The sequence below is a fragment of the Aedes albopictus genome, chromosome 3 (assembly GCF_035046485.1).
Source record: "Aedes albopictus strain Foshan chromosome 3, AalbF5, whole genome shotgun sequence".
Classification (NCBI taxonomy): Eukaryota; Metazoa; Arthropoda; class Insecta; order Diptera; family Culicidae; genus Aedes; species Aedes albopictus.
This window is the reverse complement of record NC_085138.1, coordinates 328189950-328478307: the sequence shown is the minus strand read 5'-3', so window position 1 is coordinate 328478307 and position 288358 is coordinate 328189950. Positions and strand designations below refer to the sequence as shown.

At 41.2% G+C, this 288358-nt stretch overlaps 10 protein-coding genes and 1 long non-coding RNA gene across 18 annotated transcripts in view; 6 read left to right on the top strand and 5 right to left on the bottom strand.

The window, feature by feature from the left end:
* Window positions 1-23565, bottom strand: part of LOC109426944 (titin-like) — a 202133-nt gene extending 178568 nt beyond the window's left edge. Inside the window, exon 1 of the mRNA XM_062842890.1 lies at window positions 23491-23565. The gene's annotated coding sequence lies outside the window, so the exon portion shown is untranslated. The remainder of the gene's footprint in view (window positions 1-23490) is intronic.
* A 72355-nt stretch (window positions 23566-95920) lies between these two features.
* Window positions 95921-97535, bottom strand: LOC109623354 (angio-associated migratory cell protein). Of its 2 annotated transcripts, none has more exons than XM_020077899.3 (3): window positions 97272-97535; window positions 96285-97200; window positions 95921-96211 (listed from the first exon to the last, which is right to left on the bottom strand). In XM_020077899.3, the coding sequence occupies exons 1-3, from the start codon at window positions 97375-97377 to the stop codon at window positions 96010-96012; spliced, it is 1224 nt and encodes a 407-aa protein (XP_019933458.3). In that variant the 5' UTR covers window positions 97378-97535; the 3' UTR covers window positions 95921-96009. The 2 variants fall into 2 exon arrangements, with proteins under 2 accessions (XP_019933458.3, XP_029721135.2); XM_029865275.2 differs by having other exon boundaries at window positions 96285-97197; window positions 97272-97533.
* Window positions 97536-114260: 16725 nt separating this feature from the next.
* On the top strand, window positions 114261-167412 carry LOC109427043 (Y+L amino acid transporter 2). 2 transcript variants are annotated; one of them, XM_019702593.4, is made up of 8 exons: window positions 114261-114461; window positions 150859-151602; window positions 164857-165075; window positions 165164-165434; window positions 165496-165616; window positions 165689-165892; window positions 165954-166103; window positions 166485-167412. In XM_019702593.4, the coding sequence occupies exons 2-8, from the start codon at window positions 151284-151286 to the stop codon at window positions 166719-166721; spliced, it is 1521 nt and encodes a 506-aa protein (XP_019558138.2). In that variant the 5' UTR covers window positions 114261-114461; window positions 150859-151283; the 3' UTR covers window positions 166722-167412. The 2 variants fall into 2 exon arrangements, with proteins under 2 accessions (XP_019558138.2, XP_019558137.2); XM_019702592.4 differs by lacking the exon at window positions 114261-114461 and adding an exon at window positions 150516-150708.
* Window positions 167413-179300: 11888 nt separating this feature from the next.
* On the top strand, window positions 179301-210549 carry LOC109427042 (metal cation symporter ZIP14). Its single transcript, XM_019702591.4, has 6 exons — window positions 179301-180738; window positions 201304-201829; window positions 209004-209339; window positions 209403-209557; window positions 209612-210203; window positions 210266-210549. The coding sequence occupies exons 1-6, from the start codon at window positions 180571-180573 to the stop codon at window positions 210529-210531; spliced, it is 2043 nt and encodes a 680-aa protein (XP_019558136.4). The 5' UTR covers window positions 179301-180570; the 3' UTR covers window positions 210532-210549.
* Window positions 210550-216903: 6354 nt separating this feature from the next.
* On the top strand, window positions 216904-217906 carry LOC109623352 (cytosolic Fe-S cluster assembly factor Nubp2 homolog). The gene is made up of 2 exons (XM_020077895.3): window positions 216904-217138; window positions 217207-217906. Exons 1-2 carry the CDS (start codon window positions 217028-217030, stop codon window positions 217873-217875), a joined length of 780 nt encoding a protein of 259 aa, XP_019933454.3. The 5' UTR covers window positions 216904-217027; the 3' UTR covers window positions 217876-217906.
* Window positions 217907-218327: 421 nt separating this feature from the next.
* Window positions 218328-269514, bottom strand: LOC109427038 (probable ATP-dependent RNA helicase DHX35). 4 transcript variants are annotated; one of them, XM_062842883.1, is made up of 6 exons: window positions 269246-269514; window positions 262734-263139; window positions 247460-247677; window positions 220124-220604; window positions 219762-220064; window positions 218328-219421 (listed from the first exon to the last, which is right to left on the bottom strand). In XM_062842883.1, exons 2-6 carry the CDS (start codon window positions 262768-262770, stop codon window positions 218400-218402), a joined length of 2061 nt encoding a protein of 686 aa, XP_062698867.1. In that variant the 5' UTR covers window positions 262771-263139; window positions 269246-269514; the 3' UTR covers window positions 218328-218399. The 4 variants fall into 4 exon arrangements, with proteins under 4 accessions (XP_062698867.1, XP_019558128.3, XP_019558129.3 ...); XM_019702583.4 differs by having other exon boundaries at window positions 269308-269514; XM_019702584.4 differs by having other exon boundaries at window positions 262734-263136; window positions 269308-269514.
* Window positions 225276-247601, bottom strand: LOC109623351 (ceramide phosphoethanolamine synthase). Its single transcript, XM_020077894.3, has 2 exons — window positions 247460-247601; window positions 225276-228152 (listed from the first exon to the last, which is right to left on the bottom strand). Exon 2 carries the CDS (start codon window positions 227956-227958, stop codon window positions 226816-226818), a length of 1143 nt encoding a protein of 380 aa, XP_019933453.2. The 5' UTR covers window positions 227959-228152; window positions 247460-247601; the 3' UTR covers window positions 225276-226815.
* Window positions 269515-270095: 581 nt separating the features above from the next.
* On the top strand, window positions 270096-270976 carry LOC109623349 (cytochrome c oxidase assembly factor 4 homolog, mitochondrial). Its single transcript, XM_062859450.1, has 3 exons — window positions 270096-270176; window positions 270243-270370; window positions 270432-270976. Exons 2-3 carry the CDS (start codon window positions 270296-270298, stop codon window positions 270546-270548), a joined length of 192 nt encoding a protein of 63 aa, XP_062715434.1. The 5' UTR covers window positions 270096-270176; window positions 270243-270295; the 3' UTR covers window positions 270549-270976.
* LOC109427036 (peptidyl-tRNA hydrolase 2, mitochondrial) lies at window positions 270545-270976 on the top strand. The gene has a single exon (XM_029864972.2). The coding sequence runs from the start codon at window positions 270545-270547 to the stop codon at window positions 270935-270937; it is 393 nt and encodes a 130-aa protein (XP_029720832.2). The 3' UTR covers window positions 270938-270976.
* Window positions 270977-279051: 8075 nt separating this feature from the next.
* Window positions 279052-284103, bottom strand: LOC134284226 (uncharacterized). The gene is made up of 2 exons (XR_009995706.1): window positions 281989-284103; window positions 279052-281913 (listed from the first exon to the last, which is right to left on the bottom strand). It is a non-coding gene; the product is annotated as an uncharacterized LOC134284226 (long non-coding RNA).
* A 139-nt stretch (window positions 284104-284242) lies between these two features.
* LOC109427035 (long-chain fatty acid transport protein 4) overlaps window positions 284243-288358 on the top strand; it is a 55331-nt gene continuing 51215 nt past the window's right edge. The window contains exon 1 of one of the 3 annotated variants that reach the window (XM_019702580.3): window positions 284243-284489. The gene's annotated coding sequence lies outside the window, so the exon portion shown is untranslated. Of the gene's footprint in view, window positions 284577-288358 lie in introns of all 3 variants that reach the window. The other 2 variants (XM_062842884.1, XM_029865290.2) reach the window with 2 other exon arrangements.

Below are 288358 nucleotides of genomic sequence, written 5' to 3'. Positions count from 1 at the left end.
ATCTCCAGGAGTTCTTTCAGGGTATATTCCAAATCATCTTTCAAAAATTCATTTGACGATTTATTCAAGAATTCTAGTACCTTTGTCTGCAATTCCGCTCGATTGACCGACGATTTTTTTTTCAAGGATTCCTTCAAAAACTTCTTCACGATTGAATTCAGAAATTTCTCAACGATGCCCTTCAGAAATGCCTTCAAGGATTTTCTCAGAAACTTCTCCAGGATTTCTTCCTTAATTTTTTTCAATAATTTTTCATTAAATTCTACTAAAAAATCCTCAAAAGCCATCTCAGCTTTTTTCCTACCCCTCTGTTGGGGCCACTGCGTCCAATTAACTTGACTTTTGTGGCGAATCTCAAGAGTTCCTCCATGTATTCCCCAGGGACTCTAACGGTTTTTTTCTGAAATAGTTGCAATGAAATTAAACCTCATGATGAAATTTTTAAACATTTCTATAGAAATTCCTTCAGGTAACCCTCGAAGAATAACTAAAACATGGTTAATGTTATTTTATATAATACTTCTGTAAATATTTGTAAATATCTACTGGAATCACTAAACAAAATCACGGATGAACTTCTGGGAAATTTCCAGGAGATATTCCATGAAGAAGTTTATAGATGTCCTGGAAGAATTTTCGAAGCAGCCAATGAAGAATTTCTGAAAGAATTCTGGGATTACTGTGTAAATATAATTCCTGGAGTTATTTCTGAAGGGGGGACGTCCATAAGTTACGCCACGCTTTGAAGAGGAAGGGGTTCCGAATAGTTTGATAACTCCAGATGAGGTCCAATTTAAAAAGCGTGCCTTAGGGGGGAGCGGGATTGATAATGGACCTTTTCTTTTGCGTGACCTATTTAATGAAATGACTCATAGATCAATGGAGCTATTTCTGGAGGTTCATGGAAATTCCTTTGAAAATTTTTGGAGGAACTTAAGGCGTCTCAAAAAATATTTCTAAAGGAACATTCGATTTTTTTGGAGAAACCTTGGAAAAACTTTTGAAAGAGTTCTGGAAATTTTTCTAGAAGAAATCTTGGTGAAATTTCTGGAGGGTCCTCTATTGGAATTTTTGAAGATTTCATGTAATATATCCAAAGATGTCATTTGTATATTGGCATGAAATTCTTCCAAGGGATATACAAAGAATATGTAGGAGAATATGTTTGTGAACCTAATATCGCCAAGAATTGTGTTGATAATCCGTTATGTTTTACAAAAGAGTCTCGCTTAGTACTTAAAAAAGAATACGTGAAGATCATCACAGTATTGCTGTACGAAATCAATAAATGATATCACAAAAACACAAAAAAGACTCACAAGGAGAACTTCAGAAAAATACGCCTAATATGCACAAGGAAAATATAGAAACTGTTTTAAAATTATCACTATTATTGCTATAAGATTTAAGCAGGTTGGCGAGAAAAAAAATCTTTGTCGTTTTCTCATCGGCGTGGGAAATTTTGTTCGGCGGCGTGGAAAAATATGAACAGCGGCGCGCCGGGTCAATTTAACTGGCGGCGGCGGCGGGAAAAAATTGTCGGCGACGGCGGCGCACACGTCTATCTTCCATTGCCACCACACACACGCACGCTACCGGCGCAGCAGCAGCGGTGGGCTGCGATTCCCGAGCAGTAAGATGTTCTTGAAGAATAGATTGTTTGGTTGGGTAGAATTGTTCAATCAATCATCTTCCGGGTTCGATAAACAATGGTTTTTCGTTGTATTTTACAAATAACCTAACATGATTGTTGATTCAACCATAGGTACATTGCTGCTGATTCAACTCCTTTTCCACTTGGCGTAATGTCACCATTGATTGGATCGGAGTCTGCTCCTCTATGTAGTGATCAATAAGCAGTTCAACAGATATCAAGTGCGAGCCGGGCCTGTGACACATTTGGTCATACGTTCACTTCATGGTCATTTTTGTTTGATTCCAAGTCCCGGTATTGGCCATTTCTCGTTACGCTAATCTTAAAGAGAATATTCGAAGTATGGAAGAATCCACATCCGAAACAACAAACCGGTCTTTGAAGAAAACCTTCCGGAGATTGTCGATGTCACACAGTTCAGAGCCAGTCTATGGGAGAACTATGTCCAGCACAGCGACGATGGGACGTAATTGGCGGAAGAAGAGCGCCAGTGAAATGGGGTTGGAGACATGACCGCGGTCGTAGCAACCTCTCAGGATATACGTGAGGCTACCCGGTATACCAGAAATTAGGATGCACCAGGACCCGATTTCGTGTCCATATTTTGCATAAAAAAACTCACGACGATCCACATGCAGATGGTGGAATGCTTTAATATGGTGCTAGAAGACCCCACGCAGCTTCCAGAGTTCATTACCGGGGGTATCAGGGTATCACTTATCTTCAGCCGAAGAATCAAAACACAGCTGATCCAGCTAAGCACAGACCAATAGCGTCTGTACAAGGTGCTGTCGTCGAGCGAGGAGAATACCCTGATACTACTGGGATTACTGAAGAACAAACAGGATGTCGCAAAACAACGCGAGGCTGCAAAGATCAGGTCTTCACAGATTCAGTCGTTGTGTGTCAAGCCACCGAAAAGCAGAGGAACCTAAGCATGGCGTGCATCGACTACAAGCGCAGGCATACGATTCAGTACCGCACTCGTACGAGTCGTACCTTCTCAAGGAACTGCAGTTGTACAAGGTCAACATGAACGTCAACAGGCTAATGCAGCACACGATGGAAATGTGAAGCAGGTTATTACAGATTACCGATGGAACAGCTGCGGACCAGAATTCACAGAATTAGAAGAAGGATACTCTATGTATCGCTAGTCCACTATGATTCTGCCTTTCAATGAACCCCCTCAGCAAAGCACTAAACAGTTGCAACTATGGCTATCAACTGAAAAGTAGGAGAAGGAGCACAAGAATAACCCACAACTTCTTTATAGACGACCTGAAGCTGCGAAATCAGTACAAAGGCTGCACCAAATTCTGGTCAGCCTATCTGCGTCGGGATCAAGTAGTGGATGTCACCTGTTCCCGCGTCAACGGACAGGTGGAGATTCGGAATTCTTTATTACACCAAACCTAACCTCAAAATGACTGACCATTCTCAGGTCATTTTGACAGATCTTTTCAGGTCATTTTGACACATCTAACATTTCGTGCATGTATGTGGTCTGTCAAAATGACCTGAGAAGTGTCAAACATTTTCATGGCTAGCTTTGTTGGTGTAATGAAGAATAGGGCACTGCAAGTCGCGGTTGCTAAGATACGTTCTTCTAAGTCTTTGACGTCTCAGGGCCTTGTTTCTAACGAATCGGACTTGAAAAAATTGCACCAGCTTTCGGTGGTCTTATTTAATTCAGAATATGGCTTGATACCGGCACGGTGGCACCCCTCCAGGAGGTCCTTCTGGGATTCCACAGGACTTCCATCCGGAACTACATCCAAAAAACCCTTTGTGGTTGCTTTTCAAATTTGTTCCAGGACTCCTCCAGGAGTTTTAAGTGGGATTTCCAGGGAGTTGTTGATAATTCTCTGTGGCTCTTCCAGGAGTTTCTTCTGAGATTCCCAAAAAAGATTCCATGAGTGTTTTCTTGAAGAGCTCTTGTCAGGATTCCTCCAGCAAATACTCCCGAGATTCTTCCAGAGATAACCTTTTGATATTACTTCAGGAAATCCTAGATTTTTTTTTATCCTCCAGGAATTCCATCCTAGACTCTCCTAAAAATTTCTTTCGAAATTTCCAGACGTTTTTTTTTGGCTTGCAGAAGATATTCCCGGACATTCCAGCAGTTGTACCCGGGATTCCTCCAAGAGATCTCTCGGGGATTGCTTCTGGAATTCTTTCCGAGATTCTGTAAGGGATTCCTGAAATTCTACCAGGAACATCTTGTGAGATTCTTCCAAGAACTTCATCCGGGATTCCTGCAGGAACTACTTCCAGATTTTTTCCGTTTGGAACTTTTTCAGGGGCCTCACTCCGGGAAGTTCTTATGTTTTTTTTTAGAAACTGCTTTCAAGATTTCCAGGATTCATCTAGCAACTCTTTCATCTAGCAACTCTATCAAGCTATTAAGAGAATTCTTGGAACTTCTTAAAAAAAACCAGAAGAAATCCCTTGAAGTCCCAGAAGGAATCCTAAAACGAGTTCCAAATATAGAACCTGTTAGAATTTCAGAAAAAACTCCTGGAAGGACCTCAGATGCAACTTTAGAATCTCAGATATGGCTCCCAAAGGATTCACAGAAGGAAATCCTATAAAAATATGTGGAGAAATCCTGGAAAGGATTACTGGAAGAATCTTAGGCAAACTTGCTGGGATAATCTTGGAAGGAGTAATCCTAGAGGGGTCTCAAAATTATTTTCTAGCGAAATTTCGGAAGGAATTTTGAAAAAATCCAGAAACCCCTGCAATATTCTCAGAAGGTATTCCTCAAGTAAACCAGGGAAGAATCTCAGAAAGAATCCCGTAAGTATTTCATGGCAAGAGCTCTTGAAGAAATCCCAGACGCAACCTTTCTAGGAATCTCAGAAGAAATTCCTTGAAGAACCCCAGAGGGAACTTCCGATGGAATCCCAAATAAACCCCCGGAAGAATCTCACCAAGATCTCCCTGGGAATCCAACAAGAAACTCCTGGAGGAGTCACCCATGAATAACTGGCAAAATTCTTCCAAGTCCGAAAGCTGATGAAATTCTTCTAAGTTCGAATCGTAAACAACAAAGCCACGAAACGTGAAACTGTGAAAGACAATTTTTTTTTCTTAGTAACCGCGGCATGCAGTGGAAATTTGGAAATGGTCGAAGGCGATGCGTACAAATACCTCGGCTTCCTGCAACTTGCTTGAGGTATTCGCCACACAGCGATCAAGAAGAAGCTGCAAGCCACGTTCTTGCATCTGTCCCTGTTGACCTACAGCTTTGGGGTGGTAAAATGGACCAAAGACTGACCTCGAGGCGGTAGAACGAGCAGCACGAATGGCGTTCACCAAGCACCGCATGCGCAGTAGGAGGTAGAGGCGTCACCAATATCCAGACACTATGTGTCTCCCAGATTCAGCAGATGCTAGCATATTTCGTATAAAGAGACAGAACCGTCACGAAATATGCCGCACTAGCTGACGCTGACGCTGACTCCAACGTAGGATGTCTACAACTTGAGAAAACCTGGAAAACCGGGAAACCTCAGGATATTTTATTTACAGGGAAAACCCGGGAGTACTCAGAGAAGATCTTAAATACTCGGGGAAATTTGACAACGATAAAAAATAAAACATTAAGTGGTATGAATAACAAGTAGATAACTTTACTGCTTCTAGATCTACTCAGAAGTAGAGTCTACAGAGTTCACCACATTGTTGAGATGATTCTGTTAGTTGAGATAAATCTAGAATCACCGTTGTAACATGAACTATAGACAACCCCCACTATAGCCCAACGTCTCTACAAACTACTACATTGTCATTGACAGATAACCATTAATAAAGTTAACCACACATGGTGTCAGAAGTGGCTGGCGCGTTGCATCGCCGGAAAATATAAAAAAATCGGGTTTTTCGCGTTGAAAATTGCGTCGGTAAACCGCGGAGACTACGAAAAACAAAACGGACGTTATAAATATCGCGAAAACACGGTGAATATTGATCCGCCGTAGCAATAATGACGGCAAATCAAACCGCGCAGTCTACAGCAGCTGCTGCTGCATTGTTTAACCCCGTTCAAAGCTTCTCTGCACAGCCTCCGGAGCGAATCAATATCCGGAATCAAATGGATAAGGCGAGAATCTGGAAGGATTGGCTGCAGCAATACGAATGGTTTGAACTAGCGTCTGGAATCAAGCAGCTGCCGAAAGAGCGTCAAGTTGGAATCCTCATGAACAGTTTGGGACCTGACGTTCTAGGAACGTACACTGGATTTCAACTCACGACAGTGCCAAAAAACGATCCGGATGTTTTGAAGCAAAAGTTTAGCGAAGCATACAACCCAACTGCCAATCCAACGTACAGCACTTATGTTTTCCTTAAAACAGACCAGGAGCCAGAGGAAAGTTTTGATAGTTTCCTTATCAAACTAAGGCAAGCAGTTGTGGATTGTGATTTTAACTCGGTACATGACGGAATGTCTACGGAAGATCGGCTGCTGAAGGATAAAATTGTTCTTGGGATCCGGAGCCAAAAAGTTCGGGAGAAACTTCTTAGCGATCCGAAACTGACACTTGACAAAGCGATTCAGATATGCAGATCCAGTGAGCAGACTACTGAGACACTAAACCAGATGGGCTCTGACGCCAAGAACTGCGATGCTGTTCGAGAGAAAGAGGACCAAATGTTCAAGTGTCGTCGCTGTGGAACTAGGCATAGGCGAAATAATTGTCCAGCCTTCATGAAGTTGTGCTCAACTTGCAACAAGACCGGACACGTACCCGATTGCTGTTTCAAAAAACGCAAGGAGGAATCGACGATTGCCAAGAGGTGCAACCGCTATGAGAAGAAAACAGCAGCAGTATTGACCGAATCCGAATCATCTGATGATCTTCGTGAAGAACTGGTTGATCTGCATTTACACACGGTGACAGAAGAGGACACAGAAGAAGGTGATTGGTACGAGGACGTCATCGTTGGAACGACGAAACTCAAATTCAAGTTGGACTGCGGTGCTCAGTGTAACATTCTGCCCCTAAAGATAGCACGGAACATGAACATCGATCTGAACAAGTCGTCCACTAAGTACATTGTCTCCTACAATGGCCAGCGGAACCGAGTTGAAGGAGAGTTTTCGATGCCAAGCAAGGTAAAAGGAAAACAAACTTCCCTCACCTACAAAGTTGTGGATCTCGACGTCGTTCCAGTACTGGGTCGAAAAAGCTGTGTACGAATGGATTTGATCAGGCGTGTGCAATCAATAGTAGAGGAAGACGACATTTTCCAGGGCCTGGGTTGCTTCAAGGGATTTGAGTATAAACTAGACTTCAAATCGGACGCAAAGTTTGAAATCCGTCCAGCTCGTGTAATCCCGCACAAGATTCGTGAGGAAGTAAAATCGGAGTTGGACAGCATGGTTAAGCTAGGCGTGATCAAGAAGCAAGAAGAACCAACCCCAGTCGTGAGCAACCTAGTAGTAGTTAGGAAAAATAAGAAGATTCGTTTGTGCTTGGATCCCACGGACGTGAACAGCAATATTCTTCGGCGTCACTACCCTTTGAGAACGGTTGAGGAGAATCGGGAAGGCTACCTGGTTCACGATCCTCGACTGTAAAAAGGGATTTTGGCAGGTGAAGGTGGACGAATCTTCACAGAAGTATCTAACATTCGCCACACCCTGGGGAAGATTCTCGTGCCTTCGTCTTCCGTTTGGCCTCGCCTCTGCTCCAGAGGTATTCCAAAACCTCCTCTCCACACTGCTTGAGGGAATTGAGAACGTTGAAGTGTCGATGGATGACATTTTGATCTACGCGGATAGTGAGGAGCACCTAACGGACATCACAGCGAAAGTCATCAGCCGCCTGCGTCATGCCGGCTTGAAGTTAAACCGTGAAAAGTGTCAATTTGGAATGCGGTCGGTGAAGTTCCTGGGACATATTGTGTCGAGTGACGGATTGAAGCCAGACGATGAGAAAGTTGCTGCCATTCGCCGACTCAAAGTTCCGGAAAACAAAAAACAACTACAACGCCTACTTGGTATGGTAACATACCTGTCGAAATTTATCACTAATCTGTCCAACATTACAGCTCCCCTCCGACAACTGCTTCAAAAAGATGTTGCTTGGTGCTGGGAATTGGAGCAGCAAAGTGCCTTCGAAAAAATCAAGTCACTACTGTCCAACCTTCCGGTATTGAAGTTCTATGACGTGAACAAGAAAAACGTCCTATCTGTCGACTGCAGCGCACATTCGATGGGGGTGGTATTGATGCAAGATGGTCACCCGGTTGCCTACGCATCAAAGGCACTGAATCCAGCACAGCAGAACTATCCACAGATAGAAAAGGAGGCGTTTGCAATCAGATTCGGGTGCCAGAAATTTCACTCGTACATTTTCGGAAGACCTGTGGCAGTAGAAACGGACCACAAGCCTCTTGAATCCATTTTCAAAAAACCTCTGGACAAAGCGCCGCCGAGATTGAAGCGTATTATTCTGGACGTGCAGCCGTACGCACCGGACGTAGTGTATGTCAAAGGAGTGAACGTACCAATTGCGGACACGTTGAGTAGGGATGTCGAGAATCGCCAGGAGCCGAATGAAGACGAATTGGAAGTGCACATAGTGATGAATGTAACGCAGTCATGGATGAACCAAATTGTTGCTGAAACGGAGAAGTCGGATGTGATGAAGAAATTGATTCGAGTGATCAAAGAGGGGTGGCCAGAGAAGATCAGCAAGCTGGATTCGGACATTCAAACATTCTGGAATTTTCGTGATGAGTTGTCTACGTATTCTGGAGTGGTCTACAAAGGAGAACGAATCATGATTCCTGAATCTCTGCGACGAACTGTGTTAGGTATGGTACACGCTGGACACTTCGGTATTCAATCATGCATCAGACGTGCGAAGCAGTTTCTGTTTTGGCCTGGAATGAGCCAAGATATTCAACGATTCGTCGACGAATGTGGAGCCTGTCAACGGTTCAGCCATAGCAATGTCAAGGAGCCGATGATAGTGAAGAGAATTCCTGAGTACTCATTCCAGATTGTTGCGTCTGATGTTTTCCACTTCAACGGAGCGAACTACGTGGTCATTATCGACAGTTATTCGAATTGGATCGATTTCAAGAAGCTTCAAACTATGGAGTCGTCTGAAGTGATTGAACACCTCCAAACATGGTTTGCAGTATTTGGTGTCCCCGAAGAGTTCCACAGTGACAATGCAAAGCAATACACGTCTCAGCTGTTTCGAAAGTTCGCAGATCAGTGGAAGTTCAATCACGTTACCTCAAGTCCATATTATCCGCAAAGTAATGGATTGAGCGAGCGAGCGGTACAAATTGCTAAAAACATACTCAAGAAATGTAGTGTAGACGGTAGTTCGATTCAACTGGGCCTGCTGAACTATCGTAACATTCCAAGAAGCGAGGAGCTTAAATCGCCGAACGAGAGGATGATGAGTCGTATAACCAAGGCTCCCCTTCCAATGGTCGAGATGAAGCTTAAGCCAACGATTGTCGAGAACGTGCAGCAGTCTCTGGAAGCCGTACGTAACAAGCAAAAGGATTACTATGACAAAATGGCACGTAGTCGTCAAGAAATAGAAGTCAACGATCCAGTACTCTACCAAAATCAGTTGACCAAAACCTGGGAGTCTGCACGTGTTATTGCCAAAACAGAACTGCCGAGATCAGTCATCGTTGAAACGCGGAACGGGGACGTGCTTCGCCGAAACACACGACATTTGAGAAAATCGTCTACGATGATTATGGACCCGGCTGAAGCAGTGTCCGACTTTCCTGAAGAACGAATCCCGAACACTTCAGTAATTGAACCAACATCTGCACTGCGTACACCTACACAATCTTTTGGGGAGTCTTCAGTCGAGAGGAACACATCTACGCAGCCAATTCCACCAGAAGGCACGGTGCAACAGTACGTGACAAGGGCAGGAAGAACAGTTAAACCGATTGTTAAAATGGATTTGTAATTTCATTTTTTTATTTTTGAGGGGGAGATGTAACATGAACTATAGACAACCCCCACTATAGCCCAACCTCTCTACAAACTACTACATTGTCATTGACAGATAACCATTAATAAAGTTAACCACACAACCGTTACGAGGATGTTCTCCAGAATTTCTGTCATAGTTTTTCTCTGAAACTTTTTTTAGAAATATCACCTATCTCTACCGGCTTTTTATTCACGATTCGAATTCTTTCCTGGATTCTTCCTCGAGAATCTTCTTATTTTGTCGATTTCTGCTGAATCTTTTCACGGAGATCCTACAAAAAAATCCAGAGTTTTTTTCGGTATTGCTTGCTAAGTCCCTTGTAGGATTTTTCCAAAGAAAACATCGTGGGGTTTCTTTCATGATTATTTCCGAGATCGCCACAAGAGTTTCTTTCAATACATATTGAGGTTGTTTTCACAGAATTTCTCCTAAAGTTTATTTAGGGACTCCTCTTGTAGATTTTTTGCGATTCCTTCCAGTATTTCTCATGAGACTTCTCCAGTAGAACATCCCGAGATATCTTCCAGAGTTGCTGCATGAGTTATTTTATGGATTTCTACTAGAGCTTCTGCAAGAATCTGTCAAGGAGTTTTTCACGAATTTTCTGCGTGGGCTCTTGTCGAGATTTCAACCCAAGTTTCTCCTTCATTTTCTTCAAAAAACTTCAATGAGCTTTCTTCAAACTTCCGCCCTGGGTTTCTATAGGAGTTTCCACTGGAATACTTCTTAAAAGTTCTAACGGAGTTTTTTTTTTAAGTTTCACGTGAAATTTCTCTCGAAAGTTTGTCCCGATACTTTTCTCAGAAGATCCCTTCCGGCATTGATCCTGGGATGTCTCTCAGAGTGTTTTTTTTTTCTGAATTTATCCTGGACTATCTATCAAGTTTTGTTTGTGAGCCTTTTGGGATTTCTCATGGAGTTCTTCTTGTGCACGCTCCCGTCAGAATACCCATTTTTTCATTGCTGTCTCTGTCGCTCTTCAAGAGGCTCCATTTAAAAATACCCAGTTTCAAGTTGGGCGGCCCTACTCATAAATGGGTATTGTTAAATGGAGCCTCTTGAAGAGCGACAGAGATAGCAATGAAAAAATGGGTAATCTGAAGCGAGCGTGTGATTACTTTCGGAGCCTTTTCTAGGATTTTCCTCGTATTATTCCCAGAGATTTTTTCAAAATCCTTACCGAAAATCGTTCCAAAGTTTTTCTCGGAGTGTCTCCTGGAATAACTTACTAAATTCAGGAATACAAGGACTTATAAGTCATTCCCGAGGAATATCGGAAGAAATCCAGGTGAAATCTGGTGAGAAACCATTCAAAGATCCATTGGAAAACTTGAGAGGTAGTTTGGAATAAATCCCTAGAAAAACTGAGACACCTCGGAAAAAAAATCTGGTAATAATTCCAGCAGGAATTTGCGTCGCCGAAGTCGCGTCTTCGGCCATCCTCAGCGACACCGCGTACACGCTGTGTACCACAACCGACCTTTTTTCATGGTGCGTGTACTCAGTATACGACGCGACCGTTCCCGGGTTAAGAAAATTCAAGGAGGACCCCCTGGGTGAAACTTCGGTCTTATGAGTAAACACCCTGTCAACGTGTGACACAGGAAGATTACCAGCTTAACTGCGACATCAAGACCGTAGACGAGATGATCGTAACGTGAAAGCAGAAGGTGGCGTCTAACGCGTTGCTGGTGCAGAGTGAGCTTTTTTTAAAAACAGAATGTTTCATGATAGCTATCCAGGACCTAAGTGGAGATCCGCTGTAGGAAGTGAAACTCAGTTGGAGAAATGATCGAGCATGTCGTAGCAAGCTGTTTAGTGTTTGCTGAGTCAGCCTACCCTAATCGTCACAACAACGTAGCCAAAATTGTGCCCCAACAGCTTGCTTTAAAATACATCTTGGTCGACAGATTTGTACCAAAATACAAGCCCTAGCCGCCCCAGGTTCTGGAAAATAGTTGCAAAAACGCTGCACTGGGATCGCGAGATCGTTACGATCGTCCTATATTGTGGTTTACGACAAAAGGATGAAACAGGTAATTCTCATTAACAGACCATTATGTGCAATCAACGTTCTCCGGCAAGATAACCAACCATGTACAACGATCTAGCGGAGATGTTGAAGCAGATGTGGTACCTGGAGGACGTCCGTATAGTTCCGGTTGTCCTCTAGGCAACCGAGTTGTCCCTAAATCTCTCCTCAGGTTCCTAGATGCGCTGGAGTTGAAGAAGAACCTGAACAGCATCCTGAAACCGGTTATTCTGGCAACCTGCAGTATAATAAGACGCTTCCTGAATCATCACAACTGAAAGTACGTCCTAATGCAGACACAAAACCTCTTCATGTTTTCAAAAAAAATAGTTAATGGACGATTTAGTTTTACACGTACTGTCGAATCTGTATGTATATGCTCGGATCATGTATTCAGAATCAATGAAACGAGCTACACATTTGATAACCAAGTATTCAACCCATTCAGTTTCGCGTTCTGAAGTTTGTACTGAAAATTGACATTCACTAGCTATTTCTTTCAGCTCGGGAGCCCCCAATGTCTTCGTCGCTTCATCGATCGGCCGCACCAAACTATCCAGAGCACATCAAACACACCATCGGCGGCACAGGCTTCTTGTTCTTCATTTTCTTCTTCAAGACCATTACCATCCCAACTTTGCAAACACCACCGTCAGAGGAAAGCACGCACCACGGAAAACGTATCCAATCCAGAGCTTCCCCAATGCACACGGGATTTATCCACGCGTATCTACTCCCAGTTCAGACTCACTGCACAATGGGTTGTTGTAGGCTTCGATCAACAACGATCCCCCCAACCACCACAGAGCACACTCGTTCTCCTACCGCCGCCGTTTGTCACGGAATGCAACGAATCTATCACAACAACGTCATCCCCAGCATCGGATTCCCTAGTAGGTAGGTATGCAATGCACTGCATCAAATCACTTGCCTTTCTAAACAGCAGCGCTTCAATCTAAACAAAAACAGAAAACAAAATATCTCGACCGCGAGAGAGCGACAGTACAAGCTTTCCGAACGAGCAAACGAAAGTCACTGAACGGCACTGGGAGCCGTGTGGTGCGCCGATCCCCCCAATCGCTGGAATCTGCGCCGCTATGTGGAGCTCAGCAGAAATGGGTGGTTGGTTGATCGTCGTCGCGACGCTCAACTGGAGGCGGTAGGAGAGTGAGTTGCACGCGCGCGCGATCAACCATCGAGCGAACACGTGCTCTCCGGGCACTCGTGCTCCCCAAGCAGGGAACAGGTAGTGATCTTCTTTCGTCTGTGTGCGATCTTGGCGTCTTCACACCGAACTGATAAGGTTTCTGTGGGTCTGAAGAAGGGTTGTTTACGGTGCGGATCTCACTGCGGGAAAGTGGCGTCTGGACTGTGGAGACTCATACTCAGACAGACCCGGTTCCGCAGAGTAATTTATTCTGATCTCTGACGAATGATGGAGCGATCGTATACACTCAAATATGTACGCAAATGTCAGCCAGCAAGGCAGCGACCAAACAATAAACATAGTAAATTTGCGCTACGGCCACATACCGTGTATATTACAGCAGCAGCGAGTAATGGCTTTTGGCATTTCTGTGAACAGAAGAGCACTCAGGAAATAGTTCGAGCTTCCAAACAAGTTGTGCATGCCGTGCATGCCAGAGCTTCATTATCAAAACAAAAAACTGCAACGAACGGAGGGAAAGGTTGTTGGTTTGTAAAATCGGAGAAAAATCTTTAGTGAAAGGAACCGCCAAGACAGATAACAAATGCAATTTGATAGTGGTGTGAAGAAATGGAGTGCATGTTTTTGTTACCAGCATATGAAACGCGTAATTGGCAACCTAATATATTGAATTGCGTTAGTTTATCAAGTTTGAATTAAGCACTATTAAATTGTTAAATTATAGCTCAAAATGATGAACCTTCGTTTTTTAAATATGCCCAATCAAGTCATGGAGTCATCCTGCATACATACATACATTTATTTGTTCAACATCACATTTAAGACAAGACATAATCAACAGTAGTACGCCACAATACTCGGTTTGTGGCTGCCGTTCTCCATCCTCGGTTGCTCCCAATGCTCGCCAGGTCACGCTCCACCTGGTCCGCCCATCGTGCTCTCTGCTCTCCACGCCTCCTTGGGCTAACCTGATTAGTAGCAAACACCAGCTTTGCAGGGTTGTTGCGCGGCATTCTTGCAACATGCTTTACCCACCGTATCCTTCCGGCTTTGGCCACCTCTGGATCCTGGTTTCGCCGTAAAGTGCAGCGAGCTCGTGGTTCATCCTTCTCCGCCACACACCGTTCTCCTGCACACTGCCGAAGATCGTTCTTAGCACGCGTCGCTCGAAAACTCCGAGTGCTTGCAAGTCCTCCTCGAGCATGGTCCATGTCTCGTGTCCGAAGAGGACCACCGGTCTTATAAGCGTTTTGTACATGGTGCGTGGGTGAATCTTTTTCGACCGCAGTTTCTTCTGGAGCCCGTAGTAGGCCCGACTCCCGCTGATGATGCGCCTCCGAATTTCACGACTCACGTTGTTGTTCGCCGTCAGTAAGGATCCGAGGTAGACGAATTCCTCTACCATTTAGAAAGTATCCCCGTATATCGTAACATTACTACCCAGACGGATCTGGTCGTGTTCGGTTCCGCATACAATATGTACTTTGTTTTTGAGGCATACACCACCAGTCCGACCTTTGCTGCTTCGCGTTTCAGGCGGGTGCCACAATGGTTTATTTTCCCATTTTCACGCTCTTAATTAATAGCTCGTAGGATTGAGGAGATAGAGCAATGGTGTCTTCGGCAAAGTTGACGGGAATGACCAGCGCCATCTTTTGATAGTTAGAGTTTTCGGATCAATCCCCCTAAAAGTGAGATACAAAATTAATTTTTTTAAATTGTTGAGATAGAGGGTTGACGTCTTCGGTAAAGTTGTAGCATTTTTGATTCCAAACAACTTTCCTGAAAACGTCAATGTTGTAATTTTTACCACAATGGAGATAGAGGCCTGTGTTTGAAAGTTAACCCTAAAAACACGTTTCTTAAGTAAAACATACATTTGTTGAATTTTTAGACCCATACAGTGTTCTGCAAAGTCGTACGAATCAATAAAATACGCAGCTTTGCCGAAGACATCAAAGCTGTAAGAATTAAATGAGACGAGTTATAGATGAATTTATGATTTTTTTCATCCACTTTTAGGCATAAATATCTTTCCTAGGGGCAAAATGGTGCAGCTGAGGATACCCTTATCAGAAAGTACATCTATAGAGCTTTCAAATAAGGGTTAGTTTGTCCGTCCACAATCGTCTACTGGGAGATATGGCCATAATAAAAAATGTCCTTTCTACGATTTAATTGCAATCAAATCTACTTTGACAGAAAAATTCATGGCTACCATGATGAAATATAAATTAAACCAACTTTCGTCTTCTCTTAATAAAAGTTCATTGTGTTGACTTTCTTCATATTAAATTTCAAATTGCTTTACAGAAGAACTCTGTTGGCTCTGTGAGAGCGTATTAAATTCCGATAAATCCAAATATGTTATTCAATGAATGGGATTTGTACTAAATAGTGAAAATCTTATAAAAAGGCAGAGGAAAACGTTTTTTAGAACAAATTTGGTATTTAAAACATTCAGGACTGTTGCGCAAATTCGCTTAGAGAGGGCTATATATTATTTGATCATAGTAGCCATGATTTTTTTCTGTCAAAGTAGATTTGAATGCATTTTTGGACATTTTTTAATATGGCTATATCTCCTCAGCAGACGATCGTGGATGGACAAACTAACCCATATTTGAAAGCTCTATAGATGTACTTTCTGATAAGGGTATCCTCAGTTGCACCTTTTTGCCCCTAAGAAAGATATTTATCCCTAAAAGTGGATTAAAAAAATCATAAATTTATCTATAACTCGTCTAATTTAATTCTTACAGCTTTGATGTCTTCGGCAAAGTTGCGTATTTTATTGATTCATACAACTTTGCAGAACATTGTATGGGTCTAAAAATTCAACAAATGTATGTTTTACTTAAGAAACGTGTTTTTGGGATTAACTTTCAAACACAGGCCTCTATCTCCATAGGAGTAAAAATTACAACATTGACGTCTTCAGGAAAGTTGTTTGGAATCAAAAATGCTACAACTTTGCCGAAGACGTCAACCTTCTATCTCAACAATTTAAAAAATTAGTTTTGTATCTCACTTTTAGGGGGATTGATCCAAAAACTCTAACTGTCAAAAGATGGCGCTGGTCATTCCCGTCAACTTTGCCGAAGACACCATTGCTCTATCTCCTCAATCCTACGAGCTATTAATTAAGAGCGTGAAAATGGGAAAATAAACCATTGTGGGGTGTACAGCTCTGCCACCGTTCCAAAAGTTCTGGCGGACATTGTCGCCCGCAAAGCACACAAGTTGACAGGATTATGTAAAAATCGTTCCCCGGCTGTTGAGCCCGGCTTGTCACATCACACCTTCCAGAGCGATGTTGAAGAGTAGGCATGAGAGACCGTTACCTTGTCGCAGTCCCCGGCGAGATTCGAATGAACTGGATAGTTCACCCGAAACCCTTACGCAGTTTTGCACACCATCCATCGTTGCTTTAATTAGCTCTGCGTGGTCGATACTGTCGTATGCCGCTCAGTAAACTTATAAAGCATTGTCCAGTTAAAATCCGGACGCAAAGGATAATTTATTGTGACGCTCTCAATGATCATAATCATATTTTTTTACAGCAGTCTGATCATAAACAAGTCCTCTATTGATGGTGAAAATTTCATCGATTTTCTTGCTACGAGTGAAAAGTTATTTCAGATTGAAGACAAGCGAAGGAAAAAAATCTTGCACAAACACGCTGAAAATTAAGCGTGGTCAGGTACGACAGTCGCGAAAAATGCTAATTTCTCCATAACCATTATGTGTGATGTACACAGATGTTGTTAACCATGCCATGAGGAAGTGCCCAAGGAAGATTGAAGTTTATGTTCATGGATAAATCTGCTTGGAATTCCAAGATTTGCCAGGAAGTTCGAGCTCTGGACATCGTTTTCTCACATCACGATTTTGACACCAAATGTGTACAAAGATGATAACCTCAAGAATCGCGTGCTGCTTTTCAAAAATGCACACAAGGGATCTGTAGAGGTTTGAGCTAATTTGGTGAGCTATCATGACAGCCTGAGATGTGCAGTGGTATCATCACTGTTGGATAGTGTTTATTAAGGAAAAAACACTCAAATTTCGCTTCTTTGGAATTCACTGAATAGCCCTTAATTTCGCAAGAAGAGAAATATTTGGCAAAGTTTCTTTGGAATCCTAATCAGATTGGTAGAGGGTCTCAGGACACTACAGAGATGACCTGATTGTTAAACAAATCCGCTGAAGGGGTTGATGTTTAAATTTACTACCATTGTGCAGATTTTTAAGGAAGTAATCACGGAAAAAATGAGAAAATGTATTAAAAATTAAATTAAATAATTTTAATGATATTTTTCCATGAAACTACAGTAAATTATCTTTGTTTTGAGGGCTTCACCTTTTCTGTTTGTTATTCTACCTCTGAGATATAAGTGATTATCTGCGTCCGGATTCTAACTGGACAATGCTTTACTGGGTTCCAGGTCATTGTGACATTGAAGGGAATGAAATGGCAGACGAGCTTGCTAAAAGTGGTTCCAATTTACAGTTTGCTGGCCCAGAACCATTCTGTGGTATATCAAACTGTACAATTAAAATGGATCTGAAACGCTGGGCTGAGCAGAGGGTGATATCCAATTGGATGTACATATGTCAAAAATTGCAATCAGTCAAAACGATTTATAACACCAAATGCTTATAAAACCAAAAAGCTCTTAGAGCTCAACAAGAGAGCTCTATGTACATACACTGGCCTAGTAACTGGACACTGCCCGAGCAGGTATCACTTGAAAAATATTGGCCATATTCAGAGTGATATCTGTCGTTTCTGTAATACGGAACGTGAAACCTCGGAACATCTGCTTTGCAGTTGTCGTGCTTTATACACGCGCAGGCAAAGATTTCTAAATAGTGGTTGCTTGCAACCCAGTGAGATCTGGTCTGCAAAACCTGGGAAGGTCTTGGAGTTTATTAATTCCATTGCACCTTACTGGGAGACGACGCGTCGTGGCAGTAGCTGATTACTTGACACATGGCAATTAGCTGGCTAGATGCGAATATCAAAACGGGACATGCCACAAAAGTTCAGCCTATTGGACGCAGTGGCTTAATTTCCCCAACAGGGAATGAAAAAAAAAAATGCCGCTTTGAAGTCGATGAACAGTTGATGCGTTGGAACCTGGTATTCCCGGCATTTCTGGAGGATTTACCGTACGGTGAAGATCTGGTCCGTTGTCGACCAGCCGTCGCTGAAGCCGGCTTGATAACTTCCCACGAACTCATGCGTTTTAGGTGACCGACGACGGAAGATGATCTGGGATAGCACTTTGTAGGCAACATTCAAAATAGTGATCGCCCAGAAGTACTCACATTCCAAATGGTCGCCTTTCTTGTGAATGGGGCAGATTACTCCTTCCTTGCACTCCTCCGGTACCTGTTCGGTTTCCCAGATCCTGACTATCAGCCGGTGCAGACAGGTGGCCAACTTTTCTGGGCCCATCTTGATGAGTTCAGCTGTGATACCATCTTTACCAGCTGCTTTGTTGGTTTTGAGCTGATGAATGCTCAGCGTGGGAGTTGGTTCATTTCCGTCCTCCGCTGCACTGGCGTCGTCATTTCCTCCATTGCCACGCCATTCAGGTGCTGATAGAAATTCCGTGTTTCTTGAAACGGCACAGCAGTTCCATTTCTTCACACTCCGCTTCTTCCGGGCGGCGCTTTTTCTCCCGAAAGAGGTGGGTCTGCTGTTTCCGCTTCTGTTTGTAACGTTCCACGTTCTGTCGGATCCCTTGCTGCAGCATTACCGCCCTCGCTGCGTTCTTCTCCTCCAAAATCGTTCTGCACACTTCGTCGAACCATTCGTTCCGTCGATTCCGTTCCACGTACCCGATGGTGCTCTCGGCTGTGCCGTTGTTGGCTGCTTTCACTGTACTCCAGCAGTCCTCTAGAGGGACCTCATCGAGCTCGCTCTCGTCTGGCAACGCTGCCTCGAGATTCTGCGCGTATGCTGAGGCTGGTTCGCCTCGGCTCTCTCAATGTAATTTTATAGGCCCATATCTCCGCCAATTTACGTCCTATTTTAATAACCTGGGTCTCATTCAAAAGATAATAAGTCAAAGAAACTTTGACCATTTGCGAAACTTTTTCAAAAGTATTTGGATGTAAAGTTCACCTAAAATTAACACATGTTCTAAAAATAATTTAAATTCACGACAGTTTCGCTGAAAATTGCACAAGTAACCATTAGCACTATATTTCCCGTTTTTTGGCCTTATAGAGCTTAATTTACGGCCAATATAGAGCATGCAGTTTTACACTAGCACTGTATTGGCACGCAAGGCGAATAATGGTGCCTTTTGGACAAGGTATTTGGAGTACATAGCTTAAATTTTCTAGAGCACCGTTTTTTTGAACCGGTTAACGGGTATGGCTGTAAATGCATCACGCTGATTGTTCAGTGGCTGTCATCAGCGTGATGCATTTTGATCCGGATCCGTTCAACGGTTCTAAAAAACGGTGCTCTTGAAAATATGAGCTATGTACTCCAAATACCTTGTCCTTATGGTTACTTAGGTGGGTTGAACTCATTTTATGAAGGAGGCAGTAATATTACTTATTTTCTATTAGCTTTCAACTGCTTCACGCTATGTCCAAAGGGAAGTATTATGAAAATCGAATGTACCTCAAATGTTATTCCCTAGGATCGTAGATTTGGGCCTCTAGTTTCAGAATCTGTGCGGTTTAAAATATTTCATCTGTGGTTTTTGGTTAGGTCAATTTCGTCCCATATAAAAATATATGGGAAAAAACCCCAAGATGGATTTTTTTAAACCGCACATTTTCTGAATCTAGAGGTCCAAAAATATGGTTCTAGCGAATAAATTTTGAGGTACATTCACTTTTCATAATACTTCCCTTTGGACATAGCGTGTGCTTTTTGCCTAACTTAGCTAAAAATCTAGGAGAAAAGTTATTAAGTAAATTTCAAATGATGTCATCGACCAAAAGTCATTGAGGCTCATCTCTAAAAATTATTTGTCAGCCAAAAATTCTGAGTCACTTTAGTAAATCATGGAAAAGTGATTTGTTGATATCCTTGTCATGAAAATGTTATGTAAAAATCAGTAAACTCATTTCTCTACTTAAAAAAAAAGGTAATCTAACGTTAAGTTTCAGTATATAATTGACGTATTTTTGGAAGTATTCTTGGAAGAATGTTGGAAGGTATTCTCGTAAAAGTCTGAAATTATTACTGGGGGAAACCCTTGAGGAATCCCTGTAAGAAATTCCTGGAGAAATTATTGAAGAATTTCCTCCATTTTCAACACTCAAATAATGAAAAGATCCTTGACTTCCTAGACAAATCACCGAAGAGTATTCAATAAATGATGTCAGGACGAATTTAAGAAGGAATTCCTAGAGGAATTCCTATGGTGCATTTCGTAGAAAAATTCCAGAAGGAAATCTTGAGAGAGGAGTCTTCCCTGAGTGGATTCCTGATGGATGCCCTGGAGAAGCTTGAAGTTGAATCCTTAAAGGAATTATTGTAAGAATTTCTGATGGAATTCTTGATTGATCTCCAAAGGAATCTGTTGAATAGAAGGAATGTCTGGAATTTTTTTAGGTAATATCTTGGAGAAATTCCAAGAAAAGTTTCTGAAGAAATCCGTACACAAATTTCGAAGGATATTCCCGGTGAAATTGTCCTAAAATAATCGTTAAAGGGAATCATTGAGCAATTCGCGAGGAAATTTCAAAATTTTGAAGGACTTTCTAAAGAACCATTCTCGAAACATCCCTGCAAGAACTCCTCGTGGAATCTCTGGAGGAGACCCTGAAGAAATCCATGAAACTTTTTGAAGGATTTCTCGGGGAAAAAATCTTAGGATATATTTCTGGAAGAATCGCAAGACAAATTGCTGAAGGTATTCTTAGCAGAATTTTTGGAAATTCGTGGATGAACTCCTAAAGTATATCTTGGAGAAAATTGTGGCTCCTGTATACATGCATCCCTCTACGATTACAAATCACTGGTACAATTTCTGTATAAATCCTTGAAGTAATTCAAAAAAATATGTAGGTACTCCTGGGAGACATATCTGAAATTTTTGGGTGCATCCCTGGAACAGACGATGGAGGATTTCCGAAATTTCTGAAAGACCCCTGGATACATTAATGAAGAGATCTCGAGAGGAATTTCAGAAGGAATCATTAGAGGAGTTCCAGAAATTCCTGTTACGAAACAATCACTGGAAGAATTCCCGAAATTCCCGAGGAATTCCTGGACGAATCGCTGGAGGAATTTCTGGAGGAGTCCTTAGAGGAATTCCTGAAGCAATCTCTGGAGAAATCCCTGGCGGTATCACTGGTCAAATGCCTGGAGAAAGCCCTAGAGGAGTTCTTGAATGAATTCCTGGAGCAATCCCTGGAAGAATTACTGGGGGAATTCCTAGTGGAATACCTAGAGGAATCTCTGTTGGAATCCCTGTAGAAATCCCTGGAGGAACCCCTAGAGGAATTCCCGGATGAATTCCTGGAGGAACTCATGGATAAATTCCTGGAGGAATTCCTGAAAGAATTAATAGAGGAATTTCTGAAAGAATTCCTAGAGGAATTCCTGGAAAATTTCTAGAAGAATAGCTGGAAGAATTCCTAGAGGAATTTCTGGAAGAATTCCTGTAGGAATTCCTGGAAGAATTTGTGGAGAAATTTTTGGAGGAATTTCTGGAGGAATCCCTGGAGGAAATCCTGGATTTTTGGAAGAATTCCTGGATAAATTTCTGGAGGAATGCCTAGGGGAAAACCTAAAGCAGTTCCTGGAGGAATACCTGGAAGAACTCCTGGAGGAATCCCTGTAAGAATTCCTGGATAAATCATGCAGGAACTCCTGGAGGAATTCCTGAAGGAATGCTGAGAGGAATTCCTGGATCAATGCCTGGTGAAATTGCTGGAGGAATGCCTGGAGGAATTCCGCAGAGAATTCATAGATGAATTCCTTGATGAATTCTTTGAGGAATCCTTGGAGTAAACCCTAGAAGAATCCCTGGAAGAACACCTGGAGGAATCCTTAGAGGAGAAATCCCTGGATATATCCCTGGAAAAAATCCCTAGGAGGAATTCCTAGGATAACTCCTGAAGGAATTCCACGAGGAATTCCTGGGGGAATAACTGGAGATATTCCTTGGAAAAATACTGGTGGAATTCATGGAAGAACTTCTGAAGGAATTCCTAGGGTAATTCCTGGAGCAATCCCTGAAGGATATCCTGGAGGAATCCTTGGAGAAATTCCTGCATAAATTTTTAGTGGATTTCCTGAAAAAATGCCTGAAGGAAACCCTGAAACAATTCCTGGAGGAATATTTGGAAGAACGCCTGGAGGAAACCCTGTAAGAATTCCTGGATAAATAAGGCGGAATGCCGAGAGAAAATTCTGGAGAAATGCTTGGAGGAATTGTTGGAGGAATGCCTGGAGAAATACCTGAAGGAATTCCAGCAGGAATGTCTGGAGAAATTCCTACAGTAATCAATAGAGGAATTTCTTGATGAACCCCTTGAAGTATCCCTGGAGGAAACCCTAGAAGAACCCCTGGATGAATTCCTTAAGGAATTCCTCTAGGAATCCCTGTGGAAATTTATGGAACAATTCTTGTAAGAATTTTTGAAGGAATCCTTGAAGGAATTCCTGGATGAAATTCTGGAGGAATGCCAAGAGAGTGATCCCTGGAGGAATCTCTGGAAGAATTCCTTGAAGAACCACTGAAGGAATGTCTGTAGGAATTCCTAGAGGAATCTCTAGATGAACTCCTAAAGGAATTTCTAGATGAACTGCTGGAGGAATCTCAAGAGAAATTCCTAGAAGAATCTCAGGCGGCATTTCTGGAGGAATCCGTTAATGGTGTAAGATTGAAGTGCTGCCCAAAATATTGAAGGGGCGGAAAAACATGGCGACCCACGACTCAAATTTCAATAGAAAATAAGTTTTCAAGCACTAACATTGCAATAGTTGATCACTAGTAGGTATAGTTTTTAATTTTTCAAAAGTTTTTTTTCTTTCTGCCTTATTTATTTTGATCAGCCCCCCCCCCCCCCCCTCGCACCAGATAAGAGGTCTTGGACATAAAAGGAAAAATAATATTTGCATCGGCCTTAGGGCCATAAAAATGGGGAGGTAAACTCTCCGTTTCTGCAATGGAATCGTGCAAAAAGCGTGGGTTTTATGATTCCTTGCCTAATTTGATGATATATTAAGAAAACTTTAGGTAACAGTGTTGCTTAAGTTGCAAAAAAAAATGAAGAAACCAACAATACAGTTGCCCAGTGTTAAGAAAACTTAGGATCTTTTGAAAGAATCGACAGTAAATCATAGTTTAATGGGCTGCTTCCACCGGAACAGGCAGCCGGTAGTGTTTTTCTTAGCCAGCTGAAACAATCTCTATCGACACTTCACAGCAATCTAGGCTAATATGTCAAAAGGGAAGAAAGGGATCCCGAACAGCAGATTCATTCAGTATTCTTCATCTTGCAAACAATTATTGCATATGTAGCCTTCTTTCTAGCACTTTCACAAAAAAATCTAATGGCTTCATTCTACGAATCACTACACATCAAACAAAAACCATCCTATCAAACACTATCATCTCCTTCGAACCAACTATGAAGATATTGCAAGGTCAAGAGCAATTACCACTACGAAGATCAGTGAGTTGCGTGCGCGCGTTATTCGACCGGTTGGCTTAACTTTGAAGATTGTACTACTGTTTTCGTTGCTGCTGTAAAATCACTGCAAAACACTTACTATAGAGCAAAATCCAACCAGCAATCATCAATCCAACCCCATTCAATAAATGATCGAATGACCTTTAACAAGGATGACACAGTTAGCTGCGAAGCTGAATTTTTGGCGGTTGTTTGGTTTCGAAATCGGTAAACAACATTGTCGCTTTCCGCCTTTCGACGAACGATCGGCGATTCTGCGCTTTTTTGGGGCGTTGCTGACTCGGCGTCGTTGGCGTATCAAACTCATCCTTGTGGAACCGCAATCACGGAAAACGGACCCCTGCTCGCTCAAGTTTTGATTCGATCCATTAACCACGTGATAAACCACCCAATGCCGCCCGCAACGTGTCTAGTTCAATTCCTGCTACCAGCCAGTCAGCCAGCCAGCCAGCCAGCGAAGCCAATATCCGACAAGGCCAGTCAAGAGCCCTCTCGAAAATCGCTTCCCCAGAGCCGTTTCGAATTCCTCGTTTTGGCACCCTGCATGGCCGCCACCTATTCCGGCTCAGTGCAAAATCCCCAGGAGAGGTCCACTTTACATAATATGTATGCTGCTGGTCTGGTACCTAGGCCTAGGGAGCTGTACTGTTTTGCTGAAATAAACTTACGCAAGAGTGCGCGCAGGCAATAAACAAAATCTCCCGTGTTTGCCCAGAACTAGGTATCGCTGTGAAGAGAGCAACACATTGTCGATTCATAAACCACAAAAATATTGATCACGATCGCTTGATGGCTTTTGCTTCGTAATGGCGATGACGGTGCTAGGGATATGTGATGCTATTACGTATCCAATTGGCTGAGTAATGAATGATCTCAGCAACTTCTGCAGAGGCTGATGAGAAAATTTTTGATCATTGGACTGGACTGATTTTAAATACGTCTCATCATTCCATAGGAAATATTCGACCCATATATATTTTTTGTGGAGTTAACTTAGTGGTTAAGGCTATGGATCGCCAGTCCGGAGACGGCGGATTCGATTCACGTTCTGGTCGGGAAAATTTTCTCGACTCCCTGGACATAGTGTATCATTGTACTTGCCTCACAATATACAAATTTATGCAATGGTAGGCAACACTAAGAACACTAAGGTGAAGCGAGGCAGGCCAAGTCCCAGTGCGGACGTAAAGCCGTAAAGAAGAAGATATTTTTTTCATTCTACCATTTCTAACTTAACCGGATACTGCTGGGAGGAATTCCAGAAAGAAATTCAAAACGATTACATGAAGGAATCCTGGGAGAAATCAAATTTCTAAACAATCTGGAAAAAATGCCTTAAAAAACAAAAGTTTTTCTTTTGAATATCGTGGATATCCTGGAAGAATTCCTAAAAGAGTCCCGACAGAATTCTGAAGGAATCCCTCAAAGGAGCCCAGATTAATTAAAAAAAAGTCTGAGGCAGAATTGCGAATGAATACTCAACGGCGTAGCCAGCTTGTTCGATTTTCTTGCTCACTCTCCGAAACATACACGAGAAAGAGTGGGATGAACCAGGGGCGCATCCCCCCTCACTGGCACGGTAAAGGCTGGGTATGCTGCGCTATTCAGATCCCATTGTGATCCACTAGCCTCTGCCCAGAAACTCCTATCCCTACCTTCTCGCGGTACCGGCCGGAAACTATGAGCAACCTTAGGGAAGATCGGGTAACCAACCCCTGTGGGAACTTTGGTCATAGGCTGACAGGGAAGGGAAGTTTGCTTCGACAAACCTTAGCGTCTGTTCTCCAGGAGGAGCGGCTCACAACAGCGTCTGATTCCCATGTTAGGGGCGACGGTGTCAGGCCATTCGGCCGAAGGTCATTAGGCCGAAGGCCATTCGGCCGAAGGTCATTAGGCCGAATGGTCATTAGGCCGAATGGTCATTAGGCCGAATGGTCATCAGGCCGAATGGTCATTGGGTCTTCTTCTTGCCGTTACGTCCCCACTGAGACAAAGCCTGCTTCTCAGCTTATTAACTGAGAGCTTCCTCTGCAAATGACCATTTTGCATGTGTGTATCGTGTGACAGGCACGAAGATACTTTATTGATGCTGAATCTACTGATATTTTACCCATGAATTTTTCCTTCTTTGAAATATAGGCTGTTCTTTCTAGTATCATTGCTGAAATAGTTTTTGGCGCTGAAACTGCTGATATTCAATTCATAAATTTTTCCTTCTTCAAAACATAGGCTATTCTTTCTAGTTCCATTGTTAAACTAGTTTTTGTCAAAAATTGTTGGAAAAGGTAAAAACAACGGCTAACTTTCAATTCGTCCTGATGACCATTCGGCCTAATGACCATTCGGCCTAATGACCATTCGGCCTAATGACCTTCGGCCTAATGGCCTTCGGCCTAATGACCCAGCATCGTCAGGCCCGGCTCGTAGCCGTAAAAAAACATTGTAACGGAAAATCAGCAACAGAATAATACGAACGGCAACGACCCCAGCGAACAAAAAGAACTTGTGATTGGAAACTCGGTACGTGGAACTGCCGATCTCTCAACTTCATTGGGAGCACCCGCAAACTCGCCGATCTACTGAAGGACCGCGGGTTCGGCATCGTAGCGCTGCAGGAGGTGTGTTGGACAGGATCCATGGTGCGAACGTTTAGAGTTAATCATACCATCTACCAGAGCTGCGGCAACACACGGAAAGTTCAGCGCCCACCTGGAGATCACCACAGCAGACGGAATATCAAATCGACCACGTTCTGATGGACAGACGGCATTTCTCCGACATTATCGACGTCAGGACCTATCGTGGCGCCAACATCCTATCTGGTGACGGCGCCAACCACTATCTGGTGACGGTCAAACTGCGCCCAAAACTCTCCGTCATCAACTATATACGGTACTGGCGACCGCCACGGTACAACCTAGAGCGACTTCAACTACCGGATGTCGCCTCAGCATACGCGCAGAATCTCGAGACCGCGTTACCAGATGAGGGCGAGCTCGATGAGGCCCCTCTAGAGGACTGCTAGAGTACAGTGAAAGCAGCCATCAACGACGTAGCCGAGAGCACCATCGGGTACGTGGAACGGAATAAACGGAACGAATGGTTCGACGAGGAGTTGCAGAATAGTTTTGGAGGAGAAGAACGCAACGCGGGCGATAATGCTGCAGCAACGGACCCGACAGAACGTGGAACGTAACAAACAGAAGCGGAAAGAGCAGACCCGCCTCTTTCGGGAGAAAAAGCGCCGCCTGGAAGAAGAAATGGAACTGCTGTGCCGTTCACAAAAAACACGGAGGTTCTACCAGAAGCTCAACGCATCCCGCAACGGCTTCGTGCCACGAGTCGAAATATGCAAAGATAAAGACGGAAGCCTCTTGACGGACGGACGTGAGGTGATCGAAAGATGGAAGCAGCACTTCGATCAGCACCTGAACGGCGTGGAGAACGTAGGCACGGGAGCCCACGGCAACGGAAGAAACGACGACGCTGCACTGGAGGACGGAAATGAACCAACTCCCACGCTGAGGGAAGTTAAGGATGCCATTCACCAGCTCAAAACCAACAAAGCAGCTGGTAAGGATGGTATCGCAGCTGAACTCATCACGATGGGCCCAGAAAAGTTGGCCACCTGTCTGCATCGGTTGATAGTCAGCATCTGGGAAAACGAACAGCTACCGGAGGAGTGGAAGGAAGCGGTAATCTGCCCCATTCACAAGAATGGCGACCATTTGAAATGTGTGAACTTCAGGGCGATCACTATTTTGAATGCTGCCTTCAAAGTGCTATCCCAGATCATCTTCCGTCGTCTGTCACCTAAAACGAATGAATTCGTAGGAAGTTATCCAGCCGGCTTCATCGACGGCCGGTCGACAACGGACCAGATCTTCACCGTACGGCAAATGCCGTGATTACCAGGTCCCAACGCATCACCTGTTCATCGACTTCAAGGCGGTATATGTCAGTATCTACCGCGCAGAGCTATGGAGAATCATGGACGAAAACGGCTTTCCTGGGAAGCTGACTAGACTGATTAAAGCAACGATGAACGGTGTGCAAAACTGCGTAAGGGTTTCGGGTGAACTATCCAGTTCATTCTAATCTCGCAGGCAACTGTGACAAGGTGATAGACTCTCATGCCTACTCTTCAACATCGTTCTGGAAGGTGTGATGCGACGAGCCGGGCTCAACAACCGGGGAACGATTTTCATAAAATCCGGTCAATTTGTGTGCTTTGCAGACGACATGGACATTATTGTCAGAACATTTGGAACGGTGGCAGAGCTGTACACGCGCCTGAAACGCGAAGCAGCAAAGGTCAGACTGGTGGTGAATGACTCAAAAACAAAGTACATGCTGGTAGGCGGACCTGAACACGACCGGATCTGTCTGGGTAGTAATGTTACGATAGACGGGGATACTTTCTAGGTGCTAGAGGAATTCGTCTACCTCGGATCCTTACTGACGGCTTACAACGACGTGAGCCGTGAAATTCAAAGGCGCATCATCAGCGGAAGTTGGGCCTACTACGGGCTCCAGAAGAAACTGCGGTCGAAAAAGATTTACCCACGCACCAAATACACCATGTACAAAACGCTAATAAGACCAGTGGTCCTCTACGGGCACGAGACATGGATCATGTTCGAGGAGGACCTGCAAGCACTCGGAGTTTTTGAGCGACGCGTGCTAAGGACGATCTTTGGCGGTGTGCAAGAGAACGGTGAGTGGCGGAGAAGCATGAACCACGAGCTCGCTGCACTTTACGGCAAACCCAGCATCCAGAAGGTGGCCAAAGCCGGAAGGATACGGTGGGCAGGGCACGTTGCAAGAATGCCGGACAACAACCCTGCAAAGCTGGTGTTTGCAACTGATCCGGTTGGCACAAGAAGGCGTGGAGTGCAGAGAGCACGATGGGCGGACCAGGTGGAGCGTGACCTGGCGAGCATTGGGCATATGCCACATTATGGGATTTAGTTCAGTTTTATACATGGTTAGCTCCACTGGTGCTGGTCCGGATCACTAAAATGGCCATAACTCTAGAAAGCCTTGACCGATCCGGACCATTTTCAATAGCAAACAATGCGGTAAATTCTGGTTTGATTCGAGTCAAAATCCGTAAAATCGGCCAATGGAAAGTGCCTTAAAAGTAAGTGAACTTTTTTGCTCACATACATACATACACACATACAGATATCATCTCAATTCGTCAAACTGGTTGATTGGTATGTGCGACTTGACTCTCCAAGCCATTTATCGAAAATTCGTTTATTGAGTGAACATATAGCCTTTCAACTTTAGTGTACAGGAAAGGTAAAACTATATAGAATATCTGAACGTAATCAATACCAAGCCTAGACACGCCCATGTTGAAAAGTGGCACCAGTTCTCCCAATAGACAGTGCATATATGTTTTCCTCCACGAAGTGGCTCCACATGGCATAACTCGCAAAACGAACGCCCAAAACAAGATTGGATTGGCATGATTTACTACTGATCGACGTTGTTGTCGTCATCTTTCACAAGTAAACTATCTCAACACCAACCAGCCCACCACCATCAACAGCACCACCAACAAAGTGTGCTTATATGAGTGGCTGGCTATATTTGCACAAAAACTGAAAGGGTGCTTTGGGTTCCCCGTTCCACCGACTGCATGAATGGCGGCGGGAAGGAGCTGGGTTTTTATTGGATTTAATTTGATCGTTATGCCAAAATTTCTTTATTTTACCGAGAGGTCGAAATGAAAGTGTTTACGGTTTGATGAGCATGCATCAACCAACCAACCAACCAACAACGGCTACAAAAGTGGAATATTAAAGGCTCCTAATGCTGGCTGGTGGTTGTAGGCCTCCAATCTGCATGGCATGATTGAGTGAGCAAAATATTAGCTTCCCAACCATAAGTGAGATGTTGTTTTCACTGGTTATGGTGATGTGATGGTGAAGCTGAACAAAATAAGATTTTGTTTGGAGTGGATTGAATGGGATACTAATGCAATGTGTTACGCAAAATATATACTTTAAAAAGGTACACCACAGGAAGTGTATCAATGGGGTAAGTGGATAATTTAGCACTGTGAGGGGTAATAACGAGAGTCTGTATAACCGAAGCGGAAAAAGCACGCCTATTCAGCAAGACCATGCTGACGGTATCTGGGTTTGATTTCTCGTTGGTCTAAGGAACTTTAAGTAATGGGAACGTTTCCGACACCCTTAGGTAGTTTGTCCATCGACACTGATGCTTGATCGGTTCGTCGATGAGCTAACGCTCTTACTTACTTTCAATCCTGAGCATCCCACGTTGGTGCAGAGGGCCAAATTGAAAGATCTCCATCCCGGACGATTGCCCGCAATGAGGAGCGGACCTGGTGTGATGGTTAGAACATTTGACTATCACGCCGAGGACCTGGGATCGAACCCACTCCCGACAAACTCACAAAAATGTGTGTTCTTCCTTTGGAAGTGTGGGTCCCGAGATGAACTAGCCTACGGCTAAAAATCTCGATAAAAAAAAAGATTGCCCGCAATCGCCTTGTCCTGTGGCCAGCTCTAATTTCTGTCGGTTTGCTTTATCTCGTTGTTGATTCTGCGCCGCCATGAGCCTCTGTGTCTGCCTCTGCTGAAATGTCCTGCTGGGTTCCAATCTAACGCTTGTTTGTAGGTTTTGTTCCCGCCCTTGCGTAAAGTGTGGCCGACCCATCTCCACTTTCGCTCCCGAACATCTGTCGCTATCGGATTTTCATGACATCGACGAAAATGCTCCACGTTGGAGATTCACAATTGGAGCCACCAAGCATGAATTATATACCGCAGGCAGCTATTGACGAAGACCTGCAGCCGTTGAATGTTCTCCGCTGATACACACCAGGTTTCACTGGAGTACAACAGCACAGATTTCAGCAGACTTTGCATACTTGATCTGTGCACCTATGTTGATTTTGATAGCGCCACCGGCTGCCATTTAGCTACCAAGATATTGAAAGCTTTCAACATTATCTACTACTTGCCCAGCTACCGTAAAACTGGAAGGGTTGACTGTGTTTGCATCCAACAGTTTGGTCTTGTTGACGTTGATGGTAAGACCTCCCACCGAGTAGCTATTTGCAAGATCATCGACCTTGCTCTGCATATCAGAGCGCCGTAGCGTCAGGAGAGCGGCGTCATCAGCCAATTCTAAGTTATTTAGGTGCTCCATGGTAATTTACTGCAACCGCAACCCACGATTTGGTTCACGATCAATCGCACTTACCAGGATCTCGTCGATTACGATGGTATGCCTCACTCTAGCAGTGATCCCGATGGAATCGGATAAGACACCGTTGTTCAGTACTCTGCACGAAAATGTCCTGTACTGTGCTTCAATGAGATCGATGATTTTCTCAGGAACACCCTTGCTCCTGAAGGCTCCCCTCAGGTTTAAGCAATTGAGACAGTCAAAAGCTTTTTCATAATTTATAATTGTTCATGAACATCAGGTAGAGAGATTCTTGAAATTCATTGATTTGCTCCAAGATGATACGGAGCATGAAAATATGGCACAAATTTTCCAAATGGAGGAGAACGTGCCTCTGGAGCCAACCTTCTGATGGTCCATACAGGATCGTACGGCACGAAATCGTGCTTGCTGCCGTAATAGAATGGCATCAATCTTCTCCCGTATCCGATTAAGGATCACTTTGCAGAGGACTTTGAGAACGATACACTGTAATATACAACGCCAATTGTAAGGACTGTATCGGAAATTAACTATAAACGTTCACAATTGCCTGAAAAATAATCTGTTCGAAATAAACATAACTTTGTTTTTGGAGATACTATATAAATCTCTTAAATAAAGAATGGCAGTTCTGATTTTCAAAAAATAATCATTTAACTTGGACTTTTATCTCAAAGATTGCACATATGTTTTTAAAAATTTGGACACCTCCTAAAAATTGAAAATGGCGAAAACTGTGGGAAAATATCCAATTTTTCCTCTCATTTTTGCGCAAATATATTCTTTTCTAGAATGCTCATGATATAGGAAAATTATTTTTTCAAGAAAAAATCCCTCCGCAGTTTAGGGCAATTCTTAAAAATGAAAAAAGGCCATTTTTGGAGGAACTCTTTTTTTATGCGTCTTCAAAGAACGATTACAAAAATAGAGTATTGTGTTGTTCTTTGCTGAGTATTGTGTTGTTCTTTACAGAGAAGAACATTAATCAAAACAATTAGATGATCGGTATTGAACCACAAAACCCCCACAACAATTGGTGAGATCTTTCCAATATTATTTATTTATAAATAATTCTATTTCAGTATATTTAACTGCATATAAGTTGAAAATTCGCTATTTTCAACATCCTTTCATCTATTGGAAGATGCTTCAGTTCTGGGCTCTTTCTAAGTTGATGAAGGGATTTATAAATGCTTGCAAGGACTTGGCCAGGTGTGTGGAGTTGAGTGAATCTATGACATTGAAGATAGTAGCGACATCAGCAATGTCAATGGAAATATTCAACTTTGCAACTCCATCCAAGATTTGTGCAAGTATTCATGCTATGCTATGCTATGCTATGCTTCAAAGAACGATTACAAAAATAAAAAAATACATAAATTTGAAAATTTGCATTTTTTTTCGATTGGGTATGTATTTAAATCTATTGAAGAGGTAGTTTTACCAGAGAACGGAATTTTATAACCTCTGAAGATATTTAAAACAGAGCGTCAAAGTTCGACCAAAAAGGAGGTGTTTTTTGGGATAGACCGTATTCTTAATGTTGGAGGTTTTTCTATCCAAAATAAGAATTTAAAAAGTCGGTTTTAAGTGATATGTTATGTGTACATAACTGCTAGTAATAATCATTATTTTTCAGATTTTTCTCCGTACAATTTTTTTTCGCTATAAATGATTGAAACGTTAAAAAAATGCAGTTTGTACAGATTGTTATTTTGTGTGGTATACTCATAGAACCATATTTTCAATAATATTAAACATTTTCCAATTCTTCAAGCTGTTCTAAACTTAACTATATTCTGAAGATTTCATAGAAGAACCGGAATAAAAAGACCAACCATGCTTCGAGATAGAGCATTTTGAATATTTATAGTTAATTTCCGATACAGTCCTTAGCATACACTTTTCATCCCCTTTTTTGGTACCCTTTTTTGTCACCTTTACTAAGACGCCTTGCTTCCAGTCGACCGGAAATGTCACGGTTTCCCACATGTTACAGAATAATTGATGCAGCTGTTGTGCTGATACTACGGGTCTACGGGGTCAATTTTGGGCATCTCGGCTGATATGCGATCGACCCCCGGGGCTCTGTTCGATTTCATGCTACGGATGACTGTTCCAATCTCCTGCAATGATGGAGCTTCAGTGTGGACACAGGCAACGCGTCGAACCTTTGGCGGATCATGCTGAGGTGTTGGTGGCGTGGCCGACACTTGAAAAAGGTTTTCAAAATGCTTGAACGAGGGTTTCAACTGGCAGCAGGGTCGGTCAATAGCTGTCCAGTTGTGTCTTTCACGGGCATCGTAGCATTCATCTTAGTCCCACTAAGGCAACGTGTTAGCGGCTTTCTCGCCTTCGTCGGCTAAGAAGTCAGCCCATGCCTTTTTCCCGTCTACATGAGCGTTCGCTTCCTTCTCGAAGGCCGAATAGCACTGACGGGCTGATGGGCTCCTCGTGTTCACGCTCGCTCTATAGTGGCTTTGGCGTTCCTTCGCTCTTCTGTCTTCCTCCAGATATTATCTGTGATCCACTGCTTTCTCCGGGTACGTATCACACCCAAATTATTCTCGCCGGTTGCGATGAAGACGTTCTTGATGGCGCTCCGTATATTTTCTACGCTTCCGCTTACTGGAATATCTACAGCGCGGTTCTTTAGCTCCTCGACGAAGGACCTTATCACCGCAGCGTCTTCCAGTCGGTGTCTGTTGAACCGGTGCCCGATTTTTTCCTCCTGTCGATGGATCCTAGCAATACGCAGCTGGATCTCGCCAATTAGGAGATGATGGTCGGACGCAATGTCGGCGCTACGTTTGCTCTGTACATCAAGGAAACTCCGTCTTCATTTCCGGCTGATGCAGATGTGGTCGATTTGATTTTTCGTTACGCCATCACGAGAAACCCATGGCACGGTGTCCGGCCATTTGGCCGAACGCCGTTTAGCCGAATGTCGTTTGGCCGACGGATTTTTGAAGCGCCGCTGCTGCTCCGGATGGGTCTTTTCTGGAGCAACGGCGGGTGGGTGGTGGAAACCCGCCAATGCATATTTATGACATGTGGCATCAGAGACAACCAGACGTAACAAGTGACGAAATTTTTCAAAAAGCAAACACATTCGTGACTGCTCGGAGAGTGTTGGTGTCTTCGGCAAAGGGGTTCGGCGGGTGGAGGACTAACAGGGGACGGGTTTCTTGATTGGAAATTCCACCACTAGGCGGCACTAGGAGGTAAAAACATGCTACATTTCATGTGATACGATACGGCAACGGATTTGTTTGGCCGAATGCCGTTTGAGCGAATTATGATCTTAAGAATTTAGAGTAATTTTTGACATTCCAACAACCAATACGATCATCAGAAATATTTCCTTCTTCTAATAATAGGCTATTCTTTCTAGTTTTGCCAATCAGTGATTAGTTGGCGTTGAAACTACCGATATTTTATTGAAGATTTTTCCTTCTTTAAATCATAGTTCATTATTCATTTTTCGGCCAGACAGCATTCGGCCAAATCACGCGGAACCCATGTCACTTTGCGCACTGGTCGATGAGGAAAGAGTTATCTTCCAATTACCATGTCATTGTTGCCACAAAACTGTGCTAACAGCTCACCGTACTCGCTCATTTCTCTGAGACCATGGCGTCCCATGACGTGCTCATAGTTCGAGTTGTCGGAACCAACCTTTGCGCTGAAGTCTCCCATGAGGATCTTAGTATCACCTTTTGAAATCTTACCCACGACAGCATTCAGTTGACGACGCCAATCTGTGATTTCCAAAGTTGTTATTATTGTTTTAATCGCCGCGATTTGATGTGCTGGTAGTTGATCGATTGGTTTTCGGCGAGAAATAATTAAAAACTTATTTGCCAGACTGTCCGGACGTTTCGGTCGATTTTACGGGCTTTCGACCATCTTCTGCGGACTAATCTTCCAGCCGTCTCTTCACTATCAGACGGCCATATGGCCAGTTATGGCCGTCTGATAGTGAAGAGATGGCTGGAAGATTAGTCCGCAGAAGATGGTCGAAAGCCAGTAAAATCGACCGAAACGTCCGGACAGTCTGGCAAATAAGTTTTTAATTATTTCTCGTCGAAACCAATCGATGAACTACCAGCACACACGTTTTCCAAAGTTCGGCAAACGGACTTCGCTCAGTCCTAGGATCTTAAGCTTGTTACGGTATGCCTCATTGGCTAATTGTGCCAGTTTACCCTTCTGGGCTAGTTAGTTAGTTAGTTAATTTATTTCGACACTTTACACATTAGTGTGCATTCGTGTCGGTCCTAGGGATATTTTACAATTTACAAATTCATTACATTACGTGAAATCGTTCTTCTCACAGCTTACTGTACAATCCTGTATCATGGAAAAATTTCAATATGTTTTTAATGGTTTCTTCTTCGTTGTTCAGAGCACTTCGTAAACTGGTTGAGTCTATGTTGTTTTCCCGTCGTTCATTATCGTATTTTCTGCATTGCAAAATCAGGTGCTGCACATCCAGAAGTGTGCCACAGCATTCACACGAAGGGGTTCTTTCTTCAGTAGGAACATATGTGTAAGCCGCGTGTGACCAATCTGGACTCGCGTCAGCACGCGTTGGTCAGCCGCACTACCATGATCCTTCCACCTGTACGTATCGTGCTTAACTTGTCTCAATTTTGCTTCTCTGCGTCCATACCATTGTGTACTCCAGCGGCATCGTATCGCTTGCTTCACCGCTCTCAAGATGTCGTCACCAGGGATTGGGATATCAATGGGGTGTTGTCGTCTGGCCTCATTCGCTAATCGGTCAGCTTCGGTGTTTCCGTTGACTCCAGCGTGTCCCGGAATCCAGCAGAACCGAATGGATTTGTTTCGCGCTATTTGTTCGATTTCCTGTATCCACGGATGTTTAGATGTTCCCGCTTCCAACGCCTGCAGACAACTAGCAGAATCTGTAAGGATCACTATTTCCTTGCCAACATTCGGTATCGAAACCGCCATCTTTATGGCATATGCCTCGGACGAAAAGATGCTGCATTCCTTGGGAAGGCTGTAAGTTCCCACTAAGCCGTTTGTATAGAAAGCGGCTTCTACCGTGTCCTCAGACTTCGAACCATCCGTATAGCAAACGGTTGATTGGTGGAAACGTGTTGACAGCAGTTGCCGAACAACAGGGCGCACTTTTTCAGGTGGGTCTGGGCTAGGGTTAATACACAGCAAGTTCCAATTCTTGTCCGTTGCTTCGCGTTAGAAGTCTTTGTCGTTGGATCAGTTCGTAATCTTTCATTTTCGGTTTCAGTAACGGTTTTTGGGTTCCGAGAACAGTAGATTGTTGGCCTAAGGTCCCCTATCCACCGTGGTGGGGCTGCCATCTTAGGTATAGCTTCCAGAGGAAGGAGCATTTCACACTCAGCCGCTGGATGCCAGAACAGACGCTTTTTAAGCCGCACCTCCTTGGTGAACAGACGGTCGGGACGTATCTTTTCAATCTAGCGGAAATCAGAAGGACAACCATGCTCAGGCTGCACTACCAGCTGAGCACACAACTCTTAGATGGCGGTCTTTGTCATCGTTTGACCCGTGGAAGCATTAGGTGGGAAGTTGTCAGGACCAGACCTATGTTGGACGCTCCTTGTCTTCACGTCATTTTTAAGACCTGTGAGAGTGAGAGAAGCACTTCTGTAAACTTGCGTGAAGACTCGTGTTGACGTTATTGGCGCATTTCTATACCTGATGAGTTCTTGAGTTTACCATATTTGACAACCGTTCTAAAATTTAACCCATTAACGCCCAAGGTGTCTCACAATTTAAATCTTTAAATAAATTTGTTATCAAAGGTTCCATTAATATATGCATGATTTGACGAAAAAATGGAAGTCTATGGTGTAGTTCCAAAAAAAATCTTCATTTTAGGTCCTCAATATCTGATAATTTTCTCAAGTTCTATTTCAGCATAACTTCTACCCTATCGTTATATTCTGATCCGTATAGGTACAATACAGCAGTAGACTGGCCCAAATACAAAAATGTCGAAAAATTCCACGGGGCACCCTCTAGATTCGTGCCTTTGGATGAGAAGAACAATCTGTGAAAGATTCAGTTCAATTGGTTAAAAACTGAGCTGGCGCAAATTAGTTGAAGGTTTGTATGGGATGTTCAGTCCAAATATATGGGAAATTGGATGACCTCCAGTCTCTTATACAGCTCGCCGGTTTGGTGAGTACGATTTGGCTCAGAATTGAAAGAATAGTAGATGATACCTTAATGAACAACTTTGTAGAAGACCAGATCATGATAAAATTTAAAATAGTTGTGGTTTTAGCCAACGAAAGCAGGGTGAGGACATCTTCCCCCGTTTACTCTCGGTTGTTATATTCATCACGTGTTGGTCGGCCGTAGCTTGCGCACTACATCATAGGTAGCTATGTAATTCTTCATTGTCTCGATACTCACCCACGTGCGTTAGCAATGCAAATGAAGGACAACATAACCGCCTATGATGTATTGCGCAAGTTTCAGGCGGCAAACACGTGCTGCCTATAACAACCGAGAGTAAATGGGGGAAGATGTCCTCATCTTGCTTTCGTTGGCTGAAACCGCAACTAATTTAAGTTTTATCATGATATGGTCTTCTGCAAAGTTGTTCATTAGAGTATCAACTTCTATTCTTTCAATTCTGAGCCAAATCGAACTCGTCAAACCGGCGTGTTGTAAGAGAAATTGGAGGTCATTCAATTTCCCATATATTTGGACTAAACATCCCATACAAACCTTCAACTCATTTGCGCCAGCTCAGTTTTCAACCGATTGAGCTGAATCTTTCTCAAATTGTTCTTCTCATCCAAAGGCACGATTCTAGAGGGTGCCCCGTAAATTTTGAAAACTTTTTTTCGCGTCATACAAATGTGGGCCGGTCTAATACAGCAGCTATGAACAAGTGAGAAAGACGATAACCACTCAAAAAGAATAGAAAATGGACTTATACATTGGGACAGAAATCTAACCCGAAAAACACCTAGAAGAATGCAAGGCATTTCATGTAGTTTCAACTGCAGTGTTCAACATTTCTTAAATTTAATTTTCTAAAACAAATCAAATAAAGAGTGCTCACTATGTGTAGCATAACTAAACGTTAAAATACTGTACAAGTTAGATTTTACACAGACAATGATTTCTGATAAAGTAATTGAAGTTTTCATTCAGTACCCCACAAACTCTCTTAACATACTCACCATACGTAAAATTTTCAGAAATATTTTCTTCTTTATGGCTCTACGTCCCCACTGGGACTTGACCTACCTCGCTTCAACTTAGTGTTTTTTGAGCATTTCCACAGTTATTAATTGAAGGGCTTCCTTTGCCTGCCATTGCATGAATTTGTATATTGTGAGGCAAGTACAATGATACACTATGCCCAGGGAGTCGAGAAAATTTTCCCGACCGGAACGGGAATCGAACCCGCCGTCTCCAGATTGGCTATCCATACCCTTTACCACTAGGCTAATTGGAGACCTAATATTGCATGTTTTAAAAAGAAAATCGTGTTAAGTACTGTTCGTTTTAATTCCACTAAGAATTTGCATCCTACAACAGATACGTATTTGACCTCAACTATAAGGTCGTCTTCAGTGTCTCGTACTTACAGGTATTCCACTAACACGCCCAGGTTCATCATCATTCCATGTTTTGATAAAAATATCAACCAGATATACTCTACAGGCTTCTCCATTTATGTTTGTACTATTCCATGATTTTTTTTTATTCGTGAACAATATGTGGGTTTTATGGAGTTATTCTGGGCACTATCAAAATTACATCGAAAAATTAATGTGTCTTTCGGCTACTTAAAATATGATAAACCACCCGAAATTTCAATTTTTGGTCGATCAACCAATTGCTATTGAGAATTGCATAGAAAAGGCTGAAATACATAAGGCTGAAATAATAATTCAACTACTTTTCAAACACCATCAATTCAAAAGAAGCCGTTCTCAAGATCAACCCAAACTACCAAGTTCATGCTATGCTTTATTGATGCGCCACATAATAACGATAATGTATCTCAAAAGAGAAACCTAAATTTAACCCACTAACGCCTAAGGTTTCTTACAAAATTTTGCATTTTTCATGAAAGAGATATTATCAACAGTCATGTTCCAATAAAAAAAACATGATTTTACAAAAAAAAAAAAAAACATGGAAGTCTAAGCTGTAGGTCCAAAAACTACCTTCAATGTAGATCCTCGACATCTGGTATTTTTTTTTTTTCAAGCTCTATTCGAGCACAAATTTTACACTATCGTTGTATTCTGATCCCTATAGACACAATGCATCAAAATAAGAATGCAAAAAATAAGAAATGACTGTAAGATGACGTCATGGTTTACTGAAGATATCTAAAAGCACCAAAAAGCCAATTTCTCCCCGTTTCTCTATTTTTCTCCTACTCTTCCACTCCTAAGCTGTAATTCACGCTCGCAAGGAATCCTTGAAAGTGAAAAAAAAAATCGCGTACAGAATCCCTAAAGATCCTTAAAGATGTCACGAAAGGAATTCCGGCTGGAAGCTCGACAGGATTCCCTGAAAAAATAATTTTCAAAAAAACGGGAAGAATCTTTGGAGGAACCATGGCAGGAATCCTGGCACGAATACCTAAAAGAATCCCGCAAGATTCTCAAGATTCACAGAAATCTTTGAAAGAATACAAGTTGGAATTCCTGGAGCAATCCTGGCAGGAACCTCTAAAGGAATCCATTACGAAATCCCAGAAGGGATCTTTGAAGGATCCAACAGTAATCCCTAAAGAAATGCTGACTAGAACACTTGAAAGAAACCTTTCAAGATTTTCCAAAACAATCCCGATAGAAATTTCTGAAGGAATACCGGGAGGATTTACTGAAGGCATATCTGGTAGAATCCTGAGAGGACACTCAGCTGAAAGCTTTGTAGGAAACCCTCAAATAATCACAGAAGATCCAATCCGAGAGGAATGCCTGAAAAACTCCCGAGAAGCCAGCAAAGGTCCCGGGACGTATACCTGAAAGAGTTCCGCTAGAATATCCACTGAATATATTTCGACAGAAAACTTTGAGAGTATACTAGGATAAATCTGTGGAAATTTGAGCTCGATTGGTTAATCTTTCGCGAAGTTATAACCGATCTGGTAAAACACTATTTTTTAGACTATCATTTTTTGAACTGTCATATCTGGGAGACCAGTGAACCGAATTGAATGAAATTTTGAGCGATTATCAGCAATATAACAGTGCATCAAAATTCATCAAAACATAGGTACTTTTTAAACTTTGAAAAAAGTTATGATGGTTTGACATTTTCACCCATTTAGAGGAAAATGAGTCAAATTTACTATACTGCACAAAAAATACCAAATGTGTTCTTCCTTTAATCCAAATAGGCTCTAATATATCTTTTTGTAGATATCTTATGAACAGAAGTAGAAAATCTTTGGATATCAAAAATAAAATTTTATGACATTGATTTAAAATAAATGCATTTTTTTGAAGAAGATCCAAAAAGTGTCAATCCATCATAACTTTTTTCAACGTTTAAAAAGTACCAATGTTTTAAATGATTTTCAAGCATTATTATATTGTGGATAAAAGTTCAAAATTTCATTCAATTCGGTTCACTGGTCTCCGAGATATGACAGCTCAAAAATTAGTAGTCTAAAAAAAAGTGTTTTACCAGAACGGTTATAACTTCGCGTAAGATTAACCAATCGAGCTCAAATTTGTACCAACGATGCACATATAATAGGTTGACAAGCCGTCAAAATTTGAGAATATTTGATGCACTCTATGAAAAGTTACAGCATGTTGAACTTTTTTGTGAGAGAAAAAAAGTTGCCTATCCCAAACATTTTGGCCATCCCATATGTACGTACGTACATATAAACATACAAGTAGACAAACATATAAACATATAAACATACAATCACACATACATCAACTTTTGCATGTATTGATAAACAACTCTGCCGAAAAAATGAACTATAAAATAATAACCATTGTCAAGATTCGAGGGAAATAAATTATTTTCATATTGTAAATGAAGCTCATAGATAATGACAATATGTAATCTTTGCAGCATCGTTCACACCACCTAGTGAACCAGTCACAAACTATATTGTCCACTATGAGCAAGGTATGGATGTGGAGAACATCTTCTTTGTTGAAGAAAGTATTCTAAAATTTTGCATAATTTTGGAGATATCCACATCAAAAGGACTGTCCTATTTATAGGACGCTGGACGTTCGGGGCATCTATCCTATAACGCTGGGAGCTGGGCGGATATGGGTTAACTGATAATGGGAATGATAAGCGATATTTGATCCTTTAACTGTAGGACAGAGTCTCTTCAGCATCAACAGATACGCTTTCGATAAATGGACACGTTTTATCTTTTCAATCTAACCTAACGTTCTGACAGTGTATCTTTTCGGCACAAAAGAAATACTGAACTCGTCATCAACAATTAAACCTGGCTTTCAGCTCGTTATGAAGTTATTCTGCTCCCTTTAATAAAACTCGCAAAATGGACAACGATTATGTGTGTTTCACTTTTTTTTCCTTTCAGCGGCCAGTTAAACGATGATGACTACGCGCAAAGAACCTAAAACGCTCTCGCGGGGCAAGTGTGCCAGGCTAAACAAAATTAGAAACAGGCCTCATCATCTCTCATTTCGGACTAAGCATTCACCAGTCAGTCCATCAGCCAGCCCGGCAAAGTGTAAAAATCGTTCTTGGAATTTGTGTATGGTGGATAACCAGCATTACACAGGGGTTCAGTTTCCTATTTGAATGGCAAATATCTAACTTTTGTATTTAATTTCAATTGGGTTTTTAAATGTTGGAAAAAATATTGATTGGATAGCTGCGAGCAGTTGTCAGGTCTCTTGTGTTGCGCCACAGCATCAATTAATTCTTTAACAGTGTTAATATTGCCAAGATTGGGTTGCATGAACACTTATTTTGTTATAAAAAACTGCTATTTGAAATAGACTTCTAACTAATACCAAGAGTCAAATTTTATTTTGATATTGATTTGAAACCGGATGAGAAAATTCAATTCTTTTCGTAAGATTTGATTCACGTCATGATGGCAGATATGTAGAATTCAAAGCTATTGTCAAGATATGGTAAACTTGAACCACTGTGCATCTCAAGCCTTAAACTGCTTCTATTCGCTGAGAAAACGATTGCCGCGGCCACCGCCATCGATTGCCGAAAAAGAAAGGAAAAAAAGAGCAAAACCGAAACAGTTTCACGAGAAATGATCTGAGACTGAGATCGGGACGCACGATTGAGCCGGGTCATGTTCCATCGCCTCGGTATGCATGGTGGTGACCGGCGTGTGGATTCCTTTCGTCGTCGTCGGTTTTCGTCATCATGCGGCAAATGCTGTGAAGGGGGGCCAAGCGCGACAGACGAGGGCAAACCCCCATCACGCTGGACCACAAAAATAATAAAATACAAATGACGAAGCCGAGAGAAAAACACAAAACGAGAAATAACTGTTCTTTCGGTGGTCACCTGCTCCGCCGCTTGGGAATGTCGTGGGGTCTTGGGTTGGCGAGTGGCGGTAAGCGACTGTGTGCTGGGCTGGGAACTTGGTGGGTCAAGTTGGGCACGTCTTGCTCACTTTTAGAATGCGACGAGCGCGCGTGTAGCTCTGTTGTTTCTCTGCATCTGTGACCGATGAGTCGCACTTGATCATAACTCTGCTGGATTTCTCTCTCCGGACGGGATTTGATGATCGTGATCTTCGTGGCCGGTTGGTTGAATGAAGTTTACTTTTGACGACCTAGTAAAAAAAACTAGCCATGCAAGTCATTAATTTTCATAAGCCTTTATAACTTGATTATTGTTGTTATTGCTATGCAATCTAGTGGTTGAGACATTACTAGTCTAAAGTACATTTTTTTTTTGAAAACTGCAAATACAATATACGTACTTATACTTACTCATCTGAAAAGGCACATAAACGGATGGTGACCGCCAGATGAAAGAATGTGCAAGTCAAGGATCAAGGGCCGAAACTTCAACTTCGTAGAGTCTTCTTCCAAAACAGCCTCCCTTATTGTTACACCTGGATATTATTACAGCAGATGGAATCTCATTTGACCACTTTTTGATTGATAGACAGCATTTGTACGACATTATCGACTAACATCGACTCCATCCACTACCTTGTGCACACCTTAGAGAAGATCGGGTAACCAACCCCGGTAGGAACTTTGGTCGTAGGCTGGCGGGGAAGGGGGGTAGATGTTTGGTTCTGCAAACGTGAGGTTCTTTTCTCAAAGAGAAACGGCTCACAACAGCGTCTGATCTCCATGTTAGGGGTGGCTGATCGACGTCCGAGTGCCAGGGAAGGACTCTAAGCTTAACTGTGCACTATGGTCTCCGGAAACTAGGGGGTTGGTGTCCGACCCTACGAGCCATCCGAATAAAAACATTGTAACGGTGCTGATTTTCCGAATAGTTAAAACGACCCCAGAGAACAAAAAAGACTTGCGATGGGAAACTTGATTCGTGAAACTGCTGATCTCTCAACTTCATTGGGAGCATTCGCATTCTCACCGATCTACTAAAGAACCACGGGTTCGGCATCGTAGCGCTGCAGGAGGTCTGTTGGACAGGATCCATGGTGCGAACGTTTATACTTAATCATACCATCTACCAGAACTGCAAGAACACATGCGAGTTGAAAACAGCTAGTGGCCGATCGGCGAAAGAATGTGCAAGTTGAGAATCAAGGGCCGATTGATCAACTTCTGCATAATCTGCTGGCATAGCCCACACTCTGCAAGCACTCAGTGGCGTAGCAAGGGGGGGGGGGGGGGCGGAGGGTACGGTCCGCACCGGGCCCCCGAGTCTAGGGGGCCTCCAAATCAGGGCAGGTCTAGTGTTATAAACCTTCCCTGATTTGGAGGCCCCCTGAATTCGGGGGCCTAGTTTGAATAAAGTTCTGTGATTAGCGAAAGATTCCTACATATAAGTATAAGTTAAATACTTGCCGATCTGCTGATAGGTATGTAGGGACCTCTTCGTGATTATCAAGAGATTTTGGAATGGGGAACACAGATGGCTATTTTGATGTTCTATTATTAACAATTATAAATGTACACACTTTATTCATGTAGTTTCGTTAGTTTTGTTTATATTAATTTGATGACTACTCTTTGCACCTGCAGGAGCCCCAAAATACAATAAAAAATGTGTTCGAAATCAAAATTGAATTTTACGATATTCAGTACCGATATGGAAGTATAATTCATGAGCATTATGAAAATGTCCCTGATATCCTAACCACAGAACCAAACATAGGTGTTGATTAAGCATAAGATAGCAGCTGAAATTCAGGGGCCCCATTTATAAAAATTAAGAACTGAACGCATGTTACGTTCTTGAAGGGTTTCTGCGGGAATTCCTTCGGGCAAGAATATATTTTTCAATTTATCAGGCAGTTACTTCAAAGACCTCTACAAAAATTCCTCTATGATTTACTTCAGAACTTTTTTCAGGGATTGCTTAAGAAAACTTTCTAAGCATTGGTTTACGAATACTTACAATGATTGCTTCAGGAACTCTTCCTGGCATTTCTTCAAGAATTTCTTCAAACAATTATCAAGAAATCCTTCAGGAATTCCTTTGAGATTTTTTGTAACAATTTCTTCAAGCAGTCGTTCAGAAATACCATTTCGGAACCGTTCACAAAGCCATTCAAGGATTATATCATGAAACTCTTCAAGAAATCCTTCAGATGGACCTCAAGGAATTTTTCCAAGAATGATTTTAGAGATCTCTTCAACAAGGAATCTTGCAGTAGTTCCTCTTGGAAAATATATTTGATGATTTTTTGAGATTTTTGAAGCCATACCCGAATGGATCCTTGGGAAATTTTCCAAAGAAATTTGAATGTATTCCCGAAGGAACTCTTGTAGAAATGTCCGTAATATTTTTTGTTGAAATTTCTAAAAAAAATCTTTAAGAATCGCCTAGATGAATTCTAAGATGTATTAGGAAAGAATCATTGGGTTGGTTTTGGAGGTATATTTGATGATGTTCTGGAAGGATTACTACAGTACTATGAAGTATTTAGTACTACAAGTACTAGGAGTACTATGAGTAATTACTTAAAGGATTCATGAAAAAAATCTGTAAGCAAAGGGATTTTTGGAAGAACTAATTATGAAATGCCTAGATAATTTCTCAAGAAATCAATGACGGAAACCCCAAAGAATTCCAAATTCTTTGGTGCAAATAAAAAAAACAATCTTTAAAAGAATTTTCGCAAGGCCTTGGGTGAATTTCTGTAAGACCCCCTGAGGAAATTTGTGCAGGGGTTCTTTAGGGATGAATGTGTCCATCCTTGGAGGGTTATCTGAAGAAAAACTTCGAGAAATTCATGAACGAATCTTTATACGTAACTTGAAAAACAAAATCCTTGTTGAAAAGATTAAATTTTTACTGGAATTTCTTAAAAGATTCTTGAACGAATTGTGAAAAGGACTTAAAAACATTGCCTAAGGAATCTTTGAATGATTTTCTACAGAAATTATTAGAGGAATTTATGAGGAAATCCCTGCAGGTATGATTACTAAAGAAATGCTTGAACAAATTCTTAAGAAATCCTTGAAAGGACTTCCAAGAAAAATCGTGTGAGGCAGTGCAAAAAGAACCATTGAAGAAGTTTCTAAAAAAATCTTGAAGGAACTCCAAAGTATTCCTCTGAAAAAAATGCTGAAGATAACATGTAGGAATCGTTTGTGGATATCTTTAAGAAACTCTTTATAGAATTCTTGGGATTACATAATACTGAAGAAAATCCTTCAAGGAATTGAAGAAGAAGTCTCCTAAGGAATCGCTGTTGCAACTTTCGCAGAAAATCTTCGAGGAATTTGTAAAGAAGTCCTTGAAGTATTTCCCAGATGAATCGTAAAAGATATCCAAGAAAGAGTCCTTAGAGCTCCGCACTTGAGTAAAAAATATTGATGAAATCGTTAGAAACATTTCGTTAGAAGTTTCGTGAAAGAAATCTGGACGAAACTGGTGTAATCGCTAAAGAAACCGTTAAAGGTATCAATAGAAAAAAAGCTGATAAAAACCTTGGAAGAATTCCTGAAGGATTCATTGAGGAATTCCAGTAGAATCTCTTGGAGCAATTCCTGTGAGATTTTTTACATCATTTTTTACAATTTTTAAAGTATTTCTTCGGATTTTTTTTTTATCTTTTTCAGTAATTAATTCGGAAACCCGTATACAGATTCGTCAAGGAATATCTTTAATATCCATTCGGCTATTGCTCTGAAAAATTCCGTGGACGAAATATTTGATTAATTGTTAGGCATTTCCTTTGGAAACTTCTTCAACTAATTCTCAAAAATGCTACAAAAATGGCTTCTGATTTTTATTTCTACGAACTTCTTTAGATTTCTATTTCTACGAAATTTTTGTTGGGAATTCCGTCTGTAACTTTTCACTGACTTTTTTTTGACAATTCGTCTGGTAATAACTTTCCTCTGGTAGTAACTTTCGGAATAACTTTAACACTTTTCTGGAAACTTCTATGCCAATCCCTACGGGAATTGATTGGGTAATTCATTTTGGCATTTTTTTTTTGGTAATTTATTCGGCGAGTTTTCTGTGAGTTAGCTGAAAAAAACTTTCAATATCTTTTGGCGTTTTTTTTTGGCAAATTCTTGGGAAATGCTTTGATTGGATTTGATCCCAAAGTTCCTATAAGAGTATTCTTGGAATTTTCTCTATACCGATGATGGTGAACCGCGATTTTCGTTTTCCATTTCTTTCGCTCTCACAGAATTGTTCTTCACGATGGAAGCTTCTAGCCTAGCTTATATATATTTTTTTGAAGCCAATTTCTCGCCAACTCCAACAGGTTTTTTTTTTCGGATGCGTTCAGTTGTTGGTAATTCTTTTCAATTTTCTTATTCCCATAATCGCAAACGTTGAAAAATCTCGATGCAGATTTTGGTAAATGAACGATTTGTCTAGATTATTTTTTTAACAAACTGTGTCAACATACTCGTATCCAAGCAACGGTACGTTTTCTACACAACGTTGCCACTGAGGAACGACGCAAAGCAACGCGTCAGCAGATAACACTGAAAGTAGGCTCTGTGTACCAGTTATGGCTATAGTACCTCAAATTCGCCATAGTTCATTTTCAACCTTTAAAGATACAAATCAACTAGAAAAAAAATCGTGAACAACAGATCACGATCACAAAAGATGATTGCAACCATTCAAAGTTCACAATTTGCTCAAATTATGGTAGAAATAAATCATTTTCCTTAACTTTTCGGCCTCCTTGCACCCTATTTCGCAATAGTGTACCAGTTATGGCAACTCCCATAAGGAATGCATGTAAATAGTGCGAAGTGGAACCCAAATTAACAAATGTGTCCATAACTGGTACAGGGTTCCTATCATTGGCACACGCCGTAATAAATACAAAAAGTAGTTTTGGCTCCGTTTTTTATATTTTTCCTGTAAAGTATGAAAACTAATCAATCATTTGACTTATTGTTTACATTCGTCGGTCTTCTTCTTATTTTTGTAGAAATAGTTTTTCTTAGGTGGTGCGATAACTGGTACAGGCACCCTAATACATCTGTGAACCTGCTAGCTTAATTCATCCTTTTAAATTTAACATTACTTAGTTCATTTTATTATTCTATTTATTTTTTTTTATTCTGTTGGCATTACTAAAGCTATTAGTAATAAACGCAAATTACGCAACAATATCTATATTGCACAACTACATCAATATTGCACAATAGACATACACTTTAAAAAACACTATGTTTTCAATTTGATTCATGTGTCGCTTTTCCTTCAGTGTCCAATCAATGCAATTTTTTAAAACTGCAAATGTCAACTCATTGAAGTTTTGCCTGTCAGTGAAACGCGTTATTCTGGTTTTCTGCCCTTTTCCATCAGAAACCAATGACTTTCATCTCCGCCCATTTCCGTCGGAGACTACTTTTATTTCAATTTTCAATGACTATCTGTCTTTGTCCATCAGAAGCCAGGTTTTTTTATTCATCTCCGCCCATTTCCGTCGGAGACTACTAATATTTTAATTTAAAATGGCTATCTGCCTTTGTCCATCAGAAGCCTTATAAAGTTCGATAGAATTCGTTTCGGATTTTCTTTACCTACCAACTACGCCATTGTAGTAATTTGATGAAACTACAATGAAATGATCGTTCAAAGAAACGTAATTTTTCATCTGAAGACGCCTTTCGATAAGCGTCTGTGCGAACCAAACTTAGACCAATAACTCACGTCAATTCATGATCGACTCGTTTTTACCCGCCTGCTTATTTATTGGCATTCTGAATTTCTCAGTCCTTCATCATCTCCTTACACTTTATTAGAGGAATTTCTAAAAAAAATCTAGCAAAAACCCTCAATGCATACCCTGGAGGAATTCCTATGGAATTTCGTGGAGGAATTTGTGTAAGAGTCTCCGGAAAACCCTTACAGTAGTAATTAAATAAATACATGAAGAAATCCTTGCATAAAAAGACCCCAAAAGATTTCTTGTACAAAATTATTTGTAAAATACCTGGAAAAATCAGTTTAGGAATGAATGAATGAAACCAATTGAAGAAACTCTAAGAGAATACTTGAATTAAATCTGAACGAATCTTCGGGCAAATCGCAAGAGAATTACTAAAGAAATCTCTGGAAAAAATCCTGAAGGAATTTTGGGAGCAATTTCTAAAGGCTGCCTTAAAGGAAATCCTTTAGAATTTTGAATAACGTTAGAACAATTCCTAAATCCTTGGAGAGACTTCTGGAGAAGTTATTTGTTTTGATAAGATAGGATATCTGTTTCTGTACTATATAGCCATTTATGCTGCCATTTTTATCCCACTCAAAACAATGGAATGAAGCGTTTTTGTTCTGTTTCTTATCTATATATATAAAAATGCAGTGGCATACGTGGGACCGCGCATAACTTGCGAACGGAAAGTCCGATTTTGGTCGTCTTAGTTTTGTTCTGTTAGTTTTTACCCAAGGAAGGTTTATGAGGCAAAAAACATGGAAAAGTTGAGAGTTTTTGAAAATCGATCTTCCATACATTTTGACCGGGGATTTGGTCTTGCCTAGAAACTTGAAACGTCAAAAAACGCAGTAGGCAAGACAAAGTTTGCCGGGTACAGCTAGTTTTTGTATATTTTTTAGAAGTGAGCACGGATTATATTAAAAATAACGTAATAATTCTGGAGGAATCAATCATAAATTCTGGAGAAGTAGATTTTTTTTTTGAAAAGTGCCCAGAGGAATACAAGCAAAAATTCCTGAAGGAACTCTTGAGAAAACTCCTAGAGTTGATGGATATTGAAAAATTCGTTAGAAGAAGTGCAGAAGGATTTTTCGAAAGAATTTCTACAGAACTCCTACAGAAGTCCATCTAAAAATTTAATTTAATTAATTTAATTTAATTAATTCAATTTCTTCAGTGGGAATCCTTGGAGATTTTGTTTAATTAATGTAGAAATCCTATGATGAATCTCTTAGTAAAACCTTAGAGAAACTTCTTGAAGAATCCTTGAAGATTTTTTTGGAAAAGGGAATTTTTGGTGGGATTCTGAAGTAATCTTAGGAAGTAATTCTTAAGAAATCTTTAAAAGGACACTAAGATAAGTGATGAATGCTTGGGGAAATTCCAAGTTTAATTATTGGAGAAATATCTAAAAGAGTTATTATTATTTTTATCTTTATTTAAGAGATTTGCAGCCCTAGGCTGGCTCATCTCTGATCTAAATCTAAAAGAGTTATTTGAGGGAAGAATTGAGAAATACTTGAAGAATCTATGGAAAATCACCAAAGGAATATTAACAGGATTCTCTGAAAGAAACGGAAGAATGTTTAAATAAACTCTAGAAAGGCTTATCTTCCTCTGAGGGAATCCCGATGTAATTTCTTGGAAGAACATCTGGTTCTAAATGAATCATAGATGATTTTTTTTTGTACTATTATTTTTTCTGGAATTTTGAAAGAATTCTTTAGATGATCTTCTAGATGAATCCTCAGAATATAATTGATAGATTCTTGGACTAATATTTCGAGAAATACTCGATGAAGCCTTTGCAATAATCTTTTTGAATTACTCTGTAGTATTTTGAAAACATTCCTGCACGTCTGAGGTGAACCAGCCAAGGGACTGAAAGCCTCATTAATAAGGCTAATTATAATAATATCAATCCATGAAGGAGTGCTTTCAGAGGAATACTGAATGATATCCTTGCATTTACAACTTAAAAGTTTCTTGAATACAAATTATTCTTCAAGAAAAATTTCTTAAAGAAAAAAAAGTAATCTAGCCTGAACGCTTTATAAATGATTATTTCGTGCAATTTCTAAATAAATTGTTAAAACATTTTCAGCATAATTCTTATAAAAAAATCTCGCGCTCCCGAAAAAAATCATGAAGGAAAACAGAAAATAAGATAAGATAGATAATTTTTAACCTTCCGTTGGCCATCATTGCCAGAATCACTAGAATACTGAGTACAAAAAGCGAGATTTTTTCAAAGTTTTGTACAAAATATAACAGTGAGATTATTCGACAGTTAAATGTATAGATTTATCATTGTAAAATATGTACATATTATGTAATTTTCATGGGGGCCTACCAATTTGCTTCCGCACCGGGCCCCCAAATTCCTAGCTACGCCACTGGCAAGCACTGATGATGACAAGGATCATTCAACGCGCAGTTCCAACGCGAGTTCGACCACTGCACAAGCCACGATGTCTAGATCAACGCTCAGGTAGGCCAGGAGGAGGAATTCAGCGATCAGCGCCCAACGGCTTCCCAAGTAGCAAAATTAGTTTTATAATGCTTTTGAAAATTTCTTCAACACCTGTTCTTTAAAACCAAACATAAACCAATTTGATCTACATAACGACATCAACTCAACCATAAACCCCCTATAAGACGAAAGCGGCCCATCCTAAGATGCTCTTGGAGAGTTGATTTTACATACATTTATTTGTTCAACATCACATTTGAGACAAGACATCCCGAGCAGAGGAAAATATCAAAATAATAACAACGGAATCACAAAACCTGTTTTTATATCTCGGTTTGTTATTATTAACTTATTAAGTCATTACCGTTCCATAACATGTTCTGTTGGGCAATCTTATTTTGTAATGATCGTGCTCTTGGTACATTTTCTTCAAATTATATTTCAATAACATGTTTTGTTGTAGCACAAGTTCAGTTATTATTGTGTCATTGAGACTAGTACAAATATTTGATCATTAATATTACAACATACACTGTGGTGCATAATTGATCGGACAAACGCCGATTTTCATACAAAATGGCCAAGTTTGAAATGCTGTAACTATGGTTTGCTTTGATGGATTGATCTCAATTTTTGACACTGAACTACAAATATGCTGAATTTTGTGAATACAAAGTATAAAATGTTTTCGTTCACAGGTCTGGGCGTGGCAAGGCGTTGAAAATATTGCAAAAGTGATCGGACAGCGGTACCCCTTTGATTTACACGCGTGCCGCTGTCCGATCACTTTTGCAATTTTTTCAACGCCTTGCCACGCCCGACCTGTGAACGAAAACATTTTATACTTTGTATACACAAAATTCAGCATATTTGTAGTTCCGTGTCAAAAATTGAGATCAATCCATCAAAGCAAACCATAGTTACAGCATCTCAAACTTGGCCATTTTGTATGAAAATCGGCGTTTGTCCGATCAATTATGCACCACAGTGTAACTAGCTTTGCAATCAAAACTACACCATTCGAGATTTTCGTTGTTCACAGCATTCCGTGAGGAACTGTAAAAAAAGCAAATTTTGTTTTCAGATTGTTATCAATAACGTATTCATATCAAAATTTGTTATTGAAATATTTTCAAAATTCGCTGTTATTAAGTTGTTATTGAAACTAACAAAACATGTTATTAAACAGGTCTTGGAGGAACATTTTTTTGTTATAATATTTGTTATTTTGCCGCTTATGACAGACAAGTTTATAACAGGATATGTTATGTAAATAACATGAAAATAACTCTTTCCGCTACTCAGTTAATTTTCCAAAATAACACATTTTATTATGCTGTTGCTATTCCCTTCTGCTCGGGATAATTTACAATAATACACGCCATACTCGCCAGGTCAAGCTCCTCCTGGTCCACCCATCGTGCTCTCTGCTCTCCAATCCTTTTTGTGCTAACCGGATCAGTATCAAACACCAGCTTTGCAGGGTTGTTTTCCGGCATTCTTGCAACATGCCCTGCCCACCGTATCCTTCCGGCTTTGGCCACCTTCTGGATGCTGGGTTCACCGTAAAATGCAGCGAGCTCGTGGTTCATCCTTCTCCGCCACACACCGTTCTCCTGCACACCGCCGAAGATCGTCCTTAGCACGCCGCGCTCGAAAACTCCGAGTGCTTGCAGTTCTTCCTCGAGCATGGTCCATGTCTCGTATCCTTGCGTAGAGGACCACCGGTCTCATTAACGTTTTGTACATGGTGCATTTGGTGCGTGGGTGAATCTTTTTCGACAGCAGTTTCTTCTGGAGCCCGTAGTAGGCCCGACTTCCGCTGATGATGCGCCTCCGAATTTCACGGCTCACGTTGTTGTCAGCCGTTGTTGTAAGGATCCGAGGTAGACGAATTCCTCTACCACCTCGAAAGTATCCCCGTCTATCGTAACATTACCACCCAGACGGATCTGGTCGTGTTCGGTTCCGCCTACCAGCATGTACTTTGTTTTTGGGGCATTCACCACCAGTCTGACCTTTGCTGCTTCGCGTTTTAGGCGGGTGTACAGCTCTGCCACCGTTCCAAATGTTCTGGCGATAATGTCCATGTCATCCACAAAGCACACAAATTGACTGGATTTTGTGAAAATCGTTCCCCGGCTGTAGAGCCCGGCACGTCGCATCTCACCTTCCAGAGCAATGTTGAAAAGTAGGCATGAGAGTCCGTCACCTTGTCGCAGTCCCAGGCGAGATTCGAATGAACTAGATAGTTCACCCGAAACCCTTACGCAGTTTTGCGCACCGTCCATCGTTGCTTTAATCAGTCTAGTCAGCTTCCCAGGAAAGCCGTTTTCGTCCATGATTTTCCATAGCTCTGCGCGGTCGATACTGTCGTATGCCGCTTTGAAGTCGATGAACAGGTGAGGCGTTGGGACCTGGTATTCACGGCATTTCTGGAGGATTTGCCGTACGGTGAAGATCTGGTCCGTTGTCGATCGGCCGTCGATGAAGCCGGCTTGATAACTTCCCACGGACTCATTTAGGTGACAGACGACGGAAGATGATCTGGGATAGCACTTTGTAGGCAGCATTTAAAATAGTGATCGCCCTGAAGTTCCCACATTCCAAATGGTCGGCGTTAAGTCAGAGAGGACCATGTGTCTTTTACTTAACCCTAAAAGGGATACCTGGGGTCCATTGGACCCCAGGCGCCTTTCAGAGCTCGTCTTTGATGGAACACACTCAGCGAGGTGACGAAACTGAGGTCATGAAGGTATCCCTTTTAGGGTTAATTTCGAGAAAAACGACTTTAAAGTTTGCTACTCTATAAGTTTTGAGTTTTTCAACAAATGTTCTTGAATTTTTGCCATAAATCTGAATAACTATTCATCACAGCACCGCTCTGTATTGATCGCGAAAAAACGTAAAACAAAGCTGGGAAGCGAGAAATTACTAAGTAATTGATTGTACTTAGTCCACTCTGACTGAACGGTTTTTGGAAAATCTTCAACCAACTACAGTTCACACTCAAGTTTTTACATATTTGATGAAAAATAATGCACAAGTAGTACAACAGTTAATAGGAGTAGTGTATAATGTGAGCAGGAAGTTTGAAATTTGATATTTCTATTATTACACTGTTGATTAACATTTTCAATTTTTATGTTCAGTCAGAGTGCACAATGGTCCACGAAACAGATTTACGAGGAAAGATGCATTCAGCGCCTTCAAATCATTTTTTAGATTAATATGGCCTTCTACAAAGTTGTTCCTAAAAATAAGGCCCTCTTTAAAATGTGCATGAAAATTAGGGTGATCCATATTTTCCAAGAAATTGGTTAGCAAACTTTTTTATTTGCAAGCTCTAAAACTGGTTCTTAGACAACTTTGATGAGAAACTTGAAACAAAAATGATAAAGCGTTTAAACTGTTTTGACCAAATTTGGAGCATTTTCCCATAGTTTTCATAGGGTGACCCTAGAACAAATGGTTTCAAAAAATAAAATAGCTATAAAAAAATAATGGACGAGAACGGCTTTACCGTAAAGCTTACAAGACTGATAAAAGCAACGATATCTGCGACGAAGACTGACAACAAGACTGCGTAAAGATCGATTGAACACACTCTAGTTTGTTCAAATATTGACGGAGACTTCGACAGGGTGATGGAATTTCGTGCCTTCAGGGTGTCATGCGGAGTACCAGATCTAGCAGCCGGGGTACGATTTTCAATCGATCCGGTCAATTTGTTTGTTTTCTGACATCGACAGAACATTCGGAAACAGGGCAAGACTTGGCAGTGGACGTAGTGGAAGAATTCGGTTCCTTGCTTACGACTGACAACAATGCGCTGTACGACAAAACAGCATGCAGAAGGTGCCCAAAGTCGGAAGGATAGATGGCAACTCTACAAAATTGGTTTTCACCACATATCTAGTTGGTACAAGAAGACGAACTACCACCCCACCGTTCATGATCTGGTGAAGGTTTGGAGCATTGAGAGCTTAGTAAGCGAAACAGACCAAGCGTGATCTCGCAAATACGCAAGATCATTCCATAGATATATCGTACGTAATTTTCTGCTGAAGAATTTTATTACAAGACACAGTAAAGAAAGCCGCTACTAATCAAATATCGCACACGGAAATGGACCCATATAACCAGTCTTTTACGTAATTCAATACCTATCTATAACCTAACCCGCTGACCTAAAAAAACGTCCGAACAACAAATAACAAGCCTCGGCCAACGGCCAATTATGGAGCACCCGCCCAATTACGATCCCTCGCCAGGAATAGCGTGTCCAACAGTGACCTATGATACGAAGGTACCTATCTTGATTCGTTGCGTTTACAACCATTCCCGGTATATTCGGTTCTCCGTCCACGCTGGGTATCATGCGAGAGCCCTCCCCAACCCACCAGGAACGCTCGAATAGGAAGCGAACATGGGTAAAACAAAAGACCTCAATCATTTCCCAATCGAATCTGCCAGTCGAGCCACAATACGGGCCAGAGCACATAGAAGTATAGAGGTACACACTGGCAAATTAGCACTCACTCAGATCCGACGTTCGAAAGACGACGCACTCACCCGTTCAAAAAGAAGCGACGAACCACTTGGTCGGGGTGGTGCGAGCGAGTGAGTGTGCCGCGCGACGCCGCAACCAAACGATACGATCGATTGATCAATCCCGGGGCTTGGCTACATTTCTCTTCTACCTAGCAGCACATTGCCTTTCTCGGTGTTCATATTGCTCGAAAACGTGGTTACTCGGCATTCTTCAAACCGACTAATTCTCGGTCCCACCCCGGTCACCACCATGTATTGCGTAGATATGCAAGCGCGCTGCTTTACCTTGAGCGAGCTCCACGCGGCTGTTGATTCAGCTTGATCGTCGTCGGTGGTTCTTACCATTTTTGCGAACCAACTCTGCTGGTTGGTGGTAGAAGGTGGAACCGGGTACGGTGCGCGAGGAAGCCAATCGCATGTTGGTGCCTCGTTTCTTCCATCCACGATTGATGATCAACTGACCTATATTGGAACCACTCGTGCGTCTCTTCTCCTTCTGTCCGTTTTGGAGGAGCAGCCAGTTGTTGTTCTGGGTGTTACTTTACGAGAAGGTAAGGTATACACAACATTTATCAGTGTCTCTACTCGGCTCGGTTCGGATACTGGAACAACAACAACCGGCATTCAAGCGTGACACATATAGAGCTGGCTGGTTTTTCATTCTACGGCAGATAATATATCATGGAAAAAGTTTTAAATGGGTTAGTTTTAAACAGAAGCATGATGTTTTTGATTGCGATAGTGAAGATAGTGACTATGCAATGCCGCCATTACATTTATATATAAACATATCGAAGATTCCATCAACACATTGACGTCATATGAAAATTGGGGGTAATATGAAAAACACGGCGAGTATAGACCTGTTCACTTTTTTTAAGCACCTCGTGTCACATCATTTTCTGAATCCAAATGCCAAAACAAGTCTTTGGTACAAAAATGAGCAATTTTGATAAAGATTTACACACCAAATTTTTTGAAACGCTTCCAGCACAAAAAAAATCAGCAAAATAAATTGCTGATTTTCAGCAAAATTTTTGCTGAAATTCAGCACAACGTTGCTGATCAATTGTCAAAATTGCTTGATGATTCAGCAAGTTGAAAAATAATTGCTGATATTCAGCAAATTCGTATTGCTGAATGAAATCAGCACAAAAAAAATCAGCAAAATTCGCTGAATACCAGCAAACAAAATTTGAAGTGTAGAGGTGTATCAAATTGATTTTATGTTTTTTTGGTCATTTTTACAGAAAAATGCTTCGATACGTTGAAACTTACTCCAAACATGAACCAAAAACATCGTTAGCTTATAGTTGAAACTATTATCTACTACTTTGCTAAAGAAACTGTGGTGTTTAAACTGCTAATTTTATTGTTATTAAACATATGTATTTGATCGAAAAACGCGTAAAAAATGAATGATTTTCTTATTTGTGCACATGAAATTAGCTAAAATACTTCCGCACTTTTGTGACTAATTTAATTATCAATTGCGTCTAAATTTTCCGAACATTTCGTTCATATATCATTTTTACGTAGGATTTCATTTTCATTGAGTAATAATTGAAAGTTTGTCACGCTATACCTTGAAAACACATAGGGTAGCCAAACGAATTTTTCGTGTGAAATCAAAGTCAACTGGGTTTATACATGGCATTGAATGCTATCACCTGAAACATCGTCGATCCTTAATGGTGCTGACAGTAAGGTTAAGGAAAGCGAATCTGAAGGTCATATGATCAAGACCCATAAAAGATTTTTTTAAACTAAATCTTTTGATGCCACTGTTGTATTTCGTTTAAATTTCTTTATTGAAGTTTACTCTTAGGAGAATTTCTTGGCTTTTCAGTCCGATTGTGAGATCAAAAACACCTTATGTTCTAGTAAGAGAACATAAGGTGTTTTTGATCTCACAATCGGACTGAAAAGCCAAGAAATTCTCCTAAGAATACACCAAGAACAGTCGTAATCCATCAACGAATTGAAGTTTACTCAAAATGTCTATGTTTGTGCGTTGCATAGCATAGTAAATTCAGGCTTTGATTAAAAACTTATCAAATTAAAACCGAACTAATAAAAAACAAAGTAATCTTTGAATTGAAATTTGAGACACATTCAGTTTCTTCCAAGATTTCTGCCAAGATTCAACGATCAATATGAATCGTCAGATTTGGAATGTCGGTTCGTACCGGGATTCTTTTCAAAAAGACAAGTATCCTTCAACGCGCAACGTACTTCAAGTGTTCTTCCATTACCATAGAAAGCAAAACATGACAGTACCGGCAAGCAGTAGGTTAGTCGCGAAGGCCGTTCATAACATCTGATTAGAGAAGAATCGGCAGCCCCAAAAGGTTCCATATATTAGCAAAAAAATTGGCAACCTTTTCTCAAAGTGGCGGAAATTACTTGCAAACCGTAAGAAGTCTCAATCCTGTTACAAACTGAAGCGGCAACAGTGGCGGGATAATCTACCAGTGGTTTTCGATGTCTCGCGAGGTGAATCCAGATTTAAATCTTCTAAAAAATCCCTTCCGGGGACGGAATCCGTAACAAGTATGTATCTTAACTTCAATCAGTTTTATTCAAATAACTCAAGTTGGCTCGTTTCCTGCAGATTCGATCCAAGATAGTGAGTTTTCGGATGCAAATTCTGATTGGGATGATGCCACTTATGATTATAGTGAACCATTGCCAAAACAGCAGAAAATTGAACCATGAAAGAATGAAGCACTTACTTTGCTTGATCGTGCAATGGTTACTGATACGGCGGCATCAGCGATTTTAACCGCTACGGCGGTTGGATTGGGTCTCGATACCAACTCAGTGGCTAGTAGCAGATCTAGTAACCACTGTATATGGTGATGGTTTATCACAAAAAATAGGCATCGCCAAATCCGCCATTATTCGAAAATATGGACTTTTAGCTTTCATTTAACGTGTTCCCCAAAAAAATCCAACATTTTTTTCTGATGAAATAAAAAGGAATTTTAGTTGACATTCTTACGACTGTTTCTTATGTTGCTACATATTTGGGATTTGTGGCGCAAGGCAAACAAAAAAGTCAATTATGCTTAAAATAAAAGATTAATATGATAAGTAATGTACAAAGAAAACACAGCCTACTTCGATTTGCGCCTACTTTGGTTTGAAATTAATAGAAATAGAGCAAATAAGTGGTTATAACATTCATATAATGATATGTAAGGTGATCGCAAGACATTTCTTAGTCTATCCCGATGCGTGTAGTATTCAGGAATGGATTTAATTTAAAAAAAAGCTTTTTACTTGTATTTTGGAGCTGAAAAAAAAAACTTCAAATCCAAAGTTTTCCGTGCAACAATTCTTTAAAACTACGGGCAAGAAAGTTTCAGGTCCACTTCTATAGTTTATGGACTTTTCCCTTCATAAAACTACCCAGGTAACCACTAAGCACTGTTCTAAGCATTATAATGGTCATTGAACAGCTCTTCAGTGCTAAAAAGTTCTATATAACAATCCCTTTTGCTTATAAGCACTATAAACAGTAAGAACTAAAATAAGCCCTGTATGCTTATATGAAGCCTACAAGCTGTAAAGAAGTTTGTCAGTGCTGTCACAGGGCTTGGAGTACATGACGTTTATGTCAGTCAAAATTGATTTCGACCAAAACAAGCTCAAGTCGGTCATGGCTAATACATTTTAACATAACGGATTGGAATCGGGGGAACATGATCATTTTTGTTGTCATTCGACGAATGCTGCTCGGAATGCTAAAAGATAATGAAATCACAGAGATCTCTGTGATGGAATCTTTTAAGCAAATGTGGTGATTCTAGACACGATTCTTGCAGTTTATTAGTTCTACAAACTTCAGCTCCGGTCGGAAAACGTTGCGGAAGAGGAGCTGCAACGTTTTCCGACCATTAGTATACATGTTGCTTCTCCTGCATCTTTTCTCTTCCAGCGTTTTCCACCACCAAATTGACCACATCACCCTCCCATATCATTTTGAACCGTCGAGATACCCAAACTATTATATTTTGTATGGTTTAAATACTAAGTTTAATCACACTGATTCCATGGTGCAATGATAGAGCAGATGGGAAACGCAAAATAATTTGGACTTTCGATCAGGAACCCGGATGACATGAGCTGGAATCTGGGTCAAGCATAAAAAAACAACTTCAGTGGAAGCAAAAGAAATGAGAAAAGAACAGAAGATAAACATTTTTTTCTTTTATCTTTGTCTCACTTTTGACAACTCTCGCTCCAGAGACTTGGTACGGAATTTTGAAGATGGCCGTATATCAGCCGAATAATGCGCCAAAAGTGGCTTTTGAGCAGCTCTATTAGAGGATATAGAACCAATTAGCTCTGTTAGCCAGGTTCTATATTCCGCTAAAGAACCGATTTAATGTTTTAATATATTTAATATATTCAACTGAAGTACAAAATATCCAAGCAAGCTCTATTTGAGTTGGACTGTTATTCCTGAAAGAATAATAGGAATAATACTTACTTTCTGTGGCAAAATACACTGCTAAACAATATGTATAAGAGAACCAAACCCATACATGCGGCACATAAAATGGCTTTTATGATTTGGTTAACAATAGAAAACAAATTTCATATCATATTTGGGAAAGAGAGTAGTGTCCCAGAACCGATCCCGGGTATCCCGCCGGAAGTGGCCAAATATAAAAACCACATAAGTTACTACCGGTAGTGTTACCGATTTCAACCGACTAAACTGATTAAATGTCGCGATAAAGCAAGGCAATCTTTGATTAAACAGCGTAACAAAAATTAAGTTTTAGTCTGTCTCAAGAGCAAACTTATGTGTCTCTGACAGATTTTGGGCCGCTGAATCCAAATCCGGGCTCAGATTTGATCCAGCACGTCACAATTTTGTACTGTACCTCAATTCATAGGATAAAATATGCGATGTTGGGGTTTTTTAATAGCAAACTATGAAGCGTTTTTTAAGCAATCAAAAACTAAATTGGTCAATAAATATCCAAATCAACGGTCGATAAATCAGAATATGATACAAATCAACGACTCATGCAAAATATCTTGTTTATCCAAATCGAATTTGATCGTTTTAAGCGATTTATGTTAGGTACGATATTTTCCATACAAGTCACCCTCCTTGCCGGGGCCCGTGGCGCAGTGGCAACACGTTCGCTTCATAAGCGGATGGTCATGGGTTCGATCCCAGCCCCGGCACTTCGTCAGTTGCTCTTCCCCCCGAGAGCGGCTGGCACTTGACTTTTTTCTGAGCTCTCATAGCTCAAGCGGGCCCGGATAATTTGAACGGCAACCCATGATGGACGACTCTCAATCGGACTGGAAAAGGAACAACAGCCACACATCATTTCATCATCGTGCTCATCATTCTACCAAGGACAGGGTAGAAAAGTGAAAGCAGCACAAAGGCAAACCAGTTCGATATAGTAGAATAAGAATATAATAGAATACATTTAGGCGCTGTACAAAGTGTAAGTGCAACCGCCAATAGGAATCGCTCACGTAGTGCCCTAGTGGACAAAATAGCTGTAAAATATGTTAAGTGCTTAAAAAAAAGTAACCCTTCAAAAGTTGCATGCAAGTTTACTTACTTACATAAAATGCTTAAATCTATAAAATTTGATTTGGTAAAACGAAATATTTTACATGGGTCGTTCAAATAGATGTTTATTGACCAAGTTACCTTTTGATTGATTAAAAAAATATTTCCATGCCTAATGGCTTGCAGTCAAAAAAAAGTCCAAACTAGCATATTTTGCCCTTTAAATTATTGATGTATAGCTAGAAATTGTGACGTGCTGGAGCAAATCTGAGCCCGGGTTCAGATTCAGCGGCCCAAAATCTGTCAGAGACATATAAGTTTGCTCTTGAGACAAAAAATGTTTCGCTGGTTTATTTCATTCTCAAAATCATGAAACATTTCAAATAAGCAAAAAATCATGGCTTACGCAGCAATTTAATCTGTTTAGTGAGTTTGAGTACCCCTAGTGATTTACATTATCACACAGAACCCAAACATTATAATATGCGTATTATAGCAAAATACGTTATTTGCTATAAAACACCAACCTGTTCATTTTACCTCCCCTGTTTATTTTACCCACAATTCCCCTATTCCACCTCCGCAGCTGCTACGAAGAACTTATCGATCATGGTGCGAAGTTCACTGATATTTTGATAGTACACTCGAAGTTGTGCGATAAGATCAGCAAGTTCATAGTCAGCAGTAGAAGATACATTAGGAGCGGAAAATGTGGCCTGTCTCAAACACAGTACTGAGACGACTGCTGGACGCTGTCTGGATTGGTACGACTGTGATAAGCGGATTCGGGGCTTCCTTCGGGCTTGTGACAAGTGTGCGTCCCGGTGGATGCTGCTGTTCGTCCTCTCACATCTTAGGCACCCTACACACTACTCAAACGGTTTGACCTACATTGACTCCGCCCCCAGGTTGGTGGTTGAGTTGGTGCTGTGTTTGACCGTGTGTGATGCTGTTTGACGAACCGATTTGGCAGTTCGTCAAACCGATTTGACGGTTGATGGTTTGTGTGCATTTCTGAATATCAATCAGAAAAGGAATCACCCGGCCGATGAGCTGCTACGGTAACTGCACGTCCTACCACGCCGACTGCGAGATGAGAAAAGGCCGAAGCATGAAGACGCTGACGACAGGGGGCTCATTTCTCTGGCGCTACTTTGCGTTGAGAAGTTAGCCCTTGTTCAGCACTTGACACACCAGACAACACACTAAATATTTGGAGCTCATTCGCACCCACACATCCACCCTCTTCTCTCTAGATTTTTTTTAGCACAAAGAGAAAAAAACAAAATAGTCTAACACATTTACTTTGTTTAGAACTTCCCAGAAAAGGGAATACACAAGTTTCCTCATAAAAACTACACCAAGGAAGAGACATAAACATTCAGTAGAGAACACTAAATGCCCTTTATTGCTCAAAACTACTAAGTTTCAGAATAAAAGTACATGCACAGCGTTACGAGATGTCTGTGAAATCAAACATTTTGATTTGATTTAGTTATTATGCCTCTTGGACTCTTGAGAAAAATCAGAATATGGTGATTATCAGCCTTCGTCTTCAGATATAAGAGTTACTAACTAAAACAGCGTCTCCAGATTCCAATAGAATTCCATCCCATTATATGGGATTTGACAGCAAGCACACTCAGCTCACTGAGCCACTCTTGCCGTTCATCACAAATAAATACAATCAAAAATATCCGTCACTTCGCGAAACCCAAGTGCTTTTGTTTTGCCTTGCGAGTGTCACTGCGAAGGTATGCCCTGCGAGCGAACGACTGCCGCCGGACTCTAATAAAAGCTAAACGCGCTAATATTTAAGTGTTCCAAATTTTAATGGGGTCTTAAAATAACGTGACAGTCATGCTCAAAATCAATAATGAATTAGTTTCAGATCTCTTTTCAAAAGATATTATAGTACAAGACAAAGATTGTCGCTAGTGTAACCATTGTTCCGGCGCCGCAACATGCCAGGTACATATTTGTCGAAGCTGAATGTGGATGTTTTGAAATCACTACACCGATTATGCTGATCATCGACGACAATCAGCGCGATTTGCATTGGGATCCCTAGTGTCTCATTTGCCTCTCAATGCTTCTATCCCAACATTTGGTTACATCCTAACATACTTTTTCGCACAAGCGGATATCAAGTTTCATTAAACTAAATAAATTATTTTTTTCATTAATAGTTGTTAAACAATCAAATAGAAAAAAAAAATCCATAATTAATACTCGGTTCGGATTACTTGCAGCATCAATTTTACTATTGAAAATTCAAAAGATTTTGTCACTTAGTATGGAGATGGAAATATTCTATTTCAGACGCTTTCACATGTTAGCCTTCCATCGCCAGCAGCGCCGTGTAAACAAACCGTTTGACAGCCGTGGTCCCGGGATGTTGCGGAGAGCGACGAGAGCGACAATCTGTATCTTAAACTTAAATAATATCTTTTCTCTTTTCATAATTTACATTCTATCAAATTTAATGAGTGAATATATTTTACAGTGTAAATATGCATGTCAAATAGTGTCGACGAAGCTGAAAATTGATCGTAATTTTGGGCGATAAAAATAAGCACCCCTAGCATATATTTGCATTTTGACGTTTTACTCTTTCTCTTTTTTTTTGCGATCAGTCTCCGAAAGTCAAAATCAAAACAAAATACTCGCTATCAAGTTTTCTTCTAGTAACAAAATAATTAGTAATTATTGTTATCGATGCCGAGGTGAAAATTTCGTGGATTCCGATGTATCTGATGCTGGTACATCCACAAGTTGTGCGGCTGCTTTTATTCTATCGGAAAAACTATAATGCGACACTTGATCGTTACTGGGGAAAAAAAATCCACGACTCCAGTGCAAGATTCAACCAGGTTCTAGTGTAATGAAAACGCCGTACGAATTCCTGGAATGCACTGGGACAATGTTTCATATTACGTGTAGGCAAACCACTAATGTTTGCTTATTTCTAGCTCTTACTCCGTAACTCCTGGGATTGGAACACACGTGAGTGAATCGGGACAAGTGTAATAGATAAGATCATAATCCGGATGCAGTGTCTATTTCTTCCATATCGGCAGACGGAATGGTGCACAGTATGTGTTCGTCATGATTCGTATTCCTATTCGTGATCCCGTTGCTCTGGTCGTATTTGGAAGCGACTGAACTCACTGCTTTCATGAACGTATTTTTCGCGAATGTGATGTCCTGTTACACAAGTTCGTGGAAACATCGGCGGATGGTTCGGTGTTCAAAATGTTAAAACGCATCTCGATGATATTCTCGCCATAGGTCATATCGATGACCGACCCTAAACACCTTTGGTTTGGTCATGAGGATCTCGCAATAGACATGCAGGAGCTTAATCGTTGGTTATGTAGTTAAATCTTATCCCAATTGGTGTAACAACTTCTACTAGACAATCACTGCCAAATCAATTATGTCAAAATATCTCACTGTTCACTTCTCATTTTCAACAAATTAATATTTGCAATACAAAATTGTTCCCCTTGGAATCAATTTTAAGTTAGTGTTTTGGATTATATATTCAGCGGCAACATCTTTGCCGCTTGATTATTGTTAGACAAACATACAGTACTTACTCTTTTTTTTTTTTAATATTTTCCAAGGCGCAACTTGTTAGCATTAAATTTTAAATCTTCATACAAACTTTAATGGCGAAGAGTTTGCCAAACGAATAATCCAATTATTGTGCCTTTGTGTATTATGACTTTTTTTTACTCACAAAATGCGCTAAGCCGAACTTTCAGTTGTTTGTTTTCCTTGAACGTTTGTTTTGTTCTCAGGGTAAAACTACTAAATATCGGTACGTGGAGATATGTTAGCCAACAGGAAGTGTACGGCGGCCTACGATTCTTGTTCAGTATATGAACGCTTTGCCAACTATACTACGACTGCCTTGCAGATTTAGCAGTATTTGGTATGGCACCCATATGTGTTGTGATAGATTTAAGATTTAATTTAAAAGAACGTGTTTATGCAATCCATGCTTCCTACCAACAACCGGAACTTTCGACTCTGCTCAAGTTCAAAGTTCAATATTTCAGGAGCAGAGACAATATCATTTTTTTTAAGATTGTTGGGCTTTTTTTTTCAGCGCAGATTCATACACAGAGAAACAGTCGTTACACTCTACTTGCTTTCCATCGAGTGTTAATCCTGGAGTACATAGCGTTAATTGCGCCTGGTTTTTTCATTAATTTGTTAGTTCATCCATGGGTATTCGGTCAAAATTGTGATCACAATGCAAACTTATGTATTGTGCGGTCCTTAATACGTATGTTTGTCTGTGGTATAAGTTTGTTTTAGATCGTGAATATGAATGAACAACAAATGATCTCCTCTTAAGTGGGATACACTACACGTCGTAGCTTTTTTCCAGAAAAGTCTCGCTGTTTCTGGGTGCAGGAGCAATCACAAAAAGTTCTGTTTCAATAATCGTTGGAATTGCGTTAACGCTCGGGGGGCATCATTTTATTCGCCTACTTAACAAGATACAAATTCAGTATTCTGCAACCACGAGCGAATTCGATATTAATTCGGGAAACGTGACGACGGCAACGCTCCCGAGCGGTCGAATCGCGAGCTGATAAAATAGTTTAACCAAATCTATTTTTTTTTGGAATTATGTACAGTGCCGATTTGTTCGCTGGTGGCTCGTTAGATGGACTGTCTCGATATGGTTCAAAGTTCACTGGTTGGGGCAAAACCCATCTAATAAGCACTGTCAATGTCAAAACGAGTTTAACGTGTGATCTCCGTCGCATCGCAGCTCCTATATGCAAAATGTTTGTGTATTTATGCGAGTATTTCGTGACGTGTTTCACGTCAGTTGTGTTTGTCGAGAGCGCATCAGTTGTCAGTTACCCCAACTAATGAACACGATTCGCAAATCGGGGTGCAGTCGTGACTCAACTAGCGAATCAGTACTGTATCTATTTTCCTTAGAGCGAGATATTCTCTCTCTCTCTTCTTGGCGTAACGTCCTCATTGGGACAAAGCCTGCTTCTCAGCTTAGTGTTCTATGAGCACTTCCACAGTTATTAACTGAGAGCTTCCTCTGCCAATGACCATTTTGCATGCGTATATCGTGTGGCAGGCACGAAAATACTCTATGCCCAAGGAAGTCAAGGAAATTTCCTTTACGAAAAGATCCTGGACCGACCGGGATTCGAACCCGTCACCCTCAGCATGGTCATGCTGAATACCCGTGCGTTTATTGCCTCGGCTATATGGGCCCAGAGCGAGATATTGTTTTAACTTTAAAATTGGATCTCGCATTGAGCGCAGATCGCCTTCACAAAATTCGCTTACAGCGTGGCCTTTCAAACTCGCTTCGAGCGCAGTTTTCTCGCCTCAACTAGTGCATGATTCATTAAACTTGCATTTCGCGCAGCCTTTCTGACTCGCATTGAGCGCGGTTTTATTCGAACCCGCTTCATGCGCAGACGATTTGTCTCGCTTTGTGCGCGGTTTTTTTTTTTAACCCGCTGTGAGTGCAGTTTTCTAGCCTCAACTAGTGCGCGGTTTTTTCAACCCGCATTCAGCGCAGCCTTTCTGACTCGCATTGAGCGCGGTTTTTCGAACCCGCTTCATGCGCAGACGATTTGTCTCGCTTTGTGCGCGGTTTTTGTTTAACCCGCTTTGAGCGCAGACTTTCCGTCTCGCTTACAACTCGGTCCTTCCGAACCTGTTTCGGGCACGGTTCCTTGAAACTCACGACGCAGTTAATCGAACCTGCTTCTTTTTTCCGATTCGACGTTGCTGTTTCACTTTGGGGTTATCACAATTTTCCGTTTTCGAACAGGGTGATTCCTTTTCTTTTCTGGTTAATCGGTCGATGCTTGTGTTGCAGTATAAAATACTGCAACTCCTGGCAGGATCGCCATTGTGCATTTCTGAATATCAATCAGAAAAGGAATCACCCGGCCGATGAGCTGCTACGGTAACTGCACGTCCTACCACGCCGACTGCGAGATGAGAAAAGGCCGAAGCATGAAGACGCTGACGACAGGGGGCTCATTTCTCTGGCGCTACTTTGCGTTGAGAAGTTAGCCCTTGTTCAGCACTTGACACACCAGACAACACACTAAATATTTGGAGCTCATTCGCACCCACACAGTTTGGTTGGCAAAAATCAAACCAGTTTTATTTTACTCAAACCAACGGTGGGCGGAGCCAATGTTTGACGAACCGATCGTACCGTGTGTAGTGTTGTTGCACAAACATAGTGCGATTTCAAATGGGGGATGATGTTGGTGCAACCAAAGTGACATGTTGGTGCAACACGATATGGCAGTTCGTCATACGATTGCAGAAACATTCGCTGGTTCGACCAACCTGGGGGCGGAGGCATTGTTGGTCAAACGGTTTGAGTAGTGTGTAGGGTGCCTTACAAGAATCGGTTAGATCAGTTGCTCGCTGTCTGTCGTGTACGACGCACGCGACTTCAGCAGAACTCTATTGGATCGTATTATTCCATTGGATCGGTATTTTCGGTGCTATTGTTTCCCCGGTATCTTTGTTCGCCGCCCGTGCGCGTTTGTGATTTCGCTCTCTGTTGTGTATTTGAAACAGCAAAAGTTTGCACCATGAAGCCCAGTTTCGAGTTCAACAGGAATTGTTCAAGAAACTTCTTGACCGATTCCTGGCAGAAACTTTCTACGGTGACTGCCATTTGAACTGTCATTTTTTCGCAACTGCGTACTGTGATCGAAGAAAAAACGATTTCGTGAGCAATTCAGGCAAGGAATTTCACATGCATCAAGATAGGCTGAGAAATTCCTTCTGATCTGCAAACAGCCCTTGAGTGAGATGTTCATTAACACGGTCGAATTTCGTTTCGCGGACGATTACCCCCGCCCGTCAAGGGTTGAGATAGCTGGATTCGTAAACCAGCTGGAATGTGATGTGTCGCAGATCGAAACCGTCTATAAGTTAGCGGAAAACCGAAGTAGGGTAATTTGCCAATTGTTGCACGGCTAAAAACTCGCCTATAGGGCACTGCATTGTTTTGATTTTGTATGGGATTTTGACGTTTGTTGGCCTTGTTGTTTACAAAATTTCTGTAAGAGTGAAAAGGAAGGAGAGAATTCCATGCAGTGCCCTATTGTTGCACACTCCATGCTTTGCTTATGGGGTGTGCAATAATGGCGAATTTTTAGCCGTGCAACAATTGGCGATTTACCCTAAATGAATAAAATGAACAAATCTGCATTGGCAATGGCTGAAGCTTTGAGGAGAAATGCGGATCCACAACATTTCAAATATGCTACTGGCAAAATCGTGGAAGTTTGCATTAGGGCAGCAGGCCGAAATGTCCAGTACATGCGGGTATTTGACCTCCCACCGGAGATTTCTGATGAGGATCTAGCATTGGCATTCCGTCAATATGGACAAGTAAATCGGTTGGTGCGTGAAAAGTTCCCTGCGAATCTGGGTTTGGATCACGTACACACTGGTGTGAGGGGTGTGTACGTTGATATAGAAAAGTATATACCGCCATTGATCGATGTTAACAACCGGAAGGGAAAGGTTTTCTACAACAACCTCAAGGACAAATGTTTTTTGTGTCGATCACCAGGACATCGGAAGAATGCTTGTTTACTACGCCTCTAGCGTAGATACGCACCGTCCTATCTAACATCTCCACCCATACACACTAGCTCACGCAGGTATGTTACACCACAGAGAACAGACATCCAAGTGCAATCTGAATTGTGTGTAAAGAATTATTTCATCGGCAACACAAGTGGCAATCTGGTGGCGCTGCAATCGGCGAGTTTCTCATACTAATTTTATTCACCACTTGAAATGTTTCAATTCACCACTGACTGTGGCAATATGACGTTTGGCGGCGCTAGTGTTTTCGACGTATATTGGTTTGCAACCTTACTCAAGTAAGGATTCAAATCCTTACACAAGTTTCTGAACGAAATTTGTTCTAGCCTGGATGTCTGTTCTCTGTGGTTACACTACCTTTGCTCTTGGGGACGTTGGTCAAACGTCATGAGGTGAGGCATTGTAGGTAGGACAATAAACAAAGTCAAGCATAGGAGAAAACAATTTCACGTGCAACAAGTTACGGATTTTAATCTCTAGTAAAACTAAAATTAGGCTACTATTTCGCTATTTTTCTTAAAACCCTATAACTATAGTGCGAATACATCCAGGTAACATTTGTATGTGATTGAATAACGATGAAATTAAGTGAAAAGTGAATTTTCCTACAGTATTCATAGAACCCAATGAGCTGGAGTTTGTTCTAACCTAGATTATATCTTAAAACTAAAAACCTACATGCAAAGGTAAAATACTAATTGTAAAATCCTAATGAAATACTACATGACAAAATTGTTTTAGTACGGATAAGATATAGTACGGAGCACTTGTAACTAGAACGACCAAGACTGTAGACACAGACACAATCGACCTTTGTGAACCTGATCACCCACGAACATTTGCACAGCGGGACTAAACGTAAGTTACAAGGGACAAAATACTAATTAAACATTTATCTAAACACTAATTAAACACGCTCTACGATTAAGATATGAAGCTAATTGAAAACATGCATCTAACCAATTGCAGGAATATAATAATATCCACTTTAAACGTAAATCCCATACCTCCGGTCGTTTGTGGTATTATTTATTTGGAAACACCCCCTCGTACTATTATATGTTGGCAAATTCCCAACAATGCTTGTCCTTCAAGTAAAAAACAAAACAACGACAACTCCTATGCCGGAGTTGTCATTGGAACACCAGAATCGGAATCAGTTGTAGAAGAATACGACGTCGTAGAAGTTGTGGAAGAAGAACACCTTGAAGAAGCCGATGGCTCGCAACAAGGAAAACAACCGGAAAAGGATCAGCCGGAAATCGACGATGAATACGTGCACAGGACGTTTGGCATCCCAAACTGTACGCAGCTTGCAAAGGACTTTAACGCAATGATGAAGGAACAGACCAGAAAACTACAGGCGAGCCAGCGTCGGGCCCAATTCGCTTCAACGGGATCTACAGGTTCTGCTTCGCGCTTCTACACTAATGAAGTTCTCCCGGGAGGCTCGACCTTCTTGAGAGCTGTTACGTGAGAATGTAACTTGCGAACCCCTGTTCAGTGTCGGAGTTGGTTGTCTATACAAGTCGACACTGATTTTTCGTTTGGGCCGAACCTAGGGCCGAACTGACATTTTCGAGTTCTCTTCATTGATCCTCTCTTTGTGTTATCACAGAATGTGTGGTGTATTGAGTTTTCCAAAGATTTTTTGGTTGAAATGCGGAAAAGACGACTACATGTTGCTAAAGAAACGAAAAGAATAATGACTTTGTTTGTTTTCATCAAGTTATTAGCGAAAGAGAGAGTCGACGAAGAGAAAACGGTCAAGTCAGTTAGGCCCAATCATTGTCGAAGTGTACTGCTTTACACTGAGTCAAAAACACTTAGGATTTTCATAAGTTGTAACTAATGAATGGACGATTTTTTTTTGTTTTATTACTCGCTTACTTATTTTATAGTTGTTGTGCTTATGTTTGATCCCAAGTAACAATCAGCATGCCTTGAAGATTTATTCATGTTTTATCCTGGTTTTACTTGAGCATGTGAAAAAGCTAGTTGTTCTATACAAGTTTTATGAGGTAGTTTTTTACTTTGCACCTTTGGCATTCCATAAAACTATCATTAACTTCTGCTATAAACATCGTCATTTAAAGACTTGCAAGTGATCATGAATTGGTGTTATCTCTAATCATATGCCATTTCAATAAAACTAGCATTTGCGGTTGTTGTCCGAGAGATTTCCTTTTGTAAACAAATAAACAAAACTGTAAGTGAGCAACGCTTAGAACCAACAAAAGATTTCGTGGCAGTATCATAGACCAAGAAATGCTGTGATAAAAATAGTTAGTTCTATCATAAGCTCAGTTATGACCACCTTAGGTTAGCCCTATTGTAGAAATCATCAGGAACACAGAGTTTTATCAGAAAAATATATCCCCGGCTAGGCTATGTAAATACAGAAAAATCATTACTCAATTTTATGATTTCACGTACAGCGCTTAAGATCAAACTTAACGATTCAACACGTTTCCGTCATATTATTATCAGAAAAATAACATAATGTTTTTGAAACTCCGTTATGTTGAAAAAACTTTTTTCACGCCCAATTCCACCGAATATATTAAATGCATTTAACTTCCTATTAATGCACAGTTTGTGTGGCGCACCTATTTTTTGTCAATATCACAGTCACATTCACCACAAATTTCCCGTGGCATGTCTCCTATAGACTGTTTCAGAAATTATAAATACACTAACGATTAGCCGCCATTTCAATTTGAGCACAATATCCAAAAAAGTTTCTTCTAGCTCTTATAGTAAACATGCTAACGAAGCAAATAATACCAATTTTGTTGATGTTTCTAGCGAAAGTTAAGAAATGGGGCTCTGTAAACTAGATGATTAAAATTTGAAGTTGCACAAAGTGGTCAAAATATGTTGCATAGTAGAAAAGAGGGTCTCCAGTTAGCCTAGTGGTTAAGGCTATGGATCGCCAATCCGGAGACGGCGGGTTCGATTCCCGTTCCGGTCGGGAAAATTTTCTCGACTCCCTGGGCATAGTGTATCATTGTACTTACCTCACAATATACAAATTCATGCAATGGCAGGCAAAGAAAGCCCTTCAATTAATAACTGTGGAAGTGCTCAAAGAACACTAAGTTGAAGCGAGGCAGGCCAAGTTCCAGTGGGGACGTCGAGCCATAAAGAAGAAGAAGAAGAAGAAGTAGAAAAGAAAAAAAAATCTCACAGATAAAATATTTAATTTCCAAACACAATAAAAATTGCTGTATCGATAATAAAAGATATTTCTTGATTGGTAAGAGTAATTGTTACTGGAATATTTGATAAAGAACCACCATTACGGGCCTTCGCAATACAATTTTTTTGTTTCAAATTTCTCAACAACGCCAGTAGCAACAAACGTTAAGCAAACGAATGTCTTAATTACTGCTTACTGCATTGATTTTTATGGTATGACAAGCTATGCCATCTGAAGGATCGAAGGAGCTGTAGAAATAAGTTTGTTTAGATAAAATGCGTTCAAGAAGCTAAGAAACTGTGTGGCAGTTCTTAAGTTCCGTAGAAAACCTTAAAAAATAAGAAACTTGATCTCCGAAAAAATGTTGTGGAAATGCCTTTATCGATTTTCCCCAAATTTTGATCAAGGCATTCCTTAGACAACTTGTTGAGAAAGCGAATGTGATAAACATTTAGATAATTTTTAGTATTTAGTGATAAATATGGTGAAATCATTAAAAAACACCTTTGTGCAAATGCAAATTTAAACAATTAAGTTATTTGTTAGAAAACTCGATTGTTTTTTCAAATATCAAGACAATTGAAAGGAAATATAAAAATATGGAGTACAATATGCTATACTCTGAAAGAAATTGGCAAAAATCATTGAAACTGTTCATTTAATTTAATAAACAAATTGTATTTATAATTTCTGAAACAGTCTATAACGCATTTTAAATAGGAAATCAAATCTCAATTCCAGTTCGGCATTTTTTTCCAATTCATGGCTGGATAAACAACCAAGCATAGTTAATTCTGGCGATAGAACATTGATAGTGAAAAATAATCAAAACAACAAGTCAGAATGTGGTTTTATTTAGAAGGTTGATAAAACTATGATATAACCCGAAAACTTAAGCTGGTTTACATACGAAGTCCTGTAGATTATAAGACTGGGCCAACTAGCCAGATCGTGGACTTTTGGAGGCATAAAGGAGCTCGAAAGTACTTTCAAGTCGGCATCAATGGTTTTATGGTTGGGGTTTTTGAATCGCTAAAAAACTTCGATAAAATCAAAATTGTTACTCGGGATATCTACAACTTATGATTGCCATGGTTGTGAAAAAATCATAATTGAAAACTATGAAAATCGTTACAGTAAGGATATGGTTTCTAATTCGCTGCGGATATAAAAAGTCAATTTGTTCTCATTTCGTAATTTATCTAGTGTCCAAGAAATCTCCGCCCAAATCCAACCGCAAGAGGTCGCTGTGTGGGTGTGAAACAGCCCTTATATCAAAGTGTATACTTTGCTGAACATTCTGTATTCACGCCTGTCACGAGCGGACGGCGATAGCACACGAAACCATCTAAGCAGGCGACGCCACTCTCGTCCCATTGTTCGTCGACAGCCGGTCAGATAAGACGTGCCACTGCGTGGTTCCTTTCCAGTGAATATTTAGTGTCACACAATGGCTTTCCTGCCAGGTGTTGCGAATTTTGTCGCAACATAAACGTAGAACCTAATTACAGAACGAAAACTGGAATGGAAAGGAACCACCCAGCGTCGCACCCAGCAGCAGCAGAAAGCCGCAACAAAGTGAAGCAATTGTGGATTGCAGTTTTTTACCATCGCTGGCATCGTTCATCCCGGAGCGGGTCAAAATGACCGCGCATTACAGTGGCGGACAAAATGTCGCGCATAGAAAGAGCGGATAAATAAATCGCGCATAAAAAAAAGCGGGCCAAAGAGTCGCGCATAAAAAAGCAGACGGAAGAGTCGCGCATGGAAAAGCGGACCGAAGAGTCGCGCATTTAAGTGGCGGACAAAATGTCGCGCATAGAAAGCGGATAAATAAATCGCGCAAAAAAAAAAAAAAGCGGGCCGAAGAGTCGCGCATAAAAAAGCGGACGGAAGAGTCGCGCATGGAAAGCGGACCGAAGAGTCGCGCATTACAGTGGCGGACAAAATGTCGCGCATAGAAAGAGCGGATAAATAAATCGCGCATAAAAAAAAGCGGACCGAAGAGTCGCACATTGAAGTGGCGGGCAAATAAAAAAAAAAGTCATCCATGGGGCAAAAGCGGATGAACAAATCGCGCATAGAAAAGTGGACTGATGGTTCACGCATAAAAATAACGGACGGAGACGTCGTACATGGAAAAGCGGACAAACAAATTGCGGATGTAGATGGCGGACCAAAATGTCGCGCCAGTTAAAGCGGACGAAAAGTAGAGCATTGAGAAGTACACACGAAAATAAACAGATTACCCTAAAAATCTTGTCAAAACAAAACAAGCGGTAGCGACCTCGCCGATAATGTCCTTGCGAGAAACCTAATTTGGGTTTGCCATATCTACCCAATAGTGAGTTTATTTAAATCCACTAGGGTACTTTGAAAGTCAACGCTGGGTAGAAACAACTATGTGATGAGTTGCTATTTTCTACCAGGATCAGTTGAAAACTACCCACTCAGGGCTTTCACGTATTTGAGCTAAGTTTGAAGCTCTCACACGAAAGGGCCGATATGAGTAGAGGAAAAAAAACCTCTGGGTTGATTTCTTGTTCCGTGTACAGAAAATCAACACATTGCACACAGGAAAAGTAGGCGCAATTCTAAAAAGTAATTCAACGTATTACCTCGCTAATACGACACCGACTGTTGTCGTATAACCGGGGTAAGCTTTTAATTCGACAAACTGGTCACCCTTTACCACCATGCTCATTGAAATTTGGAAGCTCTATTTTTGTTTTTGTTTTGATATTCGGATTTGTTATGAAACATAATTCCAACCGATATTGCGGTGGAGCGAATGAAAGGCTCGTTCTTTCTACGATTGTTTCCATCCTCAGTTCATCCAGTTGCACTAGACGGTTTGGGTGTTGAATAACACCAACTCGAACTTCCGAAATTAGCGGTTGCAAGAGGAGCTGTTGCGGGTGCGAGTATAAGCGCAATATCAAACTGTTTTGCATTTACAGTGTACATCACTGTGACATTTGAACACTTTTTAATTCGACATGTGTCGAATGAACGGGGTACGAATTAAAAAGTGTTGTATTAAAACGTGTCGAACCAGCGGAGTAAGACGGTACCTCAATAATATTGTTATGACCTTGATAAGAGAAATTTGAAACTTATTGATATTTCTGCTTCAGTTTTACACCATGTTGTGGTTACAGTACAGTACTGTTGCGTTGCAAGTATTTGTTCTTGAAGAATGCAGTTTGGGAAGAGAACAAAAAAAGCATTTCCTCCTTCAGTCAATGTAGTCGAGAACCATCCGATCGTATAAAAAAAATAGCAAAGAACAAAAACCGAGGAAAAAAATTAAAAAAAGAAAAAAGAAAATAAAGGGAGGAAACTCAAGGAAGGGGGATCTTTTAGATATGCATGGGCTGAAAGTCTCTTTAATAAAGACAAATCAATCAATCAGATATGCATATTTTCGTGTTGAATTCATATTCCAGAATTCCAGATTACATGGGCTAGATGGGCTGTCTCGATGATTGGGTGTTCGCTGATTGGAGCAAAACCCAATCAAAAAAAGCCCTGTCGATGTCAAAACGAGTTTAACGCCTGACCACCGTTACATCGACGCTTCTATATACAGAGCGTTTGTGCTAGTATGTGACTGTTTCCTTTACGTATTTCTTGTCACTTACGTGTGTCTAGGGCAGTTCAATAAATAGTCAGTTGCCAAAAAAAAAACCTCGCTGTACTTCCTTCGCTTAGAAATGTGAGCATATTATCAGCGACGTCATGGTCACGATTTTTTTTCCCGCAGTCAAGTTCGCAGATTGTGAACAATCCTCGATACCCACTTTACGTAATTTATGTTTAGTCATTTACTGTCAGAGTTGTCAGATCTGTGTAACACACTAAATATAATTTACACGAAAAAATACACGGTTATGAATATTATTTGTTACTGGACTGGACACACAAAATTTGATCGTTTTCTTTGTTACATCGAGGTCTTGAAATTAGTCTATGATATTATACAACTACACGAAATGTAATCTGTAGTAATTTTAGTCATTAAGAGCGATCAATTGAGCATTTAACAGCGAAAAGCATAATAATTGATTGATAATTTCCATACATTGATAGTAATAAAAGGTTAGTGGTGCTAGTGGTAAAGACTAACGATTATTTCGACATTGTGGCAGATGTGAGAACCTTAAGGAAAGAGTGTTCCCGTCAAAAAGTGCCATGGCGCAACAGAACCAGAGTGTTAATCTTTTTTCTCAAATTATGTACCACCGTAGAGAATTAACCCTCGTACAGTCGCGTCTTTGACTACCTGCAACAGCGTCCACGTTCACGCTGTGTACCACAAGCGTGTATTTTTCATGGTGCGTGTACTCAATACACGACGCGACCGCTCCCGGGTAAAGCGAGCATTTTCCTGGCTGAAAAAGAATTTATTTTTGCATACACTTAGATTCGACAGGTACTCGTGAAGAAAAAAAATATGATTGAATTGAGGGTATCTTGCTTTGTCTTCAGCAGGTAATTTTCCTGATTTTGTTAGCTATCGAATTCAGTGTATGCTTGGGTGTTAAAAAAACAGTTTTAACAATATAAATGGCACTTTGTAATTTCTGTCTTATTGCCATAGCGTCTTCAACAAAGAAGTTGTGTCGGGACTGTATTTGGTCATTAGGCTATTACTCTGCTGGCGTATCCAGTTGTGGTCGATAAAGTTTGCTGCTTAAATGATGCGGTATTGAAGCTCACCGTTGAAGGTATCTAAGTTGTATACTTAGCAGATGATATTAACATCGTGGCAGGGAGAAAGTTAAACATTATTTCAGAGAGAATGTACTGGAACTAACAGCAACTAGCCCAGTCATGATGCGTCAAGGAGACCTTAACATGCAACCCATCTTGATGGTGATTGCTCTGTTAGCTACAAAAAGGAAGTAACATTGAAGCTTGGTAAAATACCTAGATAGGATATTGGATGTCAGATGAAATTACAATACTCATATATTGTATGCAATTTACAAGGCCATCCGTTTTTCTGATGTAGCTTCAAAACATCTAAAAGGAAGTGGGGTGTTGCGACTAGCCAGTCTTGTACACCATTACCATCTTGACTCAAAGAAGCCGCAAACTCTACATTTGCCTTCTTCTTCCATCAACGCAAAAGCCGACCGTCTCTTTGTCGCTAACAAACACATTCGTGACGAACCAATACGGTGGGAGCGCCCGCTCTTCGTTTGTAAATCTCCTGAGCAGCTCGAACCGCATCACCAGTCGTTCAGACGCAGGGCTATGTCACTCACTGCTGGATGATTATCATCTGATAGGGCCAGGATGAAGGTCGATTGATTATGTAGTATTGCATTGCATCAAACACAAACAAAGCACGCCATCGTGTTTTATCGTATGATTCAAGCCGAAGGGACGATCACTGTTGTTGGATGTACTCGAATCTGTCTTGAACGAGGGTTAGCTTGAGTTGCTTTGGCATGAGTGGATTTGCGTTTGTCTTTTGAAGTGATGGTTAGAGCGAGTGTCATTTGACATTAGCCATCCTGAATATGTACAACTCTGCTGTCAGCACAAGGCCGACTGTGATGACAGATATGCAAACTGGCCATGAGTAGATACAGTAAATGTTCGATCATTGCAGCATGTTAAAGTTTCGCTTATCAAATGAAAAACGATAACTGCTACACCTGACAGACGTCAAAGAACTGTCAGTCACTGTAAAAGGCAGAAAAATTCCATTCGAAAAACATCACATTACAATAAAAGTGTTCTGATGACATTTCATTTTGACGGAGAGCAGTGCGATAATTACAGCATTGTTTCACTTAGCGGACTTTCAATTAAAAGAAAAAGCATTACAGTCAAAGGGCTTTTACCAAACGAGCACCTACTGTAGTTGAATAGTGAAGAGTAGAATAAAGAAACATGAACATAGGAAAATAGACCCATTTGAAAAGTTGATTTAGCTTTGATGTCATAGAAACATAAGTCATCACATGGCGTGGTGCTGTGATGACGGATATGATAACACGTGGTATTTCTACTGCGAATTAATTTCGACCATAAAATCGAAGCCTCGGAAAACGGGTGCCGAAATTGTACTTTTCGTTGCATGCACAACAGTCCTTTTAACAGGTTCGTCGCTGCCATTGTTTATAACTGCCGAGCAAAGGTATAGTGGTAATCACGTTCAAATGTACGCGTGCCTTTTTTGTAGATGTAGTTGTGAAACTGTGAGGAAAATGTTTGCACTCTTACCCCGGAGGTTAGTTTTTTAATTATATACCTGTTTTACCCATTTTGATTGCGTAATATTTGCATATGCAATTTGAATAGCATTTGAATTGGCGTGTACTTCTGTGTAAGGAAAAATTCGCACTTGTGTTCGTGTGCTGAAATGTCACTTATCTCTATTTAAGGTACTGATTGAAAATATGCCCGCTTGATTTTGCCTAAAACAGCTGATTTTTTTTAATAATTTTCCAATAATTACTAAAGTAGTGTTCGTGTATTGCAACGTGTACGAATATGAAAGCAGAAACCCACGAGCCCTCAATGCACGTCAACCGCGAATGGAAACACCTTAGTCCACATGACTTTGACATATTTGGAAATTTGACACTCTTGGGAAGTCTGACAGATCTGGGATGTGCAAGACAATTTGCTGATCCCGTAAAATTAAGTCTCCTTGCTGCCACTTTTGCACAAACTACCTCGTTTTTTATGCGACCTCCTGTTGCCATCGATGGAAAAAGGAAGAGAGTGAAGATGAAATGTGAGTGAGGCAACAAAAAAAGCACGTGCCACTCTGTCACTTTAGGCATATTCGTCTGCGAAACCAGGCAAAAACGGACGATACCTATTTGGGACTGTTTGAGGCACGAACGTTCTGAACCTTCGTGTTCGATTAGGGAATACCCGCACAATAGTAAGATAGCAATAAATGGTATAAAGCGTCGATTTACAAGAGAAACTATTTTAAACGTGTTTTCTGGTTTGAGCTACGGGTATTTTGGAAATTTGTAAGCGCGGCCCTCTCTCATTTTTTTAGAGAGAAGGGTGGATGTGTGGGTGTGAAACAGCCCTTATATCAAAGTGTATACTTTGCTGAACATTCTGTATTCACGCCTGTCACGAGCGGACGGCGATAGCACACGAAACCATCTAAGCAGGCGACGCCACTCTCGTCCCATTGTTCGTCGACAGCCGGTCAGGTAAGACGTGCCACTGCGTGGTTCCTTTCCAGTGAATATTTAGTGTCACACAGTCGCGTCGTGTACAGTACACGCACCTTGAAAAAAGCACGCTAGTGGTACACAGCGTGAGCGTGGTTCCGCTGAGGGTGGTCAAAGACGCGACTGCTCGAGGGTTAATCGATTTGACGATTAAATAAAAGTGACAATAAGCAAATTTGACGGTCATTTTTTGCCACAGAATATTGACCACTTATGCAAATTTTAATGTAAGAACAGTCAAACGCGCTCCTTGTCATTTTCGTTTACATTATCTATCAAGAAAAATCGATCATTTTACATACTTACGGGATAATTCCAAGATACAATGTCATGCTATGAGAATAGAATTATTTCATTCAAAATCAATAAAATTGGAATACGAATATTATTTTACTTGCGCCATGAAATTCATAATTAGCAATATCGATTTCCATAAAAAAGGGATTTAAAATAATTAGGACAGGGACAATGCTCACTTTTAAAAAAATGTAGCTGTAACTTTTCGAAAAGGGCATCAAAAATAGGGGAGGGGTATCAAGAAATGCCGATTTGAGCGTTACGTAATAAACGGATGCTGCCTAATATAATTAACTTTGAAAAACGTTTGACTTAATTTGAAATTATTAACAAGAAAAAAAGTTATGACAATTTAATTTATTCTATGAGTTTTTATCTATTTTTCATGTGCATCCCATTACTTTTTTTTAAATTTAATGCCGACCATTTGGTTGCTTTCCTTCGAAACGTAAATGTATCCAAGCCAATTACAGGTAATTCAAATGAACAATGGAAGGTAATCATCTCGAATTTTGAAACGATGATGAAGTTTCGGATAAATTGGTGTTATATTAGACAAATAATGTAATCGTTATCATTTTCTTTCGTGGTAAGTATTTGAAGTATAGTCAAAAGTTTTAATAGCTCATTAGTCATAAATGATCAAAATTTCATTGCATTCGGTTTGTTAAATCTGGAAATATAACAGCTCAAAGTTAACAATAGCATTATTATACCTAGAATATTTATAACTTTGTGTAGAAAAGTCCCAGTAAAAATTTGAGAATAATTGATGCCCTTTTCGAGAAAAGTTACAGCTAGTTGAACACTTTTGACGATCTCCTGTAGCTCCCACGATTGTTTCGTCTGTTGATAAATTTCGTTCCTTGCACACGGCGAACACTGGCGCAGTTTTGTATTGCACAACATTAAGAACAAGGTATTTAGAGTACCTAGCTCAAAATTTCTACAGTATGACCCATAAAAATTGCGACATTCCATTTTTTTGCGATATTTGAAGATTTTTTATGAAATGATCCTAATGAATTAAACTTTTTTGGATTAGGATACAATAAGGAGATCATTGTCATATAGGATTTCTAAAATTGTTGTCAAAATATTCATTGGTTACGTATATGGTATACCTTATAATTGCTAACAATTTCTAAATAAAATCAAGTTTTCCTCTAATTTTCAGAGCAAAATGAACTGAGATAAAAACTTTTAAACACATGGAAACAACGAAGAAATATATACTCTTTAATACGCCCATGTTTGGAAAATATTTTAAAAATAATTTCAAATGTTTAGGAAACAAAAATTAAAAAAAGGTGCTACATATTAAAAACCGTATTTAAGATAAGTTAATAAAAAACTTAACACTGTTTGAACATTTTTCAAAACATTTTTTTGTCGATGAAGGCATATAAACCTACCTTTATGATAGGTACAAATACTAAGTACTTAAAAACAATTTCATGCTTAAAACATAATATTTTCTAAAAATTATCATTTGTCAAATAATTCAATTTGCAGAAAATGTCTCTTAATTTATAAGTTGATATTTTTTTCGTTCATGTCCGACGAACCAACAAACTCCTGAAGACCTTATCCAGCCATAAAAGTGATATTTTGAAAAAAAAAAAAATTTGATTGAATGTGATTGAAAGCAATTGAAAGAAAATTATATCCTTAAAAAACGGCCTCTGGCGCGTGGACGATTTCGACATCCATATGTTCAACGTTATATTTCCGAAGGTATTTGCATGGAATCAGTCTATGTTCCTTTGCCATTATAAGATTAGTGGCTCTACTATACTATCCAATAGATACATGCGAGGTTAATCAGTTCGAAGTAGGGGAACGATGACTTTGAAAACTGTCGCATTTTTTTATGGGTCATACTGTAGGCTATACTTCTACGTCATTATTTAAATCGTTTAAGACAAACATTTCAATTCATGAGCATGAGCATGAGCATGAGCATAGATGACCGCACAATTCGTAGTTGCTACTCCGTGATTGACCAGAACAATCGAAATCGCACAAGGAACCAATGAATAGGGCTTAGGACTAGCTTACTATTCTCAATGTACACAGATCGAGAGCTCTCAACTTTAATAGGGTCAATAACGGCGCCGGCCACGTCCTTGCGGTCATCGAGGATGGGAGGGAATGTTAGTAAGACAAACGTTGTTATAAAGACTGCGAACCGCTGCATCTCCACGTTTGTCTCAGGAAGGATTTTTTTGTTAGTAGGGTAAGGTACATTGTCAGTCCGGGAGTCACCTATGGTTGGTGATATGATTTGACAATGGATCAATATACACAAACCGCCGTTAACAACCGGCCACTTTTCGACGTAAAAACTAGCCAAAAAGAAAATTCTATCGCGCGTCTCCATTCCACTAGGTAGCAGAAACCTTTAGTCTATTCCACACAGAAATACACTGAACGCGACTCACTTGTCGGCGCTCGGATTTTTTTTTCGACCGGCGAGCCCGAACTAACACTTTTCACTCTTTTGTGTGAATGCAAAAAAAAATGAAAGAAAATATTTATTATCAACTAAAAGTGTATTGGGAACTAGCGCGACGGGAGGCAAAATTCGGAACCGACTCGATCCACGACCACGACGCGTTCACCGCACACTCACCGCCGTCGAAATGCTTACTTCGGAATACAAAATAGAAAAGGAAAAAAAACTCGAACCACCGAAGCAAACGCGCGCGAACTGGCACCCGGACGAAATTCTACTACACACTACACACGTTTAGGACAAACATTTCAATTCATGAGAAAAATAAAAAAAGTATGTTTTTCCATACTAAATTTCATATATGGAATTTATATACAAATTTAATTCGCAGTACGGAATACGGGGATGCAACCAATTGCTCCCAAATTTTGCACAGTTGTTTTGGACGCTAAAAGAAATCGAAAAATCTTTGTTCCAAAAAATCTATTTTGTTGACCCTGGCTGATAATTATAGCTTTGCAGCATGTTGCAAATGGTACAATTTAGCATTTTATTTGCCCTGCTAAAAGGTCGGTGCCCGTACAAGCTCTGTTCTCAACAAGCGCCTTAAAGTTTTTCAGTTCAAATACGGCTTACTTACCCTTATCTGGTATTGGTGGCTCTCCTGTTTTGTCATCATCAACTATGTAAACCCTGTACCTTGATACATTATCGTTATTGCCATTTGTCAAACCTTCAAATTTCTCCCTCCACATACAGGAGATAGTTAAAATAACTGGGACAGGGAAAATGTCCACTTTTCAAAAAATATTCAACTAGCTGTAACTTTTCAAAAGGCATCACATATTTTCAAATGTTTACTATAAGTTCATCAACTAGTTGTGTATCAGTGGTCCAAATTTGGAAAGATCGGGCTACGAAGTTAGAAAGATTCATGAAAAAGGGTATAATTATCCGGTAGCCAACCATGAGCTGTTATATCTCCGGATTCAATTAACCGAATGCAATGAAATTTTGATCATTTATGACTAATATAATTAACTTTGAAAAAACGTTTGACTTTATTTGTAATTATTAACAATAAAAAAAAGTTATAACAATTTCATTTATTCTATGAGTTTTTAGTAAATTTATCTATTTTTCATGTGCATCCCATTACTTTTTTCAATTTAATGCCGACCATTTGGTTGCTTTCCTTCGAAACGTAAATATATCCAAGCCAATTACAGGTAATTCAAATGAAATATGGATGGTAATCATCTCGAATTTTGAAACGATGATGAAGTTTTGGATAAATTGGTGTTATATTAGAAAAATAATGTAATCGTTAACAATTTCTTTCGTGTTAAGAATTTGAAGTATAGTCAAAAGTTTTAATAGCTCATTAGTCATAAATGATCAAAATTTCATTGCATTCGGTTTGTTGAATCCGGAGATATAACAGCTCAGAGTTAACTATAGCATTATTATACCTACACGGAGAAACAGAAAAACTCAAAATTAGGTACTTTTAAACTCAATTTTGAGTTCTTTTTCATCTCCCTTTTCATGCGCTCTTTCTGTTGTTGTCAGAAAGTGAAGAGAGAAACAGCCCAACTTTTGCAGTTCCGTGCGTCAAGCCAAAACTGAGTTTCTAGCACAGTACTCAAATTTGAGTGAATACAACCTAGTCAAAATTTCGGTTGGGTGGAAAAAACTTAAAATTAGGTATTTTTTTCACATGGAAGCAAGCGGGAACAACCCAACAAAAACATCGATTCCATCAACTCAAAATTGGCTTGACGCACGCAACCCCGAAGTTGGGTGGAAAGAACTCACTTTTGGGTAGTTTCGTCTCTCCGTGTAGAATAATTATGACTTCGTGTAGAAAAGTCCGATTTTTTCCACAACTAGTTGACGAACTTACAGTAAAAATTTGAGAATAATTGATGCCCTCTGTTAATAAATTTCCTTCCTTGCACACGGCGAACACTGGCGCAGTTTTGTATTGCACATCATTAGCAATTCCATAATTTTTCGCATATTGTTTCGATCCGTGCATTCCTAAACCGCAATAATCATACTCTTCTGGGTTATGCCTGATAAAACTTGATTTTTCGGTTTTATTTTGCGAATCAGTAGAATTTAATACACAATTTCAAAGATTATCTTTAAAATTGATATTTGGCTGGTTTAATGAAAACATTATTCTCTCAAACATTAATCTGTAGCTCTTTGTAGCCACTATCCATAAATTCTAGTTCAAGTACCATAACATGACCTGTCGAACCGACCAACAGAACCACAACAGGTTTTTCCTCCATCCGACCAATGGTCAACCGTCATCTTCGTGGGCAGGCAGCCAACCCGCAAACCAGCCCGTTCTAAACGTTCCAATAAAATTGTATTTAACGCCCCGTTCAAGTTCCAGGAGCTAGCAGCCAGCACGCGCCGTCCCCACTTCGTCCCCAACATTTTCAACCAGCAAAGCAAAGCCAGCCAAAGTCTTCGGTCCTCACTCAGTCAGCAAGCTGCAGGAAAAAAAATGAAAGGAAAGGAGGCCAAAATTCTTGACTCGCTCACACACGGAATAATGTTTCCAGTTTTTCCATACATGCCGCATAAGGCAAAGAATGATGACCGGCCGGCCCGCGCCGGCCAATAGCCGCCGCCGTTGTGCTCGAGTCTTTTCAGATTTTTGACCATGTGAACCTGTTTTGCGAAAAATGTTGATTTGTGTAAGCGCAAAAAAAAAAAAGAATCGGTGAAGCCGCATCAAGAAAGGCAAAGAAAGGTTTGACGCTCTCTGCTTCGAAATGATCGAACTTACCATGTGTAGAGGGTGAGATGTGCCTTTGGTGGAAAAAGGTCGATTCTAACCTTAGGATCATTAAATTCAGATATCGTCACCGTCTATTTGCAAGAGGGAGACGCAAAGTGAAGTTTTCGATAAAGACTATTCGAGTCGGCCGGTAACATACATCCCTAAGAGCACTGCCAGAAAAATATTATTCTGAGCACAAAATTGGTTATTTTACATCGATTCCCCGTATTCGCGGCTCTGCCTGATATGTTTGATGCCGTGCGGATGGATGACGATGAGGACGATGAGCAATCGATTTTTTTTTGCTGGGCACATGGACGCTTCAATCAGGCAGAGGGTTCAAAGAAAAACATACACTTCAGCGTGTACCAACAAGTGGGAAGCGCTTGAGCGCGCGGAACCATCCGGTAACAAAAGCATATTTTGGCACTTTTTGAGCTTTTTTTTTCGGGGGCCGCGATAACGATGCTAAATTCCTCCATTGGAGCAAACGTTAAAGCGCAATGAGGTACATACATAAAATTAGCTTGAAGAATGCATTGATGGTTATTAAATTAGCATTTTATATTGCTACCTTTTGTTGCGACTGTTCATGACGGAGAGGACAATGAGACCACAAGTTGATTACCATTAGTATTGAACATCCAACATAACTCTGGTCCTCACAAGTATCTACCCTATGTGATGTCCAAAGCTTAGCTTCACCTGTTTAACAATTTCGTAAAAAAAAAATAAATTTTCAAACTAGGGTAAAAGCTCCCTTAGTGGAGGTAGTACCAATAGTGGTGGTAGTAGTGGTGGTAATTCGACCAAAAAGCTTGCAAATGACAATAGATGCCTCATACCTAATTAATAACCTTAATTCAGTTTTTTGTTCAGAATTTGCCGAAAACCTATTTTAAACAATTATTTTCCTTAATTTTGTTTTGCTCCTTTGCATCTATAGTGGTGGTAGTGTTCCTACCGTGGTAGGTCCCATAAGAATTCAATGGGATGCGCCACTATAGGAACTAATGTTACCTCCATAATAGGAACCGTGTACCTAGTTGGTACAAGGGATTTATTAGCAAAGTATGAAGTATACGCAGATCGTCCTTCACTTGATCGACCCACCTAGCTCGCTGCGCACCACGCCTTCTTATACCGGTCGGATGATTCTCGCGAACCATTTTAGTCGGGTTGCTCTCCGACATCCTGATGACGTGACCCACCCACCGTAGCCTCTCCATTTTTCGCGGTGTGGACGATGGTTGGTTCTTTCAGTAGCTGATGCAGCTCGTGATTCATTTGCCTTCTCCAATCCCATCTTCCGTTCAAAAACTCCAAGGATGCGTTGGTCCTCTGCACGTAGAGTCCATGCTTGATGCCTATAGAGGACTACCGGTCTACCGAGCAAAGTCTGATAGCAAATTGAAAACTAATTTTGATGTTGTGATATTGCAAATTTTTATAACTCTGGTTGTTGTCGTTTTAACGGTTAAAACATCAAAAATGAGAGCAGAAAAATGTTCCTGTGACAGCAAATTGAAAACGATTCCTGCTATCGATGATACCAAATTGATAACTGTTTTTGTTATCAGCGCAAGAAAAATGAAAAATCGTCAAATGTAGAGTTTATCAACCGAATCAAATCATAAATGCAATAGTATAATTTCACTAATGATATATCCCTAGAAATACTTTACATAGTTTACTTAAAAGAGCCAAAACTATTCTAACACTAAACATTTGCATTAATGTAAAATGACGGTAAACTGAAAACAAAATTTGGAATCAAATTGAATAGAGATAAACTGATATCAAAATGTGATATCAATTTGTTGCTGAATACAAAACATTTTTTCGATTTGCTGTAATTTTGTTGTTGGACTTGGCTCAGCGTTTTGTAGATAGTTAATTTCGTGTAACGGCGAACTTTATTCGATAATAGAGTTCTGCGGAGTACAAAGTCAGCTCGATTTTCTACCACAGCGTCTCTGAATTTCTCTGTTGGTGTCGTTGTCGGCGATCATCAGTGAGCCCAAATACACGATTTCTTCAACCACCTCGATTTCATCACCGTCGATAGAAATTCGGGTTGGCGGGCGTGGTGATTCCTCCCTGGAGCCCTCGTACTTTGTCGTCGACACATTGACGGCTAATCCGATTCACAGTGGCGTCTCGTCCATTGGTCCACTGCGTGCACTACACAGTTGACAAAAAATAAAATAAATCATTATAGTTTATAAACTCTCCATTCGACCCTTTTGATGTTCACAACTTCAAGTGGACAAACCACTGTGAGATACCAGTACGTATCCAATAGTAATCTAGTCAATTTTCCAACCTAATCTCACTATGCCACCACCCAGCCGCTTCCAGAGTGCTGCGCGCCGAAGCAATACCTACGCCGAAGCGATACGCACATGTGAAAGCATCGCCAAAACATCTCTCGCCTCAGTTCACTTTCGTTCACTTCCAGCAGTACACGGGAGCGCTGTATATGCATACAAGAACTGTGTTTACTTGTGTGGGGCTGTTCTGTGCTGCATTGGCAATGTATTACGTTGAGCACATAGTGGCTGAGGTGCGATGCAAAGAGATAAGAGATCGGATAAGCGTCGAAGCACACTCTGTGGAAACTATATGCAGAACGCATGAACCGTACATAGTAGATGAGTTGCGATGAGTGCGGAGATGCGATGGAGCTGCTTCGACGCATGTGATCGCAAGAGAACGCAAGAGAATGCTTGTCGGGTATGGATTTTATGATTGCGCTCGTTGTGTATGTAAAGCAATGCGGATTTAATGTGTTGGGAATGCTAGTAGGTAATATAATATGCGTTAATATGTTGTTGTTTTTAAACGTAACTCAATGCTTTTTCACATGACATGCATTTTGATTGACCAGACGTAATAAACATTTATCATATTGTCTATCGATCACCATGTAAAATAACATATTTCATTGCATATAAAATAGTATTCCATAAAATCGTTTAAGTTTTTTTACAGCACAATTTTGTTATTATATGTGTATGTTTTCGTATTTTATTTTCTCTGTTCGGGATTTGAATCAAAAAATCAATGTTTGATATGGTCGTTTGTTCAGTGCATGTTATTCATGTGCAAGTTAGAAAGTTTAAGGTTTTATGGTATTCAACTTAATTGCTAAAAGGATTCTGATTGAAAAGTTCTGCTTTTTTCTTTGTCAAGCAAAACTAGATCCCTTAACAAAAATAGTGTGACATCAATTTCGATTGATACTCTTTTACCTAATATAAGGACTGTATCCTTAATTATGAGTACACCTGAAAATTGGTGTATCTGAAAATGTTTTGTAATGTAAATTAAATTCAATTACATTGTTTATTGACCATCAGAAAAGCCCATGGTATCATTTTATATTTAATTTTTCGTGGATCTTGCCAGCTCTCGCACCTTCTTCTTGGTGTTCTTCATAAGGTTTTGGACAACCGTTCCGTCGGTTCCTCTGCTCCTCTATCCTTTTGCCGTAGTTTCCCTTTCATCAAAACCAAGTACATCTTAATGTGCCTAATTTGCGGGCAATTTTATGGTTTCATTGCCTTTTCCACAAATTGGGCATTGTTTTTTTCATACCAGTCAAAGATGTCACGCGCATAGTAGCAGGATGCCACCGATCAAAATGATGTAGGACCTTTGTGCTTTCAGATGAGTGGCAGAATTGGTTTCTGGAGGCATTCCTTCCGGTATATTTCGACGTTCATACTTGGGACGGTTAAGAAAGGTGACCACTTTGACAAATTGCTTGCCAAACTAATACATTTTCCCAATTTTTTTTGCAAAAAATCGATTTCTCCGAATTCGGAACATCAGTGCCACGCTTCACAGTGATAAACTGTGCCCCTGGAAGTGTCTTGTTGTCCAATATGACATACGTTTCATCATCCATGATTATGCACATGTAATTTTTGCTCAAAACATCGTCGTACAGTTTCCGAGCCCGAGTTTTCACATAATCCGCCAGAATTTGACTGTTTTTTTTTTTTTGACATTTCTGTTTTGGGTAAGTCTTCAGGGAAATACGCTCCTTGGCGCGCTGAACCATACCAATAGTCGTTCCACATTTTTTTGCGCAATCTATGATGAATACCTCCTTTTTTCTTTTGAAGATTTTGCAAATTTTGCTGTCCAAATTTGACTTGGACGCACCTGGTTTTCTGTCGCGTCCGGTGAGTCTATCAGTGTGTTATGCATACCGAATCGTTTAACAGCATTTTGGACAGAAAAAAACGCTAACACCTCCAACTTTTGCTAATTTTCTTAGCGATAATCATTTTTCATAGCAGTACCTGGTCACAATCGATTTTCGCTTCTCATCCGTAAACACTCGCGTTGCTCCACTTGAGGAAAAACTTTAACTTTTAATGAAGGTTATCTTTTGTTTACAACGCTAGCAACACATAAACACACAGCAGTTGTCAAAATAATACTTAGTCTTTTTAATACAGGGCCTCAAAGGTGTACTCATAATTAACGATACAGTCCTTATGATGAATATTGTGTACTTATTGGAGACATCTTTTCTCGTAGATATCGCCGAAAATTTTGTAATAAAAAAAACCCATACCCTTAAATAATACATGCTTGCCGAATTTTTGTTTCTTTTTGCCGAGGTCAGCACAATCAAGTAATGTTTTAATTCCGAAAATCAGTAAAACAGTCTCATATTGATTTTAATTGAAATCATCACTCAGATAGGCCAGTTCAGAAAGTAAAAATATGTATGTACATAAAGACATCGCTCACGCGGATATAAATACATGTTATACATTCTTTTCTCAAATAATTAATTCAATAATCTCAATCTTGTACAGTTACACCAGATTTTTTTTTGAACTGGTCTGTTTTTGCCATTGCAACAGGATCAAAACTGACTAAGTTATAGCAAAAAAAAACGGCCCGCGCAAAACAAAAAGCGGGTGCATTTTATCTTTCCGCTCTTATAGATGAAACGATCATTTCACTACCCACACCCAAAGAAGCGCTTCAACATACAAGCGACTTCATCGATCAAATCACGCGGGTCGTTGATGCGCACGAAATAGGCGAAAAAGGATGTGAAAACAACATGCGCACCCTTATTGAAAACCTCATGCACTATGGCCTATCAAACATCCCTCTTCTCATCTCATAACTTATCGCATCCGATCGCATCTCACCTTACCCACTATGGTCACAGCCTTAGTAATATTTTTGTTCACTTCTTCCAATGGACGTGGGCCTCGTCGGTGGTGGAGGAAAGGGAAGATTGTTTGCTTCCCGCGAGCGCAAGCTGCTAAGTTTGGCAAAGTCGCATTTGAGCTACGGTCGGTCGGCGTCGGTGGTGTAGTGGTAAGCGTGGTTGCCTCTCACCCCAGTCGGTCGGGGTTCAATTCCCGTCGACGCCGATGGGATTTTCTGAGACATAAAATCCGTGATCACGTCTTCCCTCGGATAGGAAGTAAAGCCGTAGGTCCCGGCCCATGTGTTGATGGGTTCGATATGTAGGGTCCTCAGGTGTGGTGGCTGTCTCCCTGGGGCGTCGGAATTTAAGGCTTAGCTCCTAGACCCAGCCGACGTAAAACACAACTGGCGCCGAACGGTGCTAGTTGGCCAGAAAAAAGAAGAAGAAGAAGAGCTACGGTCGGTGTGCTTTAGCAAGAGAGCCAAGCAGAGAAAGAGCGGAACGGTAGCCGTAGCCGCCCAGTCACTCTTTCGGCATGCGTACATGCCTATGGGTGAAATTTTCATTCAGTTCTAGTTGCACGTCGCGTACGGTTTCATTTTCCTGCAACATTCAAGGAAAAATGCAATTCCCGCAATTTGTTTGCCAGGCGGTCAATTGAGGAAAAGCTTATACTGACTTCTCGAACACTTTAAGTAGAATAACCTCTTCGATTGAGTGTACTTCTGATTTGTACTTTTAAATCCGCCCTCTAATGCTTGGACAGACACGCGTATTCTGATTACAGTAATAGCTCAATCACATGGATCAATTCCATTTGAATGGCATGGAGAACTGACTGACTAGAGTGACCCATAATTGTGCAATGGTTGTTCCACTTCTTCCTCAGTGTCAGTTATCCACTGCTGAGTTGATTCTTCGAAGTTCAAAAGCTTTTCCGAAAAAAAAACAATTGGTGGGCAATGTCTACTCTCGCTTCCTCAATTTAAATAATGTTCAGCTGATCAATAAGCTGATATTTTTTATTTTGAAAAAAGTTTCAGAGATAAGGTGCTTATTGAGAATAAATTGGAAGATATCTTCTCAGAAACTTATCTGTTTATTCATCTGGTTATGAAACAAATTTTCCAAATGGAGGAGAACGTGCCTCTGGAGACGACCTACTGAAGGACCTATTTTCGGTTACAAAAGACTGAAGAGTAGGCCGTCCCTTATTTTGCAAAAATTGGAAATGTTATAAGTTCGTTAGTGGAAAATGATCGTGTCAAAATTTGAAGTCCGAATCTCAAGGCTAAGTGGTCCCTCAAGAGGCCTAAATTTGTCAAAAATTGTATGGGACCAAAAAAACATGAAATTTTTTTCGACAAAAAAAAATACGCTATTCTACTAAAACCGGTGATTTTAGGACCCTAAAGGGCCGAAAATGTGCTTAGATTTGCGATATCTCTACTCGTTTTTGAGTTTTTGAACAAAATATGATAAGTTTCCTTCAGAATCTCAAAAATATGGTTAAAAATGCTGATTTTTCGGTCGTTTTTTGTCAATATCTTGGAAACCAGTAGAGATATCGCAAATCTAAGCACATTTTTGGCCCTTTAGGGTCCTTAAATCACCAGTTTTAGTGGAATAGCGTATTTGTTTTGACGAAAAAAAATGTCATGTTTTTCTAGTTCCATACAATTTTTGACAACTTTAGGCCCCTTGAGGGACCACTTAGCCTTGAGATTCGGACTTCAAATTTTGACACGATCATTTTTTAGCTAAAACGATCATTTTCCACTAACGAACTTATAACATTTTTAAATTTTGCAAAATAAGGGATGGCCTACTGAAGAGGCTTATACTGATGGCGGTAGAACACCCTCTGTTTCATCAATTGAAGCAATGAAGCAGTTTTATCGACGAAATTGATTCGTTCATCGAGCGCAGTACAGGTTCCTGGTGTTTTCTATTTGCACTACAGTTCATTGTGAAAACTCTTCAAGTGCACAGTCAGCTCTACAGGTCACGAGACGCCCCTGCCGATTCACCTTGCTTCATTTTTTAGTCGGATGTATGTTTCCGCCATTGTCTGTAATTTGCTAGCTATAATGTCAATATCATCAGCGAAACCAAGCAGCTGAACGGACTTCGTGAAAATCGTCTCACTCGTGTTTATTCCCGCTCTCCTTATTACATCCTCTACACCCTTAAATGAAACAACACAGCGCACGAGTAACTTTCACGCAGCGAGCAAAAAGACAAAAGAATTTTCACGCAGATTTGTGTAACACCGGATCAGCACATTTTTTGTGTTGATCCGGTGTTACACAAATCTGCGTGAAAATTCTTTTGTCTTTTCGGTCGCTGCGTGAAAGTTACTCGTTGCGCTGTGTACATCGAGTTCTGCGTGTAACGCAATGTTGAACAGCAAACACGAAAGACCATCACCTTACCGTAACCCTCTACGAGATTCGAAAGGACTCGAACTCGATACTCGAACTCGATACTCGAACTACGCACATCATCACTCGATCCATCGTCGCCTTGTTCAATCGCATCAGTTTATCCGGGAATCTGTACTTGTGCATAATCTGCCATATGTAGCCATTGTATCATACGCCGATTTGAAATCGATGAATAAATGATGTGTGGGCACGTTGAATTTGCGGCATTTCTGCAACACCTATCGGATGGTGAACATGTGGTCCGTTGTAGCGCGTTCACCCATGAATCTAGCATGATATTGCCCCACGAACTCTCTTGCACTCGGTGATAGATGGCGGCCTAAAACTTGAGAGAGTATCTTGTAGGCAGCGCTCAGTACACGGAGAGACGAAACTACCCAAAAGTGAGTTCTTCCCACCCAACTTCGGGGTTGCGTGCGTCAAGCCAATTTTGAGTTGATGGAATCGATGTTTTTGTTGGGTTGTTCCCGCTTGCTTCCATGTGAAAAAAATACCTAGTTTTAAGTTTTTTCCACCCAACCGAAATTTTGACTAGGTTGTATTCACTCAAATTTGAGTACTGTGCTAGAAACTCAATTTTGGCTTGACGCACGGAACTGCAAAAGTTGGGCTGTTTCTCTCTTCACTCTCTGACAACAACAGAAAGAGCGCATGAAAAGGGAGATGAAAAAGAACTCAAAATTGAGTTTAAAAGTACCTAATTTTGAGTTTTTCAGTTTCTCCGTGTATAGTGTGATCGCGCGATCACAGAGAACAGACATCCAAGTTCAGTTCCGAAACTGTGTAAGGAATTTAACGGCCATTTGAAATCGGCAACACAAGTGGCAATAGCGTGGCGCTGCAATCGGTTAGTTTCCCATACTAATTTTATTCACCACTTGAAATGTTTCAATTCACCACTGACTGTGGCAATATGGTGTTTGGTGGCGTTAGTGTTGTCATCGTGTATTGGTTTGCAACCTTACTCAAGTAAAGATTCAAATCCTTACACAACTTTCCGAATGAAATTTGTTCTAGCCTGGATGTCTGTTCTCTGTGGCGCGATCAAACTTGTCGCCCTTTTTGTGGATGGGACACACGATACCTTTCTGTCCAGAAGACTGAGTTCTGCCTGTTTCGCGCCTGTCTATAACGTGCCTCATTGGTCCTCGTACAGTGTTGCGACATTCTCACCATTTACCAGTCGTTTCTGTGATTCGGAATCGCGAAGCCTACAGGCTAAACCCCCTCAGAACCTAGAATGTGTAAGCCCTACTTATAAGTGCATAATTTCCAAACCACACCAAAATGTGTAACAGTAAACCCAGCTAGATTGCCGCACAACATTTTTGCGAAAATTCACGATTTTGTGGACGCACACTCAGCCAAATAACCTTAAGATTTCCATAAGGCCCAACTCATGAAACGGCCTTTAAATAATTCATAATGAATCGGATGAATTTCAATGACGTAAAATCGGCTCTCAGCTTGGCTTTTATTCATGTTTAGCAGCATGGTATTCTCAAGCGTTGGTAGTCGTGTGGATAAAACACGGGCTCGGTGATCCCGACGTTCATGGATCGAATCCAGTCTGCATCATTTTAAGATTTTTTTGTTCTTTTGATAAGTTTTTCTTATGAAATTTGTCATAGCAAGCACGATCAATGTTCATAAGGTGCTCTTATGTCATCCATAAGAATTAGTTATAGCAAATTTTCATAAGGTATTTCGATGAATTACGCTAGTTTTTTTCGCTGAGTGCAGGAGCTGATTTTGTGAATGTGTAAGGGTTACACATTTTTGGTGTAGTCTGGAAATTATGCGCTTTTGTGCTGAGCGGTTTTAGCGTGTAGTGCTGCAGCCGAGTTTCTCCAATCCCAGAGTTTCTCCAAGTTTTTTATGATTTCCTCAGGAATTGCAGATTTTAGATTTCCTCAGGAATATCAGTGATTTCTTTAGTACTTCCTCCTAGGATTTCATTAGAAACTCGTCCTGGAATTCCCTCAGGTATTGCTTCTTGGATTTCTTCAGGAGATCATCCTGGAATTCTTCCAGAAATTCCTCCAGGAATTCTTCCTGGATTCCTCTGGGAATTCTTGCAGGAATTCCTCTAAAAAATCCTACAGGGATTTTTCCAGGAATTCCTCTAGGAATTTCTCTAAAGATTCCTGTACGAATTCCTCCAGAAATTCGTCCAGTTCAGTTCCAGTTCTTAAGATACTTCAAGAAATTGCTCTAGAGATTCCTCCAGGAATTCCTCCAGAGATTCCTTCTGAAAGTGCTCCAGTAATTTTTCAAGGAAATCCTCCAGGGATTTTCTCTAGAGATTTCTCGTGAAATTTATGCAGGGATTCCTTCAGATGTTCCTCCAAACATTTCTTCAGGAATTCCTCTGGGGAATCATAGGGATCGCTCTAGAAATTCTTCCAGGAATTCGTTTAGGAATACCTCCAGGTAAACAGCTATTTTTTAATATTTAAGATAAATGTCACGGCCTACCTTTGAAAAATACCGAATGATATTCACCGTGAATATCATTTGCATTTTTCGAAGGTAGTCCGTGACATTTACCTGAAATATTCGAAAAATATCGTTTTTTCGTGACTTTCTTGCAGAACTGGTCTAGCCGCACAAGTTTTTCATATACCATATTATCAGGTTCAGCTTCTAAAATGAGCTATAGGTGATTGAATTTAGATATGACGAAATGAATTTTTCAGCACTGCCTCCAGGCATTCCTCCAGAAATTTCTCCAGTTATTCCTCCTATAAATTCCTCTAGGAGGAATTTCTGGAGCAATTCCTGAAGGAATTTCCGGAGGAATTCCTGAAGGAATTTCCGGAGGAATTCCTGGGGGAAGCTCCGTGAAATTCCTGAATGAATTTCCGGAGGAATTCGTGGAGGAAATTTCCTAAGGAATTTCTGTAAGATTTTCCGGAGGAATTCCTGGAGGAATTTCCGGAGGAACTTGTGGGAAAATTCCTGGAGGAATTCCAGGTAGAATCCCTTGAGCAATTTGTGAATCCACATCCAGAGAATCTTTCAGAAATAATTTCAAGAATTTCTTCAGGAATTTTCCAGGGATTTCTCTTGAAATTCTTCCAAGAATTTCTCCAGAGGTTCCTCCAAAAATTCTACCAGGAGTTCCTCAAGGAATTTACCAGGAATTCCTTTAGGGATTCTTCTAAAGATTCTTCCAGAGATTCCTCCTAGAATTCCACCTGGAATTCCTCCAGAAATTCATCTGAGAATTCCTCTAGGATTTTTCTAGGAATTTCTTTAGAAATTTCTCCAGGGATTCCTCCCAGAATTCCTCTAGGAATTCATTTAGGGATTCCTCCAAGAATTCTTCCATGGACAGTTCCACGGAATTTCCCCAAGAATTTCTCTAGGAGTTTCTCCAAGCATTCCACCTGAGAAGTTGTTTCAGGGAATTCTCCAGGAATTCCTCCAGAGATTTATTACAAAAATTTCTCCAGAATTCTAAGGATTTCTCCAGGAATTTTTCAAAAGATGTCTCCAAAAACTTCTCCAGGGATTCCTTCCAAAGTTCCTCTAGAAAATCCTCCAGGAATACATGCAGGACTTTCTTCTCGATTTCTTCCGGGGTCTGCTCCAAGAATTTATCCAGGGATTTCTCTAGGGATTGCATTGGGATTTTTTCCGGAGGTCTAACTTAGAATTTCTCAGGAATTGCTCCAGGCATTCGTCCTGGAATTTCTCCAGGGGTGCCCGAAGGAAATCCTTCAGATATCCCTTAGAAATTTCTCCAGGGTTTCCTCCAAAAATGTCTATCGATTTCTCCAGGAGATCTTCCAGGTATACTTTCGGAAATTCCACCATCAATCTCTCCAGGGATTCCAGCAGGAATTTGTCCAGAAGTTCCTCTAGGGGTTCCTCCAGGATTCTTCCATAAATTCCTCCATGGATTCCTCCAGAAATTTGTCTAATCATACATCTCCTTTACATTGTAGTGCACAAAAAAAACTTTTTTTCCTCTAATAGACATCTGCAACAGTTGGCGACATGCTTTCTTTCGATAAATGTTAAACCTAGTTTGTGTTTACTTTACAGTTACTATAATCAACACAACGTTCTGAAAAATATACAAAATAATGTTCTGTGTATCTCACAGACCTTACCGCTCAAGGAAGCTGAAATATCTTGGCCGTTGCATCCTCGGACATTGAGAGGAGAATGTTTTTCTGCTTATCGTACGAAATATCCTGAATATCGTTCCTGTGGCCCAGCAGATCAAACTTCAGCGCACCGCTTCGCAGATCCCAAACTTTGATTACTCCACCCAGCGTACCTCCAATCAGGGAGCAGTCCTTGCCCCACAGTAGCCTGAAATAAAAGAAGCATAGAAATTGCTCGCATTTAAAACAAGATTATTTTGGGACACAGGCGTCATTCTTACTTTGTTACACCAGTCTTGTGAGGATCTTCGCATTCAACTCGAGCAGTTTGCCGAGCGACGTCCCAAATGGTAACCTTTCCATTCAAAGTCCCGGTGGCTGCCACCTTCAGTTCGAAATCCGGATTATCAATCACCACTGCTTCCACTGGACCACCATCTGGCAGCAAAACTCCTACGGGACCGGTCGGACCCATCACGACTGCCTTGCCTTCCTCGCTCCCAGTCAAAATCAACTGACTGTCCCGATCGATCGACATGCATGTGATATTGCTGGTGTGACTTGTCGCTTCACTCGGAGCAATGTCCAATATCGGAGCGTTTGTTTTGATGTCCCATATTTTGAAAGCACCGTTTCCGTACCCAGCCGCAATACGCTTTCCGTCGTGGGAAAGCCTAGCCACTTCACACTTCTCTCCGAATCCTTGCATCACCTTACAGTCACCGGAAGGTATCCTCCACACATAGATCTCCCCGGTGTCAGATCCGGCCATCAGAACATGCGCTCCGAAATGCCATTTCATCCAGCACATGTCGCCCATAGTGAAATCCCACACCTTTTTGTACTCCTGTGTGGTTTTAAAGACCTGAATCTGTCCGGCCATATCGCCGGTGGCCACGTACAGCCCATCGTAGCTGAACTCACAGGCAATCACTGAATCTGTATGTCCCGTCACTTCATACACGGTTTCCCCCGTTTTGGTGTTCCACACGTAGGCTTTGTCATCTTCTCCGCCGGTCACTGCCAAATCTTCGCTAGGATGCAACATACCGCAAAACACCGGCCCGGTGTGTTTGGTAAAGGTAACCAGAGCATCGTCCCGTTCCGGAATGTATACATCGTCCATGTCATCCTCGCCATCAGCAAATCCGGCGGCCTCATCCTCTTCCAACAACTCATCCTCGTTATCATCTTCTTCTGGAATTTAGGAAGAAAAAAGGCAAACCCTTATTTTCTAATCAATGAATCACATTCAAGGTCAAGCTTACCGTTCAGCTCTTCCGCCCACTGGTTCAGCACCTCGTCGGCGTCGCCAACGTAAATCAGTTCGTCATCTTCGTCGAAGGACGGTCGCGGTGGCGTATTATCTTTCATTTTGTGGAGCACAACTTGGGCACAATTTGATTCTATTATTTTGCTACTAATTCAAAGAAACAGCACATCCAAAGTTCAACTAGACGAAAGCGCGACAATTTGCACACCATCCACGAAAGAAGCGGTGCGGTAGAACAACAACACCCCACACAACGTGCTCTTGACAGCTACTGCCGTTACTCGTCTTCGGTTCGGCTTCGGGTTCATTCATGAAAACAAAAATAAAAACAGTAAAACACTAGTGCCGTTAGGTAACACCTGCGACAAGCGAGCTCGTTCATATTCACCACAAGTAACGCCTTGCGATAGAAGTAGGGTATAATAGGGCCAAAAGAGTTTTTCGGGTATTTTTTGGGAATATGTTTTTCCTTTTTCTGCACATATTCGTTGTTTCATGCAAAAAAATATAGAAAGGAATACAGACTACAGCACTAGACTGGCCTAAAAATACAAACATGTCGGAAAGATCCTCGTTGCACTCCTGGAATGGTACTTTTAGGAGAGAAGAACCATCTGTGAAAACTGACGTTCGATTTGTTGGTCGTAAGTTTGCTGTGATTCCTATGTAGATTCGACCTATTCAAATCGAACGCCAGAAAGATTTCGCTCAATCGGTTGAAAACTGTGCCGGTGCAAATGAGTTGAAGTTTGTAGAGTAGAGTGGGGCAAAAGTTCGAGTGAGGCAAGAGTTTCTCTTGAAGTTTTTGAACTCAATTCAAATTATTTCTTTCGGATGTCAAGGTTGTTCGAAGCCTTTTTGGAAAAGAGGCTTTCACTCCAAAAATTATACAAATTGATTAATATTTCGAAAAGTTTTGACAAAATGTTGGTTTTTGATCAAACAATTGTAATATGCGATGGTCCTTCCAACGCATGGATTGAAATTGTAAAGACATCGAACTCGGTCATTTATTTTGGGGCGTAACTAGGTATGATTTGAAGATGCTTTAGCATAAAATGACCGGATTGTGCGGGACAGTCCCGGATTCAAGCAGCCTGTCCCGCATTTACAAGCGTTCCGGATTTAAACAATTAAGCAATTAAGTATTTTCATGTTAAACATTTTTAAAATAAACTTCTATCTTTCCCAGCTGATTGAAAAAAAACCCAGATTAATCCACCTAGTGGTGATAGTGCCTTTCTCGTCGAATATGTACTCAAGAGCTATAAGCCGAAGTGTTCCTGAATTCTGAGAATACTCTAAAATGGAACAAATCTCATTTTCTTCTTTTGTCACAGTGCTCGTTGACTTATCAATGGGGGAGTAGAGTTGATGAATAATTAATGTATTTGATGAAAAAATACCCAAACAATTAAGCTAAGCGGATTTGGTAAGAAATCGGATTTGGTAAGAAATTTTCTGGAGGACTCTAATTCCACTTTAAGATTTAAAAATTTATTGGTTAAGGGGGATTAGGGGCATAATGGACACCCTAAGCAAATGAGTACGTTAGGCCTATATAACAGAGAAAAATTTAACATATTATTAGTTGGCTTACAACTTTAGTTTGTTTCCTACGTATTTCAATCATTTACAGCAGGTAGAATGTCTTTATTGTGAAGAAATAGTGAATTGTAAATCGTGTTTTTTTTAGGGCTGATAGAGAAGGTACGGGGCGAAATGGACACCCCTGCATATTTTATGCTTATTCTTTGATTACATCGATCAGTTAAGTAATTTGCCCACGGAGATCGATACCACAGATAAAATACTTCATCTTAGACGAGTTTGCAAAACATCAAAGTTAATTAAATAAACTTTAGGCTAAAATAATCCAATTGATTTTTTTCAAACACTCTTAAACGCATAAGAGTATGCAATGCACGTACATCCATTCGTAATTAGCAGTGTTCTTTTCGCCCCAAATCGACTACAACATTGAAATTTCTATTTTGAGTAAATTCTAATCACAAATAATATATTTCATACATTGCTAAATCTACGTATACATGCAGATAAGGTAGCAATTCAATTGTTTTTATGATGGACACACTCAAACACTCGTAATACCTTATTTGCTGCTCCGTTGAAATTGTAAGAATTCCACCATATGAAAAACATATTTCAATTTCAATGATATTTAGGTTACTTTGGAGGCATATGAGTGTTACTTTTGAAAAGTAGAACGTTGACTTGTTTCTTTACACTTATGCATAGTTTAGCATAAAAGTCATCGATTTCGGCAAAAATGCCCCGATCTTCCCTTTTTATTTGTGTGTTTCCTCAAAATGATGAATGCCCAGTAAAATTTCCAAGGGGGACCCCTCTTGACTTAAGAGAAAATCGAAATTTGTGTCAGCCTTATTCAGAAAAGCAACAATTATATCAAAGCCATAATCGAATTAGGAAACTTATTGATGGCTCATATTCCAAAGTAATGTATTATGTTAAACGTATAAGCAGAGCTGAACAATATCAAACCTCTCAGTTGACTGCTTAACCACCTTCACTAGTACTGGATGCCGATCATTATCAATATATTTCGGCATTTTTTTTTCTGCACGCTTTAGCCTTTATTTTATTATCGTTGGTTATAAGATTTATGTAAAATTTGACAAAAAAAGTGCTAGCTAGTAAAATTTGTCATAATAAAACCCATTCACATTTTAACCATGTTACAGAGCGCGAGGGCTCAACCAGTTGCATCAAAATTGTGTGTAGTAATTTCGACCGCAAAAGGGGATTGATACTATGAAATTAAAATTTCCCCATACAACGTTGATTCATCCTGCTGTATAATTACGTCTCAGGAATCTAAAATGGTATGATTTGACAAGATCGATTTAATTTTTATCAAGATTTGGCTCTTTTACGCATATTTATCGCTTGCATTGATTTTGTTCATCTTCGTAATTTCAGCGATGAATCTAATTCTGATTCTGCAACACTGCTGGTAATCTTAGGTGTGGTCAGAGACTATTTTCTTGCTGCCCGTTTATCTGGTTATCCAACATTTTTGATGATTTGATGTTTCATATGCATGGGTTTGGTTCACTTTTTTTACTAACCAATTCTGGCGGGACACCTGGAACCGGTTCCGGAACACAACCGGTTCAGGTATGTTATTTGTGGATTGATTAGTATTTATCGGTGACAAATATCGGAAACAGCTTGTTAAGCGTTACGCGTTACGATTTACTATTCTTCGGTTATCGTCAGACGTATTCAGTTGGATTCACCCCTACAACTTCGTCAGTTTAATATATAAGCGGTTCAGATATGGTCTGAAACTATTTTCCTGCTTACCGTTCATCTGGTTATCGATAAAGACGCTATTTGGTGTGTCACATGCATAGGTTATGTTCACTTTTATATTTGGCCACTTCTGGCAGGACACCTGGAACCGGTTCCGGAACACAACCGGTTCAGATAAGGTATTTTCCTGCTTACCGTTCATCTGGTTATCGAAAATGCCGCTCTTTGATGTGTCGCATGCATGGGTTTGGTTCCCTTTTTTAATTGGCCACTTCCGGCGGGACACTCGGAACCGGTTCCGGAACACTACCGATTCAAATATGGTCTGAAACTACTTTCCAGCTTACCATTCAATTGGTTATCGAAACAGCCGCTCTTTGATGTGTCACATGCATGGGCTATGTTCACTTTTATATTTGATCACTTCCGGTAGGACACCCGGAACCGTTTACGGAACACAACCGGTTCAGATAAGGTATTTTCCTGCTTACCGTTCATCTGGTTATCGAAAATGCCGCTCTTTGATGCGTCGCATGCATGGGTTTGGTTCACTTTTTTAATTAGCCACTTCCGGCGGGACACCCGGAACCGGTTCCGGAACACTACCGGTTCAAATATGGTCTGAAACTACTTTCCAGCTTACCATTCAACTGGTTATTGAAATAGCCGCTCTTTGATGTGTCACATGCATGGATTATGTTCACTTTTATATTTGGTCACTTCCGGCAGGACACCCGGAACCGGTTCAGGAACACAACCGGTATTTTCCTGCTTACAGTTCATCTGGTTATCGATAAAGCCGCTATTTGGTGTGTCACATGCATAAGTTTGGTTCAGTTTTTTAATTGGTCACTTCCGACGGGATACCTGGAACCGGTTTCGGAACACAACCGGTTCAGATAAGGTATTTTCCTGCTTACCGTTCATCTGGCTAACGAAAATGCCGCTCTTTGATGCGTCGCATGCATGGGTTTGGTTCACTTATTTAATTGGCCACTTCCGGCACGACACCTGGAACCGGTTCCGGAACACAACCGGTTCAAATACGGTATGAAACTATTTTCCTGCTAACCATTCATCTGGTTATCGGAAAAGCCGCTCTTTGATGTGTCGCATGCATGGGTTTGGTTCAATTTTTTAAATGGCCACTTCCGGCACGACACCCGAAACCGGTTCCGGAACACTACCTGTTCAAATAAGGTCTGAAACTATTTTCCTGCTTACCATTCAACTGGTTATCGAAAAAGCCGCCCTTTGATATGTCAAATGCATGGGTTATGTTCACTTTTATATTTGGCCACTTCCGGAAGGACACCCGGAACCGGTTCCGGAACACTACCGGTTCAGACATAGTCTGAGACTATTTTCCTACTTCCAGTTCATCAGATAATCGGAAATGCCGTGGTTTGATGGGTCGCATGCATGGGTTTGTTGCATTTTCATATCCAGCCCCTTCCTGGGGTACAGATCCGGAACACCTAAATGGCCATAACTCCGGAACGGCTGGACGGATCCGAACCATTTTCAATAGGAAACAATGGGACCAGATTCCGCGTCGAATGAACCGTCGGTCGTTAAAATCGGTTGATGTTCACTATCTAAAAGTTAGGTGACCTTTTTTGTACACACACACACACACATACGCACACACATACATACACACACACACACATACACACACACAGACATCATCTCAACTCGTCGAGCTGAGTCGATTGGTATATAACACTTGACCTCTCCGGAGGCTCTATCAAATTTTCGTTTTTGGAGTGAACATATAGCCTTTCGGTACACCTTGGTGTACGAGAAAGGCAAAAAGAAGTTTATTATAGAGTTCTGCTTAAGATAATATATTTTGCTTTTTTGATTTTCCATTTAAAAAATCATTCCCATTTCAATTTGTTTAATGAATTTTATAAAGTTTTCGTCATTTTAAAGTTCTAAGCATTGTTCTGCGAATTTAGAAAAATCTGGAACTTCTGACATTTTTGGGATATTTTGAAATTAATGCAATGGTGTTGTTTCCCGCGTAATGTTGCAACATTTACTCCTTAGAATACATCAAAAGGCTGTGCAAAAGGTGTACTGAAATTATTGGAAAAACAGTATTGCTACGGTATTTTTGAATAGTATTTGTAACAAATTATTTTATTCTGAGTGTCAATAAATATAGAACAGGTACTCCAATTGTTGATTTTGTACAGTGTCTTTTTTCATTATTTCCTCGATTACTTCCTTTTAGTTACGTAGCCAGAGGGAGGGGATTTCGGGCTACGCCTTCCTCTGAGCCTAAATTTGTGGAACAATTTTTTAGTTTAAAACCCTATCTAACTAAAAAAAATTTCGGCTGCGCCGCTTTCTCCCGATAGCACTGCTATATATAGCTGCATTATTCATTGCTGTTTACGCAATTTGAGTATTAAATTAAAAAAACGTTCTATTGGACAACCAGTCCCAAATTTAGTCCTTACTGGAAAAAACTTACGTAAGTTTTAATGATTAACATGTTGTCCCGCGTTTAAGCAAAATATATCTGGTCACTTTACTTTAGCATGTATAGAGTAAAGTGGGGCAAAAGTTCGAGTGGGGCAAGAGTTTCTTTTGAAGTTTTTGAGCTCAATTCAAATTATTTCTTTCGGGTGTCAAGGTTGTTCGAAGCCTTTTAGAAAAAGAGTCTTCCACTCCAAAAATTATGGAAATTGATCAATATTTCGAAAAGTTATGAGAAAATGTTGGTTTTTGATCAAAGAATTGTAACATGTCATGGTCCTTCCAACGCATGGTATGAAATTGTAATGAAATCGAATTCGATATTTTATTTTGGGGCGTAACTAGGTATATTTTGAAGATGCTTTAGCATGTATAACTTTTTGCAAAAAAGATTTGGAAATCATATTTTACACATAGTGGGGCAAAAGTTCGAATTGTGGGGCAAAAGTTCGAGTCATGTGGCAACTTTAGGTAAAAACCTAAAATTGTGCAAAATGTACATATGATCTCTAAGAATGATGGAATTAGTAAGAAAATTCGATCAAAGTTGACAAAAAATGTTGTTTTATCTGGATTTGGCGGAAAACTTCTAATTTTTGGTTTATTATATTTAACCCTGATTTGGGTAAAATCCAGATCGAACTTTAAAGTGTACTCCAGTTCCAACATCAAATATTAAGTGGTTTCAGATATTCATATTACCAAAGTGTCAAAATAATGTGCTACGGTTAGCGAAATACCACAAACACTAAATTCGAGTTTTTGCCCCAGTAGTGGGGCAAGAGTTCGAATAAGACACACACATACAAAAAGTGTTGTAACTCAAAACTGATAAGACATTTGGCGTTACTTTGTTCAGCAAAATTTTAGCTCATGGATGGTAGAATCACCACACGGCATTCATTTATTTTTATCTGCTTCGATTTCTTGAAAAAAGTTGAATTTTCAACTAGGGTCGAACTTTTGCCCCACCTTACTCTAACTTTCTGCAAAATAGATTTCATCATATATCACACATAGTGGGGCAAAAGTTCGAATTGTGGGGCAAGAGTTCGAGTCATGTGGCAACTTTTGGCTAGTTTCCACTTCGTACGTACTGTACAAAAAGATAGGACAAGTATTGCTGACTGCACCCCAAGTTGGACTGACACAATAGTGTGCACACAACTTCAAAGTGTGATTGCAGCGCAGGGCTACGTCGGATCGAGTTGAGGTCTTCGGTGCACTTATTCCTTGTAAATGGAGGAAAAAGTGCACCGAAGACGTTGAAACGATCCGAGACAAATGTGTACTTTTATCACACTTTTTATGCGTTTCAAAAAAAGTGTGATGGTCCAATTTGGGATGTAGTCTGCAATATTCCGTAAGAAAAAGTAACGTTTCTCCCCATACTGGATCAGTTGTCAAAATTACTTGCGGAAAAAGGTGGAATTTTACTTGAGCGCTCTACTTGGCAACAAGAAACTAAGCTTTTAGGTAAAAACCTTAAACTTTGTAAAATGTACATATTATCTCTAAAAATGAGATTTTCAACCCAAATAGATGGGAAATTGGATGACCTCCAATCTAGTGTTCAGTATGTCGATTTGTCGTTCAAAATGAAGAAAATAGCAGTTAAATAATACGCTTACATTGACGGCTGTACCCTAAATTAAGTTGTCAAAAAAACTTTAGAAACCTACTGCAAACCCGATGCAAGGCTATCCATTAGACTGACTTGCACTAATTTGAAAAACAAAAAAAAAAATCGAAAAATACCAAGTCTTACCTTCTGAATCAGTTGTTTCGGGACTCCCAGAAGCTATGTTGGAAATTTGAGCAAAATCGGTCAAGCCTAAGGGGGCATTCAACTAGCTTGAAGTTTGTATGGCAAAACGTTGCCAAAAGTATGCAGAAATCCTAAGTTTTCGATTTTAGCCGCTAGGTGGCACTGCAAGCGTTCAACAATTAAACCCTTTGGTATTATAGTCCATTTTACGAACCGATTTTATGAATGAAAATTTGACAGGAGGTTGCGCCCTGATCCGTGAATATCAATATCATCATCAACATTGTTGTCACTACGTAAAATGGCTCATTGTAAATTTGTAATTAACGTCGCCCAATGGCGAAATTTCGCATCTCATGGTAAATCAACTGAAAGTTCTTGACTTACCAAACAACTTTGCCAAAGATACCAACTCATTAAATAATCAAGACCCTAAGCTATATGAGACGATGTTTTTTTGTCAGTGTTGTCTCTGATATGATAGAGATAGATGAACTGGCGTTGTAACGGAAACGAAATGTAAAAGTCTATTATCCAAAAACCAATCCAAAATTTATATGTTTTATTTCACTGAATTGAAGATCAAGCCAATAAATTTCAATGGTGGGAGAAACGTTCACAATACCATAAAAAAACATGTTTTTCTAATGAAATCTTAACTGTTCAAAAGGTCAAATATATCGGAAATTTTACAAGGATTCCGAATATGAAAAAAATATGTTGAGGTTTCCAATCGTTTTCATGAGTTATAGTGGAAAATCTGACTATGAATGCGTCGAAACGTTGTAACGTCACGGTAGAATGTGTCTGAAAAAAAAAAATTGGTAGCCATCTTGGATTTGGCCGCCATTTTGAGTTTTATCATTAAATCGCGATTTTCACTGTGTTCGCAACCACCAATTACAAATCCGAACTCACCTTTAGAAAGCTGAGAGTCTAAGCTTTTCAAAACATTGAAATATTTAGGTGTGCATTGACCACAACAATAAAATATTGATGAAAACGTGAGGCGACCTGCCATTTTCCTATACATTCTCACGCGTGCATCTGATCGTGCGACAACGGGATCGGTGGAATCGCATGCATGCGCATGGCATCTGCAGCAAACATGTATGGGAGAACGGGAGGTCGCCTCATGTTTTCATCCAAGGTTGCGATCATTCATTTGCAAAGATACATTCATTTGCTATTATCTCAGTTCAGAAGCATGCTATCGAAAAACAATGTATGGATGAATTTAACCTTGTAGTTTTATCTGAAAGTTTGCCGAACAACATTGGGGTCGCAAACGTATACCAAAGCTGTGAGCGAGCTGTGAAGGCAACTCTCCACGCGATGAATGAAAATTTCATTCACGCTGTGGAAAGTTGCCTGCACAGCTCGCTCACGACTTTGGAATGCGTGTGCGACCCCAATGTTATTCGGAAAACTTTCAGATAAAACTACAAGGTTAAATTTATCCATACATTGTTTTTCGATTGCATGCTTCTGAACTGAGATAATAACAAATGAATGCAAATCTTTGCAAATGAATGGTTGCAACCTTGTTTTCATCGATATTCATTGTTGCGGTCGTTGAACACCTAAATATTTCATTGTTTTGAAAAACTTAGACTCCCAGCTTTCCAATGGTGAGTTCGGATTTGAAATCGGTGGTTGGGAACACAGTGAAAATCGCGATTTAATTCAAAATGGCAGCCAAATCCAAGATGACTGCCAATTTTTTTTTTCAACTTTAAATGAAAGGTCTATACTTTCCCTTCATAGAAATGTGAAATGTTGTATATGTTACAACATAATTTTTTATATACAGGTCGGACTCGATTATCCGGAGACTCGATTATCCGGGGACTCGATTATCCGGAATTCGATTATCCGGAATTTTAGACTCGATTATCCGGAGTATTTTTATGGCGATATTTTTTTCTATTTCTATGATAAAATTTGATATAATTAAGTATTACAACATTGTGCTGACACAATTTTGGAAGCCCCCGATTCCGTTTTCCTCCGATTTTGTCGGCTTTTTGATCCGATTATGTTAGCCTCTGTTAACGAGAAAATTAAAATGTTTTACACTCAGCATTAACATTTTTCATGTCCAGTATTTTGCAGTGTACCTCAAATTCTGTTGATATTTTTTGGCGTCAAATACAAATTACGTAACAAAAAAATCACGCGTTATATTTGAAAAGGGCCAATTTTTTTTAAATCTCTTCTCAGCGAGAAAACGCTAAATTTTGCATCTGTTTTCAAAACATGCCGTGAATCATCCAGGAAATTTTCAAAAAATGATTACTGGCATTCCTTCAGATAGTGTTTCTGGGATTTCTCCAAATTTTCCGTCAAGTGGAAACCATTCAGAGATTTATTCCTCCAAAAATTCCTCCTGAGATTTCTTTGGGAATTTCTGCTAAGATTCCTCAGGCAGTCCCTGCTGGAATTCCGCCAGATATTTCCCGAGGAGATTTTACGAAAATTTTTCCGGGCAATTCTTGTTGGGATTCCATCAGGATTTTATGCTGAAATTCTTACACGGATTTTTGTAGTTGTACTTTAAATGCCCACAGGTGGATCTACGTTTTTTTTCTAGGAATTATTTATGAGATTCTTATGGGACTTTCTACAGGAATTTCTTAAAGTTTCCTCCGGAATTTTCTGTTGATATTCCACCAGAAGTTGAGAATTCCTTTAGGTATTCATGCAGAAATTTCTCCTAGGATTCTTTCAGGAATTTCTAAAGATATTTTTCTTCTTTATTTTCTACAGGATTTCTTGCATGAATTCTTCCGGATATTTCTCAGAATTCTTTTGAAGATTTCTCCAGGAAGTTTTTAATTAGGCTTGTCCACTTTTTTTAAAAATGTTCTCTCAAGTCCATCCCCATATTTTGATTGGCATCCAAAAAGAAGTGACTGGTCAAAACTTCAGCCAAATCCTTTGAAATTAAGAGGCCCAAAGCATGATTGCTCCCGAAAAGCTAGTTTTTAGGATACATTAGGCTTTCACGAATTTTAATAATTTTCGCTCAACTTCTACATGAAAGTCTCTTTAATAAAGACAAATCAATCAACTTCTACATCATTGATGCCAAGGAAGCAAATGACCAGCAAAAGCAGCTACTTCTTTTTGGATGCCAATTAAAATATGGGGGTAGACTTGAGAATCAGAGGACATTTTTATATTTCTTCAGGAGTTTGACCAAAATGTTTGTTGGGTTGGCATCACTGCTCCCAGTATCGTGTGTATTATAGACAAACGGAAGTGGATGTTTCTAGATTAGAACACTCAAATTAAGGGTGAATCCATCATATTGTTCGTACAGTTGAAAATCGGAATTTTTGACACGCGAAAATCGATTTTTCTCCCAAACCGTGCGTCGGACGTATGTCGGGCGAAGCACGCTGGACAGAGGGCCAGATCCGCTATCCAGTGCACTACGTCCGACGTTGGGACTCACGTATGGAATTGGAGAAAACTCGAATGTCACGTGTGGGGAAATTTCGGGTTTCAACCGCGACGACAATACTACAGTCCCTATCACTTCAAAAGTTTTTTCTCGTCCCTCAACATTTTCTCCAATTTACACAAATCACACCCCTTTCCCTCAACCATATGCCTTCTTTAGGGAACATCCATTTAGTACGTCACGCTAAACTTGAAAATGTTCATACGTACTTTTCTGTGACGTACTTTATGGATGGCCCCTTACTGTTTATGTTTTGTTTCCCGAACCCAGAACCTTTTTATTTGTGGGCTTCGTGGCCGTGCGGTTAGCGGCGGCATTCGTCTAGGCGTATCGTAAGCTTCGGAGTGTGGGTTCGATTCCCGCTCCAGTCGGTTGAAACTTTTCGTCAAACGAAAAATTCATCACTGGGCCACTGGGTGTTCTGTGTGTTGTCCGTTGTCTAGTGTAAGTAATGTGTTCAGTCTGTGCAGCCTCTGGCTGAAGACGGTGTGAATAGTCTTTTTAGTTCGAAATTGACAGACAAGTGCCCCGATCTTATCAACCTAAAACACTATCAGGATCTTATTGAATACTGTCGAGGTCCGTACTTCTTCAAAGCCAGGAAAAGATACACGACGATAACGTATGAATGGTTTTATTTGAACGTGTGATAAGGATAACGGTTATGATAGGAATGAACAGAAAAAGTTGGACGTTTCATATCGATGGTTGCTGTGATCTATGATTCAACGATTGCTAGATCCTCAACACCCCCTCTCAATCGGTGACTCCGATCCTATTTCTAAGATACTGAAATCTGGAAACATCCAAAGCCTTAGTTAGAAGGTCAGCTTGCTGCTCGGCGGAGCTGATTGGTTCAATTTTGATGGTACCGGCAGCTACGTGGTCCTTGATGAAGTGATGCTTGATATCGAGGTGTTTGATCCGTTTCGACTCAGCATTCTTTGCCAATCCAATGCAGCCTCGGTTATCTTCGAAGATGATCACAGGGGCTGTCGATGGTTTGCACTTGAGGTCTTCCAGTACGCCGGCCAACCAGACTCCTTCTGAAACAGCAGCACTCAGTGCAACATATTCCGCTTCACTCGAGGACATTGAAACTGTTGATTGTTTCCGACTTGCCCAGGATACCGTTGAACCGAACACTTTGAACAGGAATCCGGTTACTGATTTTCGATCTTCTGAATCTGAAGCCCAGTCAGCGTCCACAAATCCTACGAGTGGTCTGCTATCTTCGTGTCTCTTGAAAACTAATCCCATAGTCGTTGTACCTTTCAGATATCGCATAATCCGCTTCAACGCCTGCCAGTGGTCCTCCGTTGGTGACTGTTGGAACCTTCCCATGTAGCCAACTGGGTAACACAAATCGGGTCGAACGCATAACATTTGATACATCAGGCTGCCTAAAGATTCCCTGTATGGCTGAGAAGTACGGTTTCCATCACGGCTTAATTGAAGACCTTTCTCCATTGGGTTTTTGCTGGGATTACATTCGGCCATTCCGAACTTCTCCAGGATTTTCACGGCAGCAGCCTCCTGAGACAGCTTCAGTTCTCCATCGCGTCGGTTGTATTCCAATCGCATTCCCAGGAAAAACTTTGCTTCACCGCAGTCGGTCATTTCGAATTCCTCCGACAGACGGCGCTTCAGCTTCTCGATGGTCCGAATATTCCTGCCTGCTATGAGCAGATCATCTACGTAAAGCACCAAGTAGACTTCGTCGCCTTCAGTTGTGGATACATAGAGACAGTAGTCATGATTTGATCTTCGAAATCCTAGTTTCAGCAGTGTGGAGTTGAACTTGTCATTCCAGCATCGTGGTGCTTGTTTCAGGCCATACAGCGACCTCTGAAGCTTGCATACGTGGCCTGGACTTGCTTTTACGCCTTGCGGTACTTCCATATAGAGATCCTCTTTCAGCACTCCATGGAGAAAAGCCGTTTTGACGTCCATCGTGTGTAGATGAAAAGCTTGATTAACAGCAACAGCCAGAATTACGCGAACGGTGGACAGCTTGGCTACTGGTGCAAATGTATCTTCAAAATCAATCCCCGGACGTTGTAGGAAGCCTTTGACCACTAGTCTCGCCTTATATCGAACTTGCTGTCCGGTCTCGTTCTGCTTCAATCGGAAAACCCATTTTGATTTCAGTGGCTTCACACCGGCCGGACACGCTACCAGTTTCCATACATTGTTGGTCCTCATGGAGTTCAATTCGTCATGCACCGCCTGGTACCACCGGTCACGGTCATCACGAGCGCTGATCTCGTTGTACGTATCGGGCACATCTGATAAGGAAGGAGGGCTAACAGCATCGGCTTTAAATCCAGTAAGATAATTTAGGAACTTACCGGGAAAACGGCGCTCCCGTTCGCCGCGCCTCGTGGACTGCTCGCCACTAGGGCCAGAAGACAAGTCCAGATCTGAGTGCGAAGGGAGCGCAGAGTCATCTGGATCCGATGCATCCGCATAATCGTTTCCGGGAGGGACTTGAACATCATCGTCATCTTGAGCATCATCGTCATCAGGTCCTACTTGAATGGCATCTTCAACGGCTGGTTCGGTGTGCTCTTCCCCCTCATGCTCATAGATTACGGGTACGACTAGCCTTTCTTCAATGGTGTTCTCTTTGGTCCATGGAAAACAGTTTTCGTTAAACTTGACGTCACGAGCGATTACGATTTTTCTAGCATCCTTGTCCCACAGCCTGTAGCCATTGGGCGCGTATCCGACCATGAACAATTGGCGACTCTTCGCATCAAGTTTCTTCCTGTGTTGATTCGGTATCCATGCGAACGCTTGACAGCCAAAAACACGTAGTTTCTCCAGGCTTGGCTTCTTCCTATACCAAAGTTCAGCTGGTGTTACGTTCCTTGGTACTGCAGAAGTTGGGCTTCGATTCACAATGAACACGGCCGACAGCAAAGCTTCACTCCACAACGACTTCGGAGCCTTGGACCCAATCAGCATCGGTCGTACCTTTTCGATTAGCGTCCTGTTGAATCGTTCCGCAACCCCATTTTGTTGGGGTGAATAGGCTACCGTCGGCTCGACCTGGATTCCCATCGCTTTGTAGTATTTCTTCTGGTTATTCGAGCAGTACTCTCGTCCCTGGTCCACGGTGAGTTTGGAGATCTTCGTTCCGCACGCCGCTGTAGCCATCGCTTCGAATTCCCGAAATGTTTCAAAGACTTCCGATTTTCTCCGTAACGGGTACACCACAGCAAAATGGGAATGATCATCGATGAATGTTACAAAGTAGCGATGTCCTTCCCAAGATGGCGGGTCGATTGGTCCACACACGTCCGAGTGGATTCGTTCCAAAGGACGAGCTGCCCTGTCCCTCGTTCCGTTGAACGGCTCCCGGCTGTGCTTCCCCAGGACACACACGTCGCAGAACTGGATCTTCTCCGGCTTGAAACGAACATCGCGGGCCAACTTCTCGCGCACCAGAGTTGCCATTCCAGTGTCACTGATATGACCAAGACGACGATGCCAGAGCGTGGCGCTGTCCACTTCAGCCAAGCTTGCGCTTCCCCGTTCCACCGATAGTTCCAGTACGTAGAGATTACCTCGCAAAAATGCCGTCCCGATCACTTCATCATTCATCTTGAGCGTCACAACCTTCTCGTTGAAGAGTACTTGTACGCCAGCCTTGGTGAGCTTCTTCACCGACATGAGATTCTCCCTGAGGGTCGGAACGTACAGGACATCTTGGGCTTGCATCCGAACGCCACGGTTGCTCATTCCACTGATGACACCTGCTTCCTTGGCAACTAGGGATTCTCCGTTCTTCGCTACGTCGATGTATACTGGTTGTTTCAATTCTCCAATGGATGAAAAATGCCGCTTCGAGTTTACCATATGGTCGCTGGCTCCTGAGTCCAGCAGGAATTCAAGTTTCTCACCGCTTTTCTTCATGCTTGCTGCACTGTCCGCCATGAAAACTACTGATCTTGATCCGGTGGCGACGTTGGCGTTGGTCTTCTTCCGGCAATCCTTCTTCATGTGGCCGCGTTTGCCACAGGCATGGCATTTTCCGTTGAACTTGTCGCTTCCTTGCTTCTTCCGATGGTCCCGATGGTCACCAGCAAATGCAGTAGGGGTTTCATCGTAACTGTGCATCCGATCCAATCGTTTTGATTCGTCGCTCAGCAATCAGCTCGTAGGTTAATTCGTTTTCTGGCAAGTTCTCCAGGGCCGTCATCAAGGGGTCATACGATTCCGGAAGAGTCAAGCTTAATGCAGCACAAACGTCGCTTTCTTCAAGTCTTGAACCAGCTACTCGGAGCTGCCGAATGAGATCTTCGAACTTCAGAAGGTGGGCGCGCAACGATGTCCCTTCCTTCAACTGAAGACGCGCTATCTGCTTCCTGATCACCGTTTGCTTCCCGGCCGACTTCTTGGCAAATGTATCTTCCAGAACTTTCCACATTTCCTTGGTCGTAGACTTGTCGCGGATACATCCAAGATATTCGTCCGAAATCAGGCTCACCAGCAGGGACTTTGCCTTGCAGTCCATGTCCCTAAACTTGTCTGCTTCTCCGGCGTCCGCTGGAACATCCTTCACCACAGCGTCCCAAACTTTCGAGGCTTCGAGGAACACTTGTACGCGGAACTTCCAAGTATCGTAGCCGCTTCCCGAGAATTGTGGAATTCCGTGGACGGATACTTCTTTCTGCTTGTCACCCATAACCTGTCGAGGTCCGTACTTCTTCAAAGCCAGGAAAAGATACACGACGATAACGTATGAATGGTTTTATTTGAACGTGTGATAAGGATAACGGTTATGATAGGAATGAACAGAAAAAGTTGGACGTTTCATATCGATGGTTGCTGTGATCTATGATTCAACGATTGCTAGATCCTCAACAAATACAGCATACAAAGGGAATGTCCAAAAATTACGTCACATTTTGAGAGGGCGGGGGGATGCAGCAAATTGTGATGACCCATTAAAACTTCAGAAAACTTATATAAAAAGTGTGACTAGGGGAAGCAGCAAAAAAAGTTTTTTTACGTAATTTATGGACGATCCCTTATTCGAATTTCTGGCTACGCCACTGCTTCATGAAAATAAAATAATAATATATTTTTATACGTTTTTGAATTTTGATTTTATTTTTATATGCGATTCGATTATCCGGAGAATTCGATTATCCGGAGTGAAATAAAAATCGATACTCCGGATAATCGAGTCCGACCTGTAGTATGCGATAAATTAGGCGCAATTTAATGAAAAATTGTCATTTTGGTCACCTTGTCAGCCTCTTGGCAAACGAGGGGTCCATCAATTTAACCCAACCAAAGTGGTTTTCATCCTTTTTTTTATCATATTCTAGCGAATAAGCAAGACATTTTGAAATCCCAGACTTTATGTAAATGGCAGCCTGGTTTAAGCGAAAATCACCCAAATAGCCATCATGAATAGCATAAATATCCACCAAATCAATTTTTGAATATGAATTCGCATTATCATGGTCTGCCTGTGCCGATTTGCACAACGCAACATGTTTCGCATAACACACAAGCTCATTTCCTCAATACTCAATCATTTTAATGTTGGTGTTATTCTTGAATGATGAAATCATTCATATCCCTACAGCATATCAATCGCACAACCACAGATAATGGCTAAGAACGTTTAGCATAATGTACATTCTGTTTCCCTGAAGTCCCGACAGCAACACACCGCATAGCTTGAACTGTATTAGTCCAATCGTGGTTCCAATACAAGAATTTGCAATGCCAGTCAGTGGCAGCATGCTTCTCTCGCTCGATGTTTATGTTTACCAACGCAATGTGCGATGGAACGGACGCTTTTTTGCTAGTATGGTATTACTGCCATGCTACAGCTCTGAGCTCAGTGCTGAATGAGAGAAGCGCCATGCTCGATTCTGAACACCATACTAACATTGCTGTTTGAAGAGGTGGCAAATGAGAGAGGGTTCATTCTACTTTGTATAGTCTGCCAGTCCAGTATACGTGTGCAATTCAACCGGTGTAGATTGAAGTAGAGTTGCCTTTTCGTTTGAATGGAAATTTTGTTTTAGGGGAACTGTTTTTTAAGTGTTTCTGAGTGGTATCCAACAGTTATTAGAACAAACGTAATTTATTAAAGCTGGAACAAGCAAGATAACCATATTTCAAAACAGCATGTAGTAAGTATTCTCAAAAGTCTGCAACATAAAAATTACGTTTCAATCGATATCCTGCCTGCGAGGAAATGATTTTCCCTATACCAAGAGTTTCGTCATTCTTTGGCATCCAGCACTGTTGCACAAGCCCATCCACACGGACTGGTGCACGGGAGGAGAGAAATTTCGCAGAATTTGGAAAACACGTGGATTCGTTCAGGCGCCTCACTAGAGGCACTTCACCGACGACATCAGCAAGTTCATAATTGCCGTCCGTCTCCATCGATTGCCACATGTTTGCGTGCTTGTGTGGTTAGCACCGCTGCAATGCACGCTGTTTTGAATTGGATGCTCGATGCGCCGGTTACAACGGAGAGTGATAGAATTTTACCCCTTTTTTAGTTTGATATGGTAAGGGGGTCGGTTCCGAATTGAAATCTCGCATGTCTGATAAATGAAAACACATAATATTTAAATATTTGAGCCTCAGACATTTCTACGACAACACTTGAATCAATACCAAAACACTAAACCAAAATTTATGAAAGTAAAGGCTCAACCTTGAACGCATAACCGGGTTCATCCACAGATTGCGCGGTTTAATGGGAATACCATACGGCAGTGGTGACACAATGTTGTAACTGGATTAAGCACGACACGCGACTCGAGTCATACAGTGAACCACCAAGCGCGGGAATCCCTTTGGTTTAATGATTTCGCTACTATAGCGAACGAACTATTTACCTAGTAACTGATATCACTACTGATTATCTGTATGAAAACGTGAAGTTTCCTGTGCTATGTGTGATTTTGGTGGTTTATTCGGCTGGAGCGAACCAAGGTGACCGGTGTTTACATTTCGTTTGCGGTCTGGTTGAATGTTTGCTGGTGGATAGTATATCGGCTATTTTTAGCACGTGTGGACAAACTGTTACCGAAAAATGGGGTAGCTTTGATAGTGCGGAAGGTAGGTGTACTGAAACTGATTAAATTACACTAGTTTACAAAATAAAACGAAAGTCGTGAACTTCTGTCAACGACCAAAATTTTTGAAGCACAATTTAGCGCTGATTTCGAAACCGACCTTCAAAAAATTTAAAGTAGAACAGTTTTTGAGTTTTAGCTCAATATCGAGCTTTATAACTTTTCAAAATATGTTATTCACTAAAATTCAAAAATATCGCATTTTGTTCAACCAATTTAAAAACTTTTTCCATAAATTAAAAGCTGAATACAAAAGCATTCGATCATCTGAATACAGGTTTTGAGTCAGATTGATGAAATCCAAGATATGGGCGAATTTTTGGGAAGATATCCTTCAATTTTAGCAAAATTCCCAATTTTTTTTGAAGAAATTGATTTTTTTTCAATGAAAAAAAAAACAATTTAAAAACTCTTTCTCGACGTTTATTTGACATATCATATGTAGGCGAGTTACAGTAAAAATTTCAGCTCAATTGGAGCATTGATTACGGAGAGTGAGATGTTTGAAGTGAGTGACTTTGCTTAAAAATAGAACAAAAATCGATTTCAAATCATCAACCTTGTATGGAAAGTCGAAAAAAAATCCGCTCTACTGTATTTTTTTTCTTTCGCGTTTTCGAACTCAGGGCATGATTCTACACCAAAAATGATCATCAGTTTACCGAGTTCAAAAATGCTGTAAACTAGTGTTATTGAGACAAACAAATTTCAATGCATGAGTTGAACTGGATACATATTGTGATGAAACTAGATACCCGAGCAAAGTTTGACTGCAAATTGAAAACAAATTTTGATGTTGTGATATTGCAAATTATGATAACTCAGGTTGCCGTTTTAATATCAAAAATGATAGCAGAAAAATGTTCTCGTAACAGCAATCTAAAACAATTCCTACTATCGGTGATAGCAAATTGACAACTATTTTTGCTATCAGTACGAAAAAATAGAAAAACCGTTAAATATGCGGGTTTTTCGTTTGATATGGAATCCTAAATGCCATAAAATAATTAAACTAATGGCATATTCTTAGAGTATATTATACATGGTTGTCCATAAGTTTTGAAATAACCTAATTTTTACAATAGTTTAAAGTGACGGAAGTGACAGCAGAACGAAATCTAAATTTGAAATCAAATTTAGCCAAGACAAACTGATATCAATTTGCTGCTGAATACAAATCAAGTTTATGATTTGCTATCATTTTGTTGTTAAGTTTTGCTAGGGTATTGAGTGTTACACTTGTTTAAACAGACAACATGGATTTTAATCCTGCTAATTTTGTCCTCCTTCTCCAGATTTTGACTTTTATATGAACCACTTATTAAAAACGAATGCCCTAGCTAACAATCGCAATCCACAAGCAAGCATTAATGCTGAATTGTTGCTTTATGATAGCAATGATTGCGGTACTAAAATTATGCTGTACATATTACTGTACACATGCTTTTTCAATTGAAAAAGTTGCCAATGTTCAGCTTTTCGTAACGGTATTAATATGATAATTAAAAACACTTTTTAAGAGTAATAAGCTTTCTGTTCGACTTGCAGCAATTCCTTTACAAAATTGTTTAACAAGACCTCTTTTGTGCTCTTTGTTCAGTTTATGTACAAATTAGCACATTCATCTGTATATATCTTGATGATAATAGAATAGTTCTTCAGTGTTAAATATGAGTTGATGTTTGTTGCACATCAATGCAAAATATTTGAGACATTTGCTGATTTCCGTAGCAATTTCAAAAGTTTGTAGTTGTCTTCATAACTTTTTTGGCAAATATTTTCAACCTTCCATAAATCTGAATATTGATATTTCACAGCTTTGGGAAGATGTTTAGATCTCAGTGACCGACGTCCCAATTCCAGGATGGCATGGATGGTAAGGCATGCGACGATTGATTGGAAGATCATGAGTTCAAATCCCAATTTGGAAGTTTTTTTAGAAGAGCTGGTGTGTTATAAATGTGTTTGGATGAGACAAATAAACATGATTAATTGCACCTCGCATATCAATTTGTTTTTGTTTTCGGTAGATCTACACCCAAGTAACCAGTAATGGCTAGTTTCCACTTCGTACGTACTGTGCAAAAAGATAGGACAAGTAATGATCAAGTAATGATTCCGCTTCAAAACTACTTGAGCTGTTCGCAGATGGCAAGTAAGGAACGCCAGTAACGCTTCCCGTGCAAATCAAATGAAGCTGTCACTTTTTCCGCGCGGAAAAATAGTCCGTGTTATTATTCCTTAAGGAAAAGTAACATTTCTCCCCATATAGGTCAATTGTCAAAATTATTATTATAATTATTATATTAAATTATTATATGAACCTATAGTGCTACCTCAAAGCAAGTTTTGGCAAAATAACGGGCTGTCTTAGTGCCAAACCTTTAGGAACGTCGTGACAAAATGCCAAAGAAGCGTAACGCCTCGTCGAGCAGGCTTTGCGTTTCAGGTGGGTGTACAGCTCTGCCACCGTTCCAAATGTTCTGGCAATAATGTCCATGTCGTCCGCAAAGCACACAAATTGACCGGATTTTGAGAAAATCGTTCCCCGGCTGTTGAGCCCGGCTCGTCGCATCACACCTTCCAGAGCGATGTTGAATAGTAGGCATGAGAGTTCATCACCTTGTCGCAGTCCCCGACGAGATTCGAATGAACTGGATAGTTCACCCGAAACCCTTACGCAGTTTTGCCCACCGTCCATCGTTGCTTTAATCAGTCTAGTCAGCTTCCCAGGAAAGCCGTTTTCGTCCATGATTCTCTATAGCTCTGCGCGGTCGATACTGTCGTATGCCGCCTTGAAGTCGATGAACAGGTGATGCGTTGGGACCTGGTTTTCACGGCTTTTCTGAAGGATTTACCATACGGTGAAGATCTGGTCCATTGTGACCGGCCGTCGATGAAGCCGCCTTGATAACTTCCCACACTCATTCGTTTTAGGTGACAGACGACGGAAGATGATCTGGGATAGCACTTTGTAGGCAGCATTCCCAGGTTCCCGGTTTCCCAGATCCTGACTATCAGCCGGTGCAGACAGGTGGCCAACTTTTCTGGGCCCATCTTGATGAGTTCAGCTGCGATACCATCCTTACCAGCTGCTTTGTTGGTTTTGAGCTGGTGAATGGCATCCTTAACTTCCCTCAGCGTGGGAGTTGGTTCATTTCCCTCCTCCGCTGAACTGGCGTCGTCATTTCCTCCGTTGCCGTGGTCTCCCGTGCCTACGTCCTCCACGCCATTCAGGTGCTAATCAAAGTGCTGCTTCTACCTTTCGATCACCTCACGTCCGTCCGTCGAGAGGCCTCCGTCTTTATCATGCTGCATGTTTTTTGATAAACTACGTTGTTAACTTTGCATTATTTGATCCGTTTTACGTCGTTCCTGTTACGTTGTGTGAAGTTTTTACACATAGCATTTGAATCAAATCATAAAAGTGTCTTAGCCTTAGTTTTTCGTGCTAATAACACCTCTCACCAACGAACTATCAATTCGCTCATGAGCGAATGCAGTTGTCGCCGCCATCCTTTGTTCTTCGCAGTGTGGTATCTGGTATGCAGTTGATAATCGCAGCTTATAGGGTGCGTCAAATTGCATGAGAATGGATCATTGTTACGCGTGCAAGGCAGAATTTCGTGTGGAGGATATCGTAGTGTCATGTGAAGTATTCTGTGAAGATCGACACCGATTCCATGCAAGATGCGTTGGATTGACATATGATGAGGGTTGCGCATGCTTAAATAGTAATATTTTATGGGTGTGTGATTCTTGTAAGTACTCGATCGAATACGGACGCTATATAAGACCTCAACCTGAATTGTATGCAGACGAATTAGCAACGAAAAATACCGTAAGTTGTTTGAAGACAGAGGTAGAACTTATCAGCAAGATCGTATCTCAGTTGACACTGAATGTTTCACTATCGGCGACATCTGATGAATGCGTGCTAGGGGAAGGTGGGGTAATATGCACCCCCTAAGCAAACGTGGCGCTATAGCTAAGATTAACATGATTTTATGGGTGTCTTGCGTTTTGAAAGTTAGTTTACCTATTTGACTAAGAGACGCCAACTTTTGGTCTGCGTGATATCAATTTTAACGAATCAAATAAACAATTTAAAAAAGTGTTACTTTTTGGGTGCTGAAAAACTTTTGGGGCCAAAACGCACCTTGAGGTGGGGCAATACGACCTCTGGCATTTTCCGCTTTGAATTCTAATGAATACCAGGCAGCTCCATCTTACTGTTTAAGGCAGCAAATGGAAGGAGTAGGAGGCGGATGGTAGTTAATAGGTTGATTCCATATAATCAGCGCGCAATTGCTTAAATTGTGTGCGCTTCACATTAGACAATCTTTCCAAATGTGAAAAACCATCGTTTTCCACGCTTTTCATTCGAATATTCTTTGCATTCTTGGGCTTGTCCGGCTCAGTTTTACGTCTAGTTTGCTTGCATCGAATGGAACTTCTCAAATAGCGTGAAATAGCGTGAGGGCGTTTTGCCGCGCTGGTGCGTATTACCCCAGGTTACCCTACATCCTAATGCTACGAGTACAGCAGTTTCGACTTCTTCGCCACTATCCTCAACAAAAATAACCGATCAACACCCTGATGTTGTGAACGACTCTGTTGTACAATAGTCCATTTTATGAGCCGATTTTATGAATGAATTTTGACAGGAGGTAGCGTCCAATAACCCGTAAAAATCAATATCATCATCAACATTGTTGTCACTTCGTAAAATGGCTCATTGTTCATATCGAATATAGCGAACGACGTCAAGGAGAACGAAATTAGAACGTTGGTGTGCGAAACGATAGGTACCGCGAGTATCAGAAGTGAAATGTTTGATATCACCGGGGAAAGATCTTTCGACGTACGAATACATATCCTTCAAAGTCAAACAAAAAAAAAATCAAAGTTGTTGTTGATGAAAAGCGCCGCAGTTCTGCGTTGCACTCTTCCATCTGGCCCAGCGGTGTGCGATGTCGTGAATTTCGAGAGCGCCGTAAACCCGTATTGAGACCTTCAGGACGCCCAAATAGTATTCAAACAATCGCTTGATGTTGAACCTTTGTAATGTGATGTACTGTATCGCTACAATTTCTGTTTTACTGTTAGTTTTCGATGTTCACGACAAATTGTATTGTATTTTGTATTGTTCGTAACGAATTTTGTGAAGTAGTGCTTGCGCTGTAGTCTGTACATAATTAGATTTTAAGTAATAGTAGTCTGTGCGACATAGTCAAAGATGGAAATAAATACATAAATATTTCGGCTCGCGGCACGAAGCCGTTGCGGGATGCGTTGAGCTTCTGATAGAACTTCCGTGCTTCTTGGGAACGGCATAGCAGTTCCATTTCTTCACACTCCGCTTCTTCCAGGGGGCGCTTTTTCTCCCGAAAGAGGCAGGTCTGCTGTTTCCGCTTCTGTTTGTAACGTTCCACGTTCTGTCGCGTTCCTTGCTGCAGCATTACCGCCCTCGCTGCATTCTTCTCCTCTAAAACCGTTCTGCACTCTTCGTCGAACCATTCGTTCCGTCGATTCCGTTCCACGTACCCGATGGTGCTCTCGGCTGCGTCGTTGATAGCTGCTTTCACTGTACTCCAGCAGTCCTCTAGAGGGGCCTCATCGAGCTCGCCCTCGTCTGGCAACGCGGCCTCGATATTCTGCGCGTATGCTAAGGCGACATTCGGTTGTTTCAGTCGCTCTAGGTTGTACCGTGACGGTCGCCGGTACCGTACATTTTTGATGACGGAGAGTTTTGACCATCACCAGATAGTGGTCGGAGTCGATGTTGGCGTCACGATAGGTCCTGACGTCGATAATGCCGAAGAAGTGCCGTCCGTCAATCAGAACGTGGTCGATTTGAGATTCCGTCTGCTGTGGTGATCTTCAGGTGTTGGAAAAAGGTGCTACGTATGGCCATATTTTTGAAGGCGGCGTAATCAATGAGTCGTAGGCCGTTTTCGTTCGTCTGCTGGTGGGCGCTGAACTTACCAATCGTTGCTCTGAATTCCCCTCCTGGCCTACCTGAGCGTTTAAATCTCCTATGATGATCTTGACGTCGTGGCTTGTGCAGCGATCGTACTCGCGTTCGAGCTGCGCATAAAATGCGTCCTTGTCATCATCAGTGCTTCTGGAGTGTGGGCTGTGCACGTTTATTATGCTGCATCAACCTGCTGCCTCAACCTGCACATTCTTTCGTCGATCGGCCACCAACCGATCACAAGGCTCTGCATATCACCCATCACGATGAAAGCTGTTCCCAGCTCGCGTGTGTTACCGCAGCTCTGGTAGATGGTATGATTACTTCTAAACGTTCGCACCATGGATCCTGTCCAACACACCTCCTGCAGCGCCAATATGCCGAACCCGCGGTCCTTCAGTAGATCGGCGAGTATGCGAGTGCTCCCAATGAAGTTGAGAGATCGGCAGTTCCACGTACCGAGTTTCCAATCGCAAGTCCTTTTTGTTCGCTGGGGTCGTTGCCGTTGATCTCGGTTCGTATTATTCTGTTGCTGATTTTCCGTTACAATGGTTTTTTACGGCTGTCTCGTAGGGCCTGACACCAATCCTCTACTTCCGGAGGACCAGAAGTAGAGAATCTTTCCCTGGCACTCGGAAGTAGATCAACCGTACCTTACATGGAGATCAGACGCTGTTGTGAGCCGCTCCTCCTGGAGAATAGACGCTCAGGTTTGCCGAAGCAAACACCCCCCCCCCCCCCCTTCTCTGTCAAAGTTCCCACCGGAGTTGGTTACCCGATCTTCCCTAAGATTGCTCATAGTTTCCGGCCGGTACCACGTGAAGGTAGGGATAGGAGTTTCTGGGCAGAAGCTAGTGGATCACCATGGGATCTGAATTGCGCAGCATACCCAGCCTTTACCGTGCCAGGTGCTCCACTTATATGGGTATTGAAAAACAAAGATCAGATTAATCGCATTGACTTTTGGTAAACCGAACGAGCACACTTTCAATAGTGAAGGAAGTCCAATTTTCAATGCGATTCGAAATTAGAATCTTCGTTCATGTTTTATCAATGTTGAAGAAAACTGCTACAAATAAAATGCAAAAATGATCGAACCATGCACTGCACTGAAAATCTATTAATGTGACCCTATTCTACGGTACACGCATAGAAATGATTATTAACGTGTTAACATCTTTTTCACTCAACTCTGATGGGTAAACAATTCGTTTATTGACAGAGTGTAGGATGTATACCAAATGTTGGCGTATAACAAACATCTGTTCAATGCAACAGACAGATTATAGGGCATTAATATTATGCAAGAACACGTGTGGCACAAACATAGATAAAAATTAATATGATTACAAATATACAGGGTGTTTGTTTCCGGACTTTAAATAATTTGAGGGCAGATAGGTCTTAATGAGATATGAAAAAGTGCCCAAGGAACATGGGGTCGCAAATCACTGCTAAGTGAGTTATTCAAAATTCTATGATTTTTATCATGCAAAACTTCAAAAAATTGTATCTCAGCTATCTTTGATCAAAATCTCAATCTTTTTGCATGAATTGAAAGCCTGAACCATTGTGCTGTTATGCTTCTTGGACAAAAACTCGATCTAAAGTGATTGACATGCTTAAATTTTGGAAAGTTTGCGGCAAAAGCCGAAAAAAATGCTCTTTTTTTAGGTATTTTTGTTATTATTCAATGAAAACACGTAGTAAAGTAGAAAAGTGATATTCTACAAAAGATTGTTTATGTTGTTTTCTACCAAACTCTCTTTGGGACTAACATTGAATTTTTTGTAGTTTGGCCACAATAATTAATTCAAAGTTAGGTAAGAAACTCATCGAATTGCGAAAAACATCGCCCCGATTTCATTCAACCGTGCTTTGGCAGCACTTCCCGTTCGTATGCTTGCTGTTTACTCTCCCAACAGCAGGCAAGAGAAACTATTGCAACGCACATGAATAGCTGAACATTGCCACACAACCAACCAACTCGTCCTGATTGGTGTTATGTTTGGTCGTGCATAACAAACATTGCACCAATCTGGGCGAGCTGGTCGTTCGGGTGGAGAGCCGGAGAAGTTTGTAGCCATTGCCATGCCTCTGTTATTGTTGATGTGGGGAATGCGCACAGTTCAAAGCGGCACATCGAATTTCCGCTATGGCGGAAAGCAATGCGGAGGTTGCGTGCGAAAGGACGCGCGCAAGATTTTTAAAACATTGCTATGCTAGTAGCGATACCAATGTTGGTCGCAGAGAGCAAGACGAGCTGCGTGGTGTTTAAAATCCTCTGCCGAGTTGGGTTTCCTTGCACTCGCAGTCAAACTGCGGTGCTATTCAGATGGGGTGGGGTTATGCTGACGAAGTCAGATATTATTTTATTGATTTTAAATAAGTAATTTAATGAATAATTCCATAATTAATTACAACATTAATGTATGCTAATTTGCTAAATAAGCTGTGATTAATCTTTTTTCTGGCATTACATGCCATCGGGTACACAGTCTGTTCTGTACTTTTAAGGTATGAATGGGTGATATTAAGGTGGATTATTGCGGGAAGTTGGGGTTTTTAAATGAATGTTTGAGAACTTTAGAAGATATTGGGGGCATTGTGAGGGAAGTTGGGTCCTTTAAATAAGTGTTCGGTAATTTTAGGTGATATTGGGGGGCATTCTGAGGGAAGTCGGTTCTTCCCAATAAGTGTTCGGTAATTTTGCATGCGCGTAACTACAGCATATTTGGCCTCTCAGCTATAATGTCATGCACGCTGCCCGTAGTGCACGACAAGCGAGCACGGCATTGGAGCTTAGGGGCCAAATGCGCTGTAGTTACGCGCATTAATTTTAGGTGTTATTGGGAGGCATTCTGAGGGAAGTCGGTTCCTCAAAATAAGTGGTCAGTAATTTTAGGTGATATTGGGAGACATTCTGAAGGAATTCGGTTCCTCCCAATAAGTGCTCGGTAATTTTAGGTGATATTGGGAGACATTCTACGGGAAGCTGGGTCCTCCCAATAAGTGTTCGGTAATTTTAGGTGATATTGGGAAGCATTCTGAAGGAAGTCGGTTCCTCCCAATAAGTGTTCGGTAATTTTAGGTGATATTGGGAGACATTCTAAGGGAAGCTGGGTCCTCCCAATAAGTGTTTGGTTATTTTAGGTGATATTGGAGGGCATTCTAAGCGAAGTCGGTTTCTCCCAATAAGTGTTCGGTAATTTTAGGTGATATTGGGGGACATTCTGAGCGAAGTTGGGTCCTCCCAATAAGTGTTCGATAATTTTAGGTGATATTGGGAGGCATTCTGAGGGAAGTCGGTTCCTCCCAATAAGTGTTCGGTAATTCTAGGTGATATTGGGAGACATTCTAAGGGAAGCTGGGTCCTCCCAATAAGTGTTCGGTAATTTTAGGTTATATTGGGAGGCATTCTGAGGGAAGTCGGTTCCTCCCAATAAGTGTTCGGTAATTCTAGGTGATATTGGGAGACATTCTACAGGAAGCTGGGTCCTCCCAATAAGTGCTCGGTAATTCTAGGTGATATTGGGAGACATTCTAAGGGAAGCTGGGTCCTCCCAATAAGTGTTCGGTAATTTTAGGTGATATTGGGAGACATTCTAAGGGAAGCTGGGTCATCCCAATAAGTGTTCGGTAATTTTAGGTGTTATTGGGAAGCATTCTTAAGGAAGTCGGTTCCTCCCAATAAGTGTTCGGTAATTTTAGGTGATATTGGGAGACATTCTACGGGAAGCTGGGTCCTCCCAATAAGTGTTTGGTTACTTTAGGTGATATTGGAGGGCATTCTGAGAGAAGTCGGTTTCTCCCAATAAGTGTTCGGTAATTTTAGGTGATATTGGGGGACATTCTGAGCGAAGTTGGGTCCTCCCAATAAATGTTCGGTAATTTTAGGTGTTATTGGGAAGCATTCTTAAGGAAGTCGGTTCCTCCCAATAAGGGTTCGGTAATTTTAGGTGATATTGGGAGACATTCTAAGGGAAGCTGGGTCCTCCCAATAAGTGTTTGGTAATTTTAGGTGATATTGGAGGGCATTCTGAGCGAAGTCGGTTTCTCCCAATAAGTGTTCGGTAATTTTAGGTGATATTGGGGGACATTCTGAGGGAAGCTGGGTCCTCCCAATAAGTGTTCGGTAATTTTAGGTGATATTGGGAAGCATTCTGAAGGAAGTCGGTTCCTCCCAATAAGTGTTCGGTAATTTTAGGTGATATTGGGAAGCATTCTTAAGGAAGTCGGTTCCTCCCAATAAGTGTTCGGTAATTTTAGGTGATATTGTGAGACATTCTAAGGGAAGTTGGGTCCTCCCAATAAGTGTTTGGTAATTTTAGGTAATATTGGAGGGCATTTTGAGGGAAGTCGGTTCCGAGCATGAGCATGAGCATGAGTATGATTGACCGCCCGCGGTTGCTCCTCTGTTATTGCAAGGACAACTGCATTTACACAAAGAACCAACAGATGATGCTTGGGATTAGCTTTCTCTTCATTGTGTAAATGCTGGAATCCCAATACTTTTCAATAAGCAATACCAGCGCCGGCCGCGTCCGAATGCAGGTCAATTGAGGATAGGGAAGGAAGTGATGACGTGATTCTCGCTTAGGCCAATAACCGAGGAATTCTCTGCGTTACTACGAGAAATCACTAGGAGTTTGGACAGGGGAAATGGAGATGTGTTGAGGATTTTGTCGTGGTAAACGAGTGTAATGTTTTGATTCGCGATTAATAATGCGCTCGCGAAGAAATACCCTTCTAAACCTTGGACGACGAACGCGATCTTTTGTGCCTCAAAACTCACTCTACATAAGTTATTCATTCGCAACTAAGGAGAACACAATGCTAAACACCGACGCATCTGTAGTTTGCGTTTCCACGCGAGACAATGCTGAACGCGATCAATTCACAAGTATTAACAAAATAACACGTGATAAATAAATCAGAAAGATCTCACCGCATGGTTCGCCGTCTATCTTTTACCAACCCTCTCTTTTTCCAGAAATTCATGCAACCTTTATTTGAGTCAAAACATTTATTCATTTGGACTAAAATATTACAAATGTCGACACCGAAGATGACGAACCATTCAAATTTTTGTGTTCATGCAAAAAATGAAAGAAATTTATTTATTATCAACTAAATGTGCATTTGGAACTAGCGCCGACACATGACGTGACGAACTTTTCAATATTTGATAGATAAATGATGATGATGATGATGATTGAAGTGTACCCACCATCAGCGCAAGGATTACCTATGGCTGCAGAATCACTCCGGGAGGGAATGATCTACCTGATGGTTTGTTGTAGCAGGGTGAGTTAAAATTCCTGAATTCCTTCGGTAGTCAACATAAAGTTGCTATCTCATGACAAAAGACTGGCTACTCCACGAACTTAAGTCCGGGCATCAGTTCATTTAACTCCCTTAGGCTACCCCCCCCCCCCGTGTGTGTGTATACCCCGTCATATGAATATGAAAATTGTAATATTATAATACAAAGACAATGGAAAGTCAAATAAGATGAATCTCAATTGATATCTTTACCCAAGTAACACAAAAAACATATTTTGAAATCAAAATTTCAAAAGAAGTATTATAACTGTAATATAAGTGTATCAGGAAACATATTGTGTTGGTTTTAAGCTTTAATAATGTGAGCCGATTACAAACAGCACAAAAAATCATAGTCTGCACCAAGTATTGAATGAGTGAATTTTACTAATCTATAAAAACACTGGAGCATCATGCAAATCAATCATGAAAGCAATAATGTTGTTATTTTATAACAGCGCCTAATTCGAGTTTGTCAAATAACTACAAAATTCAACACAGATTAATGCATAATTTTTGGCCCATATTTGGGTTGGCAGCGGTCAGAAAGATCACCGACGCGGGACAATGTATGTCGAAATAGATTTGCGTTAGCAGTAAAATTTGAGCAGGTCGCCGTAGACGATGGGCAGAAAAAAGTTTGTTATGGGCAAGTTACTGAATTTCAGGACGCCCAGGACGCCATTTGAAATCCCGTGTACGGCCGAACAATGGCCATTCTTAAAAGCTTGTTGCGTTACTTGGGTAGTTAATTCTAATTCAAAAACTCTAATTGAAATTTTGAGGGTTAAACAATTAGGTTACACAAACCGGAACACACTCACCAGGACTGAACAGCATACAAAAAAACGATTTGCCAAACTCTTACGGCAATGAAAGTTCTCGAAATCGATGACAGACTTCTCCTTCTTTCCTCACTCGGACGAAATTCTTTGGATGAAGGCTACACAAGTTGTCATATTCCTACGCGATTTTACCCATGATATTCCGGTGGATGCAATGTCCGATGCGCTGGCGTTTTCCAGAAAAACCTCTTGCAACCGGAACAGCGCTTGAGGTTTCTTTGATTGTCACAATCCGACGACACTGCATGGCTGGATGCTCCCTTAGTAATCCACTCTAATATTCAGTCGTTACGTGATACACTTTTCTAAACGTGGTCTTTCAATTGTAATTTCCAAATTGTTTGAAAGTAATCCAATTTAAATTTTTTAGAATATTGACAGAAATCACTAGCGAGAGAAAAAAAACTTCCGCTTCCATCCAAAGCACACTTCGATCTCTTTCAATATTTGATAGATAAATACACAAAAACCAGAGCAGAATTGTATAAATCTTTTAGCATTAATTATTATGATAAAATGGAAAGAGCTCACCAATAAACATCCTTCGAAGTGTCCAGTGCGTATGTGCTACAGCATCTTCCACTAACTGGCCTCTTCTCCAAAATCACATTGAACCGCTACAACTACACACGGGTACGACGATGTGGACATTCAAATTGACGACGACGACGACGCAGCCGATCCGAATAAAAAAAAGCGGCTTTTTCACTTTGCCTCAAAAATCACACTCCATTTTGAGGGAAGTCGGTTTCTCCCAAGGGGCCTGCAACTCTAAACTTTCCCTAGTATTTACTAATAGTACCGTGATAGTATTTCTAGTATTTCCAATATTGCCCATCAAAGCAACGATGACTAGCACGGTTGCTATGGAAGATCAAAGTGCCATTTGTTGTGTACAATCGTGAGACGTGCAGGTGGAGAAAACGGTGGCTCACGGGTTTTCAAAAATGTCCATTTGAAAAGGTACGTTCATTTTCTTCAATTTCAGTGTCTAACAATCAATTGCTTTTATTATAGATGATACATTAATCGCCGTCAAGATCAGTCTTAAGACGCGCTCAAACTAGGAGATTACAGAGTGTAGAGACACAGTGAGTAGCAATAGCGGCTAATTGTCCAGAGTTGATTCTACCTCTGTGTGCATTCTTTATAAACGTCTGAACTAATAAAGACTGTGATTATAACTGCAAATTTTGGATTTTTTTTTTGGAATCAACCAAATTTATTCCACTTCTCTCCCTACTTCGTTACCTTTAGGTATTGCATGTCTTGTAAGTTTTTTCTTTCAAATCTCAAATTACAACATTTGTGGCCAAAAACAACAACAAAAGAAAGCCGCAGCCTGGCCACTTTTCTGCCTTTCAATCCAAAAAAGATCCACGGTGTAACACTTCAGAAAATAACGAAAAAAACATTTATAAATTTGCGAATGTCTCTAACTATTAATCATCCAATATCAATGTCGTTGATTGTTCTGCATTCCAATCTGGATCGTCTTGTTTGCTATCGGTCTCCGTTGATTCCATCTCATTATGAGAAAGAGTGCCTACCGAAGATCAGGATTGATGCTCGACGTTGTCGTTTCAGCCGTGGGTGGTTAGATGGCTGTCATTCAAAACCAAAACAGGGTTTTGAAAAACCAGAGCTCTTTGATCAATTTTCCTCTAATATCGTACTAATATTTCTAGTATTTGTTAGTATTTTGCGAAATTATCGGGAGTTTAGAGTTGCACGCCCCTTGGTTTCTCCCAATAAGTGTTCGGTAATTTAAGGTGATATTGGGGGACATTCTGAGGGAAGTTGGGTCCTCCAAATAAGTGTTCGGTAATTTTAGGTGATATTGGGGGGCATTCTGAGGGAAGTCGATTCCTCCCAATAAGTGTTCGGTAATTTCAGGTGATATTGGGGAGCATTCTGAGGGAAGTCGGTTCCTCCCAATAAGTGTTCGATAATTTTAGGTGATATTGAGAGGCATTCTGAGGGAAGTCGGTTCCTCCCAATAAGTGTTCGGTAATTTTAGGTGATATGGGGAGCATTCTGAGTGAAGTCGGTTCCTCCCAATAAGTGTTCGGTAATTCTAGGTGATATTAGGGGGCATTCTGAGGGAAGTTGGGTCCTCCCAATAAGTGTTCGGTAATTTTTAGTGATATGGGGAGCATTCTGAGTGAAGTCGGTTCCTCCCAATAAGTGTTCGGTAATTCTAGGTGATATTAGGGGCATTCTGAGGGAAGTTGGGTCCTCCCAATAAGTGTTCGGTAATTTTAGGTGATATGGGGAGCATTCTGAGTGAAGTCGGTTCCTCCCAATAAGTGTTCGGTAATTTTAGGTGATATTGGGAGACATTCTACGGGAAACTGGGTCCTCCCAATAAGTGTTCGGTAATTCTAGGTGTTATTGGGAAGCATTCTTAAGGAAGTCGGTTCCTCCCAATAAGTGTTCGGTAACTTCAGGTGATATTGGGAGACATTCTACGGGAAGCTGGGTCCTCCCAATAAGTGTTCGGTAATTTTAGGTGTTATTGGGAAGCATTCTGAAGGAAGTCGGTTCCTCCCAATAAGTGTTCGGTAATTTTAGGTGATATTGGGAGACATTCTAAGGGAAGCTGGGTCCTCCCAATAAGTGTTCGGTAATTTTTAGTGATATGGGGAGCATTCTGAGTGAAGTCGGTTCCTCCCAATAAGTGTTCGGTAATTTTAGGTGATATTGGGAGACATTCTACGGGAAACTGGGTCCTCCCAATAAGTGTTCGGTAATTTTAGGTGATATTGGGAGACATTCTACGGGAAACTGGGTCCTCCCAATAAGTGTTCGGTAATTCTAGGTGTTATTGGGAAGCATTCTTAAGGAAGTCGGTTCCTCCCAATAAGTGTTCGGTAATTTCAGGTGATATTGGGAGACATTCTACGGGAAGCTGGGTCCTCCCAATAAGTGTTCGGTAATTTTAGGTGTTATTGGGAAGCATTCTGAAGGAAGTCGGTTCCTCCCAATAAGTGTTCGGTAATTTTAGGTGATATTGGGAGACATTCTAAGGGAAGCTGGGTCCTCCCAATAAGTGTTCGGTAATTTTTAGTGATATGGGGAGCATTCTGAGTGAAGTCGGTTCCTCCCAATAAGTGTTCGGTAATTCTAGGTGATATTAGGGGCATTCTGAGGGAAGTTGGGTCCTCCCAATAAGTGTTCGGTAATTCTAGGTGATATTGGGAGACATTCTACGGGAAGCTGGGTCCTCCCAATAAGTGTTCGGTAATTTTAGGTGATATTGGGAGACATTCTAAGGGAAGCTGGGTCCTCCCAATAAGTGTTCGGTAATTTTAGGTGATATTGTGGAGCATTCTGAGTGAAGTCGGTTCCTCCCAATAAGTGTTCGGTAATTATAGGTGATATTAGGGGGCATTCTGAGGGAAGTTGGGTCCTCCCAATAAGTGTTCGGTAATTTTAGGTGATATTGGGGGGCATTCTAAGGGAAGTCGATTCCTCCCAATAAGTGTTCGGTAATTTTAGGTGATATTGGGGAGCATTCTGAGGGAAGTCCGTTCCTCCCAATAAGTGTTCGGTAATTTTAGGTGATATTGGGAGGCATTCTGAGGGAAGTCGGTTCCTCCCATTAAGTGTTCGGTAATTTTAGGTGATATGGGGAGCATTCTGAGTGAAGTCGGTTCCTCCCAATAAGTGTTCGGTAATTCTAGGTGATATTGGGAGAACCCAGCTTCCCTTAGAATGTCTCCCAATATCACCTAAAATTACCGAACACTTATTGGGAGGAACCTACTTTCTTCAGAATGCTTCCCAATATCACCGACAATCACCGAAAACTTATTGGGAGTACCCAGCTTCCCGTAGAATGTCTCCCAATATCACCTAAAATTACCGAGCACTTATTGGGAGGACCCGACTTCCTTCAGAATGCTTCCCAATATCACCTAAAATTACCGAAAACTTTTGGGAGGACCCAGCTTCCCGTGGAATGTCTCCCAATATCACCTAAAATTACCGAACACTTATTGGGAGGAACCGAATTTCTTCAGAATGCTTCCCAATATCACCTAAAATTAACCAACACTTATTGGGAGGAACCGGCTTCCCGTAGAATGTCTCCCAATATCACCTAAAATTACCGAACACTTATTGAGAGGACCCAGCTTCCTTTAGAATGTCTTCCAATATCACCTAAAATTACCGAACACTTATTGGGAGGAACCGACTTCGCTCAGAATGCCCTCCAATACACCTAAAATTACCGAACACTTATTGGGAGGACCCAACTTCGTTCAGAATATCCCCCAATATCACCTAAAATAACCGAACACTTCTTGACCGAACACTTCCGAACCGACTTCCCTCAGAATGCCCCCCCAATATCACCTTAAATAACCGAACATTTATTGGAAGGACCCAACTTCCCTCAGAATGCTCCCCAATATCACCTAAAATTACCGAACACTTATTGGGAGGACCCAACTTCCCTCAGATTATCCCCCAATATCACCTAAAATTACCGAACACTTCTTGGGAGGAACCGACTTCCTTAAGAATGCCCCCCAATATCACCTAAAATAACCGAACATTTATTGGGAGGACCCAACTTCCCTCAGAATGTCCCCCAATATCACCTAAAATTAATGAACACCTATTAAGAGGACCCAGCTTCCCTCAGAATGCCTCCCAGTATGTAACACCTAAAATTACCGAACACTTATTGGGAGGAACCGACTTCCTTTAGAATGCCTCCTAATAACACCTAAAATTACCGAACACTTATTGGGAGGACCCAGTTTCCCTTAGAATGTCTCCCAATATCACCTAGAATTACCGAACACTTCTTGGGAGGAACCGACTTCCCTCAGAATGCCTCCCAATAACACCTGAAATTACCGAACACTTATTGGGAGGAACCGACTTCCCTCAGAATGCCCCCCAATATCACCGAAAATTACCGACCACTTATCGGGAGGACCCAGCTTCCCTAAGAATATCCCCCAATATCACCTAAAATAACCGAACACTTCTTGGGAGGAACCGACTTCCCTCAGAATGATCCCCAATATCACCTAAAATTACCGAACACTTATCGGGAGGACCTAGCTTCCCTAAGCATGTCCCCCAATATCACCTAAAATTACCGAACACTTCTTGGGAGGAACCGACTTCCCTCAGAATGCCTCCCAATATCACCTAAAATTACCGACCACTTATCGGGAGGACCCAGCTTCCCAAAGAATGTCCCCAAATATCACCTAGAATTACCGAACACTTCTTGGGAGGAACCAACCCCCCCGTAACTTGACAGATGAGCTCAGTTTCGCGTACCTACTTGCAAATCGCAGATGTCGCTACTGTTCGTAAACAACGGGTCCTTCCTTCACTGACGCAACAATTTTTGTCCATGCGAAAACATCTTTTTGTTTCGTGGTGAGTGGAAGCCAACAAGAGGCTAGCGTTTCGTATCAAAAGGACGTATTCAATAGAAGCGCAAAAACTAATGTTCATTAAATTGAAATTATTTTGTTTTTTTTCTTGTAAGAAATGCAATAAAAGCACATGTTTAAACGGTCTTCCATATTAATTGGTGACTGCGCATGCTAGACCAAACCGACGATCAAACTCGAGAAAAAAAACATCTGCAAATGATTATTTTTAACTTCCATTTTGGCTTTGCCACCAGATATGTAGCTGTAAAATGTTAGCATAAGTAACCTAATTTATTACTTGCTGGTGCTTAATAACCGCACTAGAAGAAAACATAAGTTTCTTATTAATTTTATGAAATCCGGCTGTTTTGCCTTTACCCGTTTAATAGATATAATTTTTGCTTCTAGTAAACAAATTCATCATGCCGCACATATTTTGCATTTATCTACCACAAAAAAGCGGAAACAACAAATTAAGGTTTCTGTTTAATGTTTTAATGTTTTTTGTGCGGTTTGTTATTGTCGGTTTTCGTCATTTTCAAAAGTAGCGCTTGCCGCTTTGAATCTGACAGTACCACCCGGACCAAAATTTTTAGGTACGCTGACGTTGTTCGGCAGCTGTCAAGAAGCTCCCGGGTTGGGAGGAACCGACTTCCCTCAGAATGCCTCCCAATAACACCTGATATTACCGAACACTTATTGGGAGGAACCGACTTCCCTCAGAATGCCCCCCAATATCACCTAAAATTACCGACCACTTATCGGGAGGACCCAGCTTCCCTCAAAATGCTCCACAATATCACCTAAAATTACCGAACACTTATTGGGAGGAACCGACTTCCCTCAGAATGCCTCCCAATAACACCTAAAATTACCGAACACTTATTGGGAGGACCCAGTTTCCCTTAGAATGTCTCTTTTTTTCTTATCTGTATTAACGAGATTTTTAGCCCTAGGCTAGTTCATCTCGGGAACCGACTTCGCTCAGAATGCCCTCCAATACACCTAAAATTACCGAACACTTATTGGGAGGACCCAACTTCGTTCAGAATATCCCCCAATATCACCTAAAATAACCGAACACTTCTTGACCGAACACTTCCGAACCGACTTCCCTCAGAATGCTCTCCAATATCACCTGAAATAACCGAACATTTATTGAGAGGAACCGACTTCCTTCAGAATGCCCCCCAATATCACCTAAAATTACCGACCACTTATAGGGAGGACCCAGCTTCCCTAAGAATGTCCCCTAATATCACCTAAAATTACCTAATACTTATTGGGAGGAACCGACTTCCCTCAGAATGCTTCCCAATAACACCTAAAATAACCGAACACTTATTGGGAGGACCCAACTTCCCTCAGAATGTTCCCCAATATCACCTAAAATTACCGAACACTTATTGGGAGGAACCGACTTCCCTCAGAATGCTCCCCAATATCACCTAAAATTACCGAACACTTATTGGGAGAAACCGACTTCCCTCAGAATGCCTCCAAATATCACCTAAAATTACCGAACACTTATTGGGAGGACCCAGCTTCCCTTAGAATGTCTCCCAATATCACCTAAAATTACCGAACACTTATTGGGAGGAACCGACTTCCTTCAGAATGCTTCCCAATATCACCTAAAATTACCGAACACTTATTGGGAGGACCCAGCTTCCCGTAGAATGTCTCCCAATATCACCTAGAATTACCGAACACTTATTGGGAGGAATCGACTTCCCTCAGAATGCCCCCCAATATCACCTAAAATTATCGAACACTTATTGGGAGGACCCAACTTCCCTCAGAATGCCCCCTAATATCACCTAGAATTACCGAACACTTATTGGGAGGAACCGACTTCACTCAGAATGCTCCACAATATCACCTAAAATTACCGAACACTTATTGGGAGGAACCGACTTCCTTCAGAATGCTTCCCAATATCACCTAAAATTACCGAACACTTATTGGGAGGACCCAGCTTCCCTTAGAATGTCTCCCAATATCACCTAAAATTACCGAACACTTATTGGGAGGAATCAACTTCCCTTAGAATGCCCCCCAATATCACCTAAAATTACCGAACACTTATTGGGAGGACCCAACTTCCCTCAGAATGCCCCCTAATATCACCTAGAATTACCGAACACTTATTGGGAGGAACCGACTTTCCTCAGAATGCCTCCAAACATCACCTAAAATTACCGAACACTTATTGGGAGGACCCAGCTTCCCTTAGAATGTCTCCCAATATCACCTAAAATTACCGAACACTTATTGGGAGGAACCTACATCCCTCAGAATGCCCTCCAATATCACCTAAAATAACCAAACACTTATTGGGAGGACCCAACTTCCCTCAGAATGCCCCCTTATATCACCTAGAATTACCGAACACTTATTGGGAGGAACCGACTTCCTTAAGAATGCTTCCCAATAACACCGAAAATTACCGAACACTTATTGGGAGGACCCAACTTCCCTCAGAATGTCCCCCAATATCACCGAAAATTACCGAACACTTATTGGGAGAAACCGACTTCGCTCAGAATGCCCTCCAGTATCACCTAAAACAACCAAACACTTATTGGGAGGACCCAGCTACCCTTAGAATGTCTCCCAATATCACCTAAAATCACCGAGCACTTATTGGGAGGAACCGACTTCCCTCAGAATGCTCCCCAATATCACCTGAAATTACCGAACACTTATTGGGAGGAATCGACTTCCCTTAGAATGCCCCCCAATATCACCTAAAATTACCGAACACTTATTGGGAGGACCCAACTTCCCTCAGAATGCCCCCTAATATCACCTAGAATTACCGAACACTTATTGGGGGGAACCGACTTCCCTCAGAATGCTCCACAATATCACCTAAAATAACCGAACACTTATTGGGAGGAACCGACTTCCCTCAGAATGCCTCCAAATATCACCTAAAATTACCGAACACTTATTGGGAGGACCCAGCTTCCCTTAGAATGTCTCCCAATATCACCTAAAATTACCGAACACTTATTGGGAGGAACCGACTTCCTTCAGAATGCTTCCCAATATCACCTAAAATTACCCTTATTGGGAGGACCCAGCTTCCCGTAGAATGTCACCCAATATCACCTAGAATTACCGAACACTTATTGGGAGGAATCGACTTCCCTCAGAATGCCCCCCAATATCACCTAAAATTACCGAACACTTATTGGGAGGAACCGACTTCACTCAGAATGCTCCACAATATCACCTAAAATTACCGAACACTTATTGGGAGGAACCGACTTCCTTCAGAATGCTTCCCAATATCACCTAAAATTACCGAACACTTATTGGGAGGACCCAGCTTACCGTAGAATGTCTCCCAATATCACCTAAAATTACCGAACACTTATTGGGAGGACCCAGCTTCCCGTAGAATGTCTCCCAATATCAAATACAATTACCGAACACTCATTGGGAGGACCCAGCTTCCCGTAGAATGTCTCCCAATATCACCTAGAATTACCGAACACTTATTGGGAGGAACCGACTTCACTCAGAATGCTCCACAATATCACCTAAAATTACCGAACACTTATTGGGAGGAACCGACTTCCTTCGGAATGCTTCCCAATATCACCTAAAATTATCGAACACTTATTGGGAGGACCCAGCTTCCCGTAGAATGTCTCCCAATATCACCTAAAATTACCGAACACTTATTGGGAGGAACCAACTTCCCTCAGAATGCCTCCCACTATCACCTAAAATTACCGAACACTTATTGGGAGGAACCCACTTCCCTAAGACTGTCCCCCAATATCACCTAAAATTACCGAACACTTATTGGGAGGAACCCACTTCCCTCAGAATGCCTCCCACTATCACCTAAAATTACCGAACACTTATTGGGAGGAACCAACTTCCCTCAGAATGCTTCCCACTATCACCTAAAATTACCGAACACTCATTGGGAGGACCCAACTTCCCTAAGACTGTCCCCTAATATCACCTAAAATTACCGAACACTTATTGGGAGGAACCAACTTCCCTCAGAATGCCTCCCACTATCACCTAAAATAACCGAACACTCATTGGGAGGACCCAACTTCCCTAAGACTGTCCCCCAATATCACCTAAAATTACCGAACACTTATTGGGAGGAACCAACTTCCCTCAGAATGCCCTCCAATATCACCTAAAATTACCAAACACTTATTGGGAGGAACCCACTTCCCTCGGAATGCCTCCCACTATCACCTAAAATTACCGAACACTTATTGGGAGGAACCCACTTCCCTCAGAATGCCTCCCACTATCACCTAAAATTACCGAACACTCATTGGGAGGACCCAACTTCCCTAAGACTGTCCCCCAATATCACCTAAAATTACCGAACACTTATCAGGAGGAACCCACGACCCTCAGAATGCCTCCAACTATCACCTAAAATTACCGAACACTCATTGGGAGGATCCAACTTCCCTAGGACTGTCCCCCAATATCACCTAAAATTACCGAACACTTATTGGGAGGATCCCACTTCCCTCAGAATGCCTCCCACTATCACCTAAAATTACCGAACACTCATTGGGAGGACCCAACTTCCCTCAGAATGCCTCCCTATATCACCTAAAATTACCGAACACTTATTGGGAGGAACCCACTTCCCTCAGAATGCCTCCCACTATCACCTAAAATTACCGACCACTTATTGGGAGGAACCAACTTCCCTCCGAATGCCCTCCAATATCACCTAAAATTACCGAACACTTATTGGGAGGAACCAACTTCCCTCCGAATGCCCTCCAATATTACCTAAAATTACCGAACACTTATTGGGAGGACCCAACTTCCCTCAGAATGCCTCCCAATATCACCTAAAATTACCGACCACTTATTGGGAGGACCCAACTTCCCTCAGAATGCCTCCCAATATCACCTAAAATTACCGAACACTTATTGGGAGGAACCAACTTCCCTCAGAATGCCTCCCACTATCATCTAAAATTACCGAACACTCATTGGGAAGACCCAACTTTCCTCAGAATGCCTCCCACTATCACCTAAAATTACCGAACACTTATTGGGAGGAACCAACTTCCCTCAGAATGCTTCCCACTATCACCTTAAATTACCGAACACTCATTGGGAGGACCCAACTTCCCTAAGACTGTCCCCTAATATCACCTAAAATTACCGAACACTTATTGGGAGGAACCAACTTCCCTCAGAATGCCTCTCACTATCACCTAAAATTACCGAACACTCATTGGGAGGACCCAACCTCCCTAAGACTGTCCCCCAATATCACCTAAAATTACCGAACACTTATTGGGAGGAACCAACTTCCCTCAGAATGCCCTCCAATATCACCTAAAATTACCAAACACTTATTGGGAGGAACCCACTTCCCTCAGAATGCCTCCCACTATCACCTAAAATTACCGAACACTTATTGGGAGGAACCCACTTCCCTCAGAATGCCTCCCTATATCACCTAAAATTACCGAACACTCATTGGGTGGACCCAACTTCCCTAAGACTGTCCCCCAATATCACCTAAAATTTCCGAACACTTATTGGGAGGAACCCACGACCCTCAAAATGCCTCCCACTATCACCTAAAATTACCGAACACTCATTGGGAGGACCCAACTTCCCTAGGACTGTCCCCCAATATCACCTAAAATTACCGAACACTTATTGGGAGGATCCCACTTCCCTCAGAATGCCTCCCAATATCACCTAAAATTACCGAACACTTTTTGGGAGGAACCAACTTCCCTCAGAATGCCTCCCACTATCACCTAAAATTACCGACCACTTATTGGGAGGAACCATTTTCCCTCCGAATGCCCTCCAATATCACCTAAAATTACCGAACACTTATTGGGAGGACCCAACTTCACTCAGAATGCCTCCCAATATCACCTAAAATTACCGACCACTTATTGGGAGGAACCAACTTCCCTCAGAATGCCTCCCACTATCACCTAAAATTACCGAACACTCATTGGGAAGACCCAACTTTCCTCAGAATGCCTCCCACTATCACCTAAAATTACCGTACACTTATTGGGAGGAACCCACTTCCCTCAGAATGCCTCCCACTATCACCTAAAATTACCGAACACTCATTGGGAAGACCCAACTTTCCTCAGAATGCCTCTCAATATCACCTAAAATTACCGAACACTTATTGGGAGGAACCAACTTCCCTCAGAATGCCCTCCAATATCACCTAAAATTACCGAACACTTATTGGGAGGAACCAACTTCCCTCAGAATGCCTCCCACTATCACCTAAAATTACCGACCACTTATTGGGAGGAACCAACTTCCCTCAGAATGCCTCCCACTATCACCTAAAATTACCGAACACTCATTGGGAGGACCCAACTTCCCCAAGACTGTCCCCCAATATCACCTAAAATTACCGAACACTTATTGGGAGGAACCCACTTCCCTCAGAATGCCTCCCAATATCACCTAAAATTACCGAACACTTATTGGGAGGAACCAACTTCCCTCACAATGCCTCCCACTATCACCTAAAACTACCGACCACTTATTGGGAGGAACCAACTTTCCTCAGAATGCCTCCCACTATCACCTAAAATTACCGACCACTTATTGGGAGGACCCAACTTCCCTCAGAATGCCTCCCACTATCACCTAAAATTACCGACCACTTATTGGGAGGACCCAACTTCCCTCAGAATGCCTCCCACTATTACCTAAAATTACCGAACACTCATTGGGAGGACCCAACTTCCCCAAGACTGTCCCCCAATATCACCTAAAATTACCGAACACTTATTGGGAGGAACCAACTTCCCTAAGACTGTCCCCCAATATCACCTAAAATTACCGAACACTTATTGGGAGGAACCCACTTCCCTCAGAATGCCTCCCACTATCACCTAAAATTACCGACCACTTATTGGGAGGAACCAACTTCCCTCAGAATGCCTCCCACTATCACCTAAAATTACCGAACACTTATTGGGAGGAACCAACTTCCCTCAGAATGCCTCCCACTATCACCTAAAATTACCGAACACTCATTGGGAGGACCCAACTTTCCCAAGACTGTCCCTCAATATCACCTAAAATTACCGACCACTTATTGGGAGGAACCAACTTCCCTAAGACTGTCCCCCAATATCACCTAAAATTACCGAACACTTATTGGGAGGAACCCGCTTCCCTCAGAATGCCTCCCACTATCACCTAAAATTACCGAACACTTATTGGGAGGAACCAACTTCCCTCAGAATGCTTCCCACTATCACCTAAAATTACCGAACACTCATTGGGAGGACCCAACTTTCCTAAAACTGTCCCTCAATATCACCTAAAATTACCGTACACTTATTGGGAGGAACCCACTTCCCTCAGAATGCCTCCCACTATCACCTAAAATTACCGAACACTTATTGGGAGGAACCCACTTCCCTCAGAATGCCTCCCACTATCACCTAAAATTACCGAACACTCATTGGGAGGACCCAACTTTCCTGAAACTGTCCCTCAATATCACCTAAAATTACCGTACACTTATTGGGAGGAACCCACTTCCCTCAGAATGCCTCCCACTATCACCTAAAATTACCGAACACTTATTGGGAGGAACCCACTTCCCTCAGAATGCCTCCCACTATCACCTAAAATTACCGACCACTTATTGGGAGGAACCAACTTCCCTCAGAATGCCTCCCACTATCACCTAAAATTACCGAACACTTATTGGGAGGAACCCACTTCCCTCAGAATGCCTCCCACTATCACCTAAAATTACCGAACACTTATTGGGAGGAACCCACTCTCCTCAGAATGCCTCCCACTATCACCTAAAATTACCGAACACTCATTGGGAGGACCCAACTTTCCTAAAACTGTCCCTCAATATCACCTAAAATTACCGTACACTTATTGGGAGGACCCAACTTCCCTCAGAATGCCTCCCACTATCACCTAAAATTACCGAACACTTATTGGGAGGAACCAACTTCCCTAAGACTGTCCCCCAATATCACCTAAAATTACCGAACACTTATTGGGAGGAACCCACTTCCCTCAGAATGCCTCCCACTATCACCTAAAATTACCGACCACTTATTGGGAGGAACCAACTTTCCTCCGAATGCCCTCCAATATCACCTAAAATTACCGAACACTTATTGGGAGGAACTGACTTCCCTCAGAATGCTCCCCAATATTATCTTAAATTACCGAACATTTATTTAAAACCCCCAACTTCCCGCAATAATCCACCTTAATATCTCCCATTCATACCTTAAATAGTACAGAACAGACTGTGTACCCGATGGTATGTAATGCCAGAAAAAAGAATAATCATAGCTTATTTAGCAAATTAGCTGTAATTATACAACACTAATTAATTAGCACACATTAATTATGGAATTATTCATTAAATTACTTATTTAAAATCAATAAAATAATATCTGACTTCGTCAGCATAACCCCACCCCATCTGAATAGCACCGCAGTTTGACTGCGAGTGCAAGGAAACCCAACTCGGCAGAGGATTTTAAACACCACGCAGCTCGTCTTGCTCTCTGCGACCAACATTGGTATCGCTACTAGCATAGCAATGTTTTAAAAATCTTGCGCGCGTCCTTTCGCACGCAACCTCCGCATTGCTTTCCGCCATAGCGGAAATTCGATGTGCCGCTTTGAACTGTGCGCATTCCCCACATCAACAATAACAGAGGCATGGTCATGGCTACAAACTTCTCCGGCTCTCCACCCGAACGACCAGCTCGCCCAGATTGGTGCAATGCACGACCAAACATAACACCAATCAGGACGAGTTGGTTGGTTGTGTGGCAATGTTTGGCTATTCATGTGCGTTGCAATAGTTTCTCTTGCCTGCTGTTGAGAGAGTAAACAGCAAGCACACGAACGGGAAGTGCTGCCAAAGCACGGTTGAATGAAATCGGGGCGATGTTTTTCGCAATTCGATGAGTTTCTTACCTAACTTTGAATTAATTATTGTGGCCAAACTACAAAAAATTTAATGTTGGTCCCAAAGAGAGTTTGGTAGAAAACAACATAAACAATCTTTTGTGGAATATCTTTTTTCTACTTTACAACGTGTTTTTATTAAAAAACAACAAAAATACCTAAAAAAAGAGCATTTTTTTCTGCTTTTGCCGCAAACTTTCCAAAATTTAAGCATGTTAATCACTTTAGATCGAGTTTTTGTCCAAGAAGCATAACAGCACAATGGTTCACGCTTTCAATTCATGCAAAAAGATTGAGATTTTGATCAAAGATAGCTGAGATACAATTTTTTGAAGTTTTGCATGTTAAAAATCATAGAATTTTGAATAACTCACTTAGCAGTGATTTGCGACCCCATGTTCCTTGGGCACTTTTTCATGTCTCATTAAGACCTATCCGCCCCCAAATTATTTAAAGTCCGGAAACAAACACCCTGTATATTTTTTTTGGTCCTGTACATATTATTAAAATTGTAATGCCTTTAGTTTAAGCTTACTCATGAATTCAGGGAAATTTTTAGCGATTGAGGTTTGCATTACAAATGTTATACAGGTCACCCTCGATGCAAAGTAAACCTAATGAAACAAATTAGAAACTATGAGAAAAAAACATCTACAACAAAAGTATATACTTTAGTTTCACCTCAAAAAAGGATGCCTGTGTCAAATGGTATGAATTCATACTGAGAATGAATGCATACCATTTGACACAGGCATCCTGTTTTGATGAGAAACTAAAGTATATACTTTTGTTGTAGATTTAGTTAGATCATAGTTTCTAATTGGTTTCATTAGGTTTACTTTGCATCGAGGGTGACCTGTATAACATTTGTAATGCAAACCTCAATCGCTAAGAATACCCCTGAATTCATGAGTAAGCTTAAACTAAAGACATTACACAGCGGATTGAATTCAACGACACAAGCGTGGGAATGAATTCCACGCCCCAGTATTACTATACTATCTATATCATATGGGTCTAGCCACGACGTATTTGCCAAACAAACCGTATGGCTCAAGTTGCGCCGCCTAATCCAACCAACTAACTGCTTAGTTTCAAATAAAACGTGATCCACTTAAGTCACCCGGATTCAAATGACAGACAACCGGTAGCACCGAATGGCGATCCATTGAAAAGCTTGTGCATAATCTTTCCAACGGTTCTCCTACATTAAATCATCCAACTGATCCACGATATTAGCCGAGGCTAATGTCGTGGAGAGCACACGATTTGATGGCACTCCACGAGACATGACCCCGCGCGCTGGTCCTGTTGCTCCTGTCGTTATTTGACGAATGTGTCTGCCTAGTACATGAAGGAGAGGTTGCACACGCGGTTCGCGGCTATGACGATACATATATGAGACTTCGCTAGAAGAAGGTAATGGCGCGTCGCTTTTCGGCTCACAGATATTCAGAATGGGTCGTCGCAACGTCGCCGCTGTATTTACAGCATTGCACACATCAAGTAGTTTGCCAAGTAGCCTCATTGAAAACGGGGTGATATTCTAATTCAATCTCCAGCAGTGTTGCGAACGAACAGTTTATGTCCAAGGAAGCTCGCGTTATCTAATACGACATTGTTGTTTGCAGTCGAGTAGTGGGTACTTTCTTCGGGAGGTGCACGAGCGCGTAGACAAAGAACCTGCTTAAGATGATTTATAGAATGGTTTGCAAAATGGATGAGATTTTGATTGAATTAGCGGTCGTTTCTTTTGTGACACGCTTAGGGGGCTCTATTATTATGGTCCAGATGTTAGTGCTGCGGATTTGGAGCTGTCGTACTGGACGAGGAGTATCTCTTACTCGAACTTTATGGTGACTCGCTCTTTGCAGTGTCCTCTCTTTCGACTCAAGAAAATAATATAAACTCGAAACGGCTGAAACAGTTCAGGTACAACAATAATTAGCATTAGCATCAGTATTATTAGCATTACTATTAATTGAGATGCACAAATTCGTAGATGGTACAGTCCTAGACCGCTGTTAAGAGGGTTGCCTCCTTCCCTTCCGAACCAGAGCACAAGAATTTGGGACTAATATCTGACTCTTAGACAAGACTGACGTAATCCCCCAATGGTCGAGAACTGTCCTGGACGCGTCCTTGTGACTGCTGAGGAATGGGAAAGGATAGTTAATTTTGGACACCTATGAAAGATGTAGACAGCTCTACGATCTTTCACGCGAATTTGGGTGTTGTTAGTAGAAGGGTAAACTCCAAAGGATACGTTTGGTCTTCGTTCAGGCACACCATTGTTAGACTGCTTTAAAACAGTTGTCTGTCCAATTCATCCTGGATTCCTCGTCATCTTGATGGCATTTGACTGAAGTATTAGACTCTTCCTTCGGTTGAAAATCTGAAACTTGCTCCATCCAATGGTACAACAAGAATTCTTTAAAAAAAAAACAGATATTACAATAATTCTTCAAAATTACATATGATAAAATAACATTTGGCCAATTAGTAGTTGCCGAATAACAAATGGCTAAAAGGACAGATGTCCGAATAGTCGAAATATATTTGAACAAAATATATGTGACTGAATAAATAGAAAGTGCGATACAGGTTTACAGTCGGAAGTAACCTGTGTTATATCAGCGTCATATTAAACTTGTATTCAGCTTGTATAACCTGCTGAAAAATAAAAACAAACTGACGTGCGAGATGAAATTATATGTCCAATCATGTTTATTTGTCTCATCCATACACATTTATTACACACCAGCTCTTCTAAAAATATTCTCAACTTGGGATTTGAACTCGTGATCTCTCAATCACTCGTCGCATGCCTTGCCATCTATGCCATCCTGGAACTGGGAAGTCGGTTGCTGAGAGCGAAACATCTTCACAAAGCTATGAAAGATCAATATTGAGATTTATGAAAGGTTGAAAATATTTGCCAAAAATGATGTGAAGATGACTGCAACTTTGAATTTGCTACGAAAATTAGCAAAATTCAAAAAAAAAAATGCATTGGTGTACAACACACATCAATAAATATTGAATACTGAAGAACTGCTCCATTATCACCACTTTAATCTGTTGTTCAATCGAAGAGTGATAATCGAACAAATAAATCATAACTTCGTTTATGTAGCTTACTATTAAACAATTATTAAACGTATCCATAAAATCTGAAGTAGGCAAGCTGAACTCCAATAATCAGCTATCAGAAACTGTGGAACATATGTTTTTTAAGTGTGGAAAAAAGTTCTTCTTCAGCATATATCAAAGCTAGTAAGGGCAAATCGAACAAACAAAAATTGCGGGCGTTTGATAAGCTTGTAATTAAATCGTTGCCAAATGTTGCATTTTGGCTGATAAACAACGTAAATAGCATTATTTCGGTTTATTATTCAACATTTGATTTTGTTCAGCTGAGAATGTTATAAACCAGCAATAGTGCGACATGCATGCTTTTTAATTACTTTGAATTGTTCCTTGGGTCGGCCATTAGTCCAAAGACCCTGGTGAAAAATTATACAGTTATATCATATGCAATTTTTCCAAAGGATTAGCCATAGTTACTTTGGAAATTAATAATAAAATTTCATCCACCTAGTTTATAGGCAGCGCCACATAATACTACCAGTTCTCCTCGGACTAGTGACTAGCGTGATTGCACCCGAAAAGCTAGTTTTTAGACCACATTTGGCTTTCAAGAATTTCAGTAATTTTTACTCAACTCCTAGCATTGGTGTCAAAGAAGCAAAAAACATTGGAGAATATTATGCCGTTTTAAAAAATCCAAGTTATTACGTATAAAAAAAACAACTTTTTAAGGTTTTTCTGATTACAAATGTGATAATTACACATTTTTCCTTCAATTTTATTGGCACACGTTGTTCGGAGAAGTTATAGCAAACAAGTATAGCTTTGAATTTCTGCCAAAAGAATTAAATTTTGACAAGTTTTAGTGTAGTTATGATCTTTTGAAGTTCAAAAATAGTCGAAAAACACAAAATTGATTTGATGCACCTCTTAATTTCAATGGATTTGGCTGAAATTTTGACCAGTTACTTCTTTTAGGATGCCAATCAAAATATGGGGGTGGGCTTGAGAATCAGAGAACATTTTTAAAAAGGTGAACAGGCCTATTGTACAACCTCAAAACGATTTTCTCGTAACATTTTAAAATATCGCGAATAACAATGACCGTTAACCGCTAACGTGAATTTGATGGTGATTGCGGTAGATTTGGAAGAACTTCAAAGTCCTGAACTTCTGGACATTAAGTAAACTTTACAATATCCGAAAACCGTAAAGAAGCTTCCTCGTTGGGTTGTAGAGCATCATGGATTACAGACGACATTAACTGCAAACGTAGATTAAATGGCAATTGAGATAGATCCCGGGCAGACGAGAATATCAAAATAAAATCTCAAATCGAACAATCATAGCTCGATGTGATTCAGAAATTTAAAGAACAACACACCAATAACTCAAAGTGATATGATATCAGTTTTTGTTCTGAAAATTTCTACATAAGAACAAATTGAGCTATTCTGCACGACATATAACACATACACCCATAGAGATGGCTCAATGTCAGTGAAATGCTATGTGCCCCTTTCTGAGCTGGGGAAACGAAGAATCTCATGCTCTTGTTGCCATAATATTCACAACAGTGAGCCGCAGTTGAGTCGTAAGCACCGCCGCCTGTGAATCCAAAGGTCGTAGGTACGATGCTGAATGTTGGCATTTTTTTTAATTTTTTCAGCAATCGACAAATCTTGTCTGCTATTGTTTTAATCTTGTGATATCTTAACGAGCTATTATTGAGCACTTCCACATATTTTTTTTTTTTTTTTTTTTTTTTTTTTTTTTTTTTTTTTTTTTTTTTTTTTTTTGTTTAGAGAGACTTTACCGTACTCGGCATTCGTCTCTTCTTCCACATATTAGATTTTGATATTATTTCTGATGTTTTACCTCTTATCTCAATCAAACCAATATCGGGTTTTGTTCTTCAGTAATTCAATTATTAATAACTGAATTTGTTATTTGTTTGATTTTCTCACCTATTCGGGATTATTCAAAAGATTTTTTTTTGTTTTTATTTATGTGTATTTTAACAATTTTCTAGTTCTACACTTACAAAAGAAAATTGAAAATCCTGAACTCCAGGACATTTTGCATACCTTACCACGTCGTGCAACTTCAAAAAGTTTCTCTCGTTACATAGCGGAGTACCATGGATAGCAATGACCGTAAACCAAAAGCGTAGACTCAATGGCGATTATGGTGGATTTTGAAGAACTTGAAAGCCCTGACCTTCAGGACATTTTGCAAACCTTGCAATGTCCCGAAATCGTAAAAAGTACTTCTCGGTCAATTATAAAGCAACTCGGAACATAACGGTCAAAAGCCGCAATGTTATATTGAATTGGAGCTGCGGTAGATCCTGTTGACCATGTAAGTATTAACTCCAGGATAGTTTGGATCTACACATGTTCTTGTAGAAATCTTGTTTTCCGTTGTTCAATCTACCTTGTTATGTCCGCCTCATCACACCAATAGAAATGAATTCTCCAAGAGCACCTCAACGACCCTGAGTGTGGCGGATGCTATGATAGCAATCGCAGAAGCGTGTTAGGCAGCCGTTATGTCATGAGCTACCCGGCGGCACTCGCAAGGTAAGGCTTGAACCCAAAGGACAGCAGTAAAGCCGGCAAGTTGAAGCCCATTCAGGTGTCCCGGAAAGATGGGAATGGTGGGTCTGAAAAGGCCGGCCCGTCGTGGATCGAAGGGAACAGGGGGTTACGACCACTGATCGGTCCAGCAACCACAAGTTGAGGGGGGTCAGGCGGAAGACGCCCTCTGAAGCTGAAAAACCTAAACGAGATCACTGAAGCGGAAGAGCTCGTCACAGCATTGCGGCTACAGGTGCAGGTGGCTCCGTAGTCGTTCGGCTACAGAAGGGTCCAGTAGGATGCTAACAAGGCCGTCTAAGTAGGGAAGGTGGGCAGGTCAGTATGCCAACTGACCTTGCACGAGCTACCGGAGGCTTGTTTCGGGTGTCTACAGTGCCACAAGTCACGGAACTGTAAAGGCTCTGACAGGAGCAAACTGTGTAGGCGTTGAGTCAGGCCACAAGTCACAAGGCTGCACCAGTCCGCGCAAGTGTTTAATTTATTCCGGGAAATTCCCGAACAGCAAGTACCCAACGAGAGGCCCAAAGAGCTTAAACTTCAGATGAGCCTCAGCTGACAAATCACAGTGCAGGTAAGGCAGCTGAACATGAACCATTGTGAAGCAGCCCAGCAACTGTTTTGTCAGGCAGTTTCTGAGTGGGGGACGAATATCATTATCATAGGGAACCCATACCGAGTAGCCGCCGGCAACAGTAACTGGGTCACGGATGTGTCCAGAAAAATGGATATGGATATGTGTCCAGAAATAGACGATGGCCATACTCACAGCGATCATTAGACAATTTGCTGTAGTATCGATTACAACAACGGCAAGCAGTGGGTAGAGGAAGAGACGACTAGGCCAAGGCCATGTCCTCTTCCGAAGTAGACGTTATTCTTCAACGATGAGGTATTCAGGAATGCACTCCGCCGTGAGCGAAACTTACTCGGTTCTAGCGAACAACAAGCTGGTAGCAGAGCTCTTGGTGCGTGCAATGCGACCATGCCTTGGCAAGTTCTCCTTAGAAATGGGAGACCATCGGATAACTGGTGGAGCAAGAACTGAGGAAGAGCGGAATGAGCGACGGGTGGTATTCGCCGCAGCCGAAGTTGCGCTGAAGACAGAGATAAGGACAAGCATAAAGGCCTGCTTTGAGGGTCTCTGTCAGAGTGCCAACGCGAATCTGTGGGTGTGATGTCTAATAGATTGTGATGGCCAAGACAAAAGGTGTTATAGCTTACTGAGTAATCTTCAGACATGTTGAAGGAGATCATCGAGGGGCTTCCGCCCCTAGTTCATCCTAGTTCATGGCATCTTTCAGTAGATCAGCTGGAAACTATTCCTGGCGCTGTGAAGAGGGTCACCGATGAGGAATTTGCGGGGATTACAATGCGTAAACACAGACAAACAGACGTAACACTTGCGAAATTTCCATCGACCACGCTTTTAACGATCATTTTAAATTTTCATAGTTGTTGCTTTCACAACCAGACGCGCTCGCATAGTTTTTCTATGCGTTTGACGTTTCACACTAGCGCCTTCTGTTGACGATATTGCACAACACAGTGATTCGTGCAACTTTTCCACCAGGTGATGGTAGTGTGAACTGGGCGATGGATTTCCATGAAAATCGTTCAAGGTGTTACGTCTGTTTGTCTGTGGCGTAGATAAGGCCCCAAGTCTAAACGGAGTTCAAAACCTGGCCTTAAAAGTTACTATTGTAGAGACTCCCAGGATGTTCAGGTCTGCTGTGGATAAATTCCAGGACAAGGGAGCCTTCCCAGATGATTGGAAGCGGCAGAGCCTGGTACTATTGCTAAAAGCGGAGAAAAGGGTTCCCGGTAAGGGCCGGCACAGGTGGATGCCCTACTGTCAGCAACTTGGAGCAATCTGGTACTATCAGTAGGTCGGCTCTAGAGGCACATTCTCCTCCATTCGGGAAATTTGTGCTGGTACTTGCTTATAGGGTCAGAGCCTTCAGCAGCGAATGTGTTTAGTGGATCGGTGGTGTAGTCATGTTTTCTACTTTGCCTGTAAAAGGTGGTCCCTAATCCCACTCTACCTGGACCTCCCTGTCCAGGTGTCTGTTGAGCAGATTATCCGCCCATTTAGTTACAGGAGGGGAAAAACATAGCTTTGATACACATTTTGTTTTTGAGGATTTGCTTAACATTGTCAGAATATTCAAATAACAAATTTTGAGTACTGAGATAATGCTTTGAGATAATTCCAACTCTTATCAGCGTGCCAACACAAGGTTAAAAGTTAAACAACTAGATATTGCTTAGAAATAAAATTTCCCAAAGAAACATATTCAAAAATGGAAACATTTTACCTGAAATTTATTTTGATGTTTCCTAAATGATTCGCATGTTCTAATATCTTCTGTCAATAAATTCCCATTCATACACAAAAATTTACTTCAAAAATAGATTAGGAACACTGCATCAGCTTCCTCCCAGATGATGCAAATGGCTCTGAGTATTCTACCTGAATAACCTTTGGTCGGTATTACGTTACTGTTCTATCTACGACATCAGGTAAAAGCTTCTTTAGAAGTTTTTTTTATTTATTTTTTGATTCTGAATTCTTTCCCAAGCAACATTTTGATGTCCAATTAGTCTTGTAGAGGTTTTGACAACCGTTATCAAACCGAATACCTTTTGTTTAGGTCTAAGAGCCTTTTCTAGCCAGTTTGACTAAAAAATGTTACTTGGACTAAGTAGCCCCCCTTATGGAAAAACTATTAGAAATTAGTTTAGTTGCTTTCAGGGATTCAAAAATCCTTTCAAATTTTGTCACTGTGAAATAAATCAATCCAATACTTCTCCCGCGTACGATACAATTATGACACGGCCCACAACAATTTTCGCTCGGTCATCTGGTCGTCGACGGAATTCAGATCAGTGCCACTCTGAACCTCGTCGGTAAAACATCAGTGAAGACGGCTTTCACTCGTTCTACTCCATACCCCGCTGTACACGAACATCTGCGTTCTATTCCTCGTCCAAAATCATAGCTTTCGACGGTTGAGTGCAGAAAATACAACACAACCATAATTGCTCAAACCCGAAAAGAATCCGAACCCAAAAATGGTATGCCATATTTTCGCATATTATTATCGATTCGCTACACTACCTGGCGATCTCCGGTCCACTCGCACACCCTTTCGCAGCGATGCCCGTTTCAGTACGCATGTTTTTCACCAAGTCTACATCCGCAATTTCTTATTTTTTTCTTTGCAGACTTCTTCGGTCAATTTTGAACGATCGACACGCAGCAGCTCCAACGGTTTTTGATCTTCTGCTGCCCCTTTCCACAGCGATTGCCAATTCGGTTGGTTGGTTGGCATCTCATATCGGCATGTCGCAGCAGTACAAGTGCTTCGTGGTTAGTGGTGGCTGCTATTGTAACTGTTCTCCGATCCAATCGATAGGCCAAAATATCGCTTTCAATTGTTCGTGATGATCGGCGATTGTGGCACGAGTGATCAGTGATAACCAGTATCTCGGTATGCACCGAATTAGTAATTGTGATATTGTAGTGCTAGAAATGTTTACGTGTTCTTAAGAAGAAAGTTCAACAAAAAAGTGGTTTCAATTGAAAATAACATTACGTGCGTTTAGTTATTAGTGAAATTCGGTCAATTCCTTAGCAAATAGTCGAAAAAATGGCAAAAATTGCAGCTGGAGATGCTTTGGCCCCGGTGGAAGGTTTTGGGGAAGCACCTCGAAGTCGGCTATCGAGTGGTGCCAGCTCTCGGTTACGAGCCGAGCAAAATGATAGTGATGACGGTGGAATCAAGTTGAAAAAGGAGCTGGGGTTAATGGATGGCGTTGCCATCATCGTGGGTGTGATCGTAGGAGCAGGTATTTTTGTATCCCCTAAAGGAGTGCTGCTCTATTCGGGTTCCATCGGACAGGCGATCATCGTATGGATTCTATCGGGAGTTCTCAGCATGGTGGGAGCGCTCTGCTATGCAGAATTAGGTGAGTTTCCAGTTTTGATACAAATCCGGTTGACAGCACAAGACACACGAGCAAACTCAAACAAGCAAAGCAGATAATGGGGAGTGTGTTCAGTAAATTGCTAAATCTGTATTACGACCAAGATAGTTTTCAAGTACGCGTCAACCGTACCGACCGGTCTCCGTTTACTCTGATAAGGGCTAATTGAGTTTGTGTCAGGGTCCGGCAATTCGTGGGGTAGCAGAATGTTTCAAAACATCTTGGCAGATGTTATCACTAGGCGAATGAACCGTAGAAAAATGACATGTACATCCGAGAGCGGCAATTGGGAAGTATAAACAACAACATTCCTTCGCTATCGGTTGATGATGATTACATGTTTAATTGGATGAGGCGAAATTGAATTCTCATGTTGATTTTTCAGGATCATATTGACCCAATTAATGATTACATTTTAGCTACACGGAGTGAAATTTTAATTTTCAAGCATCAATATATGTATAAAAATTTATATATGAGACGCCAACAAAAAATGCACTCATTTGATAGATCCGTATCCAAGAAAAGGGTGTTGGTTCCCTTTAACCCGCAAACACCCGGGACGATCTACTTTTGGCAGAAATGCAATATCTTCTTTGTTTTAAAACATTTTGTCCATTACACCTCACAATGCTATGAGCAACTTGATATTGTGGTAGTTGGACATTCCGTGAAATACAAATAGTCTCCAATACATTTTGAAGTTTGGCTTACGATATCTATATACTGTCTCATGCTTTAGTTGTGAAAAATTTTCGTGGAATCTAGTCTATAGTGCTGATGGAACCTCAGTGCACATCTATAATGCTTTTGGTACATTCATGGGATATTCCAGGCTTTCCAAACTATTCTGGAATTAGGAACTTCAAGGTCTACAGGCTCTACTCTTGTTTTTCTTCACTCTATCGGCATAATCCTTTCACGATTGTGTCTGTTGCACCTCATTATATTACGAGTATCTGTATTTGTGCTATTTGGGTGTCCACTGGCATACAAATGGACCCAATGTATTTTGAAGTATGGGTCGCAATATCTGTAAATCTTAGGATATTTTTATTGTAGTGAATGCTCGCGGAATATAATCTACGCTACTCTTAGAACCTCGGAGTGCAATTCTGATAACTTAGGAACATTCACTTGGTGAATGACCTAGATCCAAACTATTCTGAAATTAAGACTTTCAAGCTCTACAAGCTCTACTCTTGTAAATCTTTATTTTATCGATGTACTTCTTCCACGATTACCTCTGTTGTATCTCATAATTTGTTGAGTATTTGTGTTACTTGTTCATCCACTGACATACAAATGTTCTTTATGGTATTTGGAAGTGTCGATAATTACCCAAGAATTCCTCTAGGCGTTCCTTGAAAATTCCTCCAGGAGTCCCTCAGAAATTCATCGTGATATTCTCCGAGAATATCTCTACGAGTTCCTAGGGAATGTCTCAAGGAACTTTTTCAGGAGTTTCCCAGCAGTTTCTCGAAAATTTATTCAGGAGCTATGCTGGAATTCTTTCAGGAGTTCCTTAGGAATTACTTTAAAAACTTCTCGAAAAATCCTGTAGGACTTCCTCGGGAATTCCTTCAGAAATTCCCCGAGGATTCCACGGGATTTCTTCATGCATTCCCTAAAAACTCATCAAGGAAGTTTTCCCAAGAGTTCCTCCAGAAATTTCTCCTGGAATTCCTCCAGGAAATTTTCCAGGGATTCCTCCAAGAATTTTCCTAAGAATTTCTCCAGGGATTCCTCCAGCGGTTTCTCTAGAAGTTCTTCCAAGGATTCCTTCAGGAATACCCCCAGAAATTCCTGCATGGATTCCTCCATGGATTCATCCAGGAATTCATTCAGGTATTCCTCCAGGAATTCCTCCAGAGCTCTCTCAGAGGATCTTCCAAGATTTCCTCCAGCAGCCAACCCAGGGATTTCTTCAGGATTCAAGCGATTCTTCCAGAAATTTCTCCACTGGTTCCTCCAGAGTTTCCTCCAACAATTCTCCCAGAAATTACTCCGGAAATTTCTTCAGAATTCATCCAGAAATTACTCCAAGACATCTGTCTAGAATTCTTCCAAGAATCCCTCCAGGAATTCCAAAAAATCCTACTGTACCTTCCCCAAGAATTTTACCAGAGAACCCTCTAAGATATCTGCCAATAATCCCTTCAGGAATTCCTCCAGGGATTTGTCAAGAAATGCCTTTAAAAATTGATTCAAAAAATCCTCCAGAAATTCCTTTATGAATACCTCTTAGATTCTTCAGTCCAACATGAACTCTAATGAGAATTTCTCCAAGACCTGCTCCAATATTTATGTCAAAATTCCTCCAATAATCCGTCCTGGAATTTGGCCAGGAGTTACTTTATAAATTTCTCCAGGAAAACCTAAGGGGTTTTTCAATAAATACTTTCAGAAACTCCTCTAGAAATGCATACTGGAATATCCCCGGGAATTCCTCCAAGAATACCTTCAGGTAATCCTCCAAGAATCTCTCTAGGAATTTCTCCAGGAATTCCTCCAAGAATTCTTACAAAAATACTTCCAAGAATTTCTTCAAGAATTTCTTGAAGAAATTTCTGGAGAATACCCTGGAGGAATTCCTGGAGTACTTTCTCCAATTCATGTAGTAATTTGTGAAGGATTTTTTAAAAGAATTTCCCATGGAAATTCTAAGAGGAATTCCTTAAGGATTTCGTTGAACTGCGATGAAATTTAGAATTTATTTTCAATTTTAATTTTCTGGAGGAATTTCTGGAGGATTTCATGAATTATTTCCTGTAAGAATTCATGGAGTAATTCATACTAGTGATTCCGAATTCACTTGAGGTATTTCCTGTATGAACTGGAATTGAAGGAATTTCTGGAGAAATTCCTGTAGTAATTCCTACAGCAATTCCTGTTGAAATTCATGTAGTTATTCCTGGAGGAATTTCTAGAGTATTTCTTGAAGGAATTCCTAGGGTGTTTCCCGGAACAATTCCTAGACGATTTCCTGTAGTAATTCCAGAAAGAATTCGTAGTCATTCGTGGAGTAATTCTTGAAAGAACTCCTGGAATATTTGCCGAAGGAATTTCTGGAATATATCCTGGAGTATATCCAGGAAGAATTCCTGGAGGAATCCCTGAGGAATTCCGGGAAGAACCCCTGTTGGAATTGCTGGCGGAATTCCTGGAGGTATTCCTGGAGGAACTCTTGGAAGAATTTCTGGAGGACACCGTGGAGGAATTTCTGAAGGATTTCCTCGATGAATTCATACATAAATTAGCAGTTTTTCATGAAAAAATTCCTGGAGGAATTTCTGGAGAAATTACCCGGGAAGATTACCCGGAGAAATTCTCTGGAGGCATTTCTGGAGTATTCCCTGGAAGAATTCATGGAGGAAACTCTGGAGGAATCCCTGGAAGAACTTCTGGAAGAATCCCGTGAATCCTCAAGAAATCCCTGGATTAGTTGTTGGAGGAGATCTTTGATGAATTCCTGAAGGAGCTCTGGAGGGATTCCTGGAGGAATACCTGACTGAATTCCTTGATGAGTCCATAGAGTATTTCGCGAAGGAATCCCTGGGGATATTCCTGAAGGAAAACCTTAAGGAATCCCTGGAAGAATTTCTAATGAAATCGCTGGAGGAATCCCAGGAGAAATTTCTGGATGAACTCTTGAGAAAATTTCCTTGATGAGTTTTAAGGGAATGCCTGGAGAAATCTTTGGAGGACTCCCGTGGAATCCTCGGGGAATTTCTGGAGGGATTCCCGAGGAACTCCTGCAGGATTTTCCGAAAAGTTCTTGAAGTAATTCCTGAGGAACTCCTGAAGGAATTCCAGCATATCTCCTGAATAAACTTTAGAGAAACTGCTGGGAAACTCTTAAAGAATTTAACGGGAAGTCCTGGGGTATTCCCTAGGAACTCGTAGATGTTCTCGGAGAACATTACGATGAATTTCTGAGGGACTCCTGGAGGAATTTCCGAGGAACGCCTAGAGGAATACTTAGGTAATTTCCGACACTTCCAAATACCATAAAGATCATTTGTATGTCAGTGGATGCACAAGCAACATAAAGAAATACTCAAAACATTACGAGATACAACAAAGGTAATCGTGGAAGAATAAAGTAAAGAGATACAAGAGTGTAAAGCTTGAAGGTCTGAATTCCAGAACAGTTTGGATGACCTTGATCACCTAGTGAATGTTCCTAAGTTATCAGAATGGCCCCCTGAGGTTCTAAGAATAGCGTAGATTATATTCCGCGAGCATTCACTACAATAAAAATATCCTAAGATTTACAGATATTGCGACCCATACTTCAAAATACATTGGGTCCATTTGTATGCCAGTGGACACCCAAATGAAGAAAAGCAAGAGTAGAGCCTGTAGACCTTCCTCTCTCTTCTTGGCGTAACGTCCTCACTGGGACAAAGCCTGCTTCTCAGCTTAGTGTTCTATGAGCACTTCCACAGTTTTTAACTGAGAGCTTCCTCTGCCAATGACCATTTTGCATGTGTATATCGTGTGGCAGGCACGAAGATACTCTATGCCCAAGGAAGTCAAGGAAATTTCCTTTACGAAAAGATCCTGGACCGACCGGGAATCGAACCCGTCACCCTCAGCATGGTCATGCTGAATACCCGTGCGTTTACCGCCTCGGCTATATGGGCCTGTAGACCTTGAAGTTCCTAATTCCAGAATAGTTTGGAAAACCTGGAATATCCCATGAATGTACCAAAAGCATTATAGATGTGCACTGAGGTTCCATCAGCACTATAGACTAGATTCCACGAAAATTTTTCACAACTAAAGCATGAGACAGTATGTCGATATCGTAAGCCAAACTTCAAAATGTGTTGGAGGCCATTTGTATTTCACGGAATGCCCAACTACCACAATATCAAGTTGCTCATAGCATTGAGAGGTGTAATGGACATCAACATGACTAAATTTCTTGGACAAAGTGAACACAAACGATGGTAGATGTTTTAGATCTTAAGAAAATGAATTCCAGAGTAGTTTGGATGACCTAGATCACCCAATTCACGTACCATGAATTTTCTAGGGGTGCTTTGAGGCTTTTTGAGTACCGTAGACAATGTTCTGTAATCATTCATCGTGTATAAAATTTGGTTGAGAATGTTAGATTTGTGTCACAAACTTCGGAGTACTTTGGAGGCCTTAGAATAGCTCTGGGATCAAAACTTCAATAGACTATGATGGGTAGTAATACATTGCATATCTAGGATCAGTGAAAACTATTGATGATTAGCAAAACGATGATATTTCAGCAAAAACATGTAGAATTTATGAAAAATACAAAAAAAGCCACGTATTTTCGCCTCCCCGCAAAAGGGGGGAGGGTGCAAACGGGGGAGGTACCATGCATTTCTTAGCACAACTATTCCCCTTGACTATAAAAAAAATCCGGGGTAAAATGTTTTAAAACAAAGAAGATATTGCATTTCTGCCAAAAGTAGATCGTCCCGGGTGTTTGCGGGTTAAGCATGTGGTTCCCATTTTCATCCTACGAAAATCAAAGGGTAAAATCATTGTTTGTTTTGTTTTTTATTTTTTGTACTTTTTGTAAGAAGTGAGCACCCATGAAAACAAAACAAAACCCTACGTAGAATAACCGTTACTGAAAGAATCATGATCGAAATCATATACTTTTTCGTCAGAATACATATGTTTACATTAGAAAGCTTTCTTTATTCTACGAAAAGTTTTATTATGGTCAAAGGACTACGTGGAAAAAAGTGCAAAATCACGATAACAGAAGCGTTTCCATTGAAGTCATACAGATTCCTTCATTTTTCTGCTTTTCTTGCTTGTTATCTAATGAGTGTTTACTATTCGTATGCATCCCATACTCCAAAGGAATTCAAACAGCTAATGGAGAAGCTTGGTTGGTAATGACCATGCTCTTCATGACAAATTATTTGCTCTAGAAGCGTTACCGATATTCAGAGTTTGGAATTGAGGATCTTTGCATACATACTTCAGTTCAACCACAACTTATCGTTCGGCGAAGCCCTAATGACAGTTCCATTCGTCTCCATTACAAATACTATTTTGTTATTATCACTCATCAACAAAAAACTCTAGACGCTCTTGCATAACTGATAATGAATGCTGCGCATTTTTTTATCACATGCACCTGAATTTTATTTTTTTGTTGATGTTTTGACTCTGAGAATGTTTATGTTCATGTTTGTTTGAAACACCCTTCTCTAGGGTATAATCATAAGTTCTGTTATAAACATGTCATTGAGTGCCTATCATAAATAAATATTTTTGATTCGTCTGGCAAAGTAAACAAACCAAATAATTTGCTTATCTTATATATATTTGTTTTTTTTTTTAAACTATATACGCAAACCAAAATCTACGTGTTGATAGTTGAATCCAATTACGTTTACTTACAAATAGTATATTTTTCTGATTATGTTCGTTCAGAAATTCGTAAATCAAACTCTTGATATTGTTAGTTCTGAGAGAGATACTTTTCCCAATCGACAATAATGGACATTTCGCTAACCCCACCCTCCTCCCCGAATGTCCACTTAGTCCAAGAACCTCACTTTCGTAAGGACAATTTCTATCTAGGAAACCTTGTGAATCTTGTGTTTGTTACGTTCAGTAAAATTGAAATGGCAAACCCGCGTGCCATGCCTCGAGCATGTGTGCTTGTCAACATCGCATTTGTTGCTAAAATTGGTCTTTGAATTAACCATTAGAGATGTATGTGCTGTCACTATTGTTGAAGCTGTTGGAAACCTCAGCAGGCAATACTTCTTTCATTTGGTTTACTTATCGCATGATGAACCATCTCCTACAGATGCATGTAATGATGCTAATGCTCTTTTTTGAACACTTGAATGTGTTACTTCGCAAACATTGCGTTTCAGGAATCAACGGTCAACCAACTGGCATATCTTTACTGCAGGTCTAGAAGGTCTAGAAATACCTTGGTGGAACTATGATTTGGCGAAGCTTAGGAAACAATGTAGAAATAGTTGGAACAGACGACGTTTGGCTGGTTCAGATGCTTTCAGATCGGCTCGCAAGGCCTACAGGGAAGCTCTTCGGACCGAAAAGCCAATCATAGAGGGATAAGTTTGCCAATTAGTCGGTCATTTCCACAATTACCTTTGTAAAAATGTGTCCAGTTTGAGTAAAGTTAGTCGGTTAAACAAGAACCTTGGGAAATCTAAGGACTCCTGAGTGAACAAACTTCGTTTGCCAAATGGCGATTTCACTTTCTCTGATGAGGAAGTTCTGGAATGCTTATTCAGCATACACACTTCCCCGGATATATGGATATTACTTCTTCGAATGAACCTGATGTCTTTTCTTGAAGCTATGATTTTCTGGCTTCGGTACGGAGTATTGTAACTATAGAATCGATTGAATGGGCACTAAATAGCTTTGCTCGTTTCAAATCTCCAGAGCAGATGAGATTTAACCTATTTTGCTTCAGAAAGGATTTGATTATTTCAAACAAATTTAAAAAAAAACAACTTGTTTGCAGTTTTGCTACAGGGTATATTCCTAAATCTTGCTGAGATATTACTAGAAAGTGTATTTCAAAAGTGGGTCGTGCGTCGTATGAAGAAGCAAAGAGTTTGACCTTTTTATTCTAAAATACTTAGAACGCATTGTGGATCTCGAAGCCGCGTTGCCAGACGAGGGCGAGCTCGATGAGGCCCCTCTAGAGGACTGCTGGAGTACAGTGAAAGCAGCCATCAACGACGCAGACGAGAGCACCATCGGGTACGTGGGACGGAATCGACGGAACGAATGGTTCGACGAGGAGTGCAGAGGTTTTGGAGAGGTTTTGGAGGAGAAGAACGCAACGAGGGCGGTAATGCTGCAGCAAGGGACTCGCCAGAACGTGGAACGTTATAAACAGAAGCAGACCCGCCTCTTTCGGGAGAAAAAGCGCCACCTGAAAGAAGCGGAATGTGAAGAAATGGAACTGCTGTGCCGTTCCCGAGAAACACGGAAGTTCTATCAGAAGCTCAACGCATCCCTCAACGGCTTCGTGCCGCGAGCCGAAATATGCAGGGCTAAAGACGGAGGCCTCTTGACGGACGAACGTGAGGTGATCGAAAGGTGGAAGCAGCTCTTCGACCATCACCTGAACGACGTGCAGAACGTAGGCACGGGAGCCCACGGCAACGGAAGAAACGACGACGCCAGTGCAGTGGAGGACGGAAATGAACCAACTCCCACGCTGAGGGAAGTTCAGGATGCCATTCACCAGCTCAAAACCAACAAAGCAGCTGGTAAGGATGGTATCGCAGCTGAACTCATCAAAATGGGCCCAGAAAAGTTGGCCACCTGTCTGCAAGTCAGGATCTGGGAAACCGAATAGCTACCGGAGGAGTGGAAGGAAGGGGTAATTTGCCCCATTCACAAGAAAGGTGACCATTTGGAATGTGAGAACCTCAGGGCGATTTTGAATGCTGCCTACAAAGTGCTATCCCAGATCATCTTCCGTCGTCTGTCACCTAAAACGAATGAGTTCGTGAAAAGTTATCAAGCCGGTTTCATCGACGGCCGGTCGACAACGGACCAGATCTTTACCGTACGGCAAATCCTCCAGAAATGCCGTGAATACCAGGTCTTAACGCATCACCTGTTCATCGACTTCAAGGCGGCATACGACAGTATCGACCGCGCAGAGCTATGGAGAATCATGGACGAAAACGGCTGTCCTGGGAAGCTGACTAGACTGATTAAAGCAACGATAGACGGTGTGCAAAACTGCGTAAGGGTTTCGGGTGAACTATCCAGTTCATTAGAATCTCACCGGGGGCTGCGACAAGGTGACGGACTCTCATGCCTACTCTTCAACATCGCTCTGCAGGGTGTGATGCGACGAGCCGGGCTCAACAGCCGGGGAACGATTTTCACAAAATCCGGCCAATTTGTGTGCTTTGCGGACGACATGGACATTATCGCTAGAATATTTGGAACGGTGACAAAGCTGTATACCCGCCTGAAACGCAAAGCAGCAAAGGTCGGACTGGTGGTGAATGCCTCAAAAACTAAGTACATGCTGGTAAGCGGAACCGAACACGACCGGATCCGTGTGGGTAGTAATGTTACGACAGACGGGGATACTTTCGAGGTAGTGGAGGAATTCGTCTACCTCAGATCCTTACTGACGGCTGACAACAACGTGAGCCGTGAAATTCGGGAGCGCATCATCAGCGGAAGTCGGGCCTACTACGGTCTCCAGAAGATACTGCGGTCGAAAAAGATTCACCCACGCACCAAATACACCATGTACAAAACGCTAATAAGACCGGTGATCCTCTACGGGCACGAGACATGAACCATGCTCGAGGAGGACTACAAGCACTCGGAGTTTTCGAGCGACGCGTGCTAAGAACGATCTTCGGCGGTGTGCAGGAGAACGGTATGTGGCGGAAAAGGATGAACCACGAGCTTGCTGCACTTTACGGCGAACCCAGCATCCAGAAGGTGGCCAAAGCCGGAAGGATACGGTGGGCAGGGCATATTGCAAGAATGCCGGACAACAACCCTGCAAAGCTGGTGTTTGCAACTGATCCGGTTGGCACAAGAAGGCGTGGAGCGCAGAGAGCACGATGGGCGGACCAGGTGGAGCGTGACTTGGCGAGCATTGGCCGCGACCGAGGATGGAGAGCGGCAGCCACAAACCGAGTATTGTGGCGTACTATTGTTGAATATGTCTTGTCTTATTGATGTAGAACATAGGCGCCAACTTGTGACGTAGTTGGGGGGGTGAAGCTCTCCAAAATTGGACAAAATTCAACTTTTTTTAGCTCAATACACTAGTTTTCACGTAAATATGCCTAAACTAGATGAACTGCGTCGAAATTTTACGAATTTCGTTGATTTTGAGAGGCCTTGCCCCCCCAACTACGTCACAAGTTGGCGCGTATGATGTAGAACAAATACATGTATGTATGTATGCATTGTGGATCATCACATCCGTGATGTTCATCTTGCAAACATGCCTCTTCATGTGAACCAACATGCCTAACAATCTGGTAAGGTCACTATGACTCTTAAACACAAGGTTGTTTATGATATCGAGAAGGCATTCGCTCAAAAGCAATCCTGCTTGGATATTTTCTTAGATATCGAGGGTGCCTTTGACATATTGTAAGCCACACAGGGTCATGGTATATCTCCATTTATGTCCTGTTGAATTCTCACCAAATGGTCAAAAACCGACATCTCTTCTCGGTATTGCGTCTAGCAGCGATTAGGAAATTGAGTGCTTGTGGATGCACCCAAGGGGGAGTCTTGTCGCAGCTTTTGTGGAATCTCGCAGCAGATACGCTTTTGAGGCAACTCAATAATAGCGGTTTTACTATTTATGATTTTGCTGACGACTATCTGACATTGTTGGTTGGTATATGCATCAGCAGTATCAGCACCCTTTTCGACCTGATGCAAAGCGCTCTCCAAGTAGTTGAGGGTCGCTTGTTTGTTTACGGAAAGGAAAAACCATAATGGCATTCGACCTAGCGCCCCTGAGACCCCCTGGAACGACCCAGAGATCACATGAAGCGCCTCTGAGATCACATGAAGCGCCACTGAGACCCTCTGGAACCCCCTGAAATCCCCGGGGGTCCCTCTACCTACTGAAATGCCCTTGAAACCCTCTGAAACTCTTTGTGGGCCCTCTGAATCCCCTTGAGATCCTCAGGAACTCCCCTGAACCCGCCTAGGGCATCCAGAAACACCCCTGAGACCCACTGAACCCCTCCTGAGACGGAATGCATATGAGATCCTCTAGTCTAAAGCGTTCCTAAGACCCCCAATAACCCATTGAAACCTACTGAGATCTCCCCTGAAACGCCTCTGAGACCTCTTAAAATGTCCCTTAGGCCATCTGGAACTCCCCTGGAACCCCCTGAGACTCCATGAAGCACTCCAGAGGCCTCTTGGAATCACACCGAAACTCCTAAAGCCAGCAGGCACCATAAGGACCACCCGAAAACTCCATGAACTCCATGAAACGCCTATGTTATTTCCTGAAATTCCCCCTGCTACCTCCTGGTACAAACTTGAAACCCCTTAGAACCCCCTGAAACGCCCCTAAGACTCTCTTTTTTCTATTCTATTGGCATCCCCTGAAACGTCCCTGAGAACTCCAGGTTCAACCTGGAATTCCTTGGGTTCCCGAAAGAGAGTTGAAACGATCTTCAATGGAATTTCACTGGGACCCAGTGTTTGATTTGATCGATTGATTTATATTTATTATAGAGACATTCAGCCCTTGGCTGGTTCGTCTCTTCAGTGTTTGGAATTTATTGCGAGTTACTGAGTGGTATATGCTCAGCTCTTAACTGGGACCTAGTGTTTAGAATTTAATCGCGAGTTACTAAGTGGAACGCTTCTCAAAGTGCTACTCTTTTTCTTTCCCGCTATAGCTCTTGATTTTTTTTTGGTAACGCAACGTGCAACAGCATTGATACGATTACATTAAATGGTACATTACGTTTTTAGAGCAAAAATGCGATAAATAATGATAAAAATAACGTATATTCACATATTCACATATACCAAGATAACGATGAGAGAGCATCAGAAAGTGTTACACTTAGTGATGCCCGCTTCTCGCCGCAGCCCCGCAGCTTTCGTATATCGGAGTATCTTCTTTGTATTCCTTCGTCAAGCATGCAACTCGATTGGTAATAAAGTAGCGCCTGGTAGATGAAACATAACCAACAGAAGGGAAGAAAAACTGCTGAGTGGCTCATTCATCACTATAGCTCCAAAACACTGCAGCTCTGAGACTCCTTTAAGGGGCCCCTGAGACTTCCTGGAACGCCCCTGAGACCCCCTGAAGCACCTCTGAGACCGCACCTAGTATCCTATGAAACCCCCTGAGATTCCTTTAGGCGCCCCTGAGGCGCCCTGGAACCACAGAGAACAGACATGCAGGCTAGAACAAATTTCATTCAGATAGTTGTGTAAGGATATGAATCTTCACTTGAGTAAGGTTGCAAACCAATACACGATGAAAACACTAACGCCGCCAAACACTATATTGCCACAGTCAGTGGTGAATTGAAACATTTTAAGTGATGAATTAAATTAGTATGAGAAATTAACCGATTGCTGCGCCACGGTATTGCCACTTGTGTTACCGATTTCAAATGGCGGTTAAATTCCTTACACAGTTTCGGAACTGGACTTGGATGTCTGTTCTCTGCTGGGACCCACTGAAGCCCCCATAAACGCCCCTGATACCCCCTGAAACATTCCTGAGTTCTCTTGGTATATCCTGAAACCTCTTTGCACTCCTTAAAACAACCCTGTGACTAACTGGAACTCCAATGGAGCCCTCTGAGAGCCCTTTAAGTGCCTCTAAGACCCCATGAAGCATCCCTGAAACTTCCTGGTATTCCCTGAAACACTGTAGGACGCATCTGTGATCTCCTGGTATCCTCATGAAACTCCCTGGGACCCCAGAAACGCCCATGCATCCACCTTTGCGCTCCCCTATAAACGTGCTCTGACCACCGCCACTTCAGTAGGTCGGCTCCAGAGGCACGTTCTCCTCCATTTGGGAAATTTGTGCCATCCACCGCCACTTTGTTATGGTCATAAAGAAAACCAATTCTTACTCTCTTTGATATTGAGTCCTTCCGATCTTTCGTCATTCAACGTTTTGGCATTCGACGTTTTGTCTTTCGACCGTTTGTCCTTTCGACTTTCTGTCCTTCGACCTTCTGTCCTTGGACCTTTTTTTTTCCTAAAGCCTGAGTCGGAGCTGAACAAAAACGAAACTACATAGCTTATGGATAGCACCTATGTTTAACTGATGACTACTTCCTTTCTCGAAGGTCGAGCTGGTGCTGGTGTTCCACTCTCATGAGCTAACGCTACACCAGCCTTACTCACTTGGTGACATTGTACCGTTTTTTTAGGTCAAAATCTACCATTTCTACAGATTTATAACTCTCAAACATAATATAAATCAACTGCTCGTTGGTAGGATGGACGCGCTTTCTGAATAGTGCACTTCAGAAAGCGCCATCATCCCATCAACGTACATTCCTTGCAACCTAAAAATGACATCATGATTTAAAATGCAACCATCGAATGCAAGACCATTACACTTCCCAAATGTAGCGCAGCATCCGACCGGTTTCTTGAATAATCTACATAATTGCATGCATGCACTCATAACAGATACAAAAAAAATGCATTTTTTTTCTTTTTCCTTTCCTCGCTTCCTCTTAGGTACCATGATACCCAAATCAGGCGGTGATTATGCGTACATCGGCGAGGCGTTCGGCCCACTGCCAGCGTTCCTGTATCTGTGGGTAGCGCTGTTGATCCTGGTCCCGGCCGGCAACGCCATCACTGCCATTACGTTTGCCCAGTACCTGCTGCAGCCTCTGTGGCCAACGTGCGAGCCACCGTACGAGTCGGTCCGATTGCTTGCTGCTCTCATCACCTGTAGGTTGCAATTATTTATGGGGCTGGACGGTCCCCTCATTTGAATTCATTACGAAAATTGGAATTTTGCGTCTTTTTTTTGGGGCAGGTCTTCTTACGGCCATCAACTGCTACAACGTGAAATGGGTGACCCGGGTGACGGAAACGTTCACTGGAATGAAGGTTGGAGCACTGTTGGTGATCGTTGCTGCCGGTGCATGGTATCTGTTCAGTGGGAACACTGAACTGCTGGAGAATCCCTTTGAGAACTCGAAGATTCAACCGGGATTCATTGCGCTTGCTTTCTACAATGGGCTGTTTTCGTACTCTGGGTGGAACTATTTAAATTTTGTAACGGAAGAACTGAAAGATCCTTACCGGTGAGTTGGATGCGGAGCATAATGATGATTTGAAATGTTTACATACTTCGTTTTATTTTAGAAACCTACCTCGTGCAATCTGTATCAGTATGCCAGCTGTAACAATCATCTATGTGATCACCAATGTTGCATACTTCGCAGTTCTTCCTCCAGATGAGATGCTTTCGTCCCAGGCAGTCGCGGTAAGGAACTAAACTTTATTTGTTCATTTGAATTACATCTCATGGTAACAAATTCAATTAAATTAATTCTAGGTCACGTTTGCGGACAAAATGCTTGGATTCATGGCGTGGGTAATGCCACTGTTCGTTGCTTGTTCGACGTTTGGCTCACTTAACGGTGCAATCTTCGCCTCATCTCGATTGTTCTTTGTGGGGGCTCGCAACGGACATCTGCCGGCGGCGATTTCGCTCATCAATGTCAACTGTCTTACCCCGATTCCTTCGTTGATATTCTTGGTAACTTTCACCTGGATGGGCTAAATTTTTCATAAGCTAATATTTTTCGTTAACTTTGCAGTGTCTACTTACTTTGCTGTTACTATTCATTCGGGATGTCTTCTCGATAATCAACTACGTAAGCTACGTTGAAATTCTATTCATTTTCATTTCCGTAGCTGGACTATTAAGGCTTCGAAAGAAACTTCCAGAGGCCAAGCGACCCATCAAGGTATGTAGATTCAATGTTTTCTAAGGTCAATTATGTAATTATTATTTAATAATAAAGCATCACAAAGAGAAAATTCCAAAGAAGTATTAAAAGTAGGGATAATGATAATAAGTAGGGACAACTCAAGGAAAGATAGCAATAGAAAAACAGAAAAAATGAGTAAAAATAAAAATAAAGCAACCTAAAAAATCATTGGAAAATGATAACGAACATTGAACAGAGAAAAAAAGACACAAAGGAATAAAACTTCGAATATAAAAGTCTAAAGTACAAAAAATGAAACATAGATAAAGTTTTTCTAAAATGTTCAAGTGAAATTCAATGCTTTCGTAAATGATAATTATTTTTATCGCTAATCTCCATCATCTCTTTTTATTTCAGGTTTCATTGATCATACCCATTATCTTCCTCCTCACGGCCGGGTTTTTGGTTATTTTCTCCGTATTCGAATCTCCAACGGAAGTTGCCATCGGATCGGTAATAATCGTACTGGGCATCCCGGTTTACTACATTACTATTCACAAACCCTTGGAATGGCTGGCCCAAACATCGCAACGCATCAACACTGTTTGTGCGAAACTTTTCCTCTGTATGCCCAACACAGAAAAGAATGACTAAATCGAGAGGAGACCCGATGCACCTTAACTGCGCTGTAAATAGACTGCTCGTTACGAGTCAAGGCTCGTGATTTAATGGGACGCACATTTGAGCTACATCAATTATTATCAGTAAGCATAAAAATCCACCGCACGACAATAGTTAACGAAATAATAGGTCAATAGTGCCTTGAAGGTACGATTCGCTCTACATATCGAATGTAAGGTGTAAATAAGCCCAATAACTTTTTACAAAAATCAATTCACGTTAAGCCTTAAGCCTAGAATCTCTTACTCTCTACATACTAAAGGTACTATTCGACTTCATGGCTCAAATCTGCACACAGTGTATGTTCTAAATAGTGTAATCGACGTTTTCCTAAACCCTCAACGGGGCCTGTACAGTATAAGATAGGATTCAGCAGATCCTTATTGTGCTCTTTCCAATTGTACAAATGGTTTCACGAAGATTTCTGAACAATAATAATAATAATAATAAATATAATTCGTGATCAGCCCGAATCAACTAAAAAATGACAAATAAGAATTGAAGACTGTTTCAATGAAGGTCACACTTGTTGTAAGTTTTGTATCGTTCTCTTACATTCTTATCATTAATCAGCCTACATGTATTATGTAACTGTTAGGGAAAGTTTTGATATACATTGCTTTTACACATTACAAATATATGTAACTAAAGGTTAGGAAACAAATCTTACTTCTATTAAATGAATATCACATAACCATTTTGCGCAAATGCTATCATTTGAAACAAGTTTGTTTTTGTAATTGATGTTCAAATACTGCGGGGATGTTGGGTGAGGTTTAGCATTGGCATTAGCATCAAGCAAGTTGCATAAATTCGTAGGTGGTACAGTCACAAACCGCTGTTGACAGTCCGTTAGCAAGCCACAGAGAGTTGGGGCTAATATCTGATTCTAATACAAGATTGACGCAATCCTCCAACAGCCGAGTGCTGTCCTGGCCACGTCTTCGCGACAGCTGAGGGATGCGAAAGTAAGATTATATAGTTGGACACCTAAGAAAGGTATGTAAAGACCTCCACGTCCTCTCAGACCTAGGTGTCACGAGAATTTGGGTATTGTTAGCGGAAGGGTTAACTCCAAAGGATACATTTGGTCAACATTATCGCACCACAACAATGTACAGGAACAGACTCCCCAAATTGTATGAATTCCGGTACTCCAAAGACGGAATTGTTGACTTCCATTTGCATGTTCCGGACATCCAGCAGCAGTATCACCAAAAACAGCAGGCGTATTATGCGAAAATGAAGACAAATTCAAAGACAAATGTGAATAAGACAAACTCTAATAACAACTGCGAATTATTTATGAGATCAATTTACAAGCACTTTCCGTGCTGCAAAACCTGCCGTTTCTGATTTCGGCCGGCCATAATCTGCGGAGATTTAAGGAGGTTTTAGCATAAATTCTGCATCCTGAGAATTCTGTGAAAAATGTTTAAACTTCGTAATGGAATTTTGCTGAAAGAATTACTGGAGGAACTCCTGCAGTTTACCGTATATCTCATGTTGAAATTCCGGAATTCTGCTGGATTACTTAATGAAATTTCTTGTAAAAGCTTCGGGGGATTATTACTTTCACCTTAAATGAATTTTTCCATCAGCCAATTCGAAGTCATTTGGGTGTTCCATGGTAATCGGCTCACGCTATGTCTGAACTAGAAGATTATAAAAATTGAATGTACATCGGGTTTCTTTCCACAGAATATCAGAATTCATGCTATATTATCATATGCAGAAACTTTTAAAATATTTCATCGGGGAAATTTTGATTTTTTCATCTTTTTAGCTGTTTTTCATACAAATTTGCATGAAATACTTGTTTTCGGCCAATTTCTCTCCCATACAAAATGTATGGAAAAATTTTCACCGATAGAATATTTTCAAACCTTCTGCAAATGAAAATATAGGTTGAATACTGATGTTCTGCGGAAAAAAATCCGATGTACATTCAATTTTTATAATCTGCTGGTTCAGACATAGCGTGCGGCTGTCACAGCAACCATTCATGGAGATAAATTTTGTTCGTTTGAAACAAAAATATTCATGTTTATTTGGTACATTGATAAAATTTTTACAACTAAAATTTTAATTATTAAAACTAACTATTACATTTTGATTTTTACAATATCCATTGTCACTCTCGAAAAACGGGACAAACAGAGACAAACAACCAGCCAAAACTTATCTGTCAAAAGTGGTCAAATTGGCTTCTGGGCAAAGAGTGTAATAGCACCCTTATTTACATCTTCAACCTTTGACATCAACAAACGTACTAGATTGAAATTTTTTTTAAAACAAAACATCGTGACCATCAGTGCTGCCGTTTCTTGTTATAAATCATTACATATCAATACTCCTCCTCGAGAAACGGTAGCAAAGGAACAGACTCCTCCTGAATAAATACTCCTAACTCTACTGTTCTTTCACTGGTTTGTATTTGTCAAGCGATAAAACTGTCCATCTCTAATCCCAGTAACGACCGTTTGATCATTTTTTAAAATTCGACAATCATTGCTATTGAAGCGTACTTCAAATCCCTTGCGCGTGATCGCTTGTACAGAAACTAGGTTAACTGATAGCCCTTTTACAACTAAAACTCTTTCCAATCTTATCTGAACCGTACTACCTGTATCGTCCCTTGCATCCAGATCCTTTGTGACCTTGCGCTTCGAAAACAATACTAAGTAAAGTAAAGTCTTCACCGTCAGCCAGGATAACCTTTTGTTGCTCCACCTTTTCGCTCCAGTCCAGATTTACCGCATTGCCTGGCATGTGTTCGGAAGCGCCAGAATCCAAATACCTTGTTTCGTTCGTTGATTCCTGCATGGCAGCGAAGCACATGTGCCTACCCGAATCCTCCATAGCAGATTTGGCAGATGTCAAGTTTCGTCGGGGTTCATGTGATACTGCAGACTTTTCCCGTACTTTTCTCAACGTTTCGCTAAATGTGGAGCGGACCTGGTGTGATGGTTAGAACACTTGACTATTTATCACACCGAGGACCTGGGATCGAATCCCACTCCCGACAAACTCTCAAAATAGTGAGTTCTTCCTTCGGAAGGGAAGTAAAGCATGGGTCCCGAGATGAACTAACCAAGGGCTAAAAATCTCGTAAATACAGATAAAAAAAAACGTTTCGCAATTCCGCATCAAATGGTGGGGACTTCCACACGCAAGACAAAGTCGTTTTTGATCGAGCTCGCTATGATGCTTCCGTACATTCTTTGCCAACACAGATTTTTGCTCCTCTCCGTTATCCTTGTCGCGCCGTCGTTTATACTCCTCCAATAGCTTGGTCTTCACAAAATTGATCCGGAACACCTCCATTCGACCTTGAATCGCTGTGACCACATTTTCGTACGAATTCGGAACACTTGCAAGCATGAATGCGCCCTTCACGTCTTCATCCAAGTGGCATCCAACGTTTTCAATTCGCCCGAACAGAGTGTCCAATTCCATCAGGTGCTGGCGCATGTCTCCTCCTTCCGCAAGCTCCATTTTAGCAAGTTTAGCAACAAAGGACACTTTGTTCACGGAAAAATCCTAGACAAAATAGTCCCGTAACATTTTCCACGCGTCTCTTGTAGTTCCAGCATCTTGGATAATCCTCAGTTGCGAATCTTCCACCAGGTAGCCAATTGTTTGCAACGCAAGCTCGTTCTTCGTAGCCCATTCTGTCGTTCTCAATTCTTCCGGCGGAGGCACGTCGTTCACCATTGACCAGAGTCCCTCTCTGGTCAAAAACTGCCTGGCACGAACCTTCCAGACTTCGAAGTTCGAAGTTCTAGCCGCTGGAAACTCCATTTCGAATGATCCATCACCGGTCACACAAGATTTAATGCACTACCCGCATAAACGATAACCATAAGATGTGCTTAACCACCCATCTGGAATACAGTTCGAACAGTATGCGGTATTGTTGAACCGTCTACATTACGGTCCGTGTATGGTGTTGGTTTATTTCAACGTCAACGGATCACTCACTGCAAATTGCCTGCTGCGGGGCCCAAAACCTGTTAATTAGCTCAAAAAAAAAGGGATTGCAGGGCATAACAGCAGCCCGCCCACACAAATGAACGCCGTTATCCGAAAAATCGATGTTTGCTCTTACGGTCTTAGTTTGTGTGGATGGGTCAGCATGATTGGGTCTCAGCAGCGACGTGCGAAGTCATTGTTTACCAATGATTGTATGCCCTTTTCTAATGTTTCTATTTTTTTATTTTACCATATTTTTTCTGCGAGTATTAGGTTACGATCAATCGCACCTAACAGAAATTGTCGATTACGATGAGGAACAATATCGGTGATACACGCAGAAAAAATATTTGTAAACACAATTAAATTCTAGTTCAAATCAACCGATTTTTCAGTTTGCTATAGCGACAAACTGATTTCTAGTTTAAACTGAGCTGTTCCATTGTTTGATAATACAAATATTTTCATTTGACGAATTTTTTGACAGTTTGTTAGAACAAACTGAGATTTGGTAGTTTCAACATAAAATAACAGATTGTTTTAAACGACAGCACTTTTGCTACTAACAAAACCGAAATGTGATTGTGTTGGTGACGGCAGCTCCTGTGGCAGCTCGGAACTCTATTTTTAGACACTCGGCAAGCGGATGGAAGCAAGAACGAATAAAAAAGGCAAAAAAGCGAGACCGACCAACTTTGTGAGGATGCTGTCTTGAGTACCTGCGCGTTATCCATCACGGCCAAAGCTGCACTTGGAAGTTGGAGTGATGGATTTGTTACACATTCTTCGTTGTGGCGATTTTGGGGTAAGAATTTAAAGATGTGTGAGTGCATCCGGGCCATGTTTATGGTCCCCATTTTGTTGAAACAAATGAAGTTTTTATCGTTATATGGAATGATGGGAATTGATTGTTTTGATCGCCAGACTCTAAGTAAGAACAAAGAAATATAACTTTGGAATAAGCAATTGCTCAGTTTGAAAATCAACCATGCGTTTTATTGTTTCAAACAAGCCTCTTTTTCCTGCGTGTAGTATTCTTCCACTTTTCATATTCTTCCACATTCGAAGACAGTCAGCAGCGAACGGTTGTCGCTTTAGTTCGTGTGTTTGTTTGTCAGCAACAGCGACGACAGCAAACTCCGGTGAACGGTGGGAAGCCACACTTGCGTTGAGCACATAGTGGCTGAGGTGCGATGCAAAGAGATAAGAGATCGGATTAGCGTCGAAGCACACTCTGTGGAAACTATATGCAGAACGCATGAACCGCACATAGTAGATGAGTTGCGATGAGTGCGGAGATGCGATGGAGCTGCTTCGACGCATGTGATCGCAAGAGAATGTTTATCGGGTATGGATTTTATGATTGCGCTCGTTGTGTATGTAAAGCAATGCGGATTTAATGTGTTGGGAATGCTAGTAGGCAATATAAAATGCGTTACTATGTTGTTGTTTTTAAACATAACATAACATTTTGATGGACCGGACGTAATAAAAAATTATCATATTGTCTATCGATCACTATGTAAAATAACATATTTCATTGCATATAAAATAGTATTCCATCAAATCGTTTAAGTTTTTTACAGCATAATTTTATTATTATATGTGTATAAGAAAACATTTTATTTTCTCTGTTCGGGATTTGAATCAAGTGATCAATGTTTGATATGGTCGTTTGTCCAGTGCATCTTATTCATGTGCAAATTAGAAAGTTTTAGGTTTTATGGTATTCAACTTAATTGCTAAAAGGATTCTGATTGAAAAGTTCTGCTTTTTTCTTTGTCAGGCAAAACTAGATCCCTTATCGAAAATAGTGTGACATCAATTCCGATTGATACTCTTTTACCTACTATAAGTACTGTATCGTTAATTATGAGTATACCTGAAAATTGCTGTATCTGAAAATGTTTTATTTGTTTTGTAAATTAAATTCAATTACATTGTTCATTGACCATCAGAAAAGCCCATGGTATCATTTTATATTTAATTTTTCGTGGATCTTGCCAGCTCCTCTATCCTTTTGCCGTAGTTTCCTTTTCATCAAAGCCAAATACTTCTTAATGTGTCTAATTTGCGGGTAATTTGAAGGGTTCATTGCCTTTTCCACAAATTGGACATTGTTTTCTTCATACCAGTCAAAGGTGTCACGCGCATAGTGGCAGGATGCCATATCCGATCAAAATAATGTAGGACCTTTGTGCTTTCAGATGAGTGGCAGAATTGGTTTCTGGAGGCATTCCTTCCGGTATATTTCGACGTTCATACTTGGGACGGTGAAGAAAGGTGACGATTTCATACCACTTTGGCAAATTGCTTGCCAAACTAATACATTTTCCCAACTTTTTTTTTTTGCAAAAAATCGATTTCTCCGAATTCGGAACATCAGTGCCACGCTTCACAGTGAAAAACTGTGCCCCTGGAAGTGCCTTGTTGTCCAATATGACATACGTTTCATCATCCATGATTATGCATATGTATTTATTGCTCAAAACATCGTCGTACAGTTTCCGAGCCCGAGTTCTCACATAATCCGCTAGAATTTGACTGTTTTTTGGACATTTCTGTTTTGGGTAAGTCTTCAGGGAATTACTCTCCTTGGCGCGCTGAACCATACCAATAGTCGTTCCACACTTTTTTGCGCAATCTATGATGAATACCTCCTTTTTTCTTTTGAAGATTTTGCAAATTTTGCTGTCCAAATTTGACTTGGACGCACCTGGTTTTCTGCCGCGTCCGGGTTAGTTTATCAGTGGGTTATGCATACCAAATCGTTTGACAGCATTTTGGACAGAAAAAACGCTAACACCTCCAGCTTTTGCTAATTTTCTTAACGATAATTATTTTTCATAGCAGTAACTGGTCACAATCGATTTTCGCTTCTCATCCGTAAACACTCGCGTTGCTCCACTTGAGGAAAAACTTTAACTTTTAATGAAGGTTATCTTTTGTTTACAACGCTAGCAACACTTAAACACACAGCAGTTGTCAAAATAAGACTTAGTCTTTTTAATACAGGGCCTCAAAGATGTACTCATAATTAACGATACAGTCCTTATGATGAATAGTGTGTACTTATTAGAGACATCTTTTCTCGTAGATATCACCGAAAATTTTGTAATAAAAAAACCTATACCCTTAAATAATACATACTTGCCGAATTTTTGTTTCTTTTTGCCGAGGTCAGCACAATCAAGTAATGTTTTAATGCCGAAAATCAGTGTAACAGTCTCATATTGATTTAAATTGAAATCAACACTCAGATAGCCCAGTTCGGAAAGTAAAAATATGTGTATACATAAAGACATCGCTCACGCGGATATGATTACATGTTATACATTCTTTTCTCAAATAATTAATTCAATAATCTCAATCTTGTACAGTTACACTAGATTTTTTTTTGAACTGGTCGGTTTTTGCTATTGCAACAGGATTAAAACTGACTAAGTTGTAGCAAAAAACAACGACCCGCGCAAAACAAAAAGCGGGTGCATTTTATCTTTCCGCTCTTATAGATGAAACGATCATTTCACTACCCATATCCAAAGAAGCGCTTCAACACACAAGCGACTTCATCGATCAAATCACGCGAGTCGTTGATGCGCACGAAATAGACGAAAAAGGATGTGAAAACAACATGCGCACCCTCATTGAAAAGCTCATGCACTATGGCCTATCAAACATCCCTCTTCTCATCTCATAACTTATCGCATCCGATCGCATCTCACCTTAACCACTATGGTCACAGCCTTGGGAATTTCTCATTCGTCCATGTTCGCATAGCAAGCGATCGAGCAGTGATGCGATTCGTTAGTGGTACGAGTGATATTGTGCATACGATTTTTGGATGTATTCAAAAAATGTTTATTATTTTTTTGCTAATCTAGCATTTCAACAACAATACACTAAAAATGTATGCATTGCATGCAGAAATTCTCTTCTAGTTATGATAATAGTCGCTGCGATCGCTCAACAGCATTTTTCACCATTCGCCATTAATTCATTCGCTTGCGATCCAAACTGCGACGAACGGCAACGAATATCCATGTCAAGCAACTTGCGAACTTGTTTCTCGATTCACTTCAGCAAAAAGGAGTGAATATGAATGGAGTGAGGCAAATATACCGATCCTTGGCATACACCCTTACCTTGCTCCAGCGACGATCCGGATAGGGTTGGACAAGACGCCGTTGTGCAGTACTTTACACAAAAATGCATTGTACTGTGCTCCAATGAGGCCGATGTAGAGAGATTCTTGGAATTCATTGATTTGCTGCAAGACGATACGGAGCGTGCTTGCTGTCGTCGGAGAGTTGCGTCAATCTTCTCCTGTATCCAGTTGAGGATCACATTGTAGAGTTCTTGGGGAGAGCATACAGTCAGATCATTCTTTTTGGGTATTTACCTATACTAAGTAAGACGCTTTGCACTCTGTTGGCCGGAAATGTCGCAGCTTCCCATATACATACATACATACATACATACATACTAGACTGGGTCAACAAAGTCGAATTTTCGGAACAAAGCTTTTTCGATTCATTTTAGCGTCCAAAGTAACTGTGCAAAATTTGGGCGCGATTGGTTGCTTCCCCGTATTCCGCATTGCAATTGAAATTTGTATGGAATTTAGTATGGGAAAACGTGCTTTTTTGCATTTTTCTCATAAATTGAAATTTTTCGTCTAAAACAATCTAACCAATGACGGTAAAGTATAGCCTAGGATATGCCGAAAAACTTTGCCGAAAGTGATCCGACACTTAAGAAAAAAGTTATAACGTACAGATTTCCCAGTGGTGCTTAACAGTTAACATGTAAAGGAATAGCATCAATAATAAAATCTCAATTTTTGGCCTAAGTTACCAGGCGAATAACTTTCTTCACAAGCGCCGGATCACTTTGCGGTCTTCGGCAAAGTTTTTCGGCATATCATAGGCTATACTTTAACGTCATTAGTTACATGGTATTGGGCAAAAGAATTCAACTTATGAGTAAAATGCAAAAAAGTACGTTTTCCCATACTAACTTCCATACAAATTTCAATCTCAATGCGGAATACGGGGACACAACCAATCGCTCCCAAATTTTGCAGAGTTGTTTTGGACGCTAATATAGATTGAAAAAGTTTTGTTCCGGGTTGATACGATCAATTTTAAAGTTTCTCCATACAACGTTGACCCACTCTAATACATACATACATACATTTATTTGTTCAACATCATTAAGACAAGACATAATCAATAATAGTACGCCACAATACACGGTTCGTGGCTGCCGCTCTCCATCCTCGGTCGCGCCCGATGCTCGCCAAGTCACGCTCCACCTGGTCCGCCCATCGTGCTCTCTGCGCTCCACGCCTTCTTGTGCCAACCGGATCAGTTGCAAACACCAGCTTTGCAGGGTTGTTGTCCGGCATTCTTGCAACATGCCCTGCCCACCGTATCCTTCCGGCTTTGGCCACCTTCTGGATGCTGGGTTCGCCGTAAAGTGCAGCGAGCTCGTGGTTCATCCTTCTCCGCCACACACCGTTCTCCTGCACACCGCCGAAGATCGTCCTTAGCACGCGTCGCTCGAAAACTCCGAGTGCTTGTAGGTCCTCCTCGAGCATGGTCCATGTCTCGTGCCCGTAGAGGATTACCGGTCTTATTAGCGTTTTGTACAAGGTGCATTTGGTGCGTGGGTGAATCTTTTTCGACCGCAGTTTCTTCTCGGGCCCGTAGTAGGCCCGACTTCCGCTGATGATGCGCCTCCGAATTTCACGGCTCACGTTGTTGTCAGCCGTCAGTAAGGATCCGAGGTAGACGAATTCCTCCACCACCTCGAAAGTATCCCCGTCTATCGTAACATTACTACCCAGACGGATCCGGTCGTTTTCGGTTCCGCCTACCAGCATGTACTTTGTTTTTGAGGCATTCACCACCAGTCCGACTTTTGCTGCTTCGCGTTTCAGGCGGGTGTACAGCTCTGCCAATAGAGTGCATCAAAAATTCTCAAATTTTGACTGTTTGTCAACCTATTTCATGTGCATAATTGGTACAAATTTGGCCTCGATTGGGTAATCTTTCGCGAAGCTAGAACCGTTCTCGTGAACCACTATTTTTTAGACAACCAATTTTTGAAATGTCATATCTCCGAAACCAGTGAACCGAATCGAATGAAATTTTGTACGTTTATCAACACTATATTGATACTTGATGCGACATTATAAAATGTAATATTTTCTCGCGACGAATAAAGTTATACCGGTTTGACATTTTCACCCATATAGAGAAAAATAAGTCAAATTTACAATACCATACAAAAAATACGAAATGTGTTCTTCCTTCAATCCAAATAGGCTCTAATATATCTAATTAGACATATCTTGAGAGCAGAAAGAAAACCCCTTTGGATATCAAAACTAAAATTTAATGACATTGATGTAAAAAAATACATTTTATCGAGAAGGACCCAAAAAGTTTCAATCCATGACAACTTTTTAAAATTTTTAAAAGTACCCATGTTTTAATAACTTGTGAGGCACTTAGGGGAACTTACGTATTCTCGGCAGTTTTGCTCTCTTCGTCATGGGGTTTTTTTTGAAACCTGTAAGTCTCAGAGTTGGCCTCAAATCCTTCCCAACCAAGCTAAGTTATATGCCAAAATTTCAGGCAATTCGGCCCACAAAAACCCCCCGTGACGAAGAGAACAAACCTGCCGATAATACCCATCGTCACCCTATATATTGTTGATAAACGTTCAAATTTTCATTCAATTTAATTCACTGGTTTCTAAGATATGACAGTTCAAAATTAAGCTGTCTGAAAAATAGTGTTTTACAAAAACGGTTCTAGCTTCACGATAGATTAACCAATCGAGCTCAAATTTGTACCAATGATGCATATATAGTAGGTTAACTAACTGTCAAAATTTTAGAATGTTTATCGTACTCTATGAAAAGTTACAGCATGTTGAACTTTTTTGTAAAAGAAAAAAAAAAGTTGCCCATACCAAACATTGTGGCCACCCCATGTACAACAGAGGCTCCCCCGGCCTTAGCCTGATCGCTAAGGTAAGTAAGCATACTTTTAGGCGTTTATCGGTTAAGATTTCTGCCCCAAGTCCTTTTTCTATTCTTTTTGAGTAATAATTACTCCCTCACTCGTTCCATTTTTTCGTTAAATCATGCTTATTTTATTGGAATTTGACCAATGATAATGAATTCATTTAAAGATTTGAATTGTGAGACACCTTGGGTGTTTACGGGTTAATAAATGAAATGACGTGAAAATATTTCCAACCACCTGCTTGTATGGAGCCGTAGTGCTTTGGTTCGGCTAAATTGTCGTTGAATCAAACTATTTGCTTTGAATATACTTTTTGTAAATTGAAAGGTTTCAGTAGGTTAACTTACCAGGGTAGTGACATTGCATACTCCGTGTGCAGTATGTTCGCATACAAATGCAGCGTACAACTTTCAATAGTAGTCTCAACTCAACACCAGTTGTATTTAGGTCTTGAAGATCGTTTGTTTCGTAAGAATCAGCGATATTCTCGACTGAACCAAAGATATGAATGCTTACCGATTTTACCAGGAACTAAAAGACGACTGCAAATTGACTGTTTCAATTCTGACGACAATAAATAATCCATTGGATAAAGATCGTTGCCACTCGCCAAGAACCAGCTCTAAGTTTTCGCTCGAGTAACGTTGACCCAGTAAAACAAAAAAAAATATTTGGGTCTGAGTGTACCTTGTTCATGCATGTAATACAATATATTTACTGGTTAAAAATGTGTGCTTTTAATTACCCATAATTACAACGAAACCAAAACAACCATGTAACACCGGTAGCTTCTCGGCGTTTTGTCTTCCAAACGAATTCAATTAATCAATTAGCCGAACCGCATACCCATTATACCGATATTTAAATTCCGTCCACATTATTGGGAGCACACCATGCCACAACAACGCGCCACACTTCATCAACAAATGTTGGCTTCGTCCAACAACGAGGAAACCACAGAGAAACAGACGTCACACTCCGGTCGCTTCCCATCGATCACCTTTTTAACGATTGATTCAAATTTTCGGTAGTAGGTCGATTAGCCACTCGCTGCGCTGGCATCGTTTTTGCTCCTGTTTGACGTTTGCTCACTACCGCCACCTAGTGATGGCCCGGACAAGCGCAGTACGTTTATCATTGGGTGGTTATGTTTTGGTGACGATCTTTTTCAATGAAATTTGTTCCAAGAGTTACGTCTGTTTCTCTGTGAGGAAACGATCTCGCTCCGCAATCATCATTTCCATCATTATTATCTCCTAAACGCTGAAAATCACCCATCTGTAATAGGTGTATGGTCGCCATATCATTCCGATAAGGCTTCTCTCCCGCTCTTGTTCCGGATCGCTTCTCGGTCGGAGTCAATCCGTTCGAAAATATTTGCACTTCTCACATTGAGCATCAAAAGCGCTCAGCACTACCGTACAGCGCCAGCGGCCAGAGCGAATGGATCGCCGCAACAAACGCAACGATGGTCTAGTGTGCAGTGTGTGCAGAGTGGATGTGTGTATGATAATAGCACAGACAAACAGACGTAACACTCTGATAAATCCTATCGTACACCGATTTAACGGCCTTTTTCAAAATTTGATAGTTGGCCAACTGCCCAACCGTGGCGCTCGCATCGTTTTTATTCGAGTTTGACGTTTGCTCACTATCGCCACCTAGTTGGTGGTCGGCCAAACATAGTCCTTTTAGCATTGGGCGAATATGTTTCCGTGACTATGATTTGAATCGAAAAATGTTCAAAGTGTTACGTCTGTTTGTCTGTGATAATAGTGTAGAGAGATGGCCGGCTGGCACCTGAGAAGATGCTGCGTGCTCCCTGCTATAGCTAAGCTGAATGACGATCATATAATTTGAATTGCCGTGTCTCATTATCTCCCGTCTGTTTGCCGTCCCACAATGACCAGTGTCGCCCCAGCAGCAGCCTCCGGCCGTTCCATTCCGGTAGGTCACACAATAACAATGGGAAATCTGGCTTGTTTGTACAATTTAGCGCGCTGCTGTGCTGGCTGGATGGTTGGTTGGATGGATGGATGACTGATGCAAGGCTTTGGATATCAACGCCACACTTGTCCACGCCTGCAGTCAGTCGCGATCGGATCGGTGGAGTGGTAGCAACTCTTTCTCACTTTCCAAGCGGTCGAACCAGTTGGGGGATAGTTTTTGTTTCATATGGTGAGTCAGTTTGGACGAACACGTTTGTCCATTCGTCCAAATCAGTGCGTACGAGAGTTTCAGGTGTAGCGTCCCGTGTCAGGTCGCGTGAAGTAGTTATTGCTGGGTCACCGTTCACCAGCTTAATCGTGGGACACATTGTTCAAATTCGGTAATTGTTGTGAAAAAAAGAAGTGATATTTGTGTTTCGTTATTAGTTAAAATGATTAGAAGAGACAGAAATCGTTTCAACAACCTGTTGATCGTATGAACGAATTTAAAAATATAAGGTGGTTGACGAAAGACGTGTTCAAACCGAGCATGAACGTATGCTTGAAGGTGTAGATCAAAAAGTGTATCACCAGTCACAGTTTACGACACTTGTTTAATTAAAAGGCAGCCTGGTGTTAACAAATAATGCAAATAGACAAACCTGACTATACCTAGGCATCTCCTAGTAGACGAAGAAGCGATGTGACTACAGAACAGAAGAGTCACCAACGATAGATAGTGCGGCTTTGGATACAAACCACTCAAGCTCAGCGTGCATTTCAAAACATTTACCTTAGCGCATTGCCAGTCAGCGCAACGCAACTGAAACCGCCGCGCGCCGTAATCGTCATAATCAACACAATTCACACCCTGCGAAAATGAAGAGAAGTGGTTTGGTGATTTTGTTGCTGATGCTAGGGTTCCTAGAGGTCACAGTTACCGGAAATGACTCGCACCAGTCGACACTCGGCGGATCCGGTGGCGAAAACAAGTTCCTAAGGTATCTCTTCAACAAATATGGCAGCAAGGGGGTAATCTCCTTCGAGGTTAGTATGATTGGGATTCAATGTGCTTTCTAGAGAGATGTTACTTACTTCACCTTACCGATCAGGCTAAGGCCTGGGTGGCCTCTGCTGTACATAGTAGCCATCTCCATTCCACTCGGTCCATGGCTGTTTGTCTCCAATTCCGCACTCTGCGTAGGGTCCGCAGATCGTCCTCCACTTGGCGACCCAGCTAGCTCGCTGCGCACCACGTCTTCGTGTACCGGTCGGATGACTCGAGAGTGTTCCTGATACTCGAACTACGCACATCACTCGATCCATCGTCGCCTTGATCAATTATATCAGTTTATCCGGGAATTCGTATTCGTGCATATCTGCCATAGCTGTTCTCGATCGATTGTATCATACGCCGATTTGAAATCGATGAACAAGTGATGTGTGGGCACGTTGTATTTGCGGCATTTCTGCAACACCTGGCGGATGGCGAAGATCTGGTCCGTTGTAGCGCGTTCACCCATGAATCCAGCCTGATATTGCCCCACGAACTCTCGCAATCGGTGATAGACGGCGCGGTAGTTCCCGCAATCCAACTTGTCACCCTTTTTGTAGATGGGATAGGACACACGATACCTTCCATCCAGAGAGATGTTGAGTGTGTCTTAATTTCTAGGCAGCAATAATCATAAATTTGCTCAACCTGCAGTTACAGATATGTCTTTTACCATTTGCAAAATTATTTGGATGATTGTTTTGCTTTATTGAAGGGGTCGGCCTTTGTAAATTACTAGTAGTGTTCCCATACCCTAGGAAAAATATTAGGGAAAAAGGGACAAAATGCTCTACGTAAAAATAAGTGGACGTGCTGATTTTATAGGTTATCTCCGGTTTCAATTCCCGCTCCAGCTGGTGAAAACTTTTCGTCAAACGGTATTTCGTGTGTTGCCCGTTGACTCATGTTAGTGATCGTTCAGTCTGTGTTTGTAATCTCTGGTCTAAGACGGTGTAATGTCTCTTTTTTTAATTACAACTGGAAATTAAGTAGTAGGAGAAAACACACTTTTCGGGATGAGGTAAAACATCCGTTGACATTTTTCGCTTTATGCTTAGAATACCACTCGGGCTTGTTCACAAATGTCATAACGCTGGAGGGGGTGGGTGGGTGTCCTTCAAGGTGTTACAGCTCGAACAAAATAAAATTTTCCCCATATAAACAGTGTTACGAAGGGGTGGGTGGGTGTTGAAAACGACCAATTTTAGCGTTATGACATTTGTGAATGAACCCCTCCTGGATATCCATCGGATTATCCATAACCGCCATAGAAGGACAAGGAGGCGCTTGGTAATGCATAGATTGCCGTCGTTGCCAAACAATCTGTACACAATCGCATAGTTTCATTTGGAGGATGTTTACGACTGGGAGGAAATGTTGAACTGTTGTTGCTTTCTCAGTCTAAAAGAATTGAAAAAGCTAGTTTGGTTTTGGTATAGCCTGACGTTTCGGAACGTAGTCCCAACAAATTATAAGAAAACGAAATTCTGTTTCATGTTAACTGGTAAATGGCATTACAAGAAGCTCCATCTCTCAAACTTCATTCACAAATCGCATAACGAGAGACGGTTGACTGCTTATCCTTTGAAAAGGTCAATTACACGAGACCGAAATGTCAGGCTATGCCAAACTACCCATTTTAATTTTATTATACTAAGAAAACCACGTTCAATAATTTTGATTTTTTTGTCTCTAGTTGGAGATTTGTAACGCTAGACTGATTCATCTCGTAATTGTCATTAGATATTTAGTAAGGTAATCTATTCGAATGTGAATAATCGAATATTTCTACGATTTTCTTATAATTACAACAGAGACTCTCGAAGTTGTTCACATGGATGGTAAACATCTTACATTGACTGAGCGAAACTAGTGTTTGTACCTGTCAATTCCGCCTTCTAATGCTTATCCTTTGACAGATACGCGAATTTATATTATCACTTACAGTCTTATTGTTTCGAAAAAGAATAAGTGTTAGAAGGCGGAGTTAAACTGTACAAAAACTCATTTAACTCAATCGATTAGGACATTTTTCTTGAGTTTAAAAAGTCGGTACAAGATCTTAAATTGTACCCGAGCAGGAATGAATAACTGACACATAACTGGAGCATACCAAAGTCAGGTATCATACCAAGACAAGGTATTGATCGGTTATCCAGGTATTGAAAATAACTTATTTTGGTATTTTTTGGGTATTGACACAATACCTCGTCGAGTTATTGGTTTGGTGTTGAGGACTGCTTGAGGTATTATTCAATTATATAAAAACCGCTATTTGTATGGAAAAATCACCGAGTATTATTTAGGTATTGCCATACCTGATGTCATTATTCACGTATTATGCACAGAATACACACCAGTTATTATTTTAAGTATTTTACCTCTTATGCAGGGCTACTTAATACCTCATTCAGGTTGTAGGTATTCGGTTTTCCACACCTGAGTTAGTTATTCTCCAGCTATTTCCTCCTGCTCGGGTAGCGGCGATTGGCGATTGGATCTTGTGAAGTAGTGGCGAATGGCCTACGCGGGGCTTTTTGGCACCTACTCCCCTATCTTAGATTTCCTTACAGCAATCCCTCAATGCGTACACGGAGAACCATAGCTTAACGGGTTTCGACGGAATGGAGCCTACTCGGCATTATAGGGACGCGTGGTAGTTGTTATTGTTTGATGAAGAGTGTGTGTGAATAATTGTATTTTTTGACCAGCAACAAAGTGCCTCAAGGACAGACTTGTTGGAATCCCAAAATGGCCGCCACAATGGCCGGCTTTGGCACCTACTCACGATTTCGAAGGCACAAATCTCCTCGAAAACAAAATCAGCGCACCTGATCTTCTTATTTTAAGCATATTACAAGTGAGCAAGAACAGAATAATGAAATGCAATGTTGTGTGAAGCTTGCTTCTTGAGATTTGTGCGTTTGAAGTTTTGATGCATTGTTGAAGCGGGATGTCAAAACGTTTGTCCTTAAAGTTCAACTGTATTTGTTTTAATTTGCTCAAGTTCAACAAGAGACGAATTTTCATATGAGGGGATTATTCAAATCATTCAGCCGGATATCTTCCTCAAGAGTTAATAATTCGCCCTCACTTGTAGTTAGTGGGCACATATGGAAGTGTGTTATGGATTGGCATCTAAGCCGAAAGAGAGACGAGTTTGTGAAATAGAAGTGTTCATGGTGCGGCTTCGGAGTCAGTTTGCCTTTATATCCGCAAAAACATTACTTGTTATGCGGCTTAGCTGGTAAAAGCGCCGGTCTAGCAAATACGGAGTCGTGGGTTCGAATCCCACCAGAACGCGATTTTTTTCACAAATTTCACAACTCAATTTGTCAATTAGCAACATTTCCTTCTAATTAAAAGTTTTTCCAGTATCTCCTCAACGAATCTCTGGATCAATTCTGCAAAGAATCACTTTACCTCAACAAATCCCTGCAGAAATTCTTTTTGGAAAACTTCAAAAAAACTACCAATAGAATCTACGGAAGAATTTCTGCAAGCATCTCTGGTAACATTTACAACTACACCTTGAGGAAGTTCATCTTGGTTTCATTGGCGATATAATTTGAAAAATACCAAGTCATTTCCTTTAATATGTTAAGGAAAACCCGATGAAACCATTGGATTCCCCAAAGAATCCCTGTAGAAATTTCTACGGGTATTCAGAAAAATGCCTGGATGACTTCCCATAGGAGATCCCTGGAGGTATCCCCTATCAATCACTAAAAAAAACAAATAATTGCTGCTAAATTTCTGCAGCGCTGTAATTCATTGGAAAAGTTCACAAAAGAACTCTTGGGAGAATTTCCGAGCAAATCTTGAAAAGATTCATTCTGCAAAATACTGAGGACATTTTCCAAAGAAACCCGAAAATATTCCTATGAGTTTCCAGGAGAAATTCCCAATGGAATTCCTTTCCTGAATTGCCCAATGAATGGCTAGAAGAATCATGCAAGAAATTCCGCAAAGAATCGTTAGAAGAATTTCCCAAAGAGGCTTTCTTAACGAGTTTCAGAAGAAATTCTCGTATAATACCTGAAGGAATTTGCTAATGGAACCCGTAGATGAATTCCTGGAGAAATCTCTGGAAGAATTCTTAAACGAGTTTTCAAGAAATCTCTGCAGATGTTTTGCCAAAGAATTCCTAAGCAATAGAAATTCCTAATAAAATCCCGCTAAGAGAATGATTTGGAGAAATTCTACAAAGTAACTGTTGAGACACTTCTCAAATGAATCTCTGAAGAACCCTCCACAATTTGAATTTCTGAAAAGATTAACAGAAGAATGCCTGAAGGAAATTGCCGAAAGAATCCACAGAAGAATTTCCATGAGAATATCTGAAGTTTTTTCATAAATTAACTAGAAAGCCCTAAATAAAGTCTTTGGAGAAATTTTGGTGGATACCTTGAAAAACTCCTGAAACAATGTCTGCAAGAATTCTTCAATAAATTCCTGCAAAAGTTTCCTAAGGGTTTCTGAAAGAATTCTTCAAAGAAACTTCTGTATGAGCTCATCAAAAAGATCCTGAAGGAATTCCTAATAAAATAGTTGATGAATATTCCCTGAATGTAATTTTGGAAAACAAAGTACAGGATGTATACTCTAATGATTCACTTTGAAAAATTGCCCAATCAATTGTGTAAATAAATCACCAATGAATCGTCGATGAACTTCCAGACGTAGTTCTTGGAAGAATGTCCTAAAGAAATTCCTGGAAGAATCCGCCAAGGGCTCATTGAAAAAAGTTCATTGAAATACTTGGTACCTGGTCGAAGTCCCCAAGCAACAAACATTCTCAACCAATCCCTTGCAAATACAATAAGGAATCGTAGTAGCATTTCCTTAAGGCGAAACTGGAAGCATTTCCTCATTTTTTTGGTTTTTGATTTTTTACAAAATAACGAAGCAATATTTTCAAAATCGGGTTTCGTGCAGTATGGATCAAGAAATCTCCTGAATTTTTTCCAGGTGGAAAATGTTTTTCGTTTTTACAGAAACCATTGTTTTGTGAAATTTTGCTCAAAAATTGTTTTGCAAAAACTAAAAACATTTTCCACTTGAAAAAAAAAACAGGAGATTCCTTGATCCATACTCTACATGTGCACGAAACCCGATTTTGAAAATATTGCTTCGTTATTTTATAAAAAATCAAAAACCAAAAAGTGAGGAAATGGATCCAGTTTCGCCTTAAGTTCTAGAAATTCTCCAAACACCTTTAAAAATAGTCCTGGAGAAAATGTTAATAATTTTCTGGAGGAATTCTCTGAATAATTTTTGAAGAAAACCTCAATGGATGGTCGATGAAATCGTTTCAGAAATTCTCACAGAAATGTTTTCATAAATTTACATTGAATTCTAGAGGAATTTCCAATAAAATCTCTGAACAAATTCCCAAGAGTCCCTATGGATCTATGGTGTAATTCCTGAGGGAACCATTGATCCATTCTCACCAAATATTCCTAAAAAATCCCTCCTGTAGAGGGATTCTCACATTTCCGTTGAACCTTCAACATAAATTTCTTATTCTGTTTTTGAATTATGGTTTCTGACTTCAAAATCTGATATTTTTCTCAATTTTCTGGTGATTTTTTATATACGCCCATGTTTCTCTTTTGAAGAACCTCAACTGAAGGCTCCAACCGTGAAGAAATCATAGGGCACTTGGCATAAATATATTGTTTCATAATTGGACAAAAACGTGAATAAAGTGCACAATAATTTCCATTCTCCTTGCAAAATTTGGTGTGTATTGGTGAACTTTAGCTACGCTAATATACAATATCATATGCTGATTTATCGACCGTATTCTATTAATAACTTGATGATTTTGTGGCTATATCGGTCTCTTTCTACTCATAATATAAGGGAGTAGAGATCAAAGTGGATAATGAAATGATAGATATGATAGAATTCGCTAGGTAGCGAACAAGTGTGAAAATTTTTATAGAAGGTGAAATTAGGCAAGTAGGCCATGTATTGAACGAATACATCGAATGCGTGAAACTTCTGCCGTGCGACCTGTGCTTTTAAACAGATCGGCTTTGTTGGTAGTTTTCATACCACCTTACCAAGACTGGCAAAAGTTTCAGGCACCCGACTGCCTAATGTATTGTTCTGTTTTCATCACAAATTCTATCGATCGGTAGCTTTTTCGGAATTCGCACTCCGTTCATAGGGGTATGCCTATATCGCGGCGTGTTCTTCCTATTAGCTTTTTCGATCTTATAGGATAGAACACTTTTCTTTTTGAGCCAAACTTTTCATATCATAAGCTGATTTATCGACCGTATTCTATTAATAACTTGATGATTTTGTGGCTATATCGGTCTCTTTCTACTCATAGTATAAGGGAGTAGAGATCAAAGTGGATAATGAAATGATAGATATGATAGAATTCGCTAGGTAGCGAACAAGTGTGAAAATTTTTATACTATGAGTAGAAAGAGACCGATATAGCCACAAAAACATCAAGTTACTAATATACAATATTTTTCTCACCAAAACGAGCTTTAGAAGTCTTTCAATGCATATTAGTTACGGCATGGTACGACTATATTCGATATTTTTTCCAGCAAGATGAGTGTTGCCAGTGGTGAAAGAAAATTGTTATGATATGGATTAACAGCTGAGATATGAGCATTTCAATTAGCGTAATGCTGTTTTTAAGGACGTGTCCCTCTTTGCATATCCACTTTTTATTGTTTTTCCTCGTCACGACTGTGTATGAAGATACATTTTGAAAGCTGAGGCATCAAGGTTTTCAGCATCCCGCTTAGTATCATAAGGGCGTATCAGCAATGATTGATTTCTCTTCATCGATTTTCTCTTCAGGTTATTCCGGGAAATACCTTCAAAGTTTCCTGGGGTCTCCAATTAGTCTAGTGATTAAGACTATGGATCGCAAATCCGGAGACGGCGGGTTCGATTCCCGTTCCGGTCGGGAAAATTTTCTCGATTCCCTGGGCATAGTGTATCATTGTGCTTGTCTCACAATATACAAATTCATCCAATGGCAGGCAAAGAAAGCCCTTCAATTAATAACTGAGGAAGTGCTGAAAGAACATTAAGTTGAAGCGAGGCAAGCCAAGTCCCAGTGGGGATGTCGAGCCATAAAGAAGAAGAAGAAGAACCTTCAATGTTCAGATGATCTCGCTATGTGTTTTGGTGAAGGGCGACTCGGGCTAGCACCTGGAACAACAACATCATCCGAAAACGATTCTCCGGCCAAGCTATTAACCAAAGAGGAAATCGATGAAGAAAAATCGATCATTGCAAATACGCCCATACCGTATTAACTGCAGGAATACTAAGCGAGAGATTTTTTTTTTAGATTTGGATATAAAACGAAGAAGGTATGATTTTTCTTTAAAATAGTGTAGTGGTGTTTTGTACGGCGCGTCTTCTGATGCTACTTTTTTGCACCGCCACCTGAGAGCATGATCTGCCAATGATCATTTTCCTTAACGAAAAGTTCCTGGATCGACCGGGAATCGAACCCGTCACCCTCAGCATGGTCATGCTGAATAGTCATGCTTTTACAGCTGCCACTATACTGCCGGTGGAAGCATAATTGTCCCATGTGCATTTTTGGCAATATTGAGTTTTTGCAGCCCATGACCATGTATCATGGGGTACTATCATATGGGGAAATAAAAATAGGTAGTTTGTTCCGAAAATTGTTGAAAAAATACAAGGCCGATTTGTAACATTCTTAAAAGTGGACGCATAAGTGTCACGTTCCATTGGAAATCCTATGGAACTATAAAATCGCTCTAAAACAAAAATTAGAGCTCAAATTCAAAATTGGTTGATGTTAGAACACGATTCAGCACTTATACTACATAGTTGAGACAATTTACTTTTTTCGAACTTTGGACGCGATTTTCTCGATTGTCTGTTTTTGCACATGGGACATTTATGCGTCCACCGGCAGTATAGGGGCCCTTAGGGGCGTTCAGCCGGGTGCAACAAAACAAAAGGGTGAGGTATTGGCTGTTAGGATTAAATCCAAATTTTGTTCTTTTTTTCGTTGTTGATTTTTGTTCGTTTTTCATTTGCATTTTTCAGTCAGGAAAGATCAACATAGTTACTTTTTTGAAGGAATTCGATCGAGATTTTGAACCACTTTTGCGTAATCAGTAATTTGATAAAATTCCTAGAGAAAATGCTACTTAATTTCCAAGTGGAAGTTCAGCGATAGAAACAAATTTGAATAATTTCTGGGGTCCACCATTGGTTAAGGATCTGCTATTGGCTGAAATACCCTTTCTATAAATCTTTCAAGAACAACATATGTAGATCCAAAGAGCGCAAATCAAAGGCGACTCACATGAAGTGATTTCTGTACTTACCTTACACAGCTGATTACCGCTCTCAAAGAAACACTTAACTGCCACCAATCATGTCACTCTCGATTTCAGTGAAACGCTCCCATTACTAGCACCAGGCTTGCAATCGGACAGCCATAGATGGTCACCACACACCCATTCAATTGAAAGCGAAACTGGTTTTTGATACGAGTGGGAAAGCGCATTGAACCCATTGATCAGCTTGATACAGCAGGGGTAGACCGCATTTACCGGCCGTCGTAGGGTTTTGAAACCTGATGATAGCTGATTGTTTGAGAAATGAATCACTTTGGCATCGGCGGCGGGGTCCAACTTTTTAAGGCCCGATTATTGCTCGCGTACCGTTAGGTGACCCAATTTCCTGCGCAGCATCTGTTTTTCGTGTTTTGTTTTGAGCCGGTTGGGTCGTCGGTTTAGGTATCCAAGATAGGTGTGCTGAGTGAAGCTGCAATTGCTTGGTTGCAAATGATTGGATTCGCTCAGGTACCACGTGACCAATTTTTCTGAAGACCTTGAAACAATTAAGCCGGTTTGCGACGGCTAGGTGTGAAATATCACAATTACCATATAAAGGTTGGGCTTTTCCAGCTGTCGTTCTGGGTAAGGTAATGCAATGTTCCAAATCACCATTTGATATTGCATCAGAAATTGGGGCCAAAGAAATGTCTCCAGTTAGCCTAGTGGTTAAAGCTATGAATCGCCAATCCGGAGACGGCAGGTTGGATTCCCGTTCCAGTCGGGAAAAGCTTCTCGACTCCCTGGGCATAGTGTATCATTATACTTACCACATAATGTACAAATTCATGCAATGGCAGGCAAAGCAAGCCCTTCCATTAATAACTGTGCAAGTTCTCGAAGTTGAAGAGAAGCAGGCCAAGTTCCAATGCGAACATCGAGCCATAAAGAAAAATAAGCGTTGATGTCACGGTAAGCCTATACTTATTGATAACACGAGTTTACTAAAGAAAACGAAAATTATGAAATTCTATCAACGACCATTTTTTTCCATAATAAAACAATAAACAAGATATATTATATGTGTGTAGCGCATTGACTTTTTAAAGATTTGTATAAATCTGTATAAATCAATTTGTTGGGCTGAAAATGATGAGTCGACTAGCTGCATCCAACAAAGCTCTGGTCCTCATAAGTGCTTTCACGGGTCAAGCGATGACAAAGACAACCAGCTAGGGCCTGTCCGTAAAACTACGTACACTCATTGGGTGAGAGGGGGTTTCAGGATAAAGTCTACGTTCCACACAAATTTAAAAAAAATCTGTATGGACAAAAGTCTACGAGGGGGGAAAGGTGTCTGACATGGTCTGAAAAAGTACGTAGTTTATGGACTAAACTATTACAGTCGACTTTCCACATGTCGATGTTCTACATCTCGATATCTCTCCCTATCTCGATGGTCTGATCGGTCCTAGGATCGGTCCCTTTAATCTGCATACATTTTACCATTCTACATATCGATATCTCCTTATCTCGATATCTCTCTATCTCGATGCGATCTCGTTCGTTTTTGTTCTAGATTTTCTCTCCATATGTCGATATGCCCGTTTTTACAGGTTGCTAGATCTCGTTTCTTAGGGAAGATTCAAATATTACGTCCATCGTTTTTCAGGATTTCTAGAACCCCCCTCCCCCATCTGTCACGCACTTTTCCTATACCCAATACACGTACTGTCACACTTTTCTAGACCCCCCCCCCCCAAAAAGGGGACGTAATTTTTGAACGTTCCCTTAGGTGCAAAACATTCTGGGAAGGCGAAGTGACATCTGTTTGTTGACAGTTATTCTTAGTTACAAACGATTTTTCAATCTAGTGTGCATTACAAACTGATTCTTGAATTCGATCTCTCCCTATCTCGATGGTCCCTTCAATATCGAGATGTAGAGAGTCAGCTGTATTGTGCAATCTGAGCACCGTTGTCCTTCTGATTTCAGCTAGATTGAGAAGGCACGTCCCGAGCATCTGTTCACCAGGAGTTGCGGCTCAAACAGCGTCTATTCTTGCATCCAGCGGCTAAATTTGAAGTACTCCTTCACCGGAAGCTATACCTAAGCTATACCGAAAATGAAAGATTGCGATCTGATTTAATGACAAGGACTTTCGATGATGATGATTTTGTTCTACCAGTTCTACTCCCTCTATTGTAGCAAGGCATCTACCTATAGCACTGGAATAATCTTAAAAGCGATTTGATCAAGATTGGGCTGTTGATAGTGATCAGACGTTTTTCTGTATGATGGACCAAAAAGGGTTGTGCGGACCCACAAGCAGAGACACTTGCGCGTAACCCGTGTCAGGGGAAGAGAATCTTCTTCCAAAAGAAAGTTCTCAAGAACAACTGCAAAATCAAGCCCTCGATTGACAGAATACTCCCAATAGATGGGGTCTAAGAGACCACCCTCGCCCTCACTCAACGAAATGTTATCAACAAGGAGGAGGCAGCCCCAGGTTCCTGTCCAAATCGTTTCAATCGGGCCCTGATGGTCCCTCCCTTTCCCAATATATGATTTGATATGTGTGTATATCTGTGATTGTTTATTATATGTTAGAAAATTCTTACCTTTTTGTTGTCTGAAAACTAAAATGTTATGATTATATTGGTTAACATTTATTCATACATGAAATTTACCTGAATCCTCCTGAAATAAAATGATAATTAACAGCAAAAATTCAAATATAACACTCACATAAAAGGTACACCAAACTTAGATCTTGAAAGGTGTGTCTAATTACTTTAGACTGGAAAATATATAGCAAGATCTAAATTTGGTGTCGCAGGTCTTACACTGCAACGCACCTGTTCGCGCCAACGCGAAGGAATACCCGCGGATAGTGCGCCCCTAGTTTCCCTATTACACTCCACGCCGTCCAACTGTTCATCCACCGATTTCATGATTTCCCCAAGCCGACATGTACGAGCATGCACAAGAGGATCGACAGATCGACCGCCCATCCATCTACAGCGTGTCCTTATGTGCCAGCCGCCGACGACGACCGAACCACCACAGCGTCGACGACCGAACCACCACAGCGTTCATATGCGTGGAAGATTCCACCGCCGCCACGATCGTTGCATGCAAGCAGCTATAGACGAGTGCACCGATGAACATTGAGTTCACTGAGCCTGAAAATTTTTGACAGCACAGCGGGGTCGACTCCCAACAACTTCTACTCAGAGATGCATCACCAAAATGCGCTGATAATATTTTTCTTTGATTTCTTACATGAATTTACATTTAAAGTCATGCAAATGCATATAGTTAATGCACTAGCCCATATTTTTGCAACTTCATCGCGAAAACTAGATGCAATAAATTAAACAAATTTTCAGCTGGGTAGAAGTTGTTGAGAGTCGACCCCGCTGTGGTGTCAAAATTCGCGGCCCGAGTGAACTTTCAGCGGGCGGTGCACTCGTCTATCCTTCTCCTTCCCATTCATCTGTCTACCCATTCCGTACGCTCGACGCCGCCACCGCAGAATAGTCAACATTCAACCGCCGACGTGTACGCACCGAAATATTACAGAATCGCCCCCGACATGTACCGAGTACCGAAATACAGTTTTAGTTTAGTTAAGTTTTAGTGAACAAACCGCGTCTTTTTTCTCCCAGTTCAATCCCGAAATTATACAGTCCACTTCCAAGCGAACTACCGGTCCTAAATCCGTCCACCCCGCAAAATCCCCGTTCCACGAAGGAACATATGGTCCTAACGAACCGGATCGAATCAGTGCCGTGAGAAGCTGCAGCCGCAGCTGTGTTGTCGTCCATCAGCCGATGGGACAATACCGTCAGATTGCTATCGCCGATGGTGGACAGTATTCCTGCCGAGAGGAAATGCTGTCGCTCCCGCTCCAGTAGCTTGACCCAAATCACAGACAAATCGACTTTTCCGTGGCTTGCATTGGCAAAGAAAAAGTGGTGTTTTTCCAAAATGTGAAAAGTGTGTAAAAGTTCGAAAACGAAATCGCATCCGAAAAGTGAGTCGCGCGCGTGTTTTGTGATTCCCACTTCGAAAATGGCCAATGTTGCACGACTGTTCGCCCAACGCAACCTCGTCCAGGAGGAATTAAAGAAGCTAAAGAGGAAGATTTGTGAAGATGGTGTTCTCCAACCGACTTTGGCACGAAGAATGCTTTACGAACAGGCACTCCAATGCCACTACAAGGAGTATCGACGAGTGTGTTTCGAGCTTCTGTCCGTACTTCCATTCGAGAGGTACGATGAGCTCGACGAGGATTCCCGCCATTTTGAAGATATTCACGCGGATGCATGTGTACTGGTGGAAAAGTTGTTCCATTCCTTCCCGTCTACCGGTAACATGCATCAAAACGACAGAATGCCATCATCCAGCTGCTTCACTGCGACGACTGCGCCACGCTGGCGTACCCCTCCGATCCGAAGCCGAACAACGACACCAACGACGGAACAGCCCGTTCCGATTCCCACTGTGAACGAAACGCCACGCACGTCATTTCCGAGCAAAATCAAGGTGAGTACGATTTTCGCAGACCCAATCCAGAACAAGAAGCCACCACACGATGAAGATTCCGCCAAGAACACGACTCCTCCGACAAGCCAGAAGAATTCACGTGTCGACAACGAGCCGACCGAGTTTGTCAACAGCAAGACCGAAGACTCGAAGACGATGACGATCCCGATGTCAACCGGACTCGGTCCGGTACTGATGCCGTTTCGCCCGCCTCCTGGATTCCATCCGACGCCTAAGCAGAACCCGATGCCAACCGGAATGCCTCCGGTGTCCCACTATTCGACCGGTTGCTCTCCGGTACCACAGCCGCTCCAGAGTACGATCGGTTCTCAACCGGTATCCCAGCCGCTTCCATCAACGACCGGTTCCCTGCCGGTATTTCATCCGCTCCAGTCCAAGTCCAACTCTCTTCCGACATGGAAGCAGTCCCGATCCGTAACCGGATCTTGTCCGGTGCTCCAGATCCCGTATGAGACCGAATCCTTTCCGACGTCGAAGCTTCCAACCCCGATGACCGGATTGCGTCCGGTGCAAGAGCAGTACCCGTGTGCTGACGAATCAAATCCGAAGCGACCCGATGTAGCCGGAATTCCTCCGGTGCTGAAGCCGTTCCTGTCGACAGTCGAAACTTCACCGGTGACCACGCCGGCCCTGATGTCTATCGGTGCCAACCCAGTGAAGAAGTCAACCACTACGTTTTTCGACGCCCGTTCTGCGACCAAGCCGACCATGATGTCCGCCGGTTCCACTCCGGTGGTCAAGACGGTGGGCAATCCCGCCCCGATGGCCGTCGGTTCTCGTCCGATGGTCAAGCCGATCCCGATCCCGATGTCCACTGGAACCAGTTCAGTGGGCAGTTCCGCCCTGAGGTTCACCGATGCCAGTTCGGTGATCAATTACGCCCCCGTGTCCGCCGGTTCCCCTCCGGTGGTCAAGACGATCTCGCCGTCCACTGGAGCCAGTCCAGTGGGTAGTTCCGCCCCGACGGCCGTCGGTTCTCGTCCGATGGTTAAGCCGACCCCGATGTCTGCTGGAAACAGTCCAGTGGGCAATTCCGTCCAGAGGTCCACCGGTGCTAGTCCGGTGGTCGAGCCGATCCAGATGTCCACTGGAAACGATTCAGTGGGCAATTACGCCCTGAGGTGTACCGATACCCGTTCGGTGTTCAACTACGCCAAGATGCCCGTCGGTTCCAGCCCGATGGTCATGCCGATCCTGACGTCCATCGGTGCTCATCCGATGGTCGATTCCGTCCCGATGTCTGCCGGTCCCTTTCCGGCAGCCAAACCGACCTTGACGCACATTGAAGCCAACCCGCTGAGCCAAAAGTCCATTGGAACGAGTCCAGTGGTGAAGCCGACCGTGATACCCACCGAAGCCAAACTGGAAGCCAAACCCTTCAACGACTCAGCCGGTCTCTGTCCGGTAGCCAAGCAATCCCCGAAGCCCACCGATCTCCGTTCGGTGACCCAATCAAACCTAATGTCATCCAGCACTGTTGCAGTGTACCCGCCGGTCCCAACAAAAAGGATCAGTAATACGAATAGAACATCACCGACAGCTGGAAATCGTCCGGCGCGCAAGCGAGTCCAGAGTAGGACAGATCAAGTGCAAACCCCGAAGACAACAGAAACCCGCCCGATGACAAGCCGTGCCGTCATGCCCTCTGGAATCCGTCCGGTCATGAGAACCCATCCGAGAAAGCAGTGGATCGTGGTGGTCCTGAAGTTGGGTCAACCACCACTGGATCCGCCACCGGTCAACGCGACTGGTGTTTTCGAACAGCTCCATTCCGACTCGTGGTCGAGGAAACCACCAGATAGACCTCCGAAGCAAATCCGACCCAGTGAAGCCTTCGTGGAGCGTGTGTCACGAACGCGTCCACTCAACGAGCCGACCCAGAGGCTGGCCAGCATTCTCCCACCTATTCTGGCCGGGGAGTATGTTCGCGCCAACGCGAAGGAATACCCGCGGATAGTGCGCCCCTAGTTTCCCTATTACACTCCACGCCGTCCAACTGTTCATCCACCGATTTCATGATTTCCCCAAGCCGACATGTACGAGCATGCACAAGAGGATCGACAGATCGACCGCCCATCCATCTACAACGTGTCCTTATGTGCCAGCCGCCGACGACGACCGAACCACCACAGCGTCGACGACCGAACCACCACAGCGTTCATATGCGTGGAAGATTCCACCGCCGCCACGATCGTTGCATGCAAGCAGCTATCCTTCTCCTTCCCATTCATCTGTCTACCCATTCCGTACGCTCGACGCCGCCACCGCAGAATAGTCAACATTCAACCGCCGACGTGTACGCACCGAAATATTACAGAATCGCCCCCGACATGTACCGAGTACCGAAATACAGTTTTAGTTTAGTTAAGTTTTAGTGAACAAACCGCGTCTGTTTTCTCCCAGTTCAATCCCGAAATTATACAGTCCACTTCCAAGCGAACTACCAGTCCTAAATCCGTCCACCCCGCAAAATCCCCGTTCCACGACGGAACAGCACCATTGTAACGTGATCTGATTTAATGGCAACGACTTTTAGCGCAAAACAACGGACAAGAATTGAAACTTGGAATATACTAACCCAAGCTAAGCAGGGTGAACTGACACAACTAGTCAACGAGGCATGCCATATGAAGATTGAGATTATAGGACCGAGCGAGGTCTGTTGACCGAACTTTAATTATGGCCAGATTCAGAACACGAGATCGAAACCTTATCATGAATGCTTTCGTAATAAATTTCCAAAAGGAGGAGGTTGGTCCTACTCGTACTATGAGTACGTCTTTGTAGTGGATAAGATGAGTAGTTTGGAATTGATGAAATTTTGATCAGGCAATTTAGAGTAGGTGGCGATACTAAGATCAAAATAGACAGTCTTGTAAGATATTGTAGCACAGAAGACGTGTTTTAATTTTCAACTTTTCCACCCGAAACCCATATCACATCGCAAACTGCTTTGTGCGATTCGATCAAGGAGAACCTGAAGCCCCGTTCGACTCTGAAGTCTCATCCATCCTTTCTAGAAGCACATTTTTCTCGAGGATCCTAGCAAGTTTCCCGGATTGTCCTGATAGTGTTGCCTGTGATGATTCAACACAAGGATTAGCGCGATGTAGATTACCGTCACTACAGTCTTGGGACATCATGGTCTCTGAGAAATGAGCGAAAACGGAGAGCTGTTTGCTAAGTTTTGTGGCAAAAATGGCATGGTGAAAGGGGGATCGCTCTTTCCTCATTGACCAGTGCGCAAAGTGACATAGGTTTTCCGTGATGGCGTTAGGGAAAATCAAATCAATCGACCACATCTGCATCTGCCGAAAATGTAGACGGAGCCTTCTTGATGTGCGGAACAAACATAGCGCCGACATTGCGTCCGACCGCCATCTCCTAATCGGCGAGATCCGGCTGCACAATGCGATAAGAGGTGAAAACCGGGCGCCGGTTCAAGACACGCCGACTGAAAGACGCTGCGGTGAAAAGGGCCTTCGTCGAGGAGCTAGAGAACCGTGCTGTCGACATTCCGAAAGGTGGAAGCGTAGAAGAGCGCCTTCCCCGCCACGGGTGAGCTACGCACCCGTAGAAAGCAGTGGATCACAGATGATACCTAGAGGAATAGCGAAGGAACGCCAAAGCCGTGATAGAGCAAGCGAAAACACGAGGAGCCAAAGCCGTAACCCGTCAGCACTATACGGCTCTAGAGATGGAAGTGAAGCGCTCATGTAGGCGGTACAAAAGAGCGTGGACAGACTCCCTAGCCGACAAAGGCGAGAAAATCGCAAAAACCTGCGAAATTCGTCTCCTCTACGATGTATCACGTCGCCTTATCGGGACTAAGATAAACGCTACGATGCCCGTGAAAGACACATCTGGACAGCTATTGACCGACCCGGCTGACCAGCTGAAACGCTGGTTAGAGTACTTTGGAAAACTTTTTGAAGTGTCGGCCACGCCACCAACGCCTCAGCATGATCTGCAGAGGGTTCGACGCATTACCCGTGCAACGCCGAAGCTCCATTGTTGCCGGAGATGGAAACAGCTATCCGAAGCATGAAATCAAACATCGCATATTAGCCAAGATGCTCAAAACTAACCCCATAGTATTGGCACAACTGGTGCGGTGCATCAATTATTCTACACTGCGACACTTCCGGTCGACTGGATGCAATTCGTCTTAGTAAAGGTATCCAAAAAGGGTGACTTGACTGGGTGCGATAATTGACGGGGTATGATGTTGCTGTGCATCGTTCTCAAAGTCCTCTGCAAAGTGATCGATAACAGGATACAGGAGAAGATTGACGAAGCACTCCGGTGGCAGCAAGCAGAATCCGGCTCGGACGATCCTGTGTGGACTATATTGTCACACTCCGTATCATCCTGGAGCAAATCAATGAATTCCAAGAATCTCTCTACCTGGTGGTAATTGATTACGAAAAAACTTTCGACCGTCTCAATCACGGAAACATGTTAAATACCTCAGACACAAGGATGTTCCTGAGAAAATCGCGGTGTCATCAAGATCATATCGTTGGATGTAAACACGGTCAATTCTTCCAGCTTCACAGTAGCTGGGCAAGCAGTGAGTAATGTTGAAGGCGTTCAATTTTTGTTTTGTCGTGGCTTTTTGCCCTAGATGAGTTCGCCACGAGACTTTCAATATCTTGGTAGCCAAATGACGGCTGACGGTTGCATCGACATAGGTGCACGCATCAAGAAAGCAAGAGCTGGCTTTGCGAGTTTAAGACATGTATGGAAAAACAATCAGATTGGTCGACGCACTAAAATCCGAAGTTTCTACTCAAACGTGAAATCTGTGTTGCTGTACGCCAGTTAAGTTGGTGTGTATCAGCGCAGAACACTTACGGCTGCAGATCTTTATCAATAGATGCCTGCCGTATATAATTCGTGCACCTCACAATTGGATCTCCAAGGTGGAGCTGCATCGTCAATGTCATCAAAAGCCAATAGCGACAGAAATACAAAAGCGGAAGTGGAGGTGGGTCGGCTATATTCTACGTAGGAGCGGGAACGAAATCTGCAATCAAGTGTTAGATTGAAAACCAGCAGGACATCGCAATAGAAGTAGGCCCAGATATGTGCCCAGAGGCTGATGGCAGCGCAGCCTCAATAAGGCAGTAAAGAAAGTCGACAGGGTTGTTGTTTGGCATTCTCTCAGCATGCCCAATAGACTTGGCAACCTTCAGAATGCTGTGTTCGCAGTAGAAAACAACAAGTTCGTAGTTTATCCTTTAACATGCTCTTCTCTTGTACACTGCCAGAGATCGTCATTAGCACGTAAAGTCTGAATACTGTCGAGTCTCCTAAAAGATGCTGCCACCCACTTTTGTCCCAGCTCAATTTTCAAATTGTTTTTCATTTAGATTTAAAAAGACATGGACACGTTGATTACTTCCAGTGAGCTATTTGCTCTTTGAAGGAAGCACGACACTAGACAACCGACTAGCATGCAACGCCCAGTGACACAGCCGAAAACTTTTTCTGACAGCTGCGGTGGGAATCGAACCCGCGCTCCTCAGCACGATACGACTAAAGGCTTGGTGACCTTAGCCGCACGACCACGAAGCCACGAAGTTTTGTTTCATCAATTTAGTTCATTTTTGGCAAGGGGGTAGACAGCTTTGCTAAGAGCAAGCTTTTGTTGATCGAGCTACTCTGAGTTGCTCCCATTTGCTCAAGCATATTCCCCTGATCAAAGTAGTCAGGCATTATGACAAGCACTCGACCTTTCAATCTTGATTGAATTGGAAGTCTCAGGATTGGAACGCGAATCTGAACCCTGAGCCATAAATTCCGAATCAATCAAGGATAACATTCTTGACGAAAATTGTTCATAGGTAGGACAACCGGTCCAACTATATATTTATAGAAGTGATCTTCTTACTAATCAGATGACGCCAGTTGATTGACTAATGGCTTAGAGCTGCGTTTCTCAAAGTCAATTTTATGGAACCTGGCCTATCGCAGGATTTCAGAATCATGCACGAAATCCTAGCTAGTTTCAGGCAAGGTGATTAAGCGTAAAGTATACACTCTTTTCCCACATCACGCACAATTTCTTCGAAAAGACGAAATATTCTTCCACTGCTCATCAGCAACACAATTTTCTTTTCTTCGAAGAAATTATGCGCCGGAATCCGCCTACAGGTTTGGTAATAGTAGTTTACGCAACAAGGTGCAGAATGACGATTTTTACAGCACGAGTCGTACATTTATCCAACGAGGCTTGCCGAGTTGGATAATTACGACGAATGCTGTAAAAATCGAGTTCTGCACCGAGTTGCGTACAACGTTTTTTGCAAGTTCATAAATTACCGCTTGAGGATAGTTTTTAACAAAACTTTTGCATCAAACTGTACACTGATGATCATAGTTATGTTTAAGAAAATCTGATCATAGCAGGTTATACTGTGCAGTTGTCACAATTTTTCAAAACTGCGTCCAGAAAGCATCAAGAAGTTGATCAAAACTAAAAACAGTGCTGTAATGGTTCATTACGCAACGCAAATCAGTGCTGTAATGAACCATTACAGCACTGTTAGTTTGGTGTGGAAAAGTAGGCCTTTTCCTGTCAGATTTGCGTGAGGTAAAACAGCCTATTACGATGAGAAATTGCAAAAATATCTATTGCTACATTTTAACAAACCAGAAATGAAAAGTTTAGATAAACCTATGGCTGAAACACTGATGCAGTGTCCAGCAGGCGGTACGCTTATATTTTACTGTGCAAACAAACGAAATATATGGTTGCTATGTACAGCTACCGCTGTACGGAGCAAACTGAGTTGCTCAGAGTTACTCAAAATTTGCTCATGATCAGCATCGAGAGCAAAAGCTGTCTACCCCCTTGATTTTTGGTTTATGACGAACTTGTAATAGGCCCTAAATACGCCCAAAAACTTAACTAGGTTAAATGCAAGACAACTAATAAACTGCAGTTGGCTTAAAGTAGTGGCAGCATCTTATAGAAGTTCTGACTGTAGTCCGAATAGTTGCTGGAGCTAAGCAAAGGAACACTATGGTTCCACAATCTATTGTTTTTCTTATAACCTTAATATTACTAGGACACTTTGCATGTTTGTTGCAAAAACAAATATTACCCGTTGCAAGAAAATAGAGAGCGAAAATGGTGCAAAATCGTTAATAGTCCTCCGCTGGTATGTCTAATCGTTATGGTGTCTTCTACAATAAGTGCGCGAATTGGCCAAGGAATACTGCGCCGAAAACACCAAAATGATTTTTCTTACAGGCGGAGATGTATGGGCGCTTGCGCGTACAAATTTTCGCGCAACGCATAATATTTCAACACGGAAGCAGAACTTCATGCGGGTGCAATGAGTCAGCTAATTCGTTCACAACATCTTTACGTCACAATATATTTACTAGACTGTAAGTTCATTGACTGATAGTAAATCCTGTACTATTTCATAATCTTGATAATCTCAAGCAAACGCAGTTGATTACTCTGCTCCCGCAAACAATGGAATAGAATCAACTCTGTCTCGTTTGCAAGGCACGTACGTACCCGTTCATGTACTCGACTCGTGTCACAAAACATTACGCACCACTCTCTTTATTTGAGTATCACTCGTTCATTTAATCCATGACGTAAACGGATTGTCCGTAATCACTACCCCAAGTCACACTCTCTATTTTCTCTCCTTATAGGGCCTGGAACATCTAATGCACAGTCTCGGTTTGGGTGGACTGGATTTCACCCCCTCGCACACGCTGGACGAGCATCGGCCAGAAGGATTCAAAACATCGGACATCGTGAGCTCCTTCACGGCTGATTACAGCGAAATTGAGCAACCAGAGAAGGTCACCGTTTCGATCAACAGCATCGATGACGCGCATGCACCACGATCATCCAATCAAGATGATTCAACACCGGCCCACACAGAGTATCCCGAGAGAAATAGACGCGCAGAATCTCATTACCACCACCACCCTCAGGAAGCCGAAAAGGACATCATCAGCAGCTCGGATCAGATAAAGCATTTCAACGAACTACCGCCACCAGTTCTGAATGATACCGAAGAGACCAGTACCTCCGCGAGCGCAACCGGTCATAAAGACGTGAGCTCCTCGAGTAGCAGCGAAGATGATAACGGCAATTGGCACAATGAAATATGGCAGGAAATTATCTTTAAAGAGATTCACGATCCACTGCATCGTCATCCGCGTCGAGATGGTAAGAGACTATACCTACCTAGTGGGCAAATTAGTTTAATTATTTCGCTGGGAGGAATTAAGGTCACGTCTGCCACCTGATTCCAAGTAATCCCGAACTGGGACACGTGCTCTTGACTTATCAGCATTATGGGGTAGTTCTAACCAAACACTCATTACCTACATTTTTGCTAGCCGCACTATCTCAGCTCTGCGACTGCGGAGTGCCGCGGAGAGCACACCAAAATCAGCTTCCCTCATTACAAAGTACCATGCGTGCAGCAGCACGGTTATGAAAACGTGCGCAGAATAGATCCATAGAAAAATGGTGCTATGACGGTGGTGATGGCAGAAAGAAACAAAAGCGACTTTTGTGCGGCAATATGAGGGGGGCTTGGGCTTGCACCTTCGCTTGCGACTTTCAGCGGTCTACTATGGGTTGGTCGGTGTGACGAAAGACTGAACGACGCGCCTCTCTTGATTAGGGTATGTAGGAATCTGCGCTTTCCTGTATGAAAATGAGCCACACAACAGAATCAGACTCGGATCGCTGCTGGCAAGTGGCACTAGTTTTCGCTAAGCCATGCGTCAGTATGGTAATGCAAAGAGATGGATAGATTAGAATGACTTTTGAGTTTTTTGAATGTTGGTTACAAATGAGGAGAATTAGCTTTTTTATTTTACAAAAGAATTCTTACATAGATGAATTTGAAATGAGGCGAGAGAATTCTTATTCAAAGACTATTTTAATATCTGATTACGGAGGCGCGTAAAGTTCAATGATGAAAATTAAGACAAAGGGACAAGTGAATGAAGAAGATATGTACAAAAATGTGCAGTATTATAAGCCGGGGTCAAATTAATTAATTGGGTCTTAATTTGATTTTCTTTACAGGTACTAGGGTAGTGTGGGGCAAAATAAGCACCCGTAGGGTTACCTGTAGTTCACTGAAAGTTAGCTCTTAGAAATGTTCCTAGAGATATATTTAGAAATTAACCCTGAGATTTCATCAGGTTCTTAGAAATTTATTCAATTCTTCTTTGAAATTCATTTAAAAATAATTTGAAATATTTATTTATTATTATTATTATTGGCATTTTGAATTAGGACATTCATCCCACCTGCTGCTTCGATCCCTCTTAAAATTTATTTTCAGAATTCTTCAACAGATATTCTTTTATAACATTTCTACTGAGACTTCTTCAGAAATTTCTCTTGTGCTTCAAGATGCTTTTAAGAATTGCTCAAGACATTTCTTCGTAGAGTTTACCAAGATTTCTTAAAGATGCTCCACTAAAATTCCTCAAGTTAAATAAAAGAAAATCGGGTTAAGTACGGTTCCTTTGAATTCCACTAAGAATTTGCATCCTTTGACAGATACGTATTTCGACCTCAACTGTAAGGTCGTCTTCAGTGTCTTGTACTTGACTCGACTGAGTCGAGTCAAGTACAAGACACTGAAGACGACCTTACAGTTGAGGTCGAAATACGTATCTGTCAAAGGATGCAAATTCTTAGTGGAATTCAAAGGAACCGTACTTAACCCGATTTTCTTTTATTTACAGATATTCCCCTAACAAGCCCAGGTTAATCATCAACTTCCTCAAGTTATTCCTTTACTGACTCTATCAGGAATCCCTTCGGAGATTATTTTCAATAGGAAACCCTCAAGTTAATCTCTCAGCAATTTATCCATAGATTTTTGCCGGAGTTTTAAATTAAATGCTGATTTTTGATAATGTTTGCGAACATTAGTTGCGGTTTTTTGAGAATTCTTTGAAAAAAAAATCGAAGAAATCAATGCCTGGATAAATTTTTGGAATATCACCACCGACGAACCGATGTGACAGCTAGAACAAACAAATTCAAATTTGTTGTCCTCGATGCCATGATGAAAAATAGCCGAACACTACCGCCACCTCTATAACGGTTCGCGTTGATTTGATAGCTTGACACCAAACCTCCGTGTGTTCATATAGGAAAAGGTTCGCGTCTGCGCTGATTCGACAGAAGTGTTCGCTCGCTTCGCTGGTCGACCGTTAAATTTAGGGGGGACACTTTTGAAACACCACTGTCACGTCGGTTCGTCGGTGATATCACCTCACGAAATCTGTGGAGAAAGACTGAAGATATATTTAATTGTAAACTCTTTCAGAGAAGTTCTTGAAGGATTTATTGAAAGCGAAAACATATACATCATCAAATTCCTGAAAGATTCAAACAAGGAATTTCTCAATAAATCAGTTGATTTTTTTTAATTCTAAACCACTTAACCTATTTCCTATTTTACAGCTCCTTTTGTCCACTAGGGCACTACCCGAGCAGAAGAGAATATTAACAGCATGATAAAATATGTTATTTTGACATAATAACTGTATAATGGCATCAGTAATTTTTGTTTTGTTAACATATCTTATTATATTTTATAAACTTGTCTGTCAAAAGCGGCAAAATAACAAAAATCATAACAAAAAAAATCTTCCAAAAATCAATTTAATAACATGTTTTGTTAGATTCAATAACAACTAAATAACAATGAATTTTGCTGTGAATTTGAAAACTTGTTATTGTTGTATTATAGTTAATCACATATTTATACATTCTCAATAGTACAATAATAACAAAACTTGGTCTATAACAAAGTATATTATTTAAATAGGGGTACTCACTAAACAGATTAAATTGCTGCGTAAGCCATGATTTTCCGCTTATTTGAAATGTTTCATGATTTTGCCAATGAAATAATCAAAGATTGCCTTCTTGATCGCGACGTTTAATCAGTTTACGCTGTTAAGTGAATCCCCCTAATGTTATTTAGTGGGTGAATCTCAATAACTTGATCACAACAAAATAAGATGGCCCAACAAAACATGTTATAAAAAAGTGATACTATGATAGCAAAGCGTAATAAAAATTATCTTTTGGTCTGTTTCAAGAGCAAACTTATGCAAACTCCGCTGAATCCGAATCCCGGCATAGATTTGCTCCAGCACGTCACAATTTTGAGCTATATGTACCTCAATTTATAAGGCAAAATATGCGATTTAGAGCTATATGCTCAGAAGAGGGTCAGCCGCTCTCCGGGGAAGAGCAACTGACGAAAAATTGCAAGTGCTGGGGCTGGGAACGAACCCATGACCATCCATTGAAGCGAACGTGTAGCCACTGCGTCACGGGCCCCGGCGAATCGCTTGAAATGTTATTACAAAAAAAAAATGAAGTACCATAAAATACTACATCTTATAGTGGAACACTACAAATGCGTAATAAACAAGGACATCACATGTGGACATACACAACACTGAACATACATTTTGCCCTGTTACCCTTTTGGATAACAATTTCCAATGGCAGGATGACGAGGTTTCAGATTTTTTTTTGTTGGTTCATCATTCAATCATATAATCGAATTCTAGGGCTAAAAATCTCGTTAATACAGTTAAAAAAATATATATAATCGTATTTTCACTGGCTGGTTGCCTTTTATTTACAGCGATAGTTGTTTTCATAGCTTATATTTTGTTAGGGATTTTCAATCCTTAGGGGCATCCCAAATCGCGTTATACTATGAGATGTCTACACTTTGATGTCCCTGTTATGGAAAGGTTTACACATGTCTTCTAATTAGTCATTAGTCATTTAGTTGTAATTAGTGTTGTTCTGTTAACCCTCCTTGTGCATTAGGGTTATTTTTTACCCAAACCATGTACTACGTCAGCAAGCTTTTCTCAACGTGATGCATTAGGAAGGTTAATGTTGTTCTCGACCGGAATAAAAACTTTCGAATACTTTATGGGATTGTTTTTATATCTCTTTGGAAACTTCTATGGAAATTTCACAACCAATTGATAAGGAAACTTTCTAGGAGTTCTTTCCGAAAGACAATCCCTTTGAAAACTGCTTTGGCATTTCTTTCGGCAAGGCCTCTGGAAAACCATTCTGCGTTTCATTTGAGACCTCATTTAGATTTTTTTTTTATTTGGCTAGTGTTTAGAGAAACGACTAGGGATTTCCATTGGAACTTCTTCGGAAATATCTTCTGAAATTTCTTTGGAATTTCTCTGAAATTCTTCAGGAAACTCTCTTAGCATTTCTTCGGGAATTTCTTTGGCCATTTTTTGGGAAATTATTCAGCAATGCTTTTGGGGATTCCTTGGATTTTTTTCTGATTTCTTTCGGCTTTTTGTAAATTTCTACGGCATTTTTTTTAATGTTTATTTTTTATTTTAGCAATTCCTTCAATAACTCTCTTGATTTCTTTAAATTTTTGAAATTTCTATCAATACATATTTGCTTTGAGTATTCTATCAGCAATTTTGAATCAATTCAATCCAAAATTAACTTGAGAATATATTTGATAGTTGCTTACATAATTTCTTCCGGCAATTTCGTTCTGAAACTTCGATGGCCAATTCATTATAAAATTCTCTGGCAATTCCTTTGGTAATTTCCTTCGAAATTGATTGAGCCATTCCTATGACATTTCTTTAGATAAATTCTTTTGGAATTCTTTTGGAATTCTTTCGGCAGTAATGTTGATGGCTCATTCAGTTTTTTTTATTTTTTTTTTTCAGAAAGTTGTTTGGATATTTTTTTGAAAGATACATTGGGGTGTCTTCTGGCAAAATCCTTCAGTTTTTCCTTTGGGGTGCCTTCAGCTATTTCTATGCAAACGTTTTTGGGAATTGCTTTGTGAAATTTTTCGGCAACTTCTTCCAGCACTCCTCCAGCAATCACTAATAGAACTAATTTAATAGTTCAATTCAAATCTTATAAGGTTTTTTAATCTGACTAATCTAATTTAACTTCCAAAGCTATAACAGGCGGAATTTCTTTACAGAATTAATTAATTAGTTCCTTGAGGAGTTTCCAGAAGAAGAAGAACATTTCCAGAGAAAGAAATTTCGGGAGGAATTACCTCAGAAATTTTCTGAAGAATTACCTGCGAAATTTTCAAAAAAATGACCAGAGATTTTTACGCACGAAATAATTAAAGAATAAATTTCGAAAGGAACTATTGAACGAATAATAAAAGTAATTGTCAGATAAATTACCAAAGGGAAACTCCCAAAAAAAAGGCTGATGGAAATCCGGAAAAAGTTGCCTGATAAGTTTCCAAAGCAATTACCCAAAGAATTTCAAAGAGTAGCAATAAATCGGTTTCCAATATTATTGCTGAGTAATTTCTGAAAGAGTTACCGAACAAAATTCCAAATGAATTGCCGAAATAGTTATCAAAGTAAAAAAAATGCCCAAGAAAACCAAAAAAAAGTTCATAGGAATTTTGGGATTCAATCCAATAAAATTGCTGAATGGATTTCCAAACGATTTGCCGAAGAAATTCTGCAAAAGATAATTCACAGGAAATTTGCCGAATAAACTTTCACAGGAAATGCCGAATGACATACCCAATCAATTCCCTTAGGAATTGTAAAAAAAAAGTTTCCAGAAGAGTGTTGAAGAGGTTTCCAAAGTGATTACCATAAAGTTTTCCAAACGAATTGTCTAAAAAACCGAAAGAAGTTGCGGACAGAATTTTCAAAGGAATTTCCGGAGAATTAATTCCGTGAAGAAGATCACAAAGCCATTCATTGGCGAAGCTTTTCCTGCAAGAATTGATTGAAGAAGTTTCCGAAGGAATTGCCTAAAAATATCTTAAAAGAATTGCACAAAAAAATATAAAATAAACTCTAACAGAGTTCCTTAAAATATATTGAAAAAAAAAACGCAGAATGAGTGAATTGGGCCTAATCCATCTTGCTTGTTTCAAGATCATTCTCGGCAACACCAAAACTGAGATCTATTATTTTCACTTATTTAAATCTACATATTTTCAAAATGATTCAGAACTATACTATACTACTATACTATAACAAACAATCAAATTTGAGAAAGAAAAGGTAACTTCCTTGTTATTCAGGTACACCAAGTTATATCAAGACAGTATAGGGGTAGGCGGGGCAATATGGACACCCTAAGGTTTTTGCCAACTTTACCTGGCAAGATGTCAAAAAAGTTTAGTTTTTTGATACAAGTATCCTTTTAAAGTATATTTAGCATCTATTGCATAAGAATGCCCACGAAGAAAAATTATTTATCCACTTCAAAAAATGTTTTGAAAAATGTTAGTTTTTCATGACCGCCTTCAAGCATACGGGGCAGAATGGACACCCCCATGGGGCAATATGGACACCATGAGACTTTTACGAATTTCGTACATTATTTACACCTACAAAGTCATTTCATTACAAAACAACTATTATGGATGAATAATACGCCGAAGTAGTTCATTTTTGTTCAGTTAATTTAAATTCGAACTGTTTTGGATAAAGCTTCGTTTTTGTCGGCATGTACAGCTGTGCCTAGAACAACTATTTTCCACTGCTGTCGTTTTTTAACCAATTTGTTTCACCCAATGTCTACTATAGTGAACATTAAACCGAAAATATACTAAAATCGAAGAATTTGGTTGGTTTGTGATTTAGGTTATATTTTTCCCTTGCCGCTTCTTTCAAAAAGGTGAGTGTCCATTTTGCCCCGGCAGCAGAAGATATTTCCAAACTTGATTTTTGATATAATAAAGAAGAAAATATAAACATGTTAAGCATGTAGATACAGCAAAACTACTTGCATGTATTCTAGAAATATCAGGTTTTAATCGACCTGCAATAAATTAATTACTAAACCTTATTTTAGATGGTGTGAAAATTATAATTTCCATGCACAACAAACGGAGGACGCAACTTTTTCGTGTAAAATCAAGTATAATTTTAATTTCGAATGTTTCTTTCCTGAAACTACGTTTTAGACAAATGGACTATATTCTCTATTCATTAAAAGTTCAAAAAAGTTTGCATATTTCAAAATATTGAGGGTGTCCATTCTGCCCCGGGTGTCCATATTGCCCCGCCTACCCCTACACCTATCTAAGCTATGCTTTATCAGAATTACCGGCATAAAGCATTGTGCAAACTTCCTCATTTTCATAGAAAGCTTCTCGCACGTAAAACCAACAACTGCCCACAGAGATAAGTCAAAATCAGGTACAAACAAGAAACGACTCATGTGACGGTACCATAGGTCGTATAAGTAAAATGCAAACACACGCAGACATATCTGCAGTAAAATTTCTTTCTGAACATTCCAGTTAAAGATAAACAGATAACTTACAATGTATCCTCAATATCTTTTTCAGATCGTCGCAAATCTTGCCTGTCTCCAATGTCCATGGTCCACTTAATTTTGGAAGAGCCACAGAACAGCGAAGAAGTCCTGCATCAGAACTTCAACTATGGTCACCTGGGGTCCACGGACCCAAGGCACCGCCGGTCGCTCCCACATGCCCACCCCAACGAGGCTGCCGATCACGACCATGAGGTGGAGGAAATTCTGGCTGCCCGAATCAAAATCACTCCCGCCACATTCAAAGACCTCTGTCCGGCGCTGCTAGCCCAAATCGATCAGAGGGCTTGCATGGAGAAGTATCAGGTCAAAGATCAACCGCACGTCGAGAAGAAGCTGTTTTCCTATGGTAGGTTTTGCTGAAGTCCGTGTTGTATCAGTCACGTTGAATAATGTAATTTGTTTTTTTTAGCATGGCTCTATGCTACTGTTTGCGTGTTCATCATCTCCATCTGCGGGCTGGCTGGGGTTGCAATTGTTCCGCTGGCAAAATCAGTTGCTTATGATGAAATTTTAAGATTTCTAGTCGCGCTAGCCGTTGGTACACTTTGTGGAGATGCACTTATGGTAAGATCCCTAATTATAATCAATCTTCAATGACTAATGTTTCCTCAATTTCAGCATCTGCTTCCACACGCACTCATACCCCACGAAGAAAGTTCCACTGATGGGGATGACCATGGTCACAGCGATGATCATTCCCACAGCCAAGAACCGGTTTGGTTGTGCTGTTGTGCATTCCTCAGTGCGTTGTTCATGTACACGCTGGAAACGGTGCTACCGATGTTGCGATCGGAAGACGACACTGGACATCATGGCCACTCACACGCCAGATCGAAAGTGGCTCCAGTGCCAGAACCTCCTCAGATGCGGCGAAACACCAACGTTGTAGACGATATAGAACTAGACTTGCAGGACAGCAAGAAAAAAGAATTGAACAGCATGCTCAAAAAGAAGCCTGCGAAGAGTAAACCACTCAGTCCGGTGGCCTTTATGGTTATCCTAGGCGATGGCCTGCACAACATCACGGATGGGCTGGCCATCGGAGCAGCGTTCGCTGCCGACCCGGTTACGGGAATGGCCACCTCGTTTGCCATTCTGTGTCACGAGCTTCCTCACGAGTTGGGAGATTTCGCTTTGCTGTTGCAAACGGGAGTTAGTATAAGGCGCGCCATGTTCCTCAATGTGGTATCTTCGATATTGAGTTTTATAGGTAAGCACTTTCAATATATTGAAACAAAATAATTTCGCTCAATGTGATTCCATTCATTACAGGTATGTTAGTTGGGCTGCTGGTGACCGGTCTACATGAATCAGTTGTACGGTGGATCTATGCGGGAACGGCTGGAACGTTTCTCTACATTGCCTTGGCAGATCTGGTTCCGGAAATGAACCGAGACCTCAGTGAAACGGTTTCCAGCGATCAGCGGTGTAAAAAGTTGAGGACCATTTGGTCCCAGATCTGTGGTATATTTTTGGGGGGCATGATTATGTTGGTGATAGCACTGAATGAAGATCACTTGCGAGTATTGTTTGAATAAATTATTTTTAAATAAACATTTGAGTAGTAAGCTGTTCAATTGTATGAGAAATCCATTGGGCCTATTTTTATGGCCAAACAGCATATTTCAGAGTTTTGAAACATCACAATCACACAGGATGGTATTACGGGGCCCATCGTCGCTTCGGAACAAGAAGCAGGCGGAATTCTTCCATGCAACATGTTTGTTCCGCTGAATGATAAGGCAAAAAAGATTTAGGCTCTGTCCCTCTGGAATGGTCGATTTGCAGCCGGAAATGCCGGCCGAAGAGCATCTTATGGAAATTCGTAACGATGAAGAAGATGCGGCCAAACCTTCACGGTCGGATGGACTGTAGCTTTGCTTCGCTTTCGTGAGTGCTGTGGATGCGTGACGGTGCCATCGGGGAACTTGTGGCTTTTCGTTTACGGAAGAAGCGTCGTCGGCGAAGAAGATCCGAGGAGAAAATTCGCTTGAACTGCTCGAACACTTCCTGGCACTCCGGAGTCCACTTGAACTTCGCGTCTGCTTTGAGGAGGTTGTCGAGCGGGATCGTAGCTTGCGCATGTTGGGGACGAATTTGCCGTAATAGTTGATGGCCTCCAGGAAGGACCGTACTCCTGATACGTCTTTGGGAGGCGGAAGCTTGACGATCCACGACATGCCTGACGTATTGTACTTGCTGCTTCCGAAACGTGCACTTGCCATCTCGAATTGTTAAGCTGAACTCTTGGATTCGTTTCATGATGACCCTTAGGTTGCGATCGTGCTTGTTTGTGGCAGTAGCTCCTCTCTGGAGCCACCAAATGTTGGCATCAGCACAATCTTCCTATTGGCAGCACGATTAGTGTGGTGTTCCTCTTGCGGTGGGATTAGATCAAATACTTACTGAATCCAGCCGCACTCTTGTCCACAGCAATCGCGATGATGAATCGACCATTATCAGGATGACCAAATCCACAGTCGTTTCACGGTACCGTTACGAAGGGATAGGGTATTATATTCCGTGTGTGCCAACCAACAGATTATAGTCTATATACCAAAGTCCTTATTTAGACTTTGCTTCTATTGCATCGCGCACGACAGTAGTGCTCTGTCTTTTGTACCGCCTCAGCGGCGCTGTGGCGGTACACCACAATCGGGTTGACCACATCAATAGTTATTAAGATTTATGGGAAAATTCGGGGAAAATTACAAGTAAATATTTTGAAAAACTCAAAACTTTAAGACTTTAAAGTCGTTTTTCTCGAAATTGGCTTCTCTAACGGTGGTGTTGAGATGATTCCATAATTCTGAATCTGCAAGCCAAACTGGGCCGCAACCCAAATTATCATGATTTTTGGTGCCCGATTTAAAATCAATTTGATGTTTGTATGGGAGTGATTTGTTGCATTACCCCTCGTCACATTTTGTACTGGGTGGAGCTGTCAAGCAGTTGCCCAGCTGTCAAAAGATGATTTCAATAAATCTCTTCGAAATTTATTTTAGGTATCCAAATGAAGTTCTAAAACTCTTAAAAATCAAAATGGTCCAGGAAAAAGTGCCCTAAAATCAATGTCAAAGAGATTTTTTTAAATCACCTTTTGACAGCTAGGCAACTGCTTGACAGCTCCGCCCAGTACAAAATGCGACGAGGGGTGCTTCGACTCATCGTTTCCCATACAAACTTCAATTGGCTTCTTTAACGGTATTAAGATAATCCCATATTCCGAATCTGCATGCCGAACTGAGCCGAAATCCAAATTTTCATGAATTTTGGTGCCCGGGAACTGATTTCAGTTTGAAGTTTGTATGGGAGCGATTTGTCGAGTCACCCCTCGTCGCATTTTGTACTGGACGGAGCTGTCAAGTAGTTGCCCAGCTGTCAAAAGGTGATATCTAAAAATCTCTTTGAAATTGGTTTTTGGTACCAAAATTATGTTTTAAAAATTTGAAAAAAAACATAGTGGTTCTCTCGTATAAAATCAAAAAATCAATACATTTTTCTGGGTTTTAAACCAATTGAAATTATGATACTGAATTGCATGAATTTAGTTTTCGCCGCTCGTTAAACATTCCAACACCCTGTAAACAGCTTGCTGAACTGTCAAACAAAGTGAGGTTAGATCAGGTGCTTGCAGCTTGCAGCATCGGTGGCGCCAACCGATTGCGATCCCCAAGAAACATCAAAATTCGAATCGATTAGTTGTGTAGGGTCCACTTCCGGAAGCAATTCTCACAACGGCAAACTCCAGCTCTCCAGTCCAGAAGCTTTCTCCGGTCGTTCCGATCCACCAGACTTCACACAGGTTCGCTGTCCGTCCTCCACCAAAGCTCCACCTCCTCCCAACTGTCATTCTACACGCTCATTCGTTACTGCTCAAATCGCACTATCTACACACTCAATGTAAACATAGAAAGTGCATGCCAGTCTAAACCCTACACCCCTATCTTTCTTAAAAAAAAATAAACGAACCTGACTTCTAAACAATCTCTCTTCATGTAACACTAATACAGACTCGCTTGAATTCAGCAAATTTTATCAATGCTCTGAAATACAATACCAGCCTTATTATTATCCTTAGCACCATTCCACCGCTGAACTAATTGAGTCCTTCCTCTTGCCTTTGAAGAAATTTCTTATGAGCAAAAATTCCAAATCTCTACCTACAACTATCCCCCTGATACCTAGATAAAAATCGAGAGTAGGAACCGTGTCAGCCCCAGTTCACCATCATTTACACTATGCAACTCAATACTTGAAAACAACAATCCACCAAATGTAACACGCCTCTTTCTTTTGGTACCACGCCTCCACTGGACTTGGGCCCAGTCGCAACACGGTGTTCCACAAGCAATCTAACATCAAAGGCCTTCCCCACCTGTTTTTGGACGAACTTGCACATTGTGGCAAGCTCATTGATATATCACATCCAGGAATCTTGAAAACCTCACGATCGAGACGGGAATCCAACTCAGCTTCTCCGGGTTAGAAATTCCAAACCCTGTCCATAAGACCAGTGTTGCTCAAACTGCGACCCGCGGCTTAAACGCAAAATCGCAATTTGGCCCGAGGTATGCTTCAGCCCAAGCACCACTGCAACCCAACATCTGTCAAACACGAAAACACATCCGCGAAATCAGTAACAACTATTCATAACCTTCCCCTCCTTAATTATCAAAACCCGTCACACAAATTAGCAGAACAACACTCATGACACTCTTATGAGTTCAAGGTCTCCCAACAACAATCCACAAAACAAGACTCTGTAGATTTGTTTCTCCAACGCTTATTTCTGTGACTGCAAGCCGAAACCATTAGAAGTCAAGACTCTGTATTCTGCAGCAACCATCAACCTCCATGAATCTTTGCATGCCGGCCCACATGCTCCTCAACATCAACGTGATCCCGGCCCAACTATTTTCGAATAACATCCCCTTGGCTTTTCAAAACTTTTACAATTCTAAATCCAACCTTTTATCAATGAACAATCGTCAATAGCCTTGTCAATAGTTCCACACAATGTTCACTTTGCAATGACAACGAAATAATTGAGAGTAGCAACTCTATTCGTCAAAGTTCACAAGAATTCTATAAGTCGCACTGCACCAATGCGTCAAGCAAGTGAATGATTGATTATAAAAAATGTATCATAGATTTTGTTTTAGTAAGACAAAATGCCGAAATCCATAGGGCAACACCTGTTTTAACATTCCGAATGTTTTAACTCTTCAACCAGCTGACAGTTTACATAGGTGCAGAGTTTTCCGAGACGATGTGAGTTCTCACACTTAACAAATCCGAACAAAAACATACCTGAAGGATTTCTTTACTTCTCAAAAATGTCAGTTTTCATGGCACAACATATCTTGGCCATCCACAATGAACCCAAACCTTGATATCACTATTTGCTCTTCTTAGTCGCGTCTTGTCTGTGCCTTATACTCATTTGGTTTGATAGGAGCCACGTGAGTCACTCTCCGAGCTACTGCTTTATTCGATTTACACACTGCTTTTCATCATGTTGCTGACCCCTTCAGTGCACCTAACTAATATTGAATCAATCAGTCACAAACATTTGAACTGATTACACAATAGGAGGTGGGAATCACTTTTCTAAGATTTATTAGTCACAGTCGTCAACTCTTTTCAACACTAGATGCTTCATTTTTCAGCCAACTTCTCAAGTGCACAATTCAATGATGCATTAAGTTCAGTTAAATTTTCTTATTCCAATCCCAACCATCCTCGTACAGACAGCTAGCCTATCTCCAACAACCAAATTTCAGCAGCCCTTGTTATAATCAACAATCCATTCTTGAATCCAGCATCCGGGCCAGTAAACAAAACATGTCTCGTTTTCCCTTCCACTCCTTGCACAAACCATCAAACATCATACGTTCGCTTGGTGTAATTGTGACAACCTTTGCTTCGAATCCATCAAACTATGGAAACCATGTTCTCATCTTCCAAGCCTGAATCAATTATATACTTTTAAACCATGGATTACAATGATTCACGCCCGCACGTCTCTTACAAAAACTATCAGGCGATAATAAGATTTACTTCTAGTGCTCTCAAAGTCTCAACTGCAACTTGGAACCTCTAAGTCAGACCAACCTTCCTAGAGACATCCTCAAACCATGGAAACACTACACTGCTTTCAAACACGACATGCAAGGTACCGCCTCTCCATCATCCAGCCAATCATCACCCTTTTCCCAATCAATGGATCCACTAATATACCCTGGTTATCTCCAAGATGTCATGGAAGCACTTCCCAATTCCCAAGCACCCTACCTGAAGGAAGGGAATTACTTTATTTCCATGCGCCGTCCAGCCATGGAAATGTTACTATGTTCTGGTTACAGGAACTGTCAAGGCCACTACCTTGGACACTACTAACTACTATTGTGTATTCAATGCACCTTTCAGCCATGGCAACATAACACCTCGATGTCACCTAATTGCAGTCATTTACGGATCCTTTTACAGACGCCCTCAAGCCATGGAATCACTACCTTGCACCCAAGCACCCTGCTTGCAGGAACTTCCAAGGTTAATCATTCTCTGATCGGCAACCCGCAACGATAAAATGTTTCCTTCCGGCAACCCGCCACGGTCTCGATTATAACCGGCACCCGCAACGGTTAAATTCCTTTTGACCGGCACCCGCCACGGTCTCAATCGTCCTTTCAACCGGCACCCGCAACGGTTGAATTTCCTTCGACCGGCACCCGCCACGGTCTTAATTGTCATTTTTAACTGGCACCCGCAACAGTTAAATTTCTTTCGACCGGCACCCGCCACGGTCTCATGTGTTCTTTTAACCGGCACCCGCCACGGTTAAAATTTTCTTCAACCGGCAACCCGCCACGGTTGAAAAAAAAATGATTTTTTCAGCCTTCAGATTGATACAGATTGTATCACCTGAATTCACACTTCTCCACTGAAACATCATACAATCACGTTCGCTCCATCAACTCCTTGCAAATAATTACACTTCTTCTTTAAACTTTACCTGCCGAATTGTTACACCGTTTCTTCCATCACCACAACACCTACCAACCTGCCATCAATCCATCTGAAAACAAACACGTTCAAGGTGACCCAAATACATTCACCGTATACGAGGCTTTCCATCCCATCCTCGTCGCCAATTCTCGGATACTTTTTCAAAACGACGTATAATACACGCAAATCCTATGTTGATACGTCGTTTTGAAAAAGTATCCGAGAATTGTAGGGTCCACTTCCGGAAGCAATTCTCACAACGGCAAACTCCAGCTCTCCAGTCCAGAAGCTTTCTCCGGTCGTTCCGATCCACCAGACTTCACACAGGTTCGCTGTCCGTCCTCCACCAAAGCTCCACCTCCTCCCAACTGTCATTCTACACGCTCATTCGTTACTGCTCAAATCGCACTATCTACACACTCAATGTAAACATAGAAAGTGCATGCCAGTCTAAACCCTACAAGTTGTACCCGCCGCCGCCATAACCGCTCGCGGAGAAGTGGATAGGTATGCAGGCCAAACTGAACTGAAATCCAAATTTTCATGAATTCCGGTGCCCAGGAGCTTATTTAAGAATCAATTTGAAGTTTGTATGGGAGCGATTTGTTTAATCACCCCTCGACGGATTTAGTATGCTGTCAAGCAGTTGCCCAGCCAGCTGTCGAAAGGTGATATTGAAAGATCTCTTTCAAATTGATTTTAGGTATCAAAATAAAGTTCTAAAACATCATAGTTGCTCAGAAAAAGGTTCTTTTTCGTATAAAATTTAAAAATCAACAAAATTAAAAAAAATAAAACCCTATTAACTACAGGAGCAAATCAAAAACGCAAATGTCCTGGGATTTGGCACCACTGGCTACTCTGCATTACTCACCACTCGTAACGCCTGGAACCTTCGTCGTGTGTTTACATTCGATTCATTCATCAGTTCAATCCGTTCAGTCAGCTGTTTTACGCGAATTTTGGAGTCTCATTCAAGATTTATTATCCTTTTATCATCAAAAACCATTCCCAAAATACGGTATGCTGGAAAAAGTGAAACACATAATTCTGGTCCTGTCCGGAAAGGGAGGAGTGGGCAAATCTACCGTCAGCACACAACTGGCACTTACCCTATCGGAGTCGAAATTCAAGGTGAGTCATTGAGCTGGCTAATCTTTGATCTTCCATCAAGTTATTTTATAATTCTCATCCCATGGAAGGTCGGTCTTCTGGATATCGATTTGTGCGGTCCAAGCGTTCCGTACTTACTCGGCCTGGAGGAACACGATGTGCACCAGTGTGAGGAAGGATGGGTTCCGGTGTATACGAGCGCCGAAAAGAACTTGGCAGTTATGTCCATAGGATTTCTGCTGAAGAATCGAACGGATGCGGTTATCTGGCGTGGACCGAAGAAAACGGCAATGATTAAGCAATTTTTGGAGGACGTCGCCTGGGAGGATTTGGACTATTTGATAATCGACACCCCACCGGGAACGTCGGATGAGCATATTACTGTGATGGAGTGTTTGAAGGCGGTCAACGCCGACGGTGCGATCATTGTGACGACCCCACAGGAGATGGCCTTGGAAGATGTGCGTAAGGAGGTTACCTTTTGCAAGAAAACGGGAATCAACATCATTGGCATCGTGGAGAATATGAGTGGGTTTGTGTGCCCCAATTGTTCGGAATGTACGAATATTTTTTCCTCGGGAGGTGGAGTGGCGTTGGCAGAGCTGGCCAAGGTACCGCACTTGGGCACGTTGCCAATCGATCCGAGAGTGGGGGCATTGGCCGGTTCGGGAAAAGCTTGTGTAAAGGAACTGCCTGACTGTACAACATCTAAAGTGCTACAGAGCATTGCTGATACCATTAGCGCGGAAAAGTCGTAACAATAAAGGGTAAGATGTTTGTTAAATATAAGAGTACGTCTTAATCCGAACAAGTCCGGAACTGTGATGTTGTGGTTGTTTGTCTATTTTACTTAAAATGATAGAATGTTAGGAAATGAAGACGCAGGAGGTAAAGCAATCAAGAAAAGATAGACATAGAAATTGACCTGACTGCAGGCCAATGTGATGGCGGACAATCGCCCAGGACAGGATGAAGACTTTCCGTTTTGGACACAGTGGAATAAAAGTAGTTAGTCCTATTATAAGCGTTTTCCGCCCCAATCCTGTCAATTGTATACTCATAGATTTGATGTTTTGCACACGACTAGATGTTGCAAGAAAAGTTATCAGTTTACAATCTTAAAAACAGATAAATAGACCGTGTGTAAGTCGGAACTTACAAAATCGAGAACTAGGCTTAATCGGAATGCAGATTTTCAGTATTATTGTTTTAGGCAACCATCTACATTTTATTTATCTTTGTTATTTTCATCTTTATTTATGGCCGTAAGTGCCCAATCACATTAGAAACGATCTCTAACGGTAATTTTATGGTAGTAATGTGGCGCCAACTCTGTAAGCCACTCCTGCTTGATAACCGTGATGTCCTTCATGTAAAGTTTAGTGGTGTGCATCAATTCGCAGAATATTACCCACTGGGGTTGCTCTTCCGTGTAGAGACAGGATATGGGATGAATGGCAAGCTCCGTATTTCCCCGCACAGTTTTGTACACTCCGGAATGATGTAGATAGGCGGCGTAGGGGAAGAATCCCGAAACGATACAGCGGCAAATGGTTTCGACATTTCCGTTACAAGAAAGCAGAGGAATGTTAAGCTCCCTTTCCAGCATGCTACACAGTTGAGTTTTGATTTCATGTGCTCGTTTTAGATTCCGGTAAATCAAAAAGTTACGGCCACAAAATTCCTTGGTTCTGTCATCCGCGAAGGCTGTGTAGACGTTGAGCAGAGTGATCAGATCTCCTTCGGCCACTTCAAAATTTCGCTTAGCGATGCGAGCACGAATTGATGCCTGTCCACTGACTGGTTTAGAGAACACCGATTGGACCTGCAGCATAGCTATAATGGTCAGGATCTCCTCCGAGCAGCCCATTTCTCCTGCTTTGTACAACATCTTGGCCAGCATGGCATTGAAAGGCATCTCCGCTAGAAAATACCCAACTGGAGTTGTTAGGCTACCATCCGCATCCAGGGCTTCCAGAGCATACAGAGTCTCGAGAGAAGCCAGTAGGTTCTTCGCCGGAGGAGGCGATGGAAATGTGAATCTCAGAATGTTGTCTATTCCGAGAGCTTTCAGGAAGAGAACCGTGCTGCACAGATCGGTTCGACGCATTTCCGGCGGTGTGTGATCGGGAAGTTTTTCCCATTCTTCCTGGGTGTAAAGGCGATAGACTTTTCCACTGCGAATGCGTCCTGCTCTACCGGCACGTTGTTCCGCGGCTGCCTTACTGGTGGGAACGACCACTAGGCTGTTTGTGGTGCTGTCGGCTGAGTACCAGTTGAGTTTAACGAAACCACAATCGATTACTGAAATGAAGAGGGTAGAACTTCTGTTATCATAGGCGCCAACTTAGGGGGGGCAAGCATGGTTTTGCCCCCCCAATATTTGATGATTTTTCGATTTTCCCATACAAAAAATCAGAAAAACCAGGCTTTGCCCCCCCAATAATTTGACCAAGTTGGCGCGTCTGTCTGTTATGAATGTTATTAAACAATGGGAATAATTTACACAAAACGCATTGATTTAGGTTTGAATGACAATTTTGGTCTTTTACCAATTAGGTACATCTCTCCAAGCATGCTTTTTGCTTTGATATGAAGCAATTAATTTACATATGGACTTTTTAGCAATATAAAAGGTAATTACCATAGACGATTCCCGGAATAGTGACAGACGTCTCGGCGATATTCGTTGCCAAAACAATCTTTCGTACCCCCTTGGGAGCACTGAAGAACACTTTGAGCTGATCCTGGTTTGGTAATGTTCCATACATGGGTAGAATAAGCATATCGTCCTTTCCGCTAGCGTCCTTGTGCTCTCTCAGTAGATCCAGCGCTTTCAGCACCTCTTCTTGGCCCGTCAAAAACGCAAGAATGTCACCTCGCTGTTCGTTTCGATGAATCTTCATCACCGTTGCCACCGTTTCTTTGACGTAATCCGGACACGGTTCTGAGGAGGAATGTTCATTAGGAAAAACTATGCTTCATTTGATATTCTGCTATCCTTACCTTCCAAGTAGTACACCTCGTAAGGATACATCCGTCCTTCTACAGTCAGTATAATCGAAGAATCTTTCTCATCTTTCCTCTTCTTTAAATTGAAAAACTCCTGGAACAGTTCAGCATCGACCGTTGCCGACGAAATGATGATCTTTAGCGAAGGTCGCTTCCGGGCAATCTTCTTCAACAGTCCCAGAACCGTATCAGTCAGGACGCTCCGCTCGTGCGCCTCGTCCACCATGATCACCCCATATTGGGTAAGAAGGGGGTCAGCCAACATTTCGCGCAGCAGGATTCCTTCAGTCATGTACTTGATCTTGGTCGTGTCGGGATTACATTTCGAGATGAACCGTATGGAAACGCCCACCGTTTCTCCGCTTAGCTCGCCGCGTTCCGTGGCCACTCGGTCGGCGAGCGTTATGGCCGATATGCGGCGAGGCTCGGTCACACCAATCAGCCCCTTGCTGTGCCATCCGAACTCGTACAGGTACTGTGGATGGTGAAATAAAATTAAAAAAAAATAGTTAGGTACGTAGTATCCTTCAAATGATTTGGTAAGATTATAGACGAAGTCTGGTCATGGTAAACAACAAAAATCTAGCTGACCTAGAAATTCTTGTGAATAAGACAGCCTACACGGGAGTGTATCAATGGTCTGAACGACTCTCCTGATCATGTGCCTGAATGGGGCAGTACTCTAATATTATTGGTTTACTAACACTAGAGATTGCAGAAGCCCTCGGTTTCATCATTTTTGATGACGGATCTCCCACCTTCACTAGAGGTCAGGCGAGTTCAGCTATTGTTGTCAGTTTAGCCAGCCCATGTATAGTAGAGTGGGTCAACGTTGTATGGAGAAACTTTAAATTTGACCACATCAACCCGGAACAAAGCTTTTTTGACTTCTTTTTGCGTCCAAAACAACTGTGCAAAATTTGGCAGCGATTGGTTGCGTCCCCGTATTCCGCATTGTGATTGAAATTTGTATGGAAGTTAGTATGGGAAAACGTACTCTTTTTTGCATTTTACTCATAAGTTGAATTCTTTTGTCTAATACCGTTTAACTAATGACGTTAAAGTATAGCCTAGGATATACCGAAAAACTTTGCCGAAGACCGCAAAGTGATCCGACGCTTGTGAAAAAAGTTATTCGCTTGGTAACTTAGGCCAAAAATTGAGATTTTATTATTGATGTTATTCCTTTACATGTTAAATGATAAGCACCACCAGGCAATCTGTGCGTTATAACTTTTTTCACAAGAGTCGGATCACTTTGCGGTCTTCGGCAAAGTTTTTCGGCATATCCTAGGCTATGCTTCAACGTCATTAGTTAGATAGTTTTAGACGAAAAATTTCAATTTATGAGAAAAATGCAAAAAAGCACGTTTTCCCATACTAATTTCCATACAAACTTCAATCGCAAAGCGGAATACGGGGACGCAACCAATCGCTCCCAAATTCTGCACAGTTGTTTTGGACGCTAAAAGGAATCGAAAAAGCATTGTTCCAAAAAATCGACTTTGTTGACCCAGTCTAATGTATAGTCAACCAACTCCAAGACAGCATCTGAGGACCCAAGGGGAAGTGATCATTAACCGATCACAATGCCGACCGATCAACAACCCTAAGCGATATCACGATGTTCACGTTGGAAATACGAACAAGCTGATTGGTGTAACTGTCAGGAATCAATAAACTCGAATATTCTTTGATCAGCCGTTGGCAAAACTGGGCTGCAAAACAGTGAGTCGATAAGGAGAGCGTCCAACATAGCTCCTCCTAAAGGTCCTCACAAATTCCTACCTCCTGCTTCCACAAGTCAAAGACCGCCAGCTAAGAGTTGTATCGTTGTATGCTTAGCTCGTAGTGCAGCCTGGGCACTGTTCTCCTTCAGACTTCAGCTAGATTGAGGAGGTACATCCCGAGCGTCTGTTCACCAAGTAGGTGCGGCTCAAACAGCGTCTGTTCTGGCATCAAACGGCTGAATATGAAATGCTCCTCCACCGGTACTATAGCTATAACTAACCACACGGGGTTACAGAAACCGAAGATGAAAAATTACGAACTGATTTAACGGCAACGACTTTTAGTGCGAAACAACGGATAAGAGTTGGAGCTTGGAATGTATTAACCCTAGCCCAACAGGGTAAACTAGCACAACACGCCAATGAGGCGTGCCGTATGAAGCTTGAAACCCTAGAACTGAGCGATGTCTGTCGGCCGAACTTTGCAGAACACAGATTGTTGCCGTGGATAAGATTCCGAAGAGTAATCTCAAGATCCTCATGCGTGATTCCAACGTGAAGGTTGGCTCCTACAACTTGGTGTCACGGAAAATCAATTTGACCACATCTACATCAGCCGAAAATGGAGACAGAGCCTGCTTGTTGTGCAGGACAAATGTAGTACCGACATTGCGTCCGACTAATCTACTTATCAGCGAGATTCAAATGCGCATTGGACAGGAGGAGAGACTTGGGCGCCGGTTCCACACACGCCAACTTGGAAGACGCTGCGGTGAAAAGGGCCTTTGTCGAGTAGTTGAAGAACCGTGTTGTAGATATTCCGGAAGATGGAGTGCCATTCAGAGCGCCTTCATGGCCTCTGGCGAGAATAATTTGTGAAGGCTGCGAACCTAGAGAAAGCAGTGGATCATTGATGAAACCAGGCGAAAGATTGAGGAGCGAATTAACGCCAACACCGCGATAGAGCGAGCGAAAACACGAGGAGCCAAAGCCGAAGCCCGTCAGCGCTTTTCGGCTCTCGAGAAGGAAGTGAAATGCTTCTGTTGACGGGACAAACGATCGTTCGCAGACTCCCTACCCGACGGTCCATGCAAATTTAAAATGTTTTGCATGAACGGAAGACCACGAGGGACAGGGAGAGGTTCGTAATCTCCCAAAAAATGAACACGTGGTTTATGGACAGCCCGGTGTCTCTCACGTCGCCTTAGAGAGGCTAAGATTAATTATGTGAAGCCCGTGAAAGACACGTTCGGGCTGTTAATGACCGACACGGCTGAGAAGCTGGAATGCTGCTTCGAGCATTTTGGAAATCTTTTTCAAGTGTCGACCACGCCATAAACATCTCAGCGTAATCCGCCAAGAGTTCGTATCAAAATCGCAGCTCCATAATTACATGAGATGTTGAAACAGCCGTCTGTGGCATGAATTCAAACAGAGCAAATCCGAAATCTGAAGCCGCCTTAATGTTTTGAACGGCAAACGTAGAATCAAGGGAATGACTCTACAGCACTAAATCTATATAAGAAAATCTGTTTCATAGAGGTCAAAAGTAAGGCGAAGTTGTCAACTAGACGTATCCCCAACTGCCTAGCTGGCCATTATACCACATTTTCATCGTTTGACCTCTACGAAACAGATGTTCTTCGGCGCAATCAAATATCACCCAACAGTGTAAGTCATTCCCAATAGTGGTATTGCGTCTCAAGCTTTTCCAATTATATTTTTGTTTTTCATCTGTCCATGAAGCAAGAAATCCCTACAATACCAGATTCATTTCGTATGGAGCACATTCCAAAAAAATAGCTTGTCGACTATGACAGAAGATTCTTTTTTACGGATGGCTTCGCTCAATAACGGCTATTTGTTCAATAAGGCCGGGAAAGCACTCTCCTCCTATTTTCTTATTGAAATACGATCATCTCTGAGTATCGATGCAACCATACACTATCATCTTGGTTTGGGTTCTATCGCATTGCTCGATTTTGGGTAATGAGAAAGCGGACTCGTTGCCCAAGGTGGACGCTATGTAAGTTGATATTAATGACAGACATCGTGGTTCTTTCTAAAAATTTGCTTCGCGATTTTGAAGCTGGAAATATTAATTCAATTTGCACTGCACTGACGTAGCTGAATCGCACCGCAAGTGAGCAAACAAACGAACAAATCTCTAGTCCACAATATGGAGTAGAATACGAGATTTTCATCTTACTAACAACAGAGCAGTGGCGGACGCTTCAAATACCGCCCAGTGCGGTCTTAAGGCCCGAGGGAAACCAGAAAAGGAAGATTTTAGAGATATGTTGGGAAGACCTGATCTCGAGTACATGAGGCTTATGTACGATTTTTTTTAATGTAAACTGAAATCTTCGCTTGATCCCCAAGTCTTGTGGCTCCTATTTTCCGCACATTGAACACTGTAGAGTAAGGTGGGGCAAAAGTTCGACCCTAGTCGAAAATTCAAATTTATTCAAGAAATCGAAACAGATATTAATAAATGAATACCGTGTGGTGACTCTACGATCCATGAGCTAAAATTTTGCTGAACAAAGTTACGCCAAATGTCTTTTAAATTTTGAGTTACAACACATTTTGTATGTGTGTGTCTAATTCGAACTCTTGCCCCACCACTGGGGCAAAAGTTCGAATCTAGTGTTTGTGGCATTTCGCTAACCGTAGCACACTATTTCGACACTTTGGAAATTGGAATACCTAAAACCAATTAATATTTGAAGTTCGAACTGGAATACACTTTAAAGTTCGATCTGGATTTTACCCAAATCAGGGTTAAATTTACTTCACCAAAAATTAGTAGTTTTTCGCCAAATTCAGATAAAACAACTTTTTTTCAACTGTGAGCGAATTTTCTCACTGATTCCATCATTTTTAGAGATAATATGTACATTTTGCAGAATTTTAGGGTTTTACCTAAAGTTGCCACATGACTTAAACTCTTGCACCACAATTCGAACTTTTGCCCCACTATGTGTAAAATATGATTTCCAAATCTTTTTTGCAAAAAGTTATACTTGCTAAAGCATCTTCAAGATATACCTAGTTACGCCCCAAAATAAAATATCGAATTCGATTTCATTACAATTCCATTCCATGCGTTGGAAGGACCATCGCATATTACAATTTGTTGATCAAAAACCAACATTCTGTCATAACTTTTCGAAATATTGATCAATTTTCATAATTTTTGGAATGAAAGACTCTTTTTCAAAAAAGTTTCGAACAACCTTGACACCCGAAAGATATAATTTGAATCAAGCTCAAAAACTTCAAAAGAAACTCTTGCCCCACTCGAACTTTTGCCCCACTTTACTCTAAAGTGTTTTTGCAGACTCCATTTTCGGTAGCTCCATCAACCACGGTCAAATAGGAAATTTCGGAAATAACACATAACGCTCATTGCCTCAAACTTCACATATACACATATATTTGTATCTCTCTTGTTGCTTCTTTTATAATTTCTCCATTGCAGAGTTCGTTCGAACTAGAAAGCTTTCCATTGGGGGCAATATTTCAACACACTCCTGTTTTCCCTTCCACCCATACACTTAGCGGGTCGCAGTCGAAAATGCAATTCTAACGTTTCTAATAGTTCTCACACGTATAACCTGTTCCAAGTTCACCTGTTCTAATCCCTTCAAACTACGTTACTGGGTGCACTAAAATCGGTCGGTAGCGAATGGGCCGCTGGCTTTGCCAACCTCCAACCGGACCATCACTGTGATATTGTTTCCGTTTCCGTTCGTATTCCGTATTTAATATAAACTACACGCTAAATATAGTGCTATTTCACATCTTTCTCTGTCTTAGAAACTAGCAATAGAAAAGAAGGTTTGTGATTCCGGTTCAACACTCTAAACATAGGTTCATCTCTTTATTGTGTTTTGTATTTTCGTTTTCTACTTGCGTTTCACTCCTTTGATTTTGCTCACGTTTAAATATATAGGTATAATTCTACAACTCTCTGGGTAGGATGTATGATCTTAATCTGTCAATAAAAACAAATCAACGATCAAACGTACATATCGAGATGTCTTTAGTAGAAGAGCTGTTAAAATTAGTATTACTAGAACATCCACGATTCGGAACACCTTAGACCATGTTTTTCAATTAATTGCATTTGGGAACAGCAGAATTACGTTGGTTCATCCCGAAAGGGTTATGCAGAATACACAGAGTACACACTCAGTTGAGCTCGGCTAATTTTCATTCTTTTGCCGAGATCCGCACAGCCGAGCGCTCGGCAATCGCAATTTAACTAATATCAGCAAAAAGTCAAGTTTATTCATAGCAGCACCCATGGCTGCAGCTATCATTAAACATTAAACGTCAAGCGTTTAACCGAGACTTCAGCAAAATTTGCTGAATAAAATAATAAATAATAATAATGATCTTTAACCGAGATCCGCACAGCACTTAAAACTGTGTACAAAAGCATGATATAATGGAAATTTCTAAACAATTCACAACAATAACAATTTGTTATGATATCCGCAGTTTATGAAAAGATTCTATTGCTCTAGAACCTTTACCGAGACTCATGTTCTAGTGCTACTTATTTTCTTGTCTGTCTACTAAAAACACCACCATAGGTACTAAAAGCACGCAAATTGCGTTCAGTGTAGGAAACGGGAGTTATGAAGGCGACACTTGCTGCAAAAGGACAAATTAAATTTCTCCTCTGTATTAATTCTGTATTGTGTTTTGCTTTCCGATACATTCGTGCTCGCTCGCTCTCTCTCTATCTCTCTTTCTCCTAACTAATTTCTAAGGCTTTGCTTCTGTGCACTAATCATACAATAGTTTAATGTTTATGTCAGTGTAAAAAGTAGCTAACGAATAGTATAATGATAATAAGTGGGACGTTGGGGGGAGTTTTTCTTCAGGACGCTCTGAATGTTTGTTTGTTTTCCGTTCATTATGTACGTCTAAATCTTAGTTTAATCACAACGATGTATTGTTACCAGTCAGTGATTTATAGATAAAATTCTGCACCCCGAGCAGATGCATCTCGGCCACGCTGATAATGACCAGCAGCGTAACGAAGCCGGCGTACTGGATCATCCGCAGGTACTCCCATAGTTTATCACAGAAGATGCTCAGCAGCAGGAAGTGAAGCAGCGCGTGAACGTTGAAAATTCGCCACAGCCAGCAGATGAAGAAGAATCCCGTCGATCGGAACACAGACTCCTGGTGGAGGAACTGGGTCGGAGTGACGTCCTCTCGCTCCAGCATGTCCTGGTAGATTGCTATGTAACGGTTCCAGCCGGTAGAACTCAGCAGCAGAATCCCGCTGTAGCAGAGCACTTTTCGAGCCACTTTCTTCGTTGTTACTTTCACCTTGTAGATGACCCCGGATTCGGAGCTCTTCGACTCGGACACTGGGATAATGGACTGCAGCTGAGTGTAGCCCCGCCGCGGAGGATTATTCTTCAGGAAAATGAAAACACCAATCATGAGCGCGATGCATCCCAACCCATCACAGATTCCGTCGATGTAGTATCCCGCCGAACCAATGTCCGACCGCTCTCCTCGGATATTTTTCTTAGCTCGAGCAACGTGTCCATCCAAATCGTCCAGGAACGTCCGGAACTGGAACAGAACCACACCAATCCTGCGGTATCCGAGCGAATCCGACGCAATCATCCGTCCCGATGCAATCGCCACGAACACGTGGAAAAATGAAATCATGTTTGGCGTGATCAGATCCCCCTTGGAGAATCCCGCCAGATTGTCAGCAATGGTGGCCATCGGCGCAAACAGGTAATGATTGGTGTGGTCCAGCATCATCGCCTTCACCGTTACGTCGCACAACGGATTCAAATCGCACGATACCCACGCCACATCTTCGTATCGGGCGGCCACTTGCGGTTGCCTGTAAGGCATCGAGGACGTTGCAAACGGCGACGTAACTGGCAACGTAGGCTTCAGCACGGTAGTTCCATTGATCAGCCGAATCTCATTGTCTCGAATCGGGTAGTCCTGAATGCGAATGTACAGATTGACGTCCATCCAGATGAAGAATATTATCATCAGGAACAGCAGTGTCAGCAAAAGTTTGCTGATTTGCGAACTGGGACCCACCATGGTTGTTGCACTATTCTCTCTCTCTCTCTCTTTCTCTCAAAACTCAAATTTCTTTCAACAAACTTTATTCACTTCCGTTGCGGAAAGAAGGCCTTTACGGTTACGTACTGGTACTGGGATGGTTGGTTAGGTACTTGGAACTTCCGATTTCTGGGCGCTCAGTGATGTAAGCTCTAAGCTACTGCGGCCACAGTCTGAAACGGAATAAAGAGAGAGAAAGGAACCACCATCAGTATATACTAGCTTGTAGTGTAGCAAACGCGGTCCGCGACAGCAGGTCTTCCCTCCGCACGGTTTGTGTGTTCTTACTCCTTTCCATGCCCATATGTGCGTTGCGAACAGGAGGTGCGGGTATGCATTGGGGATGAAATGTGATTAGTTCTTCATAATTTCTATTTGACAATATGTTAGTTGGGTAAATACATTTTACCTGTTTACTTGATTTTTTGTTGTCTAGTTGTCTAGTTTATTACGAACCAAGAAAATTTTTCGAAGACAGTATCCTTTTAAGTGGTGCAAAGCGCGTGGTATACGATGCTAGGAGCAAATCGATAGTTCATCACAGCACTAGTACCACAGTCTGTGCTAGTACCACGTAGAGAGCGAAATTCAAACTAAAGTTTTTGTGTTTACAAAATGCCTTTTTCATTTCAGAAAATATGTGATCCAGAACGTAAGATATGCTATGCTTATAAGTTGGTCTATAGACCAAACCGGTAGCTCATACTAGCGCTACTTAGAGAGGGAAAAAAGTTTTCATCGATTCCTCAAGTAGTTCTTCCTCGAGGGTTCGGGAATCGATCAAAACGATCAATTCTGACTATACATGTCAATGGTGGCTCCTCCGTGATTGATCTGAGCTGGTACCAATAGGACGCAATCAGTGAAGTACTAGATTGAAAGTAGTGAGCTGGATTTTTGTATGGTGAGTTGATCAGTTCTCCATTTCTGCAATGAAATGGTGCAAACAGCGTGGGTTATATGGTTTCTTGCCTAATTTGATGCTGTTTGAGCAAAACTTTGGGTAACTGTGTTGTTGAAATTGCAAGAAATAAATAATACAACATCACAGTTACCCAAACTTTTGCTCAAATAGCATCAAATTAGTCAAGAAATCATATAACCCAAGCTGTTTCGACCATTTCATTACAGAAATGGAGAACTGATCATCTCACCATACAAAAATCCAGCTCACTACTTTCAATCTAGTACTTCACTGATTGCTTCCTATTGCAATGAGATCCAACTGAATAAGGGGCTGGGACATTCCAATTATTCTCAAAGTGCAATTTTAGCAGCTCATGCGTTTTTTGAATAAAATAACAGTTCTTCTTCCTTTCTTCTTTATGGCTCGACGTCCTCACTGGGATTTGACCTGCCTCGCTTCAACTTAGTATTCTTTGAACACTTCCACAGTTATTAATTGGAGGACTTTCTTTGCCTGCCATTGCAAGAATTTGTATATTGTGAGGCAAGTACAATGATACACTATGCCCAGGGGGTCGAGAAAGTTCTCCCGACCGGAACGGGAATCGAACACGCCGTCTTCGGATTGGCGATCCATAGCCTTAACCACTAGGCTAACTGGAAACCCCACTTCCTCAAGGGTTCTGAGATCTCATAAAAATGCCTTCTAGGACTTCTTCTGGAGTATCTACTGGAGTCTGAAGGAAGAAACTCTTGATGATGATAGATGATTTCTGAAGGAATATCGTAAACAAATTTTGATTTAAAAAACTCTATTACGAATACCAGAAGAAATCCCAAAAAGAAATCGTTGAAGAATTTCAAAAGGATCTTTTGTAGGAGTCGCAGAACGAATTTCTGGAGGGATCATTGGTTCTTTGTGGGTTCTGTTCAGGAATTGCTTCTGATACTCCTTCAGATACTCATAATGGAATTCTTTAAAAAGGTCTTTCTAAGACTTCTCAAAATATGCTTTCTGGGATTTTCAAGACTGTCTTGTATCTACTATTCATCCTCAGTATGTTCTCTGATATTTTAAAGAGAAAGTTTCTTCTGGGATCTCTTGAAGATTCTTCTGAAATTTCTTCAGAAGCGCTTTCTGAGATTTTACGAGAGGTTACTTTTGGAATCTTAGAAGGATCTTCAGGAAAAGCAAACAAAGAATTTACTGGAGGAGTCCCTGTAGAAACTATAGAAGAAAACCCAGTAGAAAGTCTAAGAGGATCTCCTTGAGAATTATATTCCTCCAGAGAAAAAAGTCTTTCTGAAGGAATCCCAGCCGAAATATACGGAGGAATTGCGCAAGGTTCTCCTTGAGCGATACCAATAATAACTCATTGAGAAATATCAGCTGGAGTCTAACTACCTTGGAGTTCAGAACTTCAGGTCTACACTCGTAACAGTAGCTATATCAGGCCAAACATGTCTAAAGGTCCTATCTGCAGAAGAGAGGCTCTCTTTGGTTTCCCTCTCTTTCGTCAATATCTCAGCTGTTTATTTGTATTATGATTGTCTCCTTGCATTGATCGATGGTCAAAACAATCGTCTTTTGATTTGTACTGCAAAAATAGTTGGAAAGTGTTCAGTTGGAATTATTGAAAGAGAAAGTGAACAAAGAGAGCCTCTCAAATGCAGATAGGACCTATTGAAATGTTTGGCCTGATATCTCTGTTATACTGAGTAACGTTGCATAATCAACCGCTGTTACTTGACTAATCTGAAGTATCTGGTATATAATAATGCCTTTGGGACATTCAGCGTCGTTCAAACTGTCCTATAATGAAGTCCTTCAAATCTAGACGAATGACTTTATGTGTTTTCACCACAAATAATAGCATTACTATTGCTTTTTTTGCACCGTATTTGACCCCCTGCAGAAATTTTTCGTCACACCACAATATGTTCCCACCAGTTTCAGCATACATTGATTCGTTTCGCTGCTAGAAATTTTAAGCGTCGGTTACAGTTTTTGTGTGGTCCATGTTTGTTTACTTGCTATTTTCTTTAGTGTTAGACGTGCGAACAAATATTTTAGACGATTGAACATTTGCGCGGTAATCTATAAAGCAAAGTAAGATGCAATAATCTGCTGGGATCTGTGAAGCTCTTGATATATCAAATGTCATTTAGAGACCCTCTAGGGATATTCAGTCCAACTACCTTAAAGTGCAGAACTTCAGGTCTACACTCGTAACAGCAGCCATATCTGATATTCTGAGTAACGTTGCATCATCAATCGCGGTTACTGGACCAACCTGAAGTCTACTAAGTACATATTATTAAAAACCTTTTGGACATTTAGGATCATCCAAACGGTCCTGAAGTTAAGCTCTTGACAGTAACAGTAGTTGTTCTCATAATGAACTGAAACATAACACACCCAACTGTAATCTGTAATCCACCCGGCATTTCATGAGTCATTCCAAGATACTTTTGAGATATTCCAGATCAACCAAACTACTCCGGAGACCATAGCTTCAGGTCTACACATAGTCAACTGTATTTACCAAAGTAGTTCGAAAAATTATAAGCGTTGTTTTACATATTTTTTTGGGATATCATGGATCTTCGTTACTCTTATGGAGCTAAGTTGATAGAAACAACCACTGATGATTTCGTTTTGGAGAGCATCATTACACATCCAAATAGGATCCATAAACCCCTTTATTCTCATGTGTCACTTAATGATATTGTGATATTTTGGGTCATCTAATCTTTCATAGAGTACACAACTTCTACATTGAATAATGATACATAACGAATCATATTTACTAAAGCTTTTTAAAGACTAGCAGGCATTGTTCTGTACCTTTGAAATATTTAAGGTTGTACAAACTTTTATGAGACTCATTTTTAAAAATCTGCATTCGTTGTAGTTATTGTTTGTTTGTGCTATGAAAAGTTACGTTACCTAGTCTAACCCACTCAGATCCGTGAAATTCTGTGAGATATTTCAGCTTTACTAAACTTTCCTACAACTAAGAACTTCCAGTTAACATTTGTATCAAAATTCTTTCCCGCGACATAGACTAACCCTACATAATCAATAATGTTCACTGAATAGTTGATGGTCACAAGAAATTCTTAGAAACATTAGGCCCAGGTGCAGAACGATCTGGCAAATGTGGGACGCGGCCGAGGATAAGGACCAGTGCTGCAATTTTTCGACAGGTCTTTATGATAGCGATATTTTGCTTTTTTCATTTTCTCCGTTTTGTTTTTCCTGTCAATGTTGCTTTCCGATCAGCAACACGGGAGCGAAATGAAATAAGTACTCACATTCGCACGCAGCGTGCTGAAAGCGAGAGCTGACAGGGCTAAATTTCCATTCAATTTTCTGTATTTGAGTATTTTCACCCGTGTTAGCATATAGGGCACTCACTCTCACAAGCTACCGCTTGAGACGAATGGTAGTGTGTGGATGATTGGGAATTGACCTTGTTGGGTTGCTCACGAATGGAGCTCTCGGACTCTGTCAGTTCTCACATCGAGGAACTGAAAACGACCACCGCAGTCATTCATTTTCGGCTGAAAAACAAACACTGACACTGATATTTTGCAGGACTGATAAGGACTGCAGCCACGAACAGAGTGTTGTGGTGAAGAATTGATGATTGAGATTCATTATAGATGGTATTAACGCTAAATAAATGAATTAGATACGTAATGATTGTTGGTAATGTTGTGCAACTCAAAACAGCAAAAAAGATCTTATGTAATATATTGCAGGACGGTGCGTGCGATGCTGATTGTATCGAAGCTATATCATAGTCTCTCATTATATTCTGTGAGCACCAGTAAGTATATATTAGAGTGGGTCAACGTTGTATGGAGAAACTTTAAATTTGATCGTATCAACCCGGAACAAAGCTTTTTCAATCTATATTAGCGTCAAAAACAACTGTGCAAAATTTGGGAACGATTGAATGCGTCCCCGTATTCCGCTTTGCGATTGAAATTTGTATGGAAGTTAGTATGGGAAAACGTACTTTTTTGCATTTTACTCATAAGTTGAATTCTTTTGTCTATTACCATGTAACTAATGACGTTAAAGTATAGCCTAGGATATGCCGAAAAACTTTGCCGAAGACCGCAAAGTGATCTGACGCTTGTGAAAAAAGTTATTCGCCTGGTAACTTAGGCCAAAAATTGAGATTTTATTATTGATTCCTTTACATGTTAAATGTTAAGCACCACCGGGCAAACCTTATAACTTTTTTCGCAAGTGTCAGATCACTTTGCGGTTTTCGGAAAAGTTTTTCGGCATAACCTAGGCTATACTTTACCGTCATTGGTTAGATTGTTTTAGACGAAAAATTTCAATTTAAGAGAAAAATGCAAAAAATCCCGTTTTCCCATACTAAATTCCATACAAATTTCAATCGCAATGCGGAATACGGGGAAGCAATCAATCGCTCCCAAATTTTGCACAGTTGTTTTGGACGCTAAAAGGAGTCGAAAAAGCTTTGTTCCAAAAAATCGACTTTGTTGACCCAGTCTAGTATATATAATAGACTAGCTGTCCCGGCATACTTTGTCTTGCCAGGCTGTGGTGGATTGACAATTGTTGGGCTCATAACAGCACAGCCCTCTAGATTGGTTTTATTCCGATCATGTTCAATTTCTACCCAGCTCATAGAAAACTAGCAACTTCACTATTTTCATACTTTTCTTGATAATTTTGGTAACTTTTTCTACATATAAACACAGCCACCATGAATACGAATCGATCTGTGCAAGAGTCATCCCGATCGGTTCAGCCGTTCTTGAGTTTTGTTGCCTCAAAGGGACTTCAAACTCATTTTTATATATATATATTATGCAACTTAACTTTATATAGCCAAAACATAAACTTCAATGCTAGATTTTAAACATCATAATAGTCTGGATGACCCCAGCACATTTCGAAGCTTTGTATAATGAAAGAAGTTGTTGTTACACCCGTAGGCTTTAGGATCTAAACTCAAAAACAGTTTGGATGACCTAGGTCCTATGATATTTCGACTGATCTGATACTGTCTATTGAACTTTCACAAAACTTACTGGACATGATAAATTACAAATCGTAGCTTTTTATAATGAAGGAAGTTAGCGTTGTCTCCGTAGACTTTAAGATCTGAACTTTAGAACAGTTTGGATGACTTAGGATATCCCGACTGATATAATACGGGCAGTCACCCATACTGTCTATTGAACATTCAGAAGACTTACTGGACATGATAGATTACAAATCGTAGCTTTGTATAGTGAAAAAAGTTATCGTCACACCTGTAGATTTCCGGATCTAATCTTCAGAATAGTTTGGATGACCTAGGATATCCCGACTGATTTGATACTGTGTAATGAACTTTCACAAAACTTAGTGGGCATGATAGATAACAAATTGTAGCTTTGTATGATGAAATAAGTTACCGCTACACTTGTAGGCTTTAGGATCTAAACTCAAGAACAGTTTGGATGACAAAGGATATCCTTTTGATACTGTCTATTGAACGTTCAGAAGACTTACTGGACATGATAGATAACAAATCGTAGCTTTGTATAATGAAAGAAATTACCGTCACACCCGTAGATTTCAGGATCTGGACTTCAGAATAGTTTGGATGACCTAGGATAACCCAACTGATCTGATTCTGTCTATTGAACTTTCACAAAACTTACAGGACATGATAGATTACAAATTGTAGCTTTGTATAACGAAAGAAGTTACCGTTACACTCGTAGGCTTTAGGATCTTACCTCAGGAACAGTTTGGATGACCTACACTCCCGATCAAAATTTTGTGGTCACCCCCTAAAAAACATGTCATTTTTTGAAGCCCATATCTCCGTCAATTTGCGTCCGATTTCAAAACCCTAGGTCTCATTCAAAAGATAATAAGTCAAAGTAACTTTAAACATGCTTTAGGTGAAACTTTTTCAAAAATATTTGTATGTAAACTTAAGCTAAAGTTGGCAAATTTTCTAAAAAGTGAATATAAACTTACGGCAGTGTCGCTGGAAATTGGGTCGACCAAATTTTAAGATAAGACCGGTAATACAACCTATTTTCTATTAGCTTTCGATTGCTTTTTACCTAACTAACGAAAAGTACCAAAATGTCAATTCCTGTGAAAATGTCACCGCCTTCCGCAAACTTCAGGAACCTTGTTCGGTTTATGTTGCTGAGCTGGCAGCAATCAACTTCGCTTTGGGGATGATTTCCAACATGCCCGTAGACCATTTCTTCATCTTCTCGGATAGCCTTAGTTCGATTGAGGCACTCCGGTCGATAAAACCTGTTAAACATCCATCATACTTTCTTACAAAAATAAGGGAGCAGATAGGTGCACTGGTCGAAAGATCCTACAAGATTACCTTTGTATGGGTCCCCTCACTTTGCTCAATTTATGGCAATGAGAAGGCGGACTCTCTCGCAAAGTTGGGCGCACAGGAAGGTGAGATCTATGATAGAAGAATTTCACATGATGATTTTTTTCCATTTTGTTCGCCAGAGTTCTCTTCAAAGTTGGCAAAATGATTGGCGAGATGGCCAGCTGGGACGGTGGTTACATTCCATTATACCTAATGTTTCTTTGCGAGTGTGGTGGTATGGTCTGGATGTAAGTCGCAATTTCATTCGCGTGATGTCAAGACTTATGTCCAACCATTACTCGCTAGACGCGCATTTACACAGGATTAACCTCGCGTTGAGCAATGTTTGTACTAAGTGCGGTTCCGGTTATGATGACATCGACCACGTAGTTTGGCAATGCCCGGATAATGACGCTTCCAGAGCGCTACTATTGGATACCCTTGAGGCCCGAGGTAGACAACCCTTGTGAGAGATGTGTTGGGGACCCGCGATGTCACATACATGGGATGTATTTTCGACTTTCTTCGCTCTGCTGGTATAAAAGTTTAATTCGCTTGTGTAATTCTCCATTTTTCTTTTTGTTTCTCTGTTTTGTCCTCTTTGTGTTACCAAACTGCTCCTGGCCATCCGGAAGTCCCACAATACGTTGGTACCAACACCACAAGGCACCGAATACGCTAGCAAGATGCGATTCACCCCCGGATGAGCAGCAGTGAAACCTTTGGCCCAATCCTTCCCTGTCCATCCCTCAAAATGTGACCTTTTAACCTCGAGCTGCCACGAGTACCCTGGCTTCCACCCATTACTAACAGATATCATTAAAAAGTTATTACTCTGTATAATGTATACTATTAAGTACAAAGAAAGATCCTCGGCTCCGTAAAGCGTTATACGCGATAGAGCCCCAAATAAATGAACTAGATAAAAAAAAGATATCAACAAATCACTTTTCCATGTTTTACGATAGTGACCCCAAACTTTTGGTCGATGACATCAAGAGTTAATTTACTAAATAACTATTTCATGTTTCATGTAAATAGGGATTCCCATAGAACATGGCATAATTATGCTGCACACGGTAGAGTACTCGTTAACCTTCACATACCCGACCCCCAACATCTCATTTTGAAAATGCTGACATTTCGTCAATTTTTATCTATTTTTTTTAAGTCGCCCTCAATCGATCATAAATTGGTGCAAGTTTATTACACCCAAGTGGCCATGCAATATCCGGAACCATTCCGGAGGTACTCCGCATTGTACTGGGGTCAGGAAGGGTGCCAAAATGGCTAAAAATGATTATTTCGTGTGTTATTGTGTTTGAACCATTGATTTTCAGCGGAATTTTTATTGCGAACAGTAAAACACAACTGCGATAATCGGATTTGAATAAGTTGACACATCCGGATCATCGTGACAGGTTCCGCGGGGGCCTCATTGGGGACACTTCTGGTTTTCATCCAAAACATGTCGTGCGACATATCAAACTTCATGATTTCGAATGACTGAGTCAGAAACGATACCCTGAAGTCTGTATCAACTAATATGGCCATCCCGGAACATCTAGCATAGGTTCCACGGGGGTGACATCGGGGACATTTCTGGTTTGCAACCAAAACCTACCGTGCGACGTATCAACCTTCATGATTTCAAGAGAATGGGGCAGAAAAAATTGACTGAAGTATGTAGCAACTGATATGGCCGCTCCGGAACACCTGAAACAGGTTCCGCGGGGGCCTCTCAAACACAATAACACACGAAATAATCACTTTTCGCCATTTGGCAAAACATAACCCCTCCCCCACCCTCTGACCCCAGTACAATCCGGAATATCTCCGGAATGGTTCCGGATATTACATGACCACTTGAGTGTGATAAACTTGCACCAATTTATGATCGATTAAAGGCGACTTCAAAAAATCAAATGAAAATTGACAAAATGCCAGCATTTTCAAAATGAGTTGTCGAGGGTCGGGTATGTGAAGGTTAAAAGAGATCGACATCATTAGACAAAACAAGGTTTCAAAATTTTCATATGCCTTCTGATCAGTAGAAAAAACTATTATTTTACGAACCAATACTCCTGTGGCTTCAGCTCAAAATAGCTAGCTTCGTAGAAACGCATTTAAACAGTAAATCGAACGCCATAAAAAGCAAGCAGAGTAAAAACATTCCACTCTTTCGTCCTCAACCCGTCTATTTGTGCGCCCCAAACAAAGCATACCCACCCACCTTTCCCAGGGCCCTAGGGAATTGCCAAAGAAAAACAAGCTCGGCGCAAACTAAAAATTAATAATTCATTCTGGAATGCCCACGGACATCAAATCGGTCACACATTACACCCCCTCTTCGGCCGAAGGGGCGAACTACGATAGGAGTGAGACATATCCGTTTGTTGGTCAGGTCCTTGGCTTGGTGGGCGCCGTTTTTGTTAAGGTTCGTCAATGCATGGGATTCCGGTCCACCACTGCACTGCACGGGGGCGAAGGATATTCCGCCAAGCTAAACGCCTACCGCCAGCACCCACTCTGATTCCGATCTACACGATGAATATTTCATGGGGTTTTTAACACACCGACCGACTAGCTGACTGCCGTTGTAAAGAACCGGGGTCCCTGTTTTGCATTTATGCTTTTATAGCGCACCGTCCGGCGATGTCCTTTCTGTTTTATCCTTGAGCCAAGGGAATGCAAGGACTGAGTTGTTTGAGAACACAAATACCGGGACTGATTTGTTCGGGTGACGTCAGCGAAAAGCTTTTACTGGTGTCAACATTAGTGACTCGTAATTCACGTGCCCCCATGTAACACTGGGGCTGGGCTCTTCAATTCCGTGCCAAAGTGCAAAATGCCGATGTCAACTTTTAAAAAAATATAGTTCTTAAAAATTAATGGTAGCTTACGATAGTATTTTATCCATCATTACATTACAACAACTAGTATGCATTGCTCAAGTGAGTGATTCTCCATTATTCATTTCCTATCTAACACTTTATTTACCGAAACTGTCTCTACTTTCACAAGTAAGTCAACTCTTAGCCTGTAACGATAATTAAAAAAAAAACTTGCAGCAATGATTACGTCATAACTTCTTTTATTACGTTGGGATAATATGCGCGACTCGCAAAGCTTTGAGATTTGTTGCAGTAGATAATTAGGTATAAGTATCAACAAAGACGTCGTCCTGATAATGAATACTGTTACCCTCATCTGCGTCACGGCGACGAGAAAACCAAGTATGTGGGTGGAGTTATGGTCCACAACAAATTACTGAGCACAGTGTTGAACAATTTCGTCACCCGAACTGATCAATGAGGAATAACCAGAAAAACCATTTCCCGAGCACGTGATGACTACTCAACCGTCATCAGATTCTATTTTTACCTCCTTTATGCCACCCGAGAGCAATTACCCAATCCGTCAACACTGGAGTAGATTGGGCATGCTGGGTACACTTAATAAATTATTGTACAGTGATATCCAATTTTTGTCAAAATTTGGGGGACTAACAAAGCTTTAAAAGAACATTTCAAGGTTGTCCCTATCGTATAAACGTCTTTCATTGAAATCAAGGTTTCGCAAACTGACTTCATTTCCCCAAAATACTTCAGATCTACCCTATGATAACTGACAAAATGATCTGTTTTTCTGTGAATACTTTTGAAGATTTCTACAAAAAAAGTATATAAATTTATGTCTGTCTTGTCTTGAGCTTGAGCTTGATTGATCGCCCGAGGATGCTACTCCAGCATCGCCAGACCAGCTACACTCACACAGGGAATCAATGAGGTTTCTGCCGGGGACTAGCACGCATCTTCAGTGTGATGGTGTTGGTGATCTTCAATTTCTAGGCGACAATGGCGCCTGCATCGTCAGGTTGCAGGTCAATGTGGGGAAGGGGAACACGTATGTGGCAACCCTAATCCCACCTAATGCATCTGACAGGAGCCAACATCTATCGTGTATCCACAATGGAATCCTTTGTGGATACACAAATGTTTACATACAAGATGTTGGATTCTTAAACATGGCGGCCTCGCACCCTGGTGAAGGGGAAGGAAACGATGATTGTAATCGTTTGTATCCACAGCAGACTGAATATACACTAAGGTCTTTTTTTTACACGGGCAGTTTTTCTGGTTTAACTCGGTCAATTTTGAGCCAATTCACAGGAAAATTTGTACACAGGTAGACACGGTTAGTACTACCTGTATACGGAAAATCAGATAGGTAGGTTCAAAATTGACCGAGTTAAAGCAGAAAAACTACCCGTGTAAAAAAAGACCTTAGTGTACCTTGGTCCACACATTGGTGTGTGGATGCCAGGCCTAAGACCGTTCCCAATGCTGTTTTATTTTGTATGGCGAGTTTTAACATTTTTAAAACTCGCCATACAAAATAAAACAGCATTGCGAACGGCCTAAGGTAATAGCTCAGTGTATTGATTGCATAACTCGTAGGCGTTATATGATATATTTACACTGTGCTAGGAACGTTGGAAGGAAGGGAAACGGCTTTTTCAACCCGTTTTTGCTCTAGCAATGGCTATGAACATGTGAATATACATGAGCTGTATATGTAAAGAGGAGAGAGAAAGTACATAGAAAGATACAAAGTAGGAGGAGAGGGACGGGCCGGGGATTGAACCCAGGATTTTCTGCATAGGTCAGTAGGTCGGCTCTAGAGGCACGTTCTCCACCAAGCCCGTATAAATAAATTTGTTTCTGTCTTGGTTGCCAAAGCTGGAACCCCACTGTACATGGTTCATGTGTTGATGGATTTATTGAAGGCAGTCCTTTCGGGGAACGATTCGAGACTGAGTCCGCGAGCGACACACCTTTCTACCCCTATACTTTCTACATAACGACAGGCCAGGATGATGACGTGATGACGAGTTGAATAAAAAAAATAGTGTTATAGGTATGGAAACATTACGTGACGGGTGCGCAACAGACTGCAGTAGCAGCAGCAACGGTGTGCTGATGTTCTGAATGGGTCCATACATTCGTGTATACCAACGATGAAAAGAACATGACAGCAATAGAATTAGATTTGAGCGTGGTGAATAGTAGATTTCATATTTTCAATCACATATGGGAAAAGAATGGTATTTTTTGTTAGAAGGAAAAGGTTGTGGCCTAAAAATAGCTGTACGTGCGAAGGTTATAACTTGAATATTTCAGTAGAAACTCAATCAAGCGCGTAACTGATTTAAATAAGAGCGTCTCTGTACAGGTACAAGCCGTGCACTCCGCGTTCGGAACCACACCAGTGGTAACTTTGAAAAGTTGTGTTTGCTGTAGTTTCATCAGGAATCTAACCTGGAAATCAGTTCATGACTTGACGTAAATTAAATCCACCTCTTACCGTTGCTGACATGCAGACTGGAGACCTATTTTAGCTCGGCTGCAAGCGCTGAGCAAAGACAGACTTTACAAACAAAGATAAGTCGTAAATACCTGCTACTATTCCTTTAAGTCGCTTAATAGCCCGTATTCTGTTATCGGTTTCTAATTCCAGATACAGGGGATAGACAAAATGATCGGGACAGGCAAAATTTTCACTTTCCAAAAAATGTTCAACTATCTGTAACTTTTCGAAAAGTGCATACAATATTCTCAAATTTTTACTGTAATTTCTTCAACTAGTTGTGTATCAGTGGACAAAATTTGGAAAAGATCGGACAATTCTTCACGAAGTTATAAAGATTTTTGAAAAAGATAAAATTATCCGATAGCCAACTTTGAGCTGTTATATCTCCGGATTCAATGAACCGATTGCAATGAAATTTTGACCATTCATGACTTATATAATGAATTCTGGAAAACATTTAACTTAACTTGAAATTTTTAACAAGCGAAAAAGTTATAGTGATTATATTTTTTTTCACGATTTTTTAGTAAATTGGTCTATTTTTAATATGCCTCCCATTACTTTTTCAATTTATTGGCGGCTATGTTGTTACTTTCCTTCAAAACGCATTTATATATAAGTCAATTAGAGGGAAACTAAATGAACTATAATTTGCATCTTGAATTTTGAAACGATGTTGATATTTTGGATAATTTGGTGTTTTTTTAGAAAAATAATCTAATCGTTATAACTTTCTTCCGTGTTAAGAATATTAAGTTAAGTCAATGGTGCTACATGGCTCATTATATAAGTCATAAATGGACAAAATTTCATTGCATTCGGTTCATTGAATCCGGAGATATAACAGCTCAAAGTTGGCTATCGGATAATTTTACCTTTTTTCAAAAATATTTATAACTTCGTGAAGAATTGTCGGATCTTTTCCAAATTTTGTCCACTGATACACAACTAGTTGAGGAACTTACAGTAAAAATTTGAAAATATTTGATGCACTTTTCGAAAAGTTACAGCTAGTTGAACATTTTTTGAAAAGTGAAAATTTTGCCTGTCCCGATCATTTTGTCTATCCCCTGTATGTACATTAAAACGTCATTTCGGTAAATCCAGATAACTTATCTACAAGATAGTAAATATCTGTCTGCAAATAATTGATGGATTAAACGTCTGCAACCGCTTTGAAAATGTGCCATCACACAACATTGAATCATAACATGATTCGTAATCGACAATCATTCGTCACGATACATGTGTTATCTTACTAAAAAAAAAACGCCTATTCATTTCATAATAAGAAATTCGGGATTTGCCATTATTATGGTGTGTGGTCATTCGGTCATTTGGCTAAAGGTCATCAAGCCGTTTTTGTCACACAAGTTGTTACCAACTTCAACAGAGATTTTTTATTATGAAAATTAAATGTGCTTACGAATAAAGCTGTTACTGAGATGTTAAGTAGGCCACACAGAAAGATATTTTCATATTTTCATCAAAGACTGTTCTTTCGAGTTACACTGTTTTGTCAGTTTATTGGTGTTTCGACAATAGGCTGTTCTTTTAAGTTACACAATACACAGTTACGGGTGGTATCGGAAATTTTCTTATTGTATTCTTTTAAGTTGCACGGCTACAGAGTTTTTAGGAGTTTTTTTCTTTCTTTTAATAATAGGCTGCTCTTTCTAAAACTGTTATCCAATCGCTTCAACATCAATTCGCTCTAAGGGCCATGTGACCTAATTTCCTCTGTTCTAATGACCTAACATCGTTTCCTACGGGGCCATTCATTAATTATGTAATTTTACCTTGTAAGTATTTTTTGTTTGAAACAAAAAACTGTGTTTTTATGATGCTTAAGATTTTTCGATCTCAATTTTGTCTAATTTTGAGACGTTGAATTAAAAGTACCGAATTTCACAATTTATAGTATTTACTTATAATTGAAATGCACATAATTTATTTCTTCCGAACTTGAGCCTTCCAGGAAGCTTGTGGTTAAGTTAAGCAAGTTAAATCAATAAGGAATCTGTACAACCGTGCTAGAAGAGTAAGAGGTGTGCTCCTAAATTAAGCAGATATTTGCGGCAAGCTAACAATTTCGATAACATGCTACAAATTCGATGTGGACACGAATGAATCTGGAAATTAAAAACCATTTAGAAATTCCTACACAGCATTTCATCAGTATTTATTTCTTACAAAATCTCTTCCATATTTTTTCTTGATATTCCTTCTTGAATTTCTCCCGGAGATTCTTCCAAATTTGCACAGTCATTTATACAACTATGTATTCTTTCCTGGAATCCTTCTTGTGACACTTTAAGGATTCCTGAACTCCGACCGATTTCTTCTGTGATTTTTTCAGAAGAATTCTACAGAATTCCTTTACAGAATTTATTCCAGAACATTTACTGGTATTTCTCTCAGAGCCCTTCGCGGGAACTGAATGATTTTTCGTAATTCCTTCCGGAGTCCCTCTTGCAAATTCGCTGTGATTCTTCTCGGATTTGTCCAAGAGTTTGTACAGTAGTTATTCTTGGAATAACTCCTCCAACAATTTCATTTAAGTCATAAATGGTCAAAATTTCATTGCATTCGGTTAATTGAATCAGGAGATATAAGAGCTCAAAGTTGGGTATAAAATAATTATACCATTTTCTAGAAGCTTTATAACTACGTGCGGAATAGCCCGATCTTTTCCAAATTTGGACTATTGATACACAACTAATTGATTAACTTACAGTGAAAATTTGAGAATATTTGAAGCACTTTTCGAAAAGTTACTGCTAGTTAAAAAAATTGAAAAGTGAAAATTTTGCCTGTTCCGATCATTTTGTCTATCTATATCAGCAATACAGGATATTTCTCATGCAGTTCTCTCGTTATTTCATTCCAGACTTTTCCTCGTAGTTGTTTACAGGATTTCTGAGATCCCTGAGATTTTTTTTAGATTCTCTCGGGATTACTCCCAGATTCTTTCCTAGAATCCTTACCGGAAATTGGTACAAGATTCTGGATGTTTAACAAGTATTGTCTAACGAAGTTGTTACAAGGATTATTCCAGGAGTTTTTATTGGAATACCTCCTCGGAAAACCTACAAAATTCCTTGTTAAAACAATCCCTGATATTATTTCTCCGGGATGCAGGTCAGAAAACTCCGCAAGGACCTGTTGAAGAAATTTCGAAAGGAACTTCGGGAGAAATCTTGAGAAAATGAACTTTTTTGAAAAACAAAACCTGGGAGTTATCCCGTTTGGAAATACTTGGAAAACTCAAGGATGATCTCTGAAAACCGCTAAAAGGAATGTTATGAGGAAAACCTGACGAAGTCAACGTAGTTGTTTACATGATTTCTTGCAGTGATCCTGCTGAGATGTTTTATTTTGGTTTTCCCGGGATTACCGTATTACCCCGCTAATTCGATACCGACTGTTGTCGAATAACCGGGGTAAACTTTTAATTCGACAAACTGGTCACCCTACACAACCATACTTATTGAAATTTGACAACTCTATTTTTGTTTTGATTTCCAGATTTGTATTGAAACATAACTTCAACAGATATTGCGGTGGTGCGAATGAAAATCTTGTTCTTTCTACGATTGTTGCCATCCTCAGTACATTCCGTTTGGTCTCCAGCTGGTTTGGGTGTCGAATAGCACCAAATCAGAACTTTCGGAATTAGCGGCTGCAAGACGAGCTGCTGCGGGTGCGAGTATAAGCACAATATCAAACTGTTTTGCATTGTACAGTATACATCACTGTGACATTTGAACACTTTTTAATTCGACATATGTCGAATAAGCAGGGTACGAATTAAAAAGTCTCATATTAAAACGTGTCGAACCAGCGGGGAAAGACGGTACTCTAAAATTTCTTTCCAAAATCCCTACCGAAAATTATCACGAGATTCTGGGTGTTCCTTTTGACATTCAACGGCGATTAATTTTCGAAGTTGTTACAGAGTTTTTTTTTTCACGGAAGAGCTCTTGAGATATTCCTTGTTAAATATCTCCGAGAAATGTCAAAAGAAATACAGAAAAGAAATCTGAAGAGAAGAGGAACTACCGGAGCTATCGGAATCTGGAAGAAATCCCAGGAGGAAATATTTGAGAAATTCAAGGAGAAACACCAAAAGTCTCTTAGAGAAATGCCAGGAAAAACTACGAGTTAAATCTAAGAGATATGCCAGAAAACTCTCTGGAAGAAATCCTTGGAAACTTCTGCAGAAATCTTGCAAACATTCTGAGAAAAGCTGTTGGAAAGCCATGCAGGAAAATCATCAAGAGAAATTCCTGAAGGAGCTTTGGATAAATTTTGGAAGAATCCCCGAAAGAAATCCAGTGAGAAACTATGGAAGCATATCAGGAATACCGCCAGAAGAAATCTCGCGAGGTTCTCCTGCAGAAATTATGAAAGAAACTCTGGTAGACATTCTAGAAACAAATCTTATAAATCCCGAAAGGAATACCATAAATATCTCAGAAGGAAATCTGGGAGCAAGTTAGTGTAATATCTCTGGATGGGACTTGAAAGAAAATCCTGAAGAAATCCAGAAAAAAAAACTACGTCATATTTTCCAAGGAAAAATAATTTCGATAAATTCAAAGAAGAACTCACGAGAAGCATTTTGTTAGAAACTACGAAAGAATTTGGATAAGATCCTCCGAGGAGGAAGCAAAGAAAAGATTATAGGAAAAAAAATTGGATATAATTGCAAAATGTCCTCAGAGAAATTGAGGTTTGATATAACAGTTTTTCTCCAGAGTTTACTCGGAACGGCTAATCGGCATTTGAAATGTTTAAAATTGAAATTCCAGTTGTTCGTGGGATTTTCATCGAAATCTATACTACAGTCGGGTCTCCTATAAAACGCTGCCACCCACTTTACGCCCACTGAAATTTCCCAACTGTCTTCCATCCGATCTAGTTGATTTTTTGCCTGCAGTAAGACTATATTACAGGCTAGGCACGTTATTGGTTGAAAGACAACGTGGGATACAGTGAGCGTGAAGTGGGTGGCAGCGTCTTATAGGAGACCCGACTGTATGTATTTTTATTCAACTTGTATATAACCCATACGCCCTAATCGATTGACGCTCAGATTTTTCGTAAAATAAATTTACTTGACATTCATGGGCCTGCCACATGGTACATGGTAAATGCTAAAATTATCTTTTGAGTTAATTGTACTATTTTTTTTTTGTTCCTAAGTTTAATGTACATTTATAGTGCTCTGGAATAAAAGAGCACCATGGGATCTGAGCCATCTCATTTTTAATGGCCGGATGATTCAGGACATTTCGGGCAAAAATCAACGGTCAAATAAGTGAATCGTTCCCTAACAGGAACATCCAAATGTTAACGTCTCGTACTGAAATCTGAATCAGGGTGCCCCCTTAGGATTAGAAATTCCTAGATAAAACTCGAGCTATGTAAGCAACTATTGCTGCTAACTAAAGGCAACCTGCCAAAAAAATACAATTACAGGATTGACTAATGGACCTAGAACAATAATGAAACCTCGTCATCCTGGGTTCGGAAATTGTTATCCACTAGAGGGTGACAGGGCAAAACGTATGTTCTGTGTAGTATATGTCTACTTGTGATGTCCTTGTTTATTACGCATTTGTAGTGATCCACTACAATACGTTCTATTTCAATATGCATTTGTACCCAACTAACAATGATAGCTGAATAACAGCTTGTTCAGCCAAAGTTTTTAAAATCAAGCTGAAGAGAAGATTATTCATCTGTTGAACAGCAACAATGTTTGTTGGGTAGTGCTTCATTATATTTTTTCGTAATCAACTTCCAAAATTTTTGCTTGTTATAATGATTTCTTTCCAGGATATTCCAAGAACCTGATTCTTCTAAAGCAATAGGACAGCTCGGTGAAGTACTAGATTTGTAGTAATGAGCTGAATTTTAGTATGGTGAGAAGGTCAATTCTCCGTTTCTGCAGTGAAATGGCGCAAAAAGCGTGGGTATTATGATTCCTTGCCTAATTTAATGCTGTTTGAGCAAAACTTTGGGCAACAGTGTTGTTGTTTTCTCCATTTCTTGCAATATAAACAACATAGTTATTCAAAGTTTTGCTCAATCAGCATCAAATTAGGCAAGAAAACATAATACCCACGCTTTTTGCACCATTTCATTACAGAAATAGAGAACTGACCTTCTCACCATACTAAAATTCAGCTCATGACTACAAATCTAGTACTACACCGAACGTGCCCCATTTATAAATATTTATGAAAAATAGCTTGCAACGAATGAAGTTCAATAATTTACGAAACAAACACATTGAATGGGTTCTATAATTGGTGTTTGAGGCTATTTTGATAATATATGCTTCGTTTGATGTTCCCGGAGTATCCTAGGCTAGTACATAGCCAGTATAACGAAACGTATAACTTTTCGTAACAGAAATCTTAATTACTTCCTTATGTATGAAATATTTGCGTGCCTGCCACACGATATACGAATGCAAAAGTGGTCGATCTACTATTCGAATATGTAGGTCTATTTTATAGCCATGATAGAACATATGATTTAGAAACACATGGAATTTTCCGATGGAATTCCTAATAGAGAATGGAATGACCAACACGACGAAAATCATAAATTATCGAATTTATCATGACTCATGTATTGGACCAATAACCGAACGATAAGATAATGTCGCCGGTGTCAGTTTTTGTGCTTGTCATTTGGTTCCTTATACGTATAAGTAATAACGTCTACCTGTGCTGCACACTGCGCCCAGTCATAGATTAATAGGAACATATACCTAGTAGAAAATCGACACTCACCTGTGGTACCTGTGTGCTCTTGCCGGAACCGGTTTCACCGACCAGTACCAACGTTTGGTAGTTCTCCAGACAGTAGAGGATCTGATCGCGGTACTGCCGAATCGGAAGACGTTCGCGCTGTGCGGCAAGGTTCAGCGAATGGTGGGCGTTGAAGACGAACGAGGTTACGTGATCATCGGACGGGGCTGCGTCACGTTCTGACGAGAAGGAATCGTCATCTGAAGTGGGGAAGGAAAGGGAGAGAAATATTAGGATGGCTTGCAGATTTTACGAAGGACGACGACTTAACATACAACTGAGGGTTGTGTTACTCCATTTTTTTTTGCAAATTGCTAGATAACTAAAGACAAGAAATTTCCTAATAATAACAACGACGCGACTGTCAGTAATGCGAAGCGATTTACGGCACGCTTATAACTGAGCCCGCGACAGACAGAGTAAATTCAATTAGTGTCCGGTGCTTAGGGGAAGTTATGTGCAACTCGCGACGCTGCTGACGCTATTCATTACTCAGAGCGCGCCTCGGAGGTGTTAAAACGTACCGGGTGGTATGATTCGATCATCGACCAGCCGAATGAATTAGTGATAAGTGTTCGGGCATGAATCGTAGCAGAACCAGACTCGGACGTGATAAGAACAGTGGCGTGGTACGGTTTTCTGGAACACCAAAAGAAATGGTGGGTAAGATACGGACTACGCCACTGGTTGTAGACAAACAGACGGAATAGATGGAAGAAGCATAGTAGATACACAGTGATGGTCAAACCATTAAGCTGCAATATACAACACACTGTATATACTGGAATAATTCTTTTAGTATAGCATAACCGACCGTACACATCCTGGACTGGAGTGGTCTTTTCATTGAAAGCTTTCTTTCATAACCTTAAGAAGTTAAATTTTACGCTGATACAACGATTATATTGTTTCGTCCGCCACTGTAAACACACTTAACAGCACCAAACCATTAGAAATAGCGCACCAGGTGGGACAAATTTCCTCAAATCAAATTAACTTAATTGATGTGATAATTGGAGCAACGACGTATCGATCGATGACCGCATTATCAGGAAAAAAAAACAAAGCTCTCAATGCCAAACGGAACCGTTCGTTATATCTGTTCCGAGTTGCTTCATCGCCATCGACGACGGTGGTCGTTGGTATCAAACTAGAACAAAACCGGCCGTTTCTGCAGTCTACAAGAATTCTCTAGCGACCCGGTATGGTCAAGGTTAAATAAATTAAAATATCAATTCATACCGGCAACCGTCGGAACGTGCGAATGAATCGAATACCGCTCGTATGCTCGGATCGCATCGGATCGATTCGTGACTTGTACGTTCAATGGGTTCCTACTGTACCCTATCGGAAAGTGAAATCACTGCACGCACGAACTGACGATGATGATGCCGTCAATTGTCCATAAGGAGGAAATAGATGGAAGCAGGAAAACAATTGCAAGGTACGTCAACCTCTGCTGGGCGAGCCGAGGCGCAGAGCAACTAGCAAAAAATGAATTCAACCGGCAAGCTTTCATCGCCATCATCGCCGTCACAAAGTGGACTGTGATAGCGTGATATGAATGTGAACGCCCAAACTGAAATCCCAACGCTATAGCTATCTACGTAATGATAAAGGCATATGGGCGGAATGGATATAACTCTATGGTCGAGCAAGCTGCTAGAGAGAACTTGAACATTAGTATGGTACACGCTTGTATGGAAAAAATAAATCCTCGCTCCAGTCGACTTTTTAGATCCCATTTAGGTCCCATATGAACTGTGCAAAATTTCAGCGCAATCGGTGAAACTATAATTTAGCGCAAGCGGTTCAAAGTTTTCATAGGATTTACTATGGGAAAAGTTACACTTTCAGATAAAAAATCACAGAGGTCGTCCCTTGTCTCTTTAATTCAAATCGATCAATGTTTCTTGTAGAAAAATTGATTATGAAACTTTCCTTCGAAGACCGCAAAACAATTGGATGCTTGTGGAAAAAGTTATTGATTTATTACCGATTAGTGATCCAACGAACGGCTGTTTATTTTGTTTTATCAGCAGCACTGCTGCTGCCGTTGTTGCATGGGGTGGCGGGAGGCATCACCACCCCCAGAAACAGCAGCAGCCAAGGCAGCAGCTACAGTGCTGCTAATAAAACAAAACAAAAAGCCGTTCATTTGAACACTAATCGGTAATAAATCAATAACTTTTTCCACAAGCATCCAATTGTTTTGCGGTCTTCGAAGGAAAGTTTCATAATTAATTTTTCTACAAGAAACATTGATCGATTTGAATTAAGGAGACAAGGGACGACCTCTGGGATTTTTTATCTGAAAGTGTAACTTTTCCCATAGTAAATCCTATGAAAACTTTGAACCGCTTGCGCTAAATTATAGTTTCACCGATTGCGCTGAAATTTTGCACAGTTCATATGGGACCTAAATGGGATCTAAAAAGTCGACTGGAGCGAGGATTTGATATTTGTCCCATACTATTGAACATTAGTGTGCAGCTTGTTGCTTTATACTGTTTTTTAAAAAAATCAAAAAATTTTTTTTTTAGAAATCTTGAATGGAATTATAGGCATAGAAAGAATAAGGCAAACGATACGAATATTTGGTTCTGACAATTTTTGAACCGCAAGCTACACCCTAGTTAACATACACCTTTATCGTAGTGCACAAAATCTTGTGTACACATAGCCCAATAGTGCCAATTCAATGCGCGGTATCGCGTCAGTGATAATGGCCTAAAGCTATATAGAGCTATATCATTTGTACACAAAGACTGCCCCAGCAGATAGCAAACTTGGAGATAACCATAGGTAACGCCGTCGGTCGTCTCGTGCGACCAGCTGGTTTGTCTGCCGTACCGTGGCGGGCTAGGTGAGTTGGCGTTTATGTGTGGATCTATTTTGTTTGGATAGAGTACATATGTCTTGTCAAATCTGAAATCGTACGACCCCGATGATAATGGATGGATTTGAAAACTTAGGTGGTCAAAATTTAGGAACTTCCCTATTTGCCGGGGATTTTGATTAAGGGGTTTGGTTTGGGGCCGTTCATAAACCACGTAGACTTTTTGGGGGGAGGGGGGGTCTGACTAAAGTCTACGCAAATTTCAAAATTTTTGTATGGACAAAAGTCTACGAGGGGAGAGGGGGGTCTGAGATGACCAAATTTTGGTCTACGTGGTTTATGAACAGCCCCTTTATACTTAAGTAACCAGGAGAAGATTCCGAAGTTGATTCCCTTTTCATGGCATGTAAAAGTAAAAATAGCTACCAAAAGCTGAACATTGCAATTAAATCAATATTTTCAATGCTGAGGGTGCCTGCATTCGATTCTCAATAGTAGTCGTAACCAAAGAATGCAAGTTGCTGAGAGCTAATAGCTTATTACTTTTGTATTCAATGGTGGTTGGATAACTAATGACTTAATGCGTTTATTACAATTATATGAATTGGGCAGACAACTGATTCAAAGCAGTCTAACAATGGTGTGCCTGAACGTTGACCAAACGTACCCTTCCACTAACAACGGTGTTCGGGAGCATCACTGCCCACCCAGAGGTTCATCTCTGGATGCAGTTAGGAAATATTTCACCCCATTGTACATGGACACTACTACAACTAATCAGGCGAAGAGAAGATGCAGTATTACGTAATTATAAGGGAGGTATAGTAAAGAACAGATAAGGGAACACTAGCCAGTAGGAGTTTGGCCTCTGGGCCGCCAATAATGGCATATTGTAAATAGATTTTAACGTGTTTTAATATAAGTGTCCGTTACAAATATATGTATCGTGTGGAATAAAGGTGTTTAAGCAGAAAGGGGAACCTAAGTCGTCCCGACGAACCCCCCCCCCCCTTTTTGGTTACTTCTGGAAATCCTAAGGAACTTCCCAATCGTGTTGGGGGATTGAGGAACCAATTACAGTCCACTCCAAAACCGTCAAGGACTTTCCTCCAACATTTGGTCCTTCGAGCTGGATTGGAACCGAGAGGACAATCGGATAAGAGCCGGGAGGACATCAAGCAATGGACAATGGAGATCATGGAACCCTCAGACACACAAAGGACCACTGAGACAAGCGCCATTGCGAGATGGCCCCAATGGAAGGTACTCGCTATTTGAAAAGGCCTAAAACTTGGATGGGAACTCAGCGACGCCATCATCACTTGCGTACATCAGGAATACGTTTCAGTTGGACATCGGGCGAAAGCAATGGCGTCTCAGGTTAGTAGAACTATTTGCTATATGTCCTGCCGAAGCACGGATCCCTATTCGGTACTAATGCCTTCCTTGGTTTCTCCACACACTACCCACGAACGAGGCCAAACCATCGAGACACGCATGATCAAACGTCCCAGTATCAAACGACAATCATCCCTGAATCATTTGCCACTACCGACGTTATGGTGGTGCAAGTTTCAAAAGAAATTCTCCATCTGGACTAATCACCTCACACTGGATCAAACGGAAGGATCACTATGGAATCGATCCGAGCGCTTCTTTCCATTGCGAAGTCAAGCACAATCGTGGAGCAATAATCCGCAATCCGATCGAATATCGGAAGGGAACCAGATTCCATCAATATTAGTTGGATTGATTCCGATGACAACCATTCGACGTTCTGCAAAACCGGCAGGAAAATCACGAGATCCAAGCAAATCCGATACCAAGCACCAATCATCAAAGGCTGACGAACGAGGATGGGGATACCAGCCGGTGGCCAACGTAAATGTTACACATTGGCTTCAATTGGATTACTTTGGGTAACGAATCGGCGTAGGGTAAGGGAGGTATTTTGGACCCCTTTAGGAAGTGGATGAACAATTCAGCGAAAAAAGAAAGTTCTCACTTCAAAATATGGATAACTTTAGTAGGCATTACGTAGATCAACATGTTTTCTGTCGGAAAAGGCAAAACAGAACTCAAAATTGTTGTAGTAAATACAAGAAATATCAAAACTCCTGAAGGATCGCGGGCTTCTATTTTGGACCACCTGATTTTATTTTGGACCACCAAGTGCACATATTTTGGCCCACCAAATTAAACTTCAATTGATTGATGAAATGAAAGTTACCTCAGCAAAAATTTCAACATAGTTAAAACTACGTGAAGTTTACATCTTTTCTATTCATTTTTTGAGGCAGGGAACGCTTAAAAATTACGTAACGGTAAACAAAGATAAAATTTTGCTGCAATTGCCAGTTTTTACGCATTGTTGTATGATGTTTCATAAAAAATGTTACGCAAAACGTGTATTTTTTTACATGACGTCAGTCACCATGCATAAATTTCGTAACGCTTCATGGAAGTGATAAAGTCTAGTGATTTTGCTAAATATAAAGGCGTTCTACACATATTGTAATGAGTGGAAAGGCCATCAAAAATAAAGTAATTTGAATGATACGTGAATTGTCAAACATACATTAGATAACACATTGTCTCAGTCATCTACTGATTGCCGAGAAGGACAACTGGATGACTAAACACCTGAAAATTTCATCTTGTCGAAAAGCTGTCAGGACACAAATCGAATCGAAATTTTTAACTTGGCGAAAAGTTGTTAGAACAAATCGAACCCACAACAATCTCATTGTAAAATAAACGTATAACAGCCCAGATCATGGGAGGTCCCAAGTTGGGGACTCCCAACTTATTCTATTTATCTGTTTTTAGAGTACATTACATTGGCATGAATATTTTCTCCCTTTAGAGGGAACTGGAGAGATGGATCTGACAGGTGGTCCAAAATATGTCCACATCTGATTATGTTGAACATATTTTGGCCATACCTCAAATCACCATTTTAGTAAATATTATCGCTCCACCGAGGTTAAGAACAATTTATTTTGAGTTCTTACAAGGCCCTAACTACATTTACATGAAATAAATATTTATTTGTAAAATTTAATACCTCTTCGAAGCCGACTACAAATTTGTCATCTTCTTTGTTTTTGGTGCTTTTCCGTGCGTTTCATTGGAAGTGAAAACATTTTCTCTATTTTTGATACTGAACAGCATATTTAATTGACATCCAAAATAAAGGTCATCACATAGTTGAATACTTTTTGTGTTCCAATAAAAATTTACCAAGATTTAGTAGAGATTATGTGATAAATATCATAAAACTTTCTAGGTGGGCCAAAATACCTGCCCGGTCCAAAATACCTTCACTACCCTACTGGAAATCAGGGAGCACCAAAACACTCCCTTCTAGGTGAGTGAGACAGAATAATATGTCCAGCCTTTCCGAAGCTAGGACAACAGATAACGCACACCCTAATTGGAATTTCTTCATTGTGCACATGGACGATCACTATATGACGAAACTGGCTTTATCATCTGCAATGGCTAACTGACGGCGCAAGTTGGTATGGATTCATCTTGCCATTCTGGATTTTGCACTATCGATGGCGATACAAGCATGATGACTCAGGTGGTGGAGCAGCTCCGACTATGCTCTGCAATCTATATGATGTCTCCAAGGTGGATCGAAATATAAACAACCATCCGCTCAACTCGTTTTGAAGGAAATCATCCCTAAATCTGGCTTCGGCGAAGGCGCAACACATATTCGTGCAGGTTAGTGATAAGGCAGTATATGTCTGCCGAAGCTAGATCCACATTGGTTCACTACACATCTTCTTTCACTTGTCGGTATCTGCATCGGAATGTGGAGAAACGCAGCCGCTACTACCATACAAGCAAATCAAAGTCCAGCCAACCAAACCCAAAAAGCAGAAGACTACCTGAATATCAACATCCAACGTCAAGCGATAGGCATTCGTCTGGATCATCTCCAACACGCACATGGACAGTGCGGATACGCAGATGTGTGAACTAATAGATCGAACACCAACATCTTCTGGTTCGAACAAACAGAGCTGATAATCACACAGAAGCCATCACAACTGGATGGCGCAATTATAAACACAAAGCCAGAGACATGCTCAACATATCGGATACGTTCGAGCTTGCGTTCAGGAGAATGTAAACAGAGCGAACAGGTTCGAGGGTCCGAATTCACCACACACTCAAGCTCCAAGGTATACAACAGAGAAGGTTTAAACGGGTTGGCACAATCACCACTCCATGGACTAAATTTCATATGTGTGTACTTTGAATGCAGTTGGAACACTGTATTCTGATCTATCGAGGATGTCGTCATGGGGCGACGATAATCAACACATTATCCGGAGCACTGGGCTCCAAAATTTTGCATACTTGGCTTAACCAATCATCGATTTCATCTTTCATCGGTCAACAACAACAAGGGCAGTAATGTACTGCAATCGCGATCCATTCTGAGCACAGGGCTCAATTGGTTCCTTCCTGGTTCCAAAACGGTTTGGAGCCGTCGATGTAACGAAGTTGCTTCGATACTCAGAGCATGGGCTCTTCGATCAATCGCAACGCCTTCGAGGTAGCAGGGTTGCCTCGACGTCCCGGGCATTGGGCCCAAGGTTTTTGATCAATACCCAAGCCATATCCAGACAATTACACACGGAGCACTGGGCTCTACTGGTTCAACCAAGGTTCCAACACGGGTTTGGGACTGTCGAAGTTCCACATTTTCTTCGATCTCAGGAGCGTGGGCTCCATGGTCAACATTTTCAGGCAAGGTAGGAGGGTTACCTCGGCATCGGGAGGTTTCAACGGATTTGGAACCGTCGAAGTAGCAGGGTTACTTCGACATCCGGAGCGTGAGCTTCATAGTCGCTACTTGCAATTGCCAAATATGCACCAAGGTTACTCCAGGAAATTCGACATCCAAGACTCGGACATGCGGAATGTGGATGCGTGCGGTGGTGCATATCCTGCTAGGTATAACGATCACCCAGGATTTCCACGGTGGGTGAGAATGGCTTCGTCTCATCCATAAATGCAGCACCAACAATACATGAGGAATGCATTAGCATGAAATTCAACGTTTTGGATCGGAAATAATACAGAAACTGATGCAGTTTCTGGGTGGGTGAGGATGTTCGGGAGCATCACTGCCCACCCAGAGGTTCATCCCTGTATGCAGTTAGGAAATATTTCACCCCATTGCACATGGACACTACTACAACTAATCAGGCGAAGAGAAGATGCAGTATTACGTAATTATAAGGGAGGTATAGTAAAGAACAGATAAGGGAACACTAGCCAGTAGGAGTTTGGCCTCTGGGCCGCCAATAATGGCATATTGTAAATAGATTTTAACGTGTTTTAATATAAGTGTCCGTTACAAATATATGTATCGTGTGGAATAAAGGTGTTTAAGCAGAAAGGGGAACCTAAGTCGTCCCGACGAACCCCCCCCCCCCTTTTTGGTTACTTCTGGAAATCCTAAGGAACTTCCCAATCGTGTTGGGGGATTGAGGAACCAATTACAGTCCACTCCAAAACCGTCAAGGACTTTCCTCCAACAAACGGTTAACCCTTCCACTAACAAAACCCAAATTCCCGTGACATCTAGGCCTGAGAGATCGTAGAGCTGTCTACATTTTTCATAGGTGTCCAAAACTAACTATCCTTTCCCATTCCTCAGCAGTCGCAAGGACGTGGCCAGGGCAGTGCTCGACCATTGGAACAATTGCGTGAGTCTTGTCTAAGAGTCAGAGATTAGTCCCAAATCTTTGTGCTTTGGTTCGGACGGGAAGGAGGTAACCCTCATTACAGCGGTGTAGGACTGTATCACCTACGAATTTGTGCGAACCGCTTAATGCTAATGCTAACTAGACAGATCGCCCAAAATCCTTACGGAGTTTTTTTTTACACCATCCATATACGATTCGATCAGTAAGCTTCTCGGAGAAGCCGTTTTCGTCCTCGATACATTTGCTCCAACGATGATCTCCTTGGATGGGTTGTAATGGGTGTGCATCAGATCGTAGAGTATAATGACTTTAAGCTGCTCGAAGGATTGGTGACATTCGTCGGTCCAAATCCATGTAATTCTGTAATTCACAGTACAGCACTGAGGTAGGAACGGAGCTGCTGAACGTCTTTCGGAGGTTTCATCTCGGAAATGGCAACGGTTTTGGAAGGGTTCCCGGTCAAATACCATTTTTATTAACGATGTGTTCGTAAAACTCGACCTAGGAAAGTGCGAAACGACACATTTCGAGAAGTACGTGAAATTGATACTCACGACGCTTGAGAACGCCGTAGAGATTGCGATTGTGTTTCTTCTTGGTCCGACAAGCGATAAGGATATCATCCAGACAGGGCTTGAGTCTAGGAATGACGGCCACCTTATTGTTGACGATGCGTCGCATGCCGACTAGAATGTACTAGAATGAGCCATGCTGAGTGTTGACCGTGGATAGCTTCCGTAATTTTTACTCAACTTTAATCTGCAGATAAGCTCCAGGTGTTTTGGAGCGTTTCGAGTTCAGCATCAACCTTGAAGAAAGCAGCGTACGCTACGGGTTGCTTCGGGCAATAGGAAGGACGTGCATCCAGCTTCAGAAAGAGTGTCTCTTGTGTATTGTGTACTCAACGTGCTTCGAAAACCTCCAAGAAGTGCGGCATGAGTTAATTCACGTACTGATCGGGAAGTTGGTGGAGACGTTGGTGTACGACGTTGACCAACTACTACTGATCGACAAGGACCGCGGATTGAACAGATCCGTAGTCTCGATGAAGATGTGATCGGTTTTGGTAGCATTCCTGATGGTGATCTCTGTCTGGGGCTCGGCAAGAAGGTTGAAGTTTTCATCAGAAGCAGTTACTGCAGATTCCTTTTGTCGGTTAGGAGGATGGTTAATTGGTTATCCGATGCTGATGCAAGTATCTTCGCATACGGAGATAATGGTGATGACGGACGCCGAGCAGTGCTGAGGCTTGACAGTTCTACCCTAGAGTTCAACCGGGATGAAGTTCTTCTTGCTTCCGCCGTTGCAAATGGTTTGGATGCTTCGCGCCTTCACGTTCTCTCTCTGGATGTATTCTGCTTGAATAGCTTCGAGGGTTCAATGAGTTCGATGATTGCGATTTTGTCGGCATCTTGTGTCGATTGAATTCCTCAGACGAAACGGAGCACATTGAATTGATCCAAAGTGAGCTTGACAGTGTTTGCTCACCCAGGCATACGAGGTGAAGTTATTCGCGTCACGTTTTGCACACTGCAGGCATTGGTAATGGAAATCAAATGAAAAAGGGCTTCTGTCTACCGAAGTTTCCGTAGAAGTAACCCCTCATGGGTTATTTTTCAAGCAGCATGGACCAATAAATGTTATGTATCAATATTTATTCTAACTTTACTCCTCTTTTGTCACTTTAGGGACTACGTGAGCGAAGGATATTTTGACTGTTGTACTGTGTATGCAAAAAGTCTATGATTCACTGTTTTACTAACACTGTTGACACTGATCGCTACTACCGTGAGGTCGCCATTCACCGCTCATTTTGGGTAAATCATACAAAAATGATCAAATGTTAGTAAAGTATCGTAACAAAAGTGAAGGTAACATGCTGCCACATTAAAAAACTTTCATTTCACCAAGTTTTTATATGGGTGTACATGAAATCACGTTCTAAAAAAATATTTTTCACATGGCGCTGCAGGACAACATGGGAACTGTTCAGGGCAAACAGCGGAAGAAATATCCAACAGGTAAAACCCGTTAAAGATTCCTTTTTGAAAAAAAAAACAGGATGAACTGAACGTCATGAATCATCAATACTTTGGTAAATAAAAGTTATTCAGTTTTTATAAATGAATAGTTTCTGTGATTCCATGAAAAAATAATCCAGTGAGCGGTGAATGGATCCATTATGAGCGGTTATGGAAGCATGAGCGGTAATAGGAGCCAAGAGATAACACATTTGAATTTTTATTTTTCGGTTGTAAACATATTTACAATCGTTTTATATTTTTTCTATAATAACAACATAATTGTTGAGTTGTTAACGTAAATTAAAGTGCAATATTAGCAAACAGCGATTTTTAATGTTAGGGGAAATTACCTATTCTCGGCCGTTTTGTTCTCTTCGTCTCAGGTGGTTTTTTGAAACCTATTGAACTCAGAGTTGGTCTCAAATCCTTCCAAAATAAGCTGAATCATATGTCAAAGTTTCAGGCAATTTGGCTGACAAAAACCCCCCATGACGAAGAGAACAAACTTGCCGATAATACCCATTGTTACCCTATATACTTTACGAAAATGCCCTTAAATGAGCGGTGAATGGCGACCTCACGGTATGTTTTTTTTTCTCGTTTATTTTGTCAACGGTAGAACGAAGAGATTCTAATGATTTCGAAGTCCATTTTGGTATCGTTGGGGGCCAACATCCAACTATACGGTTTCGTTGAAGTGTGTGCTCAGAGGACGATTTGTGTCGGCTTGACGAAAAGTTGTTGATGACGCGGCTGGTAATTGAACTCATGACCATCCGCTATATGTATATCGAACAACCTGAATTTGCCTCAAGGGTCATTCTGAAACAAGCATCTCGAGGCGGATTATGAAGTCCCCCTGGATTATGATGTCCGAAGTATAAATGAAATATCTCCAGGACTTTGCGACACAATTTCTGAAAGACCCTTTACCCGGGTAAAGGCGAATAACAAACTAAAGAATAACACCTTTTGTCATCATATCAAAATTTGCAATTTTAAGTTTTTTTTATCCATGGCTCAGGATGAAACATACATACATACATTTATTTGTTCCACATCATTAAGACAAGACATAATCAACAATAGTACGCCACAATACTCGGTTTGTGGCTGCCGCTCTCCATCCTCGGTCACGCCCAATGCTCGCCAAGTCACGCTCCACCTGGTCCGCCCATCGTGCTCTCTGCGCTCCACGCCTTCTTGTGCCAACCGGATCAGTTGCAAACACCAGCTTTGCAGGGTTGTTGTCCGGCATTCTTGCAACATGCCCTGCCCACCGTATCCTTCCGGCTTTGGCCACCTTCTGGATGCTGGGTTCGCCGTAAAGTGCAGCGAGCTCGTGGTTCATCCTTCTCCGCCATACACCGTTCTCCTGCACATCGCCGAAGATCGTTCTTAGCACGCGTCGCTCGAAAACTCCGAGTGCTTGTAGGTCCTCCTCGAGCATGGTCCATGTCTCGTGCCCGTAGAGGATTACCGGTCTTATTAACGTTTTGTACATGGTGCATTTGGTGCGTGGGTGAATCTTTTTCGACCGCAGTTTCTTCTGGAGCCCGTAGTAGGCCCGACTTCCGCTGATGATGCGCCTCCGAATTTCACGGCTCACGTTGTTGTCAGCCGTCAGTAAGGATCCGAGGTAGACGAATTCCTCCACCACCTCGAAAGTATCCCCGTCTATCGTAACATTACTACCCAGACGGATCCGGTCGTGTTCGGTTCCGCCTACCAGCATGTACTTTGTTTTTGAGGCATTCACCACCAGTCCGACCTTTGCTGCTTCGCGTTTCAGGCGGGTGTATAGTTCTGCCACCGTTCCAAATGTTCTAGCGATAATGTCCATGTCGTCCGCAAAGCACACAAATTGACCGGATTTTGTGAAAATCGTTCCCCGGCTGTTGAGCCCGGCTCGTCGCATCACACCTTCCAGCGCGATGTTGAAGAGTAGACATGAGAGTCCGTCACCTTGTCGCAGTCCCCGGCGAGATACGAATGAACTGGATAGTTCACCCGAAACCCTTACGCAGTTTTGCACACCGTCCATCGTTGCTTTAATCAGTCTAGTCAGCTTCCCAGGAAAGCCGTTTTCGTCCATGATTCTCCATAGCTCTGCGCGGTCGATACTATCGTATGCCGCTTTGAAGTCGATGAACAGGTGGTGCGTTGGGACCTGGTATTCACGGCATTTCTGGAGGATTTGCCGTACGGTAAAGATCTGGTCCGTTGTCGACCGGCCGTCGATGAAGCCGGCTTGATAACTTCCCACGAACTCATTTGTTTTAGGTGACAGACGACGGAAGATGATCTGGGATAGCACTTTGTAGGCAGCATTCAAAATAGTGATCGCCCCGAAGTTCTCACATTCCAAATGGTCGCCTTTCTTGTGAATGGGGCAGATTACCCCTTCCTTCCACTCCTCCGGTAGCTGTTCGGTTTCCCAGATCCTGACTATCAGCCGATGCAGACAGGTGGCCAACTTTTCTGGGCCCATCTTGATGAGTTCAGCTGCGATACCATCCTTACCAGCTGCTTTGTTGGTTTTGAGCTGGTGAATGGCATCCTTAACTTCCCTCAGCGTGGGAGTTGGTTCATTTCCGTCCTCCGCTGCACTGGCGTCGTCGTTCCTTCCGTTGCCGTGGGCTCCCGTGCCTACGTTCTCCACGCCGTTCAGGTGCTGATCGAAGTGCTGCTTCCACCTTTCGATCACCTCACGTCCGTCCGTCAGGAGGCCTCCGTCTTTATCCCTGCATATTTCGGCTCGCGGCACGAAGCGGGATGCGTTGAGTTTCTGATAGAACTTCCGTGTTTCTTAGGAACGGCACAGCAGTTCCATTTCTTCACACTCCGCTTCTTCCAGGCGGCGCTTTTTCTCCCGAAAGAGGCGGGTCTGCTGTTTCCGCTTCTGTTTGTAACGTTCCACGTTCTGTCGAGTCCCTTGCTGCAGCATTACCGCCCTCGCTGCGTTCTTCTCCTCCAAAACCGTTCTGCACTCTTCGTCGAACCATTCGTTTCGTCGATTCCGTTCCACGTACCCGATGGTGCTCTCGGCTGCGTCGTTGATGGCTGCTTTCACTGTACTCCAGCAGTCCTCTAGAGGGGCCTCATCGAGCTCGCCCTCGTCTGGCAACGCGGCTTCGAGATTCTGCGCGTATGCTGAGGCGACATCCGGTTGCTTCAGTCGCTCTAGGTTGTACCGTGGCGGTCGCCGGTACCGTACATTGTTGATGACGGAGAGTTTTGGGCGCAGTTTGACCATCACCAGATAGTGGTCGGAGTCGATGTTGGCGCCACGATAGGTCCTGACGTCGATAATGTCGGAGAAGTGCCGTCCGTCAATCAGAACGTGATCGATTTGAGATTCCGTCTGCTGTGGTGATCTCCAGGTGTAACGATAAGGGAGGCTGTGTTGGAAAAAGGTGCTACGTATGGCCATATTTTTGGAGGCGGCGAAATCAATGAGTCGTAGGCCGTTTTCGTTCGTTTGCTGGTGGGCGCTAAACATACCAATCGTCGGTCTGAATTCCTCCTCCTGGCCTACCTGAGCGTTCAAATCTCCTATGATGATCTTGACGTCGTGGCTTGGGCAGCGGTCGTACTCGCGTTCGAGCTGCGCGTAAAATGCGGATGAAACATATTTAAATAATAAAACATGCCATAATTGTAAAACTTGTAATTGGCGAGTTATTATTGAATATTCATAGCATAATAACATAATAATAACACATATAACTATCATTCTATCAGCCACAATATCAAAACAATAACATAATTTAATATCATATTAAAATATGTTATAATTTTGACATTCTTTTTGCTCTTGTGCCAACTTTTCGAACCCTCTAAGCAGAATACCATCATCGAATTAGTGTAATCAGTTTTGTGCCTTTTAAATCCGCCCTATTTTGCTTATCCTTTGATAGATAAGCGTATTTCGACTACCACTTGTAATCTTCCTCATTGTCAGTTATCCACTTCTATATAATAATTCTTTTTGATATTGTTTTGTTATTACAATGGAAAAATCAGTTATTCTTTAGTTTTGATGCCATAGACATTTAGTTATTATTTTTATTATTTTCACTCTTATTTCAAACAAACTAATAGCATTTTTGCCATTCAAACATTCTATTTTAATGGTAAAATTAGAGATTTGGCGCTTTACCCGGGTACTCGACTTTAAATGAAATTATTGCTGAAGATCCTGGAAGATTGTTTGAGAGAATTTGTGGCAGTTTTGGTGGTAGTGAAATCCATGGAGAAATTCCTGTACATGTTTTTTTCAATACTGCTCGTAAATATTCTTGCAGAAACTATTGGAGAAACCGTAAATATATAACTGACTACGTAGTCAATTTGGAAATTTTTACATGTTTTTACAATATTCGAGACCGTTGTTCCACAATTTTTCACTGCTACTTGCAATTTTGCAGCTGTAGAGGTAACAGAGAAATCATGCTAAACTGAAATTGACAAGCAAATGCTAACTAATCAACTCAATTTGAGATGTACACTGTACAGAATCCTGCACTGCATTGAAAGGAGGCTTCTTTTAGCATTCTGCTGCTAAGCCCGGCACAAGTTATGTTTGATTAGCACCCAACGTCACGTTTCATCCCACAGACAGCACAGATTTAGAATACAAATAATCCAGCACTTACCCGGTTTTAAAAATTTCGGCAATCGGCTTGAGCTCATAATCCTCCACGCTGCCACAAGACCGCAAAGTTGCTTCTGTTGTTTGTCTTTTTTTTCCGGGAACTTCTCTTCAGCAAAGATTTGCACACAAAGCTTAGCTTTTACTGCAGCAACAACTGGAGCAACCAGCCAGCATCGGCGAGCATTTTCACTGACCTCAAAAGTGTTAACACTGACTGCTAGACGAAGCTGACGCGCGGGGACGCCAATATATGTACGTATAATAAAACTTTGCTTCTCTCTTCTTCGGCTTCGGTCGATGCACGTTGAATATGTATAACGATTGAAACAATGTTATTCTTTTTTTTTCACTGTTTTACTACTGGCGATGGAGACGGCGGTGGCGGCGATGATGCACAAACAACACTTCTACGATGAGGGAAAAAATCAACCGATGATATCATACCTTAATTATTTGCCTGTTTCGCTCGATTCGCGTTCGATGCTTCTCGTCTCGAGAGCCGAGCGTCGATTTCGCTGTGCTTGCAAGGAAGGTCCGGCGATTGTACACACAGTAGTGGTACCGTAAACCGGAATAACTTTCAGCTGTTAGGTAGATGAACAATTGAACAGGTGTCCCGAAAAATCAATTTGAAGGGGAGCAGGAATAGTCAATGGTAAAACAATGCATGCATATAAAGTTTTTATAAATAAACGTAAAATTGATACTCAGAGCGTATAACTGCAGATCTTTCAACTTCATCGGGAGCACCCGAATACTCGCCGATTTGCTGAAGTCTGTGTAGTTTCACCATTGAAGTTTTTCAATCGATACCGAATTGGTTTCATCGCTGTTGGGATCTCTTTACCGAATGATTGCAGCCCAATTTCATGGATACTCACCATCCATTGACACTCCAAGTGATTTAGATGATGCTGTTTATACTACAACGTCCTTCATCATTAAAGCTTTTGAAGAAACTTCTCTTCTGCGGTCTTGTTAGACCACAAGAGGAACTCCTTGGTGGAACTCTGATCTGGCTAAGCTCAGGAAACAATGTAGAAAGAGTTGGAACAGGCGAGGTTCGGCTGGATCGGGTGCTTTCAGGTCGGACCTCAAAGCCTACAGGGAAGCTCTGAAGTCTGCTAAATGATCCGGGTTGAAAAAAACTTTTGTACAAAACTTTCCAGTTCGAGTGAAGTCAGTTGGTTGAACAAAATCCTAGGGAAATCTTAGGATTTCCGAGTGAACGAACTTCGTTTGCCAAATGGCGATGTCACTTCCTCTGATGAGGAAGTTCTGGAATGCTTATTTAGCACACACTTCCCCGGATGTGTGGATATTACATCTTCGGATGAACCTGATGTATTTTCTTGTAATTATGATTCTTTGGCTTCGGCGCGGAATATTGTAACTATAGAATCGATTGAGTGGGCTATAAATAGATTTACTTCATTCAAATCTGCAGCTCCATTGGGCTGATGGAATTTTCCTATTTTGGTTCAGAAGTAATTTGATTATTTCATACATGTTTTGAAAAAATAAATACTTGTTTGCAGATTTTCTACCGGGTATGTTCTCAAATCTTGGCGGGATAATACTGTAAAGTTTATTCCGAAAGTGGGTCAAGCGTCGTATGAAGAAGCAAAGAGCTTAAGACCTATCATTTTGACCTATTTTTCTTCTGACATGCTTAGAACGCATTGCATATCATCACATCTCCGTGACGTTCATCTGGCCAACGTGCCTCTTTATCACGCTAACGCCGCTCAGCACAAAAGTGCATAATTTCCAGACTACACCAAAAATGTGTAACCCTTGCACATTCACAAAATCAGCTCCTGTGTACGCAAAATCGTTAAACTCGCAAAAATTTTTGTACAGCAATCTAGCTAGGTTTACTACTGACCTTGGAAAACAAAAATAAATCGACATTTCGCATCTAGACGAGTGTACGAGCTGTTTTTTGAGAATGTGTAACTGTAACACATTTTTGTGTGGTCTGGAAATTATGCACTTATGAGTAGGGCTTACACACTTTAGTGCTGAGCGGTTTTACTGTGATGTGAACCAACATGCCTACCAATCTGGTAAGTCCACGGTGACTCTTTTACACAAGGTTATTCACGATATCGAGAAGGCATTCGCTCAAAAGCAATCCCCAATGCTTAGGTGTTTTCCTAGATATCGAAGGTGCCTTTGACAACGTGCCTTTCAATGCCATATTGGAAGCCGCACGGGGTCATGGTATATCTCCAATCACAGAGATTCTCTGTGCTCCAATGATTACCAATTGAATTCACTAAAGGCTCAAAACCAACATCTCATTTCGGCATTGCGTCAAGTAGCGATTAGGAAATTGAGTATTTGTGGACGCCCCCCATTGGGGAGTCTTGTCACCACTTTTGTGGAATATCGTAGTATATACGTTTATGAGGCAACTCAATAATAGCGGTTTTCCTCCTTACGGCTTTGCCGACGACTACCTAGCATTGTTAGTTGGTATGTGCATCAGCACAGCACCCTTTTCGACCTGATGTCAAGCGCCCTTCAGCTAGTTGAGGGGTGGTGTCGCCAATATAGCCTTTCGGTAAATCCGAGTAAAGCACCTATTGTTCTTTTCACAAAAAGACGACACCGTAATGGCGTTCGACCTATGCGTCTCTTTGATTCTGAAATCAATGTGAATGGACAGGTAAACCCAGCAAACATTTTTGCTGTATAAGGGTGGAATAAACCACTCTTAAACAAACTTAGCTTAAAAACTGTTATTCAACTACTCCTGTTTCTTGGAAAGTACGTTGAAGTTATTGTTGAATCCAAGCTTTCCTGAACACCTCACAATGAGTACAGAATCAAGAATTCGAGCAATGCCGGCGAACCTTTGGTAGACTAAACCAATGAACAACCAAATGGATTTACGCAGCTGTCGTTCGACCAATTTTGTTTTACGGATGTCTTGTTGTGATGAAAAAAGGGTGAAGTGAGAACGATCCAGTCAAAATTAGGCCATCTCCAAAGGATGTGCTTAATGGCGATGTCTGGAGCGTTCTCTTAAACTCCCACGGCAGCGCTCGAAGTTTCCTTTGACGTTGCCGCACTACACATTCATCTTACACAAGAAGCACTTTCTTGCATTTACCATCTACAGGTACGGTCTACTAGAGGGAACTCATGTGAACCGCAGATCAACACACACCTCGTTGCTTCCACTTTTGGTGTACACGGACAAAGTTGTCCTTGCTCCAATCTTACAATTGCTTGTCATTTTCGCGAAATCCACTTTCCGTAAAGAGTGGACATCTGGTTATCTGGAGGGAAATATTTCAAACGGCATCGTATGATACACTGATGGCTCCCTTCTTGAAGGTCGAGCTGATGCTGGTGTCTACTCTCGTGAGCTAAGGCTACATCAGTCTTAAACTCACTTGGTAAACACTGCACCGTTTTCGGACTGAAATCTATGCTCTTTTGTGCGCAGTGCAATAAGCACTTCAGCAACACGTTAATAGGCAAAGTAATATACTTCTGTTCAGATAGCCAGGCTGCTATTAAAGCACTTGCTTCGGCCAACTCTAGGTCGGAGATAGTTATCGCTTGTCGAACTTAAATCGACGAGCTGAATTCAGCAAACGCTGTTCGCCTTGTATGGGCATCTGGCTATTCTCCCATCGCTGGAAATAGATTGGCTGATGAATTAATTCACACTGGAGCATCACAAGACTTCATTGGCCCTGAGTTAGCTATTCCGGTATCGAAGTGTTGGGTAAAGCTTCAGATTGGCAATCCAGGGCCACTCAGCACAAACAATATAGAATTGAAATAGTTTAGAGTCATGTCGTCATACAAAATTGTTTTGTACTGAGCCATGTCTAGGGGTGGCGAAATATCTACACTGTGGTGCATAATTGATCGGACAAACGCCGATTTTCATACAAAATGGCCAAGTTTGAGATGCTGTAACTATGGTTTGCTTTGATGGATTGAGCTCAATTTTTGACACGGAACTACAGATATGCTGAATTTTGTGTATACAAAGTATTAAATGTTTTCGTTCACAGGTCTGGGCGTGACAAGGCGTTGAAAAAATTGCAAAAGTGATCGGACAGCGGCACGCGTGTAAATCAAAGGGGTACCGCTGTCCGATCACTTTTGCAATATTTTCAACGCCTTGCCACGCCCAGACCTGTGAACGAAAACATTTTATACTTTGTATACACAAAATTCAGCATATTTGTAGTTCCGTGTCAAAAATTGAGCTCAATCCAACAAAGCAAACCATAGTTATAGCATCTTAAACTTGGCCATTTTGTATGAAAATCGGCGTTTGTCCGATCAATTATGCACCACAGTGTAACTAATCTGCCAAAGCCGAAATGCAGCACGCTGGTCAAAGAATTAACTGGCCACTGCCGACTCAGCTATCACATGGCGAATTTTTCTCTCATCTGTAGAGCCGTTTAACCACTGCATCCATTATTTAGGAATATTGTGGTAAGACCCATATTTAATTTGGTGCTAGGCAAATATCCTGTCACAATTGAGCTGTGATGGACAATGGTTGATGTAACACCTGATCCCAACTAGGCACAACTCGTTTTATAAAGTTTATTACCCTGTTGGGATTACTTCTCCAAATTTCCAAGGGCTCTAGAAACCCTTTACCAAATATCACCAATCTGTGATGGTACAGCACTCCGCAGTTGCACAGTAAATGCTCGGCAGTTTCGTTTTCCGTTTGGCAGAAATGACACTAGGAGGATTGGATTCTTAAAATCTTATTTAGATGATATTTACTCGGACAGTGGCCAGTCATCAGACCAGTAATTATCCTGAGATCTCTTTTGTTTAGATTCAGTATGGACCTGGCTTTTTCTGCACTGGGTTTTATGAACCTGTTTGTTTGGATGTATCCGTGGCATTCCAATTAGATTCTACCGTGGACATTTCCCAAGTTTTTAGTTTCATCCGAAGAACACAGAACTCCACAGAAAGGTTCAGGGCCTACAAAGCTTGATGCCGCACCCTGTTTGGCTAAATTGTCGGCGTTTTCATTTCCCAGAATTCCACAATGACCGGGCACCCAGTATAAAGTTACCTTGTTCCTACTGGCTAATTGCTTCGGAGAAATAATGCATTCCCACACTAGCTTTGAATGACAAATGAAAACTTTTAGCGCATTTAGAGCTGCTTGACTAATACAGATCTTGGCAAACCTATTTCTTTTCAGAAATACAGTGGGACTGCATCCCATTGGTATAGCCTTACTGATACCAGGGCCAAAAACAACAGCTCCAGTATTTTCTCCCATCTTGGACCCATCAGTATAAAATACAATAGAACCTGGACGTAAACTTGGCTCACCAGCATCCCAAACATAGCGACATGGTTTTACCACTTTGAAGGGAACATCATAGTTGGTCTTCGTTATCATCCAATCTTCTACTGTTTTTATGTCCATGTTTAATTTGAAGTCTTTGATGATCCTCAAATGTCCAACAGGATCCCCGTCTAGGACTTTATAGTAGCGTATAAACTACAAGGCACTTTTTGCCGCTTCTAGTTTACAAATTAATGCAATGGCAGTATATTGAGAAGGGCATCCAAAGCAACTGATGGAGTACTTTTCATTGTTCCTGTCATAGATATATAAGCAAGTCTTTGTAGCTTACTTAGCTTCTTTTGAGAGGTTACCTCATTTGTTTTGAGCTACCAAACAAGTGAAGCATAAGTAATCTTAGGCCGGACTATTGCAGTATAGATCCAGTGAATCATGTTAGGTCTAAGACCGCAGGTTTTTCCTAAGGCTTTGCTGCAGACCCAAAGAGCATTGGTACCCTTGGTTAAAACATTGTTTAAATGAGAATTTCAATTCATTCTTTTGTCCAAAGTTACCCCAAGATGTTTAACTTGGGCGCTGTTTAAACTCATTGTAATACGCTTATGCGTTATTACCCTCTTCTTTTCCTATTTGCCTAACTGTCCCTATTTCCATCCAAAAGCTAATTTCCTTCCTTTGTTCTGTTTTCAGGCCAAATTTGCTTTAATGCATAGAATGCAATCTGCACTTAAGCAGAACGTAATTAGCAAACCGACCAGAATTGCATTATAATCAAATAAACTGAACACTTTTAAACTCATTCAATGCCATTCTCGTCCCTAATGTTATATTTTTGAACCAGAAACTTTTCAAAGCCACCCCATCGCACGGTATCGTTTCAGGGTTGTTCCACTTCCGATCTCGCGCTGCTGTTTCCACTTTCTTCGTATGTCTTATCCTGGAAGCTTGCGCTGCACTGAGTCGTTTTGTTTTCTTGATTCGTCGTAGGTACCACATGAGAAAGAAAAAAACTCTTCATTCACTTCGAGAAACTAAATTTAGAACCGACTGCCATCGGTCAAAACATCCACAAAACATCGAGATTCCGACACACTCGTCGGCAGCGGCAGAGCTTCGCAGATGATTCGAGCGGCAGAAAATGGCTAACGTCATTTGCGAAACAAGCTGTTTCTTCTAGGATGAATGACGCTTACGAGAACGAAGTCACAAGAACTCGAACGATCGAACAAGGCTCTGAAGAGGTGTTTACACTCACGTAAAAGCGCACAGCTTATTCGCGGATTCACCAAGAATGAGCTCACTCCGCTCGGAATAGTAGCAAACGTAAATTAAATAAGTAAAACTGCAAGTAAAACTAAAGTTCACTGTTTCACTACTTTTCTAGATGGACGCCAGAAAACGAGAGGTGCAAAACCGCACTACCTCCACCGAACGATGTTTGGTGTGAACTGAAAACGTTTGAAGGATTTTCGTTTGCAAAAAGCGTTCTGTCATCGCAGGCGTTACGGACCAGGCAAGGTGACCAGCTGTGCTATTTCACAATAAAATTCACAGTAAAAAAATTACTGCCACCCAGAAAAATTCTACCCAGTCACTGAGTGTGCCTTACTTCAAAAATCGATTATTTTTTTTACAGTATCTGTTGGACGGGACAACTCATCAGGCCATATAGGGGAAATTGTGTATTTTCGGCAGTTTTGTTCTCTTCGTCATGGGGGGTCTTTTGAGAGTTGGCCTCAAATCCTTCCCAACCAAGCTGAATCATACGACTAAGTTTCAGGAAATTTGGCCGGCAAAAACCTCCATGACGAAGAGAACAAACTTTCCGATAATACCCATCGTCACCCTAAATAAAGCTGAGCTTTTCACGTTCGCCATAATGGCAAATGCTTTGCATGCCTTGCATGATGTGCTGTGTCCCCAGTGTCCCACATGGGAGTCCCAAAAGGAAAATTTTTTGAGTGTGTAGTGAACACAGTGTGAAGTAGCCTTAAAACGTGTGGTATCGTGGTGAACTTTTCAGCGCGATAAAAAGTAACGGCTCCCGATTCATCGTTTCATCGGTGACAGTTTTCACCACAGCACAGCGTGTGTTTTTATTATGAACCGGTGCGTGATGTAACTGTATGTCGTGTACGCGAAATTTCATTCATAAGCCTAGTTTTTACTAAATGTACCGTTATTTTGTAGTGAAATCCCGACACTGATGACTGAAGTGCTTCACGCTAAGGCCGAGTAGAACAATGAGTGACACCGTAGACCCAGTAGAGCAGATGCTACTCAAAACTGGTTGCATCAATCTTCACTACAAAGTTCAGGTGATTTTACTGTCTTGTTTCCTTTACAATCCCCCCATTCATAATTGTTTCCCTGTTGTAGGAGTGCATAGCGGAAACCGGCGACTGGCGCAAGTGTCAGGACGTAGTCAAAGAGTTCAAATCCTGCATGCAGGACTACACCGACAAGCAGCGGCAAAAGTACGAAAAACGGCAATGATGAACCTGTTCAGAAAGCTAACTTCGACCGTGGCCGGGCCAACAAAGATGGTGCTAGTTGTACGATCCGACCTAGGATTAAGAAAGGGAAAAATCGCCTCCCAATGCGCCCATGCAGCCGTTATGTGTTACATGCGATCAGCTAGCGTTAACCAGGCGAAGCTGAATTTGTGGTTGGTACAAGGACAACCGAAGATTGTAGTCAAAGTGGAAAGTCTGGAAGAGATGGTGGCAATCGCCCAGCAGGCCAACGAAAAGCGCGTGGTGGCCGAGATAGTAAGAGATGCCGGCAGAACTCAGGTTAGCTCTGGGACAGAGACAGTATTGGGGCTTGGGCCGGATTCAAGCGATGTCATTGATTCGTTAGCGGGGCATTTGAAATTGTTATAAGAAATACATGGTTCATTAGTTAAAAAGACTGAGTTATAACACTTTTGCTAGAACATTTAGTAATGATAATAAACTTCCTTGCGACGTCGCTTATAATCGGCTAGGACTCGATAAATGAAGCCGAACGGCATACCAATGACCCGAGGACAAGCTTTCATGATTAACTAAAAAATTAATCATGATTTATCATTGATGGTTAAAATTCCAATTTCTGAGATTAATTATTAAGATAAATGATTAATTTAATTTTTAGGATGATTGATGATTAAATTTGGGTTTATCTGTGATTAGTGATTATGAATGAATAAAATGGCTCATTGATTAATAATCATGATTAATCAATCACAAAAAAACTGGAAATGATTAATGATAAACTAGATCTGAGTTATTGAACATATACATATTTGAAATAACAAAGTAAAGCTAAGTTTCCTATTCTGCCCATGATCGCATATCAGTCCCATCTTTGCTGGGTTTCCTATTCATATGGGACAATTATGCGATCATAGGCAGTATTCCCAAGTAGAATTCCTCCCTTTCCGTCAGTATTTTCAACAACTGATATGGGGGAAAGCGTTACTTTTCTGCGAATCGCTCAAGTAATTTTAAGCGGAATCATTACATACTTGTAAGCATGTATTACATACTTTGACCTTTACCTACATGTCCTTGTAGTGTCTACCTAATGGTTGTGTGCATTGGATATCTACCTACATGAAATACTATTCATGACAGTATTATGTTTCCAGTTCAAAACCGAATTAGCGACATTTTTTCTTTTACTTCCGCTGCTTTTGCCTTGCGTTAAACACAATGTCGGAAGTGGGGCGCTGTATTGTACACCTGGTACTCTATACAGCGCCCCACTTCCGACATAGTGTTTAACGCAAGGCAAAAGCAGCGGAAGTAAAAGAAAAAATGTCGCTAATTCGGTTTTGAACTGGAAACATAATACCTAAATGTCTACGTATGATTCATTATGTCTACCTAAGGTAGTATAAATACGGGTGGCCATTGGACCACACAACAGAGACTGCACAAGCCTTGGGCTTGTCTACATCTTTATTGTTCTTCTTTTGAAGGATATAAAAGTCCTATCTTTCTGTACAGCAAGTACGAAGTGGAAACTAGCTCCCCTATCCATGGATTGCATCACCGACCCAAAGGTGACTACCAGATCTCCCATACTTTCCGTCTAACAATTTTTTTCCTCCCCTGTTGGGGAAATTAAGCCACTGCGTCCAATAGGCTGAACGTTTGTGGCATGTCCCGTTTTGATATTCTCATCTAGCCAGCTAATTACCATGTGTCAAGTAATCAGCTACTGCCACGACGCGTCGTCTCCCAGTCAGGTGCAATGGAGGTTTTGCAGACCAGATCTCAATAGATTGCAAGCAACCACTAATTTAGAAATCTTTACCTGCGCGTGTATAAAGCACCACAACTGCAAAGCAGGTCTATTTTAATTGTACAGTTTGATCTACCACAGTGTGGGGTATGAACAAAGCTGAGTAGCATTCCCCATGCGTGTATTTCCCCTAGCAAGCATCAGTGACAGCCAGCACCATGACGGGGTCGTCGTCAGTGTGATGCTGCCTCATTGACAGTGTTGCCACAGGTACAGATTATTCTGTAAAAGTACAGATTTTTTTCAACTTTTTGGTACAGATTCTGTACGGTACAGATTACAGATTTTCAGCAAAAGGTACAGAATGGTACAGATTTTTTGAATTTGAGAAAAAATCATTAAAATTCAAATTTAAAACATTTTTAATGCTGATATTTTTGTTTTTTAAGTTCAGAAATTGGTAACAATATACTCAAATTAAGTGTTTTTCATAGTTTAACCTGAATGTAATGCTCTTTTTTTGTGTATTTCAAGCGATTTTAATTCAAATGTGGTACAGATTTTGGGTACAGATTTCTCGAATGTCTGGTACAGATAAAAAAGATTTTTGAGCCTCCGGTACAGATAAAAATGTGGCAACACTGCTCATTGACGAGTGGGCTGTTGGCGGAGCAAGTCGCCATCACCGTGAGGTTCCGTATTATGCCAAGTGATTCTACTGCAGTTTGCTAAGATGGCTGGGAACGGATTGTTCCAGTGAGTTGCCCGGCATTCACATTGGCGATCCTGCCAGGAGTGCATCATAATCAATAACAAGTTAATCATAAAATAGGTAGAATCACTTGGCATAAAAACAGTGAGAGAAAACAAATCGTTTTGGTGTGTGAATTGTGTGGTGGTGCTGCAAACACAGTGAAGTGGGTGTTGCAATTCTGCGGTTCCTGACGAAAGCTAGAGCGCGGAAAGTTTTTTGTCATTCCAACCGCGTTCAGTTTTAGCCTTGGTTCTAGCACAAACACATGAACAAAGGCGCGGTGACGTGGTTGATTTTTGTTGTCGACTGGTAGCACGTTGTGGATAGGTGGTCGGTCGATGATTGCATGCATGTTTCTTCATGTTTTTGCTCGGCATGGATGGTCGCGCTTTCGTTGATTCCTCGGATCGTACATGCTCGTGTTGTCGCTCGGTTGAACGGTAAATGCAAACAGGTCGATGTGCATGATGGTAGAGGTGTTTGACTATTGTGAATGTTGCCGTAAAATACTCGCGGCGTTGGTTGGTTGGGCTGGTTTTTGGTTGGGCAAATTAATGGCGTGTCGAACCGCCGAAAATTTTTCTGCATAAGGAAAATGCAGGGACGTGTAATGAAAACCGTCCAAGGAAACGGCATTTTTTGGATAACCGCCGAAAATTATTCTGCATAAAGAAAATGCAGGGACGTGTAGTGAAAACCGTCCAAGGTAAAGGCGTTGTTGGATAACCGCCGACAATTTTTCTGCATAAGGAAAATGCAGGGACGTGAAATGAAATCCGTTTAAGGAAATGGCGTTATTGAAAAACTGCCGAAAATTGTTTGCATCAGGAAAATGCAGCGATGCGTAAAGAAACCCGTCTAAGGAAATGGCGTTGCATGATAACTGCCGAAAGCTGTGCGTGAGGAAAATGCAGGGACGTGTAATGAAAACCGCCCATAAAAATTACATACAGTAAAACAGTTTGAAATTCATGAAAACATATCTACTGAAAATATGTTGTAGAACCTCTTTCGAATTCGTTTTGTAGAATCTATTTTCGTATAATGAAGGACATTTGTGTGTTATATATGGTCCAACTGTACCATCACATTGAAACATTGAAAATGGAGTTGTATGATATACGGAATCTTTAGTCTGATAAATCTCAAATTCGTTAATCTCTTGTTTTTTTTTCTTTTTTGACAAATAATTCTTACAAAATATGTTCGTTTTCGTTGAATGCGTCGAATTTTCGCAATCGTGAATAACGATTGATTTGAGTGAGAGAAAAACATGGCCGGCTACATAACGAGACGTGCGCTTGAAGGAGAGAAGACGCATCACCCAACTGCGTGTGTTGTAGTTATTTTTATTGGAGCTCGGCAGAACCCCATAGATGATTGGTTAGCATTGCAAGTTATCAATCAAATGATATAGGTTCGATATTAACAAAAGTGCGTTTACTAAACAAAAAAGTAAATGTGGCCATTCGTCTTAATTCTTGTATCTTGAAGTGTATCTTGTTGCATTGGTGCCATAAGGATGAAGAGAACGAAATTGAGGGTTTGAGCGTAAAAATAACAAGCCTGCTAGTCGAAAACTTTTTTTTTCGGAGAAGAGGGAGAATGTGGGGTATGAACAAAGCTGAGTAGCATTTCCCATGCGTGTATTTCCCCTAGCAAGCATCAGTGACAGCCAGCACCATGACGGGGTCGTCGTCAGTGTGATGCTGCCTCATTGACGAGTGGGCTGTTGGCGGAGCAAGTCGCCATCACCGTGAGGTTCCGTATTATGCCAAGTGATTGTACTGCAGTTTGCTAAGATGGCTGGGAACGGATTGTTCCAGTGAGTTGCCCGGTATTCACAAAAACCAATCTACCATAAAATTAATAAACGTTATGACAATTCAAACATTTCACAATTTTCACATTTAGTAATATTTTTTTAGTGTAAATTATTTCGGCCGGAAATCGCAGTTTGATGATGATTTTATTGTTAATGGCCTTGCGTGAGTAAAACAAGCTGTTTCTATTATGTATTATGTATATTATATGTACAGTAATGTTCCGATTTTATCACGCCCTCCGCGCATTAGTCGTTTATTCATTAATTTGCTGTTACATTTGAGGACAAGTGTTTTCCCTCTTCTTCAAGATGAATGTTGAAAGCGTGATTTGCAACGTTAAAAATATTGAAATGGGTATAGATGTTGAAGAATATTTCAAAACATTTTTGAAAAGGGGCGTGATTAAATTGTCCAAACAGATGTCGCTGATGGTACGGTGGCATGACTCTCTGCACTTAGCACTTCTGGCAATTTCTCAGTTGATGTCGTTTTCGAACTTCCTGCGCCCTGCTTTACCGATGATATACAGATGGCTCGTTTGTCAAAGTCTAGACGGCAGGACGTACAAATGCGTAAATTTGTATTCAATGTGGACATTTGGGCATAACCAGTCTCTTTCAGTTTATCTATGGTGCTTTCGGTGAGATTTCGTAACTCTTTTGAACATTTTTTTTTTCATCAAACGGTCTACAAGAGAGCGTTGAGTTGAAGACCTTTGAGAAAGCGACTGTTCATATTGTTCGTTAGATTATATTAAACAAAATCACTTATTAGTTTTAACTGACTAGTTTGGTGTTGTTTGCTTGGCTGAAGAAAAAAATTACTAAAAAAATGTTAATATCCATAGCGGTAGTATTTTTTTTTTTGCTTTTTCGTGAGCATTGTCATGGTATGTATACAGACAAACAAACGTAACACTTACGAAATTTTCATTGACCACGCCTTCAACGATCATTTTGAATCTTGGTTATGGCTTTCATAACCAGAAGAGCGCCCATCGTGCGTTTGACGTTTCACACTAGCGCCTTCTGATGACGATATTGCACAACGCAGTGTTTCGTGAAACATTTCCACCAGGTGGTGGTAGTGTGAACTGGGCGATGGATTTTCACAAAAAATGTTCTAGGCGTTTCGTCTGTTTGTCTGTGGTATGTACCATGCATTTGTTGTTGTTGAAGTCTGTTCTCTAAGAGGTATTTTTTGCGGATAAACTAGACGTATACGCGTATATAAAACTTTTATTATACAGCTTTTGTCCTAAAAATAAGTTTAATTCCATTTTTCTTATAATCAACAGTTTTTCAATACTATCAAGGGATTTTTCCACCAGTCACGTACAATAAAAAGTATGACACTCTCAATATTTTTGATTACAACACTGGATCGCGTCTAAGTTTCAAATAGATACTATAGTAATTATGAATAATCAAACAAAAATATCATGAAAACAACTTGATTAATTCAGGCGGTAGCCTTTACAATAAAATCAGCATCAAAATATAATTCTCGAAATAATTTACACAGAATAAAAATTTTTTTGTTACTAAATGTAAAAATTGTGAAGTGTTTGAAATGTCATAACTGTTTTGTTTATCAGTTTACCATCACCAAAATTTTATGGTAGATAACTGATATAATGGGCCATTTCCCCTAAAAAAATGACGTTGGTAAAAAGATAGGGTTTTGAGATATTTGAGTTTTTGTGACAAAGATCATATTTTTTTAAAGTAAAAAAAGAAATTTTTTACAGTGTATATTTTCTAAGGAATCATCATTTAATTATCTAACGTTGCTGAAAAATTCCGTTTTTGCTGTACAGCTTTTAGAATATTTTTGAACTATTTTCGCATACACCCTTTTGAAAAGTTAGTTGTGAGTGAATATGAAGGTTTAATATCGAAAAATGGCGATTTAGATGAAATTGAAAAACTGTGCAAAGTTTCAGATATTTTTGAAATGGACGCTCAGGATCGACTGACATGACTCCGTGGAATTCCTCTATATCGTCTGCAAAGCCCACAACTTCGGAACCGCTTTCCTTCAAGCTTCTTAGAAGATCGTCTACAACTAAGGACCACATAAGTGGTGAGAGGACTCCTCCTTGAGGGCAACCTTTCGTTGCCCTTACTGTTATAGAGGAAAATCCCAGCTCAGAGTTGATTTCTCTTTTTGCAAGTACAGTATAAACCCAATGTATGATACATTGGTCGAAGTTTTTGTTCTCCATGGCACGCTTCATAGATGAATAGGAAGCATTATCAAATGCTCCTTCTATGTCTAAAAAGGCGCATAGAGCTATTTCTTTTGCTGAAAACGTTGTTTCCACCTTTGTTACTAGCGAATGAAGTGTCGTAACCGTTGACTCACCTGATTGATAAGCAAACTGGAAGTCAGATAGGGGATGCTCTTTTATATAAGAAGAATTGATGAAATCTTTCAAAACCTTTTCCATAGTCTTCAACAAAACTGAAGAAAGACTAATTGGCCTGTATGCTTTGGGATACGTCTTGTCTCGCCTCGCTTCCCCTTTTTTGGTATAAATTTATTAAGACAACTTTTACAAGCCTCCATTTTGATGGAACGTAACTCAATCTTAAACTAGCCTTGAACATCTCAATTAGTGATGAAACCAACAACGCTTCTCCATTTTGAATCAGTGCTGGAAATATTCCATCAACTCCTGCAGATTTAAAAGGCTGAAAAGATCTAATTGCATTTTCCACTCTGGCCTTCGTGAAGATTTCATCAGCTAAATCTGAGGTGGTGTTTATTGTATTAGTTGACTCCGAAGAGTTTATACTAGCACATCCTTCACCATCCAGAGTATCATTGGAATCCACACTTAGAACCGAACCTGGAAAATGGGTTTCCATCATTAAATCCAAAGTTTCACGAGGAGTTTTGGTAAAAGTTCCATCGTCACGCTTCAGGTTTCCCAATTCATTTGAATGATCTTTTGCAAGCGTTTTCTGTAGTCTTGCAGCTACAGGAGTGCTGTTTATGTTTTCACATGTCAGCATCCAAATCTTTTCGATTTTCGTAATTCGTTGTTGTAATCAGTCAGGGCTTTCCTGTACTGACTACAATCTGCTGTTTGCTTCGCTCTATTGAACATTTTACGAGAAAATTTTCTAAGGCGATCCAGTTTAAAGTAAATGAATGCGAATTCAACAATTATTCTACATATTGATCCCAGTTTGTCCTCCTGGGATTTCTAAATGTGGTTCTAGAATAATCTCCACCACTCCAATTGAAGATTATATGTTTATAATCAGATAGAGAAATCTCATCTGACACGTGCCAGTTTGTGATCTTGTCAAAGATTGCAGCATTGCACAGAGTTAGATCCAAGACCTCTTATCTGATTGCATTTAAGAAAGTAGGTTTATCACCATTATTGCAAATGTCTATGTTGTTCGAAGACAGATACTCTATACTGTCTATCTCTGCTCAGATACTCGACTGTTAATATCTGTACTACCCCAAACCGTGTGATGCGCATTGGCGTCACAGCCAATGATGAACGATTTGTTGTTTTCTTTACAGAATTGAGCAAATGAGGCGATCTCAGGAGGAGGTACCTTAGGAACATCACTAGGTGAGTAAGCTGAAGCCACAGCGATCTCAGTTTTACCCCTAGTGGTTGGTACCTCTTCCATGACCGCAACAATGTCCCTTCCGATAAACTCTGTAATAGGATAGCATTTCAACGTTTTACGTACTAGGACAGCAGTTCTGGGAGAATCTTGTTGCTCATCATAAACTAGTTTACTATTTTGTGTCAGAACACCAAGAATCTTTCGTTTATTGGACCATGGCTCTTGAATAAGCGCCAGTCCTTCCAGTCATTCTTTTTTAAACCGTCGACTCAACACAGCTGTTGGCGCGATCACTTACCGCGCACTGGGTTTTTAGGGACGACACTATTCTTCAGGCCTAGGCAGCCACGGAATTAACACCACGGACACTCGCGACGACGAACGGATTTAGCGACACGTGATTCACTGTACCGCGTGCTCACTGGGGGATTTCTTTCTTGCGAGGGATGGTTAAGCGAACGAGTGTAAGCTTCGAGTGTCGAGTACAAACTAACTAAACTTTATTGCATGTCCGATGCTGACCGTTAGCTTCGGTCAGTGAGTGTGTAGGTTACTTGTGATTGTGTGGACATCGAGTACAATTTAAAGGGGTGATACACAAATTATGTCACGCAAAAATCGACCTTTTTCAACCCCCCTCCCCCCTATGTCACACTTTTTGTATGGGACCTCAATATTTTTTGTATGGGCCATCACGTTATGCAGAACCCCCCCTCCCCCCTAAAAGCGTGACGTAATTTGTGCACGGTCCCAAATTATAGTTAACAATTTAGAGTAATTCAGTGTGTGTGTGGTTTACAATGTATGTTCTACGTGTATAGTGAATACAATAATTAACCCTTGACGATCCGGGTCCCACGCATGATACCCAACAACAGCAGAAGCACCTTTTGCGTGATGAAGGCTTTCCTGTACAAACTTGAATTCTGTCATGAAAATATACATTTACCCACTTTGTTAAGCCTCGGAATTGAGGCTTAAGAAAAGTAGCCTATTAGGGAAGATTCAAATATTACGTCCATATTTTTTGGGATTTCTAGGCCCCCCCTCCCCCCTCTGTCACGCTATTTTCCTATACCTAATACACGTACTGTCACACTTTTCTAGACCCCCCCTCCCCCAAATGGTGGACGTAATTTTTGAACGTTCCCTTATCCCGGAGACAAATAAGGTCCACTGCGTCATTGCTCCGTTTAACAGTAAGGGCAAAATACTATAGAGGGTACTCCACAGGCACCGTTAGCGGCTAGGTTTTTATTAGACCCCTAACCATTCATTCCTAGGCACGGTACGCATTAAGCCGCTTGACATTATGAATTAGGGGTAACCTGTTAGTGGACTCTTACCACCGGAACAGACGGTCCGTAGTGTTATTCTTAGCCAGTTGAAGGAACTGCTACCGACACTATACGGCACTATCTAGGCTGATTGGGAATAGAAATTAATATTGTTGATCAACTCCTTTCGAGCCCGAACAGCCGGCAAATCGTGAAATACGCAGGCGCATCATCAGTGGAAGTCGTGCCTACTACAGGATCCAGAAGAAACTGCGGCCAAAAAAGATTCTCCCCCGCACGAAATGTACCATCGCAGACAGACGTTCTAGCTCGAACAAATTTATTCAAATTTTCTATGTAAATTTTCACTAGCGACACCTAGGCAACCGATTGCCACAGTGCAGTCGCGTGCAGTTGACAGTTTGAGAAACCACGTGCTTCCAGCCGCTTGCTTACCACCCAATTCACCACCCACCGAAAAATAAAATCAAAACAAACACTGTCAAAATCATTCGTACATTTGTGTCACATTCACAAAGATTTCCCAATGCGAGTGAAGTTCATCCAAATGCAGTTTTATTCAAGCAAATCTATGTAAAATAAAAGTAATAATGTGTAAAATATTTTACAAGAGTCCTGCGCTAATTTGTGCAAAAGATTTTAGACATTAAATAAAAGTCATTTACTCTGCACAAATTATGTGGAAACATTATTAGCGTGCAACACGTGCGGTCTGTTCCCGCCATCCGGCTGGAAGACGACCGTAGTGACAGTTGTTGGTCGCAACGCACATCCCGAATAAAACGGTATCATACAGTGCTGATACAGGTAATAATTTTCTGATCATACATGTAGTCGTATAATGGATTGTAAGCCAATGATAGCCTGAATCATTTGGATGATAGCAGATATGATATTCGGATATTTGATGATAGACCGAATGGGTTGTTAAGTATCGTTACCATTCAAAAACGCCTTTTTTCTCGAACAAAAATTTTACGATATCGTTCATGCTATAATAACTTTATCATTCGCTTTATCATACAGGGAATAATAAAAAATAAAGCGGAAATATTTCATCGGATCTGCATTATCGACAAAAAAATGATACACCCCTGCGGTATTTTCCGCGGTATCTGCCAGCTTTGTGAATCATAATGGGAATCGTTGTTTACATTTTAGTCGTTTTTTTTTAGTATTTTCTCCACGATCTGGAGTCGAAGTGTGGATATCGGGATTAATCCTTGCTCATCGCGCTTTATTCCATTAGACCATTTGAACTGTGTGCTCACGGATAGTTTTAAAGCGATCATGTTTTAAAGGTGGAAAAGTAGAGTGTAGATGGAAGAAATCTTGTAATAAAAATGACCAATGTAGTAGTCTTGGAGCAAGCCTTAGAGGATCATGTGAGAAATTGCACCAAGGACCTGTATCATCACATCAACTCTTAGTGCCTGGAAATGTAGTTCGGGTGTTTCCAGATACAATTTGCAATAAGTGGAGATATTTGCAACAACGGAGGTACCCTCCAAATAATTATTTTATCAAGCCGCGAGTGTCAGTGGGCCTAAAACCTTTCAATAAACTATCTGGAAGAAGTCAACAAAAAGAGATTGTGCGTTCAGAAAGGTTTTCAGAGCTTTTAATACTCTCAGATGGTGCTACAGATAGCGAGGTAAATGTGGATAATGTTATAATCAAATCGAAATTGTGCCGTTGCATCTTGAAATTATCAGAAAATCATGCAGAAAATAACCTTGACAAAAAATCTACCGAAAAAGTGAATCATTTGAATCATTCCAATATTATCCAGTGAATCGTTATCATTGTTATTATGTTTCATGAAAAGTATTGAATGATCTTACATTGAGTCCTCCAATCATGCAATTATTGACTTATGATTACTTGTAATGTGATCATACCATCAATGAACATCTTATCATATGTACGACACCATGTGTCATAATAATCTATTCGGGATGTGAGGCAGCGATTGAATATGAACGTCGCTAACGCCATCTGTTCGCTGATTGCCACTCGGCAATTTGTGGCGGCCATGTTTTTTACACAAGCTGCTGAGTCAAACTTGAACGTCTGTCTGCGGTACCATGTACACTGAAATAAATTTTGATGTGGAAACTACCGATTCCATAGTAAAATTACTAACCGTACCTTAAAGATATTTCGTCTAGCTCAAACCTTTGTAGGGGTATGTGGCGGGACCATCATCATCATCATCAACCGTACCTATGATTCTCAACCGACAACAAAATCTGTGAAGTTAACTGAAATATGATTGAAGTTACAATGCATTGCAGCAATTTTGACAAAAAGCGTAGTCATCTCAACAACAAAACATTGTCAATTTTTCCTGGACACGCATCTTACAACACAGTATAGTTAAAAATACAATGTACAGCTGTTGAATTAAAATTATTTTTGGTAATGTCAACTGCACTGCTAGTCAAACTGACAGTGTTTTAGTGGAATTGACTGGAAATTGTTGTTGGTTGAGAATTATAGGTACGGTTATTAATTTAACAATGAAATCGGTAGCTTCTACAACAAAATTTATAACAGTGTACAAGACGCTGTTAACCCTTCAGCGCGCGCGCTGTTGTAAAAAGTACAACACTACCAAAAAACCTCGCTTTTCGTATACAGCGCGAGCGTGGTGCAGTTCCGGTTGCTTGACGGCGCGCGTCCCGGAAGGTTAAGATCGGTGGTCCTCTACGGACACGAGACATGGACGATGCTCGAGGAGCATCTGCAAGCACTCGGAGTTTTCGAGCGACGCGTGCTAAGGACTATCTTCGGCGGCATGCAGGAGAACGGTGTGTGTCGGCGAAGGATGAACCACGAGCTTGCTGCACTCTACGGTGAACCCAACATCCTTAAAGTGGCTAAAGCTGGACGAATACGATGGGCAGGGTATGTTGCAAGAATGCCAGACCACAACCCTGCAAATTTGGTGTTTGCTAACCATCCAGTTGGCACAAGAAGGCGTGGAGCGCAGAGAGCGGATCATGTGGAGCGTGATCTGGCGAGCGTTGGGCGTGACCGACGCTGGAGAGCTGTAGCTACAAATCGAGTATTATAACGGCAAATTGTTGATTCAGTGTTATCATGAATTTGACTAAACTAAACTAAACTAAATAAATAAAATGAATCGTGTGGCAGGCACGATGATACTCTGTGTCCAAGGAAGTCAAGTTTCTGGACCGATCGGAAATCGAACTATATGCAACATTGATACCATCATGGCCCAGACCTTTCCGTAGACATCTGTCAAAGAAAATCTTAGCTAATCTATTGGCAATCACTGGCGGTAAACAATTATAGGTACTTATGTATATCGCCAGCTTTATTCTCTTATTTATGTTTTTTTAACCCATGAAACTCAAAGTTGGCTTAAAATCTTCCCCATCCAAGCTGAATTCTACGACCAAGATTCAGGCAATTTGACCGACCAAAACCGAAGAGAATAAACATGTCGATAATACCCAAAGTTATCCTATTTCCTACTGTATGAATGACAACTTGTAAATTTAAGCTAGCCAACATGTAGACCACGTGCTTTGGCGGTTTTGCAGGGCGCAGTCGCACGTTTGTCACGATTGAGCAAAGCCAAATCGAATCGTGTACCGCCTATACGTTATAAAGAGATCATAAAACAATCCAGGGCGCCACCAAAACATGGTTGAAATGGCCGTAATGTTGCGCTATACGAGAGAGTATGGGTATGCTATATGTGGCAGCATAGGCAAAGTGTGTGAAAAGAGAGAGAGATCTCCACAAGCATAAATATAATTCAGATTGGAAATGTTGTTAGATTTTTTGACATTCTCTTGCCACATTGTTTATTTTATTCCAGGATAGTATTGTTTTCAATTACATACCAGCTATATTATTGCAAGCCAATTCGAACCATTTATGCTAGTTATGTTGAAATGAATCTCACTCAATTTTCCTCCAATAGTTACTTAGAAAAACATTTGAACCGATTTTCTTAATTAGCATTTAGGCTTGCTAATCTGAGTAGTAAGTAGGTATAAGAGTCACTAATCAGCTGAGTCCCAAACATTTTCATCCAGCGGTGTGTTCCAAGTTCCGCGCGTGTCGTGGAACACTGGCAGAATGAATTAGCCTTATTTGAACTAAATACGCACATAAAAGTAATTCACAATCGCGCTATTTGTATGGTTCCTAGAGCACTTTAGCTTCACGTTCCAATACGATGAAGACAATGATGTTTGATGGAGAACGCTCTTGGCCGTCGCTCTTCTAGAGGCCGCATAGTCGGTCGGTCAATCCGTACCATACGCTCGCTTCATGGATAGATGTGTTGATTCGAACCGGGCCTAAACGTAGCAGCGAACTGCATTGAGCTGATTCTGTGGTGTGGTGGTTGATTTTTGTTCTTGTGTGTGACAAAAACTGCGCATCGGACTCAGATCGGATAGGCAGTAAGCGACAATTCATAGTCGCACAGGCCGGAAGGAGCGAGAGAGACGCGAGTGCGCGACTCAGTCTTGGAGTTGAATTGGTCCGGAACGGTTCGGTTGACTGTGACTCGTGGGTTGCTGCAGAGCGTTGTTGAGTGGGAAGAACGTTCAGCCTAGCAGTCAGTTATTGTGTGTGAAGTGTGATAAGTTAACTGTCAGCTAAATAGCACGACATCCAAAGATTGCATCAACGTTTAGTGGGCGCTAAAGTGATAATCATCAGCTGTGTGCTGTTGCAAGTAGGTGTGTAGATATTGTTTGATCAACTCGAGAGTGAAATGTTCTGAAATCAAGTTGTGAAAGTCTGAGGAAGAAATTCGTTTCGGCAAAGTGAGTGCATTCATCGATCAGTCTGTGTGTACATGACCTATCTTAAGCTTAATTATATAGTCCCCTTGCGTTTGGGCCACTATCATCATCAGCCAGCAGAGCCGGCATTGCATTGCGACGCGAAGATTATTGGACGGTTGTTGAAGGCTTCTGTCCCGACGTGAGATGAATGAATGTTTTCAAATTGTTCTTGTTAATTCTGCTGTTTGCTGAAGTGGGTCGAAGTATATACTGATATATTAGTCATATGGGCGTAGCGGACGTTGTCGCCGTGCATTGTATCCAATAAGGAGAATCAAAGCGTAAGATAATGAGAGCGTGAACTGAACAAACTTCTACCACCATTGTCCGTGGATTTATCCCAATCAAGTGGGAGACCAACATATTCTCGCGGCAAACTGGTAGATTCTGCGTCGTTGATTCTGGTAAGGGGAAGCTGTGATCTTTGAAACCGAACACGCGTGCTCTCTTTGCATTTATGTTTATGCTGGTGTATATTACATGGAAAATGTAGTGTGTCTTTGCTACTGTATGATGAGGGTGAACCTGGTTTAGCTTGTGCAGAAACATTCGAATGTCATGGAATTGTCAAAGATCTGATAAAGATATAATTGATGAAACAAAGTAAATTAGAATTTATTTGAAACACTCTATTCATCTTTCACAATGGAAAAATTGAGCTTTAACAGAATGTTGTGCATTTTAAATTTATTTCTCTCTCGTCTAACACAAATAGTCTGTAACGTTAACATTTTCAATGATGTATCTAAAATTGAAAAGAGATATGTTATACAAGAACAATTGTTTTCAATAGTTTATAATGTTTCAATATCCAGGCAATATGCTCAGTAGTTAGTACTGTACAGAAATTACTTCAAACTACTGACATTTTTCCACTTACTGAAAGGTTCTGTTGATTAGATGAAAACGAGTGGCTTGGCTCCCTATAAAGCTGCATCGTATTGATATCAGTGATTGTAGATTTCGTTATCATTTAATGACCAAGAACGATTCAGGCACCAAAAAAAAGTAAATCCCAATCATTTTTTATTCACCAAGATCTACAAAGTCCATAAGTTATTACTCGCTAGATAAAATGCCGGAGCGAGCGGGTGTCATAAAAGGTGAACGATAATAAAGCCCCTTGTTTTCGGCTATTTATCGTTGAACACATAACTGATAGCTGCATATTTGTAACATTCGATTTTTATCGTTTTTGAGATAATACTGGGACTAGCTCAATCAAATCTATGAGTTTACCCGAGGAGCCCATTTGGTCTCAGCGGTAAATTCGCGAGTATTTAGTAAGACCATGCTGAGGGTGACGGGTACAATTCTCGGTAGGTCCAAGAACTTTTCGTAATGGATAATTCCAAGACTTCCTCGGACATAGAAAATAATCGTGCCTCCCACATGACATACACATGTAAAATGGTCATTGACAGAGGAAGCTCATAGTTAATAACTGAGAATGTGCTCGTTCATAGAACTCTAAGCTGAAAAGCAGTCTTTGTCACAGTGGGACGTTATGCCAAGTAGAGGACTGGAGGAGGAAAAGTAAATAAAAATTGTCTTATTCAATAGACCAACAAAAAAGACCAATTACAACTTGAAATTTCTTCAAGATTTTTTTTTTTGGTAACACCATCTGTCGATGTATCAATGAATGATATCTGTAGAAACCACCAGGAATTCCTGTAGCAGATTTGTGCACAAATTTCTTCAGGGCATTCTGTTAGGGGTTGCCCCAGAAACTCGTTCTGGGGATCTCTCCTGAAATTATTTTTGATGATTCCTCAAAGAATTCTTCCCAGGTACTTCTCCAGGAATTCCATCTAGTTATAACTACTCGAATTCTTTCCGGGGATTCCTACAGAAATTTCTGAAGAAACTCCGATTGTGGATTCCTCTAGAAACTCTTCCTGAAGATTCTGTATCCCTGTGACATGTAACCTTCGGATACCACTATGATATTTTTCTGGGGATTTCTCCAGAAACTCCATCCTGTGAAATGGACCTGGTGCTTTTCATACCGAGGGCCTGAGGTCGAACCTTATTCTAGTAAAACTCACAAAGTGTGAGTCATTTCTCCGGAAGGGAGATCTAAACTTGTCTAGTGATAAAAATCTCGGTAATACAGAGAGAAAAAGTAAATTCTAGAGATTCTTCCAGAAAGATTACAAGTAGAAACTGCTGGAGGATTCTTATAATAAAACTATAGGATAATTCCCATAAAAACTCCAGAAGGAACTCTTGGGAGATTTTCACAATGAAAAGTTCTGAAACATTGTATGGGACTAGAAAACGTGATTTTCTTTCGACGAAAATATACGCTATTCTACTCACTTCGATGATAGAATTACGATATCTTTACTCGTTTCCAAGTTATTGAGCATAATAGGGAAAGTTTTTTTTAGGCATATGGTTCGGGATCTAAGAAATGGTCATATTTTTTCCACCCGCCCCATATCATTTTTCAGACTTTGCGCCTCTTGAGGGGCCACTTGACCTTGAGATACGGACTTCAAATTTTGACTCGATCGTTTTTTAGCTAAAACGATCATTTTCCTATAACAAACTTTCAACATTTCCAAGTTTGGCAAAATAAGGGACAGCTTACTCCGTAGTCTCGACTTTTGTATCTTTTTTCAAAATGGATAAGGTATGTTATGGAAAACTCTAAAATAAATTCTATAAAATTATGTGTTTTCAAGCTTATTGTTCTACATACTTCGTTGGAGTTTGGCTGGAACTTTGTTTTCGAATGCCTTACCTACAGCTCCAGTCATTGATTCTATTTGTAGTATTACTGAAGAATATTAATCAAAACTGATTCCAAATATAGTACACTAAAACCTCCAATAAGGTAGGATCCATTTAGGTGAAATCTATTTAGGTCCCTCCATTTAGTTAACGTTACCTAAATGGAATTTGATTGTGTTCAGAGCAGTTGGAGTACTCAAGATTACACATAAAGTTGGTTTAGGGAAAAAAGCAGAATTTAGAGTTAAGGGACGTTTACGGAGTTTAGAGTTAAGGGCCCATATAGCCGAGGCGGTAAACGCACGGGTATTCAGCATGACCATGCTGAGGGTGACGGGTTCGATGCCCGGTCGGTCCAGGATCTTTTCGTAAAGGAAATTTCCTTGACTTCCTTGGGCATAGAGTATCTTCGTGCCTGCCACACGATATACACATGCAAAATGGTCATTGGCAGAGGAAGCTCTCAGTTAATAACTGTGGAAGTGCTCATAGAACACTAAGCTGAGAAGCATGCTTTGTCCCAGTGAGGACGTTACGCCAAGAAGAGAGAGGGACGTTTACGGAGTGTTCAAGGGTTAAAAGTTCAAGAGTATCCGAGAACTCCCTGGAGTTTAGGCCATCTGATCTACTAGCGTAATCAGTGATCTATTGGAGCGTTATGAATGAAATTTATGCTTACACAGCCTCATGTTGCTATGTGTTGTCAAGTGGTGAGTTCGTTGTCATTCTGAGGATCTCTAAGAACTTCCTTGCATATAGGTCATCGGATTTACCAAAGATTCTTTAAAGTTCTACAAAAACTCCATTGAGTTTAGGTCATCGAGTCTACGAGGGCTACTGGTTGTATCAGAGAGCATTAAGAATGATGTTTATACTCACACAGCCCCAGGCATCTATTTTCTATCAAGTTGTTGGTTCAATGATTGTATAGAAGTATCCGAGAACTCCCTGAAGCATAATAAGTGATCAATTGGAGCATTAAAATGTATGCGTACACAGCCTCATGTAGCTATGTGCTA

Coding starts and splice junctions, on each gene's coding strand:
- LOC109623354 (XM_020077899.3), bottom strand. CDS start 97,377: ATGAAAGATAATACGCCACCGCGACCGTCCTTCGACGAAGATGACGAA. Junction 97,201..97,271: donor GTGGGCGGAAGAGCTGAACG/GTAAGCTTGACC, acceptor CCTAAATTCCAG/AAGAAGATGATAACGAGGAT. Junction 96,212..96,284: donor CACAAGACTGGTGTAACAAA/GTAAGAATGACG, acceptor CTTTTATTTCAG/GCTACTGTGGGGCAAGGACT.
- LOC109427043 (XM_019702593.4), top strand. CDS start 151,284: ATGGCAAAAATTGCAGCTGGAGATGCTTTGGCCCCGGTGGAAGGTTTT. Junction 151,603..164,856: donor GCTCTGCTATGCAGAATTAG/GTGAGTTTCCAG, acceptor GCTTCCTCTTAG/GTACCATGATACCCAAATCA. Junction 165,893..165,953: donor TTCCTTCGTTGATATTCTTG/GTAACTTTCACC, acceptor TTAACTTTGCAG/TGTCTACTTACTTTGCTGTT.
- LOC109427042 (XM_019702591.4), top strand. CDS start 180,571: ATGAAGAGAAGTGGTTTGGTGATTTTGTTGCTGATGCTAGGGTTCCTA. Junction 201,830..209,003: donor TCGTCATCCGCGTCGAGATG/GTAAGAGACTAT, acceptor TATCTTTTTCAG/ATCGTCGCAAATCTTGCCTG. Junction 209,340..209,402: donor GAAGAAGCTGTTTTCCTATG/GTAGGTTTTGCT, acceptor TGTTTTTTTTAG/CATGGCTCTATGCTACTGTT.
- LOC109623352 (XM_020077895.3), top strand. CDS start 217,028: ATGCTGGAAAAAGTGAAACACATAATTCTGGTCCTGTCCGGAAAGGGA. Junction 217,139..217,206: donor TATCGGAGTCGAAATTCAAG/GTGAGTCATTGA, acceptor ATCCCATGGAAG/GTCGGTCTTCTGGATATCGA.
- LOC109623351 (XM_020077894.3), bottom strand. CDS start 227,958: ATGGTGGGTCCCAGTTCGCAAATCAGCAAACTTTTGCTGACACTGCTG.
- LOC109427038 (XM_062842883.1), bottom strand. CDS start 262,770: ATGAGCTCAAGCCGATTGCCGAAATTTTTAAAACCGG. Junction 247,678..262,733: donor GCCGAAATTTTTAAAACCGG/GTAAGTGCTGGA, acceptor TCCCCACTTCAG/ATGACGATTCCTTCTCGTCA. Junction 220,605..247,459: donor AGAGCACACAGGTACCACAG/GTGAGTGTCGAT, acceptor CACCATCCACAG/TACCTGTACGAGTTCGGATG.
- LOC109623349 (XM_062859450.1), top strand. CDS start 270,296: ATGAGTGACACCGTAGACCCAGTAGAGCAGATGCTACTCAAAACTGGT. Junction 270,371..270,431: donor ATCTTCACTACAAAGTTCAG/GTGATTTTACTG, acceptor TCCCTGTTGTAG/GAGTGCATAGCGGAAACCGG.
- LOC109427036 (XM_029864972.2), top strand. CDS start 270,545: ATGATGAACCTGTTCAGAAAGCTAACTTCGACCGTGGCCGGGCCAACA.